Raw genomic sequence first — 226,022 nt, forward strand, 5'->3', positions numbered from 1 at the left:
GTAAAAGGTGAATCCTAAAGAACATCAATTCAGCCAAGCTTGCATTTGTCACATATTAATCCGCTCATTTATATCTATACTAATTTCTAGATATTCTTTTTAAATGATAACACTTTGTCATGGATTTCACTTGTATTTCTAAATTTATCATTTGATTTTCAACTTTGTTTATGGCATCTTTTTTTCCAAATAATTTTGTGTAGTTTTTAGTCTTTTGATTATAGTTTCTGCCCTGGTATAATGGTATATTCTCTTTTAGACACTCCTATGGTTTAATCTTTCAGACTTAACTCTTCAACTGGAATTTAAGTTGTGGATGGTATTTTAAAAGCATTTTGCCAATTATCTTCATACCATCTTTTTGAGTAGCCAAACTTTCTCTAGTTATTTTAAACAGTAACTTTTGCACTCCCAAATTCCCATATATACATAGACCTATGTATTGACTATTTTATTCTATAAATCTATCTATCTACTCTTTCTCCTATACTGTATATTTCAATTACTTTGGTTTTATGTTTCAGTTTCTGGTATGGCACATTTTTGTTGCTATTTTGATTGGGATATTTGCTCTTTCAGTTTAATTTTATATCATATTATTATGTCTATGGAAATGAATTACACTTTGTACATTTTGATCAGATCTGATTATCTGTCAAATCTTTCCATTTTATCCTATTAGTTACTTTAGTTGATTATTCATCAAGAGCTACAATTTCATCATCTGTAAATAATGATAACTTTGTCTCTCCTTCCTAATCTGAATAACTATCTCTTCTCTTTATCATATTGCACTGACTAGAAATTCCAGATCATGTTTAACAATAGTAGATATAGTGGAAATTTAGTCTTCTTGGAGAGGAAAGATTATCAGTTAAGGGCATTCTTGGCTCATAATTATGCACTAAAAATAATTAGCAAATAGTCATTTGCTGTTTTACAACTAGTGCGAAAATAATAATAGTCAATAATTTCTCTCTGCTCTAAGCAAGCATTTTACAGGTTGAATTTATAATCCTGAAATATCCTACAAGATAGGACTATTATACCTGCTTTGCAGATGAAAAAAAGAAAGGCTGTCATATATTGGATAACTTGCCCAAGGTTACTCAGCTCACAAGAAGTAAATCTAGAAACAGAACCTAGAGCTCTTTGATTCTAAAACTCTTGTACCCTATTACCTGCATTATATACATATCATCTTGCCTTAATTCTGAAATATATAAATAGATATCTCTGGGTAACTGGTATGTGTTGCAATGATACACTTTAATACATTTTAGGTATGTATTCAACTTGAAAGAATTATATATTGAATTAGAATGAGATGAATTACAATCATCACTTCTTGATTTAAAAAATTGGAATTAATCAAATAAAGGTTAAGTACCTACAATATGTCTGTATCCTCATAATTACCTAACTACCATATAATCATATCTTGATTGTATTGTGAGTTAACATTTTATAAGTGTATAACTTCTCCCCCAAATAGATTGTAAGTCAGAACTCAGTGCCAAGTGATAGAAATCCAACTCAAATTAGCTTAAGTTAAAAATGGTCTTGTGAACTTATGTAACCAGAAGAGTCCAGGGCTGGCCTCAGGCATTACTAAATCTTCCTTTCCTGAATTTCTCCAAGTGTTGATTAGAGGAAAGAAAAAAAATGTACCTTTCTGCTTACTGTAGTATATAAAAATCCCAACTTTTCTTGATTTAGGTAACATGCTTACTTCTTGGACCAATCACTGTAGCTAAGGGAGGGAGTCCTCTGATTGGCTATGCTGTGTCAGATGGCCACTCCTGTGACTTGAGAGGTTGGGAAGGATACCATGATTAGCAGCCCTACTGGAATTTAAAGCAGTGAGTAGTGACATAAACATTTCCCCAAAGGAAAAGAGAGGATGGAAGTATCAGAACATAAGGGAAGGAACATTGGTTAGATGAAAATGAGAGGCATCCATCATAAACTGTAAGCTCTTCTAAGTCAACAAAGTTTCTTTCACTTAGCTGCATCCCTCATAACAACCAGCAAAGCAATTATCCATGCATAAATAAAAAAAATATATACATACAAAAAATTAAATAGATTCAGAGTCAGCCTGAATCTCCCCTGAAACAATTGAATTAGCACATATGACTTGATTATGTTTTCTCCCTAAGGTAAAGAAATGTGTGATGTATGAATCAAAAGTGTCCCTTTCTTGTGTTACCTATTGCATTCTCTGAGGGGCAGACCCTGAGACAGATTTCAGTGTGTAGTTCAGTAGGTGTGCTTGGATCAACACCTGCAGAAGGAGGAAAAGGTAGCAAGATTGGTCCAAGGGAGAAATCAATGTGGAATGCAGGACTGAACAACAGTCTTAGCTGATCCCACAGGAAGTCGAGCTAAAATGGCCTCTTGGCAGCTGGACCTTTAGATCCTCTACCCTTTCCACCAGTCATTTAACATGGATCACCCTGGAAAGAGCTTGGGGCATGAAGTTGATCATGCGGGCTTTCTGCAGCTCAGGTGATCCCCAAAGGGCTCACAGGAGCTGGAGCCTTTCTTCTGATAGCAATCCTGCAGCTGGAGTAACAAGTCTTTCCTTGAAGCGTATCTGGGGAGTGTCTCTCTGCATCCATCACATTCTCTAAGGAAGGTGAAGTTAATAGGCAATGAGAAAAACAATCCCAAAAACTAGAGTAATAGTTTCTGTAATGTTCTGTTACTGATAATTGATGTACATTATGTTTAAAAAGTATTTCATTTAATCTAGAATTATTATTTCCTTGTAGAGAAGTGAATTTATACATTGTGAAGCTGGATATCAATCCTTCTCTATTCCTTTCTTATTTGGTAAGTAACTACAAAACTATAAAACCAGGGATACCTGGGTGGCTCACTGGTTGAACGTCTGCCTTCGGCTCAGGTCATGGTCCTGGGGTCCTGAGATCGGGTCCTGGGATCGGGTCCCATATTAGGCTCCCAGTGAGGAGCCTGTTTCTCCCTCTGCCTGTGTCTCTGCCTCTCTCTGTGTCTCTCATGAATAAATAACATCTTTAAAAAAAAAAAACTATAAAACCATCTTCAGTGCAATGTGTTGACAGCTAAACAATGGTCATGTATTTCTAAATGAGTAGAAGAAACTTTTCTTAGTCGTTTTAAGGTATTGTTTACTATTTTATCTATTACCCTTTTATTTCTCAAGAAGCCTAGTTCAGAAAAATTTGGACTTTTCTATAATATAGTTCTACTGTAACAACAACAACAATAGCCTTTCCACAAATTCTAGGTTGTTCAAAAATACACAGTAAGTTTGAAAACCATGGTGATGAATCCAAGTTAAATGACATGTTACAGAGAACCCTTAATTGTGGGGACTTGTACTATAATTCTCTCCAGTTGAATGGACCTGAGAGTTACAAAGCACTCTGTGTATGAGGTGTGGGAATGAGCAGGAGCTTTGCATTTAAACTGACTTGAACACCTCTAGTTCTGGAGCCCTGGGAAGGTTAACTTAACCCTTCTTCACTTATTTCCTTGTTTGCAGAGTGGTGGTAATATTAATGACTTAAATTGGATAAAAAGACATAAAACACTGTTTTCCACGAGGTGTGAGCTCAATAGGTAGTTGTCATTATTCACTATTATTATCAAAATGGGATTTTTTTTTAAAGACTTGGACTTTCATATTTATAAGTAGCTGCTATCTTAAGAAGGAATAAAGTGCCCTACACTTGTCTACCATGAAGATGGCATCACTTTAGAATGGGCCATTAGGTTTTTGGACTTTTAACAGCCAAAGTGGCTTGCCCTGACCAACCCCTATTTACACACATATACACCTGCATCTATCTTTGTTCTCACTTCCCTAATCTTGACCATCTGTCATTCACTTATGTAACAAAAACAACAACAACAACAATGTCTTAAGTAACTGTTCTGCACCTTCATGACTGCTCTTCAGTCTTCTGGAGGAGCATGAGACTGAGAGTTTTACCATTTGTTTTTGTGGTTAATAGCTATTCAGATACTCTTTTTTTTTTTTTTTTTTTTACTATAATGGCACAAAACTCCTCAGAAAGACAAGACCTTCTCTGCCCTCCAGGACTCATGCCTCTCCCTCCCCAAAGAAGACTATATATTCTTTTCCTTTTTTTGTATCTTTCTAAATCCTCACTTGGTACCTGAGTAGAAGGGCTATTTTTTTTTCTCAGCTCGTATATAAATAGAAAAACGTGGAATTTAGAGGTTAAGTTTTAAATGAGAACCCCATAGGATTCTCATGGGATTCATAGGATTCATAGGATTAATTAGACATAGAGGTTGGCTACTGACAAGATAAAGTCAAGTAGCTCTGTTAGAGTCCCTGCCTGAAATCTGATTGTCCTTGTAAGACTCAAAACTTGCATATTTAAGAATAGGAGTTCAATTCTAATTAGCAACATTTTTGCCATTTAATTTTCTTTAGTTTTAGAAGCTCACCAATTAACAACTTTATCTGTTTCCATAAATGAGCTCCTACTATGATCAGTATTGTGCCACAGGCATTCCCATACACAGCACCCTGGACTCTTATTTGCAAACAAGAAGGGGCCCAAGGGTGGTGGTGAAAAGAGTGTTAAGATTAATATTCAGAAACATAAATGATACTATTACGAAGTAGAATAGGAAAAGGGCTGTGAGAAATCATCAAAGTGTTATAAGAATTCAAAATAATGCAATTGCCTCTTTTTGGTGTGGGGCAAAAAAGTTTTAATAGAAAATGAGGATGTGAGATGGGCATAAAGTTTCTGTTTGATCAGCAGAGATGAGGGAAGGCATTGCTTCAAAAACAGAGGGGTAGGAATATGAAGTCACACGATATGGCTGATGTGTAATACCCATACACAGGGAAGCCTTGAAGATAGCTATGAATGACCTTGTGAATGGAGTCCCACAGGCAGTGAGCAGGCTGGGATGACATGCCTGGCACCTGGCATTCAGGTATGCATGAGTTTGGGCGAGTAGAGTCTGTACTGTCAGAGGAAATGAACAAGAGAATCTACTCCTATAACATTCAGAAGGTGAACTTCAAGGGACCTGGGTTCAGGCTGTCTGTTATAGAAAGGGTAAAGAGAGGTAAGGAAATGGAGATGTAAGGGAAACTCACAGGAGGGGATTGAGTAGGGTAGCAGAAGCAGTGAATTTTATTTTAGACATGTGAATTTGAGCTTGAATGACTTATCCAGATGGAAACATTCAACAGGAAGTTGAACCATCCCTGGGGGAGAATAGAACAGTAGATGCAGATGTGGAAGCATTGAAGATGGCGTTCTAAGGGTCATGATATTCTTGAGGGAAGTAGTCTCTTTTTCTACAAATTTTTCCTCAAAAGTCTCTTCCTTCTTAGTATAACATTTTAATTTAGGAAGTGGGAGGAGATGATGCAACAAGAGGTCAGACAAGGAATAATCAGAGAAACTGAAGAAGTTTCTGAGTTGTATAGAATCAGGAAAATGAAAGGAAAAAAAGATTAAAAGGTGGGGGTGTGCTGGTCAACCTCCTCAAACACTGCAGAGAAGTTGGATTGTTTGAACACTAAGCTAAGACTCTCCCCCATGATTCTATTGTGTCTCTGTAAGACTCCTGACATAACATTTATCACGTGATATTTTAATTGCTTATTATTTTCCACCATAAGGTAGGGGTAATTTGACAATGTTAATGATTTTATTTCCAGCATTTATCACTAATAAATGAGTAAATAAATGAATCAACACTTGAATGAAAAATCTCAGTCGTGACAGTTTCAATAGAAAGGTGGGTGTGGAAGCAAATTTGATATGTAATCATTTGTAAGTGAATGAGTGGTTGTAAGGAGAGAGAGTCAGGGAGATTACTACATATACAGTTTTGTTTTTGTTTTTCTTTTTGTAAGAAACAATAAACAACCCTAAACACATAAATTTTTATAACTGTTGGCTTTAATTGTGGTGTTCAAAAAATGAACTGCCATAGTGTCAGGGAATGTTCTGATTTCAGATAGGTAGGGGAAAGTTCCACCAAGAATAACATTTCTGTTTATTTTGAGATTGTCTGTTGACCTAGTGGGACTTCAGAGAGATTTAGATGACAAGAAAAGCCCCTGACAGGTATCTATGAAAGCTGGATTAAAACAATAATATACACAATCAACTGTGGTCCAGGGGCTTGTAAACCAGTGCCAGATGGAATACTCAGAGAATTGGGAACAGTGATCTTTAGGCAGCCAGGTGAGACTAATCTGGAGAAGCTTTAGGAAGGAGATAAATTTAAGCTGTTTTGAAAGGGGACTATTCTAGTCAATTGGCAAAGAGTCTTAAAGCACAGGATTAAGTATTTTAATTTGATTACTTGAGGTAATTTGGAGTCACCCCAATGTTCTGGGAAGCTTTGGTATAAATGTTTGGAAGCAGACTCATTTCAGTGGTTCTTTCTTAACTCTAGCTACATATTAGAATTACCTGCAGAGCTCTGAAAAAGCGTGGTGCCCATGCTTCACGCCAGAACAATTAAATCTAGAGGCAGGACTCAGCTATTAGTGATTTTTGTTTGTTTGTTTGTTTGTTTTTAAAGTTCCCTGGATGATCCTAATAAATAGCCAAAAATGAAAAGCACTGTTCTAAGCATAGGGAAAATTGCAAGCAAGCAAGCAAGCAAGCAAGCAAGAGACTTGAATTAGAAAGGTTAGCAAGGAGGCTGGAAATTGGAGTCTGACCTAGCTTAGTGAACAGAGATAAAAGGGGTGAAGCTAAATAAAGTATTCTGGGGGAAAGCTTGGTTGGACTTTGTGATGCATGTCACTTGCAATTTTTCATAAAGCTATATTCCTGGAGCATCACCGCTTTTATTATGATGGATTAGTTGGAAAATGAGCAAGTAACTTGCTTTGCTAAAATTTGGGACTTGTTCTTTAGTAAAATTCTGTTTCTGAAGTAGCAAAGCAGGTCAGAAGAGAAAAGAAAACGCAATCATATTAAAAGTATGGAAACTTTTGTTTGTATTGGAAGGAGGAAGTAAAGCCAACGATGGATGCTTTGGGATTAAGAACCAAAATTCAGACTTTAAATTGAGTTATGGTTAGGAGATATTGGGCTGTGGTAAAACTATCCCTCTAGAGTAACCTTGAAGGAAATGAAAAGTCAGATCATTAAGGACACTGAAGAGAAGAATTCCCCATCATTTTCAATCATAACACTCCCCTTTCTGGAATGAAGAAGTTGTAACAGATACGGGAAATGGATGGGTAGTGTCTCAGAAATTATGACCTCTCAGAAAGGTGGGCCGGCAAGCAATGATGAGAGTTCCAAATGTTCCTATTAGATCACTTCAAATTTATTTTGGCATGTCCCACCTTTAAAGTTTAGAGGAAGGGGAGGATGTCATAAAGTGGCATATTATTTATAAAAAGTAGTAAGTGTTTCATAATACAACCTGTATATGAGTATTTGATAAAAATAGACACTAAAGGAGAAACTTCACTGGCAAGAGAAGCCTGAAGAGGAGCAATTGAAGCAATAGTTGAAGAGCACAATCATTTTTCTGGTTGTGAGGATGAGGCTGTCTTACAACTGTGATAAGCCTCCATCTAACAGCTGCTGTCATTATTTAGAGAATAAATTTAGAATTGCAAATAAAATGTCATTGTTCCTATATTCCTGTTCCCAAATACGGGTCCCTGGTGCATGCAGGAATAAGGGAGTTGGCCAGGGCAGGTCCTAGCTGTAAGTCAGGGAAGTCTATATGTAATTTTAGAAGCAGAGACTCCCCTGTCTCTCCCTCCCCAAAACTTCCTCCTATTTGCAGGGAATGGAGGTAGAGTAGGAAGTTAGGACATTGTTTCGGGAAGACCCTTGAGAAAATAAAAGTGTACTTACTATAGGGATCAAAAAGACACCCCAAAATGACATTCATCCCCTGACCTCCAGAAGAGCTCAGGGCAGTAGCTGGGCAGCAGGGGATGTAGTGAAGTTGGGGGCCAGGAGGGAGAAAAGTGAGGAGGCCTGGGTGGCGTACAGCAGGAATGAGACACTGGGTATCCTGTGGGAAGCAAATGAGCCTGGGGAAGCAAAGAAGAGAAAAAAGGAAGACTTGAAAATTATGCTGTATCTCTGGGAAGAGAAACCTCATTCTTCCATGCTGCCTCCACCTTGCGTCACTCTTGAGCATACCACACACTCTACTTCATTTTGTCCAGCAGGCCTGACGACAGGGAGAGGGGCGCAACATGTGCTCAAAGCTACTCTGTACCCCTTTGTACATTCAAGTCTCTGTAAATGCTTCTAATTTCCCCTCCTCAGGTTTGCTGTTCCAGGAAGGAAGGTTCTCAATTAATACTCTACAAACTCCCCCTGCATGTTGGTTTGCAAAATTAATGATCCTATTGGAAAAGTAAATTAATCTTTGATGCTTGGTTGAGGCTAAGGAGAAAAAAAAGAAAAAACACTTTTTAGGGAACCAGGCCTTCTAATACCCCTCATCCACAGTATTCTCTCCCTCTCTATCATGCTAACCACACTCACAGAGAGGGGGGGATCCTAAATAGTTTGAAACTCCCATCTCAGAATCCAAAGGACCACGATGCATCCACTCATTCTGCAAACATTTGCCAGGAAAGATCCTGCTTTTGCAGCACTGTGCAACAAGCCCAAGAGAAGCCAACAAAGGCTGCATCGAGGAGGTCTCCTGATGGGCTATTCCTCACGTCAAGTTTTACTTGCACTTTCTACACTCACTGTTTGAAAGGACTGCAGTAAACATTTCGTGAAATTTAAACAACATCTTCACAGGTTTTCTCCAATTTCAAGAAGAACACAAGAGCTTTTTCAAAAGCCCCCATCACAGGTCTGACGGTTCGCAGACACCTTGTGGAATCAGGTAGATGTTAGAGGAACTGGAAGTTCTCCGATTGCCTTGCTGTGTTTTTCTAGCCAGAGTCTTCGCTGCACTGCATGGCTCGGTTCCTTTCAACTGAAAAAAATTAAATCTGCGCTGTCAAAACGTGTCATCTCACCCCCGGACACTCATCAGAGCTCGCCACACTACGCAGAGTCAGAGTTGAGAGTAGAGGGGGCAAGGGGGGCGCAGTTGCCCCTGCGGAGGTGTGGGAAGGCCAGATGCTCGGGAGGAGCTGAACACCTGGTGTCCGGGGAAGGTGCGGCGGAGCCAACTCTGGGAGTTCCACGGGCTGCCCGCGCTGGGAGAGGAGCTCTCGGGGCAGCCCGGTGCCTTGGGTGGGAATCACGCCCCTCCCCACCCCCACCCCCCTTTGGGCCTTTGGGAGAAAATTCATAAAGGGCAGCCTCAACGTTGCAGACCCGGCCAAACACCCATCAGAACCGGGGGGGGGGGGGGGGTGGGGTGCGAAGGGCAAGGGAGGAGATTCCCCGGAGGCTCTCCTTCGCCTGTTTAGGCTTTGTGCCCCAGGACCCGGCTCTTGGAACGTAAACTCTTGGAAACGGCAGGGAGGAGCGTCTTTTCTGCCCCAGGGAGCACCTTGCCTATCGGTAAATGCAGGATGACAGCGGCGGTCTGGGCCGGAAGACCCCGCGCGGACTGGGCGCCCGCGGCCTGCGGCGGGAGGAGGCCGGGCGGAGGGAGGAGGCCGGGCGGAGGGAGGCCCCGGCGCGCAGGCGGCGCTGTCGGCTCGCGCTCGCGCTCGCGCTCGGAGGGGGGCTCCACCTGGTCGCCGCGCCGCGGCCGGAGGGGCGGGGCCGGGCTGCGCGGGGCCGGGCTGCGCGGGGCCGGGCTGCGCGGGGCCGGGCTGCGCGGGGGCGGCGCCGCCTCCTCGCGCCCGAGCGCGCGCTCCCCGGCTCCGGCGCACGCGCGAGGCCCGGAGGGAGCGCGCCCCGGCCGCGGCGGCGCGAGGAGGAGCGGGGGGCGGGGGAGGAGGGGGAGGCGGGGGAGGAGCGGGGGGAGGAGGAGGGCGGCGGAGGGGAGGCCGGCGGAGCGCGCGGCGGCGGCGGCGGCGGCGGCGACCGGAGCCGGGGCGGAGTGGGGAGCCGAGGGAGGGGGCGGAGAGGCGTGAGAGCCGCCTCTCGCGTTTCCCAACTGGGAGCCCCGAGTTTGTAGATGGGGCTGCTCGGCGGCGCCTGCGGCTGAGGGAGAGCAGCGGCGGCGGCGCGGAGGCGGCCGAGGTGCGAGCCGGTGAGTTGCCGGGGCCCCAGGCTGCCCCGGGAGCGGGCTCGCCGCGCGCCACGCGGGGACCCCGGCCCGCCCCGCCCCCGCAGCACCTGGGCTCGGCGAGCGGGCGGCGCGGTGCGAGGGCTGCTCGTGCGCCTGGCCCGGGCCCGGAGGCGCAGATGCGGCGCGCTGTGCCGGCCCCGGGCTCCCGGGCTCCCGGGCTCCCCGGCTCCCCGGCTGCGGGCTGCGGGCGGGCGGAGCGCGGCAACGTGTCTGGCCCCTGCTGCCCGCCGCCGCGCGGCGCCCGGCTCTCCCTCCACGCGCTCGGCGGCGCGGCCGCGGCGGGGGCCGGCGGGGGCCGGCGGGGGCCGGGCTGGGGGCGCGCGGGCAGCCCGGGGGAGCCGGGAGCCGGGGGCCGGGGGCCGGGAGCCGAGCGCGGGCGCCCACCCTCCGCGGCGGGAGCGGCGCCCCAGGCATGAATGGAGAGCCGCGCCGGGGGCGGTGGGCGCTGCGACCGACACCCTCGGGGCCGGCGCCGGGCGTGCTCCCGAGCCCCAAGTTCTTGGGGGAGGAGGCTTTCTGCAACTACTGCTGCTACTTCCGAGGCACGGGACTCGTCTGGTCCAAGTGGTTGTGGGCCAGGCACACGCTCCTCCGGAGGCGTTCGCTGCTGAGCCTCCGTTCGCTTTCGGATCCTGGGTACGTTAATCTGGAACCAGAGAGGTGCTGGGGATTTTTTCTTTTTTTTTCTTTTCTTTTAAGGCGACGTGGAGGAGGGCCAGGAGGGAGTCGATTTAGGGATCCCTGCGGCCGGTATGATGACCGGCTGTGGACTGGTTGATGGAGATATATCTCCATCAATTTATTTATTTATTTATTTTATTTTTTTTTTTTTTCAGAAGGACTTTTTTTTAACACTTTATTGGGAGTTTAGTCCCCATCTCACCAGCTCCTGGGATTACAGCTGGAGAGGACATCCATTCAACTTCATCAGTTGGGGCGTGCATTTATGTAAGGGGATTGGGGGCAGGCGAGGAAGGGAATTGAAGGCTGATGGGGAAGCTCAGAAAAATTCTCCGCATTACTTACAAACAGCCTGTTAAGGTCAAGCTAGCCACGTTGGTTTTTTTTTTTTTTTTTTTTTTTTTTTTTTTACTCTTTTCCTACGCCTTTGGGGCTTGTTGGAATTCTACTTTATGCTTCCTGAATCGGTCTCCGTGTAATGTGGTTCGGAACATTTGAGGTGTGTTGAAAGGCTCTTCAGTTTGGAGTATGGTTTAGCAGCCATTTCCACCCGTGAAATCTTGCAAATCGTCGTTTGGAAACTTATGTATGTCGAACATCTCAGGCGAGGTAGCACGGTGGTAATCAATGCAGAGATAGTTGCGGTGCATACGTAGAACACCGCAACTAAGGTGATCCTGCTCCTTTTAGGTACCTACTGTGCAGTTATGGTCAGGGATCGGGCCTGATTATAGACCTATCTTCTGAGGCCTTATTACAGTAAACAAAGAACTTTGGGGTTGTGTCATTTTGAGGTCATTTGTATCTGAAATCTGTATTTAAATACATATTTAAATATGTGTTTGCACAACATGCTACTTTTTTAAAGTCCCATGTTTCTTTTATTTTAGACCAGGGTTACATAATATTCAAATGGTAACTCTTTTAATTGTTCTGTTTTATCCTTTGGGGGTTGCATACTAAATATTTTTATGAAAAAACATCAACCAATGGGGTAGCTGGGTGTGTGTGTGTCTTTTTCCAATTGATGCTCCTCAATTCCTTTCTCACCTGGAATTTCAAAATGAATTATTTTACATTCTAGATTAAATAAACACTGGAAAAATTAAGGTGCTTAAGCAAGTCTGGTAGCACTACATAAGACAGAATCGTTTTTTTGTTCTTTGAGCCAACTGTTGGATTTTTTAAAAATGAATCATATTTTTCTTAAACATTTGAGGGAGCAGTTTGCTTTTTTTTTTTTTTTTTCCCTGAGTCTCATTTCAAGCTGAAATTGTTCCAGAAGACTACACAGCCTGCTTCTCTCCTTCCCCTCTCCCCTCCTTTTTAGCTTGGGATAACCAAGACAGCCATAATTGTGTTACCTTTTTAAAAGGCTGTTTTTAAATTGAAGTTGAGTATTTACCATCTTTTTAAAATGTACTTTACCACTTAATAATGGATGGTTAGAAGACAGCAGATGTTTTAATTAAATGCCTTTCACATTTTTGACATCCAGGCTTTGTTAAAAGTGAGTAACAGCAAATTATTGCCGAGAGTTGCAAATAATATAGGGTTAGTGCTAGTCAAAGGCTATCTAATTGTAAAAGCACCAAGAAAATAAATATTACAAGAAGCAAGAGGACCCATTTGTATGTTTGACATCACTTACTGTATTATAAATTATCTAGTTCTAGGTGGTTTTTGAAAGAGTGTTTTGCAAAGTAGACATTAGGTTTGTAACACTGATAATTTTCTTTAACAAGGCAATTCATTTGGTAAATGACTAAATTTGTAACAGAACCCTACTTCAGGTAAATGTAGTTAACTTGCAAGGGCTGTGCTGGTATATATTTTAAGGAGAATGAACACCTGGTTGTTTTAGGTAAAACCAATACTGGGCTGTCTGAAGATATTGTTTATTCCTTTAAAAATATATACTGAGAAGAAATATGCTAGTTTTATTTTGCCTGTAGGTTCTTTCCTTCCAAAAATAGGCTTCACATTTAAGAATATCGTAAGAGCAGAGAAGCATAAAAGATCTCTTTACTGGTAGGTTGCTAGTATTGAATTAAAGATTTTATTTCTTTCTTGTAGGGCCCAGGTTCTGCACAGTGTATTTCTGGTCAGTCTCACAGAAGGTGCAACAATTTCCCCCTTTTCTTGTTATTTGTCTATGACCACTGGGGGGAGACTTGATACAATTTAGATTGACCATATCCCTCCCTTACATACACTGGCTGCTAATCATCCCTGGGCACTTTGCCAAACTGCTGGAAATGTGTTGAGAAGGATGCACTCAGAGTCAAGTCTCGATCAAGGTGTCTAGTGACTTTTATTTTTTTTTAAACTCACACCACAGTTACAAAGTATGTCTCTTTATAGATTGTGTTATAAACAGTCTACTTTTTAGTCTCTTGTTATGTGGGCTAACTATCTAACAACGTGAACGATGAGATTCAGGATTACTTTAGAGCTTTTATAATCTGACTTTACTGATGTTAATCTTAGTAGCAATGTAGTTTTACTTGTTTACTGTGCACAGATATTAGTTGTCTGGAAAGATCTGGAGATACTGAACTGAACCTCTTCAAACAGATTGGTTATCTGTTTTAAAAAGCTTTCAGAGGAAGAGATTTTTTTTTTATTTATTTTACTTATTTATTCATGAGAAACAGAGAGAGGCAGAGACACAAGCAGAGGGAGAAGCAGGCTCCTCGCAGGGAGGCTGATGCGGTACTCCATCCCGGAACCCAGGATCTCGCCCTGGATCGAAGGCAGACCCTCAACCGCTGAGCCACCAAGGCGGCCCAGAGGAAGAGATGTTAAAGCACCCCTTGTATCCAGTGTCACCACAAAGGGGAAATTCTTCCTTTTTCATAGTAAAGATAACATTAAAACTAACAACTTTGTCAACCATTATATTGTGGCTATTCTTAAAATCAGAAGTCTGGTTTCCACTTTTTCTCTTCTGATGGTATTTTACCTTGGCAACATCAAATACAATCATAGTGAACTCAGTAAACAAAGGATATTATGTTTATAGTAGTTTAGAAAGAAGTTTGTATGTTCTTCCGTAGCTAAGACCTTTGTACATTCTTGATCATAGTAGATAGGATAGAATTTGAAGTAGTTTCTATCATTTTATCATCCTAGATTCTTAAATGGCTTTGCTTTTTACCTATTTTTTTTTTTTTTTTTAATGTTCATGGTATAGTAGAAATGATATTTTCTGCTTAGGAAACGTTCATTTCTAGCTAACTTCAGGTTTGTGTCAAATATGTGGGAATGGTAATTTCTAAAGGCCTTTTTTGTTAAAGTTATTTATCATTGATGCAAGGCAATATAAGGATTAAAGATAATATAGTGTGTTTTTTGTATAGATTGTTAATTTTCAAATCCTTTCTACTGCTTACTAGTTCCTACACGTGAACTGATCCCTACTTACTTCGCAAACTTACATCTTTTTCTTTTAAATTACTCCTTTACCACTTCTTTAACATTGTCCTGTTCACTATATCTGCCCTCCTTTTTGTCCCTCAGAAATGTCATGGTTTGTTTCTGACTTAGGACTGTTCACTCTGCCTGAAAATTCTCTTCCTAAAACATTACGTGACTTTCATCATTTCAGGTTTCAGTTCAAGTATTCTCAGATAAGCAGTATTCACTAACCAACCGTTTAGAATGACAGCACCCTTATTTCCTTCTATCTCATTACCATTAAAAAAATTTCTGCAAACCACTTATCACTACCTGAAATTGTATCTTTATAAAATTTGTAATTTATATAAATTTATATAAAAACTTTTCTGCAAACCATTTATCACTACCTGAAATTATATTTTTATATAATTTATAATTTATATAATATGTAATTTATGTTACAATTTATATAATATATAATTTTATTATCTGTTCTCACTACAGTGTAAGCCCTATGGAAACAGTAATTGTAGCTCTTCTGTTTAACTATTTTTCAAGGACTTAGACCTGTTCCTGGCACACAGCTGTCATTTTATAAATATAACTTCAAGAAAGAAAAAATCTGAGGTTCTGTCCTTCCTCAACTTTTGATGTTATAGTGTCCCTTTACGGAATGCTATGAGGAGATGGTAGTTGTAGTAAGTAGGCTACTTTTGGCTGTAATTAATAGAAATCCATCTAAGTGGTGTAAACAAGAGGTAAGATTTATTGTAAAGATTCAGGGAGCATCTGATGGAATCCAAAGATTGAGACTCAGAATTCCATCCAGTGCCAGCACAATACACTACATCTCTTTATTCTGCACACATTTCCTTTATTTCTTCTCTTGCAGAGAACCACTTCCTACTCCTGTTAGCGGAAAATATGGCTGCCAGCATCTCCTGAGTTTAAGTACCAGCTCAGATGACAGGAAAGATTTATCTAGTACTCATCCCTCCCCTGTTCAACAAACTATATTGTATTATTAGAACTTGGTGGTATTTGCTGTAACCGTGTGAAGTTGGATTGGAGAGACAACCCAAGTAGATGGTACAATGGTAATTAATGTTCACCCTTGACCACCCTCTGGAAGTTTGGTTTCCCTTCTTTTAAATTTTTCTGGCATATGTAGTTAGAAGATCTGAGAAGCACTATCCTGGGGATATTAAAAAGAAATGTCCTTTCATGGAAGGAATTTACAGTTTGAGGACAATAAGATACATACATGAAGGAAAGAAATGATCAAAACCAGCATAGTGATAATATAGAAACAGGAAAATATTTGCAACTTGTATTGCAGACAAAAGGCGAACTTCCTTAATATATAATGAATACCTATAGATTGATAAGAAAAAGACCAACTGTAAAGTTGAGCAAAGATTATAGACAGGTAATTCATAGAATAGGAAATCCAAATGGTTCCTAAGTATATATACTTAACCTCACATATAAGTATCATAAATTAAAACTGTTAGATACCATTTTAACAAATTAGAAGGACCAAAAGAATTTGATAGTACTTTTGAGGAGGATAGAGACTAACAGATGCTCTCTCACATTGCTGGTAGATATAGACATCAATAGAATTTGATGTGATTGAAATTTATGAAGAGTACGAAGGTAAATAGAAATACGTGAGAATATGCGTAAGTTGTTGTAGGTGTTTGTGGGAGAGGAAAGAGCTAATTTACAACTTAATTATCTGAACATTAACTTGTGTTGCTTTATTTTTAGCTTTAGTCATGAAACAAGACCAGGCTAGGGTAAAGCCAGCAAGGTCACACCTCACTCCCCTGCCCCACCCCCAACCCCCACAAAGGAGATTCCTTTTAGGATTATGTTTAGTTCATCTTCTCAGATCACCCTTTCTTTTTACCTTAGTGCTGGTGAAGTTCATTTCTAAATGGTAGAGATTTCCATATACTTTGCATCTTTCAGAGCCTACCAGTTAACTACTTAGTAGCACTTAAGTAGATTGAAATGAACTGTGCTTAGCTTTTCATAGACCCACTTCATAATTTTATGCTTTTGGAAATCTTTTGTAAGAGGTGATTTGGAATTTTATTTGATAAATGTACTTATGTTTTATTACAGTAAATGGCCAGTTTTATAAATTGTTTATAATATATTAATGGAACTTTTACATGGTTCCTTTGTTCTGTAAAATATTGTTAGATCTTGGTTGGGTTAGATATGAAAAGTGGGGTGGATAGGGCACCTGAAGATGCTTGAAATTTTTCTAGAACAATTTGTGAGAAATATGAACAAAGTGAAGTGTGAGGGATTGCTTTAGAGAAAAATATGTGGCGGAACCTAGAGGGGCTATATCTTGGGAGGAGTTTTCACTTAGGAAAATGATAAGCCAATTTAGCTGAATACATCAAAGATATGATATATACTTAATATTTTTATGCCTTAGGTCATTTGCCTTGAATTGACTTTGGTACAGGGGTTTTCCACCTAAGTAGGCATCAGAATCCTTGATAATTATTCTCTATCAAAGAATTCTAAATTAGTCTGGTGTAGGGCCAGATCATGTTTATATTTTAAAGTCAACAAGAGCCAATATTAGTAAAATAATACATTCTATAAAATGTTCTCTTTATTAATCAAATCAGCATAGGTTTTAGGGTCTTGTATCATTTATATAGCTCTAACCTTAGAATTTGGTCTCTTACCGTGGTATCTATTTTAGCCAGATCTGATATCTCTGCAAGCATCAAAATGATTTCCATTGCTTTGCTCATTTTTATACTCTTCCATTCTTTGTAACCTTGTTTTTTCTTTACTAATGAAAATTCAAGCTTGCCGCTCCCAGGAAGCTATCAGTTGGCTGGCCTCATGCACAGTTTATCTTTTCAGTATGGGGCAAATTATAGCACAACACTTACATAACTGGCAAGTACACACCATATGAGTGGCTGATTTATATGCTTTAACTCACATGAGCCTTGTGCGTATATGCCTGGTTTTACTGTTTGAACCTCCTAATTTTTCCTGTCAGCACCAAGAGCTTGGAGATTAGTCATTGTGTCAATGGCATGAGTAATATTATTGACTGCTTACTATGTTTTAGGACTATGCTAAATGGTCTCCATACATTATCTCATTTGCTCATCAGCAGCTTTTTAAAATCTAAGACCCTTATATGATTCTGTCAGTTTTCTGTGTCTGCTATAACAAATTGCCATAAACTTGATGGCTTACAACAAAAAGAGATTTATTCTCTCACAATCCTGGAGGTCAGAGATCTGAAATCACTATCAATGGACCAAAATTAGGGTATTAGCAGGGCTGTGCTCCCTCAAAGGCTCAAGAAGAGAATCTGTTCTTTTCCTCTTTTGTGTTTCTGGTGGCTGCTAGCGTTCCTTGGCTTGTGGTTCCACACCACTTTAGTCTTCAAGGGCTTCAAATCTCTCTCAGCTCCTCTTATCACCTTCTCTTGTATGTGTGAAAGAGTAATCTCCCTTTGCCTTTCTTTTATAAGGACACATAATGATTCCTGATAAGCTCCCTATCACAGGATTCTTAATCACATATGCAAATAGTTGTAATATGTTCCTTATGGTCCACTATCATAAGAGGAACTTTTTAGTATTTTGGATGATTGTGGCTGTCTTCAAGGGGATTTGTTTTTTTATTTTACCTAGAATATATATATGTTTACATATAATATGTTTTATGGAAAATTTAGCTTTACATAGATAAAATTTTGGGCCTTTTTATTCATCTATTAAATGCCCTTCTATCTGAGACTTTGATATAAGAAATCTGGGTAACTGAGTTAAATTTTAATTCATTGAAGTTGCTTGTTTCAGAAATTAAGCAATGATACTGCATATTTTTATGTCAGTTGATTCAAATGCTTTTTATTTTCTTTTTCAAACTAGTAATCTTTTGGAATGAGGGGTAAATGAAAAAACTTTAAAGACTTTAAGAAAGTTGAAGCACCCTGTGAGGCATATGCCTCACTTTGAGGCAGAGTCATCACTGGATGCCCTCATCAGTTTTAGCATTAGGTTCTTGAAAATCCCAAGGTAGAGAAATTTTCCCTGAAGGAATTTAAGATGTTATGGGGGCAGTAAGGTTAAGCAATCTGTGGTTGTGATTGAAGCCTTAAAAATCCTTATAAACATTCATCCAATTAAAACCTTAAATGTATCAAACAGATTATCAACAACATTTTATGCAATTAAATTTGGAAAAAAACGTGGACTATGCGTTATTTTCCATTTCCCCCTACTTGAAAGAAACTTTTCAGGATTTCCAATTTGAAGGAATGAGGTAGAGAGTTCTTAAAATTTTAAGAAGCATTTTTTTTTTATGGTGTCTTATAAATAAGAGCCTTTCTTATTTCCACTCAAAAGTTACTCCAACTTGTGGTTCCAACTGTTGTTCTAGAGATAGCATAACTTGGATATTTAAAATTAAAAAAATAAGCTTTTAGTAACCTTTATTTAACTCAGCTTGCTAGAGCTGAGGGGGTATTTATAGTTCTTTTTTACCCATGATAATTTCATGCCAGCACTCATCAGAACATAGCATAATGGAACACTGATTTGGCTCTGTCCTTCTCATTCTCATATCCTTTCTCTCCTTCCCAATAGACTGTTTCTAGATCGAAGACTGGAAATTTTTGTCCCTTCTTCTAAGAGTGAACTGCAAATATCATCTACTCTGCCATCTTTTTATTTCCCTTCTCTTTTATCTTCCAGACCTGCAGTTCCCCTTTTCCCAAAATACCTCCAAAAAGAGCAGCTTAGAATTTGTTACACTCAAGTAGAAATTTTCACCAAAAGTAAATCCGTGTACATACATGTATACTGGGATTTCACACAGTAAAAGGGTTACCTTAGAAAAGAAACTGTCTTTTTTGCATCTCGTCAACCAAGCATTGTTCCATGATCATAGCTGAGTTTAATCTATTACTGAAATTAGGAAACAACACAAATTAGCATATAAATAGCATTTTATCATGTGCACCTGTCTAAGTTCTGAAAGAGTTTGAAGTTTAGGAAAAGAAAGTCTCATCTGTAGAGAGAGACTTGGCATTCATTTGATTGAATTAATTTTGAGATGAGTCCTTTTAGCTCTAAAACTTTGATTCTGAAAAGGCAAGAAGTGTGCCATAAATTGATTAGGTACTGAATTGCTAAGAAACGAATATTGTTGGGTGAGGTAACATGAGTGATGGCATTTCAGTAGAAAGAGACGTGTGGTTGCACGTGTAGTAAATAAAAATAATTTGGTTAGAATAGATAGTTTATATTAGAGAATAGAGGAATTAGGCTGAGTAGATTTAAAAAGCTAGATTTTTTAAAAGAGATTTAAACATTTTCAGGTAACAGTAAACTTCTAATATTGTCTTTAAAATTTTTACATGATAGTCTTGTGCTGAGTGGGTTACAGTGAAGAAGAGAATAGTGGGAAGAGACTTGCAGTGATAATTTAAAGGTGAAGCAATAAGAACTTGAAAGTGGTGGCAGAGGGAATGGGGAATAAGAGATAAATATAGGGAAATTACAAATTCACTGTGGCTGATCAAATGACAGAGGTATTTCAAAGTTTGCAAGGGATTCCTAGGCAAAGGGCAGTCCATAGGTTTTCAGGGTTTGGGGATCTTTTCCCAAGGTAAGCCCTCATCTTGTTTTAAAGGTTCATGTAGGTTCTTACTTTCTTTTTTTTAAGATTTATTTATTTGAGGGGAGAGAGTACACGAACCTGCACACCTGCAGGTATGTGCAGGCAAGCAGGGGAGGGGCAGAGGGAGAAGAAAAAAGAGAATCTCAAGCAGACTCCCTGCTGGGCAAGGAGTCCACTCGGGCCTTGATCTCACGATCCTGAGATCATGTAGATTATGTTTTTAGTACATTCTTGTATTCTCTAGTTTCAAGCAGGTTGTTCTCAATGATATATGACCCCTTTATTATTATTAAAGGATGGAGATGTCTTTTGTGATCATTTACCTGGGTACTAATTAATAAGTCACATTTCATTTATCCCTGCATGATATACTGTTAACTTTCAAAGGAAAGATATTTACAGTAAGGATGATGAATGAGCTGTGTGGTTGTCATGGAGGGGAGGGTCAAAGGAACTGTAAAAATTAGGGAAAAGGAAAACTTAGAAAGTCAAGATACTGGTAGGAAGATTATGAGAATGTTAAACAAGGAATTTTAAAAACATTTTTAAAAGCATTCAAATTCCTGAAAGATACTTAAAACAGTGTTAGAAGTTGTGGGGAAAAAAGTATGTGACTTGATTTTTATTATTAGCATATAGCTATGCTATGCAATTAGCATTATGCTATGCTATTAACATAGTATAAAGTATGGTCAGCAAATACTTCTTACAACCCTGACCATACTTTATATAAAGCCAAATTATTATGAGACACTAGGTGAGCAAGAAAATTGAAGTGATTTTGATTTTAGAAATGTTAAACTGTATTAGCTTGGTGCATTTATTTGCATTATTTAAAATATATCACTGATTCTGGGGACAGTTTTGCCTCCCATAGGACATTTGGTAATATTTGAAGACATTTTTGGTTGTCACAGTCTGGGGTGGGGTGGGGATGCTTATTAGCATCTAGTGGGTAGAGACCAGGGATGCTGCTAAACCATTTATAGGACAATCCCTCCATAACAAGGAATTATCAAAACGTCAATATACCAAGATTGAGAAATCCTGGAATATCGAGTAGGCAAGTTCTTTTTTTTTTTTTTTTTTTAATTTTTATTTATTTATGATAGAGAGAGGCAGAGACACAGGCAGAGGGAGAAGCAGGCTCCATGCACCGGGAGCCCAAAGTGGGATTCGATCCCGGGTCTCCAGGATCGCGCCCTGGGCCAAAGGCAGGCGCTAAACCGCTGCGCCACCCAGGGATCCCGAGTAGGCAAGTTCTCTGGGCAGTTTTAGAGACCTACGAATTTCCTCTTTTTTTCCTAGGATTGTCCAGAAACTGTCTGTTAACACTCTTTTTTCTAAAAGCTTACTGTACACTTAATTGTCACTGTTTTATTATGTTCTTCTTTTTTTTTTAAGATTTTATTTATTTATTCATGACAGACAGGGACACAGGCAGAGGGAGAAGCAGGCTCCCTTTGGAGCCCGATGCAGGGCTTGATCCCAGGACCATGACCTGAGCCAAAGGCAAACACTTAACCACTGAGCCACCCAGGCATTCCATCTTTATTATGTTCTTATCTTAAAGGTATATCTTAGACACTTTAGACAATATTTGCAGTAGATCTGTTCCTCTTAGGGTGGCTTTTTTCTGCTAACTTATGTATCTTGTGTTTCAGTCATCTTGAGGGGTCACCCTTGTTTCTAGATTCTGAGAGCCTCTTAATGTGATTTCCTAAGCATTTCTATTACAACAAGGCTTTATATGTGCTTTATGGTTTTTCATGATCCGGGTCTGTGTTGAGCTAGTTCTTATGTCTAGGTTTTTCTGGTAGTGTTTGCATCTGTTCTTAACTTGTTTATGCAAGATTTTTTTTTTTTGTGATAGCATTTGAACCTTTTCTAATTTTTCTATGTATAAGAAGTTTATTTAAAAAAATGTTTAGCTGAAAAGAAGAAACATCTAGGAGTTATTTCTTTTAGAATAATTTTGTCCCTGTTTATAGATAAAGATTGCCTTAAATATAAACAAGTACATATGAAAGGTTTTATAATAGTTTTATAATGATAAGTGAAAAACACTGAAATTCTAGAATGTAACAAGTATGCAAAGTTTTTTGTTGGTGTTATCGTTAAGTGATGCAAAATAATTCATTGGAATATAAAGATAAATGAGCATATCAATGGAGAAAAACATTTTGAAAGAATCTTAACCCACTTCAGTTTGATGTTGATCTAAACATATTGGCTATTTAGTAAGATATAAGTGAAATATGCCTGTGTATGCTAGCTACTCTGTGCAATAAAGGAATAGAGAGGGAAAGCAAAAGTATGAAGAAAACTGTTCTCTAGTGGTCAGGGTATGGTGATAAAGGAGAGGGAGAGAAGAGTGAGAGAGAGAACACTGAGAATTTATCTTTGAGTAGCAAAGTTGTAAGGTAATTACAGATTTACTGTTTAATAGATAACTTCTCGTCTGCCTCTAGTTCCCATAAATTATATTTTCATCTTCCACTTTCATCTGTGCAAGTGTTTCATTAATTGACCTTCCATCAAATCTAATACTGATATGCCTTGTTGATAGATCACTTATTTAACAACAATAGGCTTTCATTAGTTTACTAAGTGATATATTCTTGAACTGCACCACAGAAACATCTACCCCACTACTTCAATATATATGGTTATTTGTATTGAGTCTTGACTCCTTCCTTGGGTTTCTTTTTAGCTGTGGAAAGCTTTGGTGCTGCAACTGCCACCTCACAAAAGAAGTATCATATCTTCACTGCGTAAGCATACAACCCACATCAGTAAGATTATTTTAATTGTGGAGATATTTTAGCTAAGAAACATTTAGGTGTTTGAAGAGACTGCTCTCCTGAGTCTGGGAATTCTGGGGTAGTTGAATATGCAGCGTTTGTGCTCTGAACACCCCAGTTTATGTTGACCAATGAACAGAATAGCTTTTCCTCCCTAGTTATTATGATAAACTTGTTTTAATTAACCTTTAAAAAATACAGTTACCTGGTAAATAGCATTAAACTATAGAAAAATGAATATGCAATGAAGTTAAAAATTTCTGTTCCCAGCCTTATTTCATAGAGTTAATCATTGATAACAGTTTTAGATTTAGTTAGTAAAGTGTTTCTCAACAATTCATAATTAGCATTTTGGCAGAACTATGTTGTGTAGGATTGTGCTGAGCACATCTTAATTTTTAGTGCTCCTGTTCTCTGCCATAGCCATGGGGGCATCAAAAATGCCATGACTTCTCTCCAAATGCTTCTTGGGGAGGGAGTGGTACTTACCCTGGGTGAGAGTATTATAATTTTTAAAATTATACTGCTTGTCTTAGAAAACATGTCTTTTTTCAATTTTACACAGTAACTATATTGACTCTACTATAAAAGAAGACTATTTGAACACACATGTACTTCTCAAGGGAGGCCTAGAGGAAATCCACTTAGGAAGAACTGAATGTCATAGATTACGATGTTTATTCAATCTTATCTGCTTTCCTTTATGACAGTGTTACTGTCTTGTGTTTTCAATTACCTTTTTTTCCTTGAGTGTTTTGTGGTTTTGGAGTTGTGAGCTCATGCTTGGCTGGGTTTCATTGAAAGGATTCTGTACAGCCTGGTTAAAGAGCATATTCCTCCAAGGAAGATTTGCTAAGGCTTCTGTTTGGCATCTTTGTAATTTTTCTGCTCAGGGTTTTCTGTACAAGGTAGGTATATTGGAACCCTGAATCCTTGAGAGTAGGCCATGGTTATACATTCTCAGGAGATATTTCCCTTTATCAGGGTATCCAGACTGAGACAAGCTAATGCTCATTGTCTTCCTTGGTTAGCAGGCACATCTTTGCTAGGCCAGTCTCTCACAGGGTGGCGGTTAGTCCTGTAAGGTCCCAGCCTTATATGGAGAGCCACAATTTCAATTCTCTGTTGTGAAGAGACCAAGTCCTAAGCTGCTGCCTCTGAACTTGTAGGTACTGAAATCTACAAACCCCAGAGCAGCCGTGGCTTAAGCACCTGCTTACCAGTTTTTTATCTTCATCCGGTGGACCCATGAAGATTCTCTTGGCTTGGTTTTGTATTTGAGAAGATGTTTTTGGTATTTTATATAGCATTCCTAGCTATTTTGTAAATAAGGGAATTATCTTCAGATTGTCAAGTCTAATTTTTTGTTGAACTTTCAAGCCTCGTTCATCTGCTAACTTCCAGGAATTTCCTAAAATTTCTAGTTTGGCTAATCTTTTTCATTTCTCTCCCACCTCACCTCCAGTATTGTTGGCATTTTATTCTTTTAAAAAATGCCGGTATCTTTTTTGTCATTTTATTGTGCCCTTAGCAAAAGAATATAGGCATGTGTGCTCAGTCTTTCATTTTGGCTCACAGCTTGTCTGTTTTTAGATCTAAGCTCATTAGGGCTAACTGATGAAAAGTAAACCTCTATAAATGCCTTTTCATTTAACTTTAATTTTGACGTTTGAACTTGAGGAGCATGATCTTTGGCTTTAAAAGAGGTGAAGGGGCAGGGACAGAAGATAAAATTCAGATTATTAACTGTGAAGTAGAACAATGTCTTCATGGGGTGGGAAACAGTGAAGATCCTGCCATAATATCTAAACTTATAGGGCAAATTACAATAAAATGATGAGAAACCACAATTGTAAAATCAAGTGCAAAAACTATTAACTGCAGAATGCATGTCTGACATAGTACTAAGAATTAGAGTTCAAACATAAATATGATGCCATTTCTGTTCTCAGAGAGCCCACTAATTTTGTGGTGGAGACAGACATGCATATGAAAATATAGTCAGTTTTCATTATTCATGGTAGTAATGTCTTAGAAATTCCCTGTGACCACTGAATTAGCAAAAATGGAGTCATTGCTTCTGGGGGAAAATTCTGAGTTTCTGAGTTATGTTCCTATGAGCCTCTGATCACATTTTCATTAACTGGTCAGTATATAACCTTGTTATTCATGTTTTGTTTTTTTGTTTGTTTGTTTAAAGACACCTTAACATGTGTTGTTGATTCATTAATATTGAATGGCCAATGGCACAGTAACTCCTACCTGAAGAAAGGTCTTCGGACACATGTTTTATTTTTCTCTGTAAGGCACATCCCCAGCCTTCTTGTCCTTAGGAACACCAAACAGCATTTAATGCTTGAGGGGGCATTTTTGACAGCAGAATCACCATGAAAAAGCACGAAAATGTGAAAAACATGGCACTAAATAGACCATGAAAAGGATACTTGTTTTTAGTATAAGATCTGAAATGAAAGGACAGAATGTCTGTCGCCTTATTGGACCTAAGCTGAGGATGCACACACTGGGCATAGTTTTTGCCTCTGTGCCTGTCTGCAAGTAACCACAAGAGCCCTCCAAGTATTGACTTTGGGGTTCAAAATAAATTTTAGCAAGTAGGCAAATTCACAAATACAGAATTGATGAATAGTGAAGATTGACTATGCTATATGGTGAGTAATGTAATTAATTCTAAATCTGCTAGCATGGGTCAGGAAAGGCTTCATTTGAAACCATTAAGATGAAGTGATAGCAGTATGAAGCAATAGATTTAAAGAATAGCACATGGCCCAGTGTGGCCAGAATTGAAAGGGCCCCTCTGAGGAGGAGCAGGAGAGCACGTTTGAATAGTTGAAGGAGATGTGCGTGCTCGCTTCGGCAGCACATATACTAAAATTGGAACGATACAGAGAAGATTAGCATGGCCCCTGCGCAAGGATGAAGGAGATGTGAGTTCCTTGTATCATATTAAGGAATTTGGATTTTATAGATGATAGGAAACCACTGAATGATATTAACCTAGGGATAAGCATAGTTATATTTGTATTTTGGAAAGCTCACTCAAATAGCGATATTGGGGATAGATGAAGGAAAATAAATAGAATGTTGTAGAAGTTAAGGTAAGAGGTGCCTTTAACTGAGGTAGGGAATATAGGAAACACACCAGATTTAGGAAGTAATGCAGTATTTGAATACAGTGAGTTTGTAGTGCCCATAGACCATCTTTACAGAGATGTAGGAAAGGAAATGAGTGAAACTCAAGAGATAGAGCTTTGAAAGATATTAGAATGTATTTATGAATTGATTAATACATATTTTAGTGCATACAGTGTGTCAAGTTACTGTCCTAGCGCCAGAGGAGATAAAACAATGAGTGATTTTTTTTTTTTTTTAAGTGAAGGGAAGACAGGTAACAATCAAAGTTACTTCAAATAAGCACTCTGGTGAAAACAAACCTAGTAGGAGGGAAAGTGGCTAAGAGTGTGTGTGGGAGAGGCACACTACACATTCCAAAGTAATGGAATTGTGCAGCAGTTGGATTGAATGTTTAGGTTTAGCTTCTGGGGAGGTAACATATTAAGACAAACGAGAGAAAAAGGATCTATGTTGGATATCTGGGAAGATCATTTCAAGCAGAGAGAACGGACGATGGTAAAGATGAGAAATGGGAAATTAATTCAGCACGTTTGAAGTGGGGAAGGCAGGCCATGCAACTGGAGATGAGCAGATGGGGGAGAAATTGTTGAGGGTGAACTTAGCAGGGCACACAGTGCCAAGTCATGAAGGCTGGTATAGGCCATGGTCAGGTTTGGGACATTTTCTAAGTGCAACAGGAAGCCACTGGAGAGTAACAAAGTATTTTTTATTTTTTAAAATGATATCTGTAACCATTCTGGAGAATATTGTCGAGAACTAGAGTAGAAATAAGTGATAGTTGAGTGCCTGCTGAAGTAAATAAGCAAGAGGTGATGGTGGCTTAATAAAAATGATGCCAAGTGCAGCTGTGAGAAGGTCAGGTTTTGAGTCAGCTACTTAAGATTATTTTTTTTTCAATCACCTCCATCATGGCTGAATTTAAAAACCACTGCATCACTGGATCTGTTATGAATTCTGGGTATTTTTGTAAGTACATATATAAAATGTTATCTTGAAAAAAACTCAGTGAAATTTATTGCTCTAAAATAACCTAGTTTTGAGATACTAAATAAGATTCAAATTTTCATATTTAATAAGATCTGGCAGTGATCCTGTAGTAATATTTCAGGCTGTTTGTGTTTATTAGTTATGTAAAAACACTTCCAGACAATTTGATTTAGTTATAACACTACATATTTTCTTAAAGTAGCAAAGCTTTGACCTGCTTTGTTAATTAGTGGTGAGGTCAATAAAAATATTCAAAGCAGGGCTTACTACACTGTGAGAGTAAATTAAGGATACTACTATTACTTGAGCTGTTTAAAAAAGGATCTCTGTAGATCTAGCTTTTCTGTGGATGAGTTTGGTGCCTTAATGAGGATACTTCCAGTCATGGGATAGAGCAGGGACTAGGGTGGGGAAAGATTAGGGATTGGTAGTCTAGTTAAGAGAATTTTAAAATAGTCTATACAAAAGAAGATAAAAACTGTAAATCAAAGGTCTGAGAGTGGAAATTTTGAAGAGGATGAAATTGAGACTTTAATGAAACAGAGTGAAAGTATTTGAAAAAAAATATAAATGTTTGCAAGTTAGGGAGAATAAAGAATATCAGATGATTCTGAGATCTTAAGCTTTGGAGAATGGGTGGAAGGTGATGTCATAATAGGTAGACTTTATAGTAAGAGGAGTAGGCCCAGGTGAGTGAGTAGTTTTAAAAATGGTAAATTAAAAGCACCATCTTTAGGACTTTCCTGGGGAAGTATGTTAAGAAGGCAGTCAGAGAAAGGTGAGTGCAGTCACTAAAATTTCAAAATGATATTCATATAGAAACTAGTTAAAGAAGAAAAAAAAAAGAAACTAGTTAAAGCTCTAGAAGTGAATGAGATCACTCAAGAAAAGAATGAAAACCTGAAGCATGTCAGTAGCAGTGATGGTCTCTCCTCAGGCAGGTTAAGAACAGATAATGTAACTAATTTATCAGTCATGTCATTCCTAAATTTATTTACAAAGTTTGAGCAATGGCAGGGGAAGCTAGAAAGTTGAGCTGAGTTGGGAAGCTGAGTTGGAAAGGATGAAGTGAACTACTCTTGAGAGAAGCTTTGGTGTGGAGGGAAAAGGAAAGAAGGCAGTGATTTAGGGAGAAGGGAAGTGGGGTTTCAAATAGTGATTAAAAAAATTACTGAAGGATGAGGAAGATGTTAACACATTTATAAAATGTAGAAGTATCAAATGAGGAAAAATACTTAGGAGAGTAAGATGATTTGTGTTTCATGGTCCCACAGTAGGCAGGAAGGACTTGATTCATTGTAGCCTTGTAGGGGAGCAGGGTCTATTTTCTTCTGAGGTTGGAAAAAAACTAAGGAACTGCACTGACATTTGATTTTTAGAAGTGGAGGGGAATTTCAGTAAATCATAAATGATACCCTCTTTTTCCTTTCTCTTCTAACAAAATCCTCTGTTGGTAATTCAGTGTAGTGAATGTTTGAAATGGGAATGTGGGAGAACTCATGAGGGGGCAAAGTAATGGAATTGTGCAGCAATATTGGGACCTTGCTGATTTTTGGAGAACCAGGGAAGTTTGAACATGTTGAAAACCCCGGGAAAAGAATAGATAGGAGGGCACTGAAATGAAGGAAGGGGAGCTATGGACATCAGAGGTGAGCAGAAAGGAAGACAAACTTGGTTCCCTGACAATTTTGTCTAGGGCTACCTATGCTTAAATGAGTGCTGACAAGCTTTATCCAGGACACTGGGTGACTCTTTTCATTAAGCCTAAGTGTAAAGTACATCATTAATGCCATTTTATCAAACCAAAGCATATGAACAAGTTCTGTTACAGCAGAAAACTATCATTATAGAAAAGGACTTGTTAAAACATCCTGCAATCTTTGAAACCATATTTTTATGTAACCTTTTAAAAATTTGTGAAAAACCAAATTACCGTATTTTTAGTTCATTTTGTTACCAATATTCTCAAAACATGATATCCAGCTCAATCCTTAACTTCTGGAAATGAAAGCTGTTAAGGATATCCAGTTGTGTACAGTGTTTAGTCTTGCCATAGGGAAATTTACAATGAGATAAAGATTTAAGTAGTACCAACCAGTGTTCAATTGTCATTTCATCTGTTTGGAGTACTTTTTCACCACTTTGAATATATTGCATATTCTTTATGTTTCTTATAACCAGAAAGTCTTCCACATAAGAAATGTGAGGCTAAAAAAAAAAAAAAAAAAAAAAAAAAAAAAAACCCAAAATAATCTCTTCATTTTGGATAGGATATAATTTGCTGCTCTCACCAAGGTAGGACCTTTTTGGACTTTCTAAATCTCTGAAACTTTGTTAAATAATTAGCAAGGCTTTTCTATGCAGGATTTTCATTTGGACATGTAAAATCAAAGTCTTCTAATATTTGGACTATTTTGACATTCCTATGGCAAGGACTCCTTATGTGGGGAGGCCTCTGTCTCCCTATCTTCTCACATGAGCATTCCTGCCCAGAGGGCATGACTGAATGACATTATACCTTTGAGAATATTTCCCACTTCTTTTTCACCACCAAAAATAGATTTTTGTGCTTATTTTTAATGCAATGCCTTGTGCATATTTTTATGTAATGTTTTGCCCAGTGCTTTAAAGTTCTGGTGTAAGTAGAAAGGGACAACAGCCTGAGTGGTAAGACAATAAAATGTTGCAAATGGATAGCTAATTCTAGTAGCTTGTAAAATATCTTAGCACAGAGAGATGTGTCATTTTGCTTTAGCATAATATTATAATCTAGATTGCATTTGAGTACAGGTCAATAATTTTTAAGCCCCAGTTTTTTGTTAAAATGGAATTGGTAGGTATGAGTTAAGGAAAATGATTTGTTTGACGCTCAATAAACATGGCAGTAAGTAGAAGCAGTTTTATGATGAGTTAAGATTGACTAAAGTTTCCTTTTGTTTAAATTAAATCCTTACGCTATGAATGTAGAGAATATACATATATTTTGAAAATTGAAAATATTCTTTTAGGCTTTTAAATATTGGTTTTATTTATTTTATTGTTAATATATTAGTGGAATGTTTCCCTAAAAATACATTTCATGTCATAATGTATACAAAGAAGAATTTAATGAAGCATATCATCCAAGAACAACTTGGTCTTCCTCAGGCTTTAACCCTCAAAGAAAAAGTCCTGTTTGTTTTTAACTCTAAAAGAATGGTTATAACTCTGATTTTTCTTCATTCAAACTGACATTACTCTTCACCTGACTGGCTCAGTGGTTGAGCGTCTGCCTTTGGTTAGGGCATGATTCCAGAGTCCTGGGATCGAGTCCCACATCAGGCTTCCTGCATGGAGCCTGCTTCTCCCTCTGCCTGTGTCTCTGCCTCTCTCTCTCTCTCTCTCTCTGTGTGTGTCTCTCATGAATAAATAAATAAAATCTTAAAAAAAAAACAAAAAACTGGCATTACTCTTTATACATGAGAGATGTATTTTTTATACTTTTTAAAAATTGAAGTTGTTAGTACACATATAAGTAAAAGACCGTCAGTGCTCCCTAATTCTCTTTATTTCTATTTCTTGCTCCCTAGAGGCTACTACTTTGAACCTTTTAGTTGTACCAGTAAATGTCGTGCTTATGTTGCTGATTCTTGATCTGTCAGTTAAACATTATAGAAGAGGAGGATTTAGCTCTTTTTCCAACTCTACTCTTGCTCTCTCTGTATATATATCATATATATATCATACACGCTTCTGATCCCTCAATTCTCCCAACGTAATTATATTGGTAATTTCGATTAGATCAGTTACGTGTTAACTGATCCATTATTAAACTATAACAACCTTTCTCCATTCTTGTATTTTTATTTTCTTGGAGTTAATAATTATTTGCTAAGTTTTCTATATACACTACTTATCAATAATTCAGTCCCCAAATCTCTGCTAGTTTTCTAAATCACCTTTCAGTATGTTAATTCAAGTTTTATCAATTTCATTTTCTTGAAGATGTCAGTCCTGGAGGCTTCTGACCTGTTGAATATGGATTCCTTATTTTCCATACCTGATATACACTTGTTGCTATCTTTCTGAGAATCATTTTTGCCTTTCTCCTGGTTTAGGTCTAGTTCCTGTACTTCATGTCTTTACTTTTTCTCTTTTGTCCTTGTTTCATGCTTAGAGGGCAGCACTTTTTTTTTTTTAATCTGAGAAAAAGTGTTTGTGGTAGATTAATTTTGTGAAACCTTATAAGAAAGTCTGAAAATAAGTTTTAACTATACTCACACTTGATTAATACTTTGGCAGGGTAAAGAATTTTAGGATGGAAATGTTTTTAAATGTGTCATTTCATCTCCTATCTTTAGATGTCATTATTGAAAAGTTCGAAAGCACTTTGATTCCTGGTTCTTGACGTGCGTTTGTTTTTTTTTTTTTTTTCTTTTGTCCCTAATGTGAAATCTCACAGTGATGTGTAATGCTATGAGTTTCTTTTCACCAATTTCACTGGGTGCTCTATTCACCATTTAGTCTAGCAAGTTAATATTTTCCAGAATCAAAAGCAGTAAGTATTATCATTTTCCTCCCTTATATAACTTCTCTTACTTAGATGTCTTCTATCAGGTCTTGTAATTCTTTTCTATTTTTCCTACCTCTGTGCTTTTCTACTTTTTTGGTATTTCCCCAAATTTATTGTCCATGCTTTCTACACTGAATTTTTTTATTTCTACTTTTGATTTTTATTTTCTAAGAGCTCTTTTGTTTCCTCTTGATGTTCCTCTCCTGGAGCAATCTTCATTCTGATTTCATGAATCTGTCAGTATTATTCCTCTGAGAATGTTAATGATGCTTGTTTTCTTTCCTGAATACTTTCATTATTCCAAGTAGATTTTACCTGTTTGATTGTTTATTCTGGTCTGTATCTTTCATGTTATAGGCATTCTCAGCATATAATATCCTAAGGTTATTAGCTCATTGTTAAGAGTGGAAAACTAAAAATGTGAAGCTCTTTTTTGCATGTGGAGCTCTGTAGCCATTCTATGACTGGATTGTTTAGGGGTAAACCTGAACTTGATATCTGTGTCTTTCCTATTAGGCTGGTCATATTCTCTAGAGAAGACTTTTGACATCTTCCTGGAAGATTAAGACCAACTAAAGTCTTCTGGTAGTCAGAAGGGAGAAGCAGCTGGCAGAGTTGTCTCATCTTTCAGTAATTCCATTTTCCATATGATTTCATTGCCCTTTGACCAGACACTTCTTACCTTAGTCTTTCCAGAAAATAAACCTCTAGTTTTTGGTCCTGTAATTTACAGGGGAAGGGGTAGGCAATTACTCTATAAGGAGGGTGAAATGTAAGTAGTATATATGAAAATAAATACAGCTCCAAGAAAATAAAAACCAGGAATGGAGAAAGACAGCTACAGTTTATTACTAAATGAGCTAATGAACACTGAACAACTGCTATCTAAGTCTCCTTTCTATAGCTCTCCTCGCTCACCTCAAGTTCTTTGTGCTGCTGAACTCTGAGCCTTTGGAAGATTTTGTTGTGTAAATGGGATGATTTTTTACTTTCTCCATAGCTTCTTGAGTTTGGTCTCTTTGGGTTTGCTCAATTTAGTTACTCCTTTGCCCACATGTTTTACAGCTTTCAAAGTCCACTTTCTCTCATTTTTCCTATCTTTGTGAATTTATGCTTTTAAAACTAAAATGAAATTACAGACACACATCTTTATTATACTTTAGAGGGGTATTAGGAGAGAACAAAATTAATTGAGTTCAATTTATTTTGTATTTTTTATTTTATTTAAAGATTTTATTTATTTATTCATGAGAGACACACACAAAGAGAGATAGGCAGAGACACAGGCAGAGGGAGAAGCAGGCTCCATGCAGGGAGCCTGACGTGGGACCTGATCCCAGGTCTCCAGGATCAGGCCCTGGGCTGAAGGCGGCACTAAACCGCTGAGCCACCCTGATTGCCCGCAATTTATTTTTATCTAGAAATATTGATATTGTCCTCTCAAATAAAAATATTTCATTTTAATTTTGCATTTCTATTTAATTTTCTTTCAAACTTGACACTTTATTTTGTCAAATCCAAGCACACCAAAAATTTGGTCCCTGTCAGAGATAAGAGATAAGCTTCTGCTAGAAAACTTTTTTTTTAAAGTAGTCTCCATGCCCAGTTGGGGCCCAATGTGATGCTTAAACTCAGGACTCTGATATCAAGACCTGAGCTGAAATCAAGAGTCAGGCACTTAACTGACTGAGCCACTCAGCTGCCCCTAGAAAACCATTCTTACTTTTATTTTTTAATTATGCTTTAGGTACAAGGATCTTTGATAAAGGGCACCCTTCAGCTTTCCCTCCCAAAAGATTTTTTTCTCTGAGTCATTACAGCCATCCATGCTTTGCTTCAATTTGGAATTTTCTTTGGATCTTTTGAGTATTTTTTTTTTTAGGATTTTATTTATTTATTCATGAGAGACTGAGAGGGGGGCGGGGCAGAGACACAGGCAGAGGGAGAAGCAGGCTCCATGCAGGGAGCCTGACGTGGGACTTGATCCCGGGTCTCCAGGATCAGGCCCTTGGCTGAAGGTGGAGCTAACCTGCTGAGCCACCTGGGCTGCCCAGATCTTTTGAGTATTAACAGGAGAAATAAATTGGCTTCTGACACATAGGTGCTATTAGAAACTCAAGGAAATTCCAAAGTGACTTTATATTTCACTTTGTATTTATCAGTTGATTATATAAAATTTTATGTCCAATTTGGCTGAAAGCTGGATGACAGAAGGAAAAATAATTCAGAGCATTAGCTGAGTGTTTGTTGAGTACCTGTTGAATACAAGGCAATATATTGGGCTATGTAGAAGAGAGTGCTCTTGTTCTATGAGAGATTATAATAAAGAGAAATAGAAAGCACACATGATACACCTAGTGAATGCTGACAAACCTTCCTTTCCCCTTATTTTACCAGATACTTAAAAACATTTGGGGAAGTGGGAAAAGAAATGATGACTACATGCTTTCCCTTTGGATTTTTGCTATATTTATTAAACATTATAATAGTCTTTTTTTTGGAATTATGTAATGTATAGTAATATAATTAAAATCTGTATCCATTATCACTCTTCCTTTGGCATTTCTTGTACTCTTGGTTAATTGCCTTTAACCCTAAAAGATTACTACTGTAAGCAAAAAATAAGAGGGGGAAAAAGGTAGTTTTCTTTTTAAAAAGGAAAGGTTTTATATTTAATCCTTCCTTTTCTTTCATTAAATAGATTTGATTTGGTAGCTATTTGTCATAGTCCAGGAAGATAGATAATAGAGTGGTGAGAAGTATCTTAACCCAGTGTTAATCATAACATCTAGCATCACTGGACCCTTCTGACTTCAAATAGTTTTTAATGGCCATTTCTGATTATTAATCTTACTTTTATTTCAGTCATCTACTATTCTTGCAAGCATTTATTTCAATCACTGACTGCCCCTGAGCACGTTATTACTAGCAACTCATTTTCTTCTTTTATACCAAACTTTGCAACTGCTTCCTAGTTTCTCGAGGGTATTTCTGATTCCATTAGTATGTCCAAATGTAGGAATGATGAGAGATGGCTTGTGTTGACCTGTGGAAATTTGTGTGATTACTTTTTACAGGGCTAAAGTCATAATAAAGACCCACTGTACTGTGGTAAGACTAAAACTAGAAACTGTATTTTCTCATGCCCAGTGCTCTCTCAAAACTAGATTGTTTCATGATTTTTCTTCATACGCAAATGAAGAAACTCAGCATATCCCTAGCTCATGGTCAGTTCCTTGCAGAATGTCCTAATTTGCTATCCGTTCAGTGTCTTGGACATTTTCCTTTTTGTTTAGGGAATATATTGAGAGTGCTTTGTTAGATTATGCATGAGAAATGCTGCTTATAATCTGTGATTATAACAAAAGGAGTTGAGCATGGTTTGGGGCCAGATGAGCTGAATTCTTTTTTTTTTTCCGTCCTATTGACCCCCTTCTAGCATGTCTCAAAGTTTTGGGGCTTCCTTTTTTCATCTATAAAATGGAAATAATACCTATCCTATCCAGCTTACAGCATATTTTAAGACTAAAATGGGATAGACGATGTGAGAAAGGATAATAATCCACACATAAGGTTGTTACTAGTTGAACTCAAGTAATGACTAAGAACAATATTTGGGATTCACTAAGGGAAAAATGTAAAGATGAATATTGAATTGACTAATGTAGGTGGGAGACAATGGACAACTGACCTAAAAAGAAAGTGAAAATAAGACAGTGTGTATAACTACAGTCGTATTCAAGCAAGATTCAATGGTGGTGGAGTTGTAAAGAATACCTGTTTTTAAGACTTCTACTACCAAGGACAGAGTCCAAGATGGCCAAGGAGTAGGAGACCTTAGTTGCATCTGGTCCCAGGAACTCAGCTAGATAGCAATTAGATCATTCTGAACAGCTATGAACTCAACTGGAGATTTAAGAAAACAATAGCTGCAACTCTACAAATAGAGTAAAGCGACCACTTTCTGCAAGGTAGGAGGTGAAGAGAAGTAAATCTGAGATGATATATAGGAAGATAAACTGTTGGGGGAAGAACTCCCCTCCTCCCCCCCAAAAAAAAGCCAGCTACTGGAAAGTGATATAGCAGTGGAGCACAAAATCAGAACTTTTAGAAGTCTGCTCTGGTCAGGGTCCCTGCCTGAAAGGTGCTCAGGCAGTGAAGTGGAGGCGGAATCCTGGGTCTCAGGATCCTTGGGGTCATAGGAAGATCCAGGATGCCTGAGTACCCAGAGTTCCTGGGCATTGGAACAGGGATACTGACTGCAGAGCCCAAGAGTGTGCTCTCAGTTTGGGGTTACCATAAACCACAAACCAAGGCATAGTTGGTGGCCCAACAAATTTTAGAACTGGCAAGACCCTCCTTTCATCCCCTGGGAGGAGTGGCATAGGAGCACGCTATAGGAGTCTGCAGGATTTGCCAACATATAGTATAACACCCAGTGCTCATCCCATCAAAGTGCCCTCCTCAGTGCCTGTCACCCAGTCACCCTGTATCCCCAACCACCTCCCCTTCCACAACCTTTTGTTTCCCAGAATTAGGAGTCTCTCATGGTTTGTCTCCCTCTCTAATTTTTCCCACTCAGTTCCCCTCCTTTCCCTTACAATCCCTTCCATTATTTCTTATATTCCATGTATGAGTGAAACCATGTGCTGATTGTCCTTCTCTGATTGACTTCTTTCACTCAGCATAATATCCTCCAGTTCCATCCACGTCAAAGCAAATGGTGGGTATTCGTCTTTTCTGATGGCTAATATTCCATTGTATATATAGACCACATCTTTTTTTATCCATTCATCGGTCGAAGGACATCATGGCCCCTTCCACAGTTTGGCTATTGTGGACATTGCTGCTATGAATGTTGGGATGTAGGTGTCCCGACATTTTACTACATCGGTATCTTTGGGGTAAATATCCAATAGTGCAATTGCTGTATCATAGGGTAGCTCTATTATTAACTTCTTGAGGAACCTCCATACTGTTTTCCAGAGTGGTTGTACCAGTTTGCATTCCCACCAACAGTGCTAAAGGCTTCCCCTTTCTCCACATCCTCTCCAACATTTGTTTTTTCCTGTCTTCTTAATTTTCACCATTCTCACTGGTGTGAGGTGGTATCTCATTGTGGTTTCGATTTGTATTACCCTGCTGGCAAGTGATATGGAGGATTTTTTTCATGTGCTTGTTGGCCATGTGTATGTCTTTGGAGAAATGTCTGTTCATATCTTCCCATTTCATGATTGGATTGTTTCTTGGGTGTTGAGTTTGATAAATTCTTTATAGATTTTGAATCCTAGCCCTTTATCTGATATGTCATTTGCAAATATCTTCTCCCATTCTGTAGGTTGTCTTTTGGTTTTGTTGACTGTTTCTTTTGTGTGCAGAAGCTTTTTGTCTTGATTAAGTACCAATAGTCAATTTTTGCTTTTGTTTTCCTTGTCTTCATAGATGTATCTTGCAAGAGGTTGCTGTGACCAAGTTCAAAAAGGTTGTTGCCTGTGTTCTTCTCAAGGATTTTGATGGATTCTTGCCTTAAATTTAGATATGTCAACCGTTTTGAGTTTATCTTTGTGTATGGTGTAAGAGAATGGTCAGTTTCATTCTTCACGTGGCTGTCCAATTTTCCCAACACCATTTGTTGAAGAAACTGTCCTTTTTCCAGTGGATATTCTTTCCTGCTTTGTCAAATATTAGTTGACCATAGAGTTGAGTACCCATTTCTGGGTTTTCTGTTCCATTGATCTATACATCTGTTTTTGTGCCTCTCTTTCCTTTTTCAATCAATTTCTTATTTTTCAACTCTTTTTAAAAAAAATCTTTTTCATTTTTAGCAGTTACATTCTGTCCTTTCATTGTATTTATTTTTGTATTTATATAAGTTTTTCTTTCTTTACAATTTTGGGAGCAGTTTCTTCCCACGGACCAAAATACACCCAGGATTTAGTCTATGGCTCTGTTCTCTTCACCTGTTTGATCATATTCACTTTAGTCTTTTTTTTTGTTTTTTTTTTCATCTTTTTTACATTTTCATCTTTACACATTCTATCCTATCAATGTGTTTAATTTTATTTTTGTATATGCATGTTTTTCTTTCTTTACAACTTTGAGATGTAGTTTCTTCTAACAAACTGACCAAAATACACTCCGGAAATAGTGTATTGCTCGGTACTATTCACCTGTTTATATTCCTTTTTTATTTCTTATTTTTCATTTTTACGGTTACATTCTATCCTTTCATTGTATTTAATTTTTTATGCACATACAAGTTTTTCTTTTGTTACAATTTTGGGATCTAGTTTTCTAATAAATGGACCAAAATACACATAAGACCCAGTGTATTGTTCTGTTTGCCTATCTGAGTATATTTTCTGTATTTTTCAGTTTCAAGTTTTTTCTGATTTGTTTAATGTATATTTCTTTGGGGTTCTTGTTGCCATTTTAGTATTTTGTTCTCTCATCTTTTCTTCTTGGGGCAAAATGACAAGATGCAAAAAGTCTCCTGAAAAATGAGAACAAGAGTGCCAGGGACCTAACCAGTATGGACATAAGTGAGATGTCAGAACTAGAGTTCAGAATCATGCTTATAAAAATATTAGCTGGGCTTAAGAAAAGCATAGAAGACACTAGAGAATCCTTTCCTGGAGAAATAAAAACTAAAATCAAGTTGAAATCAAAAAGGCTATTAATGAGATGCAGTAAAAAATGGAGGCTCAACTGCTATGATGAGGCCAAATAAGGAGTAACATAGAGGACAAAATGATGGAGAACACAGAAGCTGAGAAAAAAAGAGATGAACTACTGGATCGTGAGAGGAGAATTTTAGAGATAAGTGATACCATAAACCGAAAACAGTATTAGAATAATTGGGATCCCAGAAAAAGAAGAAAGAGGGAGGGGAAGGAGGTATATTAGACAAATTGTAGCTGAGAACTTCCCTAATCTGGGGAAGGAAACAGGCATCCAACTCCAGGAGACACAGAGAACCTCCCCCCGCCCTCAAAATCAATAAAAATAGGTCAACACCCAGACATATAATAGTGAGACTTGAAAATCTCAGAGACAAAGAGAAAATCCTAAAAGCAGCTCAGGACGAGAGGTCCATAACCTACAAGGGTAGAAACATTAGACTGGTAGCAGACCTGTCTAGAGACCTGGCAGGCCAGAATGGACTGGCAAGATATAATCGGGGTGCTAAATGAGAAAAATATGCAGCCAAGAATACTTTATCCAGCAAGGCTGTCATTCAGAATAGGAGGAGAGATAAAAAGCTTCCAAGACAAACAGAAACTAAAAGAATTTTTGATCACCAAACCAGCCCTACAAGAAATAAATCCCTTAAGTGAAGAGCCCAAAAAGTAACATAGTCCAGAAAGGAACAGAGACAATATATAGCAACAGTTACTTGACAGGTAATAGAATGGCACTAAATTAATATCTTTCAGTAGTTACACTGAATGTAAATGGGATAAATGCCCCAATCAAAAGACTTGTACTATCAATACCACTTGATCACTTTTGTTTAAATTAGCAGGTGTAGGTGGCTGATTATATTAGCAGAAAAGTCTAAGAGAAATCTTATAAAAGGGGTCCTTAAAGCAACAATAGTAAGAAATTCTTCCTAAGTCATTTAGTATTAATACAAAAGATTGTTTTACCATTTCACAATTTTGAGAGTAATATAGGTGAATAAGAGAAGTCCTCTGACCTGATAAATATTTATCAAGAATCAATATATATATATAACTTAATTCTTAGTAATCTCAAACCAAATACCCAGGAGCTACATGTGGGAACTACAATGTGTGTGTGACTAAAAGTGAAATGTAAGTTGTTTTCATTTACACCCCATCCTGTCTTGAAGGCTCCTCTTTGAAATCTATAAAGGTTGTGATTAGAGTAAAAATGTTTGGGGGAAAATAATGTGATTTGTAAGATGAAAATTTAAAGAATTAAGAGTAATTGTTAATGAGTTTTATTAACTGTAATTCTTAATTATAGGCATTAAAGAAGCCGTGTTACTTAAAGGGTGCCTGTGAAACTTATTAAAAGGCATTAGTTAGTGTGACATAGACTGCAATGGCTTACTAGGAAAAAAATCCATGATAAAAAGTACAAACTAATACATAAGGCATAGGATATTTAAGGGATGAAGTTTTCTCTATAAGAAGATTATTTTTGGCAGATTCATGACTTGAGGAATGAGGCTAAGCATTTTTGCGTAATAAAATCTTATAGATAATAGTACTTAATTTTATTAGGTAAAGTGGTTTTCTTTAATCCCTATGGGTCTGTATTAAAAGCTCTAGGACCCCTATGATAATGACTTTTCCAAATATACAATTAATTCTAGCTGAAAAAAACCCATTTAAGTTATTGTTTTGTTACACAGATATATGTAAGTATATTAATTTTGTAACAATTACCAGATAGAGCCAGGAGCTTTTTAACTAACCCTTCTTTCAATCTCTGCTCCTTCGCTAGGGGTGATACCTGTTACACTTTGTTTTATGTTTTGGAGAGCATTTTCATGTTAGTACAAGTAAAACCATGTTCTTTTACTGTTGCAGATCATTCATAGGATGAATATTTAGTGACTCCCCTTCTAAGGAACATTGAAGTTTGTTTCTTTTTTCTTCCTTCCTTTCTTCACAATGAGCATCTTAAAAAATTGCCTCTTTAGAGGCAGTATTACCAATTACGATGATCTTTTCAATTGATAATTTGTGATGATGAAGGTTTTGTATACTTAAAACCTTGAAAATCTTTTATAAAAAACATTATTTGAATTCTGGTAGTAGGGGCAGGAAGAGACTGGCAATTCTCCTTTGCAAAAAGTAAATATAAAACGACACAATCATGAAAAACAGCCATTTAGGGGTACTGGAAATTGACCAAAGGCAGTTAAAGAATTGATCTTGCACAGCTCTTAGGTGAGAACAGTGTAAGTTGGGTGGCCTTCATGCCTGGGCTCTTCCCAGTACTCCCCTGTCCCCTCAATTGGTGAGAACTAAAGCTTTCCCAGGTTGGGACAGAAAGAAAAGTAGTAGCTTTGCTGAAAGAATAGAGAAGTGTTGTGATTCAGGGAATGGGAGAGTGAGAATGGACATAAAAACCTATGACTTTGCTGGTAAAAAGTGGTAGATTTGGTTAGAAATAGAGAAGACCTGCTGCCTTTCTAGCTCAAGGTTGTAGACCTGGGTTTGGGGTGAGCATTGGACCAGTAGAAATTTCAAAGAGAAATCCTAGAAACAAGAGAGCCAGAGAAGTACTGAGATAAGCTCTCCACACAGCTCTGGTTGCCTGGGAAACTACCTATGTGGAGAGGAGACCTAAGGGAGCCTGGCAAAAAGTTCAAAGCAAGGGAGATGAGGGAACTCGCTGTAAGTTTGAATCCATTCCCCATTCTATACACAAATCAAATGGCAGATGGTGAAAATCTTAGACTTGAGATGTTTGAGCATAACCTATGCCCAAGTCATTGGCTAACTATTAAGCTATACAGACATAGACACAACCCTTAGAAAACCAGTCTAAAATATAAAAATAAGAATTAAAAAACTGAACATGTATGTCCTAACTGCAAACCATGGGGGAGGGGGAGCAGATTCTGTAGTTTAAATCCAGATGAATTACTAAAAAAGACCCAACGATGCTGAAAAATAAAATGAATGTTACTATATTAAAGATTCAGTTTTCAAGCAGAAACTACTGGACTTGGAAAAAGAAGGAAAGGGAAGAAGAAAAAGAAAAGCCAGGAAATGATGACCCGTAATCAGGAAAAACAGTCAATGGAAATGGACTCTGAACTTGATGTTGGATTTAACAAAAACTTCAAATTGGTTGTTTTAAACAGAAAATTAAAGGGCAGTATGTTAATAATACTCAACAAATAAAGAATCCCAACAGAGAAACAAAGAAGAACAAAATAGGTATTTATATTTGAAAAGTACAGTAGTTAGAATTAAAAAATTTATTGAACAAGCTCAACAGCAGATTTGAGGTGGCAGAGAAAATATGAAAATAAATTTTAAAATATTCAATCCAAAGAGAGAGAAAGAAGGTATTAAGTAAATAGAACCTCAGAGACCTTAGGGACAATGTCCAGCATTTCAACATACATGTAATACAAGTTCCACACAGGAAGGAGAAAAGGGGACAGAAAAAATATTTGAAGAAGTAATGGCACCAAACCAACCCAAATTTGGTGGAAAATATAACTTACTAAGGGTTCCAGTAAGGAGGAGTAAATGTACTACACCATCTCTCATAGTGAATGCAGCTGTAAAAATTGGCGTGAATAAAGGAGTGGCTATTTGTGGACTAAAAAGTCAATAGTAGCAGGCAGGTTAGAGAAGACAACCAGAAACTTAAATACTGCTGAATCAATGGTGAGTTTACTTTTTTCCTCCTTGGTATCTCCTACCAACTATCCCAAACCCAAAGGTTGGCATCAGAATGAACAGAGAGAACTTCAGAAACCTACTTCTGGTTTAAAGAACAGGATACTCATTAGAGTGCAGAAATCTCTCTTCTTTTTCTTATTCTGAGTTCTCTCGCATCCCAACTCCCAGGAAATCCTTTGGCAACAGTGTTGAAGCATCTGTAACAGCCAGGAGGACACTAACTCCCAACGGAGGGTACATTCCTCTTCCATTGAAGGATTTTGGTTGTAGGAAATCTGTGGCAGAGCGGGTTAAACAGAGCCAATGATTTCTGGCCAGAGCATTGTAAAGAGCATCCTAGAGAATTAGAAGTACCCGACAAATGTATAGAAAGGGAGTAGGTCTGGAAAGAGATTCCTTAAAGTTGTTTGTGCACTCCTGGACTTGCCCTTAAGCTGTGTGTATGTGGATCTGACCCTAAAGAGTATGCCATACAGATGTTGAGTACTGAAATGCTGATAGACCACCACCTAAATCCCAGACTGGCTAGTAGGTGGTGCATATGTGGGACAGATCCAAATAACATTGTGAAAGTTTTCAAGCATTTAGTAGTTTCTGATGAAGTTAAGTGTATACTTATGTCAACCAGCAGTCTCACTCCTAGGAATATACTGGAGAGAAATGAAAACTTAAATTCACAAACCAAGGGTGCAAATAATCATGGAAGACTAAACTGAAATGGCAGCAGTACCTCAGAAAGTCAGAATTTGAGGCCTACACTCAACTGAATTAATTGCTTCCTACCACAAAAATATTAGCACTCTCCATAGATTTCAACAGGACAGTCTCAAAATACAATATTAAAAATGTAAAGCATACATTCCAAGATTACTTATCACCTGGAGAACTAGGAAAATGTCAACTCCACATAGGCAGAGATAGTCAAGAGACAAAACACTGAGATACACAGATGTGGGAATAATCTGAGAAAGATTTTAAAAAGCTATTATAAATGCACCACAACAGGTAAGGGTGAGCTTTTGAAATGAATGAAATAAAGAATGTCTCAGTAAAGATATACAAAAAGAAAAACCAAATTGAAAATTTGAACTGAAAAATACAGTAACAAAAACCTCATTGGACAAGTACAGTAGCAGAATGGAGGTGACAAAGAATCCATGAACTTAGAGATCAACAGAAATTTATTCAAACTGAACAACAGAGAGAAAAAAAAAACATTGAATAAAATAATTTGCAGAGCTTCAGGGACCTATGGGATAATACCAGAAGGTCTGGCATTTTGATTCATCAGACACTCAGCAAAAAAAGAAGAAAGAATACAATGCAGAAAAAAATATTTGAGTTGTTTCTGAAAACTTCCCAAATTTGGTAAAAGGCATAAACCTGTAGAGTCAGGAGATTCAGCAAACCTCAAACAGGATAAACCAAATGAAATCCATTTCTAGTCACATTATAATTAAACTACTGAAAATAAGACAAAAAAAAAAAAACAACTGAAAGCAAAAACCCCTAATAGAGTAATGGAGGAGAGGAACTCTTTAAATGAATTTGAATTTCTCATCAGAGACCATAAAGGCTAGAAGGAAGTAAAAACAGTTTTAAGCATTGTGGTGGGGAAGGGAGATACCAGTCCAGAATTCTTTATTTAGTAAAAATATTCCCCAGATTCTACCTTTTTCTGGTTTTTGTTTTTGGAGAGGACTTCTTTCTTAACGCATTGCTCATAAGAGGAAATTGTGTCTAGCCACAAGGTTAGATGGAGCTAGAGTATTACACTAAGCGAGGTAAGTCAGTGAGCAAAAGACAAATACCATAGTAGCTCACTTATTGGAATTGAAGAAACAAACGAACATGGTGGGGAGGGAAGGCAAACCAAGAAACAGACTCTTACCTAGAGAACAAACTCTGGTTACTAGTGGGGAGCCAGGGGATGGGTTGAAATAGGTGATAGGAATTAACGAGGGCACTTGTGATGAGCACTGGGTGTTGTATAGAAGTGATGAATCACTAAGTTCTACACCAGAAACCAATGTTACACTGCATATTAACTAGCTGGAATTTAAATAGGAACTTGGAGAAAGAAAAATTGTTTCCAAGTAAGTTTCTAAGAAATTGTTTCTAAGCCAGAAAGGTATCCTAGCCGCTTTTGTAAGACACTTTTCTTTTTGTAAGACACAATTTATAATAGGAATATCGACAAGTCCATTACAAATGATAGTTCATTTTCCTTTCTGAATTAAAACTTATCAGAAGATAACAAGATGCAAAGTGGTTGGTTAAAATGATAAAATTAGGAAAAAGCCCTCAACTATTTTAATTTTTTTAAAGACTCTTCAAGGTAAGAAAAATTATATTGCTATTATTGAGATTTGTTTTTCATTGATACTTTGAATAATTAGCAACAGTCACAATGAGAGATGAGATTGAGTTGCGGAATATTAGCTAAAACAGAATATTTAGCATTTACATGTTTTTAGCAGGTGGGTCATTTAATTTTGTTGTATAACTTTATGAGTTGTATCAATGCTATTTATATTTTACAGATAAGGAAATAAATGTGTAGTTAGATTTTTTTGTGATGGCATGTTGGAAAAAAGTGAGAGCAAAATTCAGAATTTAATTTTGTTTATGGCCACTCCTTTTGCTGCATGTGTTCTCAGCATTTACATTGATATCTTTATGAGGCAATTCATTATAACAAATAATGAAATGAAGACCTCTTGATGGAAATGTGATTGATAGAACCTGTTTAAAGAACAGTTTCATGTATCTTCTGATGTAGCAATTCTACTTTTAGTATTTACTCATTTATGGTACCTACGTTGTGTGTAAATATAGATATATAAATACTAATTTGAACACTAATTATAACTGCAAAAAATGGAAGTACCTGCGTATCTTTCAGAAGAGGACAGACTAAATAAATTTTGATGCATCCATATAGGGAACTACTAGATATATTGAAAAGAATGAACTCCATATGGAAAGATCACTAAGATATTAATAAAACAATCACATTCATATAGATAGAAAATGATATATTTAAATACAGCATATATTTTGTCTGGAAGGCTAGAAAGGAAATCTCTTTGCAGGAGGAGATTATTTTTTGTGTTTATTAAATATTTCAATGTAGTTAAACTTTCTTTTGTGTGCCTAGCTGGCTCATTTAGTAGAGCATGCTACTCTTGATCTTGGGATCATGAGTTCAAGTCTCACACTGAAGGTAGAGTTTAGTTAAAACAAATTAAAAACTGGAAATATAGTTAAACTTTCTTTTACCATGTATGTATATACACACATTTTTGTATGTATATATGTGTGAATGTGTAATGGCTTTTAAAAAATACTGTAATTTTTTTAAAACTTTTTTTTCATCAAAACTTTTGACATTTTTACTCCATTATCCTTTGGTATTCAATATTACCAGTAATAAATGTCATGGAATCTTGATTATTGTTCCTTTTACATAACATTTCTTTCTGGAAATGTCCACTTACCCCCCTTTTAATCCTTGACATTTTCGAATTTCACTTAGATGTGTCCAGATTTGGGTCTTTTTCATTCAGTCTGCTCTATACTTGGAAAGCAATTCATTCAGAAGTTTTGTATGTCATTTAAACTCAGGGACATTTTCTTCTATTACTTGACAGCTATTTCCTCTTCATCCTTGTCTCTGATCTTATGAAACTCCTGATAGATACTATTGGACTTGCTTGTGTTTTTTTTTCCTGTGTTTTCCATGTTTTCATCTTTGTTCTACATTTAGGAGTTCACCTTGACTTGATTTTCTGGATTTGCAGTTTTGGCCTCATCAGTCTTACCATTTAGTTTACTGTTTGATTTTTCTAAATTTGATAATATATTTTTAAAAAGATTTCTTATTTATCTGAGAGACAGAGAAGGGGGAGGAGCAGAGGGAGAGAGGAACAAGCAGACCCTGTGCTGATCATGAAGCCTGACATGGGGCTCAGTCATAAATATATGATTGATTGATTAATCAAATATATGGTTGGTTGATTAATTCAGAGTATGTACCTAATGAGGATTTCCTTTCTAGTATATAGGCTGACCCCTGGCTCTGCCCCGACTCTCTATGAAATAAGAAGGCTTGAGTAGGGGCTAAGAGGTAAGCCTGTCCTCAGACAGACTTCTCCTCTGGATTTATAGGCATAGAGCAGGTGAGCAAGCCAAATTGAGAAAGAAGAATTTATCCTGGAGATACAACATATTAGTGCAAGCCTTTCTGTTGGAAGAACAGAAGGGGAGAAGATTATCATCCATAGAAATGTTAGGAAATGTGGTAGTGGGAATTTTCGGTTCTCATAATAACTTTAGAGCACTATAGATTTGGAGAACAGTTCTGGACCAAAAGGAATTTTTGTTCCCCAAATGCTAATAGCATCCTGTTTGAGAAACACTGTATATTAGTGTACTGTCTCCTGTATAGTAGCCTTTCCTCCATCCCTTCTCCTTTAATTTTTGACATGAAGAACCAGATTTACTTTGGCCTCTACACTCCTAACATCTGTGTTGGGAACCCTTCCCATGCAGATTACCCACTACTGTCTTTGCAAAGAAAGGCATACTCTTGTATATGGGTTTCTGTATTTGCTCTGTATGGCTGCCCCTCCACTGTACCTGCACCTTTGTTGACTCCAAGCTTAGATTTTTGTCTATGAATACTTTGGGAATTACTACTTTGTATTTTGTTTTAAATCATTAAATATCATAAATTCCAGATTTTGAGTAGGATCAACTCACTTTGGTCATTTCCACTAGAATGCTTCCTCTGGTATCTACCTGGTTTCCCATCTTATCCTGTGACCACCATCAAAGAGTTAACATTTTATTGCTTTCCTGTACTCTCTCAATGTTAATAATGCACTAGGAGGTATTGTTGTAGGAGTTTTCCATGTATTATTTAGCAGCAACAACCTTGTGAGATACTGTCATTCTCCATTTAACAGGTGAAAGAAGCTGACTTGGGGATGTTAGGTCACTTACTCAGCTTTTTAGGACTTGTTAAGTGGTAAATCCAGGCTCTTAACCACTAAGCTTATCACCTGACTATAGTTCCTTCGTAGTGTTCTTATCATCTGGTTTTATACACATTTACAGATTTTGGTCTACTAGTTTGAGTTTTTGACGAGTATGTCTCTAGTCTCTTCAATTGTGTAACATAACATCATGCCTCACCTGTAAGCCCTCAGCTAATGTGGATTAAATTAGCTGAGCACATTCAGTTTTCTTTGATTTAGCATAACTATAACTAAATTAGAATTTCAATATATTAGCTTGAGAGCTAAGGTATTGACAATATAAGGAAAACAAGCTTATTAGAGAGAGAGAGAGAGAGAGAGAGCACAAGCAGGGAGAGCTGCAGGCAAGAGGGAGAAGCATACTGCCTGCTGAGCAGGGAACTCCAATGTAGGGCTCTATCCCAGGACCCTGGGATCATGATCTGAGCCAAAGGCAGGTGCTTAACCAACTGAACCACTCAGGTGCCCCAGTTGTGTCATAATTTAAATTTTAAAGAAACTTGATCCAAATTTCAGTAGATTTTTTATTTCTTGGAAATACATTTTTAAGAAGAATTTTGCTGCTTTGTTGCAATTATCTAAGAAATAGTCCAAATGACTTTAAAATTATGCTTAAATCTTTCTAAAAGCACATAGAAAGAGATTTCATTTTTCATTTAAAGAATTCTATAAATTATCCAGCATGGTTCTAGTGAAATAACAGAAATAAATTTTAACATGTTATGAAAATTTGACTTATATTTTCGATGAGAAATCTAGTTTGTTGAGTCAAATAGGAATGAATATACCACCAAATGTGGTCACCAAGGATTTTTTATATTAAAATAGGCTCTAGGCCTAATTTATTAAGAATAGCTCATTTAATTAGTTATAGTTCTAAAACTGGGTAGAAATCCTTACATAAAATAATTCTAAAGAGCATTTGGAACAATATAGGTAGGTAAATGCCATTTATTTTATTATATTTGCCTTATATGCTGAATTATAGTATAGAAAGTTAGAAACATATTTATATATAAGGAGAATTACTGAAAAAGCCATTTTAATAGACTAAGCGTTGAAACTACTTCTATCTTTATATCTTTATGACATAGAATTCGTGGAAAGTTGATAGCTTTAAGATTAAGGCTTTATAAACTACACCACATTTTGCCAATTCCAAGTATTGTGCAGATGTTTTGTTGATAAATAATATATAATTTAAAACTGTTCTTGATTTTAATGAGAAAAATGTTACATTTTTGTGACTAAAACTGTATTATGAAGAACCTAGGATGTGTACCAGATTGTGGGCTGGTTTCTGGGAATATAGGTTTCGACAAGACAAATATAATTTCTATGCTTGTCAAACTTAGAGTTTAGAAATTATACATTAAATAAATACCAAAATAATTATAGGTCTATCGGAGTCACAATGTATAGAATATCATGAAAATATATATTAGGAGAATTTGTCCTAATCAGGGCAACCAGGGACATAGAAATTCTGTTCCTGAAGGATGAGTATGAATTAGGGACACAAAGTGGTTGCGCATATCTGGTGGTAAGTGGAGGGGGAGCTTTGCATCAGGACAGGGATTAGATTGGTATAACTAAAGCTATAAAGAGTGGTGTATATTGAATCTAGCAATGTTCTAAGGTGGCTTATGCGTCATAAAATCTACATTTCAGTTACTCACACACATGTACATGAGGCTATTGTGGTAGTCTGGCATAGAAATGATAGCTAAGACTCCTCAGTGAGTGATGGAATGAAATTGTTGGATTCCACAAATTAGGAGGCAGAATCTACCTTTGCTATAAATTACTTTTCCTACTGTTCCAAATATTTTTGCTATTTTTTTGCCCATTTTTTTCCTGTTTATTTTTGTGGGGCTTTACTTTCATTAATACTTTGCTACTGTTTTAATAGAGGCTCTGAAGGGAAAAAATATAAACTCAGGTAGTCATTCACCATATTTAACTGAACCCTCCTGACACAGATTTGAAATGTCACTTTTAACATATATTAACGTGGTTAGCTTTAACCTCTTTCAAGATTTGTCTGTTGCCATGCCATGACTGCATGATTTTAATTTATACTGTTTATACTGTTTTTATCCTTGATAACACAGGTACCTCATTTATATTTGTGCTTTTTTTTTCCTAAAATTATTGGCTAGTTTTACCCATTTTCTCTTTCAAATAAATTTCAGAATAGCTTTTACAAAAACTCCTGTTGGGATTTCTATTAGGATTTACTCATTTTTTTTAAAGAATAACTTAGAGAGAATTGAGATTTTTATAGTATTGACTCTTCCTATCCCAGAACATAGTCTCTTCATTTATTTATTTTAAATATTCTTTATTCGTTTTTCTTATATCTATCTGGATGAACACTTTTATTTTAGCATTATTTCTTACTCGTAGATCTTGTTGATGTTTTCTAATTGATTATAGCTATTATTTAGAAAATTTTCTTTTTTTGTTTATTGCTCCTATATCTAGTCCCTTAGCCAACTTTAACTAACTTTAAACTAACTTAAATTTTTCAGCTGATTCCATGAGACTTTTCCAAGTAGCTAGTTATATCTTTGGCTTAATATATTATTAATTAATTAATTAATATATTTTTAACATTCATCTTTTTTTTAGAGTTTGATCAAAACTTTCAGTATAGAGGCACTTGGTAGCTTAGTCGGTTAAGCATACAACTTGGTTTCTGCTCAGGTCATAATCTCAGGGTCATGAGATTGAGCACTACTACATCAGGCTCTGCACTCAGTGGGGTATCTGATGGAGATTCTCTCTCTCCCTCCCTCCCTCTACCTCTCCCCCCACCATAAATAAATAAATCTCTATAAAAAAAAGCTTTCAATGTAGTTTTGAAAAGTAGCGATCTTAGTGGGTGTTCTGGTCATGTCTCTGACTTTAATGGTAAAGCTTTTGCCATTTCTTTATTAAGTATGATGTTTCATATAGATTCTGGTATAAAATGACTTCTATTACTATGGTATGACTTTTCCATTAGGATTCAGTTTTGAATTTTATTTAATATAGTGTGTTCAAAGCATTGAGATGATAGGATTTTTTTCTTATAATAAACTACATTATATATTTTTTAATGTCAAATCATTTTTTACATAACTAGGATAAACTCTACTTGGCCATTTTTTTATTTTTTATTTTTTGGCCACTGTTATTTTTTAAAACCTGGTTACATTCAGTTTGCTTATATATTGTTTAAGATATTTGCCTATTTGCTCATAAGTGAGTTTAACATAAGTGAGTTTTGAAATCTGCATAAAAGTTGGAATACTTTAAATCTTTTCTGTTTTTGTTTTTGTTTTTTAACGCAAAGTAGCTCTTCTTGAAGTTTTGATGGAATTTCTTTTTTCTCCCAAGATTTTATTCTTAAGTATTCTCTACACCCAAATGGGCCTCTAACTTATAACCCAAGATCAACAGTTGCATGCTCTACTGACTGAGGTAGCCAGGAGCCCCTGGTAGAATATTTTTTTTTTTTTTTTCCCTGGTAGAATTCTTAAGTCTTTCCTGGCCTACTGTCTTTTTAAGAAGGTAGATCTTTGAAAACGTTTTTAGTTTCTTCTTTTATGATCTGTTTCTATCTTCTAAACCTCAGTAGTTGACATTTTCCTAGAAACTCTCTACTTGACTAGATTTTAAAAATAGTTTATTACATTCTTTTATGACTGCAGTTATTTTCTCGTTGCATCTCTGTTACTTGTGTCTTTTCTTAATCAGACTAGCCAAGCATTTATGTATTTTTATTGGTCTTTTGAAGACCCAGCTTATTGATCAAATTATTTTTTTATATTTTTTATTCATTTTTGCTTTCCCTTTTATTCCTTCTTTCTTTTTATGGATATCCTATCACCTTGTGAATATTGGACTTTTGTGATCCACAGCAGTTTTATATTTTTCTTCTCATTGAGGAAATTTACTAGTGGCAGAATTTTTCAGTTTGATCTTCCTGCACACTATAATTTCATCTTTTTTCTTTCTTTTTCTTTCCTTCCCCCTACCCAGTAATTCTGTTTCATTGGCAGTTAATGCTTCTGTTTGTTAAATTTGGTGAGTCATATTTATGTTACTTGTTTTCATAAGTGTTCAGTGATTCCTTATTCAATCTGTAAATGAACAATCTAGATTAAGTATATTTTTCTCTCACATAAGAATACCATTTATATATGTCATTTAGCTTCTGAATAAAGGGCCTATCCTATAATCATTATGGAGGAGGAGTAGAATTTGCAGGAAACTCACCTTCTGAGTTTTGGAATTTTCTTTTCTTCCTGGAAACCTCTGAGTAAGTGGGAACGTTTTGCTTCTCTGGCACTGCAGAGAGCTTCCTATTTTATATATTAAGCTTTTACATACACTAGAGTTGATAGGTTTAGTTTATGTTATAAATGTTATAGGGTTAATTCTCATTACTCTTATAATTTTCTCATTTGTTTTTTCATATGCTTTTGGGATTACTTTATTAAAAAGGACAATTGCATTTTTTAAGTGGTTCATGTTATTAGGTAACTAATTTATAAAGTCAAACCAGTGGATTGATATACAGGGAACCATTCCTTCATACTGCCCCAAAGCATCCCAATACATGAAGGAGAGACCAATTATGCCCTGTCAGAACACTGTTCATTTTGTTCATGACACAGTATGGAATGAAAGTGTCAGAGCAGATCCCTGCATCCCAGAGAAGTTGTGTTAGTATTTTTACATCCTAGTGTAACTGGAGCATGTACACCTACTACCTCACCAATTTTCCCACCGGTTCCTGTCTGCCTTTCCTACTAATCCACTCTGAGATGCCCCAACCTCAGATGGTTCCCATTCACCCAACTGAAAAGGAGAAGATATGGAAGAAACCAAGTCTCCTTATTCCAACTCTTCCCCTTTAGGATTAAATAGCATGGAACAGGGCAGGTAAAATATCAAAACCAAGAAGAAAAAGTAAGGAATTTTAAGGAAGCTTTGACAGGTATGTTAAGAATAACATCTGAATTCAACTCCAGAAAAAAAATGCTGTCAGGGAAAACACAGTCTTAGGGAATGTTCTGAAACTGCCCACAAGAAAGGACTAGGGAGTGCTCCTTTAGGCATTGAGCTCTAGAAGCTTCTGACTCAGTGAGGCTTTGGCTGGACCAATCTCGATCTGCCCAGCAAGTATACTGTAATCTGTCTGGCTCAGCCCAGCAAGAGTTCTTCAGTTCAGCTCCATTGCAGAGTATTTCTATTTGTTACGGTGTCTTTAAAACTCTTCAAGGAGGTGCTTGAAATGTTTACTCCCCTAACTGGAGGGGAAGTAACTGATGGTTGTTGGGGAAACTAGGAAATTGGGTTAGGTCTCCAGCTGCTGACTACTTTTGTTGCTGAGAGCTCCCACTTTATGCCTTGGCCATGGTAGCCAGCTTGGTCAGGGTCTCCTGATAGAACAAGTACTCTAGCCACAGACCTCTGTCCCATAGTGGGCCATCTCAGCCATAGAATATAGTAAAGGCTTTGAGTACTTCTTGAGAGAAGTATTAGTGATTCAAAGATCTAGCAGTGGGGTGGAAGTTCTTCCCCATAAAACGATGAGGATGCCATCCTTAGCTTGAAATGGGATCTCAGAGGCATGGACAACGGCCAGAGCTTTCATCCTGGACAGTTGTAACAATTCTGATTTCCCTGGCTTTCCAGATGTAGCAACCTTGTATCATCCATCATATTCAGGGAGCTGGGTTCAAGCTGGATATCCTAAAGCTTGAACAGTATAATCTCCCCTCCTTGAAGTCTTTGGGGACATGAGGTCTCCTTCAAGATTTCCTTGTAAAGCACACGATTTGCTTTTTCCTAAAACTAAGCAGCAGAACAAATATCAGGTTCCTGTAGACATTCACCAGCACAATGTTGCCCCTGGACAACCAGTTACTGCCGTATGCTGTGACTTCCCAACCTGTGTAGAACTGTGTTGGTTTTCCCTGCTCCCTGCCTCATCAGCCCAGGTTTCCTGGAGCCCCCTGGCCATTTTCTTATGGGGAAAGAACAAGTCAGACCTGGCCTGAAAACATGTGGATGGGTCTATTGCATTTTGATCAGAATCCCATTAAATGTACCAATTGGTTTGGGAATGCTTGGCAACCTAATAATATTGATCCCTTTTCCAGAACATGGGATATTTGGCAGATTTATCAGTGTTTAATTAAATTTCATATAATTGGGGCACCTGGGTGACTCAGTCAGTGGTTGAGTGTTTGCCTTTAGCTCAGGTCAAAGTGCTCCTGGTGTCCTGGGATCCAGTCCCACATCAGGCTCACCTCAGGGAAGCCTGCTTCTCCCTCTGCCTATGTCTCTGCCTCGCTCTGTCTCTCATGAATAAATAAAATCTTTTTTAAAAATTCATAGAATCAAGAATCAGTAGCAACCTATGAAGATCTTTAAAATAACCAAGGGTATATTTTACCACCTCCACCACTTTTCCTCTGACTTAATTAAGCACCGATATAAAAATTTAAGTACCTCAAGAACCAATACAGAAGGTACATCTTAGAAAGATTTTCAGTATAACGATTTGGTGATATTAAGATATTGTTGTTTGTTAGGTGTGCTAATAGTATTTTGGTTACATTGTTTTAAAAGAGCCCTGATCTTTTAGACATATATACTGAGATGTCTTTTCTGGGATTTGCTTCAAAGTTATATAGGATAGAAAGTATATAGGGGTCTGAAACAAGGTTTGCCATGAGTTAGTAGTTGTTAGAGCTGATAATTATTTAGTTCATTATATTATTTTGTCTCCTTTTACAAATGTTTGGAGTTTATCATAATAAAAGTTAAAAATAAATATAGACTGTCAAAGAAAAAAGACATCATGAGAAGTAGAGCTAAATATAGCTATAAGATAAAACTTCTAAAGATTATTGATTCTCTTGTTCTCTACGCACTGAAAGGTACACATTGAGCCTCAAACAAAATTATGAAATAGACTATGTATTTTTTATTTCCTAGGTCTCCTTTCTTCATTTTAGCCCAGTGTAGATTTTCCTTCACCTTGTTCTAGGTGCACATTTTTCTCCTGTTTACATCTTTGAGAATTGTCGTTCACAGAGTGAATAGGAGACCTAGAGATGAGCCTGTTCAGATTAAAGTACAAAAGAACACTTTGGGAGGGATTTAAGGAGTAGAAGTCAGGGAATAGGTCTGATAAAGTGTTGAAAAAATATTTGAGCGCTTGGAAAAAATTACTGACAGAAATGATATGTAGGATTCCCATTTGTTGACTTTATTAAAAATTGCTAGTCTGGGGATAGGGGAAGATAAAAGCTTAACCCTCTAGTACTCTAACAGAAAATAAAGTCTAAAATGGGTAAATGAAAAAGAAGCAATATTAGCATATTATCCAGAAATACAGTTGTGACTAAATGAAACTATAATAAATTCAGAAAAAAAAGAAAAAAAAAGAAGAAAAGAAAAAAAAGAGAGAAAAAAAAGAAAAATAAATAAATTCAGAGTGGTGTAAGTTGGGAGAAAGGAGGACAGTAGGGACCAGAGAACTGCAGTATTTCATTATAGCCAATAAGTACAATCTGATTTTTAAAAGTTTATATTTTATTTTAATAAAAATAAAAAATATTAAAACCTGCAATTTTATTTAACTTATTCCAAGAGGAATAAGAGGAGACAAAACTAATAAAATTAATCTGAATAATATTAAGACTATGATATTGAGTGAAGTAGGAGTCTAGCTTCACTCTCCTACATACGTGAATTCTGTTGTCACAGTACCATTTGTTGAAAAGACTGTATTTCCTCTGTTGAATTATCTTGCCACCCTTGTTGAGAGTCATTTGACCTTAAAGATACAGATTTATTTCTGGACTTTAAGTTGTGTTTTTTGTTTTTTTAAGATTTGTTTATTTGGCGGGGGGAGGGTAAGAGGAGAGAATCTTCAAGCAGACTCCCTACTGAGTGTGGAGCCCGATCACATGACCATGAGATCATGACCTGAGCAGAAACCAGGAGTCAGATGTTTAACCAGCTGAGCCACCATGTACGCCTGGACTCTTACGTTTTATCTCTCTATGCTATCATCACACAGTGTTGATTACTGTAGCTATTTAGTCAGTTTTGAAATGAAGTGTGAGTCTTCTAACTTTGTTCCTTTTGAAGATTGTTTGCCTATTTTTATTCCACTGCATTTTTTCATATGAATTTTAGAATCAACTTCTCAAGTTCTGGAGGGAAAAAAAAACAACAACAAAAACAGGGAAGAGCCAGTAGAGATTTTGATAGAGATTGCATTAAGTCTGTAGATCAATTTGGGGAGTGTTGCCATCTTAAATTAACAATATTAAGTCTTCCAATCCATGAATGTAGGATATCTTTCTATTTATTTTAGTCTTCAGTAATTCTTTCAGTGATGCTTTATGTTTCAGTGTACAGGTCTTACACTTCCTTTGTTGCATTTATCCCAAATTTTTTTTACTGTTTTTGATGCTGTTGTAAAAGGTATGTTTTCATAATTTCATTCTCGGGTTATTCATCGATAATATTTAGGAATGTTTTTGATTTTTGTATTTTCACCTTGTATCCTGCAACCTTTCTGAACTCATTTATTCTAGTAATTTTTTTTTGGCATATTCCCTAGGATTTTCTATATACAAGGTTATGTTATCTGCAAAACAAGATAATTTTACTTACTCCTTTCCAGTGCCTTTTATTTCTTGCCTAACTGCCTTGTTAGGCAAGAATCTCCACTACAATATTGAGTGTGAGTGGCAAGATTAGAGATATTGCTTTGTTCCTGATCTTATGGGAAGGTATCCAGTCTTTTACCATTAAATATGATATTACTTACAGATTCTTCATAGATACCTTTCCTCTAGTTCAGGAAATTTCCCTTCTAAGTTTGTTGAATGTTTTTATCGTGAACAGGATTTGGATTTTGTCAAATGCTTTTTCTGTGCCCATTGAGATATCATGTAGTTTTATTTTATGTTCTGTTAATACAGTGTATTATACTGATTGATTTTCACTTGTTGAAGCATTCTTGCATTCCTGAGATAAGTTGTACTTGGTCCTTGTGTACAATCCTTTTTATATGTGGCTAGATTCAGTTTGTCAGTATTTCTTTAAAAGATTTTTGTATCTGTGTTTATAAAGGATATTGACTGTAATTATCTGGTGATACTATTTTTTTGTGGATTTAGTATCAGGATCTCATAAAATAATTGGGAAGTATTCCCTCCTCTTTTTTTTTTTTTTTTTTTTTTTTTTTTGGAAGAGTTTGTAAAGTACTGGGTTTTTTTTTTTTTTTTTGTGAAGTACTGGTTTTAGTTCCTCTTTAAAGTTTGGTAGAATTTACCAGTGAAACCATCTGGTTCTGGGCTTGTGGGAAGTTTGTTGATTACTAATTCAATCTCTTTATTTTCTTATAGGTTTATTAAAATTTTGTATTTCTTCTTGAGTAATGTTTTAAACTAAAAAATATATATATAAAGCAAGTGTAAAGTGGTAAGTATGTTAAGGTACTCTGATAAAGCCTAAATTGTGTATAAAAACATGTCCTCCCAATTCAGGGGAATTCAGTGTGAAACTTAATACCATTTTTAACAATTCACGTTTTTAAAACATGACTTTTCAAAAGTGTTGTTAATGTCTTTATTTGAATTATTTTAAATCTATCAAATATTTTATAATTCTATTTCATAATGGCTTCGAATTTAAGGGTTTGGTTTCTTTTTTTGTTGTTTTTATCTCAGCAGCAATGCAGCAAGTGTTGGATAACCTTACGGAGCTCCCTTCATCTACAGGAGCAGAAGAAATAGACCTAATTTTCCTCAAGGGGATTATGGAGAATCCTATTGTAAAATCACTTGCTAAGGTATAGTGGTTTATTCATAAGCTTACTAAATAATTTTTAAGATTGTCTTTACAGACATTACTATTTCAGAACTTGATACGCTTTTGGCTTAGTTAGCAAATAATAGCGCTTATCACATAATGAAATCTTTATGCACACAAAAATTAAACCGCTTTTGCCTTCCCTGTGCTAACTTAAAGTACAAGATAAAATAACTTTTAGTTTTAGCCTAACACATTTAAAATTTTAGGGGAAATTATAACCAGTCATATTATAACAGGACTTAAAAAAAAAACCTAGTACTGTCTCCATTTCAGCAAAAGCAAGATACTGATTTTCTGTTACGTTAGACTGTACCTGTTTTTCATTTCAGTTCTTGATTTCCTATATCTAGTACTTTTTGAAAACTTGTTTTCTTTTGGATAACCTTGATATTTTAAGTCTATTTTTATAGTCTATTATGAGTCTCCTTAACTCCTCTGCAAATAGACTTTTACAGGTATTGTTGGTCCAGTTTATTTCACTTACAATGTTTCTTGTATTAATTTTTATAAACACCACTAAAGCTTGGTGTATTAACTACTTCACCACCCTGTTCTCCCATTCTTCAGCATTCCTTCAAATGATTCTTGCTTTCAGAAACCTGTATCACGTGCCCTCTATGACCTCTCCTTCATGTCATCATCTTGTCTTTACATTTGCTTTTTGCACTCACAGCATGTTGATTTCACCCTCTCTGGTAATTGTTATTTTTTTTTTTTTTTTTTTTTGGTAATTGTTATTTTTTATAAAGATTTTATTTATTCATTTGAGAGCATGGGGGTGGTGCAGAGCAAAGAGAGGGAGAGAGCGTCTCCAACACACTCCCCATCATGCACAGAACCCAATGCAGGCTCCATCCCGTGACCCCAAGATTATGACCCAAGCCGAAATCAAGTCAGAGGCTTAACCAACTGTGCCACTCAGGCAAGCCCAAGAATTGTTTTTTAATCACAGTCTATTACTTTTTTTCTTTTAACTTTGAAACATCACACCTTTTACAATATCTCCCATTTGTTAAAGTCAATGATACAAATTCATTTTATTCACAAACTTAGTCATTTCTAAGATCACATGATATAAAAACTTTGGGTCCTAAGTAGAACTCTAATCTACTTGTGTATCACCCAACTGGAATTTTTATTTTAGTTACTTTTTTAAAAATATTTATTTTTGAGAGAGAGAGTGCATAAGCATGAGCCAGGGGAGAGGTGGGGAGAGGGAAAGAGAATCCTCAAGCAGAGTTCCCACTGAGCATGGAGCCTGACACAGGGCTCCATCCAGGAGCCCGAAATCATGACCTGAGCTGAATCCAAGAGTCAGCTGCTTAACTGACTGAACCACCCAGGTGCTCCAGCTTTAGTCATTTTTTTTGAAAAAGATTGTATTAATTTATTTATGAGAGATGCAGAGGGAGAGGCAGAGAAATAGACAGAAGGAAAAGCAGACTCCCTGCAGGGACCTGATGTGAGACTCGATCCCAGAGCCCCAGGATCACAACCTGAGCCAAAGGCAGATGCTCAACCACTGAGCCACCCAGGCATCCCTAGTTTTAGTCACTTTTGATTTCAGTTTTGCCAAAGTTTATTAGATAGTCCTCTATCTTAATAGTAATAGGATATGGTTTACTTTCAAATTCAAGCTTCTTGTCATAAATAACAATTACTATACTGTATCAAGATAAATTACCTCAGGGTCTATTGAAATATGTAGAGGCTATTTAAGCCTGTATTAACTAGTTTAGGGCTCAGCACAAAGTCTGCTTGGATTCTCTCTCCTTTTCCTTCTGTCCCTCCTGTTCATGCTCTTTTTCTTTCTCAAATATATAAATATGTTTGAAAAATTAAGAACAGAATCAACTAATAGTATCCAGCATTCAAGCAGTTTCTCAATTAATAGAAACAATGACAGTTTAGTATTCCTACAATGAAAGAAAAGAAATCCCAGGAGGAAAGGAAGACTTCTACTTCCAAGAAAGAGATATTTAGTCACAGCTGGCCAACATTCCCTGTACAAGAAATAAAAAATGGTTGTTACTGAGGAAACAGGAGTATGTTGCTAGACAGGAACATGTGACTAGTAATCATGAGAAAAATAACAAACATGAACACGGGATGGAGTGGGGGTGACAGAGCAGAGGGAGAGGGAGAGAGTCTCAAGCAGACTCCTAGTTCCCCTGTCATGGGGCTCCATCCCTTAACCCTGAGATCATAACCTGAGCCAAAACCAAGAGTCAGACACTAGCCAACTTAGCCACCCAGGCATCCCTCCACATCATCTTTTTAAAAACATTTTTCTTTTGAAATATAGTTGACACACAACATTACATTAGTTTCAGCTATACAACATAGTGATTTGACAAGTCTATACATTGTGCTGTGCTCACCACTAGTGCAGCTACCATCTGTGATCATATAACACTATTACAGTACTACTGACTGTCTTCTCATGCTGTACCTTTTGTCCAAGTGGCTTATCCATAACTGGAAGTCTGTATCTCGTACTCCCTTTCAACTGTTTTGCCCATCCTTCCACCTACTTCCCCTCTAGCAATCATCAATTTGTTCTCTGTATTTGTGGGTCTGTTTCTGTTTTTTATTTATTTTGTTTTTTAGATTCCACATGGAAGTGAAATCATAGTATTTTTCTTTTTTTTTTAATTTATTTTTTATTGGTGTTCAATTTACTAACATACAGAATAACCCCCAGTGCCCGTCACCCATTCACTCCCACCCCCCGCCCTTCTCCCCTTCCACCACCCCTAGTTCGTTTCCCAGAGTTAGCAGTCTTTACGTTCTGTCTCCCTTTCTGATATTTCCCACACATTTCTTCTCCCTTCCCTTATATTCCCTTTCACTATTATTTATATTCCCCAAATGAATGAGAACATATAATGTTTGTCCTTCACCGACTGACTTACTTCACTCAGCATAATACCCTCCAGTTCCATCCACGTTGAAGCAAATGGTGGGTATTTGTCATTTCTAATAGCTGAGTAATATTCCATTGTATACATAAACCACATCTTCTTTATCCATTCATCTTTCGTTGGACACCGAGGCTCCTTCCACAGTTTGGCTATCGCTGCTATAAACATCGGGGTGCAGGTGTCCCGGCGTTTCATTGCATTTGTATCTTTGGGGTAAATCCCCAACAGTGCAATTGCTGGGTCGTAGGGCAGGTCTATTTTTAACTCTTTGAGGAGCCTCCACACAGTTTTCCAGAGTGGCTGCACCAGTTCACATTCCCACCAACAGTGTAAGAGGGTTCCCTTTTCTCTGCATCCTCTCCAACATTTGTTGTTTCCTGCCTTGTTAATTTTCCCCATTCTCACTGGTGTGAGGTGGGATCTCATTGTGGTTTTGATTTGTATTTCCCTGATGGCAAGTGATGCAGAGCATTTTCTCATGTGCATGTTGGCCAAGTCTATGTCTTCCTCTGTGAGATTTCTGTTCATGTCTTTTGCCCATTTCATGATTGGATTGTTTGTTTCTTTGGTGTTGACATAGTATTTTTCTTTGTCTGACTTATTCCACTTAGCATAATACACTATAGGGGCATCCATGTTTTGCAAATGGCAAGATCTCATTTTTTATGGCTGAGTGATATTCTGTTTTGTATTTATATATATGTGTATATACACATATATATATTTACATACACAACACACACACACACACCACACACATCTTCCTTATTGATTCATCTATAGATGACATTTGGACTGCTTCCAAATCTTGGCTATTGTAAATAATGCTGGAATAAACATAGAGGTGCATATATCTTTTTGAATTAGCATGTTTGTTTTCTTTACATATACCCAATAGTGGGATTACTAGATTATATGGTATTTCTGTTAATTTTCTGAGAGACCTCCATTACAGTTTTCCATAATGGCTGCATCAGTTTGCATTCTCACCAGCACTGCACAAGGGTTCCTCTTTATCCACATCCTTGCTAACACTTATTTCTTGTCTTTTTTGCTTCTAGCCATTTTGATAAGTGTAAGATGATCTCATTCTGGTTTTAATTTGTATTTTCCTGATGATTAGCAGAGCATCTTTTCATGTGTCTGCTGGCATCTGTATGTCTTCATTGGGAAAATGTCTATTCAGGTCTTCTGCCCATTTTTTTTTTTTAAATTTTTATTTATTTATGATAGTCACACAGAGAGAGAGAGAGAGAGAGAGAGAGAGGCAGAGACATAGGCAGAGGGAGAAGCAGGCTCCATGCACTGGGAGCCTGATGTGGGATTCGATCCTGGGTCTCCAGGATCGCGCCCTGGGCCAAAGGCAGGCGCTAAACCGCTGCGCCACCCAGGGATCCCTCTTCTGCCCATTTTTATATCAGATTATTATTATTATTCTTTTTTGGTGTTGACTTGTTAGAGTTCTTTATATATTTTCCATATTAATTCCTATAAGATATATCATTTGCAAATATCATCTCCCACTCAGTATGTTTCCTTATTGTTTTCTCGATGGTTTCCTTCACTGCAAAAGCTTTTTACTTTTATATAGTCCCAATATACCACATCACCTTTTTTCATTCATCTATTGATGGACCTTTGGGTTACTTTCAGAACTTGGCTTTTTTAAGTTGTGCTGCAAACAAACAAAAAACTCTAAAATATAGTGAACAAACTGGTAGTTGCTGGAGAGAGTGAGTAGGGAATGTGTGAAATGAATAGGGAGATTAAGAGGTACAAACTTCCAATTGTAAAACATTTTATATATATATAGTCTTGGAGATTAAAAGTTTAGCATAGGGAATATAGTCAGTGATACTGAAATAATGTATGGTGACAAGCAGTAACTACACTTACGGTGAGCACTGAATAATGTGTTGATTTGTCAAATCAATGTACACTGAAACTAATATAACACTATGTTAATTATGCTTTAAGACATAATCAAATGGATATTCAAGGACTCAAAAATATAATATCTGAAATTTAAAAAGCTCATTTGATGGGGTTAATGGATTCAGTAACAGAGTTATTTGAAAAATCCCCAAGTATCTGGACATTAAACAACATACTTCTAAATAGTCTCAGGGCAGAGAAGAAATCACAAAGAAACAGAAAAAAATATTTTGAATTGAATGAAAATGAAAATTATGTCAAAACAATGCTTATAGGAATAATAAAAATAAGATTATATGTTTAATATAAGACAAATAGACAAAGTCAATATGACTTTAAATATATCAATAAAATCAGTAAACCTGCAGCTAGACCCAAATTACTAGTAACAAGAGTGAAAGAGAGGACATCACTACAAATCCAACAGACATTACAAGAATAATAAACATTATGAACAACTTTAGGACAATATGATAACTTAGATGAAATTGACTAATTCCATAAAAGATACAAACAAGCCTATATAAGAATAGAAAACCCAAATAACTCTATATTTTTTTAAACTAAATATTGCAGTTTAAAACCTTTCTACAAAAGAATCTCCAGCCTAAATGGCTTCACAATAATATTCTATCAAACATTTAAGGAAGAAATAATACCAATTCTACTTGATTTCTTCCAGAGAAAGGGGAAGAGAAGGAAACATTTACTATTTTATGAGACTTAGTGTTACCCTGTTAGCAAAGCCAGCTGTAGACATTTCAAGAAAAGAAAACTGCAAAAATGGTATCCTTTATGAACATAGACTTCAAATTCTTGAGAAAATACTAGCAAATCAAATTCAGCAACATATAAAAAAAGATTATACTCATTGTCAAATGAGTTTTGACTAAAAAAATGCAATACTGCCTTAGCATTTGAAAACCAATAAATGTTTGTCACAATTTTGTTGATATGATAAAAATCATTTGATTATGCTAATAGTTGCAGGAAAAGCATTTTACAAAAGTGAACATTCATTTTTGACATAAACTAGGTAAACTTAGAAGAAATAGTCTCAACCTGATGGACATCTATTAAAAAAACCACAGTTAAAAAAAGAAACAAACAAACAAAAAACCCCACAGTTAACATCATAATTCATGATGAAGATAGAATGCTTTCTTTATGGGATCATTTCTGTTCAACCATCACTTATATTCACTTTTGTACTTGGGGTACTGGACAGTACAAAATGACAAGGAAAAGTAGATAAATAAAAGGCATACAGATTAAAGAAGAAAAAATAAACTTTCTTTATTCACAGATGACATTATTGTTTCTGTTGAAAATCCTAAGAATACACCAGAAGGAAGAAAAACAAACCTAGAACTAACAAGTGAGTTTAGCAAAGTCATAGGATACAAGATCAATCTACATAAATCAGTTGTATTTTTATATACTAAAGAAATAGGAGTGAATTTAACAATATGTGCTAGACCTATACACTGAAAACTTAAAAAGACTTTGTTGAAATTAAAAGCATACATGCATACATACTTCAGCGTTTGGAAGGCTCAGTACTGTTAACATGTCAGTTCTCCCCACACTGATCTGTAGACTCCATAGAATCCAAGTCAAAATTTCAGGCTGATATATTGGTACTGAAATTTATGAAGGACCTAGACTAAGCAAACCAGTTTTAAAAAAGAAGAAAATTTAATGTTCTCCACAGCCTGATTTCAAGGATTACTATTACCCTATAATAGAGAAAACACTGTAGTATTGGCATACACATCACTGGCACAGAATAGAGCCCAGAAAGAAACCAACACATGTATGGTCAGCTGATTTTTATCAGTAGCACCATGGTAATTCAATGAAGAAATGATAGTCCTTTCAATAAATGTGCTGGAATAATTGAATATTTATATGCAAAAAAAAATTAACATCATCTTTTTCCTCGCATTATGAACAAAAATTACCTCAAAGTGGATTATAGATCTAAAAGTAAGAGCTAAAATTTTAAAACTTTAGAAGAATACATAAGGATAAACTTTGCAACTTTGAGTTAGAGAAAGAATTCTTAGATAAGACATAAAAAGCATGAAGCATAATAAAAATTTGATTAATTAGATTTTATCAAAATTAAAACTTTCTGCTTCAAAAGACACCATTACAAAAATGAAAAGGCAAACTACAGATTGGGGGAAAATATTTGCAAAACATAGCCAGGCATACCTCATTTTATTGTGCTTCTCTTTGTTGCATTTCACAGATACTATGGTTTTTGTTTTTGTTTTTTAATTGAAGGATTGTGGCAACTCTGCATTGAGCAAATCTGTATCATTTTTACAGCAGCATTTGCTCACTTCATGTATTTGTGTCACGTTTTGGTAATTCTCACAGTATTTCTACTTTTTCATGATGATATTTGAATTGCTGCAATCTCATAATAAACCTTTTAGTGAGTGAGGAGGTTTTTTCTTAGAGAATGTGCAAACCCATGAGCAGGTTGGGGAGGGACAGAAGGTGAAGGAAAGAATCTTAGACTGTGCGCTAAGCACGAGCCTGACACAGAGCTCAGCCTAAGGTGCTGAAATGAAGAGTTAGCCACTTAACCAGCTGGTCCACCCAGGTGCCCCTAAGTGAGGAGTTGTTTCTTATGGGTGAGGAAAGACAGTGATTTTTTGAGATGGAATCTATTTTTGATGAAGATGCTATGAAGATTGTTGAAATGATAGCAACAGATTTGGAATGTTACATAAACTTAGTTGATAATGCAGTGGCAGGGTTTGAGAAGATTGACTCTAAATTTTGACAGAAGTTCTACTGCAGGGGAAAAGCTGTCAAACAGAATCTTCTGCTACAGAGAAATTTTTTATAAAAGAAAGAGCCCATTAATGCAGCCGACTTCATTGTCTTATTTTAAGAAATTGCCACAGCCACCCAGACCTTCAGCAACACCACTCTGATCAGTTAGCAGACATCAAAGTCAGGGTGCAACCCTCTTTCAGCAAAAAGATTATGACTTGTCAAAAGCTCTGATGGTGGTCAGCAGTTTTAGCAATAAGGTAATTTTTCATGTATATACAATGTTTTTCAGACAAAATGTTATTGCACACTTAACAGACTACCCTGTAGTGTAAACATAACTTTATATGTGCTGGAAAAGCAAGAAATTCATTTTCCTGACTTTATTGCAATACTCTTTTTGTTGCAATGTTCACTTTATGGTGGTGGTCTGGAACTGAACCTGCACTATCTTTGAGAAAGCCTATATCCTAAAAAGGAAGCTGTTCATTCATTGCTGGTAATAATGCAAATAGTACAACTACTTTAGAAGACACTTTGGCATTTTCTTACAATATTAACATAGTATTACCATACAATCCAGCAGTGGTACTCCTGATAGTTACCCAAAGGAACTGATGATTTATGTCCATACAGAAATCTACAAGTGAGTGTTTATAGCCTATTTATTCATAATTATTAAAATTTGGAAGCAAACCATGATGTTTTTTAATAGCATAGATAGTGTTATGCATTCATACAATGGAATATTATTCAGCAATAGAAAGAAATGAACTGTCAAGCTTCAAAACAACATGGAGGAAATGTAAATACATATTGCTAGATGAAAGAAACCAACTGGAGAAGGAATACACTATATGATTCCAATTACATTACATTCTGGGAAAAACAAAAGTTATAAAGACAGTATAAAAGAAAAGAATCAGTAGTTGCCAGGGTTTGGAGGAGTGCAAGGGAAGGATGAATAAGTGAAGCGTGGAGCATTTCTAGAGCCATGGGATTACTCTGTATGATACTGTAAAGGTGCATAGATTACTTTATGCATTTGTCAAAACCCATAGGAAGGTACAAGATTAAGAGTGGATCCTAATGTAAACTATAGTGTTTAGTTATTAACAGTGTATCAAATGGACTTAATAATTATAACAAATGTATCACACACTAATGCAGGATTTAAGTAAGAGAAACTGAAGTGAGGCAGATACATGAAAATTTTCTGTACTTTCTGCTCAATTTTTCTATAAACTTAGAACTTTATTAAGTCCATAGTTAACATCAGTGTTCATACCTTGTGTTGTATATGTGTGTCTATGGGTTGTAACAAATGTATAATGACATGTAATGGGTTTGCCCAGTTTGGGTATTAGAGTAATATTGTCCCTATAGAGTGAGTTAAGAAATGCTTCCTCTTCTTCCTGGAAGAGATTGTAGTGAATTGGTATAATTTCTTCCTTAAATGTTTTGGTAGAATTTACCAGTAAGCCCATGTGAGCCTCATGCTTTCTGTCTGGAAAGATTATTACTGATTTAATTTCCTTAATGGATATAGGAGTGTTCAGTTTATCTATATCTCTTTTGTGAGTTTTGGTGGATCATATGTTTAAAGGAATTGTCCATTTCATATAGGTTATCAAATCTGTGGGCATAGAATTGTTCATAGTATTCTTTTGTTTTCCTTTAATGTCTGTAGCATCAGTTGTGATGCCTCTCCCCTTTCATTTCTGTTATTAGTAAGTCTCTTTTTTCTTAATCTAGCAAGAAGTTTTCATCTTTTCAAAGAACCAGCTTTTGGTTTCATTTTATTGATTTCCTGTTTTTACTTTTGTTGGTTTCTGCTTCAAATTGATTATTTGTTCCACTTACTCTGGATTTGATTTGCTCTTTTTTTTCTTAACTTTATAAGATGTGAGTTTAGATTGTTGATTTTAGGTCTTTTTTCTTTTTTAATTGTGCATTCAGTGCTGTAATTTCTCTTTAAACACTGCTTTTCCTGCATCCCACAAAATTGGGTAAGTTATATTTTCATTTGGTTCACATACTTTTAAATTTTTCTTAAGACTTCTTGACGCATATATTTTTAGAAATGTGTTGTTCTGGGGATGCCAGGGCAGCTCAGTTGGTTAAGCGACTGCCTTTGGCTCAGGTCATGATCTCAGGGTCCTGTGCTCAAGCCCTGCATTGTGTTGCCTGCTCAGTGGACAGTTGGCTTCTCCTTTTCCACTCTACTCCTCTCTCTCTCATAAATAAATAAAATCCTTAAAAAAAGAGAAAAAAGAAAAAAAGAAATGTGCTACTTTGTCTCAAAGTGTTTTGGGGTTTTCTGGCTATTTTTCTATTATTGAGTTTTTATTTGATTCCACTGTGGTCTGAGCGCATACTTAATATGATTTTTAATCTTATAAACTTTTTAAGTTGTGTTTTATGGCCCTCACTATGATCTGTCTTGAAAATGTTCCATGTGAGCTTCAGATGAATGTGTACTTTGCTCATTAGTGTGTTCCCACTGGGAAAAAAAGTGTGTAAGAGTATCTGTCTTCTACCATAGTCTCACCAACCATGGGTGTTATCAGAATTTTTATCCTTGCCAATCTGATAAAAAGAGAAGAATATTGTACTATAATTTTAGTTTGTACTTCTTTTATCATGAATGTGGTTGTGTATCTTTTCATATGTTTAAGAGGTATTTGATTTCCTTTTTGTCTATTTCTTGTTTGCATTATTTGCCTATTTCTCTTAATGTGTTGATCTTTTTCTTACTGGTTTGTAGAAGTCCTTTATGTAGGGGTACTTGGGTGGCTCAGTTGGCTAAGCATCTGACTTCAGGTCAGATCATGATCTCCGGATCCTGGGGTGGAGCCCTGCATCAGACTCCCTGCACACCTGGGATTGTGCTTGTCCCTCTGCTCTCCTCCTGCTAGTGCTCTCTTTCTCCCTACATTGCTCTCTCTCATTATTAAAAGAAGTCCTTTATGTATAAAGAAATTAGCCTTTTATCTGTAATATGATTTGTATTTTAACCCTAGTTTGTCATTTATATTTTGACTTTGCTGATTTTTGATAAGAAATTTTAAATTTTGTGTCATTAATTTTATTGGGCCTTTTAAAATTTATAGCTTTCAGATTTTGCAACATTAGAAAGGTCTTTTCTACTCAGAAATCATAAAAAGTATTCCTTTATTTTTTCTAAATACTGTTACAGATAAGCTTAAAAGAAAAAGATCTTTTTCTTTTTTTAAAGATTTTATTTATTCATGAGAGACACACAGAGAGAGGCAGAGACATGGACAGAAGGAGAAGCAGGCTCCTCAACAGGAGCCCGATGCAGAACTTGATCCTCAGACCCAGGATCACACCCTGAGCAGAAGGCAGATGCTCAACCACTAAGCCACCCAGGAGCCCCAGGTCTTTCTCTTTTTAAAAAGTGTAACAGATTCCCATTTCTAGTTTTTGGCATCTCTGTGGTTCTTTGATTTCTACAGATATTTCTAAGAGTGGCTTAGCAATGTTATTTAGAAGCTCCCTGAGTATTTTGATATATAATTAAGAATTTGAACTTCTTTTGTTAACTAGATTTCTGACAAGTTCTTTACTCATTAGAGAATTCAATTTTAATTTATACTTATTTCATCCATTTTTTGTTCAGAACAAATCTCATTCTTTTTGAAATAATGTATGGAGAAGCAAAATAAAAATTGACTTTTCTCTCTCATTTCTACTTTCTGCTCAAAATCTTATTTATTTTTTGACTCTTTGTGGGCTTTTCTTGATCTTTCTCATCCTTGAGTTTCTATAATAGAAGAGAATGACTCTAAACTCAGCAAAACATTTGTCACTTACTTAGCTTTTTCAAGAAATATTTAATGAGCAACTACCATATACTTAGCCATGTTCAAACATAGAAACAAAATTTATGATATTTTGGTCCTTGCTTTTAAGGGAAAAAGGCAAGGTTAGTACACATAGTGATAGTAGTATTAGATATAATAGATAATATTTGTCACTTTATAGCCCACAATTTCTGTTACTTATTTTTTTTTGCAAGCTTGGTTGGACTATGCCTAAAAGAAATACCTAGAAGTCCTGAAGGAAGTTCTTCTCTGCAGTTCATTTTTCTAAGGTGCAGTAGTAAATAGGTTTCTCAGAACTGGACATACAAGAAGGCTAGGCTACATCATATTTGTATCAGGTCCCAGTGTCCCAAGTTGTGGCAGGTGGAATATATTTTTATTAAGTTATGCTAGCTTTCTTTTTTGTTTTTTTTTTTTTGAAGTTATGCTAGCTTTCTAATAATGTCTTTTCTAAAGGGAAACAAGACCCATTTTATTCAAATAGCTTATAATTTATCTGTCCTAATCAATTTTCAGTGTTTTCTTTTTTCTTTCTTTCTTTCTTTTTTTTTTTTTTTTTTTTTTTTTTTTTTTTTGTCAAATCAGTTAAATTCAAGTTGATGCTTGCCTCTTCAAAGCTACTAAATAAATGCTGGCTTTAAAGTGAATAGAAGTCCTAACTTTTTTCACAGGATCTTACACCTTAAAAATATGGACCTGCATTTGCTTTCTTGGAAAAATAAAGTTGATCTTGATAGAACCCAATTATATTTCAGAAGTTGGCTTTCTGTGTTAATATAATTACAGTGACAGTTTCACTAAAAAGCCTTTTTTCCTTTTTCTGAGAATTTCTTGTGTGGATTTTTTTTTTCTACTGTTGCACCAGTCTGTGCAGTCAATGTGAAGAAACCTTTGTGTATGTTTGTTTTTATAACATAATTTTGCCTTGCTGCTACTTCTTTCATATATTTCCATGTGTCCTCACCCAGTTTGAGAGCAATAAGATAGATGAACATAGAAACTAAAGGAGCTATATTAGAGTTCTCATCAGTGATCATTTCTGTTTCTTTATTACTTGTCCCAGTGTCTTGAATTGAATGGGTATATTATGTGATCATAGGATGTTATAGAAAATATATTGACATAGTACCTGAAAATTGTAAACCAAACATTGTGTTTTCTAGAGAAACAGGTAGTGTTTATAGCTCTTACTTGGAGCAAAGAGGTTGCAGATTGAAGGGATGGGTGGTATTCTGACCACAGGAGTATAAAATAACTGTGGGGATAGATGTAGTAGAACAGAATTAATAACACCTCTGGACTAGAGTAGCATGCTAAGAAACTGCAACTCAACTCGCAGTCAATGAGAACATATTTGACACAGTTAAATGAGTTAGAATAATGCATTATGTAGAAAATGGAATAATTAACCACAGTATGATGTTTCAGTGGCTGTCTGCATAGTGATGAAGTCAAATAAGAAGCTTTAGTAGGTAAGCATTCAAGCCTTGTTATTAGACTATCTGATTCTGCCACTTATCAGTATTATAGATTCAAGCAAATCACTTTTATTTTGCATTAGCATCTATGTCTGTAAGGTAAGGATAACAACACACCTACCTTTGCTTAATACACACAAATACACACTCACACTACACTGAGAATATAGTTCCTGACAGATACACACACACACACACACACACACAAAAAAAACCCTTAATAATTGTTAAGCTTCTTTACTTCCTTTCTTTCCTTAAACTTTCATATACTACTATAAGAGTAAAGGAGTATTGCAAGGTTATCAATGCTAAATTAGATTCTTGTTAACAGCGAATATTTTTATTAAAGCAATAAACAATTCTAGTTTGTTTTGTAAGTGTTAATAGCTAATTATGTCCATTATTTTAGGTTTTCTTAACCATGGTGATTTATGTTGAGTTTCCCATTCATCCTATCCTTAATAGGCTTATATTGAACTTTCAGAAAATTACAGATTTACCCATTTTATTCTTTGTGGTGTTATCTAATCTTAATTTTTTTCTTACCTAATTTTTTTCTTATCTAAATGTAATAGAAACTCCTTCCTCTAAAATACATTTGGTCTTTTGACACTTTTCTTTGTTTAATAACAGTTAAAATTTCTTCTGCCATTTCATATGACTTAAAATTTTTTCTCCTGAGGTGTTTTTTAAAAATGTTGCTTATGTATGTAGCCCCTTCTTCCAGTTAAATATTTATTTCATTCTTGTGAATCACCTCAAAAAAATACACTTAAATGAAAAATCTCATTTTTAAAATCAGACCCTATATTTGTCTTTGAAGGATCCATTCATAATGGCTGAAGTATTATAGGTACAGATAAAGTTTAATTGATACTGTTACCACTTGAAACTTGGATTTTTCCTGAGTACTTACTGAAATCGATCTTAAGATATTAAATACAAGATTTGTCATCTTACATGGTTTCATTTATACATTAAATCTTAACAGTTACGCTTTGCCTGCCTTCAAAATCAGATGCAACCATTTATCAGAAAAAACATCACTTAAAAAGAGGGAGACTACTTAGTGTTCAGTTTCAGTTTGAATTTAAAACTCTGTTTTACTCCCACTATTAAAGGCTAATTAGGGTTACTTGTTTCCTGTGACAGTGTGATTCATGGTCCATTTGCCATGGAAAAGATTGTGAGTTTTTTTTTTTTTTTTTTTTTTTTTAAGTGGCTTAAGATAAAGAGACATGATTTCCTAATGAAATCAAACAGTCTTTCAAGGTCCAGTTCAAGAACTGACTTCCCTGAATTGACTTATTTATTTTGCTGATATCAAAATTGGAAAATGGTAGCTTCAGGATTCTGGTACCCCCAAAATGATTTTTATTATTTTTTAATGGCAGTCCATATAATGATTACATTCCTATTTTTTTTTATTTTTATTATGCATAATCACTTATTTTCTGCCTCTAGAGTTTGAGCCTAGACTAGAAAGCCATTAGGAAATTCTATTGGGTAGGAAATGTGTTTTTTCAATTGTCATCTGGCTTACTAGTTTTTTCATCATTTAGTTATTAAAGCAAGTTTTCCATGACTTTTAGAATAGGAATAAAAGCCAAGATTTATTATATTGCTTGATAACATTTACTATAAAATGTATGTTGCCTCTGACTAGAATATTAAATTTGGTTTAAATGAATCAAACCTTTAGGTAGTATCTTTTAGAGTGTTCTTTATGAGAAAGAAATCAAGAAGAAAATCATGGTCTGGAGCAAAACAATATGTGTTATAACTTCAATTATGCTGTTATCTTTTCAGGCTCATGAGAGGCTAGAAGATTCAAAACTAGAAGCTGTCAGTGATAATAACTTAGAATTAGTCAATGAAATTCTTGAAGATATCACTCCTTTAATAAATGTGGATGAAAATGTGGCAGAACTGGTTGGCATACTCAAAGAGCCTCACTTCCAGGTAAATTTTGCTATTACTCTTATTCCCAAGTCCCCTGTATTCTTTTAGTAGATGGGTTCCAGCTTAAGGTGATTTATTTAAGATTATTTAGAGCCAAATTTTATAAATATGTAAATTCCAACAGATATTTTAATGACCTGAGGATATAAAAACAGACACACAGCTAATATACACTACATAAATGTATAGCAGAAATACTTTAGAATGGATTTTCCATTGTGTAATTAAAACCAGCCTTGATTCAGCAACAGACCACATACTAGAGACCTTTTTCTTATAGTGATAATGGATTTTCCTTCCTCACCACCACTGTTTCGCAGCCTTTCTTATTAGAGTTATTTCAGTATTGCTTCTGAGACTGAGATGCAATCAGTGACCTTGGAACAAAAGAGAACTGTGTAAGGATAGAACTAATCCATAACACATTCTCCATAGGTGCTAAAAAAAATACATGCAATTTAAGCATTGGTCTGTAGCAGTGAAGAGTAAATCTGTTTAACAAAGAAGAGTCAGTTTCAGAAGAGAAAGTGGAGGGGAGGGAGGAGAGATTTCTTATAAATGTATAATTAAGTGTCGTATTGGGACAGTATTAGAAAATAGACCAATGGAAGAGAAAAAAACCCAGAAATATATCCACATGTATACCACAACTTGATTTATGACAGAGATACTGCATTTTAAGGGAGAAGGAATAGACTGTTCCATAAGTAGTGCTGGGATAAAAGAATAAAGTGTCATCTGCTTTCCATTGCAAATCTTAGCATTGAAAATCAAATGGCAACACCCCCTTTGCTTTTTCTCAAGGGCTTTCTATGACTCTTCAGCAATGTGGCTGCAAAATACAAAAGTTTATATGAGTTGGTTGCTCTATAAATCAGTATCTCAAAGTACAAAAAAAATGGACACATTTCAGAGACATCCTATATGCTTGTGCCAGTTGATGAAGGTCTTATAAGGCACAGAAAGCTATTTGGACTTTATTCTGAGGACAGTGAGAGTAGGAGGGGAGAACCATAAGAGGGGAGAGTAGGAGATATTAAGGAGAAGGCAGAAAGATAGTTGAGGAATAAGGCAAGAAACTGTGATGGCAGTATCAAGAGTGGAAAATGTGGGAATTTTTAGGTTTTAAGCCATAAAATCAACAGGACTTGGTGATTGATTACATGTGATAGTTACAGAAGAGAGATGTGGGAAGTTGATAAGGATAGTATTTCTGACAAATAATTGATGGCACTTGCTGAGATAAGGAACACTCTACAAGAAACTGACATGTTAAGGTAACTGGCAGTGTTGTTTGTGATACCTCCGAAGCATATGGTAGAGCTTTCATGCACGCTACATATCTTTAATAAATATATAAAATTTAATAAGTTTATCAATTTATATAAAGTTTAATAAATATAATTAGAAAATACAGGCAAGCAAAAATTTAAAAATTAAGACATTGCATTCTTTATAAGTTCTTTTTTTTTTTTTTTTTTTTAAGATTTTTAATTTATTTATTCATGAGAGAGAGAGAGGCAGAGACACAGGCAGAGGGAGAAGCAGGCTCCATGCAGGGAGCCCGATGTGGGACTCAATCCTGGGTCTCCAGGATCATGCCCTGGACCGAAGGCAGGCACTACCACTGAGCCACCAGGGCTGCCCAAGACATTGGATTCTTATTACCCATGTCAGTACTGTACTATTCTAGTGCATATTCCTCTATGCTTTTTCTGTGCATAAATGTGCATATTTTTTTCATTACTGATTGAGATCCTCTTATACAAGTTATTTTGTAACTTACCCTTTTTTTTTTTTTTTCAGTTATTGATTTCCACTTTTTCATTTCAGTGGATCTCCATATCATGTAATACACATTATATTCAAACATCTCCATTTGACACCAAAATACTCTGTATAGTTTTGTACTTAAGGGTTTGTGCTTATGGGTTTCCAACTTAGATCCCTGTCTTTTCTCCCTTAATTATAATGTTGACCTATAAAAAATGACTGCCCTGCAGAACCTCCCACTCCCTGAATGAATCTGGTTGTCTCTTTACTGTGTTGTTTAGTTATCCCTTCTATTTCCTATAAACAGAAGTTCTTTCTAAAAAGTTGATGATTCAGGGTCCCTGGGTGGCTCAGTTTGTTAAGCGTCTGCCGTCAGCACAGGTCATGATCCAGTGTCATGGGATCAAGCCCCACATTGGGTTCCCTGCTCAGTAGAGTCAGTCTGCTTCTCCTCCATTCATCTCTCCTCTCACTCATACTTTCTCTCTTTCCCTCTCTCAAATAAATAAAATCTTGAAAAAGTAAAAGATTGGTGATTCAAGTTAATTATTTGAAACTGGAATGCATCAATAGTGATGTAATACAACATGAATTAAACTACATCAGAAGATGTGTGACACCTGGTTAACCCACATTACTGATGCTGAAACTGGTGTCTTAATTAAGGGCAAAGACAGTCTAATCCTTCCTTTGAAATACTTTTCACTAGAGCATAATCTACTGTATTATTATCCTAGCATTATACAAAGTTATTTCCTGTTCAGCCATTTATCTACTTATGAACACAAATTAATCTTTGCCTGAATTAATATTTTCATTAGAGTCTTCAAAATGACATTTTTCAGATTCTCTCATTCTATATTTTTTTTTTTTTTTTTAAGATTTTATTTATTTATTCATGATAGTCACAGAGAGAGAGAGAGAGAGAGAGAGAGAGAGAGAGGCAGAGACACAGGCAGAGGGAGAAGCAGGCTCCATGCACCGGGAGCCCGACGTGGGATTCGATCCCGGGTCTCCAGGATCACGCCCCAGGCCAAAGGCAGGCGCCAAACCGCTGCGCCACCCAGGGATCCCTCATTCTATATTTTGTAGCTGCTGTTCTTATATAAAGTAGAGCTTCTCCTCATCAACTGAGCTATTTCGCCAACCCATGATGTATTTCATACTGAAAAGTCAGGGAAATGCCTGATCCTTCCCTTTACCAGTTTTCAAAGTATTGTTTTAAAATAGCACTCTTGAATGGTAACAGATGAGTTTTTCAGTCCTTCTGTTTTTTAAATATCATTTTGCAGTTATTGATTTTTCATAAATTCAGTATGTTTCGATCTTTACTATCCTTACTCTTTGATTTTCAAGTTATCATGACTGGCTAGTTGTAGACAGATTTTAGTCTGAATCTGAAGCTCATGAGAGTTTTAGAAGTTATCAGTGTTGAAGTACTGGTTCAAGTCACAGAGTAGATAATATTGCCTAAGAAGGCATAGGATGAAAACTAAGCAGCCCAGGTTAGAGAATTGAGCAATTTCTAGCATTTATGGAAATAATCTTTAAAAAATCCTTGTGATTTTTTTTCTTTTTGGAATTTTCTTTAGTCTCTTAAAATATATTTTCATGAAATGACTAGAAATTATCAATTCATATCCTGATTGCTTCTGTTCTGAATTTGCTGATATTTATTTTCTCCCTTCTTTTTATTTTGATTTGTTTTTGAGCTTGGGTTCCATCTACTCAAAAAATTTAACTCTGCTTTATATTGAGTATACACAATTACAGTATAAACAAAAAACTAAAATAAATATATTAAAAAATTGTAAGAAATTCCTAGGAAGCTATATCAAAGTCATTCATGATGATAGCATATACATAGTAAACGTAGGAGGTAAAATTATATTCAGGACCATTCATAGCTCATTAATGTTTTTCCCTTAAAATATATGTTCTATAGACTAAAGCCTTTATCAGTAATATAAAATCTTTCATCACTGATATAAGATGTTGATACTTATCCATTTTCTATTGGTTATCTATTTATTAGACATTTTATATGTGTAAAAATACATGGTATTGCTAACAACAATTTTAGAGTAAAAATTAGGGTCTGTACCATTTGAATTTTTTAAAAGATTTTATTTATTTTATTTGAGAGAGAGGACAGAGGGAGCAGCAGAGGGAAAGGGAGAAATAGGGTGCTCAATCTCAGGACCCTGAGGTCATGCCTGAGTTAAAGGCAGATGGTTAACTAACTGAGCCACCCAGGAGCCCCTGTACCATTTGAATTTGTATGATACCTAATAAATAGGGCTTGATGATAAATATTGAATGATGATAATGTTGATGACAATGTCAGCAGTGAATTCCAGTGCCTTGAGTGCACCACACTTGGAAATCTAGGTTCAGTTTCCACTGAACATGTCACTTGTTTTAAAAAGTCACAAAACTCTTATCAGTCTCTTCAAATCCTTTGAAACAAGGAATACAATATTGTTTATGTTGATTAAACTATATATATTCATATTTAAAAGGTTCTGTTGCATTTGATTTAACTCATATTTTAGAATTTAATGTGTGCTTTGGAAGGTTTTAGTACTCTAGTAGGATAATGAACTGTTAGTTTTAATAACTTTTTCCATCAGTAATTAATAACCACAGGCTGTTCTGAATCCTTATAGTCACTCTTGGAGGCCCATGATATTGTGGCATCAAAATGTTACGATTCACCTCCATCAAGCCCAGAAATGAATAATTCTTCTATCAATAATCAGTTATTACCAGTAGATGCCATTCGTATTCTTGGTATTCACAAAAGAGCTGGGGAGCCATTGGTGAGTAGATAAATTTGTGCCTTTTAAAATCTGAAATCTGACTTTTTTGCCTCAATTACTACCCCCCCTTTTTTTTTCCAAAATTTGTATTATTATTATTATGAAAACATCAATTCATGTATATTTGTTTTACCAGTGTTTTTTGGCTTGTATATAAATACACAACTGATGCTCTCTTAAATAGCATACAAAACTAAACCAAAATAAAAAGTTAAATTGAAATAGAGGCCAGAAGTTTGCTGATGGGCAGCAAAAATTACAAGAGATAATTATTCCATTTCTTTCTATATCCTTTGAAGAAATGAACTCAAGTTGCTTGCTAATGATGGTATCAAAACACAGAAGAAAGTTATTAAAAATTGAAGGCATGGGTAGGACTCCATAAGTAGTGAAATTTACTATTCCCTGCTAAAATTATATTTCTGAGTCCTGACTATAAGAAAAAAGGAGAAGTTTGAAACAAGGCCATCAATGCTTAGATACTTACTCTTCTCCTTTGAACTTTTTATCCTGTGGAATATAATTTCCAAAGGGTGGTATATGTCATTTCAGTTGCCTGTGGTTTAATGAGATTAAAATATTGAGACAGGAGAGAATAGGGGGAAAGTAGGAACAATTTACTTACCTACTTTTAGAATTTTCTTATTCATGAATATTTAAGATTTCTTCCTAATAATCTAAAACCAGTGATAATTCTGGGTTTTTCTTTCCTTTAGGGTGTAACATTTAGGGTCGAAAATAATGATCTGGTAATTGCCCGAATCCTTCATGGAGGAATGATAGATCGACAAGGTCTGCTTCATGTGGGAGATATCATTAAAGAAGTCAATGGTCATGAGGTTGGAAACAATCCAAAGGAATTACAAGAATTACTGAAAAATATTAGTGGAAGTGTCACCCTAAAAATTTTACCAAGCTATAGAGATACCATAACCCCTCAACAGGTCAGTAATAAAATTCTTGGTAATATTAAGAATATTTTCATTTCTTTAATCACTCTGTTGGATATAACCACCACTACTCTTTTGCTAAAGAAAAGAGGAAAAAAAACTATGATTTAAGTGTTCTGAATTGCCTTATTTTGTCATGGGTGAATTTTTAAATTTTTAAATGATTAGCACTCTCTTATAAAGAAAGGAATAACCAAATGTCTTTGTGAACACTATGAACCCTAGCATTGCAGTAACCTATGGCTAGGTATCTGAAGAATCATAAGGTCTTTTAGTCATTAATCTAGCAAACATTTTTGGCACCTCTTATGTTTTAGACATTGTATTAGTTCCTATGAGAGAATAAGAATATAGCTCCAGTTACCTCTTGCTTAGTGTTCATGTGATGGCTGAATGGAGAATGAGGCCAGAAAGGGAGGATGGGTATATAGATTGAGAAAAATCTTGAATACCTGAATTGTACACATTTGATCTGATTTTTATAACTAATTTTTAGGTAAAGTAGATTATTGAACAGGGGAATGTTGTAATGACAGCAATCATCTAGTTTCAGCATGTTGAGTGATTTCCAAAAGAAGAGAAGTGATATCCTGTAACCAGGAAGCAGAATTTTGGAGGTGTGCGGTGATTTCTGAGAGACAACTCTAAAGGTTAACTATTTGGGTTCAAATACCAATGCTACCTCTTACTAGCTTAGCCTGTCTGTGCTTCATTGTTTTATATATATAGTTAGGGATAATATTTCTTTTCTCAAAAGATATTATGAGGATTAAATGACTTAATTCATATAAAGCTCTCATAATGCCTGGTGCATAGCGCTCAAAAAGTAGCTGTTCTTGTGATGTGGTGATGAGGTGGTGGTATAATAGAATTATAAAGAAAGAAACGTAAAAAAGTAATTGCAGAGAAAGATTTGGCAATCATGATGGGAGTGTTGGAACTGAGGAGAGGATTTAAAGGCCTACATACTGTAGAAATAGGAAATGTCTATCAATATTTTAGATTGATGCCTTTAATTATTCAACTTCATTCCGTAAATGTATTGTTGCATGAGTAAGTGAAATTATAAGTTTTTACATATGATACTGCCAACGATCTTCTTTCAGTATGAGAACTTAAAAGTAGTTTTTATATGTTCATATAATTCTTTGAAATAACGTATGTTGAGTACCTGTTTCACGTTGTTCTTCGAAGGATAGAATATATACTTTCCGTAAGCTTTTATTTTAATCACCTTGTGCTCAATATGACAAGTGAACTCCTTCATCCCCACCACCTATTTCGCTCATCTTCCTACCTACCTCCCCTCTGGTAACCATCAGTTTGTTCTCTATAATTGAGCCTGTTTCTTGGTTGCTCTCGCTCTCGCTCTTGTTCTCTCTCTCTCTTTTTCCCTTTGCTTATTTGTTTTGTTTCTTAAATTCCACAGGAGTGAAATCATACAGCATTTATCTTTCTCTGACTGACTTATTTCACATAGGATGATACTCACTAGCTCTATCTCATGCCATTGCAAATGGCAAGATTTCATTCTTTTTATGAGTGAATAATACTCCATAATACATACACACACACACACACACACCACTTCTTTATCCATTCATCAACTGATGGACATTTAGGCTGGTTCCATATCTTGGCTATTGTGAATAATGCTGCTGTAATAATATAGAGGTGCTTGTATCTTTGAATTAGTGTTTTTGTACTTTGGGTAAATACAGTTCAATTGCTGTATCATAGGGTAGTTCTATTTTAACTTTTTGAGGAACCTCCATACTGTTTTCCACAGTGGCTGCACCAATTTTCATTCCCACCAGCAGTGCAAGAGGATGCCTTTTTTTTCCATATCCTCATCAACTTGTTTCTTGTGTTTTTGATTTTAGCTGTTTTGACAAGTGTGAGGTACTATCCCATTGTAATTTTGATTTGCATTTCCCTGATAAGTGATGTTGAGAATCTTATCATGTTTCTGTTGGCCATCTGTATGTTTTCTTTGGAGAAATGTCTGTTCATTTTTTCAATTGGATTATTTGATTTTGGGGTGCAGAGTTTTATAAATTAAGTATTTTTGGATACTAACTCTTTATTGATATGCCATATGCAGATACCTTCTCCCATTCTGTAGGTTGCCTTTTAGTTGTGTTGATGGTTTCCTTTGCTGTATAGAAGCTTTTCATTTTGATAGAGCCCCAATAGTTTAGTTTTGCTTTTGTTTCCTTTACCTTTGGGGACCTACCTAGAAAAAAAGTTGTTATGGCCAATGTCATGTGCTCTTTTCTAGGATTTATAAGGTTTCAGGATTCACATTTAGGTATTTTATACATTTTGAATTTATTTTTGTGTATGGTGTAAGAAAGTAGTCCAGTTTTCCCAACACCATTTGTTGAAGAGACTGTCTTTTTTCCCTTAGATATTCTTCCCTGCTTTGTCAAAGATTAATTAAGCATATAATTGTGGATTTCTTTCTGGGTTTTTTGTTCTGTTCTTTTTATCTATGATTCTGTTTTTGTGCCAGTACCATACCATTTTGATTACCACACCTTTGTAATATTACTTGAAATCTAGAATTGTGATGTGTCCAGCTTTACTTTTCTTTTTCAAGGTTACTTTGGCTATTCAGGCTCTTTTGTGTGTGTGTGTGTGTGTGTGTGTGTTTGTTCATGATAGAGAGAGAGAGGCAGAGACACAGACAGAGGGAGAAGCAGGCTCCATGCCAGGAGCCCGACGCGGGACTCGATCCCAGGACTTCAGTATCGCGCCCTGGGCCAAAGGCAGGCGCCAAACTGCTGAGCCACCCAGGGATCCCCATCTTTTGTGGTTCTATGTAAATTTTAAGATTGATTGTTTTAGCTCTGTGAAAAATGCTGGTGGTATTTTAATCGGGATTGCACTAAATGTGTAGATTGCTTTGTATAGTATAGGAACTATCAATATTTTAACAATGTTTTTTGTTCTTCCAATCCATAAGTATGGAATATCCTTCCATTTCTTTATATCATCCTTAATTTCTTTCATCATTGTTTGATTTTTAGAATATAGGTCATTCACTTCATTGGTTAGGTTTATTCCTAGGTATCTTACTAATTTTGGTGCAATTGTAAATGGGGTTGTTTTCTTAATTTCTCTTTCTGCTGCTTCATTATTGGTGTGTAGAAATGCAACATATTTCTGTAGATTGATTTTGTACCCTGTGACTTTACTGAATTCATTGATCATTCTAGCAGTTTCTTGATGGAGTCTTTGGATTTTCCTTATATAGTATCATGTCATCTGCAAAAAGTGAACAGTTAGTTGACTTCTTCCTTGCTGATTTAATGGCTTTTATATCTTTTTGTTGTGGCTAGGTTTTCTAATACAATGTCGAATAAAGGTGGTGAGAGTGAACATCCTTGTTTTGTTACTGAGCTTAGGGGAAAGGCTCTCTGTTCCCATTGAGGATGATGTTTGCTGTGAGTTTTTCATATGTGGCCTTTATATGTTGAAGTATGTTCCTTCCAAACCTACTTTGTTGAGGATTTTTATCCTGAATCGTTGTTGTACTTTGTCAAATGCTTTTTCAGTGTTCTTTGAAATGATCATATCCTTTCTCTTATCCTTTCTCTTGTTAATGCAGTGTATCGTGTTGACTGATTTGTGAATATTGAATCATTCTTGCAACCCAGGAATAAATCCCACTTGGTCATGGTGAATGATTTTTTTTTTTTTAAATGTGTTGTTGGATTTGGTTTGGTAGTATTTTGTTGAGGATGTCCCAGCAGGTTTTGTACCATTGTATTTTCGTTTCCAGTTGTTTCCATGCATTTTTAAATTTCTTCTTTGATTTCCTAGTTGATCTATTCATTGCTTAGTATCATGTTATTTAACCTAGTCTTTCCAGGTTTTTCCTTCCTGGTTGACTTCTAGTTTCAAAATGGTGTGGTCAGAAACCATGCATGGTGTATTTTTGAATTTGTTGAGGCTTGTTTTGTGATCTCATAAGTGACCAGTTCTGGAGAATGGTCCATGTGTGCTAGAATAGAATGTGTATTCTGCTATTTTAGGATGGAATTTCCTGAATATATCTGTTAAATCAATCTGCTACATTGTGTCACTCAAAGCCATTTTTTTTCTGTTGATTTTCTACTTAGGTGATCTTTCCATTGATGTAAGTGGGGAGTTAAAGTCCCCTACTATTATTGTATTATTATCAATTACTTCCTTTATGTTTGTTTTTAATTGTTTTATGTATTTGGGTACTCCCATGTTGAGTGTGTAAATATTTACAGTTGGTATATCTTCTTGTTGGATTGTTCCCTTTATATAGTGTCCTTCTTTGTCTCTTGTTACAGTCTTTGTTTTGAAGCCTATTTTGTCCAACATGAGGATTGCTACTCCAACTTTCTTTTGGCATCCGTCTACATGATAAATTTCTCCATCCCCTCAGTTTCAATTGGCAGGTGTCTTAATGTCTAAAGTGATTCTCTTGTAGGCAGCATATAGATGGGTCTTATTTTTTATCCATTCTGTCACCATATATCTTTTTGATTGGAGTGTTTAGATCTTTTACATTTAAGTAATTATTGATAGATACATATTTATTGCCATTTGTACTTGTTTTATGGTTGTTTCTGAACATTTTCTCTGATACTTTTTCTCTTTTGTGGTTTGCTAGTTTTCTTAAGTGATATATTTGGATTTCTTTCTTTTTATTATTTGCATATTCATTAGTGGTTTTTAACTTGTGGTTATCATTAGGTTTATATATAACATCTGCATATAGCAGTTTATATTAAATTTATGATTTTTATGTTTGAATCCATTCTTTACTCTTCTCCTATGTATGTTTTACATATATGGTGTCATAATTTGCATCTTTTTATTTTGTGAGTTCCTTGACTGCTTTTTCACAGAAATATTCATTTTTACTGCTTTTGTGTTTTCTACCTTCATACTATCATTTTTGGTCTGTCTTTGCTATTCAGAGTTCCTTTTAATATTTCTTGCCGGGTTGGTTTAGTGGTCATGAACTCCTTTAGTTTTTGTTGCTGGATAGAGTATTCTTGGCTACAGATTTTTCCCATTCAGCACTTTGAATATATCATGCCACTCCTTTCTGGCTTGGAAAGTTTCTGCTGAAAAATTCACTGATAGCCTTGTGGGATTTCCTTTGTATGTAACTATTTTCTTTTATCCTATTGCTCTTACTATTTTTATTTTACCACTTTATTTTTCCATTTTAATTACAATATGTCTTCATGTTGATCTGCTTTTGTCAATTTTGTTGGGGGTTCTCTGTGCCTCCTAGATCTGGATATCTGTTTCCTTACCCAGATTAGAGACGTTTTCAGCTATTATTTCTCCTGATTTTCTACTCCCCTTTCTCTCTTTCCTTCTTCTAGGACTTCTATGATATGAATATTATTATATTTTTTAGAGTCATTAAGTTACCGAAGTTTGTTCTCATTTTGCATAATTTTTTTTTCTGTTTTGTTCAGTGTAATTACTTTCCATTACTCTGTCTTCTAGGTCATTAATTCATTCCTGTGTTTCTTCCAGCCTGCTGTTCATTTCATCAAGCATGTTTCTCACTTTGTTTATTAAGCCATTTCTGCTGTTATTCCTTATCTCTGTTAATGGTCTCACTGATGTCTTCCACTCTCTTCTCAAGCCCATTGAGTATCCTTATGATCATTGCTTAAAATTCTTTATCAAACACATTACTTAAATTTGTTTCACTTAGATCTCCTGCCATGACTTTGTCTTATTCTTATGTTTGGTACAAATTCCTCCGTCTTCTCATTTTATCTTAGTCTCTGTGAATGTTTCTTTGTGTTAGAAAAGTTAGCTACATCTCTGTTGCCCAGCACCTGTTCCCCAGCACCTGGTGCTTCCAGGAGTGTCTCCAATGTGTGCTGGCTGCTTTATCCTACAGGCCAGTCATTTGCTGAGGCTCTCTGCCTGTTGTGGGCAGTGTTTGATCTCTGGTCTGTGTGTGGCACATTTTAACTTGGTATGTTCTGGTCCGCTTGCGAAATGAGACCTTTGCCACCACCACCAGAACTGAGACCTTGCAAACTCCTGGGTCAGGAGATGAAGTGTTGGCAGGGATTTGTGCTAGTCTTCTGTAGGAGGTGAGCCACTATGTTGGGACTGAGACAAGCATGACTAGAAAGGGTGGTTCTTCCAAAGCGTTGGGGAATGGAGTTTGGAATAAGCAAGTTACGTAGCCAGTGTCAGCACAGGCTTGGTTCCCACAGATTGCTCTGTGTGCGGAGCGGCAGAGAAGGGAAATGGTGCATATCAGTTCCTATGTTTCAACAGGGATCTCCCCATGAATGTTGCCTCCTTTCTAAGACATGCTTCAAAATGAGCAGCTAACCTCCCCACTGTGTGCCCTGGGGACTCTTCAGATCATTGTTTCCATGTTGTGTGTCTGCAGGCTATTTGCCCTTGCCTTCTCTCCAAGAGCAGCCCCAATGCCCTCTGAGTTCTCCTGAACCAAGCATGTGGACCTTTAAAATTCCAGGCTTTAAGTCTCACTGGTTGCAGGAACTCAAGAAATTTAGGCCCTCTCACATTCCAAGCCAACTAATATGGGTATTCATTTTCCCAATGCCCTCCCTTGTATGCTAATCTGTCTTTCCCTTCTTCTGTGATCATCGCTCCCTCCCTACCATAGTGGCCACAATCCCTTTCTCTCCCAAGTTATGTCTCTGCACTTCCTTCTTCGATGTGCTTTCCACCTTTGGTTGTGGAGTTTGTTCTGCCAGCCTTCAGGTAGATTTCTGGTGTATTTAGGATGATTTGACAGTTATGTAGTTGTATTTGTGGGACAAGGCAAGCATAACATCCTCCTACTCTACTGCCATCCTCCTTCAATATGAAGAACAGAATATTTTAGTCATGAATTTTAGTATGTATATTTGACACCAAAAAGTAAATAGGCTTATAGTGAACTTTGGTTGAGATAAAGGTAGAGACCTTGTCTTCAGAGAAAAAAAAAATCATAAAAGAAATATTTGAAATTAGACATTTCACATCACTGGTACCTCTCAGACCTCCTGTATTTCTCAACTAGCACATTGCCATTTGGACCTGAATAGATTGGAAAAGTAAAACCTAAGATTTTTGTGTGTGTGTGTGTGTGTGTGTGTGTGTGTGTGTGTGTTGTGATAATTAGGAAGATTTTTATCCCTGTAGTTTAAACCAGAATTTTTTACCAGTTTACCAAGGCTTTTAAAATTTTTATATTAACATGTTACATGTTAACACTTTGACTCAAATTCCTTTGTAGATTCTGTACCTGGTGAACTGGACTGAACAGTGAAATGCAAGGATCTTTAGTCCTGTCAGGCTTAAATTTATTCCCATCCCATGCCTTCTCAAACTCTTTTATTTAGCCTTTGGAACTGGGAGAAAAGATTTAAATGGGTTAGAAGTCATCCAAGCCTGAGGCAGTTCTTAAGCCTATCTATCATAAAAAAGAAAAGAGACTACAATATGAAGGCTTCCAAAGTGAGCCAAAACATCTAAATTGGGTCATTTTCTAAAGCAAATGAGGAAATGATTACTAATTATATTGGAACGATAGGCATAAACAATGACTGTCCTGGGCAAACTATTGCCTCATTACAAAAAATAAAACTAGAGAAGGATGTTAATTAACACCATTTCTATTTAATATTTTATTGGAAGTTTCATAAGCACAAATAGACAAATTATAGAAGCAAAGTTTGGAAAGGAGAAATCAAAAATTACTATTTTCAAATAATATATATTTTTTTGCATAGAATGCCCCTAAGACATAAAGTATGCCTCTAATATAAAGTATTAGAAATAAGAGTTGAGCAAGATATTTACAAATAAGATTAATATACAAAAATCAGTTTCATTTTTGTATGTCATCAACAAACATCAAGATAGGTAACTAAGACAAACATCATTTACAATAAAGTCAGGGAATGTTACATTGATGTGTAGGAATAAATCTAACAAAAATATTCAAGGCCTCTACACACACATATTACAATGAAGATCTAAATAGCAGATATATCATTTTCATGGATAAGAAGACAATGTTGTGAAGGTGTGCATTTTCCTCAAATTGACTTTTAGATTCAATGAAATTCCAATAAAGTTTTTCATAGTATATGATGAGTAGTAAAGACACTTTTGAGGTAGAAAAGCGGGACTGGGGCATTACTAATCTGTAGGAGAGTTAAGATACCATCATGGTAATGGCATAGCAGCAAATAGAATGACAAATGCAATAGAGAGTTCAGAAAGAGAGCTAACACATGTACTACTTTGATAAGATGATATATCTTTTAGTGAGAAGGGGAGAGACTATTCAGTGAATGAAACTGGTTATTAACGGGGATAGCATATGAAGTTGTGTTCCTGTTTCACTTTACATACACAAATCAAGTAAAAGACACAATCAGTGAACCTATGAAGCAATATTAAAAATCACACTGTGAAATACCATTTTATAACATTCAGTTGGCAAAAAGTGTGCGTGTGACTGTACAATTTCTATCTACATTGCTGGTGGTGTGTAAATTCGTATAACTGCAGGGGTGGGGGGAGTTTAGCATTATCACAATTGAGTGTTCACATATACCAAAACAGTCATTTCCTAGAGCAGTTTGTATATATGTACAACTGGAAACATATTAACAAGCATATAAATCCCAAAAGATTATATGCTATAGTGTGATAACATTTTTTTATGTTTAAAATAACTAAATGCATACTTTAAAAGAATGTATATATTTGGACAATGGTAAAACTGTATGAAAGGAAAGCAAGGAATTCATGAACACAAAATTCAGGTAAAGGTTACTTTAGCTGGGGAAGCCAGGGTGATGGGATGGAATGAAATGAGAGCAGGAAGACCGCTCTTAAGGTTCTAGCTTCTGTTTTGGGTGCAAGTTTTTGGCTGTTTACCACATTATTAAAAGGAATAAGTAAAAGTAGGCTTTGCATGAACAAATTATTCAAATGTGATATAAATTAAGAACAGGAGTATAATTCTGAACAGTCTAGTATAATAGATTTTTTAAGTTAATTTTTTGACAGAAGCTTAAATTTGTGGCCTGCAGATGGAGATTTACCATATAGGAGTGTGCATTGTCCCTCAAAGCTTTTTTAAGCAAACATATAATCTAGTCTCCCTGCTAATTGAAAATGTGTGTGTGGCTGCATTTAACTGAGTAGGCTGAGTTCATATACTTTGAAAATCTTTCGAAAAATAACATTCATCCTTAATCATCTCTGCTATTGTCATAGTGAACTTTGTAGCAACTAAGATCACTGCATTCACCACCTTGTCACTTGTTCTAATTGCAAATTCAAATGGGCCTGAAAATATGTGTTGAGACTGGGGATATGTAAGGAGCACTTGCACTATGTTAAGATAACATATTCCCAAATTAACAGCCACATTCTAATTTAGCATAAGGGTCATGGTAGAGCTATTTCTACAGCCATTTCATCCATTTAATTTCTTTTCTTCTACTAATTATTGTCATTTGCATAGGTCCAGCATAGTCCTGTGAAATATTTTATTTTTTCAGTACTATTAAAATTTTTATTTTTACTTAAAAAATATCTTTGAGATAAAGTTTATATTTAAAGTGAAACCATCAACATAATCAAGACAGGATATATATATCTAGCACTCCAGAGTTTCTTTGTATCCATTTATAGTACTTCCTCCATGCTCCCTCCCACCTCCCCCTGCATTCCAGGCAAGCACTGCTCTGTTTTCTGTCACTATAGTTTAGTTTACATTTTTCCTTATTTTTATATAAATGGAAGCATACAACATGAATCTTCTTTGCTGTTTTTTGGGTTTAAATCTGTTGTCTTTCACTCAGCATAATTCTTTTGGGATTCATCATCTTTTTATGTGTATTAGTAGTTGATTCCTTTCTGTTGATGAGTAGTATTCCATTGCTTGGCTATACCACAGTTTATTCATTAATTGGCTGCTGAACATTTTTGTTGTTTCCAGTTTGGGGCTGTATAAATAAAGATGCTGTGGACATTACATGTAAGTCTCTTGGGTGAACACCTAGGAATTGAAGGATTGGGTCATGGTGGGTATATATTGAACTTTCAGAGAAGTGTCTAAACTGTTTTCAGAAGTGGTCGTACCAGTATACATTCCCAGCATCATTTTATGAGAGTTTCAATTACTGTACATCTTCACCAACATTTGTTATGGTGAGTCCTTATAAATTTAGACACCTATGTAGTTGTATAGTGGTATCTCAGTATGATTTTTTTTTAAGATTTTATTTATTTATTCATGAGAGACAGAGAGAGGCAGAGGGAGAAACAGAGGGAGAAGCAGGCTCCATGCAGGGAGCCCGACGTGTGGGACTCGATCCCGGGTCTCCAGAATCACCCCCTGGGTGCTCTGATTTAGCAGGTAGCGCTAAACCACTGGGGCTGCCCTCAGTATGATTCTAATTTGCATTTTCCTGATGACTATTTAATATTGAGCATCTTTTCTATGTGTTTTTTTTTTTTTATGTTTGTTTTGGTGATTGTCTTCAAATCTTATCCATTTTTTATTGTTTGTTTTTTAATTTAGTTTTCAGAGTTCTTTATTTTGAATATTGGGTATTTTTATCAGAATTATGACTTATAAGGATTTTCTCACAGTGAAAAGGCTTGCCTTTTCATTCTCTTAACAGTGTAATACAAAGAGCAGAAGTTCTTAATTTTGATGAAGTCCAGTTTTTCTATGTTTTTCTTTTACAGATAATGCTTATATTCCGTGTAAAATATTTTTGTATAAACCTAAGGTCATAAAGATTTTTTTTGGTATTTTTTCTAACAGTTGTATAGTCTTATGCTTTACATCTATCTCTAGATGTACACTAAATGGATATGAATTTTTGTATAAGATATGGGTGAGTGGGGGTTGCATATAGATATCCAGTTTTCCAGCAGCTCCATTTGTTGAAAAGACTCTTTCCTCAAATTTGGAAGCATTTTGACTAATACCTCTTCAGATTATTTTTCTTTGCCCATTTCTTCTGTCCTTTGGTGACATCACTTCCACATATATTAGGCTCTTTGAAGTTGTTCCATTACTCAGTGATACTCTTCATTTATTTCAGTCTTTTTACTTCACTTTTTCTTTTTTTTTTTTTTTAAGATTTTATTTATTTATTCATGAGAGGCACAGACACAGGCAGAGGGAGAAGCAGGCTCCATGCAGGGAGCGAGCCCAACATGGGACTCGATCCCGGGTCTCCAGGATCACACCCTAGGCTGAAGGCGGCGCTAAACCACTGAGCCACCCAGGCTGCCCCCTGTTTTTTTAATCTTTTAATGCTTTATCTTCAAGTTTACTTATCTGTTTCCTTCACTGTGCCATCTCTTAATCATTTGTGGTGTACTTTTTCATCTCATATAGTTTGGTTTTCATCTCCAGAAATCTAAATTGAGTCTTTTTTATATCTGTCGTGTTTCTACATAACATGGCTAGTCCTTCCTCTAGCTTCCTGAACATAAGAATACAATATGTAAAAAACAAAACAAAATATGTAAAGTTAAAATAACTATTTTAATGTTTTTATTGTTTTTATCTACTAATTCAATCATGTTTATCATTTCTGGATCACACTTAATTGATTTTTCTCTGCATTTTATATTTTCCTGCTTATTTGCATACCTGGTTATTTTTGATTGGCTGTTAGACATCATGAATTTTACCTTGTTGAATGCTGGATATTTTTGTACTCAGAAAATTCTTAAACTTTGTTCTAGGATACTTAGGTTAACTGGGAGCAGTTTGATCCTTTCAGATCTTGCTTTTTAAGCTTTGTTAGGTGCAACCAGAGCAGGATTAAGTTTGGGGCATAATCCTTTTGACTACTCAGTGCCTCATGAACTGAGATTTTTCTACTCACTTTGATAAGAAAAGAAATTTTTCTCACCCTGTATGACCTGATGATATTGCTCCTTACCATGCTGGTTCTTTACCTTACTGAATAGTTTCCTCATATCCACACACTGATCAATATTCTGCTGAAGACTGGAGGGGAGTGCTCGGAAGTTCTTGAGTGTGCAACCTTTTCCTCACTGACTACTCTATTTTGTATGCTGCAACCACCTTGATCTCTCTGGTCACCCAGCTCATCTCCTCAACTTGGAGACCACCAGGCTCTACCGAGATTCTTCCTTCCTGAGTTGCAACCTGGGAACTTGTTCTGTGCAGTTAGCAGGGGCAACTGAAAAGTTCATGCTGTTTATTTCCATTTTTTAGAGATCACGGACTTCATTGTCTGATGTCTTAAAAAAATGTTTAGTAAAGTTTTGTCCAATATTTTAATTGTTTCAGGTTGGAGGGTCCTTTATTAGTTCATCTTAGTGAGAAGCATGAGTCATTTTATCTTATTTTTAAGATACCATAAAATTTTTAAATTTAATTTTTAAACAGGTGAATCATTCCCATGGTTGAAAATTCAAGAAATATAAATAGGTATTCAATTGAAATCTCTCTCCTAATCCACTAAAACCTAGTCCTCATTCCTCATAAGAAATCATGCTATTAGTTTATCTTTCTAAAGTTTCTTTATTCATATGCAAGTAAGCAAAAATTATATATTAATCCATTTCCACCTCCTTTTCAATGAAAAGGTTACATAGTATATACACTTTTTTTTTTTTTCCACTTAACCCTGTATCTTTAGGATCTTTCCTTATTGGTACATAGACTGCCTCTTGACACATCACTGCCTCCCCATCCTTTTTAATGGCTGCATAGTATTATATCACATAGATTTATCATCATTTATTTAACCAATTCCGTATTATTGAACAATTAGGTTGCATCCAATCCTTTTCTACCAGGAATACTTTAGTAGTTAATACTCTTGTACGTAAGTCATTTTGCATATGTCTGAGTAACATTGCTATTTAATACACTACCGGAGGTGGATTACTAGGTGAGATTTTTGCATTTGTAATTTTGATAGCTATTGTCAAATTGTTCTCCCAGGGGAACTGAACCAGATCCTCCACTAACCTATTAGAAAAAAGCCTATTGGCCCATAGTCCTATCTATAGAATGTTTTCAGATATTTGGATTTCTGCTAATCTGATGGGAAGAAGATATTATCATCATATAGTTTTAATTTATATTTCTATTCTGAGTCATGTTGAATACCTTTTGTGTTTAAAAGTCATTTGTGGTGATCTCTGGGTGGCTCAGTGGTTTAACACCTGCCTTCGGCCCGGGGCATGATCTTGGAGTCCCGGGATCGAGTCCCACATCGGGCTCCCTACATGGAGCCTGCTCCTCCCTCTACCTATGTCTCTGCCTCTCTCTCTCTCTCTCTACCCCTGTGTCTCTCATGAATAAATAAATAAAAAAAAAATAAAAAATTTTAAAATTTTTTTAAATTTTTATTTATGATAGTCACAGAGAGAGAGAGAGAGAGAGAGAGGCAGAGACACGGGCAGAGGGAGAAGCAGGCTCCATGCACCGGGAGCCCGACGTGGGATTCGATCCCAGATCTCCAGGATCGTGCCCTGGGCCAAAGGCAGGCGCCAAACCGCTGCGCCACCCAGGGATCCCCCAAAAATAAAAAATTTTTAAAAAGCCATTTGTACTTCCCATTCTCTGTTCAATCTACTTTAGATTATTGGTTGGTCAGTTTTTTCTTTAGTGATAAGAATATAAGATTGAAAAATTTTAGTAAATTATGTTTAGTAACTTCTTAATAATGAATGAACCGTTAACATCCATAGTCTATTAGTAAAACACTTTACAATATACTTGATAGAATATAATTATACTAAATCTGGTCAAATCTCTAATGATTTTAAGGTCATTATAAAATCTTGAGAGCAAAGGTTGTGTTAATTTATTTTCCAGACAGATTTTATTTTATTTTATTTTATTTTATTTTATTTTATTTTATTTTATTTATTTTATTTATTTTATTTTATTTTATTTTATTTTAATTTTATTTTATTTTATATTTTTTTATTTTATTTTATACTTTATTTTATATTTTATTTTATTTATTTTATTTTTTTCCAGACAGATTTTTAAAAGTCAAAGTAAAACCAGGCTAATCTGAGTTTTCAAGTATGAGAATAATGTTCTAAAATTAGTTTAATAGGGATCCCTGGGTGGCGCAGCGGTTTGGCGCCTGCCTTTGGCCCAGGGCGCGATCCTGGAGACCCGGGATCGAATCCCACATCGGGTTCCCGGTGCATGGAGCCTGCTTCTCCCTCTGCCTGTGTCTCTGCCTCTCTCTCTCTCACTGTGTGCCTATCATAAATAAAAAAAAAAAAAAAAAAAAAATTAAAAAAAAAAAAAAATAAAATAAAATAAAATTAGTTTAATAAATGAAATAATAAGAACTGTTCCTCTAGAAATCCTTTATATTTGAGAGGTGTATTCCACAAATAATGACATTTCCAGAATAATTTAATGGGAGTAAGGGAATAAATATTTGAAATTTAGACTATCTCAGAAAATCAGAACTTATGGTTACAAGATGTATGTTGTCCCACAGATAAGAATGATAAACACATTCCTAGTTAGATGACAGGATGCTCTTACTATTCATTTGATGCAGCTTTCTTGAGTAGTAAGGAGTTTCAAGTATTTTTACAATTTTGCATACCCATCCTTTTTCTCTGCCTCATCTCAAACACCTCTACCTTTTTGCTTCTATTATTTATAATTTTCAGGTGTTATACCCTATGGACAATTAATGAGGGGAGTAGTTACTTTACCAAATGAGTGAAGTAACAAAATGGGCCAGTAGTTTGTTTATATTTTGTTAATTTATTGTCAGTTTAAAAGTCTGGCTTTATTTATGCAATGAAAAATATATTTTTAGAGTTGCATCAGTATGGAGAGGCATCCAGCACACGTCCGTCAGGTATGATGTCATTCCAGGACATTCTCTGGTATTCCGTTTTTCTGTCTTATCAGCCAACTAAATTTACCTTGATTAAATAAACTTAATAATTTGGGTTTTTTTTTTTCCATTGCCAAAACATTGAGCTGCATGCTATTGTCCAGTTAGCCAGTTGTCACATTTTAGCAACCTTAATATTGCTTGTATGCTTGCTTTTTAGATATATCTAAAATTGTATATCAAAAAATTTATTAGCTTACTGATTTTTTAAATAATTAGTCTTTCCAGAGTTACTGAAAATGTTCTGAATGCTTTCTACCACAATCATCTAATTGTAAATAACTAAAATTCTGTCACATATTTCCAAACTTACTTTAAAATTGTCTTAATATGCATCCATCACATTACATTGTACCACACTAATAATATAATGTATCTGCTTGTGTTACTTGAATATATTGTTTGGTTACATTTACAGAAATATAATAACAATGTTATTTTGACTAATTTTGTGCTCTTCTGCTTGTTAAAGTTTACCTGCTGATTAATGCCAAGTTAATTCTTCAGTAGATAAAATTTGAATTCTTATAAATATGCATGAAAAAAGCTTTAAGGAAGTAATCTGAACTTGCCATCAAATACTGAAAATGCGTAACTTATTAGAATTTAAAGTGAATTAGCAAAATATTCCAGTTATTGGAGCTAATAGTGGTAACTGGCATACTTTTATTATTAAAATGTATTTAAAAGAAATTTGTATAGTTTAGTGAATTTAAATTGAGAATTAGTTCCAAGGCCTTTTCAGTGTTTTTCTTACAATTAATTTAATGCTAATTATTTAAGTCAGAGCAGGATGATTTCAAAAAAGTATTTACCACACTAGCTTTGGCCACTGTGAATCTGTGTGATCATAAAAAAATATATTACTAGTGATGAAATTTGGGTTTTTAATTTTTTTTAAGTTACTAAATATATTTCAGGTCTGACCTCAACATGAACTTTCATTGTTAAATTTTGGTCTTAGGGCTCTTTCAAAAAGTAAAAAAAAAAAAAAAAAAGTCCTATTATATCTGAAATATATGCCTTAAATCAGCTGCATATATTGTTTCTGGGGGTTAATCAGAAAGTGGCATTTAATTGCATAGATATTACACAACGTTAGTTGGAAAATCGTGAAAAGATTTGGAGAAAGTGTCAGAATGATAGAGTGAAATGATTGTTGATTTAAGATTAGACATTAAAAAGGAAACAAAATTTTAGTTGTACTAATATTTATATCTTCTTTTCTAATGTCAAATTATTAATGTCTAATCATTGATTTTTATTTGAGTAGAATAAGTTCCTTACTAAGTAAATTGTCAATTACAATTAAATAATAGTGATTTGAAAAAGATTTCAAAAATCTAGTGACAAATGATACATCTCTACTACTTTAAATTGTGCTGTGTGTTTTAGGTGTTTGTGAAATGTCATTTTGATTATAATCCATACAATGATAACCTGATACCCTGTAAAGAAGCAGGATTGAAGTTTTCAAAAGGAGAAATTCTTCAAATTGTAAACAGAGAAGATCCAAACTGGTGGCAGGTTAGTATGCTTCTCATAATTTCCTCAGCTGCTTTTTTATTTTCAATCTTAGATCTGGCCAATATCTGAATACTCAGAAAGAAGGTATTAGCATTTGTTTAAATCATTTTTCCTGCATGAACAGCTCCTGCTTCATGGCTGCTAATTTTGTGGACAGAAGAGCAAATTGAGGGAATTTGTGAGTAGCTGTTAATGCAGAATTAACTAGCCTGTGGAGGTATTCTGTTGGATTAGGGATTAGAACAGTTGGTTCTTCACATTAGTGATTGTGGTCAAATATGGCATTGGGCAAGAACAATGCACTTGGGGTCATCCCTTCTCAGTGTTTGTTGTTGTTTGTTTAATCTAGAAGTCTTTTATTATGTGTATAGTAGTGTCTCTATACTGTCTCCCTCTATATACATTCATGGCAAATAAAAAATACTTTATTAGGCTCTTAAGTCTGTTTCCCCACCTCTTCTCAGTTACTGAGAAATGAAGGTTTGCTTTATGATTAGTGTTAGTTGGTCTTGGATTGAAATCTGTGTATATGGAAAGGAATATATGTTATCACTGTATTTTCCTCCACTTCATTTTCTAAAGATCTCTGCAATCATGTTCTGTTTACTTTGCCCTTAGTACAGCTTTCAGGAATCTCTAACAGCAGAATTAAATCTGTTTTTGTAATTGTTTACACTGGCTAATACCCACAGTATTCAGAGCTAGAGAAACTGACAAATCAAAGTCTAAAATCCCTTAAACTGTCAGAACAAGTGAGATTCTCATTTAAAAGCAAGGTGTAAGAAGAAAGGACCCAGAACCTAGCCCTAACTCTAAATTAAATGGAAGTATTAGTAACTCACGTTAGCTCTGTAAAGTTATATTGACTTCTAAGGAGGAATGAATGACAAGAATGAGAACAATCCCACTAATGTGTCCTTAAATTTAAATTAAGATATTATTATGTACAAGTGCATTTTGCAGTGAGAGAACAAAAAATAGGTAAATTAAACAGAATCCATGATCTCTAGAGGTTTCCACTGAATTTCTTAGAACTCTCCTCAAAAAACTTTTTCTGTGGCTGTTTCCTTTATTCAACTTTTCCAGGAGATTTTTCTCTTTTACTCCTTTCTGTGAATGTTATCTCTTAGTTCTGTTTTTCATCCTATCACCATTATTTCAGTCTTTTCCTGCATTTAGTGATCTGTTACTTTAATTCTGTTTTTTAGGATTCTAATGGCTAAAAATGATACCAGATTTTTCAATGCAAGTTGTAAAGATAAAAGACCCTAACTTTGTGGAATATAAGCCATTAGTAGCCAGTTCTTTAGCCACTATTTTAAAACAGCACATTTTTGGATTTCAAAATTCATTTTCTTGACAGTAGATGTAATTTTACCTATTTTAAACTTAGGATATTCAGATTCTGTCTCTCTAGTAGGCCTAAGGTTGATAGTAAATACCTTACTAATGGTGCTAATGAAACATCCTTTTAATACACAGTGCTAATGAAACATCCTTTTAACACATAAAAATTATTATTCCTTTTCATTTGCTGACTAATTTAGCATTATAAATAAAAAGTTGTAGTAATGTAAAGATCCTTCCTTTAAACTTTTGCATTTTGGTCCCAGAATTTTGACACCAAATGGCAGATTGAGCAGGTGCCAGTTGATTCCTTAGCACTAAAATGTTTAAGTATCGTTAACTGACAATGCCATGGATTTAAATCTCAGGGTCAGTTTTGAAGAGCAAATGCAGTATATTTTTGCTATTACTTGTCCTACTTATTAGAATATGGTCTCAAGGTTTGGTCACTGAGATATACAATTCATTAATTTGATTCTAGGCTAGCCATGTAAAAGAGGGAGGAAGCGCTGGTCTCATTCCAAGCCAGTTCCTGGAAGAGAAGAGAAAGGCATTTGTTAGAAGAGACTGGGACAATTCAGGTGATGAGCTCAAAACAATGTGTAACAAGTAGTCCTTTGTGATCACCTTTCTTTTCCTCTTTTCATCTGAATCAGCAAATAAATTTATTTAAAATGTATCTAATCCATCCCATCTACTTTGTTGTATCTCTCTCAAAAGTAAACTTTTTGATCCCTCTCTGCCACCTGCTGGTATAGTTATCAAAATTAGTGGCTCAACTCACTTCTGCCCCCTTCTGCTCTGTAGGACACAACACTAGAAAGGTAATTCTCCCACCCCTATAGAATACCACAGGGCAGTTTTATTATATTCTGACATACTGTTTTAAGTTATATTTGTCTTGTCACCCTTCAGGACCTTTTTGTGGAACCATAAGTAGCAAAAAAAAGAAAAAGATGATGTATCTCACAACCAGAAATGCAGGTATGTTTTAAATACCTTTTCGAAAAGTCTAAGTGAGATAGCTTTAATCATTGATTAATGTGGCATAAACTCTGAATATATAATTTTAAATGAAAGTAATTCAGATTAATACCCAACTGTAAGGGGATGTCACTTGAAAACACAGTACAATATAATATGAAGACATTATTTAAATCTTGATACTGTATATACTTGTACTGTCACCAGAGTGGTTTGTGGGTTTTTTGTTTTGTTTTGGTTTTTTTTTTTAGGTATAGTTTACAATAAAATGAATTGGTTACGATTTATGCTTGTATTAATGAAGGAACAGTATTATTAATACTATTTATTTCATAGAACCTTGATGGTAATTTATATATCATTTCTAAAGAAATGCCTTGATGAAGATACTAAAAGAGATGATTAAGAGCAGCTATATCTTGCCTTAACATTGTCCATGATAGTTTTGGGAAAATAACACTGGACCAAACAAATCTTAATCTGATCTAGTAGGATTCTCTCTTAAATCTTTTAGACTAAAAAAAAGGTAAATATGACAACTACCATAGTTATTCTTTTCAGTTCTAGAGGCTGACAGGCACGAAATGCAGCTCTTTGAATGAGAAAGCCTTCTGAAAGGAATTGACAATTTTAATATACTTTATAGACTTCAGAGCTGCCTCTACACTTGTAATAAAACTAAATAGCACACTATAATGGAAATAATAATAAAATAAGGGGAAAATAGACTTTCCCTTAATGTTGTTGTAATCTTCTGTGGAGAAATTATGCAAAGAAAGAGTTACTATTAAGATAATCACCTAAGGAGGAAGTGTTATTACTGCAGATTGAGAGTTATAACTAATAACAGGTAATATACTATTTCAAACCCACTTTGGCCTTATTATTCATTATATATGAAGGATATATATCCTTACAGCTTTCTTGCAAAATAGAAAACTTGCTCACTAAGATTTAATTTTGGAATGTGTTTTGACAAAATAGTTTGGCTCCAACATTTTATATATAAATTCAGAATCTTAAAATTTAGTTGTCAGCATGTTCGAATGCATTTATTTAATCAAACTGGTATTTGCTGGACTCAGCATGCAGTATTCATTCATTTATATTATTGGATGGGCATACTCATTCTATGGGACTTACTGAAGCAGCCACACTAGGTGTACTGCCATCTTTTATATCTGATATACACTAGTTGGCTGAACAAATTACATAAGCTAATTTGTAATTTGATTATATATATATTAAAGGAATTATTTCTAGTGATGAATTGATAAGGTTTAAGTGGATAGAATATGTGATGAAGGTAAAGCACAGGTATTTTCTAGCTTAGACAAATTTTTGAGAGCAAATAGATGGAAGCAGATGTTTAAATCAAGATATAAAATAGTTTATTGTACTTTACCAATATAAAAATGATTTTTAAAACTATTTTAAAAATGAATTTATGAAAACAAATCTCTAGTGAGTATAATTCAAGTGATATTTACCTATCCAACAACTAAGCCCTTATTGAACAGAATTGCAGAAGTTTTTCATCCATCTGAAAGATAACTGAATATGATGATTTTCCATTTACTTTTATATTTAGAATTTGATCGTCATGAAATCCAGATATATGAGGAGGTAGCCAAAATGCCTCCCTTCCAGAGAAAGACATTAGTATTGATAGGCGCTCAAGGTGTGGGACGAAGAAGCTTGAAAAACAGGTTCATAGTGTTGAATCCCACTAGATTTGGAACTACAGTGCCATGTAAGTTTTCTTTGCTGTTTAATTGAAATCAAAGAGTAGGGTGGGACAGATTATTATTTTTATTCCCGAAGGTTTTTTGTTTTTGTTTTTGTTTTTTTTTATTCATAGAAACACAGGCAGAGACACAGGCAGAGGGAGAAGTGGGCTCCATGCAGTGAGCCTGATGTGGGACTTGATCCCGGGTCTCCAGGATCATGCTCCAGGCCACAGGCGGCGCTAAACCGCTGCGCCACTGGGGCTGCCCTCCCGAAGAATTTTTGAATATGCCAGTGGAAATAAACAAGTAGATGATCCTAAAAAACTCAGTGACTCTACAGCTTTCTTGAAATAGTTAATAGTTAAGTCCTGTCAGCTTGTCGCCCAGTGAGAGTAGCTTCTCCAAACTTTTTAATCCAGAAATGGTAGTTAAATGCAAGTATTAGGAGTTTTAGCAGAATCATTATTAACTTTGTATTTTGTACAACTGATGTTTATGTGAAAAGTTATATTTTTTAACCCATTTTAGCAAAAAGAAAAGAGGGAAACCTGCTGAATCCTCAGACTGCCCCCCCCCCATGTGGCCATCCCTTTGTGAATTTTGTGCATTCTCCCTTGTAGCTCTGTCCTACAAGATCATAAACCTGATTTTTGATAGCACATCAACAGTGATTCATCTTCCTGAAGCATTAATTAAGGTCACAAAGGTTGACATAAAACAAAAATAATAGAGATGGGAAGCCTAACTATTAAGTGAACTAAACATTCATTTTATGATCTTTACATTCTTTCCATATTTGCATATTTATGTGGAAAATTAAGCAATAATGTCAGAAGTATATACCTGATAAGAATAGATCACATCAAGAAGTTAGATGATGTCATAGACTTGTTATGAAGCCTAAAGCACATTTGTCTTTATTTTGTAAACGTATGGGCCTTTGCATATGGGAATCTACATGCTCTCTCCCCTGAACAATGCAGGAGACAAGCCAGCGTTGCCCTTATAACTCCCCTTTCTGTGTTTCTATTGCTGACTGAGCCCCTTTTTAATTAATATACCTATATCTTCAGGTATATTAATGCCATTAAGCCATTCTGAGTTAATTCTTAGCCTAATGTCACTCCATCTCTTTTAGGTGAATTTTAATGTTTCTCTGCTTTCATCTGGTATTTCAAGGTTTTATTTTCAGTGAGTAATCTTATTGCTAAAATTCTTAGGGTTTGGTTGGAGGAGTAATAACCATGTGTTATTTGTAATCTCTTCATGGTAAGGCCTTGGATTCCATTGTAGGCACTGCAAGTCACTAAATTCAGACAAATACTGGTTAAATAGTTAAGTAAAAACCTCTCTATGACCTAAGTATTTTAAGTATTTTAAAGTATTTTGTTTCTCATTTTATCAACTTAATACATGTACAGTATTTTAATCAAGTAGTTCTTAAAGTTATGTAAATAGAAAAATTAACTGCCTGTATTGCTTTGGCCTACTTACCAGAAAGAGTTGTTTTTCATGTTTGTTGCTATTTATTTGGTAGTCTTTCATATTTCTTAATAATGTCCTCATTCTGCAATTTCTTGCTTTATCCAATATAAGCTTTATCTTTTGACTTCCTGACTCACTTCCCAATATAAAAATAAGTCTGGTTTCAGTTCATTGAATTTTACTTTCTTAAACAGCTTCTCCCTCTCCTTCCTTCCATTCAGCAATTGCTGGAGTTCCTTTTTTCTTCCTGTCTTTCCTTGATTTTATGTGTGTATGTGTGTAATTTTTTTTTTAAACCAAACTCTCATCCAGTAAGTCATGTTTGTTTTCTTGGAGACCTCTGTCTCAAGAACCATAGACCTTCCTGCTTCAACGAAGATGAGATGCTCTCTGTTCTGTCTGTGCTGCTGTTGACATGGGAGTGTTTCCTTTTGTTGCTCCCCTGGGTTCACAGTAGCCTTGTTTTGCTGGGACATATCCTTTTGTAACCTTACAAGAAATGGTGTATGAGGTATAATTTCTTTATCTTTGTATTTGAAGATGTATATTTTCTGTCCTATATTTGATTGATTGCTTAACCAAGAATAGAAATTCGAGATTGTAAAACTCAAAAGAGGTTACTCTTGAATCCAGTTTTTTTTGATGCCACTGCCTTTGTAATCCTTGTTCTTTCATACATGACCTTATTTTTTTTTGCACAGACATTCAAGGTCTTTTGTTTGTTTCACTTTGTTGTTTTTCAATATTATGAAATTTAATAATGGTATTCCTTTGTGTACATCTTTTTTTAATTCATTGTGCTGATGACTAGTGTACTCTTCAGACTAGAGACTCATGTCCCTCAATTCTGAGAAATTGTTATTTCTTGGATGATTTCTCCATGTTCTCTCTGTTCACTTTTTGTAGAATCTGTTAGCTGGATGTTAAACATCCTGGATTCATCTTCTCAATGTCTCTCTCGGTCTCTCTCTCTTTTTTAAATCATGTTGTCTATCCCTTTTTTTTTTTTTTATCCTACTCTTTAAACGATTATCTTGAGTTTTTCATTTTCTATTCCATTGTTTTATCATGAGTAATCCTATTTTTCATTTTAGGATTTTCTATTTATTGGTTGTTTTTTCCACAGCATTGTTATTTGTGGGGGCTATATCTTAATGTATCTTTAAGAATAGTACATAGTATATCTTTCTTTAGGTTTTTGTCTATAGCTAAATTACCTCTGCTTTCCTCTGGGTTATTTTTTCTGTTTGTGGTATGTTTGTACGTATTTTCCCTTTTATGCTAGAGGATTTCTTTTTTTTATGTACTGATCCTTGGCGGTACATTCATACCTAAAAGTAAGTGTAATAACTGATTGGAAGCTCTGTGTACTTGAGCAGATCTGGGTAATTGGCTGAGCTTTATTATATGAGATAGGCAAGGAGAGATCTGTTTTGTTGAAGGAACCAAAAAGTTGGCATAAGATATTTTTGAGGGCACACCTGGAAGGCTCAGTGATTGAGTGTCTGCCTTGCTCAGGTCATGATTCTGGGATGAGTCCTGCATTGGGCTCCCTGGAGGGAGCCTGCTTCTCCCTCTGCCTATATCTCTGCCTCTCTCTCTCTGCTTCTCTCATGAATAAATAAAATCTTTAAAGTATATATATATATATTTTTTGAAGGGAGCTGTTAAATTTTCCAGAGAAGAGTTTTCAGATATCCCTCCTGCTGATACTGTTCTCTAACAAGATGGACAGAGAAGATATGGATTAACCTGCTCCGTATCCATAATTACATCCCCCACCTCCAGTTTTCAGCTTCTTGCTTCAAAGTCCTAAATCTCTTTAGTGTTCTGGGGATAAAGTGGTCCAATTCTCATCCATAACTCTCTAACGCTTTATAGTTTATTCTTCCTTAATTTCTTTCAGTAATATTTGTAGTTTTCAGTGTACAAGTCATATGCTTCTTTTTGTCAAATTTATTCCTAAGTATTTGTTTTCCTCATTTCCTTTTCAGATTGTTCATTATAAATGTATAGCCTTGCTGAATTTATTTGTTGTGATTTTTTTTGCAAATTTCTCAAGATTTTTTATATATAAGATCATATTATGTACAAATAGAGATAGTTTTCCTTATTCCTTTAAACTGGGTTCCATTTATTTCTTTTTATTATCTAATTGCCCTGATTAGAACCTCCAGTGCAGCGTGGAATAGAAGTGGCAAAAGTAGACATCCTTGTCTTGTTCATGGTGTTAGAGATACCTATTCAGTCTTTTATCACTAAGCATGATGTTAGCTGTGGAGTTTTTGTAGATAATCTTCCATCAGGTTGGAGAAATTCTCTTCTATTCCTAGTTCATTGACTTTTTATCCTGAGAAGGTACTGATTTTTGCCAAATATTTTTTCTTCATTGAGACAATAACATGATTTTTTTATTCTTTTACAATAATTGTGTTCCTGTGGTAAATCCCATTTAGTCATGGTGTATGAACCTTTTGATATGCTTCTAGAATCAATGTGCTAATATTTGTTGAATATTTGTGCAGCTGTAGATAAGAGACACTAGTCCATAGGTTTCATTTCTTATTATGTTAGCTAATGTTGATAATAGTGATAGTACTAGACTCATAGATTGAATTGGGAGGTATTCTTTTCACTTATGTTTTTTTGGAGGAGTTTGTAAAGGATTGATGGTTTATTCTTCTTTAAATGTTTCATAGTTTACCCTTGAAAGCATCCAATCCCAGGATTGTTTTTGTAGGAGGTTTTGATTACTGATTCAATCTTGTTATAAGTCTGCTGGGGTTTTCTGTTTCTTTTTAATGAGTTTCAGAATTTCTGCAGCACCTATGGTAATATCCCCTCTTTTATTTCTGATTTTAGTAATTTGAGTCCTTGCTCTTCTTTTCTTGGTCAGTTTACCTTTTAAAGGTCTGTCAATTTTGGTGTTCTTTCAAAAAACTAACATTTGCTTTTTTTGATTTTCTGTATTGGTTTTCTATTCTCCATTTCATTAATTTCTGTGATAGTCCTATTTCCTTTTTGTTTTGGGTTATGTTTGCTATTTTTCCATTTTCTTTGGGTAGAATGTTAAGTTATTGGATTGAGATCTTCATTTTTAATAGGCATTTGCAGTTGTAAATTTCCTTAGAAGCAACTGCTTCAGCTGCATCTCATAAGTTTTGGTATTGTGGTTTTTGTTTTCATTCATCTCAAAATATTTTCTAATTACATTTATGATTTCCTGTTTGACCCATTGGTTGTTTAGGAGCATATTGTTCAATTTCCACATATTTTTTTAATTTCCCAGATTTCTTCTGTTACTGATTTCTAATTCATTTCATTGTGGTCAGGGGAACATTATATGATTTTACTCTTATTAAACTCTCTGGGACTTGCTTTATAACCTCAGATAAGATCCATTTTGGAGAATGTTCCAGGTATACTTAGGAAGGATATGTATTCTGCTGTCATTGGGTGGAGTCTTCTATAGAGGTCTGTTAGGTCTAGTTGGCTTATAGTACTGGTCAAGCCTTTTATTTCATTGTTGATCTCCTATTTGTTTTATCCATTATTTGAAAGTGTAAAGTGTGTTATTGAAGTCTTCAAATACTATTGTTGACTTAACTATTGCTCCCTTCAATTCTGTCAGTTTTTGCAGCATGTGTTTTGGGAATTCTGTTGTTAGATGTATATATGTTTGTACTTTTAAAATCATTTTGAGGGATCCCTGGGTGGCGCAGCGGTTTGGCGCCTGCCTTTGGCCCAGGGCGCGATCCTGGAGACCCGGGATCAAATCCCACGTCAGGCTCCCGGTGCATGGAGCCTGCTTCTCCCTCTGCCTGTGTCTCTGCCTCTCTCTCTCTCTCTCTCTCTCTCTCTCTCTCTCTCTGTGACTATCATAAATAAATAAAAATTAAAAAAAATAATAAAATCATTTTGATAGATTGACACTTTTATCATTATAAAATGTTCTTTGTCTCCAGTAATAAAGATTGCATTTATTTATTCATGAGAGACAGAGAGAGGCAGAGACATAGGCAAAAGGAGAAGCAGGCTCCCTGCAGGGGTCCTGATGTGGGATTTGATCCCAGGACCCCAGGATCACAACCTGAGCCAAAGAGAGATGCTCAGCCACTAAGCCACCCAGGTGCCCCAACAGTTTTTGTCTTTTTTATTTTGTATGATATATATATCTCCACTCCAGGTCTATTTGTGTTACTGTTTGTATGGGGTATTTTTCAGTCCTTTTACTTTCAACCTACTGATGTCTTTGAATCTAAAGTATGTAGTTTAGGGACAGCATATAGTTGGATCATGGTTGCTTGTTTGTTTAAATCCATTCTACCAGTCTCTCTGCCTTTTAATTAGAGTCTTTCATCCACTTAATGTAAATATCCCTCACCATGCGTTTACTTGATTGTTTCCCCATGATTAAGTTCAAATCAGGCATTATTAGAAAAATATAAAGTCATGTTTTATCCTTCTCTGAATGTTACATATAGGTACATCTTGTCAGTTTGTCCCATTACTGATGATGTTAACTTTGATTATTGATTTAGGTCATGTCTGATAGATTTCTTTAGTATAAAAGGTAACTTTCATTTGTCATTAATAAGTAATCTGGCTGAGTGAAGTAAGTCAGTCGGAGAAGGACAAACATTATATGTTCTCATTCATTTGGGGAATATAAATAATAGTGAAAGGGAATATAAGGGAAGGGGGAAGAAATGTGTGGGAAATATCAGAAAGGGAGACAGAACGTAAAGACTGCTAACTCTGGGAAACGAACTAGGGGTGGTAGAAGGGGAGGAGGGCGGGGGGTGGGAGTGAATGGGTGACGGGCACTGGGTGTTATTCTGTATGTTAGTAAATTGAACACCAATAAAAAATAAATTTAAAAAAATAAAAAAAATAAAAATAAATAAAAAAATAAGTAATCTGTTCAAAGATACTTTGAAACTGTAAGTATTGTCCTCAACAAACTTTTACCAAATTGTTTTAGAATCCATCAATAATTTATTAATTTAAAATCTTTTCCTGAATTTGGATAAACAGCTACCAGCCCAATAAAATCCTTTCTCATATTTTTGGAATACACATTCATTTCCCAGAATCCTTGCAGTTAGGTCAGTTGACTAATTTGTTTCTGGCAAGTAGGTAACTAAGTGGTTTGTTGGATAACTGAGCTCTTTGGGAGTACAAACAGCAAAGAGCTTTATTTTCACCCAGTCACTGATTTCATCCATGCATTTCATGCACTGATTTCATCCATCACATCTTCTTTTCCTCTACTTTTCCTTCAGCCCCCTGGAAGATTCTGTAACTTTCTCATCTCTTTCAGTTAAGAGAACTGTGTTATTTTGCTAAATAAGACTTGTATTTTGAGTGCTTAAAAAAAGGCTACTCCAATTCAAAACTTCAGTCAGTGTTGCATCCAGTTCACTGTCTCTCCCTTTCTCACAGATCATTCCTGATCCTTGGCTTAGGTCCTATATTGTAAGGAGAAAAGTGTAGTTTGTTTTATTATTCTCCCTTCACATCCTGCTCTGCTACTTCTCTTTTTCAAAGGCAGGGCAGGAAGAAGTGGGGATAAAGGGCTGTCATGTAAAATCTTGCCTTTTGGAGACTGGAATTCTATATGTCACAAATGTCCAAATACTGTCTCTTCATTGAGGCCTATTTTAGGTAGGTCTTTCTTAGAGATCTCCATACTTTGCCATTCCCTGGCCAAGGTATTTTTTTTTTTTTTTTTTTTTGGCCAAGGTATTATGATCCAGCTGTCCCCTTGAGACCAATGCCAAGCTCCAAACCCATACTTCATATTCTCCTTTGCTTGGTTCTCTACCCTTCATTCTGTCTTATATAGGATACCTTCAGAGCAGTTCAAGCCAGGCTATCTTTTGAATACACACACACACACACACACACACACACAGCCCACAGGAAACTCATTCTTGCTTTGCCAAACAGTGGAAGTATTAATCACCCCACTGCTACAATATGTCATCATGGGCTTCTGGGATTATCCAGGGAGATTCATTTTACCATGGAGTAAAGAAGAAAATAAAGCATTCTACCCTGAACCTACAATTGTTAACGTCAGTGACTCCTTTCTGAATATAAATAAGATAGAAGTAGTAGATAGATGATCCTGGGATAAAGTTGGCCATTTTTTAGTAAACTCTGAATGAGGAGGCTCTAAATCCTTGGCATTTTAGCTTCTTTTTGGGACTTCAGAGGGATACTGTGAGACTGGGAAAAAAAAAAGTCTTATTCAACATTCTCTTTATAAATACAGTGAACACAATTAAAATAGCTTCTAATTACAGAATTATATTCTAATTACAGAATCCTTATACTATTATATAATTTATATTATTTATATAAAAATTTGCATACTTTTTCTCCTACTTAACACACTGGTCTGTCTTTTCTTCAGATTCTTCAAACTTATCATTCACACCTTTTTGTTCTTAATGGTCCCTCAGCATGGAACCCTACCTCCCAAATCTTTAGATGCTTAAATTTTGTTTTGTACTCAGATCTCACCTTTTTGTAGGCCTTTGCTGGCCATTCCATCTAAAGTAGCCCCCCCACTACCTAGTAGTTATGTTTTAGCACTTAAATTCTTGTTTTTTATTTGACTACTCCCCTATATCCACATTCAAGACTATGTCCCATGAGAACAGAGAGCTGCTCTGTCTTTTGTTCTGCTTAGACCCAGAATGTAAACTAGGATCTGGCACATCATATATGCCCAAGAAATATTTAATGAATAAATGAATGAACAGTATATCATGAGCTTTTTCTTCACAAGACATTGTCATTATATATTTTTTATGTAAATAAGTCAGTCGGAGAAGGACAAACATTATATGGTCTCATTCATTTGGGGAATATAAAAAAATAGTGAAAGGGAATAAAGGGGAAAGGAGGAAAAATGAGTGGGAAATATCAGAAAGGCAGACAGAACATGAAAGACTCCTAACTCTGGGAAACGAACTAGGGGAGGTGGGCGGGGGGTGTGACTGGGTGATGGGCACTGAGGTGGACACTTGACAGGATGAGCACTGGGTGTTATTTTATATGTTGGCAAATTGAACACCAATAAAAAATAAATTTAAATTAAAAAAAATATTATCCTAATATCCGAAGAGTGGAAAGGAACTTAAATATGTGGCAATATAGTTGTTGGATTTGGATTTTTGTTTTGTTCTGTTTGACTTTTCACTAGGTAATGAGATTGTAGTTGAAATTCACTTATAAACTAGGGGCAGGGATCCCCAAGTGGCTCAGCAGTTTGGAGCCTGCCTTCAGCCCAAGGTATGATCCTGGAGTCCCGGGATCAAGTCCCACATCAGGCTCCCTGCATGGAGCCTGCTTCTCCCTCTGCCTCTCTCTCTCTCTGTGTGTCTCTCATGAATGAATAAATAAAATCTTTATAAACTAGGGGCATCTGGTGGCTCAGTTAAGCATCTAGCTCCTTTTTTTTTTTTTTTTTTTTTTTTAAGATTCTATTCAACCACTGAGCCACCCAGGCGTCCCAAACATCTGGCTCTTAATTTCACTCAGGTCACAATCTCCTGGTTGTGGGGGCAAGCCCTGTGTTGGGCTCTGTGCTCAGTGCAGAGTCTCCTTGAGATTCTCTCTCCATCTCTTTCTTCCCTGCTTATATGTGTGCTTACTCTTTCTACCTCTCTAAATAGATATTTTTTTAATTTACTTGTAAACTAAAAACATTTTGATAATAATTAAGTTTCCCTTAGCATGGAGGTTGTGATGGGGCAGTGTGTGTACCTATACATATTTATTTCAAGCAGCACATTCCCATTTATGGTTTCATTGTAGAGCTTCACCAAAAAAACAGTATTCTTCTAAAATTATATCCACAGGTATTGAGCCAGGTCCTACTATGTATTTATTTGGGAAATTTAAAATTGCCTTAGATGTTTTACCATATCACCTCTGGTGAATAATTCCAGAAACCTTAGACATCACACATTTTTTTTTTTTTTTATATGAAAAGGCATCATAGCATCTTGAGGATCTTTAAGTTACTTTATAAACTGCTCTCCACATTGTCTGGGATGATCACCCTCAAGGCTGAGCCAGGAAACCACAGAGGAAGAAAAGGAGTCTTCTTATACCTAATGATCTCATTTATAAATTAGACCTTATTATTGAGCTGAAGAACAGAATGAAGTTCATTCTGTTCTTATAAAGGCTTTCTTAATGTGTTATGCTTATTACACATAGTGAAAATATTGTCAATTTTTTATCTGGATTACTTTTTAATTGCATGTGCTTAATGATTTCATCAGATATTCTTCATGTATAAGAACTTGATTTTATATCTGACCTAGCCTAGATTAAATTAAGGCTAAACTAGAAAATCACATACACACACACAAATTACTTTTCTTCTTCCAAACTAGTGTTAACAAATTGGTAGAGAGTACCTAACTGCATCTTTGCAGCAGTTTAAAAGAGAATATCCTTTCCTGTGCTAGCTAGCCCAAGTTGCAAAGGAGTTGTATATCTCTGTAAGTATTCAGAACTCTAACCTATCAGACAAAAACAATCCTCTAAATTTTGACTTGGTCTATTAACTGTTATTCTCTCAGAAAAAAAATACTGTAGGTTAGAGTAGAGAAAGTTAGAACATAATGACATCAAGTGTGACTAGATCCACCACCAGAGTACGGAACAATTAACATTTCAGAATATCAGTAAGCAGTAAGCTAAAAGAAGGTTTAGTGTTAGGGTGAGGAAAAGGATAGATAATTTGTAGATAAAACTACATTTCAGAAGATTGATAATACTGACTAAAAATAGAATTTTGCTCACTTGTTGAGTGCTCAATTAGTAAGTGTTCAAGTGTAAAGAAAGAATATAATTGATACTCCTTGAGAAGGGGAATGCTGGTGGCAACTGGAAAAGATCTTCACTTACAATATACCTCATGCTTAGTAGGACTCCTCATAGTTAAGAATTTAAATTTAAGGCTCTGCTTCTAGGTTAATATATTTTCAGATTCAAGCTGACTTTATAAAGCACTTTTTTTAAAAATATAAATTGTGTGTGTTGGGGACTACCTCTTAAAACATTCCTGTAGGTTAGGAGTCAGCAAACTTTTTAATTCAAGAGCTACATAGCAAATATTTTAGATTTTGTGTGCCATCTGGTCTCTGTCACCACCACTTTACCATTGTAAAATGAATGAAACCATAGGTAATAAAACAAATGAGGCATAGCTATGGTTTAATAATATTTTATTTACAAAAATAAGAAGCAGACCAGATTTAGCCTTAGGTCATAATTTGCCAACCTCTGAACTAAATGGCATTGTGTCTGAAATCTTAGGTACCTTGTGCATTTTGGTATCAATTTTAATTCCTGCATTCTCTTTGTATAAATTCTCAACATTTAGTTACTTCACGGAAACCAAGGGAAGATGAAAAAGATGGTCAGGCATATAAATTTGTGTCACGTTCTGAGATGGAAGCAGATATTAAAGCTGGAAAATATTTGGAACATGGGGAATATGAAGGAAATCTCTATGGAACCAAAATTGATTCTATTCTTGAAGTTGTCCAAACTGGACGAACTTGCATTTTGGATGTCAACCCACAAGTAAGCTGCATGGATTCTAAAGTTGCTTTAAATTTTTAATTCCTGTGAAGTTTTTGTTTGGTTTTATTTTCAAATTTTGAGGGTGCCTCTTTCTATCACCTGTTGGTAATAGAGAACCTTAATACGCATCCACATCTAGTTAGATAAATCTCTGATCAATAATTAGGCCACAGAGGTTTAGATAACAATAGAACTTGATAGAAGTTTAATATTTACTTACTTGCTCAAGTAATGTGTAAATACACATTAGGAAATATTAATTTTAAAATTTCAACAAAGCTACAACAAAGAATAAAGAATTAAAGTCCCACACCTTCCCAACCAACACACACACACACACACACACACACACACACACACACACACACACACCATTCTCTTCATTCTCATTCCCTCTCTCTCCGACCCCTTCCCACCCCACTACATTCAACCCAACTTCCGTACTCAGATAATTAATAATAGTTTGGTATATATCTTTGTCATTTTAGTATGCCTTAAATACAATATATAGATATATCATTTTATTAGTTTTTTATGGGTTTTCTATTTTCCTCTGTTACATAAATAGGAAAATTCTGTATAGATTCTTTAGCTTTAGTTCTTTGTAATTGCTCCATAGTGTTTCGTAGTACAAATGTATATTAATTTATTTAACCACTGTCAGTAGACACAGATTATTTCTGCTTTTTCAATATTAACAGAATTCTACAAGTAACAGAGAAAGCATTTACATTATTCTTGATGATTTTTGGATCATTAAGTTCAATACTTTCCTTTTTCTGAGAATTAAAAGGTAGTATGAGGTCAGAACACAGTTAATGGATCACTATTTTAGGAAAGAAATATATGAAATCAAAAGGATAGAAGGGGGCAAGTATTAAATTACATCCTTAATCCTTAGAGGGCAGATAGACTTTGATTAGTTAGCATTTAGTATAAATTAAAGGGTAACATAATTCAAATTTTAATCCCATATAAATTAGTTTGTAATTATTCTTCTACACAGGCCCTGAAAGTGCTGAGGACATCCGAATTCATGCCCTATGTTGTATTTATTGCTGCTCCAGAACTAGAGACATTACGTGCCATGCACAAGGCAGTGGTGGATGCTGGTATCACGACTAAGCTTTTGACGGTGAGCAGTTCTTTTTAGGCTGACAATATTATTTTACTCCTAAGATTTTTTTCTTTTTTCTTTCTGGGCATGTTTAATTCTACTCATATTAATGAAATATACTATATACTATATGATGTGTTGCAGAATAAAAATTCATTAGATGTAGCTAGGATTTGGAATATTATGGCTTTTACTTAAAAATAATCATTCACTTTATTTTAAAACATAAGTTTATTCCTCCTATGTAAATGAAATGGAGCAATAGTAAAATATGCATATAAATCCAACTTTCATTTTATCAATGAGGAAACTGGGCTCCAAGACCATTAACAAGCATATTCATCATAAGGTTTACTACTGGTTGTTAGTTCTGACTTTTAGTTCCTGTTACCTGTTTTCTCTTGTTCTCCTCTCTCTTTTCATCTTATGGGAAATTTAAAATACATACAAAGGGGAAAAAAATGAGAACTTCCATATTCCCATCACCTAGCTTCAGTAATGTGTGGCCATTTCTGTTTCAATTAGACCTCTCTTCACCTCCGCCCTATCTTGAATTATTTTAAAGCAAATCTTTGATATGTCAACTGCAAATACTTTATCTATCTCTAAAAGATAAAGACTTTTAAAATATAATCATAACACTATTAATACAAGAAAATAAGGGCAACTTCTTAATATAAATATACTATCTATATTTGAATTTCTCCAAGATTTATAATTTTTTTTACAGTTGATTTGTTCAAATTGGATCCAAACAAGATGAACACGTTGCATTTACTTGATATCTTCTAAATTTCTTTTTTCCCCCCAGCTTAGTTGAGGATAATTGACATATAATAAACTGTACATACCACAAGTACACAACTTGGTAAGTCTGGGCATATGGATACACCCATAAAAGCTATCACAGTCAGGATAATATACATGTCCATCACCTCCAAGGGTGTCCTTGTGCTCCTTCAGGATTCCTCCTTCCCACTGCATCTACTTCTTCCCACACTATTTCTACTTCTTCACACTAATTCTGAAATTACACAGTGTTAATCCTGTTTGTTCTTTTTCAGGTTTCTCTAAGTCTCTACTTAACTTTTTGAATATCTGAAATACAGTTATAATAATATTTTCATGTCATCATGTACTAATTCTGACATTTGTGTCAGTTCTGGATCAATTTTGACCTGAATGACTTTTCTTCTCACATTGGCCATATTTTCCTGCTGCTTTTCCTAGCGATTTTTTATTAGGTGCAAGACATTGTGAGCTTTTGTTCGAGGATATACTTGTTGAGAGATGGTTTGTTCCTTTCAGGTGTTGCTTTTAAAATGTTATGTAAGACCAGAACAGTTCTTAATCTAGGGGCAGTTCTCCATCCTGAGGCAAGACCATTTGAGGACTCTTCCAAATGGCCTGTGCATATTGAAGAGGTCCTGTCCCTGGCTCAGGTTGAATACTTTTCATTTTTTTCTGGTGATTCTTTGGTGGCCTCAGGTAGATTTACACAGCGCTGATTGGTATACAGCTGTATGCTGGAAGAGGGAAAGGTTTGCCAGTCTCTGAAGTTTTCTCTCCATGCTGCTATTTTGTTCAGGTATTCTGTCCTGTGAACTCTTGCCACCCTGGTCTCTGAGCTCTTAGGTCTGTCCCAACTTGGAATATTGGGTAGGCTCTTTCTGGGCTCCACCTTGTATACTGCAGCCTAGAAAGTCTTTCAAGACAGTTGGGTTAGTTTTAGGGCTCATTTCATTTGTTTCTCTGAGATATCAGTCTTCTGTTGCCTCATGCTCAAGGTCTTAAAAACTGTTTTTCCATACATTTTTTCTTTTCATTATCCAATGGGAGGGTTAGTTTAATTTCTGTTACTACATCTTAGCTGGAAGTAGACATCCCTTTACTCTGTTCTAATCTGTAAATTCTCACTTCCCACCCTCCCCTCTTTGTAGCCTTCAATTTTAGTTGTTCAAAAAAATGGGTTAGGGCACCTGGGTGGCTCAGTTGATTAAGCATTTGACTCTTGATTTGGGCTCATATCATGATCTCTGGGTCATGAGATCAAGCCCTTCCTCTAACAAAAACAAACAAAACAAAACAAAATTTGGATCAGTTATCCTATAGAGTGCTACAAAGTCTAGATTTTACCAATTCTGTCCCCATTGTGTCATTTCCCTTTGTTGCCCATATTTCCTGTGAACTAATAGAGGCTTGATCAGATGATACAGGTTTAGTTTTTTCCCCAAGAATAATTAATAACTGGTACTTGTTTTATTACATTTTGAGGCATATGAAAGGCTTGCTCTTTTTGTGATAAGGTTAATCAGTGGATTCAGATGTTGTGAGCCTGATCTGTAAAGTTCCCCAGTAGCTTTTTACCTAGTGATTTTGGCAAGCTTTATTCATCTTTGCCCAGATCACTTATTTGTTTAGGAATTTTAAGATGATGATAATCAGTTTGTCATTCTGAATTTATTTTTTATTTTTTATTTTTTTAAAGATTTTATTTGTTTATTCATGAGAGACACACAGAGAGAGGCAGAGACACAAGAAGAGGGAGAAGCAGGCTCCGTGCAGGGAGCCAGATACAGGACCCTATCCCGGGTCTCCAGGATCACGCTCTGGGCTGAAGGTGGCGCTAAACCGCTGAGCCATCCGGGCTGCCCTCATTCTGAATTTATAAACTAGAGTTCTTCTAAGAAATAACTTTTCCAAAAAAAAAAAGAAATAACTTTTCCTCAACTAGTTGATTGAAGTAGAGTTCATATAGGAAAGTCAGGGTATATGCTGATAACTTTTTATGAGTCCATTTTCAGAATAATGGATTGTTCTGAGAGCCTCCAGAAGTAACAGCTGGTCAAAGAAGGTTTGTTTTCTTTGTTTTTTAGTTTCATTATGAGCACCTAATGTGAGTTTTTGATGTAGTTACTCTATTACAGTTTTTCTTATTGATGCTCAAATTGTCCCATCTTTGACCAATAGGAGTGTATTCAAGTTGGCCCTTGCAAAGTTACTTCATGAGCCCAGTAGTCTCAGCTTACTTGCTCATCTCTGGTATGACAGATGCTCCAAGCTCCTCTTATACATATCCTATTCTAGGCCAGTTATCAGCTGTTTCTTCAAGAAGCTCTGGTTCCTTTTAGAGTAAATAGTGTTTTAAGCTACTACCAGGAGTGTATGTTGTCACAAGATTGATCATTTCTAGCTATGTCTTTCAGGTAGACAGAACTAGGATATATGTTTTTCTGTTGCATGTTTGAAAGAAACTGTATCATGAATTCATACTGCTACTTCCTATTCAAATTAGAAAATGAAGGCTTTTATTTAACCTCTTTTATCTTATGGATATCTCCATTCTGAGTACTGAGTATCCCAGTTCTCAAAAACACTGGGAATGTTAGACTTAGAATATCACATAATTGCTCATTTGCTTTATCCCAATGTACACACACAACAGTCTGAGAATAAGTACACCCAACATTGCCAGATGTGATTACCACAAACTGTGTTTTGTTTTGTTTTGTTTTGTTTTGTTGTTTTGTTGTGGGGGTTTTTTGTCCTTAAGGTTTATCTGAGTATATACAGTCAGTTGTTTTAAAGTCCCTTGGAATACTTTCCCTCTGTACTTAGTTTATTTACTACTCTTTTTGATGTTTAAATCGGCCTATGTTTTGCTTGAAGGAATGTTCAGCTTGTCTTTTGAGTCTTTTTAACATAACCTAATAATCTTTGATAAATCTTTACTTCCTAGTTAGACAAGCTGTTCCAGGTTTTCTTGCACTTTTCTTGGCCCAGGCCTAGAACCAGCCATCCAAAAAACTTGGTTCCTTTCCGTTGGAAATGGTATTTAGAGACAGTATAGGTGCTACAGTTGTGTGCTCAACTTATTTGCTTCTTATTTCCGGGCTTTTCAGTGCCAGATATAGGAAATACATTTTCGTTTTTTAAAAAACACACATCATTTGTTCAATTTGAGAGTTCCAATTTGAACTTTACATTATTTTACTTCTTTGACTCTATATTTTTTTCCTTATGTTGAAAATCTTGGTTCCAGATGATATTAACATAATTTCTTACTTTACATATATAAACTAAGAACCCATTGTATATATATATAAATGATATATGTGTGTGTATGTGTGTGTGTGTGTGTGTGTGTGTGTGTATATATATATAATTTCTAAGTAACAATATCAATATCAACAGTATAAAAACATTTAAGTTTCAGGCTTTTAAAAAATTGTTCCTAAGATATATCCCACTGGGTATTATTTTAAAGTCACTGAAATAATTCCTTTCTGTGTGGTTAAATCATCAACTTGAAACACAAGTTTATGGGCCGCCCTGGTGGCTTAGTGGTTTAGCGCTGCCTTCAGCCCAGGGCATGATCCTGGAGGCCCTGGATCGAGTTCCAAGTCAGGCTCCCTGCATGGAGCCTGCTTCTCCCTCTGCCTGTGTCTCTGCCTCTCTCTTTCTCTGTCTCTAATAAATAAATAAAATCTTAAAAAAAAAAAAAAAAGTTTCATTTTGCTTTTGATTTTTAGGTATTGCTCTTTGTTTTATTTGTATTTAGTTTTGTTGTATATTTCTATACATTCCATAGTTCTAAAGTAAATCTTAACAGAAAAATCTAGCTTTTCTCTGTCATCTCCATTCCCACCTACATAGATCATTTTCATAATTTTTTTAAATATAAGCAAGTATGTATGTGTACCCTCCCTCCCTCATTTCTTTAAAAAGTAGCCTATTGTACTGAGTAGTTTGCATTTTCCACTTACCAATATATTTAGAGAATCTCCCTTTTTTTTTAAATGAAGCAGATTGCTCATGACTGTAATACATAAGAATTGTTTTCAAGTTGAATCGAGGTTGTTTACACAACTAAAGATATTTTAATTGTTTCCAACTGACTTAGAGATGTCAGTGAAAATATTAACTGAAATGTAAGCATAGTATCCCTCAGTCCTAATTCGGAACTCATTTCTCTCTATACTTCCCTTTTGGTATTTTCACAAAACTCATTTTCTTATATACCATCATTATACTGATGATTCCTTGTTAGTGTATAGGTAACCCAGAACTCAGAGCTCCACCTTGCATAAACCATTGCTACTTAGCTTACATCTGCACTTGGATGTCTCCTGAAACATTTTAAACTTAACACGTACAAAACAGAACATTGTGTTTCCCCCCAAAAAATTGTGCTCTCCCTACTCCCACTCCCCAACTCTGCATTTTCTACAACTTATTTTACATCTTGATTGATTCATTCATTCATTCATTCATCACTTTTCATATCCAACCCATCAGCCAATCTTGATGAATTTATCACTAGAATGTATTTCCAGTCTAGTTTCATTTCCATCTCCTCTTTCTCCATCACAAGCCAGTGTGACCTTTCTATTGCATGTGAGTTCTCTACAACCTAGCTCTCATACTCATCTCAAGGTCTCACCTCTGTCCTCAGTCCCTCCATTCCTCCATCCATCCTGGTCTTTCAGTATCTTAAAAATATCAGGGTCATTTCCCTCCCAGATTTTGCATTGGTGTTTTCTCTGACTAGAATGCTCTTTCCCCCACTATAGTTCTCGACTTAAATGTCATTTACTTGGTGTCTTTGTAATCACTCTTTCTAAAGGAGAATTTTCAAAATTCTTTGTTCCTGATTGGTTTCTTTTATAGTAGTACTTATTACAACTTGGAACTTTTTGTGTTTTTTGCCTTTAATCTGTCTCCTTCTCTGGAGGATAGGAACCCACTCTGTCTTATTCATTGTTGTATCTACAGATGATGAAACATTATAGACATCTTAATAGGAACTCAATAAATATTTGAAGAAAATGTAGAAGTACTGTGGAACTTCAAAGTAGTTGCAATATACTTGCTCATGTAGAACCCACTACTTATTCATTCTTCACATTCCAAAATGGCTGGAAATATTATACAAAATATAAACAATGTTAGCTAAATAAATATGTGTGTATGTGTTGATGAGGGTAGGAAGCATGTAGTTAGTCTTCAAAATACATTTCTAATATTTTCTTTCCTAGAGATAGGCAGCAGATTTGGCTTTGAGCTTAACAGGCACTGCAGAATGGTTTCCATAATCTACAGAACCCATAAGATAAATTTTTGAGCTCTTTCCACGCCACCATAATGGTACACATGTATGTCCTGGCAGATGCTCTCAAGAGCATTAACACTGATGAAAAGAGTGCCAGGTTCTTACTAGGCCATGCCCAAAGTCATTACCTAGTTTCTAACCTGGATGATGAAGCATGGTCACTTGGCTAATTTGAAATCATTGATTACAGAGCTGGGAAACTCGTGAAACTCATGAGCAGGTTAAACAAGCGTGGAATGATCAGCCCCAGATTTTATGCAACTCAAAGATCTAGAAAAATGGCATAATATTCTGTTCCTCTCCTACCAGTTTGGTTTCATTATACTGACAACCTCAGCTGGCCTCATGGACCATGAGGAAGCAAGACAAAAACCCACGGAAGGGAAAATCTGGCATTCTTTTTCTAGTAATAGAACATATACATGCAAATTTTTAAAAAATCATTTGAAAAGCATGATAGATTTGGGCTGGAAACTGCAATAACTCTTTTATTACCTTAGATTTCACCCTAAGATTATTGTCAGCAATAATTAGGAGTCTTATCCTAAGATCAGTGAAACAGAAGATACAGAATACTCATAAAGCAAACATGAACACCGCTGGAAAGACTAGGATATGAACAGATGGTAATGTCTGTTTTAACACTGTATAGATTAGATTTTGAGCATTAATGTCAGAATCACCATAAACAAAAGTCCAACGTACTTATGTTCACTTTGAATTGGTGTTTAAGCAAGTAAATACACATTGTGATAGAAACATTTCCTTTTAACATTCTTTGACAGGACTCTGACTTGAAGAAAACAGTGGACGAAAGTGCACGGATTCAAAGAGCGTACAACCACTATTTTGATTTGATCATCGTAAACGACAATCTAGACAAAGCCTTTGAGAAACTACAAACTGCCATAGAGAAGCTGAGAATGGAGCCACAGTGGGTCCCAATCAGCTGGGTTTACTGATGATTCAATAGGTTCATAATGGAAATAAAACTTTTTAAAAGTGACTGCAAAAAATAAGCCTTCTACTGAGAAAATACATGCACAGATAGAAGATATCTGCCAAGTTCAGGCATTTTTATTGTGTAGACTGAAATACCAGTACACTATTCTGAATTTTTATATAAAATGTGGTTGGGAAGGTGTACTAATATATAATTTATCTTAATTTTTCTAACTTTTTATGGATAATCTTTCTATTCATACCACATAAAGAAATGCGTTGAAGCATTTTGTATATGTTTTGATTTAGTACCCTTGCCTTTTTCATCAAAGGAATTTTCAAATCCTTCATTCTCGCATTGGTCTCCCATTTTCACTGTGATAATGAATACTTGAAATAGTTTTGTAAAGCTGTCCTTTAGTTCAGTATTTAGTGAAGGGTCAATTACTCTTATTAGGAAAAAACAGTAGTTATTGGCCTTCTTTCCTAATATAAATTCTTACAGAAGCAGAACCTTCCAAGGTACAGAATGTCAGTACCTTCCAAGTCTGACAGCAGAAGTCTGCTCAACACTACATGGTTTCATTGTTTCAGAGATACATGGCTATCCATTCTAACTTAGGCAGATATATTGGTTTTTTCCCCTTCATTTCCATCTTGAGGGGAAAAGTGAACAGCAATACTTTGCACTCTCATTTGTTGCTATGACAGGCTGAGGCCAAGTGAATGTGTACACAGCAAGTAAGACCATGCAGGCTAAGAGAGTGCCTTATCATGTAACATAGCAAAATGACACATAAAAAGTTGATTTTCACGTGTAGAAATTTGACAAAAATGATCCTACTGCTTTTGACAGGTTTTTACTGGGATATGGTCAGCAAATGTATCATGCCTCTGCAAATTTCTGTGATGCTTTAAAATGCCTCTAAGTTTGCCAAGTGGGGGATTTTGTGAACAATTGGCGTGCTTTTGAAGTGTGATGTGATTGTTAGTAGATTTGTTAAATCTGTTGTGTTGAGAACCAAATCCATTGAACAACTTATGAGATTTGGAAATGATTGTCAGCTGTTTTTTCTATATAATATATATACATTATATAATATGTACATTGTATGTATTATATAATATATATTATGTAAGGCTTTATATATTTTTTTTACGTTTCTGTTAGGAAATACACCTTTTGGTTTAATAGAAAACAGCTCTTTAGATGCATTAACATATTCAGATTTTAAAAATTCATCTCAGTTTAATATCTTCCTTTGGGATTCTTGGATGGTATAAATTCCTCAAACATATGTACAGATGTAGCTCATCATTAAACTAAGTTAGCCATCTTTTATATTGCTGCCAGTTTTTCACAGGAACAGTATTCACATCTACAGGGTTAGGTGCTTGTGATTGATCATCATTGTCTGTGGTAGACCAGGCACCTGGTTGTTGAATTTGTTGTCTCCTCAGCCAAGCTATCACCTGGAACACCAGCCAGGAAGAGCTTAGAGGGAAGAGAAAATACATGGCAATAAGCACTTATATGCACACATTGCTTTAAATCTTGAAACAAAACACCCAAGTTGCTGTATTGTTAAGATTGGAAATGTGTAGGTATTTTTTTATTCTAGAGTTTCATATCCAGAGCACGAATCCATGTTCCTTGTCCTAGAATAGGTAATTAGTGGTAAAATGGATTATACCCTTTTAATAACTTTGGTAACTTTTAAACCACATATATTTACATCAAATTCTTGGCTTCTCAAAGCAACCTGAATCAAAGCACAGCGTCATGACTTAGTGTTTCAACACTGTAAATTTTAAGAGAAATTTCATTTCCATGTTCTCAGGAAATGTGCGGTCTTCTGCGGTGTGCCTTCATGCTGCTGCACGGAGCCTCTTTGAACAGCTTTGGGATCATTGTAGCAGCACAAGAAGTTTAATAACCACAAAATATCTCAACTGTCGTGACATAATGGAGATGATTTTTACATTAATATTTTTAGCCTTCTCATATGGTATAAGATGCATATTATGTAGAAAATAGTCTACACTTAAAGGATTTCTATTATAAATGGTTTTCATGACTAACTACTTAATATATACTAGATCCTCCATGATATAAAAAGAAATAATGCTGTTTAGTTTATTTCAGTCTAGATGCCAGAACTGAAGAGAATAAATTCAGAAAAGTTCACTGTATCTCAGTAGAGTCATTGAACTTGAAAGTGAAGTCCCATCTGAGTCTGCTGGACCTGGTAGAGCTCTGTTGGGTCAAGGCATTCCAGAGGCCCCAGGGTTCTCCCGAGGCAATGAGAGTATTGTAATCAGTGAAGTGTGAACTTCTCATATGGGAAATATCTAAAATAATTAGCTTTCCTGAAGAGAAAACAGTTTAAAATGATGCTGAACAATTGGTAATAGTTAAGATACACATGCACGTGCACATGCATTTGGAAAACATGTGCCAATACATTAATGCACCTGAGGATTCTTTGTGGACAGAGAGTGTCCACATCAGCATTCAGGGCATGTCTATAGTATATACGTATATATTTTTGATTTTCAAATGTACAAATACCAGTAGAGGTGATGTTCCTGGATAAGTCATGTTACACTATAACTAGTGGAATATATGTGATACATTACAAGTAGAGTTTCACTTTTATTCCAGCCATGTGTTGATTATGCGGTCTTAATTTCTGTTTGGTATTTGTATATTATCAAATATCTAATACATCAGGACTTTTACTTTTGCCAATTCTTAACTATACAGTTGCTGAATATAGCTTTCTAAAATAGAAATTCTATCATAAACCCAGTATGATTACAGCAATAGTAGCCTGAACCCTAGATTCTAGAATCTAGTAAATTTACTTTTAGTAGCTTATCAGGACAAGTTTTCTTTAAAAGAGTAAATTGGTTATTAACACAAATTTAGGATATAATGCAAATTAGCAATAAAATACAATAGCATAGCATTATAGATTATGGCCACATACTAACTGCTTTGACCGTACTATCCCAATGGCAATAAAAGATGATCTTTGCTTTAAAAATTGATTAACTATGTACTTACTGTTACATAAAACAACAAGTGTCCTATCCGGTGGTTGGAGTTGATTTTTAAGATGGATAGCCATGGAGTTAGGTACAATTAATTTGAACTGGTAAATATTTGAACATAAAAGTTTTGAAAATTGGTCAAAATAGTGATTGATTACTTAACATCGTACTTTTATGACTTCTGAAACAACACTCCATTTTCCAGAAATCACAGGCTAGGGAGCCAATAATTTTGTAGTAATGAATCTTTTTACTAAATATGGAAAAAGAAATCCTGAACTTTTATGTACATATATAGGTCATTTTTTAAATGTCTGAGTCACCGTATATATAATATATATATAGCCATATGTATAATATGTAACATTCTCCCAAAATACATGAATAATAAAACTAAATATGTTCACCCATGTAACTATAGCTAGTGTTCTTAAATGTTTACTCCCAAATTCTTAGACATTCTGAAAGTTTTCACATTGTTTTATAAGGCTCTAGTTTTACTTTGAGGCAGATACTAATCTCCTTTCTGAAAAATATGATGAAATTAAGCTCAGAAAATTATTATAACTTAATTTCCCTAAGCAAAAAGGACAGAGTTCTAGATGGCAGCATCTTGGGAAATAACTTAAACTTTCAAATGAATTTGTGATATGGTTCAGGCTTAGAGATTATGGTAACTGCCCTCCTCTTGTTCCAATGGATTTGCTGTAAGAATTCATGTAATAACATCTGTAATGTATTTTAAGTTCTTGAGCAAAATTTAGGATCTTAAATAATAGGATTATTGTATATAGTACAAGTGAATATTCACAAACTTTTAAGAATATAGTCAACTAATAAATTCAGCATCATTTTTTGAGTATACTCTGTATTTGAAGAAGATAATTCTATAATTCTTAAAAGGTAAGATTGTTTTTGAATTACATTTTTGTTAGCTTCAAGTTTTATTCATTTTTTAGTATTTCCCATAATTCATTATGTTACTTTTTGTATTCCTGGAATGGTTTAGTGCACAGAATCAAAAATGAATCTTTAATACACTAAAAAGTGAAACTGATATTTCTAAGGTAAAAACTTTAAAGCATGGTTTGTACCACTTTTGCAGTACATTGCACTTTCTTTAAAAATAATCTGTTAAAAATAGAGATGGTGTACTACTTCTACTAATTGAGATTCTGATTCTGACCATGCGACCTTTGATAGAATTTATATTTTCCTTTTAATATTCCACCAGTTGAGTAAGGCTAGCTTATATATTTGTCTTCACCTTAAATTACAAGAAGTAATTTGTGACTAATGTGATAAATGCTAGACTGAAAAATCCTTCTTAGGCTACTTTTATGTGTTTATTATACATATTCACTTATATTGAGGTTGCTTATCTTTTAGTTCTTTTAAAGTGTTTCTCTTTCAGAGGTAGCATAATAAATGGTACACACCTTTCAATAATTCTACCTCCAGTTTCAAAACAGCTCTGAGGAGGGTCTGTTGTTCTCTCTTGTGACCTTAGTCAGGAGGTCCATGTTCATTGAGAATCCACTCTTAAAGCCAAACCTTTAACAAATTCTCATATCAAATGAAATGTGAGCAATCCAGTACTCTGACACCCAAGACATTCTGATCTTTGCCCCTTAACTCTCCCTACCTTAGTTCTTATGCCTGAAATTTATCACCACAGCCCTAGTGTTTAACCGATGGTATTAAGTTTTAAAAGTGTCTGTTTCTTTATAGGGAGAAATGTTAGCTCCAGTTAGTGGATCTTGAATCCAACATGACATCTTAGTTGCATTCTCTTTCTAATTGCTTCACCGCCGTTGGCCGATAACGCAGCGCTGTGATAAATCTGACTTGCCTCCACACACCAGAATCAGCCAGAAGTGACAGTTCTTCCCTTTTTCTTTTTTCCTATACTAGTTTTTACTGTTTTCTAATTCCCAGCACAAACTGAATGATCACCTCTAGAGTGAATATAAATGCTGCTACGTACTTGGGAGGGTGAATGATTCAATGTTTATAAACCTGTCTTGAGTCCCACTGAATAGGTATTGTTGCTTCCACAAAGCAGAAGCCACAAGGTCTTATTTTAAAAGTTGGAACTAGATGTCTTTGTTGCACTAAAGCAACAGCAAGCTGGAGGTAGAAACTTACATATACAACAGGCCATACCTGAAATTTGGCTTTCCTCATATCAGTCGAAGTGGCCAGAAGCTTAGAGGAAGTGGAAAAAAACAGAGCATTCAAAATTCCTCAGCTATAAATGATCACTGTCAAAACAGAAGTCCTCACCAGTTAAAATATGTGGTTTTCATCTTAAATATGAGAGGCAGGCAGTAGTTTAGAAACATTGCTTTGAAGACCTAAAGCTCGTTCTGGTAAACGTGGTCCAAATGAGGAATGCCTTCATAGTTTCAGGTGGAACCAGGTTTGAGGAATAGCTCATCTCCAACCGTAATTTAAATACAAGATAAATATTCCTTTGGCCATGTGTACACTTTTAAAAACTGCCAACTCCTGTTTCTTTGGTAACATCGATTTTTAAGGAAGTGGGATCTAGGGTTTTGCTGGAGAAGAATGAACACTAGGGTTCAGCAGCAAGTGTAGTTTTCTGCATGTTGAGTTCTCTTAGAGCCTGGGGAGTATTTGATGTGAAAACCTTGCTTTGGGGATTTTTTTTTTCCATTTCAGTTTGGTATATCTTTAATTTTGAACACAAATGCATGTTCTTTTTAACCTCTAGTCTTTGAAATAATTATAGAACTTTTTTTTTTTAATGGGCAAAATGCTTGTCAGCAATCTAAAATTAAAAGCTGAACAAGCTGCTAAAGTTATGTTTCTGATGAAAAAGTTTAAAAATAAAATTTAATTGCTACTGCTTTCCAAATAATTGTACTACTAGTTCCTGTATAAAAGAAACATCACTGCTGTCCTTGTAAAAATAATTTTCCTTACATTACAATTAAGTATTGATTTTTCAGAAACTATCCCTATAAATTTCTTTTCACTTATTTCCATATGCTGTCCTAAACAAAAACTATTGAAATGTTCAACATGTGAGATTGTATATTCCAAGTAAAATATTTTTGTATATATAAAAATAAATATTTAATAATTGCAAAAATATGTAGTGTTTCATTTATAGATAGAATTAAGGTTTAGAAATAATAAAATATGGAGGATATCTGATTAGCTTTTTAAATGCTAATAATCTTTGTAAAAAGCCTGTAATAACATTTAGTTTTTCCACCAAAATAAATATATAAATTTTTCACCTTCTTCTCTTCTTTAACAAGGAAACCCCCTAATTACTGTTTCCTCTATCCCAGCCCAAGCCATTTGGTGGCTTTCAAAGGTGATGTACTCAAGGAAAAAATGTCAGAAACAGGGAAGATTAAAATATAGGAACAAGAAAAGGCTTCTATGCTTAGATGGCATGAGATACTAGGACCAGCTAGCCAAGCAAGAGAAGCCCCGGTGGGAAAGGCAACGCCTGCTGTGGCACAGCTCGGTCCTGAGGCCTGCAGTGGAAAAGGGAGGTGGAACCATCAGGCTGGCCAACAGGTGAAGGCAACTGTACTGTGGGTGAATTAGGAAAGCTGGTTTCCAGAAAAGATACTTTGCAACTCTTTCTCAGGCTAGTTTCTGGGATTCCTTACCTCATCCTTCAGAAATCACTAAGTCCAGTGTACTTCTCATGTCTCCCAAAGAATTAGGTTTTAGATTGTTCATTCTTTCATCTTACACTGTCAGTTTTCTCTCACTACAGTAAAAAAAAAAAATTACCACAAAAATTACCAGATTAAAACACAAACCCTTGGGATCCCTGGGTGGCGCAGCGGTTTGGCGCCTGCCTTTGGCCCAGGGCGCGATCCTGGAGACCCGGGATCGAATCCCACATCGGGCTCCCTGCATGGAGCCTGCTTCTGCCTCTGCCTGTGTCTCTGCCTCTCTCTCTCTCTCTCTCTCTGTGACTATCATAAATAAATAAAAATTAAAAAAATAAAAAATAAAAAAAAATAAAACACAAACTCTTTAAGTTGGAAATCCAACACAGATCTCAGCAAACTAAAATTGAGCCATTTCCCAGGGCCTGCCCTCACTCTTACCACAGGAGAGAATCTGCTTCCAGGCTCCTGCAGGTTGTTGGCAGATTTCATTCAGTTCCATGCTGTTGTAGAACTGAGGTCTCCACTTCCTTACAGGCTATCATGTGGACTGCACTCTTGTTCTCGAACTGACCTTCCTCTGTCTCAGAGCCAGCAGCAGCACTGAATCCTCTCTATGCCTCCTCTTTCCTGCATTTTCTTTGGCCGAGTTTCTCACTGCTCTTCTGCCTTCTAAGGGCCCCACCCAGATAATCCAGGATAATCTCTATCTCAAGGTGAAAAACACCTATGAAGTCTCTGTTTGGCATAGGGTAACATGTTCACAGGTTCCAGGGATTATTACATCACAAACACCTGAGGGACCATTATAGGCCCACACTACACTAGTTAATTGTTTCTTCCTGCATCCACTTGTGAAAGAGAAATGGTCATGGAAACATCTGAGTGAAGGGGTTTTTATTTTCTGTGGTTCTGGGAAATATTACTGTTTTCTGTTTTCTAGGTATCTGTTTACAAATGTAAGTTTACAGGTAATAATCGTATATAGTGATGAGGATACCAGTTACTTAGAAGAGCCTTTTGGAAGCCCCACTCAAGCATGCCCAGCACTACTTTTCCCACCACATGACTGGGGTCTGCTAAGGAGTGGCAGTACCTGGGGGGCTGGGAACACCTGTAGCAGTATAAGGCTACATCCTTTAAAACTGCAAATTTTTAAAACACAGTCCAACTGGGCAGCTGCCTGATAATTGTGGAAAAAGACAAATGCCTTAGTTGCCTGTTTGATAAAACCTAAACTTTTGGCATGTGCTGGGATAGCATCTTGTCTTTCTGCTTAAAGCCAGTCTTTAGTTTTTCTTGCTTTTGGGTTTTTTTGGTTTGACTTGTTTTCAATTTAGAGGCTAATATATACAAAATTATAATGGGAATAGAAGGGCAACCTGTCACACAACCTCTTGTCCCAACTTCTAAATCCTCTCCCCAAAGGAGCCTCTCACTGCATTGTGATACATATGTATCTATTTTTTACACAAGTAGATTCCTCTTAGGAAATCTGTCATCAACTTGTTGTTTATAAAACTTATTTCAGAAAGACAAAAAGGCATATATAGTGCCACAGTTGTAGCACAACTATTTTCATGTTTGCAGATTACTGTCCAGTTTGTTATAAGGTACGTTTTATGTTGTTGCCACGCAGTGTACAACTTTCCTTTTTTCTTCTCATGTATTATGAGTATTTGCATAAGATTTAGTCTCATTTTTAACTGAGGTGATGAAAGGGTTATTTTGCTTCATTTCTTCTGTGTTAACGTTTATTAAAATCTGAAGAGCAGAAAAGGAATAGATGATGTTGAGGTAATAAAGTCCTGAAAACCAGGTTTCCCTTTCAATACCTATTTCTCATCCTCCTTGCTCTTAAAGTTAGACCAAATTCTAGGAAGAAGTCTTAACTACTTTTTGCTAAGGTAAAGTGGTTTCAGATTCCCAGTGGATAGTAGCAATGGAATTGGGCATTTAGAGAGTACAAATTATTTGTGGAAGAATTTCAAAACAATTAAATGCAAAATAAATATACACAGTTCACAGTTTCCTTTGATACAGTATCTATTTTATAAATTAAAAATCCAGAGTACGTGGGAAATCAGCATTATTCTAGACATAGAATTGCTATGTTCATTAAAGCATGACCAAAAAAAGTATGTAGCTAGACCCCTAAGGAGAGGTGTCCTGCTACTGTTTTAGTATAATTTTGTTTAGCAGAATATCTGTACCATAGTAGCATTTACAGTTCATTTGTCAATCAGCACATCTAAAACACAGACTCTTCTATAAAGAGAAATTGTCTTCCTATAGCATTCACGATTTAAAATGAATTTTTGGATCAAAGTGTCAGACTCCTTTGTTTTTGTATAATAGATAAGTGGACCCATTTTTCTGCAGAAAAAAAGTCTGACCATTTACTAGCTTAAAATTCACAACCCTCCTCCAGCTCTTCAGGTGCTGGAATCTAACTTAGAGCCCTGTTCTAGTGACCCAGTGTCTAATGAAAAAGTGTTTACTGAGTACCTGGTGGCTAAACTCAGTAGTTACTTAACAATGCTGAGAAATACCCAGCCTTGGATGACAACATGTATTTGTAATTCACATGTTATTAATGTGCTCTGCCTAAAGCACAGAGTCCATTCAGGCTTATATAAAGAATTAGTGGGAGAATGTTAGGGTCCTTCTGGGTGACAACTTTTACAGATGACTGCAGTCTTTCCAAGTTCATGTCGGCTGAGGCAAACAAACGCTGCACGATCATAAACCTTTCCATATCTTTCAGAGGAGCCAAGTCTGGGTTTTCAAGATCAGATACTCCATTATCAGAGAGAGCACGGAGCTGAAATGACACATTAAACATAATCACTTAAAAATATTACAGAAAATCCACATAGTTGAATAGTAATGCACTTCTGGATGATTATGGGGAAAAAACTGTTAAGGGTTTTTCATTTAGAGATTTAAGATATAACAAGATCTGTTTCTCCCTCTGCCTAATTTTTCCAATTTGCCTGGAGTTCTGACTGAATCCCCTTTCTGAATTCTACCTTCTGCTAGATCCCTTAACTTTAGGAGATTAGAAAATTCAGAATGTAACTTTCCCATACAGTATGTATGGTTTGATTTTTTTTAATTGATATTTGAATTTCTTATATAGTCACTTGATCTCAAATGGATAGGCACCACAGTTTATGCTTCCTGCCTTAAGAGCCTTTGTTGTTCCTTCTACCTGGAACCCTCTTCCTTCAAAGCTCTGTGTAGACCTTTTCTTCTCATCTCATTGTCCACTGAAATGCCACATCAAAAGGGCTTTTCCTATTCTGCCCTCCACCTCCCAGTCACTATTTCTGAAATTTTCTAAAATCTGAGCTTTTTAGGAGACCAGGGACCTGGCCTGTCCTAGAACACAGGCCCTCAGATGTTGCTATATTGAGAACAAAATTTTGAAATTTTGTGACAATCTTCAGTAATTACAAAGATTAGCTAATATGACTTTTACCAGGCATTGAGAACTAGATCAGATTAATGTAGAAAAGTAAGATATAAAATAAAAAATGAAATAAACCTATGAAGTATGTGTGAATTTTAATGAATCTGAAGGGAATCCAAAAGATTTCCAGAAACGTCCTGAGCGATGATAACCTTGATATAAAAGCTTACCCCAATGTCTGAAAGGCAGCATTCATTTGATAATATAATCAAAATCAGCCTTACAAATCTACGCTATGTAGATTTGTAGATTCGCCAAATACCATTCACACGGTGTTATTACCATGGGCTTAAATCAGCCTTTGGCCAAGACCATAAACTATCAATTTCACTCCAGAAAGTGGATTAGGCCTGCTTTTTGAGCATAAACCCTACTAGCACAGCCTGGCCACAGCAGGCTCTGTGTCTGGAGTCTGGTGGATAAGTGTTGAGCAGCATCCAGCTTCCTTCTCTGAATAGCCGCCAGCCCCACGTGCCCACAGGCACTTCTAGGTATAAGATTACAGTCACCCAAAGGGTAGTGGAGCAAAATTAATAGTTCTAAATCACCTTCTTACCAGTTTGGCAAACACATTACTGTATCTGCTGTTCTTCCAAAAGCCCTTCTGACAGGCTCTCAGAGTTAACTCTGGCCGACAAGAGAAGACAGGAATGCAGGTACATTTCTATACCCCATTCTAAGTAAATCCCTGTAAGAAACATGACACCCAAATTCCTTTAGGAGGCAGGAGCCTCATTGTCTTAAGAGTTGTTGATGTATCTAGGACAGATAATTTTTTCTTTGTCTATGTTGAACAACCCCCAAAAGCAGGCAAAGATTCTGTGGGTGGGTAGTTTTGTGCCAGTATGGAATACCAGACATCTTGGAACTCCAAATGTGTCCTCCTCGCTCCTTTCAGACCAACAAAGTAGAACTTGGAAGAAACACAAGATCAAATCTAACGCTGACTGCATGGAACATGACAACTAAGTGTGAGTTTATTGGGAGAGGGAATTAGCTCATATGGTCTTATGGTATTTATGTATATATCTTCATAAACACGGTTGATGATTTTGTAAATCTTACTAAGGGTAACCTGGAAAACGCAAAGTACTCAGTTACTGCAACAGGGAGCTGGGCTATGAAGGCAGAGCTACTGCCATGCTCATCACTGTACACAATTAACCCAACTACACCACCAGACTTTACCCTTAGCTGGCCCCAGAACAGATGCTGGCATGTTTTCAAGTAGTTCAGTTTTTGTGGTCAAAATATAAGAACCCAGCATTCTTTTGGATGAGTAGAATCTGCTTTCAGTTGTGACTGGGCTCTAAATTGCTCCTTGGAATGATGCCTTGTTCAGATGTTTTTGCTATGCACACAAGAACATGGTGTTCCAAGTTCCCAAAGTCGGATGGTTAACAAATTTCGGGGTCTTGGGCTGGCACTTAATCTTAATACCTGCTTCCTAAATCTGGGGGCAGAGCTCTGAGCTTTGATCTTTATGAACCTGTATAGCATATTGGTCTTGGCTCTTAGTAACTAACCAGACCTTAAAATAATCCAGCCAGGTGTGCTCAGTTACTCAGCCCCAGGCTGAGCACCACCTGCCCCATTAGAATGGCTCTAGTCAGCCTACTGATGGTTCCTTCCATTAATAACCCAGTTTGTAATTTAAAAAGGAAAAAGATTAACTTTTGCTCTTGCCGTGACATTTTCTTAGGGCACAAAGGTTATCATAATCTGAGGTATACCTCCCTGGTGAATTTGATGCAGAGCTGAACCAAACTGATCACTAGCACTGCCATTACAAATAATACGGTGTCAGGCTCATTCCCTACAATGTTATAAACCAAACCTTGGCTAAAATTCTCTCCAAACAATGGAGGAAGCATAAGATTTGGAATCTAATGACAAGGTTGGAGTCCTAGCCCTGCAAGCTAGTTCTTTGTACAAATGCTTTACCTCTCAGCTTCAGTCTTCCTATAAGGTAGGGTGTATGATGTGATGTGGATGGCGTGTAAAGAAGTGGAGTTAGTAACAATACCTGTTTAACCTATTTTGAAGGGCTGTTGTAGGTGACAAATCCTAAAGGTGTTTTATCAGTTGTTAGGTACCCATTCCCAGATCCCCATGGAGAGGTTCCTTACCAAGTGACACAGCGTAGGAATAATCTGGAGTCTACAGCAAGCACCTAGCAAAGCGGCTACATTATCTGGCATTTCTGCAGGAGACAAAAATCAGTCAATGTCCAGAAAACAAACACAAAATCCATGGGAACAGGCCAACCTCTGAATTATACCTAATTTATATTTTTTAGTGCTCTCCCACCAGCCAGGCAGAGGATATGCTCAGTAATTACTGAATAATGAATGAATGGTGCTGAACAAGCAGCAAAAGCCTTTTAGAAAATGGATATAGGAACAAGGTAACCAGCTCTGTGTTCGCTAGACGATAGTCCAAAAGAAAGATGATCCACGTCATCTACCTTCTGACAGCCCAAGACAGTCCGTGAAGGCAGCCCAAATGTCCTCAAAAGAGCACACCTCAGGAGAAACAAGCTTGACCACTACACCATCAAGTTTCACCTGACTACTGAGTTAGCCATGAAGAAAACAAGACAACACACGTGTGTTCACTGTGAATGTCAAGGCCAACAAGCACCAGATCAAACAGGCTGTGAAGAAGTTCTATGACACTGATGTGGCCAAAGTTAACACTGATCAGGCCCAATAGAAAGAAGATGGCATATGTTTGACGGGCTCCTGACTATGAGGCTTTGGATGTTGCCAACAAAATTGGGATCATTTAAACTCAGTCTAGTTGGCTAAATCTAAGTATAAATTTAAAAAAAAAAAAAAAAGAACATGGAATTTGGGACAAGAGCTGTGTTTGAGCTCTGCTACATATTTGGTATATGGCTTTGGGTATACCTCTAGGAGCGTGTTTCCTCTTTTGACCAACCACAGTTTTGTTTGTACAGATGTCAGAGAACATGGTAAACTATGAAGGGTTCCAATCAGGTCCCTAGTCATTTTTAGAAGAAAAATGCAATGTGGCTGGACAGAGGGCTAGCACTGCAGAGCCCCACACTAGCTAACACAAGGGGCACCAATGATAGGAGAAGTTGGTGCAGGGCTGTGTTAAGGCTGGAGGATGCACCAGAAGGGCACTGCCAAGTCCCAGGGAAAGGAAATCCAAGTCAGTGTTATTCAAAATGGATTTTAAACACCAACCAGGTATTTAACAGATATAGTTTCTAAAAGAACCCAGTCCCTCAGGAAGTAACTTTTGAACTGAAGAGGCAAAAAAAAAAAAAAAAAAAAAAAAAAAAAAAAAGTCACCTGCTGCATTATCTGGCCCAGGGACCACTTAAAAAGTCCCTCCATCTCCTGCATTTATTAGCAGCCTTATTTATAAACAGCAGCATGTCACTGAGGCTGTGTTCAAGCCGAGTACAATGAAACATAGCTATTCCCAAGACAGGAAGGTTTCAAGGAGGATGAGGCAGCTCCAGGGAATGATCCCACTTGAGAACCCCCTAAAATTAAATTTAAATGTTGTCTGTGCATTTGCCCACAGTCAACAAATTATCAAGGAGGCCCTTATCCCAGATCAGGAAGAGGGAGCTGGCAAGTATAGGTCACCTAGTGAAGGGATCACAGAACCTGGAAGAGCAATGACAAAGTTACCTGGGACATGAAGGCCTGGCTAAACCACAGTCACACATCATCTCCCCTGTTCATGCTTCCATATAATCATCACCCCCACACACACACCCTTATTCTTAAAAATACTTTAGTTCCATGTTATGCAGATGGTCACTCACTAGCTAGGAACACAAGGATGAAATAACAGCATCTGCTTTATAGAGCTTACTAATTTTACTACTTTAATTTCCTGTGGATGCAGATAATCATTTTCTCCTACCTTAGCATCTAGCAGTGCCTAAAACACAGAAGAAGCTCCTTTAGTATTTGAGTTGAAATAATGTATTTTCATTGCTCTTCCATATTCTATTTTACAAATGAGACCTGGGGAGTTCATGCGTAAGGTCACTAAGGTTAAGGAGACAGGCAAGATGCTGGGACTGAAGTGCTTTAAACCAGTTAAGCATGAAGAGGCTGGTTCAAGGTGGCAATGTAGGAAGATCCTGAACTCACTTCCAGCTACATATAGAACAATTTCCTCAGGTTAAAAAAACAACTACCAGAGCAACTCCTACACATACAGCAAACAAGAAAAAAACCAACATCTAAGCAGGTAGGAGAGGCTGAAACAAAAATCTCACCATAAACTCCACCTTGGTAAAGCAACCCGTAGTTGGAAAAGAGCACAGATCTTCTGAGAACCAAAGAGCTTAAACCCCACATTTTAAAGATATGCACTCAAGGGACCAGTTCCCCAGACACTGAGCTTTGAAAGCCACTGGGACTTCATGTTCATGAGACCAACAAGGCTATAACTGAGAAGGTTCTTATAGGCCTCACACATGAACTTACCTGCACAGAGGCAGCCCTTTGAAAGGTGTGCAGGCTTTCTGTAAAAGAAGCTTATTCTCTTAAGGCAGCAATCTGAAAGACCTCTCAAAGAGAACAAGGGCGAGGCTGGCTGCCAGTGCTTACCATCTTTGCATCCTTCCCCTGCCACACTCCAAGGAGTATCTCCAGGAATGGAGGCTGTTACACAAGTCTGATGCTCTAGTTTTTATGGGTGCCAACCAGAGGACACCTCTTGATCACCTGGCTCTGGTGGCTAGCAAGCTTGAGAGCCTGGGTCCCATGGTACCATAACAAATAGACTTGGCTGACTACTACCCCCAGTCTTTCCGTGACAGAGGCCAACTATCAGGAGGGGAAGATGGCAGCCGAGTAGAAGGACCCTAAGCTTGCTTCATTCTACAAATACAACTAGATAACTATCATATCATCCTAAATATCCCAGAAATCTATCTGAAGACTGGCAGAACAAACTTTACAACTAAAGGTAGAGAAGAGTCCACAGCAAAAAAGGTAGGAAGGACAGGGATGTCGCTTGGAAGAGAAAAGACAGATTAGCATACAGGACAGCACACAGGCAAAACAAATCCTTGTAACAATTGGCTTGGAAAGCATGAGGGACCATATTTTTGTGACTTCTTATAACCAGCAGTTGCTTAAAGCCTGGAGTTTTAAAGGTCACCATGCTTGGCTCTGAGGGAGCTAGAGGAAATGGCCTACCTTCTCTCCAGGAGTAGCCACAAACAGCTTGTGGATGTACAGCTTGGAAATAGGGATGTGAAGAACACCCAGGGCACATAGTGGGGAGATTATTTGCTCATCTTGTAGCATGTTCCAGAGAGACAGGATTCATGGAGAGACCCCTGTGGGAATATAGGAACTGGCAGGTGCCATTTCCCTACCCTGCCCATTAGCTTAAAAGCAGAGCCATCTGTGGGAGCTAGCACAGTGCAAACACTTGCTTTTAACTCATTTATACCAAGCTCTCTGCTCTGGAAGTACTGCCCTTTCCAGTCACCCTTGCCTCAGGCCCAGGACAATAGGTCCCCTCTCCCAGAAGACTACCCCAAACTCCTGCCAACACTGCATCTTCTGATTTGCAAGCTTTGAGTCCTCAGTTCCAGTGATGAGAGATCTCATTCATAAGTGGATCAGAGCACACCTAGGTAAAATGTGCCACATACAGACTAAAGGCCAAATGCTGCCTACAACAGGCAAAGAGAGCTTCTGCAAATGACTGGTCTGAAGGATAAAGTGGCCAAGACACACTGGAGACACCCTTGGAAGTGCCAGGCCTTGGGGAATAGGGGACATTACATTGTAGGCCACTACAGGTCCTCTTCTTCATAAAGCCCTTACCCTCAAGAATAGGAGACATAGCTAACTTTCCTAACACAGAAAAACAGACACAGAGACTTAGAGAAAATGAGAAGACAGCAGAATTTGTCCAAAATGAAAGAGCAAGACAAGGCCATGACCAGAGATCTAAGTGAAACAGATACAGTAACATGCCGAATAAAGGATTTAAAGCAATGATCATAAGAATACTCACTGGACTTGAGAAAACAGTGGAGGATATCAGTGAGACCACTAATACAGAGATAAGGAATAATAGAGATAAAGGGTTCAATAAACAGAGTGAGAAACATGCTTGATAGAATGAAGAGCAGGATGGAGGAAGCACAGGAACAAATTAATGACCTAGAAGACAGAGTAATGGAAAGTAATCAAGATGACAAAAGAAAAAAAAGAATTATGCAAAACAAGAATAGATATGGGAACTCAGTGACTCCATCAAACATAATAACATTCATATTATAGGAGTCAACAGAAGGAGAAAGAGGAATGGGGGCAGATAATTTATTTGAAGAAATAGCTGAAACCTTTCCTAAAGCATGGAAGGAAACAGATATCCAGGAGGCACAGAGAAACCTCAGGAAAAGCAGATCTACATAAAGACCTATTGTAGGACAGCCTGGGTGGCTCACCGGTTTAGCGCCGCCTTCAGGCCAGGGCCTGATCCTGGAGACCTGGGATCAATTCCCAAGTCAGGGTCCCTGCGTGAAGCCTGCTTCTCCCTCTGCCTGTGTCTCTGCCTCTCTTTCTCTCTCTCATGAATGGATGAATAAAATCTTAAAAAAAAAAAAAATCCTATTGTAATTAAAATGGAAAAATACAGTGATAACTTAAAAATATTAAAAGTGGCAAGACAAGGAAGACAGCTACATACAAAGAAAACCCCATAAAGCCATCAGTGGATTAGCAGAAACTTTCCAAGCCAGAAAAGAGAACCATGACAGATTCCAAAGTTCAGAATGGGAAAAATGGCAGCCAAGAATACTCTATCTAGCAAGGCTATTCTTCAGAGTAGAAGGAGAGAGAAAGAATTTCCCAAACAACTAAAGGAGTTCATGACCACTAAGCCAACCCTGCAAGAAATATTAAAGGGAACTCTGAGTGGAAAGGAACAACCAAAACTTAAAGAGTAAGAAGGTAGAAAACACAAAAGCACTGAAAAATGAATACTTCATGAATACTAGATTGATGAAAAATCAATCTAGGAACAAAATAAAGGATGTAAAATATGACACCATATAACTAAAACATGGGGATGGGAGGAATAAAAAATGGGTTGAAACTTAACCATCAATTTAATGTAGACTGCTATATGCAGAAGATGTTATACCACAAATCAAAAACAACTAATGAATATGCATAGAATTAAAAAAATCCAAGTATATCACTAATGAAAACCAGCAAACCATAGAAGAACAAGAGAAAATGTTCAGAAACCACAAAATGAGTTTTTAAAAAATGGCAACAAATACATGTCTGTGAATATTTTGGAATGAGGGAAGTGCCTGGGTGGTTCAGTCGGTTAAGTGTCCAGTTCTTGATTTCAGCCCAGGTCATGATCTCAGGGTTGTGAGATTGAGTCTCACATCAGGCTCCACATGGAGCCTGCTTAAGATTCTCTCTATCCCTCTGCCTCACCTCTCTCAAAAATAATAATATTTTGGAATGGAAAAGGACTAAATGCTCCAATCAAAAGAAATAGGATAACAATAGATTCAAAAAACAAGACCCATCTATATGCTGCCTACAAGAGAGTCACTTTAGACATAAAGACACCTGCCAATTAAAACTGAGGGGATAGAGAAACATTTATTACGCAAACGGATGTCAGAAGAAAGCCAGAGTAGCAGTCCTTATATCGGACAAAATAGACTTTAAAACAAAAACTGTAAGAGACAAAGAAGGGCACTATATGATAATAAAAGAGATAATCCAACAAGAAGATATTACAGTTGTAAATATTTATGCACCCAACGTGGGACACTCAAATACATAAAACAGTAAGTAACAAACATAAAGGAATAATAATAATAATAATACAATAATAGTAGGGGACTTTAACACCCCACTTACATCAATGGACAGATTGTCTAAACAGAAAATCAACAATGGCTTTGAGTGACACAATGGCCCAGATAGATTTAACATATATTCAGTGCATTCTATCCTAAAACAGTAGAATATACATTCTATTTAAATGCATGTAGAACATTCTCCAGAACAGATCATATATTAGGCCACAGAACAAGCCTTAACAAAATTAAAAAGATCACAGTTCACTGTGATGAATTAACAGTTCATCACCATGCATCTTTACTGACTTCAACATTATGAAACTAGAAGTTAACAAGAAAAAAATCTGGAAAGACCACAAATACAAGGAGGTTAAGCAACATGTTAAAAAATGATCAGTGGGTCAACCAGAAAATGACAAAAGGAATTAAAAAATACATGGAAACAAATGAAAATGAAAACACAGTGGTCCCCAAAACCATTGATGCAGGAAAAGCAATCGTAAGAGGGAAGTAGGCCCACCTCAAGAGCAAAAATGTCAAATAAACCACCTAATCTTACACCTAAGGGAGCTAGAAAAAGAAGGACAAACAAAAACCTAAAGCCAGCCGATGGAAGGAAATAAAGAGTAGAGTAGAAATAAATGATATAGATAAGAAACAATAAAGCAGATCAATGAAGCCAGGAGCAGGTTCTTTGGGGGGAAAAAAAATCAATAAAACATAAATCACCAGCCAGACTTATGAAGAAGGAAAAGAGAAAGGGCCCAAATAAAATCACAGATGAGAGATTAGAAATAACACTGCAGAAATACAAGAGAATATTATGAAAAACTGTATGCCAAACTGAACAACCTACAAGAAATGCATAAATTCCTAGAAACATATAACCTACCCAAACTGAAACAGGAAAAATTAGAAATTTGAACAGATTATCAGCAAAGAAATTGAATCAATAATTTTAAAACTCCCCCAAAAAACCAAAAGTCCAGGACCAGATTCACAGGCAAATTCTACCAAACATTTAAGGAAGAGTTAATATCTATTCTTTTCAAACTATTCCAAAAAATAGAGAAGGAAGGAAAACTTCAATATTCACCCTATGAGACCAGCATTACCCTGGTAGCAAAACCAAATGAAGACACCACAAAAAAATGAGAACTATAGGCCAAGATCTGTGATGAATCCTCAACAAAATATTAGCAAACCAAATCCAACAATACATTAAAAAAACGGTTCACCAAGACCAAGGATTTATTCCTAGGTTGCAAGGGTGGTTCAGTATTTGCACATCAATAACATTACACATAACATCAATAGGACAAAGGATGAGAACCATATGATCATTTCAACAGACACTGAAAAAGCATTTGACAAAGTACAACATCCATTCATGACAAAAACCCCCAACAAAGTAGGTATAAAGGAAACATACCTCAACATAATAAAGCCCATTTATGAAAAAACCACAGCTAACATCATCCTCAATGGGAACAAATTGAGAGCCTTTCCCTAAGGTCAGAAACAAGACAAGGAAGTCCTAGCCACAACAATCAGACAACAAAAAAATAAAAGGCATTCAAATCAGCAAGGAAGAAGGCAAACTCACACTCTTTGCAGATGACATGATACTATATACAGAAAACCCGAAACACTCCATCAAAAACACTGCTAGAATGGATAATCAAATTCAGTAAAGTGGCAGGATACAAAATCAATCTACAGAAATCTGTTGCATTTCTATATACCAATAATGAAGCAGCAGAAAAAGAAATTAAGAAAACAATCTCGTTTACTATTGCACCAAAAATAATTAGATACCTAGGAATAAACCTAAACAAAAAGGTGAAAGATTATACTCTGAAAACATTGAAGACAATAAAGAAATGGAAAGATTCCACGCTCATGCATTGGAATAACAAATATTGTTAAAATGTCTATACTACCCAAAGCAATCCATAGATTTAATGCGATCTCTACCAAAATTCCAGCAGCATTTTTTACAGAATTAGAACAAGCAATCCTAAAATCTTTCTGGAATCCCAAAAGACTGAATAGCCTAGGCAATGTTGAAAAACAAAAGCAAAGCTAGAGGCATCACAATTTCAGATGTTAAGTTATATTACAAAGCTGTAGTAATCAAGTGATGCCTGGGTTGCTCAGGTCAGGATCTTGGGGTCCTGGGATTGAACCCCATGTAGGGCTCCCTGCTCAGCAAGGAAGTCTGCTTCTCCCTCCCTCCCCCTGTGCATGCTCTCTCACTTACTCTCTCTCAACTAAATAAATAAAAATCTTTAAAAACAAAACTGTAGTAATCAAAACAGGATGGTCCTGGCACAAAAATAGACATATAGACCAATGGACCAGAAGAGAAAACTCAGAAATAAGCCCACAATTCTATGATCAATTAATCTTCAACAAAGCAGGAAAAAATATCCAGTGGGAAAAAGACAATCTCTTCAATAGATGGTGTTGGGAAAACTGAACAGCAACATGTAAAAGAAGGGAACTGGACCACTTTCTTACACAAAAATAAACTCAAAATGGATTAAAGAGCTAAATGTGAGGCAGGAAACCATGAAAATCCTAGAAGAGAACACAGCAACTTTTTTCTAGGAATTTCTCTTGAGGCCATATAACAAAAGCAAAAATAAACTGTTGGGACTACATCAGAATAAAAAGCTTCTGCACTGTGAAGGAAACAAAAAAGCTAAAAGGAAACCTATGGATAGAAGATATTTGCAATGATCTGATAAGGGTTAGTATGCAAAATTTATATAGAATTTCTGTAATTCAACATCCAAAAAACAAATAATCCAATTTAAAAATGGGCAGAAAATGTGGACATTCCCTCAAAGAAGACATACAGATGCCAAAAGACACATGAAAAGATGCTCGTCATCATTCATCATCAGGGAAATGCAAATCAAAACTACAATGAGGTATCACCTCACATCTGTCAAAATAGCTAAAATCAACAACACAAGAAACAACAGGTGTTGGCAAAGATGTGGAGAAAAAGAAAGCCTCCTGCACTACTGGGAATGCAAACTAGTGCAGCCACTGTGGGAAAACATATGGAAGTTCCTCAAAAAGTTAAAAATAGAACTACTCTACAAGCCAAGAATCACACTAGTGGGTATTTACTCAAGAATACAAAAGCACTAATTCAGAGGGATACATGCACACCTATATTTATAGCAGCATTATTTACAGTAGCCAAAATATGGAAGCAGCCCAAGTGTCCACAGATAGATGAATGGGTGCAGATGATGTGAGATGTTTATACACATACACAATGGAATATTAGCCATAAAAAGGAATGAAATTTTGCCATGTGCAAGTACATGGATGGAGCTAGAGAGTATAATGCTAAGTAAAATGAGTCAGTTAGAAATAGACACATACCATATGATTTTAATAATGTGGAATTTAAAAAACAAAACAAATGAGCAAAGGAGAAAAAAAAAAAAAGAGTCAAACCAAGAAACAGATTGTCAACTATAAAGAACAAACTGATGATTACCAGAGGGGAGGTGGAGATGGATGAAATAGGTAATGGGTATTAAAGAGTATACTTATCATGATGAGCACTGAGTAATATACAGAATCGTTGAATTATTATACTATATACCTGTAGCTAATATAATACTGTATGTTAACTATAATGGAATTAAAATTCAAAAGTTAATAAAAGATCAAAATTTTAATTCTAAATAGTAGAAAAATACTACACAATAATTTGTTGAGGGATACACAAGATATAAACTGTGACATCAAAACCTTAAAACATGGAGGAGGAGGTAGTAAAAATTTAAGGCTTGAGAATGCATTTGAACTCTCATGGTTACCAACTTAAAATAGACTATTATAGGCGTGCCTGGTTGGCTCAGTCAGTTAAATGACGTGGTTCAGCTCAGGTCATGATCCCAGAGCCCCAGAATCAAGCCCCGCCTTGTGCTCCCTGCTCAGTGAGGAGTCTGCTTCTGCCTCTCTCTCTCTGCCCTACCCCTCCACTCATGCTGTTCTCTCTAAATCAATAAAATCTTGAAAAAAATAAATAAAATAGAAAAAAATAAAATAGACTTATAAAAATAAGTTGATACATGTAAGTATCATGGTAACTACAAAGCAACAACCTATAGTAGATACACAGAGAATGGAATCTAAGCATACAACTACAGAAAATCATCAAATCACAAAAGAAGAGAGCAAGAGAAGAAAGGAACAAAAACTACAAAACAACCACAGGACAAATTTTAATGGCAATAAGTACACACGTATTACTATTAATAACTACTTTAAATATAAATGAACTAAAGTTTCCAGTCAAAAACCATAGAGTGGCTGAATGGAAAAAAAATAAAAGATCTATATGTTGCCCATAAGAGACAAACTTAAGATGTCAAGACACAGACTGAAGTTGGTAAAAGGTATTCTATATAAATGGAAACCAAAAGAAAGCAAGATTAGCTAAATTTAAAATAAACTTTAAAACAAAGATTGTAATAAGAGAAAGAAGTGCATTATATGATGATAAATAGATCAGTGGGAAAAAGCCAGTACAAGAGAATATAACACATTTATGCATCCGGTGTAGAAGCACCTAAATATATAAACCAAATACTAACAGACCTAAAGAGAGAAATACACAACAATAGGAAATAGAGAATTTAATACTTACCAAGGATAAATCATCCATACAGAATATCATCAGGGGAAACATCAGCCTTAAACAATACACTAAGATGGCCTTAACAGATATATACAGAATATTCCCTGAGATAGATCATAGGTTAGTCCACAAAACAAGTCTTAATAAATTTAAGAAGACTGTGATTGGAAAAGATGCTTAATAGGATTTCAGTGCTGTAAAACTAAAATCAATTAACAGAAGAAAAATAGAAAAGTCACAAATGTGTAGACATCAAAACTACTCAATGATCAATGTGTGAAATAAGAAATCAAAGGAGAAATCAAAAGGTACCTTGAGACAAATGGAAATACAACATACTGAAACTTACTAATTAGATGCAGTAAAGGCAGTTCTAAGAGGGAAGCTCATGGCAATAATTGCCCTTAAGAAATATGAAAAATCTCAAATACATAACCTAACTTTGTAGCTGAAAGAACCAGGAAGAGAAAAATAAACTTAGCCCAAATTTAGTAGAAGGAAGTAACAAAAGAGCATAGTGGAAATAAATGAAATAGAGACTAGAAAGACCAATACAATTAAGAGCTGGTTCTTTGAAAAGATAAAATTGATAAACCTTTAGCTACACTCACCAAGATATAGAAGACAAGTAAATAAAATCAGAAATGAAAGAGAAATTACAACTGATAGCAAATACAAAGGATCTTGAGGGGGCAGCCCGGGTGGCTCAGTGGTTTAGCGCCGCCTTCAGCCCAGGGCCTGATCCTGGAGACCCGGGATCGAGTCCCACGTCAGGCTCCCTCCATGGAGCCTGCTTCTCCCTCTGCCTGTGTCTCTGCTTCTCTCTCTCTCTCTGTGTCTCTCGTGAATAAATAAATAAAATATTTAAAAAAAAAAAAAAAAAGGATCTTGAGAAACCAACTCCAGTACATCAAGAATTGCTGTGGATAAACATGATTCAGCAACTTTTCCTTTGTATTTTAATCTTGCGTTTCTTTTTTTTAATAAATTTATTTTTTATTGGTGTTCAATTTGTCAACATACAGAATAACACCCAGTGCTCATCCCGTCCAATCTTGCATTTCTTGAACTCATTCTAATTAAAAACAATATATTAGTTAATGAATACAAAATGAAGGAAAAATTATAGACATGCAAGCCATTCGAAGGTCATGAAAACAGTTGAACAACTCTACACCAACAAATTGGACAACCTAGAAGAAATGGATGAATTCCTACAAATATACAACCTACCAAGACAGAATCAGGAAGAAATAGAAAATCTGAACAGACTGATTATAAGTAAGGATATTGAATCAGTAACCAAAAATCTCCTAACAAACAAACGCCCAAGACCAGATGGCTTCACAGGTGAATTCTGTGAATCATTTAAAGAAAAATTAAGGGATGCCTAAGTGGCTCAGTGGTTGAGTGTCTACCTTTGGCTCAGATCGTGATCCTAGGTTCTTGGGATCAAGTCTCACATCAGGCTCCTTGCGGGAAGCCTGCTTCTCCATCTGCCTGTGTGTCTGCCTCTCTCCCTGTGTCTCTCATGAGTGAATAAATAAAATATTTTTTAAAAATTTTTTAATAAAAAATAAAAGTTAACACTGGGGCACCTGGCTGTCTCAGTTGGTAGAGCACAGGTCTTAATCTCAGGGTCATGAGTTCAAGCCCCACATTGGGCATAAAGCCTGCTTAAAAAATAAAAATTAATACAATTTAAAGGAAAATAAATACCATTCCTTTTCAAACTCTTGGAATCCCTTTTTCAAAGCCAGTATTACCATGATAGCAAAACCAGACAAGGAGGCCACACGAAAATTATAGACCAATATCACTGATGAACATAGATGCAAAAGTCCTCAACAAAATATTCACAAACTGATTTTAACAGTACATTAAAAGACTCATACACCATGATCAAATGGGATTTATTCCAGGGATGTAAGGATGGCTAAACTTCCACAAATCAACCAACATGATATACCACATTAACAATATTAAGGATAAAAATCATATGATTATCTCAAAAGATACAGAAAAAGCATTTGATAAAATTCAGCATCCATTTATGATAAATAAAAACCTGTCAATAAAGTATAGAGGCAATGTATCTCAAAATAAAAAGGCCAAATATGACAAGCTTATAGCTAACATCATACTTAATAATGAAAAGCAGAATGCTTTTCCTCTAAGATCAGAAACAAGACAAGGATTCCACTCTCACCACTTTTATTCAATATAGTATTGAAAATCCTAGCTAGAGCAATTAGGCAAGAAAAGGAAATAAAACACTTCCGAATTGGAAAGGAAAAGGTAAGACCATCACTATTTACAGATGACATGATACTATATATAGAAAATAAAGACTCTCCTCCCCAAAAACTGTTAGAACAATTTAGAAAAGTTACAACATACAAAACCATGATACAAAACCCTTGTGTTTCTACACACTAATGAATGAGAAATCCATTTATAATTACATCAAAAAGAATAAAATACCTAGGAATAAATTTAACCAAGGAGGTGAAAGACCTATACACTGAAATCTAGAGGACACTGATGAAAGAAACTGAAGACACAAATAATGGAAAGATAATCTGTGCTTGTGAATTGGAAGAATATTGTTAAAATGTCCATACTACCCAAAGCAATGTACAGATTGGATGTAATCTCTACCAAACTCCAAAGGCATTTTTCACAGAAATAGAGCAAACAATTCTAAGATTTGTATAGAACCACAAAAGATTCCAAATAGGCAAGGCAATCTTGAGAAAGATGAACAAAGCTGGAGGGATCATACTGTCTTATTTCAAACTATATTATCAAAGCTGTATGGATCAAAACAGTACAGTATTGGCATAAAAACAGACATATAGATTAATGGAACAGAATAGAGAGCCCAGGATATAAACCTATTTGGCCCATTAATTTATGAGAAGGAGCCAGAAATGTACAATCAGGAGAGGACAATCTCTTTAGTAAGTGGCACTGGGAAAATTGAGCAGCTACATCAAAGGAATGAAATTGGATCACTATTTTACACCATACACAAAAATTAACTTGAAATGGTTCAAAGATCTGAACACCATAAAACTCCTAAAAGAAATCAACAAAGGTAGTAAGTTCCTTGAGACTGCGTTTGGTGTCAAATCCAAAAAAATCATCCACCAACACCAAAGGTAACAAAACCAGAACTGAGTAGGGCTACATCAAACTAAGGAAATCCTGCACAGCAAAGAAAACCATCAACAAAATCAAATGGTAACCTATTGAATGGAAAAAAAATGTTTACAAAAAGATAATTCTGATAAGGTGTTAATAACCAAAATATAAAAGGACTCCTACAATTCAAAAGCAAAAGGAAAAAAAAAAAACATCTGATTGAAATGGGCAGAGGATCTGAATAGACATTCTTCCAAAGACGACTAATAAGTGGCCAAAAGGTACATAAAAAGGTGCTCAATGTTCCTAATTATCAGAGAAATGCAAATTATAATCACAATAAGATATTACTTCATACCTGTTAGAATGGCTATTTTTCAAAAAGGCAAGAAATAACAAGTGTTGGTGAGGATCTGGAGAAAAGGGAATCCTTGTGCACTGTTGGTAGAAATGTAAATTGGTGCAGCCACTGTGGAAAACAGTATGGAAGTTCCTCAAAAAATTAAAACTGGAACTGCCATATGATCTAGCAATTCCACTTCTGGGTAATTTTCTGAAGAAAATAAAAACACTAACTGGAGAAAAATAGATAAGCACCTCCACGTTCACTGCAGCATTACTTAAAATAACTAAGATATGTTAGCAACCTAAGTGTCCATTGATGCATGAATGGATAAAGAAAATGTGGTATGTATCACAATGGAATACTATTCAGCCATGAAAAAGGAAGGAAAGAAGGAAATCTTGTTATTTTGACAACATGGATGGACCCTGAGGACACTATGCTAAGTGAAAGAAGTCAGGGAAGAAAAAAAAAAAAAAAAGAAGTCAGGGAACAACAAATAACATATGATGTTACTTATATGGAAAGAAAGAAAGAGAGGGAGAAAGAGAGAGAGAAAAAGAGTAAGAAAGAGAAAAGAAAGAAGAAAGGAAAAGAAGAAAGAAAGAAAGAAAGAAAGAAAGAAAGAAAGAAAGAAAGAAAAGAAAAAAAAGAAAAGAAAAGAAAAGAAAGAAAAGAAAGAAAAGAAAAGAAAAGAAAAGAAAGAAAAGAAAAGAAAAGAAAAGAAAAGAAAAGAAAATGAATGAACAAGCAAGCTCATGGACATAAACAACAGATTGAGGGTTGCCAAAAGCAGAGGGCAATGGGGAGGGAAGGATGGAAATGGATGAATGTGGTTAAAAGTGCTAACTTCCAGGGATCCCTGGGTGGCGCAGCGGTTTGGCACCTGCCTTTGGCCCAGGGCGCGATCCTGGAGACCCGGGATCGAATCCCACATCGGGCTCCCGGTGCATGGAGCCTGCTTCTCCCTCTGCCTGTGTCTCTGCCTCTCTCTCTCTGTGTGACTATCATAAATTAAAAAAAAATTTAAAAAAAAAATTTAAAAAAAAAAGTGCTAACTTCCAGCTATTAAAAAAAGTGAATCATGAACATGTAATGTACAGCATGATTTCTGTAGTTAACAATACTGTATTGTATATTTTTACAGAAAATTGTATTTTATTGTAATTGTAAATTGTATTGTATATTATACAGAAATTGTATATAATTTCTGTAGTTAAAGAATACTGTATTGTATATTTGAAAGCTGCTAAGAGGAAATATTAAAAATTCTCATAAGAAAAAAAGTTCTAAGAAAGATTTGTAACTGTACAAATCTGTGATAGATATTAACTAGACATGTTATGATTGTTTTGCAATGTATACAAATATGGAATCATGTGATACTCCTAAAACTAATGATGTTGTATATCTATTTTATCTCAATTTTTTTAAAGTTAGGCACTATAAAGCTAGTAGTAACTGGTGTTATTATTTAGAAAGCTGCTCTTTGTTCCAGCATTTTCCCTAGGTTCTAAAGAGAGAAGACTGTTTTCATAAGAGGGAAAGGTCAACTCAGAAGGGCCGAGGATTAGCAGGAGCACTAATGGAAGAGCTTTACAATGAAGGAGCTGATCTGCCCTGTGCAGTGACTGACATGTAAATGAGATATCAATTCTGAGAGATGCAAAAGGGCATTGTTGGTTCAGAAACTGACTGGATATTTTCAGCTGCACTTGAAGATTTCACTACCTCCAAGTTTCCAGCTCAGAAATAGCAAATGAGTCTCAGGTTATTTGTTAATTCCCAGTGACTCCCTATCTGCAAGGTTGCAAGAGAATTTGAACCTGTGTCCAGGTTTCAAGGAGCAGGAGACTCACGCATTCATGATGTCAGACACATACTGCATATTTCATATTACTGAACTAGCCTATTGACAGAAGTATGTCAATAAGTAATAGGGTATGTGAAGAAAAGACCCTTCACAAGCTGGAAAACTCTAGCCAGTGGATTAGCCCCTGATAGACTGTATTTAAAGATCCTAAAAAAATAAAAATAAAAAAATAAAGATCCTAGTACACTGATGTTAACATGGAACGGGTTGGGGGCGGGGGGGGGACATCTCCATTGGTGTTCCACAGGCCTCTATCTTATGTCCTATCCCAGCTACAACTTTTATCCGTGATTTAGCACAAGAGCGTGCATTCATCAGCATGTAGAGCTGGAAGAGGGATCCTCTCTGATTAACTTTTTGAAAACTGAAGATCTCCTTGGCCTCTTTCTCTATAGTGCTGGGGAGGAACTGTGAATGCATCATGAACTCAAAACCTCAAGTAATACCACCATGAAGGGAAGTTGTGGGGACAAGGACCCTGGGCTGATGTGCCAGGTCTTGCCTTTCCAAGAAGGAACTGAAAGCCCACACAGAATGGCTACCTTCTGATACCCCAGACCCTCTGGTATGGTGAATTCTGGGTGGCCGTGGTAGAGGAGTGGCAGGGTGGGGTCCACTGCTAGGTGATAACTTCGTGGCCACGCCCCGGGGAAGGCCATGTCAGGACCAGTAGAGAAGCTGGGTTGCGGCTGGGCCCGGTATCCTAGTGCAGCAGGATGCTTTCCAGTCTCCTTCCCCAAATGGCCACAAAGTGGCCAAGAAGTTTGCAGAGACGATCAAAACACTAGAGGAGAGAGCAGTTGCCAAATGAAAGCCACTGCCCCACAGCAGTGTCAGGGCTTAAGTGTGAATCATAAGGCTGTGTTTGAAGCTGTGTTTGTCTTCCTGCCGGCAGACAGCCCTCCCTGGAGGGAGAGAGACATGCTCTCAGAGAGCAGAGGAAGCTGGTGTCACACAAGTCTATGACTTTTCGTGACAATCATAAGCTTCCTCAGCCTTCCACTTATCCTCCCTGTACTGCTGAAAGGGAGGGAACTACATGTACCAAATCTTCCACAATAATAAGCAAAGCAATTTCAAAGCAATAACAGCATTTCTTTCTTTTTCCGTACCTGCTAGTGCACTGACCAAGAAGTAGGCCGTAGAAAAGAGCTTCTGGTTGCTGATTGCATCCTCCTGGTCTGGACTCCCGCCCTGTACTCTGTAGCCCACCAAGTTCAGGAAAGCCATGAGGTCCTGCTGCTGCGGGGGCTTCAGCTCCCCCGGTATTGCCAGTGGGGGCGACAGACCTCTGACCACATCGTCACACTGCGGGAAGAGGAGAAAAAAGACAGATACATTAAAGCCAAAGGCCAAGCTAAGCCTCTGCCCCATGACACACAACTGCTTACCCTTCCACCGTCTCCCAACTAAAGCAAAACCCTACATTCTTTTCTGTTTTGAAATTACTAGTCTCTCATAAGGAGAGAGTAAACAGCCTTGCCTGGTACTATTCTTTCACAGAGAAGGGAAAAGGGATGCAGGAACTACAGATAGAACCTTCCAGGACAAGTCAGGTTGGACCAGGGACCAGGAACAGGTGGCTACACGCAGAACTAAGGAGGGGAACATAAAAGCATTGTCCCATCATGGTTCTGCAGCTTTAAACTTGGCACACCAGCAGCCCCCAGCCACATTCCCAGCTGGGCCCGAGGCAGCCTCATCCATCCACATTGGGCCCACTGGGAGGTAGGTGGCCCTGCCAGGGAGGGTCACTTCGGCCAGCTTAGTACCACCTAGGGAGCTCTTCTCCATTGTAACTTACACATCAGGTGCGTTCACAGATGAGCCCACTGGCCCCCACCAGCTGGGCAGCTTGCTTCTCCCACACCTGACAGGGCAACTGACATTCTTTCTAAAGGGTACTGGTCTGAGATTTCCCTCTTGGAAGGAGCTATTTTAGGAAGTATAAATCAGTTGGTTTTTTGAAACATTTGTGTTCACCCTGGAGTTAACACACCATCCTGTGAGCTTAGCATCCTCCAGAACACCCAGGTGTCCCGGACTGTTGGGCTATTACAACAATTGCAGGTTCCATCACTGGCAGCTAAGCTCTTTTGGCACAATCCAGTTTCAAGAGGGAAAAATAACATGAATACTCTCCTGGAAACCATAAAGCATTGAATCAGAAAATCAGAGTTCAAAACTCTGAATAATGGGAGGGAAAAGAAAAACAAAGGAAAAACTCTCATCTAAATCATCTTAATAGTGCCCCAGCCCCCTTAGCAAAGAATACAAAGTCTGGCAGGTTGGCAGCTAGCATGTCCTTCACCATTTGTACGACTAATAGTTAAGGAACTCAACCTCCCCAGAAAACACTTTTGCTACAAAACAGAAAAACACAAAGGCCTGCTTTTTAATCTATTCTAAATAGAATAAATTTACTTACTGGACTCTACCAGACAGCCTCCTTGTAGTGGGGTTGAATAATGGCCCCCCCCTCCAAATTTCAGAGTATGACCTTATCTGGAATAAGAGTCTTTGCAGATATAATTAAGGTAAGGATCTCAAGATGAGATACTTCTGGATGGGAATGGGCCCTGTATGCCAATGATGAGTGTCCTTTAAGAGACAGAAAAGGAGATGACACTGGGAAGACAGAGACTGGATCAGTGTGGCCACAAGGCAAGGAGCATCAGGAGCCACCAGAAGATGAAAGGTGAGGAAGGGCTGTCCCCTAAAGCCTGTGGTTGAGAAGCATGGCCCTGCTGACAACTCAGCTCCAGACTCCTGGCCTCCAGAACTCTAAGATAATAAATTTCCATTGTCCTAAGCCACGGAGTTTCTAGTAATTTGTTACAACAACCCTAGGGAACCAATCTACCATTTGATTTCTGACATCAGCCACTTTTCTTCAGTTAGAAAACTAAGGACCTGGGAGTAAAAAAAAAAAAAAAAAAAAAAAAAAGGAGGCTTTAAGGTTTAAAGGAGGTGGGGAAATTGTAAATAGAATTTTATCCCAGCTCACAGCCTGATCTCAAGAGGTCTCACCTGTCCACATCTCCCAAAAACCCAGGTGGAGATGCTCTGCCTCAAGGTATCTTTGGTCTTACCACTTGTTCCAGGACCACAAGTAATTCTTCATCAAACAGGACCGCCTGGAGGACGTCGCTCAGCGCTGTCTGTTGCTGTTCGGGCAGCTCCACAAAGGGGTGGAAATTCTTCTCCAAGAGCACAGTCGCTATGAAAACAGCAGAGCACACATGGCATCATGACTACGGTGCTGTCTCAGAACAAGGGACAGCAGACTTTGCTTTTTTTTTTTATAGTCATTGTCCTCAGTTCTTTCACAGACACTTCAGGAGCACGACCAGTCATGGAGCTCAAGTTAGACACGGAGTTAGTGACCACCCTGCAGTTTTTCAATAACCAGTCAAACTACTTTAAGAAGAAAAAACTAGGACGGAAAGAGAAAATAAAGAGGGCTGCCCAGATTTGTTTCAGACTTCACTCTTTTTTTCTGATGAGTCGCTAAACATTAAGTCTATTTTCTGGAAAAGTCTAATCAATTATTTAGACTCCTCTTTAGCATGATTTCTATAGAAGTAAATTATCAAGGCTGAATTACTAAAACATCAAGTCAGTACTTTTACAGGGCTTCACAGCTACATGAATTCCAAAGTCCAGTATTTCTTATGTCCTTTCTTCTTCATGCAGATTTTTATCTTTTAATATTTAATGCTTGCTTCTCAAGTGCTGGCACCCTATTTTCATGGCAAACACAGCCACTCCGCTTTTCCCACTCATTATTCTTCACCCATTCTGGAGGACGGGCACACTGGCCCACCTGGCTAGTTTATGCACATCCTCTGCAGGATGCTTGAGGCTCTCTCCTTAAAATATATATTTTTTAAGACATTGAAACACTTCTAGTAAATTAAGCCCAGTGGGGATTTAAAGGCAAGGTTTGATAAACCACAGCTTTCACATGCAGGGATGCATACTAATACATAGCATACTACACCTCTGCTGATGGCAAATTCCAGCACACAGTTGTCAGCCCCATGGAGAGAACGGGTCACATCAGTCACTGACATATTCAAATATTTCCCTATGAACACAGCTAGGGAATGCCACCTCAGCCTGGAGAGAAGAGCATTCCTGGTTGGTCTAGGGTCTGAGAGCACAAAGGCTTGCTGGCCCCCCACCCTATTTCTGCTTCACAGACCCAGCCATCCCACTCCACCCCAGCTGACTAGAATGGCCAACTGACAGGGTGGACTGGTGGGAAAAGAAATTATAAAGAAGCTGCAGCCCACAAACTATCGTGTCACTTCCCTGTAGCACAGTTCAAGGCTAGAGGGCCGCTCTGCTGTGTTTCTAACCCACAACAGTGCTTAAATGGCAGCTGGAAGTTGCGCTCAATCATCAATCTCAAGGAAGAAGAAGGGCCTGTGGCCCTGCATAAGATGTGAAAGCCCCGTCTGAAGATTGCGCTTTCCCTGCCATTTCTTCCAACACTACCATTTTTGTTAGAGAAACAGAAGCATCTTCTGGTTTGGGACTCACTGAGGACCCCTACGTGAGAATCTTCTTATCTTGCCAGCCAGACCATATTCTGAACTAGCTCTTAGCTCCTACCGATTCTGTGTTTCACCTTCTCCTTGCCCATTTCCTCTTCTGCCGCATACTGCACTCCACACCCTGCCCATGCCACCACAAGAAAAGCCAACTTTTTAAAACACAAAATACCATGGGGAATAAAAGGAGTTGCTGCAGGTAAGTCACACCATGGCACCTCAGGGCTTCAAGCCATGTGCATAAAGAGCCCCCAAGAAAGCGTTCTGTAAGGCTGACAAAACCTTGCCTGTGTTGGCAGTGAAGGCTGGAATATAATGAAACAGATGCAAATTTTGGGTTCTCTCTCTGTTGCTGACCAATTATTTTTTAATAGTCAGCAAGGCTTCTATGGTTGAAATGAAAGAAAATGCCCTCTCATTCTTCAGTCATCTATCTCTTCCTCAAAACATGGCACCTAAGACGTGAGGTTCCCTGAGATGCCACTGAGGTGAGTCCTGCTGAGGTCCAACTTGGAGGCACTGTCCTCTCGGTTCTCAAATGTTCTCTATTACATCTCTAAGGAGTCATGGCTCATGAAGGCCACATCACCTCTTGCACCGCAGTGCTCGAGTAGCCATCAGCTCACCACACCTCACCCTGCAGGCAATACCTTGTTTTAAAACATCCAACGGCCAATCCAGGGCAGATGATCCCTGCCCAGCATCTGGCATGTCCCCGTATGCAAACTCTCGAAAAGGCAGATGGTCCAGGAAGACAGAGTCACTTCTCTTGAGTTCAAAGCCACCATGCTTCCCTTGTAGGAGGCATAATTCTGTAATGTGGGAGAAAAGGACAAGCCGGCACAGGGTTAACTGGGCCTTGCTGGCACACCTCAGACCCAGATTTACCTAACAAGGGAGAGGGGTGGGGTACACATGCACTCTTTGACCCCATAAACCCACTTCCTACACGTTATGCTATTTGACGAAAACTCAGCCCCTTCCTACAAATTAAGGAGAAATGGTTGTTCTCAACATAAAACTCTCCAGTGTGTCCTCTCTGAAGAGGTAGGAAGCAATCTTTCAAACATTAAGTATTCCCTTAGCCTGATCTGAACAAACTATTAAATAACAAAATTTCAACTAAATAAATTCTGAAGTGACACCATTTGGTGCCTGGGAGTTTCCTTTTAACAAAACCAAATCTTACACAACTCACAATGTAGGAAACAAAAAAAAAATGAAATTTGATTAATTTGACTTGACTGAACTGATAACATTAAAGTATTATTGACAATATATTTAAGTATACAAGTGGTGTGTGGTTGTATTTTTAAAATATTAACTTTTCTTCATTAGTAAATAATACGCAATAAAAAATGAACTTCTGACTTTAGTAGTTGTATGAATGAATCTTCCAAACACGTCAAGTGAAAAAAGCTAGACACAGATGAAGATGTTCTCCATGAATCTATATGAAGGCAAAACTAGTCTTTTTTAAAAAGCCTTATCTTTAGATATACTGAACTATTTATAGACCGAGCAATATAATGCCTAGGATTTGTTTCGAAATAACTGAGTGAGATGGGTGAGGTGGTAAAGTTATAGATGAAGTATGAATCACCCTAGTTATTAAAGCTGGATGGTAGGTACACGGGAGTTCATTATATTATTATCTCTCCTTTTGAACATGTATGAAATTTTTCTATAATATAAAAAAATAAAATGTTTCCTTAAATACTTCCATATTTAAGAATCCAAAAGGTAACAATTATTATGCAATAGTTATTATGTCCTTAATAAGCCAAAACAGTAAGAGAACTCGTGAATTGGGGTTCTTTTTATACTTCTATTTAATGATTTGTGTACTTAAGCACAGGCTATGGAATAAAAATGTGGAAGGCATGAGGATTAGCACATATTTTTGTTTTCTTGTAGGCACTAATGATGTAAAAGATCGAATAGCTATCTAAAGACCAATGAAACAACCCTTCATTTACTCACCTATGACCCACACTCACTGCGCACCCAGGGCACCCGTGGCTGGCTTTGCCCGTTCCACCAGGCACTGAGGCAGATAAACGTGAACCAGCCCTGAGGTAATACCTTTGCTCCCCCAGAGCAGCCACCATGACTATTAACATAGTCTCAAGTCCTGCCGAGAGCTGCACAGGGCCCCCAACTGGTATTTCAGGAGTCTATGGCACCAGCACCACTCTTGCCCATATACATGCACAGGCCCCTGAAGACACTGCCAGTTCTTTCATTCTTTTCAGTGTCAGGCACTGTGCTAGGGGCCAGTGACACAAAAGGACTACAGTCCAGGCCTGGACAATAAGTGTAAGTGGGGACAGAGGTCACAAGTGCTGTTGGAGGAGGTGGTCGGGTCCCTAAAGCCAGAGACCGTGGCAAATGCAGAGAGAGAACTAGAAAAGGATTCTGGGATAAAGCAGTGTCTAAGGAACCCCCTAAAGTTTTGGTAGGAATTAGCAAGGCGAAGAGGCAGAGAGCATGCAGGTAGTCCTGGAACTCTGGGTAAGACCAAGAACAGGGTCTTGGCTAGAGCAGCGGCATCTGGAGACTAGAAGGAAGGCCGGACAAATGCTGGGGCAAGCTTTATCTTGGGACACAGGGAGCCTCCGAAGGGTGTTTAAGCAGGTGTGTGAATTGACCACATTTTTATTTTTAAATAATCACAGTGGCTACAGTGCTAGAACAGAACAGATGGGGAAAGATTCCGAGAAGCAGGGGAGCCAATTAAGAGTGTGCGGCAGAAAAAAAAATTTTTTTTTTAATTAAAAAAAAAGAGTGTGCGGCAGGACTCAGTAGGCAGATGCCGTCAGGGCCAGTACACCTGCCGAGGTGCACAGACGCAGGCAGGGCGGGGAGCGCGGGCTCCTAGCCACGGGGCTCCAATCAGGGGGGTACACGCGGAAAGGACACTGGCCTTATGCCTAATTATACAAAGCACAAGGCTAAAGTTCGAGACCATAAAATGATGCTTCTGATTGGCTATGCAAGGGAGGGGCTGTTGGTGAGGAAGGGGGCACGGCCGAGAGAATCTCTTGGGGAGGACAGGCTGCACAGGTGCCTCCCCCCAGGGATACAAAGGGAGTCAGCGCCTGCTTAGAGTTTCAGAGGACACACAGGATCCTCCCAGAAGGCCGGAAGGCAGCCTCTTAAGGGCCCCCTCTGGCCCCTGCATGTCTGTTTATGAAGCCAGATCAGAGTACTCTGTGGCAAGAGCAACAGAAAACACAGATGGCAAAAAGGAAAAATCGCAGAACTGGCTTAAAAATCAGGCAGTGTGGGGATCCCTGGGTGGCTCAGTGGTTTAGCCCCTGCCTTTGGCCCTGGGCGTGAGACTGGAGACCCGGGATCGAATCCCACACCAGGCTCCCTGCATGGGGCCTGCTTCTTCCTCTGCCTGTGTCTCTGCCTCTCTCTCTCTGTGTTTCTCATGAATGAAAAAATAAAGTCTTTAAAAAAAAATCAGGCAGCAAGTCACATACAATGTCAGCCTGTCCGCCAGGCTGCACAGGCTTGGTAGTTGTCAGTGGGAAAGAGCCACGGAGCAGGGCTTCCTGGGTCAGGGCATGCGAAGTGAGCCGAGAGGGCCCCAGAATTCCCCCTGGGCACCTCTCCACAGCACAAAGAGAAGTTTATTTCAAAGAAGGCAGAAGCCAGCCAAGCTAAAAGGCTTGACATTGAAATGCAAACGGGAGAGCCACACCAGAGGAGGCTAGGTGTTTCCAACCCTGTGGAGAAAAGGGAGGCTTCCCAGGAGAGCAACAGGTGCCCCAACGGGGCTGAAAGCAGGGCAGGACCTCCTCAGAGAGACAGCCTAGAGAGGCGGCCTGGTCCAAAGGTCCTCAGAGCACTCACGGGCAGCCTCAGGGTCGGGCCCAGCTTTCAAGACGCTTATGAAAGTGCCAGCCCTTCTGGGCAGGTTAGCCAGGCCCCAACGCTTTAGGCTGGAGTCCTGTGAGTGCATGGAGCAACATGCCGACAGCAAAAACAAGAGGGACAACTTAATCATCTTAACGCAGTTTGTTCAGTAGACAAAGTCTTCCGAAGAGACAGAGTAAAATAATAAAAATGCCAACGAGAACACAAATCTGAAACCAGGCCAAGCAAAAGCCTGTATGTCATGATTCTGGGTATTCCTGGCATTTCATGTGTCCCTGACTAACCTCTCTAGACCAGCTTCTTAAAACTAACCCCCTCATCCTTGGTCACCTCCCTGGAATGGAGGCTGTTCCATGTGTGAAATGAAATGAAAGAGGCTGTGGAGTCTCTGCCACTGCCTCCCCTGCCTCCCATGTGTCTTCTTTGGCTCCTATACTCCCAGGAGCGTGTGACTGTAGGGACGGTGCACGTTCTGAGTACCTGTAGTTGTAGCTCAACGGCATGTTACCTCGAGTGGGCCAAGTACACATAAAAGGCTGACTCCTGGGGAACTTCTTCCTCCCTAATCTTACAGAGAACAAATGGGAGAAAAGCAGGAGACTGCAATGGACACGTGAATGGCCTATTATGGCACACTTTTTGAAACTTTTTTTTTTTTTTTTAGATTTTATTTATTCATGAGAGACCAAGAGAGGCAAAGACACAGGCAGAGGGAGAAGTAGGCTCCTTGAGGGGAGCCTGATGGGGGACTCGATCCCAGGATCGGGATCATGCCCTGAGCCAAAGGCAGACACTCAACCACTGAGCCACCCAGGCGTCCCTAAAACTCTTTCATTATGGAAGATGTGAAATGGCACAAGACTAGAGTAGTATAATGAACCCCCATGTACCCACCGACCAGCTTCAGTGATTGTTCTTTCCCTCTGTGGACCCCATGCACCCACTCCTTACACCATCCAGATTATTTCTGAATCGAACCACAAACGTGTTACCATTTCATCTGTGAAGACTTCAGTATAAATCTCTAAAAACAGAGTCTTTATAAACATAACTATGACATTACCATACCTTAAAAAGTCAATCATTATGTTACATTTATTCATTCATGTCCCCCAGAAGTGGTCAACAGTTTTCATGGGCTCAACACAACCTCTTCTCAGGATGAGCATGAGAGAGGGGCCATGAGCATCTAAGATCAGCAGACAGGAGCGAAGCTAAAGCCCTCATGTTCTTCAAATGATGCAATGACCAGGATCTCCCAGCTCTGAACACTGGTGATCAGCAGAGCAAGGTCAAGTACTGTGTTTTTGGCTTCATATTGGTTGGGGAAGGAAGGTGAGATGCTGCTGCTGACAGTATGATTAAGGGCTGACGCAGACAGCGTAACTTAAACAACCACTGTGCCAGGTACTTCACGTGCTCATCCCATTTAATCCTGACTGCGGCTTGTGAGGGAATGTCTTTCTCCTTCCAGAGATGGGGCGTTAAGGCTCATCCACAACTTGCTTGAGGCCTCCTAGGACACCAAGCACTGATACCCAGTCTGTCTGACAGCAGAGACCACGTTGCAGACCCTGTGCCACGCTGGTGAAAGTTGACCCACACTGATGCCCTCCCAATGCACCCCACCTGCCTCACTTGTCATGGGACACCCCCACACTTCCCATCTCCTTCCTCTAATACCCAGAGCGGGAGGCAGCACTCACCAAATTGGCCATCCAGTTTCACATACAACTCAATGATGCCATAGGCGATGGTGGTGGAAGCTGGGATCTCCAGCGCTATGTTGGTATCCTTGGTGATGTTCCCATCCTCCTTTGCGGACACCTGTGAATAAGAGCATATGCATTCACCTGTATGCTCAGACTCCCCCAGGATTCTCTCTGCCTCCCCACTGTGGCCGGCCTAGGGCTTTGCACACGAGAGGCATTCAGCCAATGCCCAAGGAACCAAGTGAAAAAGAGAAGCTGGCCAGCAAAGTAGGTAAGGATTCAATCCTTGTGGGCCTCATGATGTAGTGCAGATATTGAAAAGTAAATGAGCAAACTTTTGTGGGTACACAAAATGAGATTCCAGAGTGTGGGAGACAGGCTAGGTCTATGGCACTGAATAAAGAAGGTATGTAAGATAACTTCCCACTTCCCTCACGGAGGATTAGGGTAACCACTCCTACATCCTGGACAATGATGAAAATCTGGACAATTTCAAAGCCTGACTGGAAGAACCTAGCTTAACAGTGAGGAGCCCCCAAAAGGGCATCATTCCAGACTCCTGTGGACGGCACACTGTGCAGTCAAACAAACCTAGAGCCGGGGAAGGAGGGAAGAGAGGTAAGGACAAGAGGAGGATTACCGGAAATGCCAAGTGGTCAAACACTAAAGCTCTCTCCTTCCAACACTGTTACAAACATGACCTCTTCCCATGATGGCCTGGGAAGATGATCGTTGCCTAAACACTGGAGATCAGAGACCCCTTGTAGCAACTTGATCCTGGTTTGTATAAGGACAGCCAGCCTCCGGATTCCCAGGCAGGGGCCAGGCCTGTGGTGAGGGTCACCATGGGCAGAAATACTGGCAAGGCTGACCACAGCCACCTCTCGTCGGGCACCTCCCTCATCACTGCCCCAGTGAGAGTCCTGCTCCACACCAGACTCTGTCTCCACCTCCTTCCAAATACAACTTTCCCAGGTCCTCTAACAAATGCCAAAATTTCCCCCAGGGAGCAAATGTCTAAGAATAGGACATCAGGCACCAGGGCAAGCTGTGGAGCAGTTTGGGGTTGGTAGCCTCCTGTTCCACAGAAGCTTAGTACTGGCTCAGGGATTAACCTGGTAAGACTATTTTAATCCAGAAGCATCTGTCTATGTGTATATAGACACATATACTGCTCTCTACCTCCCATCACTCCATTCACAAAGGATTTGAGGCAGTTGATTCCAAAGTAATCATTTTGAGACCCCTGGCTCTGAGGGGCTCCAGCAGTTACCTGAACATTGACATGGCCAGTGCTCCTTTGCCGCATTTTCTTTTGGGAAGGCACCTGTCCCAAGCTGGGTGGCCATTCTGGTCCTATTGCCCTAGTCCTGGGTCTGCTTCAGGAATGGGTGCAACCAGGGAGGGTCCGGTGGGAGCCAACCCTGAGCACACTTTCCCCTGGGATGGCAGCAGGTGGCATGAAAGCATGGAGCTGCTGCACCACAAGGAGGATGCCTACCTGAGAGGGAATCCACCCCCAGGAAGGCAGCACACGCCAGTTTTCCAAATTTGGGATCTAAAAGTGACTGAAGCCAGAACTACTCGGAGTGTTTCAGTTATAGGCGCCAATAGATTATATCTCGCTTAAGCCAGTTTGAGTTGGGTTTCTATTAGTTCACTACAGAAGGGTCCTGACAAACGAAGACACCACCCAAAGCAGCCCCTGACCCTGGCCACAATGACTGGGACCAGAGAGCCCGCTGAGCCCACGCCTGTGCCCTGGGCACGCACACCTGCACGGTCTTGGTCTGGATCCCCACTATGCCGCCACACTTCTCCTCAATCTGAACGTGCTCCGATATCACGCACTGCTGGGTCGTCACTATCTTCTGTGTCAGGACACACAGGACCTCATTCTTCCTCTCCAGCACCTGCTGCAGCACTGGATTGCTCAGATTTATCGTTCTGAAAAAGAAAACTAGCCGTGAGCAGCTTAGTGCCTCAGGGGACATTGAGGCGGTGTGGATTTTCTCCTCTCTGGCAGCTGGCAGCTGAGCAAACAGGTAGCCGCCAGCACCGTTGATTTCCTGGTGATGAGAGAGGGGGCAGTTCACGCAAAAAGACATAAATCAAACTTCCCAAGGCCACCAGCACTTCCAGGCATCAGAGAAAGGCTGCTGGGAGGGGAAGGGGCCCCCATCATATAGCAACCCAGCAAGTGAGGGAGCTGCGTCCCTGGGCCTTGCACCCTGAAAGTCGGCTTTGTCATCTCATCACTGTAATGTGGGATTGCTGTGGGGGAATGGTGAGAGGAGAGAGGCGAAGGCTTAATGACTAAGTAGCAAGGAAGAGACCAGGGTAGAATTAGAAGGGAGTATCTTAACCTCTCTGTTTGGGAAGGATATATAGTCCCTTAGAAGGAGTTTAATGTGATTTTACAGATGAGGACACTGAAGATAGATCTGGCCCCCCACACAGACTTGGGGTTCCTGTGTGGCTACTCTGGAGAATTTCAAGAACAAGCTAAATTTCCACCTACAGCAGATGATTTCATGCTTAGAAGTAAACAATGAAATAACTCCTGTGGCGCTCTCTGACACTATCCATCTATGGAACGGACAGGGAAAGAACCTAATTAGAGTTGGTATTGGCACAAGAACAGTTATAGCATTCCTCTTGAGTTTTTTTTTTTTTTTTTTAAGATTTTATTCATTAGAGAGAGAGAGAAAGAGAGTGAGTAGGGGAGGAGCAGAGGGAGAGGGACAAGCTGACTCCCCACTAAGCACAGAGCCTGATGCAGGGCTTAATCTCATGACCCTGAGATCATGACCTGAGCTGAAATCAAGAATCAGGTACTCAACTGACTGAGCCAGGCTCCCCATCACTTGAACTTTTTAAATATAGTCTGAAGCTCGTTATCTTAAGAAACTCAGCAGCACCCCTAACCACACACAGTGGAGGGTGACTCCTGACCCAAGACAAATACAGATTTGCCAGGGTTCGGGAAGTATCTCCAGAACAGGAGTGAGTAGTTGTAAGGCCTTGTCTCTGTGTGAAAAGCTGCCCCCAGGTGAAAACTCCATTAACGGAAAGACAGACAAAATGTGCTATGTATACACAATGGGGCATTATTCAACCATAAAAAAGAATAATGTTCTGATGCCTGCTGCCTCATGAACGAACGCTGAAGACAGGTGTTAAGTCAAATAAGCCAGGCAAAAAGGATACATATTGGGTGGTCGTACTTATATGAAGTGTTTAGACTAGGAAAAATTATAATGACAAATTAGATTCAAAGTTACCAGGAGATGGGATCCCTAGGTGGCGCAGCGGTTTGGCGCCTGCCTTTGGCCCAGGGCACGATCCTGGAGACCCGGGATCGAATCCCACGTCGGGCTCCCGGTGCATGGAGCCTGCTTCTCCCTCTGCCTGTGTCTCTGCCTCTCTCTCTCTCTCTGTGACTCTCATAAATAAATAAAAAATTAAAAAAAAAAAAAAAGTTACCAGGAGCTTAGGGGAGGAGGAATGAATAGCTCTTGTTTGATGGCTACACGTTTGGAGGTGACAAAAAAGTTCTAGAAATGGATGGTGGTGATGGTTGCAAGAAAGTGTGAATGTACTTTGTGCCGCTGAACTGTACACTTAAAAGTGGTTAAAATGACAGATTGTATGTTATATATTTTTATCACAATTTTAAAAAATAGACACAGGAAAAACTGTTCCATCTCATAGTGTTCAAAAAAATGCAAATTATAACAACGTTTCACACATATTAAATAGTAATATGAGGCACCTGGCTGGCTCAGTCGGAGAAACATGCAACTCTTGACGATGGGGTCATGAGTTTGAGCCCCACCGTGGGTGTAGAGTTACTAAATAAATAAATAAATAAATAAATAAATCGTGGGTTAAAAAAAATAAGTAATAAAAATAAGTTGACAACAACAATAAAAAAGCTGTCCAAGGGTCCAATTCCAGGAAGGCATATGAATTGGGGGCTTGGAGCTTGCCCACTGGGTTTGAATCTCAAGTCCGCCTCTCCAGCTGGGTGAATTATTCCACCTCTGTACCTTGCTTTTCTTATGGATAAACGGATGGTAACAATGGAGCTGTTGAAGGGTCTCGATGAAATAACATGCAGTGAGCACACAGCTGAATATCACACAAACTCCAGCTGGCTCCAGCTACCTTCTGGTATCCTTTGCTGAGGTCCCTCAAAAAAGCCCCAATGGGTGCACTTGATGGGAATTATGAGTCCATTTAATTGGCTTAGTGGTACTTTTTTACTCACTTGCTTAGAAACCTTCAAAGACTACATCACACCTTATGACCTGGCCCCTGCCTCTGTCAACCCCACTTCCAGCTTTCTCTCTATGCCTTAAACACAACAGGTGCTTGCCCACCCCATGGCCTTGATGCCATATCTTGCTGACAATAGTCATGTCTTCCAGGTGGCAGGCATTCCCTGCTCACCCTGTGTAGAGTGACAACTCTATCACAACCTAAGACCATTTATCTGGAGAGCATATTTACACCCAATACTTTTCTAGCACATTTGCTCATTTGTACATTGTCCGTCTCCTCCCTCTAGACTATAAACTCCATGGAATAGGGACTGTGCCCATCTTAATAACGGTCCATCTCTGGACAGTGCCTAGTACATAGCAAGGGTACAATATATAATTTGGTAATAAATGGATGAATAATATTGTTGGGTTTTTTCCCTTCTTTGCCTTAACAAATGTGCAAATGTGTCTGTATGGATCCCTGTGTAGAAGAGAGAACACAGAGAAGATGGAGGAAACAGAGGACTAGCGGGGCGGTGTAGAGAATGAGATGTAGATGTCAGTCTCCCGGAGATTGTATTTGGGTTCTAGAGGCACTGACTGAAGAGGAGAGCCAGTGTATCCAGCAGGCAGAATGGACATTTGAACCAGGCCCTTCTGAAGCTCTTCATCTACTGAAGGCAATTACAGCTTCTAATAGATTCTTGAAACTCGACTGCTTCAATTATGCTCAGGTATTGACTGTAGCCATGTGAACGCACATATCAGAAGCAGCTTACAGCCCCCAGAACCCATGGCAGAGGGACAACTGAAGACACCCTGAGGAGTCTGAAGGGACTCCCCCACACTGGATCTCATTGCACTTCTCCGTACCTTAAACAAATACTTGATGCTGTCCTAGCCAATGTTAAATTATTTGAAAAGAAAAAATTTGGCCTAAGCCAGCCAAGACTGCATTGCTCAAAACACTGACCACCCTCCAGAACCCTCATGCCAAACACCAAAAGGAGGAGGGGAAAAAAGTCAACTGCAGGAACATGACTTTCTTTTGCATCTGCTGGCAGGCCTATCCTGAGACATGTGCCTGTGAGGCCCAGCAGCCCTCAGAGTGGCCCCACCACAGGCCGGGAACAGAAGCTCGGCAGGCTTGGTGCATCTCCAAGGCAACTGGGGAGGAGACAGTAACACAGGTAAGACCAGGCAGGCTGACTCCAAAATTCTCCACTGGGCTACAGAAGCCAGGCTGTGAGGGCAGGCACTCCCCACCCAGGTGCCTGGGATTCTGTTGCCCAGAACAGTGCTGCCACCTTTTGGAAATCAAACACCAGACAGACCTACTCATCTTCAGCTAGGAAAGCAGATCTAGTGTAGACAGAGGGGAAGCTAATTATGGGGGAAATGGGGTTGTTCATTTGACTCTTTTCAAAGCAACCTCAGAGGGAACCCCCTTCTCTTGGTTGAACACCACCAGGCCCCAAGCAGTGTCGAGATGCAGAACAGCCCATGGGAGCCAGAATCTGGCCCTAGCTCTCCTCAGAGCAAGAGTCTCTGTGCCATCGGACTACTCTGCGGCCCCCAAGGGGGGAAACCACTGTATATCAGTGTAATTTATTTACATTTATAATCCTGCATGTTTAAAGAAGACTATGGGTTCCTTCAGACTGCTACTGGGCTTCAAAGAAAAAAAGTTTAAAACCCTAGATTAGAGGTTTCATAGGTGAGGAACCAGGAGGCCCAGACAGGTTGAAGATAGTAACCTTTCTTAAAGCCCCGGCCAGTGATGGAGACCCGCTGCTCCTATCTTGCTCCTCTGGGTGGGGGCACCGTCTGGCTGTACCAGGAATTTGACCTTCATTTCTACTGAAATCTTGTACTACTATATCCATTCCCATGTGTAAATGTCTTGCCTATCTAGCTAGACCCACAGCTGGGTTTGGAAGCAAGGATTATACCCAAGCCCTCCAGGAATCTTTTTCAAAATATCTTGCCTGCCCATCCTCCCTGACCCCCATCGCCTGATGGCTGCAGCCATGTGCCCTTAGAAGAATCTTCCCTGGGTTACCCTGATTAGCTCCACCTCCCTGGGCCCTGTCAAGAGCCACTCAACGACATGGACAGCATGTCTTCAGAAAGACACTATTCACAGTAGTTACCTCTTGAGTGGGGAACTAGATGACTGAAAGATCAGGGATAGGAGATTATTCATCTTTTTTCTTTCGATTGTTGACATTTAAACCATGTGAGCAGTAGGTTAAGTGCCTGCCTTCAGATCAGGTCATGATCCCAGGATCCTGGGATCATGCCCTACATTGGGCTCCCTGCTCAGTGGGGAACCTGCTTCACCCCTTCTCCCTCTCCCTCCCTTTCTGCCCCTCCTCCCCCCTCATGCTCTCTCTCAAATAAATAAAATCCTTATTAAAATTTTATTGTTAAAAAAAGACTCTCAAATTATAAATTCCTAGAGGACCGAGTACCCTGCTCCTTTTATTGTTCCCTATGCCTATGCTATCCACCCAGGTGATGGATAAATGAATAAGTTCTCACATAAATTCTAAAAGGCATGGTTGGAATAAATCTCCCTCCTCTACCAGGACTAAATCAAGAAATAGAAAATCTGAACACACCTATTACTAGTAAGGAGATCTAATCAGTGATTAAAAACTTCCCAACAAACAAAAGCCCAGGACCAGACAGCCCAGGGTGAATTCCACCAAATATTCAAAAAACAATTAATTAATCCTTCTCAAAAATCCCTCCAAAAAGTAGAAGAGTAATGCTTCCGACTCCTTTTATGAGACCAGCATTACCATAATACAAAAACCAAAGAGTCCACAAAAAAAGCAAGCTATAGGTCAATATCCCTGATGAATACAGACACAAAATCCTCAACAAAATATTAGCAAGTCAAATTCAACCATGTATTAAAAGGAGAATACACCATGATCAACTGGGATTTACTCCAGGGATTCAAGGCTGATTTGACATCCACTAATCAGTGTACTAATATACCATATTAACAAAATGAAGGATAAAAATCATATGACCATCTCAATAGATGCAGAAAAGGCAGAAAATTCAACACCCATTTATGATAAAAACTCTCAACAAAGTAAGTATAGAAGGAACATACCTCAATATAATAAGGCCATATATGACAAGCCCACAGCTAACATCATACTCAACAGTGAAAATGTGAAACGTTTTCCTCTAAGATCAAGAGCTGGAGCAATTTGGCAAGAAAAGGAAATAAAGCACATCCAAATCAGAAAAGAAAAACTCACTATTTGCATATGACATGATTTTACATATATCAAACCCTGAACACTCCACCCAAAAAGTATTAGAATAAACAAATTCAATAAAGTTGCAAGACACAAAAGCAATATATAAAAATCTGTTGCATTTCTTTGTATTAGGAAACAATCAAAAGAGAAATTAAGAAAGCAATACCATTTATAATTATATCAAAAAGAATCAGGGATCCCTGGGTGGCGCAGTGGTTTGGCGCCTGCCTTTGGCCCAGGGCGCGATCCTGGAGACCCGGGATCGAATCCCCACATCGGGCTCCCGGTGCATGGAGCCTGCTTCTCCCTCTGCCTGTGTCTCTGCCTCTCTCTCTCTCTCTGTGACTATCATAAAATAAAAATAAATTAAAAAAAAAAAAAAAAAAAAAAGAATCAAATTCCTAGGAATAAATTTAACCAAGGAGGTGAAAGGCCTATACACTGAAAACTACAGGATACAGATAAAAGAAAATGAAGACACAAATAAATGAAAAGATAGTCTTTGCTCATGGATTGGAATCATTAATACTGTTAAAATTTCCATACAATCCAAACAATCAATGGATTCAATGTAATTGTATTAAAATCACAATGGTATTTTTCACAAAAATAGAACAATCCTAAAATTTATATGGAACCACAAAAGACCCTAATAGTCAAAGCAATCTTTAGAAAAAAGAACAAAGCTAGAGTCATCATACTCTCTTATTTCAAACTGTATTACAAAACTATGGAATCAAAACAGTATGGTATTGGCATAAAATCATACACATAGATCACTGGAACAGACAGAGATCACAGCAATAAGCCCATGCACGTATGGTGAGTTAGTTTATGACTAAGGAGCCAAGAACATACAATGGAGAAAGTACTATAGTATATAGAATAATAGTGATGAGAAACCTGAACAACCACATGTAAAAGAACAAAACGGAACCATTATCTTATACCATCCTCAAAAATTAACTCAAAATGGATTAAAGACTTGAATGTTACATCTGAAACTATAAAACTCTTAAAGGAAAGCATAAGTAGTAAGTTCCTTAACATTGGTCTTGGCAATGATTTTTTTTAACCTGACTCTAAAAGCAAAAATGAAAGCAAAAGCAATGAAAGTAAAAACAAGTAGGATGATATCAAACTAAAACACTTCTGCACAACAAAGCAAACCATCAACAAAATGAAAAGACAGCCTACTGAATGGGAGACGACATTTATAAATCATATACCTGATAAGGGGTTAATATTCAAAATATATAAGGAATTCATAAAAGTCAATAGCATAAAAACAATCCAAATAAAAATGGGGCAGAGGATCTGAATAGACATTTTTTCAAAGAAATACACTGATAGCCAATGCATACATGCAAAAGTGCTCAACATCACTCATCATCAGAGAAATGCAAATCAAAACCACGAGATATCACCTGACACCTGTTAGAATGGCTATTTTCAGAAAGACAAGAAGTAACAAGTGTTGGTGAGGATGTGAAGAGAACCTTTGTGCGCTGTGGGTAAGAATGTAAATCAGTGCGGCCACTAGGAAAAAATATGGAGATTTCTCAAAAATTTAACAATAGAACTACCATATAATCCAGCAATTCCACTTCTGAGTATTTATCTAAAGAAAACAAAAACACTTGCTTGAGAAGATACATCCACCCCCACACCCAATGCAGCATCATTTACAATAGTCAAGATTTAGAAATAACCTATGCGTTCATCAATGAACAAGTGGATGAAGAAAATGTGGTATGTACATACAATGAAATTTTATCCAGCCATAAAAAAGAATTAAATCTTGCCATTTGCAAACAACGGACTTTAAGGATATGGTGCTAAGTGAAAAATGTCAGACTCAGACAAATACAGTATGATCACATATATGGAATTCAGAAAAACAAATAAACAACAGAAGTCATAGATACGGAGAACAGATTGGTGGTTGCCAAACATGCGGGTTTGGCGGGGGGTGGGAGGGTAGATAAAATGGGTGAAGTGGGTCAAAAGTACAAAATTGCAGTTATAAATAAGTCATGAAGATGTAACGTACAGCATGGTGACTCCAGTTAATAATACTGCACAGTAGCCACCCCTTATGTATGGTCTCAATTACCTATAGTCAACCATGGTCTGGAAGCAGAGGTTCCTCCTTTTGATGAATCATCAGGTCAAGAATAGCCTTATGCTACGTCACAGCATCAACATCATTCACCTTCCCTCATCTCATCACATAGGCATTTTACCATCTCACATCAGAAGGGTGAGCATGGTATATAAGATATTTTGAGAGAGAGAGAGACCACATTCTTATAACTTTTATTACAGTACACTGTTAGAATTATCCTACTTTATTATTATTCTTGTTACTCTCCTACTATGCTTAATTTGTAAATTAAAACTTTATCATAGGTGTATGTATGTACATATATAAATATATATGAAAAAAATGTACCATACACAGAGTAAGGTATTATCTATGGTTTCAGGCATCCACTGGGGTCTTGGAACATATCCCCCATGGGAAATGGGGGACCACTATATCTGAAAGTTACTAGAAGAATAAATCTTAAATGTTCTCAGCATGAGAAAATATTTGTAATTCATTACGGTGACAGATGTTAACTACACTTACGATAGTGATCATTTAGCAAGGTATACAAATATTGAATCATTACATTATACAACTGAAACTAATATGATGTGATGTGTCAATTATACCTCAACGTAAAAAACAACAACAACAATGGTCTCTTCCCCAGTCCGGCCAGGGATCAATGTCCATAGACAGAGGAAGGAGACAGAAGCTCTCCCATATGAACAGCCAGATGTTCTTTGTCCTCTTCACACATATTTTTAAGGACGGCCCAAGGTGCCTTCCTCTTCCCGGGGACAGCAGTATGAAAGCAAGAACAGAGGCCACCAGGATGGAGACAGCATATAACCCATCTTAAAGGGCTAGACCCCAAGAAACACACCTGGAGGCGAGTGAAGGAAGTAACAGTAAATGGGAAGAAAGTGCCTGTTCCTCACCCAGTGTACTTGCTGGATGCCCCCCCCCCCCCTTAGCCCACACTCTCCTGTGGGATCATTCTACTTCTTTTTAAAGATTTATTTATTTATTTTGAGAGAGAGAGGAGAACACGCATAAGCCAGGGAGGAGCAGAAGAAATGAGATAGAGAGAACCTCAAGCAGGCTCCACGCTGAGCGCAGAGCCCCACTCAGGGCTCCTTCTCACGACCCCAAGATCATGACCTGAACTGAAAATCGAGAGTCAGACACTTAACCAACTGAGCCCCACAGGCACCCCAGGATCATCCTACTTGTGTGTACCTGGCCGCTCCATGTCACAGAAACACTGCTGTCCTTCTAGACCTCGTCCCCAGCTTTATCTCCTACCTGTTGGGTTCCCACCTCCTCTGAGCCTCAGTTTGCCCACCTGGAAACTGAGAATTGGCTATGAGGCTTCTGTTTAGTGAGGCCTTATACACAGTGACCGCACTGTGCCCATTTCTTTGCTTCCATTCCTGGCAGGAAAGCCATGACAAGAACCCTTTCCAGACAGGTCAAAGACATGCCCACAACTCTCAGGGGGCTTCAGGAAGTGAGCGCTCAGCCAGGAGGTGGACCCTCAAAGCAAGTAAGAAATGACTCTACAGGGATCCCTGGGTGGCGCAGTGGTTTAGCGCCTGCCTTTGGCCCAGGGCGCGATCCTGGAGACCCGGGATCGAATCCCACATCGGGCTCCCGGTGCATGGAGCCTGCTTCTCCCTCTGCCTGTGTCTCTGCCTCTCTCTCTCTCTGTGTGTGTGTGACTATCATAAATAAATAAAAATAAAAATAAAATAAAATAAAGAAATGACTCTACAGGTGCAGAAGGGGGGTTGGCTGAGAGGGGAGAGCAGCCAGGTGGCAGCCGCTGCTGGGGACCAGGGCAGCCAGCAGGCAGCCAGACCTCCATTTCCAAAGCACCTAATCGTTCCCTAGGCCCAGCCCCAAAGAACCTGCCTCCTCTCCCAGGCTGGGGCTTTACTTTGAATTCTTTTTCTAAGGCTTTGAAAGCCAAAATGCAAATTCATAGAGAAGAAATCCTAGAGAAGATTTTTACAACTCTAATAATATCCAAAAGGAGGAGGGAAGCAGCTTTCTTTTCCTTTTTTTTTTTTTTAAGATTTTATTTATTTATTCATGAGAGACACACAGAGAGAGGCAGAGAGAGAAGCAGGCTCCGTGCAAGGAGCCTGATATGGGACTTGATCCCGGGACCCCAGGATCACGCCCCGAGCTGAAGGCAGACGCCCAACCACTGAGCCACCCAGGTGTCTTTTCCAAATGCCATCCCCAGGATAGCTCCTACAGAGATGAGGGCAAGCTTTCTCATGCAGACCACCCTCCCCCACTCCGCCAAACTCCTCCATTCAACTCCACAAATAGCTCCATCCTATTACATTCCAGGCACTGGGCTAGATGCCGGTGATTTCTCAGTGAACAAGACCAAGGCAGTCACTGTTGCCACAATATCCCCCCCTCCCCCGCCCCCCCCGCCCCCGTGTGAGAGCCCTTGATAATAACAGGTCCTACAGGAACAGGGTTTCCCCTGGCCCTCTCACAACGCTCTCAAAAAGCAGGCAACATCAGGACAGAGTAGGGAACATCAGCTTTTATCGAGTCTGCCAAAGAGAAATGATAAAAGTGCAAAGGCCCCAGGTTTACTAGTTCTGGGGTGGAAAACCGGATGCATTTGATTGTCTCCCCAGATGAACCCATTAGCAACAGCTGCCTACTTGTAGGGAAAAGCATTCTACAGCTGAGTCTAGGCCTGAGGCAATGAGGAGCAAGAAAGCCACAACTGATTGGCTAGTCCCAGAGGCCTGGGAAGGCAACAGAGACTATCCCTCCCTCCCCCACCCTCCCCCTTGCCCCACCCCTGCACCCACTCCCCCAGGTTACAGACTCACCTGAATCACATGGCACACTAGTGACACAGCCAGAATCAGGACACATAGCTTCTTTTTTCTATAATTTTATTTTAATTCCAGGACCACACAGGTGGATAGGGAACCACACAGGACCCCTAATAGCCAAAGCAATTGTGAAAAAGGAAAGCAAAGCTGGAGACCATTCCAGACTGCAAGCTCTATTACAAAGCTGTAGTCATCAAGACAGTATGGTACTGGTACAAAAATAGACACATAGATCAATAGAACAGAATAGAAAACCCAGAAATAAACCCACAAGTACATGGTCAATTAATCTTCCACAAAGCAGAAAAGAATATGAAATTGGGAAATGAAATATGAAATTGGGAAATCAACAAATGGTGTTGGGGAAACTGGACAGCCACATGCTGAAGAAGGAAACTGGACCGCTTCCTTACACCATGCACAAAAATAAACTCGAAATGGATTAAAGATCTAAATGTGAGCCCTGACACCATGAAAATCCTAGACGAGGGCACAGGCAGTAATGTCTCTGACATCGGCTGTGGCAACATTTTTCTAACTATGTCTCCCGAGGCAAGGGAAATAAAAGCAAAAATAAACCACTGGGACTACATCAAAGGGACACACAGCTTCTGACTCCTGGACCAGTGCTCTTTCTGCTCCACTGCTCTGAAAACAAACAGCAAAGAGGCACAGGGTGCAGAGGCACCTGGAGAAACGGGGCGGGATGGCTAGAGCCGGTTTCAGCATCCCCCCAGGAACAGAGAGGGGGACATCGAAAAGAGCCAGAAGATGGTGGCTGGCCTCCTATTGCGAGAATATTAAGCACGAATTACTAACCCACAGGAACACAGATGTATACTGATGATTAAAGCTTTAGCAATTTAGGGATTTCTTCTAAAAAGTTGTGATTTATCAGCTAGAGCTGCAGTGAAAGAGGCTGCTCGCAGAGGTCTATGCACGCTGCTGGTAAGCTTAGCTTGGCTCTTCTAACAGCCCCGTGAGCAACTGAGGTTGCTTCTCTCTCGGTAGCCAACATCCCCCGGCCTTAGCCGGCAAAAAGCCCACCAACGCTGTGGCGGGCGGCAACCACCCCCTAGAATCCTGAAATGCAGAAGCCAATGCTGCTTCCATCTGCCTGGTTACCTCCTGGAGAGGACATGCATTTCCCCTTTCAAGTCTGCATGCTCCCTGGGAGGAAGGCAGGGGAAGCAGCACCTCCCCTGCGTCTGTGCTGCCCTCCAGGTACAGCCCTCAGGGCTTGGAAGGTTCTGGCACCCCGAGTGTGCTTCGCCACTAGCTGCCCATCTCACATTTGTTCAGGCTTGAGAGCCTGGTGCCGGTGGATTGGCAGGGAGAGACCCAGCCAGCCAGAGGGGTCTCTCGGCCAGTCCTGGTAATTCCCTTGCTCTTCGCAGGGATTGGAGTTAGATAGGCCACTGTGGCAATTCTGGGCCACTGAGACCTAAGGAAAACCTGCTGAGGGCTCCCACAAGGTGTTTTCCCTCCCTCCGAAAAAGAGGTACAAGGAAGAGACCGCTTTTCTGCTTCTGGATCTTGCCTGCAGTGCGGCCAGTTGAGGACCAAGAGGGGAGGTACACTGCTGAGACCGCAATGCACGGAGGCTACCACAGGGGTGGACCCACAGAGGCACTGGATTAACCACCCACCATTCATTTGGGTCAAGGGTCACTGATCCCACCTCAAGATGACTCCTTATGTGAGGTTCTTTGCAACTAGAGCCATCGTAACTGGATCGTGAAGTCATTGTCCCCCTTATTTCATGGGCTCGTGAGCCAGTGAGCCAAAGGCACACAGCTAATAAGGGACAGAATGAGAATCAGCTGAGCGTGGCCATCCCTGAAGCCCTGAGCCTTTCCGTCTTCTCCCTCCAAGACCTCCACTGGGCCCAGCACACAGAAAGTACTAAATACGTGCGTGTTAACAGACAAGCAAGCTTTCTGCTCCCCCAGACACCAGCCTGCTGGAAACTGGAGCAGCCACCCATGGGCAGGCTCCTCACCACCAACCAAGAGTCTCCATTTCAAGCATGAAACTTCCCACATACCGGAGATACTGAACCCAAAGCTGGGGACAGGAAATCTCTAGAAACCTGAACTACTGCTCACTGGGGCCTCCACTGTAATATAATGAGAAAAGCCTTGCTCTCTCTCTCTCTCACTTGACTGCAACTTCAGGACTGTAAGTTGCCTGGAAAAAAAAAAAAAATCAAGGCACAACGCTAACCACACGATTACCAACATAACCAGGTGACCCCTACACTGTGACTGCTCCGCCTCTGTTCACATTATGGTCTACAGGACACCTCATCTCACATACAACCCAGAGAGAGAGAAGAAAAAACAACTGAGCAATTATAGACATTCAGCCTTCAGATAGTCATTCATTCACAGCCACCAGTTGATGAGATGCAGCAGGTCTGCAAGATGATAAACCAAGGGACACCTGTGTGGCTCAGCTGGTTAAGTGTCTGCCTTCAGCTCAGGTCATGATCTCAGGGTCCTGGGATGGAGCCCTGAGTCTGGATCCCTGTTCAGTGGGGAGTCCGCTTCTCCCTCTCCCTCTGCCTCTCTTCTCCATTCATGCTCTCTTGCTTTCTCCCTTTCAAATAAATAAATAAAATCTTTAAAAAAGGAGGGGGGGATAAACTAAGTGCTGCTGATGCAGAGGTGAGTTCACACAGGAGCCCTTGGGATATTTTTCTCTTTCCACGTTCTGTGGTACAGCAGCTAGACTGGAAAAAATCAGGTGGGTTGTGGACCTGGATTTAAATCCTGAGTCCAGACAAAGTAATTAATGTCAGCAATTCAGGCCCCTCAGATGTAAACTGAAGATGAACCAATTATTCTCTCAACCAGACAGTACTTAGTATGCAGCAGGCACCTTGCAGGGCCAGAGGTGAGCCGGACGATATGTCAGGAGGAACTCGGACTCGGAATCAGGCAGATACAACATATGTTGCCCCACAGAGTCACACTGGTTTGTGTCCCAACAGGGGAATCGTTGGGATGGGTGACAGAACTCCTGAAGGCAGTGGGGCTAATCTGAGGAATTGGCCAGAAGCAGAGGAGGTGAATCTGTTTGTGTCCTTTTGCACATCTGTATGGACAGGAGTGAAGGAGCTTGCAGATAAGACCTGAAGGTAAGAAAGAGCCTGAAGCTCAATCCCAGGAAATGAAATAAGTTCAGGGAACTGGCCTGGGGAATATGAGGGCGGAATGGTAGGATAGGAGGCTGAAGAGCAAAAGCAGATCCGTGTCAACCCGAAGAGGGTGTGGACATCATCCTAGGACCCTGGAGAGCACAGAGGGCATGAGGCAGGCAAGGACCTGATCCAAGCCACTATCTGTGGAGAATCAACTGGGAGGGGTGACAGTGGGTAGAGAAAGGAGGATATCCATCAGGAGGCCAGCACCAGGGAAGTGGTTGTGAGGCTGGGGCAATGGGAACGGATAAGAAAGATATTGAAGATGTAAAGTCAACTAGTGAGAGACCAGATGTAGGAGAAAAGGTGAGGAAGGAGCTACATCTGATACTAAGATTTCTGGCTAACACACCTGGACTTAAACCTCACCAACCAGCACCTCAGAGGGAATTGGGCCCAGAAGCAGGTTTAGAGAGAAGATGACAAGTTCAGTGATGGGTATAGCCCACGTGTCAGACCCTGTGTGAAAGGCTCAGGTGGGTTAAACACCTGCTCATCTGAACTTGAACTCCTGACTCGTTCCAGGCAATCCAATTTTGAGTACTACATCTCATCAACTTTAAGACACGCATTTTTTTCACATCTTAACAGTTTAAATCAGGATGTTTTAAAATTGATGGGTGAGATGGGCTGATTAGCAGTGTTCTTTCTTACTGGTAGGTACAATAGTGGTGCATCTTACAATGGATGGCATCTTCAATTTGATGAAATACGAGGTCTAACAATCTTAGAAGAAAATAGTATTTGAATGTCTCTCCTTAGGACTTAAATCCTACCTAGTTCCAAAAAGATCCGAAGTAACCTGTCAAAGTAAAGATCATAGGCTGGGCAGGTTCTGCAAAATAAATAAATAAATAAATAAATAAAAACCACTCCCAGGATTAAATATTGGAAAGAATCCCCAGAGTGCCCTTGTCTCCCACATGAAGGGTTATTAGTTGGCCATGATTTACATAGTGGATAAAAATAACAGGTCAAACAAGCTTCCAGGAGCCCCCAATCCTAAGAACTAAGGCCAAAACCAGGAGACAGAAGAATTTGAAAAAAAAAAATAATAATAATAACAGTAAGTTGACTGACTTTCAGACAGCCCAGAGATGAGTGTGGCCAGGGGTCTCGAGAAAGACATCTTTTAAAAAGAGTGAACTCGATGGGGCCTTGAAAGCTTCATAGTTGCATTTCCCACCAAGAATAGGGTGACCAAGACAAGGCCCATTAACGTCTTCCTGATGTTGTTCAAGGACTTCATCTAGTTTTATTCAAGAATTTAACAAGCACTTCCTGTGACAAAACACGCACAGGGACAGGCCCCCTGCTTTCCAGCCTTCATGGCACAGCCACATGTCCGGGTCCACACTCATTTTGGAAGAAGCCAGGCTGTTGCTACAGGCAGGGACCAGATACTCTCCCAATCTCCCTGAAGGCAGTCCTCTCACGGTGGGGCTCCTACCGGGGACTACACGGCTGCCTGCTTCCCCCAAGATGTGAACGCCAGAAATGCCACACGTCAGAAACTCCAAGGACTTCACTTTATTTCTCCTCCAAATCTCAGCATCTCCCTGCTCCATTATCGAAGGCGACTTAGCCTTCAATACACATTTATTTCCCTCTGACAGCTCTGACCTTTGCTGGCTTTTACAGCCAGGCTCTATTTGGGGGTAGCAATAATAGCAGTAGTTATAGAAGTGTTCCCACTAATAGCTACATGCAGTGAGAACTCGCCATGTGCCAAGCTTTGTTTATATTCTCTCACTTAATTCTCACACAAATACCCTGGGAACACTAATCCCATCTTATTAATGAAATCCAGGGCAGTGAAGGAGAAAAAGATGCCTCCTATGTCTTGGTTTAAAGAAAAAGATCTTTTTTAAGCCAGGAGTGGGAGGAGGTGGTATATTACTGTTAGTTATACTCTTCTATATATGTCTACGTTTCCAGAATTGGGTTTTTTTTTAAGATTTTATTTATTTATTAATTTATTTATTTGAGAGAGAGAGAGAGAGAGAGAATGAGAGAGATCATGAGCAGGAGGGAGAAGCAGACTCTCCACTGAGCAGGGAGCCCAACAAGGGACTAGACCCCAGGACCCTGGGATCATGAGCTGAGCCAAAGGCAAACATCCACCTGAGCCACCTAGGTACCCCCCCCATTTTTTTTTATTTTTTAAAAATGAGCCTGAAGTTTACCAATCCATGATGGGCCTAGAATACTCCTACCACCAATGCCAAGAGAAAAGCATGATGAGGTGCTGCTACTGCTCCCACACCCAGAGTTTGGGATGCACTTCCCTGGTTTGTTTTGACTACTTAAAGGCTGGCCCTGAGGAAAGAAACAAAGAAAAAAAGAGAATAAATGAAAGGACCAGATTCAAGAAACTCTTGTTCCCCAAGTATGTGTGGCCAGAAGTCTTTAAATTGTTAGGCCCAGGGATCCCTGGGTGGCGCAGTGGTTTGGCGCCTGCCTTTAGCCCAGGGCGTGATCCTGGAGACCCGGGATCGAATCCCATGTCGGGCTCCTGGTTCATGGAGCCTGCTTCTCCCTCTGCCTGTGTCTCTGCCTCATTCTCTCTCTCTCTCTGTGACTATCACAAATAAATAAAAATTTAAAAAAAAATAAAAAAAAAAATAAATTGTTAGGCCCAAACTCCGTTAAAACTAATGATGCCCACACTGAGTCAAGCACCAAAACAAAAAGGATTTCCGAACCCTCTGCTGGCTAACAGGGAAATGTATCAGGCTGGAAGGAAGACCAGTTTCAACCTCGCTGCAATGTGGGTTTTTTTGTTTTTTTTTGGTTTTTTTTGTTTTTTTAAGAAAGACATGCGCATTCAAAACCCCATCCTCAAAAAAACTTTTAATCCGGGTAAGAGTTGATGGCACACTGAAAGACTACTCATGAGAGCTACTGTAGGAACTTTAGCGAGGTCTGATGTGGCCCATAATAAAGAGGAGCATTTAAAATTTTTATGTGTAGAACTTTGGAATTCAGAAATATTTAGACATAATAAGACTGAGTATAATTTTGAAATATTTTTAATAACTGTGAAGGTTTGTCATTACCATGCCATTGCTGGCACTGCTAAATTAGTTCCATGTAATTTATAAGTTGAATTCTTAATGAAGAGCCAAATTTCTAATTATCACATATTCATACAGAAATGTAATCTGTTTTACCAGAATTTGCTTCACAATACAACAGAAAACGAGAATGGTATCTGCTCTGGGAATCAGCTGAAACCAAGGCCTGAACTCAAGAAGGGGCTGATGCCTGGACCCTGCAGTCCACTCACTTCTGACATTTAGCCAGAAGAAAACCCTCAAAGGCCATCTAGTCCAGATACTTCATTGACAGCTAAGAAAACAGACCAGGGGCAGAAGTGACATACCAACTTTCAGAAGTTATTTACCAGGGATAAACTTCCCCAAGACCCTAGGAGATTAGAAGCAATAGATCAGGGGCAGAGATGGGGTGGAGTGTGGTGTGGTAGCTTTACTTAAGGCAGTAACAGATGGCTGCTGACCGTGGGAGACAGGGCAGAAAAATGAGAGTTTATTACAAAATAATAGTGGATCTTAAGAATAAAACATGAACCCAAATCATTATGCAAAGGTCTCAATAAACGTGGGATTCTCCATTAAAAAAAAAAAAAAGTTCCTGATATATCTTAGCATAGTTTTCCATCAAGAATGTTTTAAGATAAACATAGAGCTCTCATTCAAAGAGGTCAGCTCCAGGTGTGTGGAAGGTTAATTACAGTAGAATACCTTCATGCCCAACAATGCTAGATAAATGTTATATATGCGGGTGCTTGTTTTTTCAAGGATAGATGAAGTTTGTTTTTGAGATGTACACACATCTCATGGACAATAAAGCTAATACTCTGAATTCTGAGGACTAAAGTAACTTTTACACAGATGACAACTTATCTAAATGACCTGAAATAAAATGACTGGCTGCAAATAAGCGCTCAAGAACGTACAGTACTTAAGCATTACTAATTACCACTCCCAAGGCCACACGTATGTCAAACAGCACCTTATCAATCCAGTGATGTTGTGGGAGTCCAAAGACAGGCAGACAACGTAGATAAGGTTTTATGATTCCACCATGAAGTAAGAATATTCGCTCTACATGATCTCTATCCCATGACTGGCAGACTCTTCCCTTGCCAACCATCTCCTCACCTGTAGCTCACCTTTACCTCTTAGCAACAGAACAAGGAGGAGGTGACTCTGTCATAAGACCTATCTCCCATTTCTAGACGTTAAATGTGTTCTTTACCATGTTCCTGATGTCACTTCCATCCCCACCCCCTCTTCCCCATCACCTCGACAATGAATAGGTTTCTAAAGACCCTCCTGAGATGATCTCATCCCTGTGTATGGAACCTCCAGGTGGGCAAGCCTAGCCATGCACTGGGCTTGGTTACTCATGCATCTGGTCCACTGTACTGGAAACCTGCATTCACACTTTACCTTTACATCCTGTGCTAGAACTTTAGCTACTTTTACCTCAGCTAGTTTCTTTGCCTCACAGCCACTTAAATACAATTCTGAGGAAAGAACAGGAGCCTTGGAGCCAGCAAATCCTGGGTTGAATCCCAGCTCCAGCATCCAAATTGAGCTCTGGGACTGAAAACAAGTTACTTTTCCTTCCTGAGCCTTAGATTCTTAAGTGTAAAAGAAGAGAGCTGTGCAGAGTATATGCACACATTATGTCTGTGCTATAAAGTGCGTGGCACACAGTAGGTGCTCAGAAGATGCTTATTTCCTTCCCCTCCCTTTCTCCCTGACTTCCCACTTAGAACTGCTGGCAAGAACTTCTTTTTCTTCAGAATATTTTCTCCTAGCTCTACTTGCTGACCCCTCTCCATATGCTTTCTGTTGGCACTATCTTCTACACCTGAATCATGAAGAGGGTTTGGAAAACCTATACTGGGAAATATGATTATAAAGCATTGCCAAATGTGGTTCATAAAATAGAAGTGACAAAACTGCAAAACAGGGCTCATCTATAGAGGTTTGGCTGATGACTGAGAAACAGGGGCCCCTGGACACTCCCAGCCACCTGTCCTTCTTCTCCCTTATTTGCCAGACTTAGCAAATAAAAATGCACGATGCCTGGATAAATTTTATTTTCAGATAAGCAACAGATATTTTTTTGGTATGTCCCAAGTATTGTAGTAGAAAAGTAAAATGCCTCCCTAGCAAAGAAAAAAAGCCACAGAGAAAGGAAACTAAAGACCATGACTATCACAGACAGGGGTGGCTGTCCCTTCCACCTGGCATTGCCAGAGAGAGCTTAAAGTTGTCTGACCAAAAAGATTCCTGCCAGAGTCTTGGAGTCCTAGGCAGTAGTACTGGGAGGCATTGAATAATAGCCAAGGTCTTTCAAATCTGTTAAGCACCAGGGGTTAGTGAATAAATTTTGAAGACTGCAGTTGCCCCAGCATTCTGAATATCTATACAAAATCCACCCACTAAATGCTTGACATATGACTTCTTTGGTATTATTTACTCACTAATTTTTTTAAACATAATTTTGTTCAATGGATGAATTTTATATTTCATATAATATCAGGAATGTTGGGAAAGTGGAGATAAACCACCTATACCTAAATGCAAGTGAGTTTTCTCTTTATTTGGAGTTGCATTTCCTATTTGAAAAGAATAAAAAAAAAAGATTATAAAACTACATAGGAAAACACATATGTTAATGTACAAACTGAAACATCATCTCTCACAAGAATTATTGCAATAACCTCTAAATTGAACTCCCTGCTTCCACTTACCCAGTCTCTTCTCAAACCAGCAGCCAGAATGATCCTTCTAAAAAATAAGTCCCATTATGTCATTTCTTTGCTCAAAGTCTTCTGGTGGCTTCCCATATCACTCTGCAGAAGAGGTAAAATCTTTCTAGCAACCTGCAAGTCCCTTCAGGACCTGCCATAAACTCCTTTTACCCCCTCAGATCTCCCCTTTTCCTGCCCAGCTTACTTAGCTCCAGCCATACTGACCTCTGCCTATAACACTCTTACCCAGGATATCCTTATACTTGAATCTATTCTTCTTCAAATCTTTGCTCTGATGCCAACTTCTCTGCAATGCCTTCTTTGGCCACTTTTTCAAACCACAGACCCCATTGCTAGCTACCTTGTCCCCCTTCCTACTATATTTTTCTCCATTCCACCAATCCCCATCAACCTACTGTATATTTTACTAAGTTGTATATTTTGTGTCTCTCCACTAGAATACACAACAGACATTGGCATTTTGTTCACTGAAGCATCCCAAGACCAAGAATGCAGAACATTACACAACACATAGAAGGCACTCAACAAAATTATTTATTGAGTGTTCAATAAACATAAGGTAAAAATAATGAGTTTCACTGGGTAAAATGTATTTACTACAAACTAAACAACGAATAAATGTGGAGTTTTCTTCAAGATTTCAAAGTTGAAAACCAACCCTTCTGCTAAAACCAACCCCCCTGCTTTCTTCTTTTCCTAATCAGAAAATTAGCAGGAGCTAAAGGGAAAGTCATTTTCCTGCTTCTGATATCAATATTCAAAAATGTAGGACATAGCATTCTCCTTGTTGGCATTTTATAAATAGCACAATTGAAAAAAATTACATTTTTGCCTGAAGCAACATCTTTTTAGGGTGCATCCCTTAAATGTAAATGGACTAAATTCTCCAATAAAAATGCAGAGTGGCTGAATGGACAAAAAAATTAAAAAAACACCCAAGAACCATCTATATGCTGCCTACAAGAGATTCACTTAAGATGTAAGGACACACAACCAACAGTGAAGGGCTGGAAAAAAGATATTGCATAAAAATGGAAACCAAAAGAAAGCTAGGCTTGCTATACCTACAGCAGACAAAATAGACTTCAAAACAAAGACTATAATAAAAGACAAAGAAGATCATTATTTAATGTTAAAGGAGTCAACCCAACAAGAGAATATAACATTTGTAAATGTTTATGTACCAACATAGGAGCACCTAAATACATAAAGCAAATATTAACAGACTTAAAGAAAGAAATAGACAGCAATACAATAATAGCATGGGACTTCAATATCCCACTTTCATCAATGGATAGATGATCTCAGACAGATTATCAGAAAGGAAATATCAACCTTAAATGACATGTTAGACCAGGTGGACTAACAGATATATACAGAAGGTTCTATCTAAAAGCAGAATACAAATCCTCTCAAGTGCATATGGAACATTCTCCAAGATAGACCATTATTTTAGGCCACAAAACAATTCTTAATATATTTAAGAAGACTGAAATCATATCAAGAATCTTTTCTAACTACATGGTATGAAACTAAAATAAATTATCAGAAGAAAACTGAAAAATTCACAAATATCTAGAGATTAAACAACATGTCATGGAACAATGGGTCAAAAAAATAATCAAAAGATTAATAAAAAGATACCTTGAGACAAACAAAAATAGACACCAAAACTAATGGAGATGCAGCAAAAGTTGTTCCAAGAGGGAAGTACATAGAAATAAATGCCTACAGCTTAAGAAACAAGAAAGATCTCAAATAAACAACTTAACATTACACCTCAAGGAATTAGAAGAAGAACAAAGCCCAAAATTATTAGAAGAAAGGAAATAACAAAGACCAGAGCAGAAATAAATGAAACAGAATAACAAGACAATAGAAAAGATTGATGAAACTAAGGGCTAGTTCTTTGGAAGGATAGACAAAATTGACAAACTTTTAGCTAGACTCACCAAGAAGAGAGGATTTAAAGTAATTAAATAAGAAATGAAAGAGGACACATATTACTACTAAAACCACAGAAATAAAAACGATCATAAGAGACCACAATGAACAATTTATACACCAACAAATTGAAAAATCTAAAGGAAAGGATAAATTCCTAGAAACATACAACCTACCAAGTCTAAATCAAGAAGAAATAAAAAATCTGAACAGACCAATTACTAGTAAGGAGATTGAATTAATAATCAAAATCTCCAAACAAACAAAAGTCTAAGACCACACAACTCACTGACAAATTCTACCAAACATTTAAAGATTAATAGCAATCCTTTTCAAACTCTTGCAAAAAGTAGAAAAGGAGAAAATACTTCCAAACTCATTTTATAATGCCAGCATTATTCTTATATTGAAACTATACAAGACCACCACAGAAAAGAAAATTATAGGCCAGTAGGGTAACAGATGTTAACAAGACTTGTGGTGATTTCAAATACCAAATCATTATGTGGTACACTTCAAACTAATGCAATGCTGCTTGTCAATCATATTTCAATTTTTAAAAAGAAAGAAAATTACAGGCCAATATCCATGATGGACATAGATGCATAAATCCTTTACAAAATATTAGCAAACTGAAGAAAATAGCACATTAAAAGGATCACCATAATGATCAAGTGGGATTTACTCCAGGGATGCAAGGATGATATCCATGAATCAGTGTGATACACCACCTTAACAAAATGGAAGATAACAATCATATGATCATCTCAAGAAATGCACTGTTTACAAAATTCAACATCCCTTTAATGATAAAACCCCTCAACAAGTAGGTATAGAGGGAATATATCCCAATATAATAAGGCCATATATAATAAGCTCACAGCTAACATCACACTCAACAGTGAAAATCTAAAAGCTTTATCTCTAAGATTATGAACAAGACAAGGATGCTAACCCTCTGCACTTTATTCAACACTGTATTAGAAATCCTAGCCAGAGTGATTAGGCAAGAAAAAGAAATAAAATGCATCCAAACAGGAAAGGAAGAAGTAAAACTACCACTATTTGCATATGATACTATATATATAGAAAATCCTAAAAACTCCACCAAAAAACTGTTAGAACCAATAAACAAATTCAGTAAAGTTCCAGGAAACAAAATCAATATGTAAAAATCTGTTCCATGATATGAACATTCAAAAAGAGAAATTGAGAAAATAATTCCTTTTATAATTGTATCAAAAAGAATAAAATATCTAAGAATAAATTTAACCAAAGAGGTGAATATTCTGCACACTGAAAAGTATAAAACACTGATAAAAATAAATTGAAAAATAATAATAAAATACTCTGTGCTCACGGATTATAATAGCACTAAAATTTCCCTACTATCCAAAACAATCTACAGATTCAATGTAATTTCCATCAAAATTCCAATGCATTTTTCAGAGAAAGAAAAAAAAAACTCTAAATAAATTCTTAAATTTGAATGGATCCACAAAAATCCCTGAGTAGCCAAAGCAATCTTGAGAAAGAAGAATAAAGCTGGAGGCATCACACTGTCTTATTTCAAACTATATTACAAAACTACACTAATCCAAACAGTATGATTTGGGCATACAAACAGACATATAGATTAATGGAACAGAACAGAGAGCCCAGAAATAAACCCATGCACATATGGTCATTTAATTATAATAAGTATATAAAATGGGGAAAGGATGGTCTCTTCAATAAATGGCATTGAGAAAACTGAACAGCCACACACAAAAGAATGGGGCCATTTTCTAACACCATATGCAAAAATTAACTCAAAGTGGATTAAAGATTTCAATGTTACACCTGAAATCATAAAACTCTTAGAAGAAAACATAGGTAGTAAGTTCTTAGACATCAGCCTTGGCAATGATTTTTTTAATCTGAAAGCAACAAAAGCAAAAATAAACAAGTGGACTACTTATGAACTAAAACAACAAAAGCAAAAGCAACAAAAGCAAAAATAAACAAGTGGACTACTTATGAACTAAAACACTTTTGCATAGCAAAGAAAACCATCAACAAAGTGAAAAGGCAACCTACTCAATGGGAAAAAAAATTGCAAATCATATACCTGGTACAGTTAATATATAAAATATATAAAGAACTCATATAATTCAACAGAAAAAAGAAATCCAATTTTTAAAATGGGCATATCTGAGTAGACAATTTTTCCAAAAAAGACATACAGATAGCCAGTGGCCACATGAAAATATGCTCAACATCACTAATGATCAAGGAAATTCAAATCAAAACCACAATGAGATATCACCTTCTACCTGTTAGAATAGCTAATATCAAAAAGATAAGAAATAACAAAAATTGGAGGGGATGTGGAAAAATGGGAACCCTTGGTCCCATTGATGGAATTGTAAATTGCTGCAAACACTATGGAAAACAGTATGAACAGTATGAAGGTTCCTCAAAAATTTAAAATAGAACTACCATATGAGGGTGCCTGGGTGGCTCAGTGGTTGAGCATTGCCTTCAGCTCAGGTTGTGATCCCAGGGTCCTGGGATCGGGTCCCGCATGAGGCTCCCTGCAGGCTCCTGCTTCTCCCTCTGCCTATGTCTCTGCCTCTGTTTCTGTGTCTCTCATGAATAAATAAATAAAATCTTAAAAAACCTACCATATGATCCAGAAACTTCACTTCTGGGTATTGATGCAAAGTATTAAATATTCACTTGAGAAGATCTGCACTCCCATGTTCACTGCAGCATTATTCACAATAGCCAAAATATACAAAGTGTCGTGGATGGATGTATGGATAAAGATATATGGCGGATATGTGTTATATTGTTATTTATTGTAAGAAATGCATGTTTTGTCTTCAACTCAGTTATTGGCACAGAGCTCCTAAAACCCTTGGAATCTCCTGTGATAAGAGTAATAAAGATGTCTTTCATTATGTTAATGAGTTGACTTTTGGGAAGCCCTTTGGTAACCTAAAGATAGGGGCTGGTTATCTGGGGAGCCAACCATGTCATTAGAAGGTTTTAATTTTCAGTACCTCCACCGTAACCTCTAGGGAGGGGAGAGAGATTGAATCAATCACCAGTGGTCAATGATGATTAATCAATCATGCCTATGTGATAAAGCCTCCATTAAAAACCCAAAAAGACAGGTTTCAGAGAGCTTCCAGAAGTGAATACATGAAGATTTGGAAAAAGTGGTGACCTGGAGAGAACAGGAAGGCTCCACACCCTTTTCCCATATCCTTCCCTATGCATCTCCTCCACCTGGATGTTCCTGAGTTATATCCTTTTATAATAAAACAGTGATCTACTATGTAAAACATTTCTCTGAGTTCTGTGAGCTGCTCTAGCAAATTAATTGAACTCAAGGAGGGGGAATCTGACTTCTAGCCCATTGGTCAGAAGTACAGCTAACAACCTGGACTCATGAAGGGCATCTGAAGTCCAAGGAGGGGGTCGTGGGAACCTCCAGTCTGTAGACGGGTGACCAAAACCACAAGTAACAGCCTGGGCTTGCTGCTGCCATCTGATCCAGAGTAAAGGTTGAGGACAGTCTTTTTTGGACGTTTAGTTTACCTTACCCTGCGAATCTAATACTATCTTTAGGTAGATAGTATCAGCATTCACTTGAATTCTCCGACACTGCTGAAACTGGGTCAGGATCCGAATTTAATACATACACAGTGGAATATTATTTAGCCATATAAAAGAAAAAATCCTGCGACGCTTGGGTAGCTCAGTCAGTTAAGTGTCTGTCTTCTGCTCAGGTCATGATCTCAGGGTCCTGGGATTGAGCCCCTCATCGGGCTCCCTGCTCAGCAGGGAGTCCTCTCTCTCCCTCTGTGCTCATTCTCCCTCTCCCAAATAAATTTTTTAAAAAGCGGGGGAGAAATCTTGCCATAACATGGATGGAGCTTGAGGGGATTATGCTAAATGAAGTTAAGTCAGACAGAGAAAGACAAAAAGAGCACAATCTCACTTATATATATGGAATCAAAACAAACAAACGAGCTCCTGGTTACAGAGATTAGATTAGTGGTTGCCAGAGGCGGGGGGTGGGGGGTATGTGACATGAGTAAAGAAGATAAAGAAGATCAAAACCTCCAGTTATGAAATAAGTCCTAGAGATGTAATGTACAGTATGGTGAGTGTAGTTAATAATACTGTATTTCATGTTTGAAAGTTGCTGAGAGAATAAATTTTAAAAGTTCTCATCACAAGAAAAAATGTATTTGCAATTAGGTAGGGTGAGAGATGTTAACTACATTTACTGTGGTGAACATTTTGCAATAGGGACAAATAATAAATTGTTATGCTGTACACCTGAAACTAATACAATGTTATATGTCGTCATACCTCAGTTAAAAAAAAAAAAAAAAAAGTGGCACTTTCCTTGTCTCCCCACTCAGGCTAAGAACAACCAAGAAATCCCAGACTAAAGGAGGAGCTCTCATAAAGTTTCAGCACAACTGTCATTCAGTAATGTTTGCTTTTGGGCAAAGTTCCCATCTCTCACCCTTTTTACAAAGGTCCAACCGAATGACCTTTAAATGTGATACATGTCAAAATCCAAAATGCCAAACAGAATTCTTATTACCTCTCCGTGGAATCTCTGATGAGCTGCTGCAAGTCCACCTCCTGCTTCCTCAGGGTCCCAAAAGAAGACTGACTTTCCACAAGTCCTTTGCCTCCAATGTTCAGCTTGACCTTCCCCAGCGCTGTCTCAACGGTCCCACTGACGTGGTTTTGAAACTTGCTCTCATATTTCACGAAGTCCGACTCCACGACCACTGGAGTGAATGAGACACACAATGATAATATGGCCACCTATCGGCCTTAGGCCGCCTCCCTTTCCAATCCTGTGGAATTCCATGGAAAGCTGGCAGCTACACTATGTGCATATTCAAGAGAAAATGGAGCTAGCACCCCTACGTACTACTGAGAACATGGTGTGACCGGTGGCCAGGGGCTCTACTGGGTGCTCGTTTGTCTTTCAATTCCAATATATACATATGTAGACAGGGGTACCAAGAGTATCTGGAGTTTAACAGATAACTTGAAAGCAAGCATCCGGGGCACCTGGCGGGCTCAGCCAGAAGCGCATGCAGCTCTTGATTTTGGGGTTGTTTTAGCCCGACACTGGGTTTAGAGATTACTCAAAAGTAAATAAGTTAAACTTTAAGCATCCATTTAACCATTATCCAGATGAAATAGAATATGTTACTTTTTAATTTTTTCCAATAGAGTATTTTAAATGTGTGCTTTTCCAGCGTGAAGACTGTAAAGGGGCTTCATGAGGATGACACCTAAGCAGGGTGAAAAGAGAAGTCTCTGCTCATAACCCATGTTTGAGTGGTCTGCATTACTCTGTATCTGGCAGGTCAGCCACATGGACCTTGGGCATCTTCCTTTCCCACCCACCAGTCTTGGAAGACATTCCCCTGGCCTTCGTTATCTTCATTATCGTCCCTATGAAAAAATTTCCCTTCCTGAACTTACCTGTTTTATTTTTATTATTATTATTATCATCATCATCATCATCATCATCATCATCATCAGAGAGAGAGAGAGAGAGAGAATATAGGCAGGAGGAGAGAATCTTAAGCAGGCTCCACCCCCAGCATAGATACGGGGCTCGACATGGGGCTGAATCTCAGGACCCTGAGATCATGACCTGAACTGAAATTGAGAGTTTGATACTTACCCAACTGAGGCCACCCAGGCGCCCCAGCTTACCTGTTTCTATTGACCTCTACCCAGCCTTTTTTTAAAAATTTATTTATTTATTCATGAGAGAGAGAGAGGCAGAGACACAGGCAGAGGGAGCAGCAGGTTCCATGCAGGAGCCCAACATGGGACTTGATCCCAGGACCCCAGGACCACGCCCTGGGCTGAAGGCAGGCGCCAAACCGCTGAGCCACCCAGGAATCCCTACCCAGCCATTTAATTCCTTATCTCTACTTCTGATAAAGTCAGTGGGCATGCCTCTCCTCTTCCTCTCTCTCTCTCTCTCACACCATCCTGGGACACATAAGCTCCAGACTCTCTACCCTTACTTTATGGCTTCCCAGACTTAGGAAGATGCCACCATCTACCAGATGTCCCAGCTTCAATCTAGTCCTCCGGAAATTACTACGTTCCTCATCTGGTCACATCCAAATGACTATCACATTGCCTTCAAGATCTGCCTTTCTTATCTGGACTCTGAAGATAAACATCTGATGAGCTCATCTCTGAATTGCCAGCATTCTCTTATCTCTTATTTCTACTGTTCTCATTTTGAATACAACCAAATACCACCATAAAAATCGTTTCAGGGGATCCCTGGGTGGCGCAGCGGTTTGGCGCCTGCCTTTGGCCCAGGGCGCGATCCTGGAGACCTGGGATCGAATTCCACGTCGGGCTCCCGGTGCATGGAGCCTGCTTCTCCCTCTGCCTGTGTCTCTGCCTCTCTCTCTCTCTCTGTGTGACTATCATAAATAAATTAAAAAAAAATCGTTTCAGTCATTGTCATTTGGTATAGCTACATTTAGAGCGTCTTAGGAACCTCACACTTGGCTTTTTTCATTTCCCAGATCCAAGGCTCTCTTGGGCTCCTGGTTGTACTTCCTAAGAAATTCAAATCTGCCTAAAGTCTGAAAGGATTCTTTCCATCCATTCACTGTCTCCAACACCTGTATTTTTTCACTTCTATCAGGAAAACCATTCCTGAGCAAGGGCTAATGAGAATTAATTATCAATCATTATCTTTGCAATTTGTAAAATAGAGAATCATCTCTGTCACCACTGCCAAAAATAAGACAACTGTGAAAATGTCCTCAATTCGAAGCCCTTTCCTTTTTATAATCTTGTGGAATACAGACACTTTGGGAAATTCTCTGGGGAGTAGCATAGAGCAGTTGTTAAGAGCTCAAGATTTTAATCACTATTCTAATATTCCTAGCTAGATGAACAGGCCAACATTCATCTGCCTGAACCTCAGTTTTCTCAGATGTAATTTGGAGATAATACCTTCCTGATGGATTCTGTTACAAGTTGATGTATGTAAATCACATAATACAGAGCCTGGCACATAGCAAGTGCTCAATCTATCCACTGGGTTTAGGCCAAAACAATATTATTTCCTGATAAAAGGAATAGTCCTAGGTTGTACAAAATGCTACACAGATAGAAATCCTATTTCTTTATCTCTATCTATTTATGGACCAGCTTGAGAGCTTGCCCTGCTCTCCGCAGAAAGCTTCATTACATGAGTAATAAAACCTCCTGATGGACATGTGGCATCATCAACCTCATACAAACCAGATTTTGGGTGGTAGATCCATCCTACCGATGTTGAGTGGCCATAACACTTAAAATGGGCATGTCTTAATTTTATACCAAAAACTGCAATATTATTTTTTAAATATTAAGCTATAACTTCTCGTGTTTGGCCTCCAGAATTTTGTTCATTTAAAGAAACGCTATGTCTTGGGGTGCCTGGATGGCTCAGTCAGTTAAGCATCTGACATTTGATTTTAGCTCAGGTCATGATTTCGGGATTGTGAGACCAAGCCTCACCTCAGGCACCATGCTCAGCAGGAAGTCTGCCTGAGATTCTCTCTCTTCCTCTCTCTCTGCCTCTTCCCCCACCCTAAAATAAATAAATAAAATCTTTACCAAAAAAAAAAAAAAAGAGAGAGAGAGAGAACAGAAAAAAGAAAGGATATATCTTTAAGAGAGTATGCACAGAAATAGAACTCATTTTAAGGACTCACCTTATAACCAATGACTCAAAACAACATGTATCTAGAAGATAAATCATCTTCTTTTAACTAACTATAGAATATACCCAAAGAAACCTACCTGGACTCAGAAATTGGTTTTCTGTGAGTACATCTCCAAGGGTGACAGACAAAAACTGGTACTTGGGTCTCTGCCAGCACCAGAATCTCTTCTTTTTGGTCACCAGACTTAGAAGCTGTAACTTATCAGAGTCATTCAAGTTTGGTACTGCAATCAGATTACCTCCAGCATCAACTTCTTTAAGAAAATTCCTTGTTGCTTTGGCAAACATTATGAGAGCCCAGATTACCTGAATACAAAAAGAAAAAAACAACAACAACAAAAAATTGTTACCCCAAATTAAATAAGAAGTTATTAATTTGATAACTAATAACTTTTGATAATTAATAAGAAGTTATTCATTTATTTTTTTCTAAAATTGCCTTATTTTTCCTTAGTGTCAATCAGTATGCCTGAAAGAATGCCTTCTCCTTTGAAAACACTCTAGTATGGGTTCAGCTGGTGATAAAGAAATCAAATTGAAATACTGAAAGAGAATATGTAGATCTAGATAGGCTAAGTTATGCTTCAGACACAAATAAGGCTCCAAATATTAGTGGCTTATAATAAGAAATGTTTATTTATTGGTCACACTCTATATCTGGTAGAGGAGGACAGGAGAGCTTTTCTCATTACAGTCATCCAAAGATCCAGATTGAAGGGCAGCCACCATCCAACGTGAAAGAGTTCTGGAAAGTCTTATACTAGCAATTAAAATGCTCTGGTCCTAAACTAACACACATCATGTCCACTCACAATTTGTTAGAGTAGTTATATTGTCTCAGCCAGCCAGAATGGTAAGGAAATACAATTATATCATGTATCTAATAGGTAGACACCTAAGAATATTTGTTGACCAACATACTGACTGCCCTAATTTGTAACATACAAAGTTATAACCACTTCTTTGAAGAGTCAATATGCTTTTTCTCCATACTGTGTGATCTCCCCTATTCACAAATGGGAAGAAAATATTACTTTTTAATCCTTAAATAAAGACCTAGTCACTCTTCAGCTGGAGGGAAAAAGAAGAAACACATTGGAAGATATAAAATACTGCGTTCAGTGGAAAAAGTAGACTATTCCTCAAATGGTGTTAGAAGAACTGGCTAATCATCTGGAAAAAATAAAGCCGGATTCCTATCTCATGCTGTACAGAGCAGAAAATTCTCAATGGATTAGAAGGTTTTTTAAGGAAAAAACGAAACCATATATGTACTAGAAAAAAATAGAGAAATAGAGACAAATATTGTTCAATTGTAGGATAGAAAGGCCTCTGGGAAGAGAAATAACTAAGAAAATACTTGTAATATTTATAACAAAAAACTAGAATACTTAATATACTAAAAAAAATTTCACAAGTTTTTCTAAAACACTGTAGTAAAAATTATGGGCAAAGGTTATTAATAATTCACAATATATAAACTGCACCTAGCCCACACACACACACACACACACACACACACACACGAAGATACACATACGCACAAACACACAAGAACACACATATATAGTTATTATTATTCAAAAAAACACAAGCGAAATAAGTTTTGTAAAAAGTATCCATAGTCAAAGGTTAAAATATCTAATGGACAAGAAATGTGTTTTATTTTTATTTGTACCCTGGTGCCTGGCAGTCACATAGATGTAAAATCACAGTTTAAAAACTGGAAGTAGTCTTAGATATTAACTAGTTCAACCCACTTGCTTTATTTTTTGTTTATTTTTTTAATTTTTTAAATTGTATTTATCTATTTAAACTCAATTAATTAATATACAGTGTTATTTATTTCAGAGGTAAGAGTTTAGTGATTCATCAGTTGCATATAACACTCAGTGCTCATTTCATCAAGTGACCTCCATTACATCAAATGCCCATCATCCAGTTACCCCATCCCTCTACCCACCTTCCCTCCAGCAACCTTCAGTTTGTTTCTTATAGTTAAGAGTCTTTTATGGTTTGTCTCCCTCTCTGATGTTGTCTTATTTTTTTTCCTCCCTTCCCCTATGATCCTCTGTTTTGTTTCTTAAATTCTACATGAGTGAAAGCATGGTAACTGTCTTTCTCAAATTGACTTACTTCGCTTAGCATAATACCCTCTAGTTCTATCTGTGTCCTTACAAATGGTAAGATTAAATCTCTTTGATGGCTGAGTAATATTCCATTGTGTTATATAAAAATTCTCAATTGAAATACTGAAAGAGAATATGTATATAATAATACATTATACATATATATAATAATATAATATAATAATAATATATAATAATCCAATTCTTCTTTATCCAGTCATCTGTTGATGGACATCTGAGCTCTTTCCATAGTTTGGTTATTGTGGAGTGCATTGGAGTGCAGGTACCCCTTTGGATCACTGTTTGTATCCTTTGGGTAAATACCTAGTAGTGCAACTGCTAGGTCATAGAGTAGCTCTATTTTTAACTTTTTGAGGAACTTCCATACTGATTTCCAGAGTGGCTGTGCCAGCTTGTATTCCCCCAGCAGTATAAGAGGGTTCCCTTTTCTCCACATCCTCTCCAACATCTGTCATTTCCTGACTTGTTAACTTAAGCCATTCTGGCTGGTGTGAGGTGGTATCTCATTGTGGTTTTGATTTGTATTTTCCTGATGCTGAGTGATGTTGAGCATTTTAAGAACAAATGTTGTTGGGTCACCTGGCTGGCCCAGGCAATTAAGGGTCTGCCTTTGGCTTGGATCATGATCCCAGAGTCCCAGGATCAAGCCTCACATGGGGCTACCTGCTCAGTGGAGGGTCTGCTTCTCCCTCTGCACATCACCCCACTCATGCTCTCTCTCAAATAAATAAATAAAATCTTTTTAAAAAAAGAGCAAATATTGTTAAAATGTCTATGCTACCCAGAGCAATCTACACATTCAATGCAATCCCTATCAAAATATCATCAACATTTTTCACAGAGCTGGAACAAATAATCCTAAAGTTAGTATGGAACCAGAAAAGACCCCGAATAGCCAGAGGAATGTTGAAAAAAAAAAAAAAAAAAAGAAAGAAAACCAAAGCTGGGGCATCACAATGCCTGACTTCAAGCTCTATAACAAAGCTGTAATCATCAAGATAGTATAGTACTGGCACAAAAACAGACACACAGATCAATGGAACAGAATAGAGAACCCAGAAATAGATCCTCAGCTCTATGGTTAACTCAATCTTCAACAAAGCAGGAAAGAATATCCAATGGTAAAAAGACAGTCTCTTCAACAAATGGTGTCGGGAAAATTGGACAGCCACATGAGGAAGAATGGAACTGGACCATTTTCTTACACCACACAGAAAAATAAATTCAAAATGGATGAAAGACCTAAATGTGAGACAGGAATCCATCAAAATCCTAGAGGAGAACACAGGCAGCAACCTCTTTGACCTTGTCCACAACAACTTCTAGCTAGACATGTCTCCAAAGCCAAGGGAAACAAAAGCAAAAATGAACTACTGGGACTTTGTCAAGATAAAAAGTTTTTGCACAGCAAAGAAAATAGTCAACAAAACCGAAAGACAACCTACAGAATGGAAGAAGATATCTTATCAATCTTATCAGATGAAAGGCTAGTATCCAAAATCTATAAAGAATTTATCAAACTCAACACTGAAAAAATAAATAATCCAGTTAAAAAATGGGCAGAAGACATGAATAGATATTTCTCCAAAGAAGACATACAAAATACCAACAGACACAAGCCACTTGCTTTAACATGAACCTCCTCTGGGACACCAGAAAATGTTTGTCTTACCTATCACTAGTTCTTCTCTAAAGGCCTTTTCTTAGATTACTGTGTGGCTACGTCACCCTATTCTTATATAGTAACAATAAGAATAAACATTTAAGGAAGGGATTCTAAAACATAAAAAGTTCCTTTCTTACTTGAAAGAGAGCACTTGTGTGGGAGCAGGGGGAGGGGCAGAGGGGAAGGGAAAGGGAAAGAAAATCTGAAGCGGACTGTACTCTAAGGACAGAGCCCAACATAGGACTCAATCCCACGACCGGGAGATCATAAACTGAGCCCAAACCAAGAGTAAGACGCTTAATTGACTGAGCCACCCAGTAGCCCCTAAAAAGTTCCTTTCTGATAAACAGTGAACTGCAAATAAGGAAAACCACATATGCTCAAACTCTCATCTCTAATGCATTTCTCATTATAGTAAGTTTCTTGCATGTGATGGAGCACTCACTCATTTATCGAAACATTTACTGAATCATTAATTATCCTTAAGTACCTACTATACAGAGTGCATTTAAGCACTAGGATAATGATACAAAAAACAGTCTATATACAGATAACCAACAGACACATGAAAAAACGCTCAACATCACTAATCACTAGGAAAATGCAAATCAAAACTATAATGAGATGATTTCACACCAGTCAGAATGGCTAGAATTAAAAAGACAAGAAATAACAAATGTTGTTGAGGATGTAGAGAAAAAGGAAGTCCCATGCACTACTGGTGGGAGTGCAAATTGGCATAGCCTCTGTGGAAAACAGTATGGAATTTAAATCAAAAATTTAAAATAGAAATACAAATAAATAAATAAATAAATAGTAAAAAATAAAATAAATAAAATAAAATAATAAATTAAATAAATAAATAAAAATAAAATCGAAATACCTAACAATCCAGTAATCCCACTACTGGATATTTGCCCCCCCCCCGAAAAAAAAGAACACTAATCTGAAAAGATAAATGCACCCCTAGGTTTATTGTGGAATTATTTACAATAGCCAAGACATGGAAGCAACCCAGGTATCCACCAACAGTTGGAAAGATAAAGTGCTATATATATGCAATGGAATATCAGCCATAAAAAAAGAATGAAATCTTGCCATTGCAACAACATGGATGGACCTAGAGGGTATTATGCTAAGTGAAGTCAGACAAATATATGATTACACTTACGTATGGAATTGAATAAAAAACATAAAATAAGTGAACAAACAAAAGCAGAAACAGATTCATAAATACAGAGAACATACTGAGGGGGATGGGCCAGAGAGGAGGGGGATGGGTGAAGGGGAGTGGAAGGCACAGGCTTCCAGTTATGGAATAAGTTACAAGGATGAAAGGTACAGCACAGGGAATATAGTCAATGGTACTGTAAGAGCCTTGTATGGTGACAGATGGTAGCTACAGTTGTGGTGTAGAGAGTTGTCAAATCATTATGCTGTACAGCTGAAACTAACGTAACATTGTGTGTCAACTCAAAAACAGACACATATATCAATGGAACAGAATAGGAAACCCAGAAATGAATGCACAACTCTATGATCAACAAAGCAGTAAAAAATATCCACTGGAAAAAAGTCTCTTCAACAAATGGTGTTGGGAAAACTGGACAGCCACGTGCAAAAGAATGAAACTGGACCGTTTTTTTACATCATACACAAAGATAAATTCAAAATGGATGAAAGACCTAAGTGTGAGACAGGAATCCATCAAAGTCCTAGAGGAGAACACAGGCAGCAACCTCTTTGAGCTCAGCTGCAGCAACTCCTTACTGGACATGTCTTCAAAGGCCAGGGAAACAAAAGCAATAATGAACCACTGGGATTTCATCAAAATAAAAGCTTCTGCCCAGCAAAGAAAACAATCAACAAAACTAAAAGGCAATCTATGGAATGGGAGAAGATATCTCCAAATGACATCTGATAAAGGGTTAGCATCCAAAATCCACAAAGAACTTATCAACATCCCAAAAAACAAACAATGCAGATAAGAAATGGGCAAAAGACATGAATATACACTTTTCCAAAGATAGCATCCAGATGGCTAACAGATACATGAGAAGAAAAGCTCAGTATCACTCAGCATCAAGGAAATACAAATCAAAACCACAATGAGATGCCACCTCACACCAGTCAGGATGGCTAAAATTAACACAGGAAACAACAGATTTTTTTTAAAAGGTTTATTTATTTATTTTTATTTATGATAGACACAGAGAGAGAGAGAAAGAGGCAGAGACACAGGAGGAGGGAGAAGCAGGCTCCATGCCGGGAGCCCGATGCGGGACTTGATCCTGGGACTCCAGGATCGTGCCCCCGGCCAAAGGCAGGCGCCAAACCGCTGAGCCACCCAGGGATCCCTAAAACAACAGATGTTGATGAGGAGAAAGGGGAATCCTCCTGCATTGTTGGTAGGAATGCAAACTGGAGAACAGTATGGAGGTTTCTCAAAAAGTTAAAAATCGGGCAGCCCCGATGGCCCAGCAGTTTGGCGCTGCCTTCCGCCCAAGGTGTGATCCTGGAGACCCGGGATCGAGTCCCATGTTGGGCTCCCTGCATGGAGCCTGCTTCTCCCTCTGCCTGTGTCTCTGCCTCTCTCTCTTTCTGTGTGTGTCTCTCATGAATAAATAAAATCTTTAAAAAAAAAAAAAAAGTTAAAAATAGAACTACCCTACAATACAGCAATTGCACTACTAGGCATTTACCCAAAGGATACAAAAATACAGATTTGAAGGGGTACATACCCCTCCGATGTTTATAGCGGACAATTATACCTGTAAGCTGCATTTTGTGGGCTAAGTGGAACCAGGCAAAAGAGTACCGTGGGGGTGCTCTAGCAGATGAGCAGCAACTGTAAAAGCTCAGCATTGGCAGGAGGTGGTGGAAAGGTAGGGAAGTTCATGCATGGTAAGATTTGTGCCCGGCAAGCTCGTGACGATCCATAAGACATCATTTTGTGGTAATATGCCCATTGCCACTTCCTTGGCAGACATGGAATTGCTTTTCAAGCTCTGAGACTTGTTCCTGCATTGGTGCTAGAGTGGGGGAGGGCAAAGGACAGGGATGAGTAAGCCTCAGTCCGGGTCATGCACGCTGGGCCTCCCCTGCTGGGAGCCAGAGCAGCAGGAGCCATCAGAGGGAAGGGCTATATAAGGAGTGATGCAATCAGAGTTGTCACTTAGCAAGATGTTCTGGAAGCAAAATAGGAAACCAGCTGGAAGGGAACAAGATGAGAGATGGACAATAAATGGTTACACTGAACTACGTCACAGGCAGAAGGATAGAAAAAATGATTTGGTGGTGTCCCCAGAATTCTGTTTGGATGTGAGAGTGCTGTTGAAGGAGACTCCCTATGATGGCCTCCATGTATCTCGGGTGTGAGCTGCCTGATAAGAGATGCCAGTTACTGAGACAGGGAATTCGGGAGGAAGCAGATTGGTGGGGACAGTAAAACAGTACCTGCTGAAGGTGTACCTAGGATAGCATGCAAGATTTATTTTGCCAAGGGAGAGAAACTTTAACAAAATAAGGTCTCCCCAATGACCTATGGAAATCCAACTTGCTTGTCCAAGAGAAGAGCCATAGCAGGATCTGCTTCAGTGTGGCAATCGTATCAGAATCTCTCTTTCTATGGGACACCCCAAGAGGGATGTCACCAACTTCCCTTCAGATCAAACAAGTTTCTGAAGACACATTAGATTTGCCATTAAAATGCAACAAAAACCATCTATTGTGGGTGGCAAAGCTTTTCTAATGCCACTAATCCTCCCCAGAGGAATTACAGGATAAAGAAAGGGAACTCCTAAATTAATTTTTAATTTTTTTCCAACTACCATCAAACAGCCAATTTGCCTTCTTGAGGTTAGTTTGTTTTAGGAAGAGTTATTGCAGGTGGATCTCACTTTACAGGTTTTTATTAGAATCATGCTTATTCAATCAAGGAACTCAGTATACATTCTTGTGAAGTTAAAGTTAGAGGTTTCTTTTTATTATTATATTTGAATACATAATATATTACATGGCTCAAATATCTACTTTGTAAAAAAATACACACTGAGAAATACCATTTGAACCCATGTCCCATCTACCCTTTTATGGCTCTCCCCCACAGGTATATTATCTCGGTGTTTCTTCATACAAATAAAAATCCAAAGGAGTCTGCACCCTGTTCTGCATGTCACTTTTTGTCATGTAACAATAAATCCTGGAGATCTTTCCATGTTAGTACCTTCATCTTCGCAGCTGCATAATACTCTACTACACCACTGTTTGTCCTATACTCCTGATCATTTAGGTTATTTTATTTCTGCATTAAAAATGCCACACTAAATACTCTTGAACATTTGTCTTCTTCACATATGGACAAGAGAACCTGAAAGAAGATTCCTACAAGAGAGATTGCTAGACCAATGGGTAAATATATCTATAATTTTAGGGGTTGCATCATGTTGCAGGCACACCAATAAGGTATGAAAAAAGTCTCAGAAACAGAGTGTTATCAAACTTTTGTATTTTTGTCAGTCTCATAGGTGAGAAATGGTACTCCGGTCTTAGGGTGTGTTATTTTAATATAAATTAAGTCAAGCATCTTTTGTTTAAAGAATTTTTGTATTTCTTTTTCTTAACTGTGTCCTTGGTCCATTTTCTATTCATTTTTTCTTTATTCCTAGGAGCTTTTGATAGATCAGCTAAAATATAGTCTAGAAATCTAATACAACAGTTTGTCACGTGGCATTGGAAGACAATAAGCCGCCACACCATACTCAAACATCTAAAGTAACTGTCTAGCCAGGAAAGATTAAATAATTTGTCTAGGGCCAACTGAAGATCCCAAGTTGAGCACAAAAAAGTCTCAATTAACCATATGTCAGATGTCAGAAGTCAGATTGAAATTTTCAGTGTGTTCCAATGTGGAAGTAGACAAAAATGGCTTCATGAGAGATGTAGCTCAAATTGCTTATGGCCTAAAAACCTATTTCATTTCATAACTATACCACAGATCTCCACTCTCACATGGGGCCATAAGAACTCTATTAGCTCAGTGGGGTTAAACAGGTGATGGGGATTAAGGACAGCACTTGTTGTGATGAGCACCGGGTGTTGAATGGAAGTGCTGAATCACTAAATAATACCTGAAACTGATATTTTAATGTGTGTTAATTCACCTGCATATGTAGTTTCCCAGCTCAAAGCAATTAGAACTCAAAAAGCCAAAGACAATGAGGTAAGGATATGTAAATTTGAATCAGGCTCCTGGACAACAGATCTCGAAGGAAGAAACTAAGAAAACAAGACAATGCCAAGTCAGAAAAGCACAGGGCCAACTGGGGCCACTGGCCCCTAGGAACAAAGAATCATAAAAATAGGTGTCAAGGTCATGATTGTGTGAGAATATACTATAATTAGCATCCATTCTTACTGGTTATAATTGATAGAATTATCAAATTCTTGAGTTGGAAAGGACCCAGTTCTTCCTCATACCCAATTCAGGATTCTTCTCTGGAGCAGCTCTACTTGATCACTGGGCCTCTGCTTGAATAGTTCTGGGCAAGAAACCTCAACATCAAAATACACTAGAGAGAAACAACTGTATGGTGAGTCCATGCGGTGTGCCAGGCACTGGGCTAAAATCTTGCTACGCATTTCCTCATTTAATCTGCTCAGCAACTCTGAGTAGGCATTTTACAGATGTGTTAACTGAAGTTTGAAGATGTTAAGTAACTTGCCCAAATCACGAGAAGGGAAAAAAAAAAAAGCAGCCCTGACACAGGGAGCCAGCCTGATACTAGGAGTTGCTAGATAATGGCCCAGCCTCCTCCTGTTATACATGAACAGTGTCTCAGGACATCAACCTCAGGCCAGGCCACTCTGTGGTCATGATGAATTAAGACAGAAACAAGACCCCTCATAATCTCATCTGACCTCAGACAGATTCCAAACCACAAAAATGACCAAACACCCCCCCACAACCACCACCACCAGTCCTGGCTAATGAGTGACGGCTGCTTCTTGGCCAAGCACAGCTTTAACCTCACCAGTGGCTTCCTTGTGAAGATACTCAGTGGAATTCTCCCCCTTCCTAACAGCATCGAATCCAGAGCAAAGTCCTGTTTGCTTAAGTTCTCCCCAAAATCACCTAAGTGAAAGCCTAAATGTGAGGACTCCTGTCTAACACCCACTTACTGAGCCGCCCCTGGTGTGAGATCTCCCTCGCGGCAACAAGCCACAAACTCAACTTTTTCAACTTTAAGTGCATTCCTGGAGGTCTCTGGAGGGCACTGAATGTCACATAGAGAATTAAAGCTGAGCCAAGGTTCCAGTGGAGGTCCAGCCGCCTCCCAGGCCTGAGCGCTTGGCCACCCCGCTTGGCTGATTCCTCAAGTCAACTTTTTAAAAATTGGGCTACATGATTCATTTTATAAAATAAGTAAGTGTGCTCGAAAGGGTAGACCTCAGTTATGGAACACGTGCTTTCCTCACTGTGGAGGGAAATGAGACGTTGCTGGACTTGTCTCACAGTTAACAACTTCAGCACATTTTGAGTTCTTTTTAGTTTTCTCAATAACAAAATGAAATTTAGTCTATTAAAACAGAGGTGTCATCCTTTTCTATCTTCCCAGCTCACAGCCTAGTACTGAGCTCCTTTTGACAGTAAGAACACAAGTTCAAGACAAGGTGCCCCACCACGTCTTTCTAAACTAAAAATCCGTGTGTGAAAATAAACACACACACACACACACACACACACACAGAAATGATGGTCATAAAACAGGCACAAACTTGAGAAAGGAGTGAGGGCGAGGCGACCAAGGCTTCTGGGAAGTGGGTTGGGTAACAAAAGAGAGGTGGCTTATGAAGAGGGGGGCACTTGATAGGATGAGCACTGGGTGATATGCTATATGTCGGCAAATTGAACTCCAATAAAAAAATAATTTTAAAAAAGAAGAAGAAAAAAAAAGGGAACTCTCTGGTCCCCTTGAAGCTGCAAAGAGAACAAATGTAGAACCTGGTGGTCCGGCGCGGGCCTATGGGGCAGCAGCTGGAAGCCGGGGCCTACTCCTGGATCTCTGACGGCCTGGCCTCCGCTTCCCGGGCTGCTTTCCTTTATAGGAAGAGCGCCTCGAGCCTCGGTGTCCACGACCGAGGACTGGGTCAAGAAGCTGTGGGCTATGCACACGGTGGAGTATTCCTCAGCCACTGGAAACCACCAACACCCACCATTTGCTTCGACGTGGATGGACCTGGAGGGTATGATGCTGAGTGAAGCAAGTCCATCGGAGGAGGACAAACATCATATGGTCTCGTTCATTTGGGGAATATAAAAAATAGTGAAAGGGAATAAAGGGGAAAGGAGAAGAAATAAGTGGGAAATATCAGAAAGGGAGACAGAACATGAGAGACTCCTAACTCTGGGAAAGGAACTAGGGGTGGGGGAAGCGGAGGAGGGCGGGGGTGACGGGCACTGAGGGGGGCCCTTGGCGGATGGGCCCTGGGTGTTATGCTATATGTTGGCAAAGAGAACTCCAATAAAAAAATTTTTTAATAAATTAAAAAAAAAAAAAAAAGAGGAAGAGCGCATGGCTGATTTCGGCCGTGATCAATTCACTCCGCGCTTCTCGCGCTGCCTCCCTGACCCCTCCGGAGGCTGCGGCCCCCCGCGGCCCTCCCAGGCGCCCGGTTCTGTTCACTCCTTGCAACAAGCAGACGCTCGGCCCCGCGGCCCTCAAGCATCCTGTGCATCCTGTGCGGGGGCCGGGGGCTCGCGGGGGTCCGCACCCCGAGGCCCGCGCGGGCCCCGCGGGCAGCCGTGACGTCACCCGGCCCCGGCCCACGACCCGGGGGGGGGCTGCTCCGCGCGCTCCCGCCCGAACCCGAAGTCAGGCGCCGCGGGGAGCCGCTGCAGCCCGGAGACCCCCCGTCGCCTCGGCCCGGCCCCCGCCCGCCCGCCCGCCCGCCGCACGCCGCGCCCAGGGGCAAACCGGAGGCCGCGGAACGGAGGGGCGGTGGAGAGGGCGCACGGGGGGCGCGGGGCTCGCCACGGCCGGGAGGAGGGAGGGGGAGGGCGGAGGGCAGCCGCCGCAGACCCGGCTCCGTCGGGGGGACCGAGGGGAGGGGCCCGGCCCCGCGCACCCGCAGCCGCAGCCGCGCTCACCTGCCGGCGCCGCCGGTCCCGCAGCCGCGCACTCGGAGCCCGCCTGCCCCGCGGTCGAGCCCCGCGGGAGGGGGCGGGAGGGGGCGGGAGGGGGCGGGGCCTGGGCCGGGCCGGGCAGGACTGGGGGCGCGGGGCCCGGCTCGGCCGAGGCGGGCGGGGACGGCGGGCGGGGACGGCGGGCGGGGACGGCGGGCGGCGTCCCGAGGCCCGCCCCGAGGCCGCCAGCCCGCGGGTTCCCTCTCTTTGGTGGCTCCGCCCACGCGGGGCGCCCACAGCCACAGCCACAGCCACAGCCACAGCCACAGCCACACCCCCGGCTCGGCTTCGGCCCCAGTCCCCGCCCGCCGCCCGGGATCCCAGGCCTGGGGCGCCCCGGGGGACACGCCCGGCTCAGGGAGACCCCCCGCCCCGCGCTCGTACGGGCGCCCGAGGCCTGCGCGGCCGGGTCTGGGGCTGCTCCAGCCTGGGGGCCCCGCATGCCGCGCCTGGGCCGTCCGCATTTGTGCCGTCACCCTGCCGCACTTAGTCCTGGCATTATTACCATTATTATTATTTTAGATTTTATTTATTTATGCATGAGAGAGAGAGAGGCAGAGACACAGGCAGAGGGAGAAGCAGGCTCCATGCACCGGGAGCCCGACGTGGGACTCGATCCTGCGCCTCCAGGATCACGCCCCGGGCCGAAGGTGGCGCTAAACCGCTGAGCCACCCGGGCTGCCCTAGTCCTGGCATTATTATTATTTTTCCCTTTTTCTTTTTTTTAGATTTTATTTATTTATGCATGAGAGAGAGGCAGAGACACAGGCAGAGGGAGAAGCACGTAGGGAGGCCGGGAGCCGAACATGGGACTCGACCTTGGATCTCCAGGATCATGCCCTGGGCTCAAGGCAGGGGCTAAACCGTTGAGCCACCCGGGCTGCCCTAGTCCTGGCATTATTAATAATTCATGGCGATCCCTGGGAGGTTCAGCGGTTTGGCGCCTGCCTTCGGCCCAGGGCCTGATCCCCTGACCCGGGATCGGGATTGAGTCCCACATCGGGCTCCCTGCGTGGAGCCTGCTTCTCCCTCTGCCTGTGTCTCTGCCCCTCCCTCCCTCCCTCTCTCCCTCCCTCCCTCCCTCCCTCTCTCTCTCTCTCTCATATGAATAAATAAAATCTTTAAAAATAATAATAATTCATGCAACTATATTCTAAGCTCCCCAAGGGTAGAGCCCAACATCCCTCATTATGTGCTAAGTTAATGACTCAAACACCCCCTTCAGTCAGTGTTTAAGGATCATCTTTTCCGAGCAGTACTCTGCCAGGGTGAGAGCAATGAATGAGAAAAAAATAAAATTTCAGTCCTTGGAGAACTTGCCTCCGGGAGTGTTGAGTTTTGTTGCTGCCTTCCACAGGGCTGGGGAGGAGGCAGGCTTTCTCTTGGGCCCCCATTGGTCTAAGCAGATCCCTAGATTGCAGTTACCTCAACTCCTTGTATTTGTCTCAGTAAAGCCCTTCTGACTATTCACATTAAAAGTACAGCCAGGGGGCAGCCGGGGTGACCCAGGGGATTAGCGCCACCTTCAGCCCAGGGTGTGATCCTGGAGACCCAGGATGGAGTCCCATGTTGGGATCCCTGCGTGGAGCTTGCTTCTCCCTCTGCCTATCTCTCTCTCTCTCTCTCTCTCTCTCTCTCTCTCTCTCTCTTTTTCATGAATAAAAAAGAAAAAAGGAAGTACAGCCAGGCCATCAATCTGCAGGAATACCTCCTAGTCCCTTGACTGCCTCATTTTTCTCCTTTGCACTGACCACAGTCTGATAGACTATACACAGAGTACTTCACGTGTTATCGTTCTCTTCCTTAGGATGTCCGTTCCACAAGGGTAGAGACCTTGGTCTGTTTTGTTTACTATATGCAGCACCTAGCCTAGTACCTGATACATGGTAGACAGTAAATAATTGTTAAATTAATTAATGCTTCCTCTTGTTTGTTCTCCCAGCTAGACTGTGGGGTCTTACTCATCTGTGCAGTGCCTGGCCCAATGCAGGTGCGCTGTTAATGGTTGTTGCGTGAATGAGTGAATAGAAATGGCTGAGAGAGGTGGTCCTCTGTCTTGCCAACTAAGAGGTATTGGAAGACAAAAAGAATCACTGTGCTGGCTTTTGAAAGAGACTTTCATCCGTGCTATTGCTTGTCTGTGTCCATAAAATTGTATAGTGATGACTGGTTTGTTATCACACCCTTAACCTTAAGAACATCCTTATAAACAGAATGTTCACGAAGTCCCCACCAACAAGCCCCAGCCCCGTCTAGATAGGTTACCACTTGTAAATGAGAATGCATGACCTTTCTGTTGCAACGGTTACTTAAGGGCTTCAGATTCTTTCACTCCTTTTGTCCCATCCATTGCCTTTCAGTTAAATGCATGAGAAGCATAGTAATAATATTAGCTGCTAATATTTATATAGCACTCTCTAGTTACTACCATGAAGCACGGTTCCGAGTTCCTTATGTGCATTAATCGACTCATTTAATCCTCACAGGAACTGATTGGAGGCCCAAGTTACAAATGAGTACATTGAGGCACAAGCCAGGAAGCTTACCTAGCTGGGAAGAAACAGAGCCAGGATTTAAATCCAGATCATTTGACACCATCTAGGTTTCTTTTTTTAATTGGTATATAACTGGCATATAACATTTTTTAAGTTGCTTTTGTTTTTTTTAAAGATTAATTAATTTATTCATGAGAGATACAGAGAGAGGCAGAGACACAGGCAGAGGGAGAAGCAGGCTCTATGCAGAGAGCCTGACATGGGACTCGATCTCGGAACTCTGCAATCACGCCCTGAGCCGAAGGCAGACACTCAACAGCTGAGCCACCAGGCATCCCACATTTTTTTATTTAAGGTATACAACACATTGATTTGGTATACTTTTATATTGATAAAATTCATTAATGGGGTGTAGTATTTAAATGAACATATTAACGAACCCGCTCTGCATGGCTGCCATAACTTCATCTAGTTCTTTAGGAGGTGATCTTCGAGACACCTGGTCTCTTTTACAGGAATAGCCACTATGGAAGAGAAAGAACACACAGACACACACACACACATGCTTCAGATGAATTTGCATCAAATCCAGCCTACAACCTACCAACTGAGTGACCTTAGGCAAATTTTCAACTTCATATTTCAAAAATTACTTAAAGTGTTGTCACGAGATTGAAAGAGAAAGTGTATAAAAAGCACTCAGCACATAGTAGACCATCAATAAAAGTGAGTTTCCTTTTCTTTATTAATTACTTTCTAGTTAATGTTGCTTTTAAATTGAGTCTAAAATTTTTCACCTATGTATAATTTTGCCTTTTACCATATTGACTGCTTCCCAGAGGAACATAGCTACTAACATAAATTAACATAAAATTTGGCATACGTTGATATATATTTTTAAACCAATTTATCTCCCTGAATCCCAAAAGTATTTTAACTGGAGACTGCAATGCCAATGCATATTACCAATTACTGCTCTAAAATAAAAAGCTTTATGGAGGGTTAAATACAGCCCAGAATTAACAGCCTATTTCTTTCAGAGTCTCAACCATCTCTTTTCAAATGAAAGGTATAGATACAGACAGGAGAAAGCTAAAATTTACTTGGTGGCCAACAAATGACAAACCAAAATTATCAAAGTTTAAAGTCCCAATGCAAATATTATTAGGGACAAATAAAGAAATGAAGTACTTTGGGGGGCGCCTGGGTGGCTCAGTCAGCTAGGTGGCTGCCTTCAGCTTAGGTCCTGATCGCAGGAGTTCAGCTCAGCAGGGAACCTGTCTCTCCCTCTCCCTCTGCGCCTCCCCCTGCTTGTGCTCTGTCCTTCTCTCTCAAATAAATAAAATCTTTTTTAAAAATGAAGTAATTTGTTGTTCAAATTATAATTTACTACATGACAAACTACCTAAAGCTTAAATGACTTGAAATAACAACCATTTTATTACATCTCAGGATTTTGCAGGTCAGAATTTAGGGCAGGGCTCAGCTGAGTAATTCTTCAGTTCCATGTGGCTCTGATCATTCAGTAGAATTTAGTTAGTGAATGACTGAGTCTGGAGCATCCTGGATGGCTTCACCCACATGGCTGATGCCTTGGCAGGGATGGCCGGAAGGGAGCACTCAGCTGAGATTATCAAGCAGACCTCCATACACGTGGCCTCTTTATCATGGTGGTATTAGGAAAATAAGACTTCTTTTTTAAAAAATATTTCATTTATTTATTCATAGAGACACAGAGAGAGAGTGGCAGAGACACAGGCAGGGGGAAAAGCAGGCTCCATGCAAGGAACCTCATGTGGGACTCGATCCCAGGACCCCAGGATCATGACCTGAGCCAACGGCAGGTGCCCCCAGGGAAATCAGACTTATATAGAGGCTCAGGGTTCCAAAAGCAAGTGCTCCAAAAAACAAGGCAGAAGCTATGTGTTCTGACTTAGCCCCTGAAGACCTGGCATGCAGCCTCTGCAACATTCCATTGCTGAAGCCAGCCCACATTCAGAGAGGAGGATTATACTCTACCTTTCAATGGGAGAAATAGCAAAGAACTTCGGATACTTTCAGTCTATCACATTTGCTTTTATGAAAGAGAATGGCATCAAATAAACAAAGTGGGGGAAAAAAACCTATATTTTTGTTCATTGTTCATGTGGAAACATCTTTCATTGTTAGCATCAAAGAGATCTGTGATGAAGACCAGGAGTCATCCACCAGATGTCAGGTTTATAAAACATTCCAGGGTAGTACCATTCAGAGCTGTACGTGCTTTTCTTGCTCCATTATTGTTCTTAAAGTTTGTCCAACATCTAACTTGTTTATACACAGCACAGAGAAAGGCAAAATCCATACATCGACATTTTGTTGATCACAAATATTTATTAAGGACATACTGTAACCCAAGCCCTATATGAGATAATGGGGCTATAATAATGAGAGAGGGAAATGTTGTTCATGCCCCCGTAGAGTTTGGAGGGTATCTGGGGAGGCAGACAGATAAACAATGAGGGTACAGGATGAGAAGTTCAATGATCAGGTGCCATGGGAAGGTTTGGCTAGACCATCTAATGTGGTTGAGGAGGAAAGGTATCTGGGTCAAGTCAAGTCAGGTAGGGTAAGCTAAACAAACCCCCAAATGAAAATGGCGCAAATATAATGGCAGGTTTTTTTTGTTTGTTTGTTTGTTTGTTTTGCTTTTTCAGTGAACAACTGAAGGCAGTTCTAGAGTATGGGAGGCAGTGATGGAAGATGGGTGGTCTCTTCCTTCAGGAACCAGACTGATTGGAGGCACTACCATTTTCAGCTCAAGGCTGCCCTGGTTTTCTGGGCACCGACATCTTTAGCAGGCAGAGAAGGAAAGAACCTGGAGGCTCTCTCATGGGAGGTTTTTCATGGGCCTGGCACGTTTGTGTACCTTCTGTTGTCCAGAAATTAGTCATATGGCCCCTCTAACCACAAGGGAGACTGGAAAATGTTGGGGGGGGGGGTGAAGTTGGTTTCCAAGAGCAGTGGCAGAATCCACTTGAAACCACTTTTAGAGGACAAATAGTCCAAGTTTCTAGTTTGTATAAAGGATCTGAACAAGGGCAACCCGGACAGCTAAATCATTTTTAGTTTAGATGATTTATTTTCATATTATATAATACAAACTATGAAAAAATTAAACCTTCCTTAATCCTATACCTGCTTTAAAGGATATCAAAGAAAACATGGAGAAACTGATGATAAAGTGGGTGAGGGTAGGATTTTCATCTTCAACAGTTATTTCTGATAAAACTTCTTAGCTGAGTTTTAATTGAAGGGGGAGAGTGGGAATTGGAGACACATTTCTTGCTCAGTAAGGTTCTTAAAAAGGCTAATTACAATGGAAAAAGCAATTTGGCAAGAAAAAAAATTATCTTGGCATCTGACTCAATCTTGGCTGATTGCAAGAAACACCAGTACAATAAATGTGTTCATCTGAACAGTGGAGGAGAAAAGAGCTCCAGAAGTTTAGCCCCTGTGGGGTCTGGGCACCTTTGACACCATGAAAGGTTTTTAGTTTGTTTCAAACTGTTGGTAAAGGTGGACTTTCTTTTTCTAACTTTGGAATCTTGAAGCTTCCTTTCTTCCTCAGAAGAACTGTGCCTGTCACCTCACTGCTAGGCTAGTTTTCTCTGAGGAATTAGCCAGTAGGACATAGCCTCACATGGACTTCACAACTCAAGGAGGCTCACTTTCTGAAGGCAAATCCATCTTCCTCTGCTAACGTTCTCACCTTAAAAACAATAAAAAACATCAACCCTGATGGTTAATTTTATGTGTCAACTTGACTGGGCTAAGCAATGTCTCAAGAGCTGGTAAGACAGGGATGAATCTGTGAGGGTGTTTCTGGAAATAGATTTGAATCTGTAGACTGAAAAATGCAGATGCCCTCACCAATGCAGGTGGGCAGCATCCAATCACTTGAGGGTCTGAGAAGAGAACACAAAGGAGGAGGAAGAATGAATTGCTCTCTCTGCCTGAGTTGGGACATCCATCTTCTGCCCTCAGACACTGGCTTTCCTGATTCTTCAACCCTCAGACTTTGACTGAATTACACCACTGGTTTCCCTGGTTCTCTAGCACATAGATAGCAGATTGTGGGACCCTCAGCCTCGGTAATCATGTGAATCAGTTCCTAAAATAAATCTCCTGATATATATAATCCAGATGTCTATATATAGAAGAAAACAGAACCAATAGGGTATATCTATATACATCTGTAGTTCTATATAAATATACAGAAAGATTTTCCCAGTAAATTTTATGTGTCTATACAGATTTATCTACATAGTTATGTAAATAAGCAGTTGACCCTTGAACATGGGTTTGAATTGGTTGAGTCCAATTTACCCCAAAAATATGCAGATTTTTTCAATAAATCTGCAGATAGCCATAAAAATGTATTTTCTCTACTTTGTGATTTTCTTAATAACATTTCCTGTAGCTCACCTTATTTTAAGGATACAGTGTATAGGGATGCCTGGGAGGCTCAGCGGTTGAGCACCTGCCTCTGGCTCAGGTCTTGATCCTGGAGACCTGGGATCAAGTCCCATGTCGGGCTCCCTGCATGGAACCTGCTTCTCCTCTGCCTGTGTCTCTGCCTCTCTCTGTCTCTCTCTGTCTCTCATGAATAAATAAATAAAATCTTTAAAAAATAAAGGATACAGTGTATAATACATATAACATAAAATGTTTAATCAATTATTTATGTTATTGGTAAGGCTTCCAGTCAACAGTAGGCTGTTAATAGTTAAGTTCTGGGGAGTCAAAAGCTAACCCTAACCCCCAACCCCTGGGTTGTTCAAGCCACAAGAACTGTGTCCTATTGGTTCTGTTTCTCTAGAGAACTCTAATACAGAGACCAAAAGCCAATCAAAGGAGCGCATCCTGCCATCACTTTGGACTGTCATTTAAGAAGTTTCAAAAGCTCACAACTATTAGAGGACTGACCTGCTAAAGAAACTTTTTTAAAGAATCCGGTAATTCTGATTTGGGTGAGGAAGTTGTATGGAAATGTGTTTTGGAAAGACTAGCCTTTGATCAGGACCTTGCAGTAAAGGATCCAGACAACTCAGTTTGCTTGCTTGCAAACTCCCCTATGTCTTATTTTCCCTCCTTACCAGAAAAGCCGTGCTGGCACAAGGGTAATGCCAAACATTCCCTCTAACAATGATTAGCCTCACATTCTAGAATTAGAAACAGGCTGGAATGCAAATATCCCCAGGGGAATTCATGCAATCACATAAGATGTAAAAATTGATACAGATTCTTTCAGATAGCAGGGTTTGATCAAGCAGTTGAAAGATACATGGGAGGGCTAGGGAAAGGAAACCTACTTATTTCACAACTTTTTCACTTTTAGCTTATTTAGAACAGGGGGCACTAGGTTGGAAATCTATACCTGCTACATTTTTTCAAAGCTTACTTTGTGTCATGCATGGTCTTTTATGTACGTTATTTCATTAAATCTTTGTACAACTCTATCAAGCATTATTATCCCTATTTAATAGATAGAAAAACCTAAAAAATGAAATCCTTGAGAGGCAGCCTGAAGTTTGGCATAATTGATACTAAGATTTAAAGTCAGATCTGAGTCTAAGCCTTAACTTTCGACTGCTGCCTAATAAGTGAATTTGGGGAAGAAGTCAAATATATAAACATAATTCTGAAACTTCAACTTTTTACCTTCAGGTAAATTAATAATCAATCAAAACAGGTTATTACTTCTGTTCCTAAAGGCTCTCTGGAATACTGACTCTTAAAACAACCCCTTGCAGGCCAATCTAGTGATTTCTATTGCCCTGATATTAACATTTAGTATCTTTTTATGTTTTCTAGAAATCTCTTTTTCTAGGAAAGTGGGAAAACTGGATAGCCTGGCTTTGGCTGAAATTATAAGGGAGGAGAAAGTTGTAAGACTTACCTTATGTTTTATTAAAGCTTTTGTCATTTCTTCTAAAATTGCCACACAACAGTCATTGTAGGGCTAAGAAATCTGGGATAAAAATAAATTTAAAATCTTTTATTATTATCCATAATATCTACCAGAACCTAAAACATTTCTCACATCACAATTTTTCCTCTTTTATGTCTTGTCTGATGATTTTCTATTATTAGGGAGTCTAGAAAAAAAATGCTTTTTGAGGACTCTCAGGCATGTTTGTATAATACTTATTATTTATATACTTTATTAAATGCCATCTGCTTTTGCTACATTAATGTTTCATTAAGGACCATCTGGCAGTTGCTACAGATCATATAGACTCTCCAATGAGTAGGTTCTTACCCATGAATAAATTATCAAGTGTCATGATTAGCAAAAGAGAGATTAAACCGGGTAGTGTGGAAAGAATAGGGGACCAGGATACACATGTCTCAAGGCTGCCCCCAGCTGGTCTTGTGGCCAGCACAGTCCCTCTACCTCTTTGGGCCCCACGTGCTTCACCTCAAAATTGAAGGTTGGACTCAATCTCTGGGATTACTTCAAAGTTTTAAAATTCTAAGTCAGAAGCTCAAATGCAGGGGGACCCAAGCCCCAGGAACACAGGGGAGGGGATTATGTATGGGGATGGCTGGTAAACACTTCCTGGCTGTGGCCTGGGACCTAATGATTTAGGATGGGTGGAGAGAGAGAACAGCATAAGCCAGGCAGGTGCAGCATCATATAAGGTTGAGGCAGGAGTGGGGAACTGAGACTAGAAAGATAGACAAAGAACAGATTGGGGAGGGCTTTACCTGATAAGAAGAATTGACAGCTGGATCTTTACCACCATTTCCCTCCTCCTTGTCTTAGTTTTCTTTAGTCCTTAGGAACCATTCACATAGGTCTAGCCACTCTCTTGAGTGGGTTAAACATTACCCTTAAAGCAGTTTTCCAAATGGTACAGCATGCAGGTGATGTGTGGACCTAGAAATCGAAACCTTTAGACCTAGAGATGAGTCACTGGCTGGCTATTACATAAACACTTTATTTTCTATATGTACCATGATATGGCAAAGATTGGGAGCACTACTCTGAACTAATCCAGTCCACCAAATTTATTTTCTTAGCAAATGTTTTTCATTAGCAGCTCAAGCATAAATAACATTTATATTAAATTGTGTAATTGTTTGTATTACTATACAAGCAATTATACAATTGCACAATTATATTAAATTGTATCATAGACTAAATATTTGTATCTCCCCCCAAGATTCATCCACTGAAATATAATTTCCAGTGTGTTGGTATTTGGAAGCGGGGCCTTTGAGAGGTGATTAGGTCATAAGAGCAGAGCCCTGGGACACCTGAGTGGCTCAGCGGTTGAGCGTCTGCCTTCAGCTCAGGGCATGATCCCAGAGTCCTGGGATCGAGTCCCACATCGGGCTCCCTGAAAGGAGCCTGCTTCTCTCTCTGCCTATGTCTCTGCCTCTCTCTCTCTCTCTGTCTCTCATGAATAAATAAATAAAATCTTAAAAAAAAAAAAAAAAGAGCAGAGCCCTCTTGACTGGGATTTGTATCCTCACAAAAGAGATCCCTCAGAGCTCTCTTCCCCTTCTTCCATGTGAACGATGGAGCAGGCCCTTACCAGATACCAAATCTGGCTACATCTTGGATTTTCCAGGCTCTGGAACTGTGGGAAATAAATCTTATTATTTATAAGCTGATATTTTATTATAGCAGCCCCAAAGAATCAAGACAATTATACTGAGTTATACTATATATCATCTTAATTAAATGAATGAATGAAGATAGAGAAAATTCGCTCAACACACTTACTTACTGAGGCCCTTATATGTGCCAGGAACTAGATTAGGCATGAAGGATACAGCCATGAACAACAGATAAAAACAGACTAAAACCCCTCCCATCGTAGAGCGCATATTCTAATGGGTGAAATGACAATAAATAGGAAAATAGAGAAGACACACTTCCACGTTCCAATTTGGCATGTAAGGAGCTAGGATGGTATCCCTCCATCCTAACCCAAGTGAAAAGTTGAACAAACTGAAATATCAATGACTCCACTTGGATCTGTTGAGAAGTGAGATCACAGGCCAAATGGCTGTCTTGGAGACAGACGGGCAAATACAGAGAATCACAACCTACCAGAGCAGAACCCTCTGCAGGAACCAGTCCAGGAGAGGAAAGCCTGCTCTAGAACTGATGAATTTCTGGAGGCTCACAGTGAATGAGTGTAAGAGTTAAGAACTTTCCACACTTTTGTGAATTTTACCTCTAGGACCTCTAGCAGGTTTTCCCAGTGATGACTGAAGAAAAATCTTCTAATGCTTCCAGCAGGGAAAAGGGAAGAGTAACCATCTAAAAATATACCAGTGCCTCAGTTCTTCTTAACACTCTCCTTAACTGTCTTCAAGAGAAACTCTTTCACCAAGGCCTAAGCTGTTGAGGCTTTATCAGAGCCTGATGGATCTGATGGAGGAGAAATAACCAACTTCAGCTCCTCCAGCTATTCTGCCCCCCTGCCCCCACCTGGGGGTAAAGAGCTGAGAAGCTCTTGTGTATTTCACAGCACACCTGCACAGGCTCTCTGAAGGACTGAGATCTAAGGACAGAACTATGGACCATTGGCCCTCCCCCACACCACCTTACCACCTCGTCACAAAAGGCCTATGTACCACAGTTTCTTTACCCAGTACATACATAATGCCCAGCTTTAAACAAACAAACAAACAAAACCCACAAGGCATAACAAAAGGCAAAAAACAAAACAAAACCTTGTTTGAAGAGATCATGCAAACATCAGAACCAGACTCAAATATGGCAGGGATGGATGTTTGTATTACCAGACCAGGATTTTGAAACAACAATGCTGAAGGTTCCAATGGGGACACACACACACACACACACACACACACACGGAGGCAGTATTCAATAACAGATCAGTAATTGTAATATAAGAAGAAATATTTGGTCTTTGGCCCTGGTTCCTGGCACCAAGCTCTTCAAACTCTTGGAACCTCCTGAGTGATGAGTGTCTTTGGTGTGTTAATGGAATGACTCTTGGTTGAGAGGTGCCAAATAGCTTCAGGATGAGAGTTGCTCACAAGAAAGACCATACCATGGGATTAGATGGTAGTTTCCAACCTTCAATCCTACTCATGATCTCTGGGGAGGACAGAGGGACTGGGAATTGTGTTCAATCATCAATAGCCAATGGTTGAATCAATTATGCTTATGTAGTGGAACTTCCATAAAAACCCATAAACAGTAGGGTTTGAAGAACTTCCCAGTTGGCAGACACATTGAGAGGCTAGGAGGGTCTTGTATCAGTGTGGAAGCTTAGGGCACTCACCCCATATTTTGTCCCTTTTCTCTTCCTTTTGAATGAATGTTCCTGAGTGATATCATTTATAACAAATAGGTAATAGTAACTGAAGTGCCTTCCTAACTTCTGTGAGTTGTTCTAGTGAATTATCAAGACTGAAAAGGGAGTTGTGGGAATCCCCAAATTTATAACCAAGGGAAACAGGAGTATGGGTAACCTGGGGACCTGATACTTGCAACTGGTGTCTGAGGTGTAGGCAAACTTGCAGGACAGAGCCTTTAACCTATGGAGTCTGTACTAATTCTGGGAATTGATGTCAAAATTGAATTGAATTGCTGGACATCCACTCGATGTCAAAAAACTGGTGAATTTGTTGGTATTAGAAAACACTCCAGAAAGAACCTAAGAGTAATGTAAGCAAAGAGATGAAAGCTCTGAGAAAGAATTAGAAATACTAGACATCAGAAACATTGTAACTGAAAAGGAGAATGCCTTTGATACACTAATTAGATGGACACAGCTGAGAAGGGGCCTAAAAAAAAAAAAAAGGAACTAAAGATCCAAGAACTACAGGACAATGACAAAAGGTATAACATAATGAGAATACAAAGAGAGAAAGGATCCAAAGATGTATTTGAAGCCATAATGACTGAGAATTCCCCTAAATTAATGTCAGATACCACACCACAGATCCAGGAAGCCCAGAGAACACCAAATAGGACAAAGACCAAAAAAAGGAATAAAAGAAAAAAATAAAAAGCCTTAAAAGACCCCCCCACGCACAAAAGAACAAAAATTAAGCAAAAAACCCCACTTCCAAACCAAAACGAACCAACCAAACTAAACAGCATCCTCAAACTGCAGAAAACCAGAGGGAGAAAAAAAATCTCAGATGAAGGAAATGTAAGGCATAGTAGAGAGTGGCGAAGGCAAATGGAGAAAAAGTCAAGAGAGGACTAAGGAGTTATACAGGGAGGAGGGAGAAAGGTTTAGAATTTTTCCACCAAGTGGCCAAGGAAAGCCTCCCTGGATGGAGACCTTTTGGTAAATTTACTGTGAGTTTTGGATTTCATGGACACTTTAATAAAGCTTTTCTTTATTTGGAGACTATAATAGGCCCCTTGGTGCAGTTGGAGGGGTGTGACCAGACTAACATCCTGGTACTTACAGACTGTGTGACCTTAGGCAGGTGACCTGACTCTCTGGGCCTCCTATCCACATCTCCAGCTGAACTCCTTTCTATAGGACCTGGATCTGCAAGGACCACTCTGTCCCTAGCTCCTTGTGTGGCTGCCTCTTGCTTATCTTTGTTTTTTTTAAGATTTTTATTTATTTATTCTCTTGCTTATCTTTGGATCTCAGCTTAAACTTCACTTTCTAGTGACAGCATTCCCTGGCCTACAGCTTTAATAAGGTCTCTCTTATTTATTCTCACACCTTTCTTCCTAATAATTTTCTTAATTGTAATTAATTAATTGGTATGTAGCTATTTAATATCTGTTTGTCCTGCTAGAAGGTCAGCTCTGTTAGAGGGAGAGACAGCCTACCTCTGCTCACTTCCACAGCCCCAGAACCTCTCATCATATCTAGCACGGAGTAGGCACTCCCCAAATATTTTTTTGAATGCATAGATGAATGAATGAACAATCAAGTGGTCATTGCATGCATAGATGAATGAATGAACAATCAAGTGGTCATTGCTTAGAGATAATTCTAGATTAAGGAAATGGCACAGTTAAGCTACTGGCATATAAATGATAAATGATAGCCGCTGATTTCATGGATGTATTTCTCATCAGATGCTAATAGTCCCATGCCTAAGTTGGTTTTATGTCTTTATAAAAACTGTTAGGATTTTAGGACTGGATTTCCATAGAGTTCAGCAATTTTTTCAGAAATCTAGGTCACTAGAATTTAGAGGGGCATTTTTTTCTGGTTTGTTGCTTCTCCTGCTATATGCTAAAGCCTCTTATTTTTAAAAAGGGGAGGTGGCATGAGATGAGACTTAATGTTAGATGAAGAATCCAATAGCTAGGGACTTGGGTTATTTCAAAGAATAAAATACCCAGTACCACTCAAGGACTTTGTGGGGATGAGATGAGACAGATAGTAGGTACTGGTTAGGGTACAGGATTGAATTGTTATAGGATACCAAGAAACTGACTTTGTGGTCCGGGAGCCTGTAGTCAGCAGCGATCTACAAGATGGCACTCAGCAACAGAATAAACTTTTCTTTTCCCACCTCCATTTCTGAAAAGTCTATCTTTAGTCTCCCAGAAACTCATCAGTGACAATAAAAACATTTTTTTCCATCTTATTTTCTGTATAAGCACAATTCCTTTCAGGCACTTATAAGTTCTTGGGTATAAATGAACACAGTGTTTAGTTTTATACCACTGTTTAAATCACTCGGACTATAATTCTGTTTTATGACTTAGACATCTCAACTCATATAGCCAGTATCTGAAGCATATGGAAAAAAAATTAAGTTTGATAACTTAAGATAAAGTACTATTCTTATTCTTTCACATTTTAGTGCCAATCTTAAATCCATATATCCGTGGCCTTCATTTTAATATAGTTTATGACTAATACACTTTGTGTTCATCTTTGATGGCAATTCACATTGTTCTTCCATTTACAGATTTGTAATCTGTTCTTGTTTTCATATGATTTATGGAGATTCTCAGCTTCAGATATATTATGCAGAACTAAAGAATTTTTAAAACTAATAGTCATAGGGACGCCTGGGTGGCTCAGTTAGTTAACTGTCCAACTCCTGACTTCAGCTCAGGTCATGATCTCAGGGTTTTGAGATCCAGGCCTACCCTGGGACTCCACACTGGGCATGGAGCCTGCTTAAGATTCTCTCTCCTCCTCTATCTACTCCCTCTACCCACCTCCACTTCCCCACTCTCTCTTTCTCCCTCTCTCTAAAAAAAATTATATATATATATGTTAAAGTCTCTAGTGGCCTTTCTGTTCCTTCTGAAATAGTGATGGCATGAGCCCTTGGGTTTTACAGAGCCAGGGAGCTTACCTATATGCAGATGGAAACATCTCTTAGAAGGAACTCTTCTTAAAATCTAGTATGTTCCTTCTGAGTTGGTATAACTCCCTTTGTCGGTTGTGGAAAGCTCTGTGACTCTTACTCCCTGGGGTTACCAGAAGACTCAAATGCCACAGCCACATCTTCTCTTGTTCCCAGGACAATCATCTCCTTGCTTTTTCTTACGGTTTCTGATCTCTTTTTATCTTTTCATTTTCCCGTGTTTACATAGATGTGTGTCTCTTAGATGTACAAATCTCTTTGGAAAGTATGTGGGGTCTAGTTTATAAACAAATCATGCTACTTTCTTTAAGAGGGTGAGAGACAGTCTTTCTGAGAGACTCTTGTCTTGTAGCGATCTTAATGAGGGGCTCCAGGCACTGTCTGTCCCATGACTCCACCAAGGATGCCCTCTCTCTCCAAGTCATTTCCTGGTTGCATCACTCATTTGCCACTTCCCCAAAAACAGATCATAGTCACTTGCTTAACTTTTTAAATAATGCATATTTCACCTGGAAACCTCAAACCAGAACCAGGCCCTCCCCAAAGATTTCATGCATTTCCCAGGATTTCAATCTCACTCTCATGTCTGGCTTTGAGATCCTGGCTCTGCAAACTCACCTATGCTTACCTAGTCCCTCCTGTCTTTGGAGATGATCCAGCTATGGAATCAGGTCCCTGTCTTTCATTTATCCAAATGCCACCCCCAAGTGGCATATGTGTGTGGAAGATGTGACTAAATGCTCAGGGAAATAGAGCTTACAAGAAAACAAAACAAGCAACTAGAAATGATGCAATGGGTGGCCTTGGCATTTTGCCGTCTCTATGGTTTGTCTTCTGCCAAACCATAATCTTGGAGTGTCATAGTGTTTATTCAAATTAATTTTCCCGACGAAGACAGTTCTCCTCTTAAGAGGAATTCCAATGCCAGTTTTGCTGGAATTGCTGTCTCATCCTGTTACACAATATTATATGGACACACTATCTTCCTGCTTCTGTTTTAAGTCTAGGAAGGCAAAGACCTTCTCACAGCTTTCTTAATAATTCAGAAGAAGGGAAGGGCATGAATAATGACCATCTACTGTTGTCAGACATCCTGATAGAGCATTTTTAATATTATTTTATTTATTTCTGGGCTGCAAAGTTAGGGTAGTTGTCTTCATTTCATCAACTTGGAAGCTGAAGCTCAGAGATTAAATAATCTGCCTAAAAATCCCAGTGTCTAGAATGCAAAATCAACAATTTGTAAAACGACTAGAATTCTGTGATTCTAGTTGGCGCAAGGTTGTTTCCCCCTCCTCCTTGCCCCAGCAACTTGCCCCAACCTTCCTCTTGGAATCTTTGCTAAGAATGCACTGTGGCAAGGGAGAGCTCCTGGGCAATGACCATGTTGCTCATGGTGATTAATCCTATGTGACTAATACGGTGGTCATGGTGGTGGTGCTTCTGGGAAAAGAGAAGTCTCAGAAATGGGAAGATGGATTTTCTCTCTCATTGTGAGCCAGGTCTTGAGTTTAAGTTATTTAACTTTTTATTATGAAAAATGTCAAACCTCAGGGTACCTGGCTGGCTCAGTCAGTAGAGCATGTGACTCTTGATCTCTGAGGAGTGAGTTCAAGCCCCACATTGGCTGTAGAGCCCACTTAAAAAAAAAAAAAAAAAAAAAGGAAAATGTTAAATCTATCAAAGATATAATAGTATAATAAACTTCCCATATCCATCATCCAGCTCCAATTATTACCAACAAATGGACAATTCTGTTTCTTCTCTCTCCACCCCCACCCCTTTCTGGCTACCACCATTTTATTTTGAAGCAAACCCTAGGTTTCATTTGATGACCAGGTCTTCACCACTTAATCAAGATTTGCTTTTACGTCATTAAAAATTTTGATTAAAAGTAAAGCCTTGGACTGCCTTAGTTAAAGCTTTCTGGAACAGATATAAACTGCTATTGCACAAAGGAACCCATGAGATGGGCGCTGAAAATGCATAGCTTTTGTGTTAGCTTAGTGGGTTGACTTTACCATCTCTTAGGTCACTATTCCTACCTCCTGCTCCAAAGATGATTTATTTCCCAAACCAATCTGATGCAAATTGTGTCCTTTAATTGCCTAAAAGACCACAAATTTATTTATTTGGGTGACACAGAAATGTATATAATAGAATTAGTGCTAAAAAGTAAAAAAATTATATGTCAAAATTTTAACAGCATTTTCTCAGGGTGATATAAATTCAGGAAATTTCCAGTTTATTCTTTCCTTGTAGCTTATAATTATTTAAATTTTTTCTATTTCTAGAAGTAATGAATTATTTTTATGATTAGAAAAAGGAGCAGAAATGTCCACCAGGAAGAATATAAATTCCAAAGAAGCTTTTTGGAAAATGACATATTAAGCCCCCTCTACAGGGTGAACAGTTGAGAATAAATGAAAAAGGGACAAAATATTTTAATCAATCAACAGAATTTGGACACCCTGGAAGGTCTCTGCAGTTTCTCTGCTGTACCCATGGGTGGATCAAAATCTGACCTTTCATATTATCTGAACTCAAACAATACACATGGCCCAACCTACGCTCCTAGGGTTACCACAGGGAGCAGAAGCAGTGGAGGAAATGTAGCTGAGGAATCCAACCACTCAAAGTTTGGGTTTTTTAGATGGCTCTTAGGGACAGGAGATAGGATACTTGAAACTATGGCATTCCTGGAAAACCTAGAGATACAGCGGAAGGTCACTGGCTCCTGTTGGTACCATCCTTGCAGGTGGCTTCTAGAAAGCCAAGTCCATACTTGTCTGTGAGCCTGAAGGCCTCTGCTCCCATGAAGCATAACTCCCCCTCTTACTCCCAAGTAACCAGAGTAGCTCGAGTGCCTTTGATATGAGAGTGGGGTCAAAGAAGATTAAATCCTGATGAATTGTATTTATTATTTGCATTTATTTTGTCTTAAAAAAACAGGTTATGGAACCAAACTCCATTTTCTAATTTTTCTGCAAAGAACTTGTATTATATGATTTTAAAAAGTAAACAAATTCATTTTGCCCTTGAATCCACTTGAGCTTCCCATCTGTTCCCCACAAAGCTGCCTTGTGAAAGGCCGAGCATGAAAAATGGGTAATAGGCTGAGAGAAAGAGCAAGAGAAGAAAGGAGAGAGAGAGAGAGAGGGAGGACGTGTGTGTGTGCACATGCACATGCGAGCAAGCTTGCATGTGCATACATGTTATTGCATATGTATATGTGTGTGTGTTTATGTAGGAGGCAGCATAGACTAATAACTAGGTTTCAAAAAGTCACTATCCATTAAGATAGGGAATGAGTTGGACAAATTTAGAGCCAGAAGACAATCAGGCCTCAATCTCCCTAGAAGGCTAGGTAGTGAGAGGTTGGAATGAGACATGGGCCAACAAGGGGTTCTGAGAGCCCAGCCAAGGAGCATTAGACCTTCGGCAGAGCAACAATGAAAAGGTGGTCAATAAGTCAATAAGGATCTTTAGATCGAATGTATCTGTATTAGTTAGGAGACAGGAGAGCGTGATGTAGACAGCGAAATCCCGTAATGCAGTGGCTTAGTCAAGAGAAAAGCATTTTGTTTTTCATTTGCTTTTGGTTCTCTCTCAAACAAGTATTGAGTAGGTGGTCCAGACTGGTGTAGCAGCTCGGTGGAGTAGGGTGGCCAACTGTCCCATTTGTCCAGAACTGTGGAGGTTCCTGGTTTACAGGAATTTCAGTGCTAAAACTAGGAAAGTTCTGGGAAAATCAAGATAAGTGTGCAGCCCTGGGTATTGGATTCCAGGGTCCGCTGACCTTGTTGGTTTGCCAACATGCAGTTTCCACCTTGAAAGGTAGAACGACTGCTCCAGTCCTCATTATCATGTCTGGGTACAGCCAACAGGGATGCAGGGGCCACGGGGCCTTCATTTATAGACACATCCTAGAAATTGGCACGTACCCCCTCTGCTCACAAATTTATAGTCAGGATACAGTCACATGGCCACACCTAGTGAGACTCTGGAAAACATTTTCTGGTAACCATGGGCCCAACCAAAACTTCTATTATTTTGGATGAAGGGGAGAATAAATGTAGGAGGGACGTCTACATCATACTGCCATCATACTGAGCAGATAATACTTCACATTGCCTGCCTGTAGTCCACAAGCCTCTTCTAAGTGGTTTTCTGCACAAGTTCTCATACTGGTACTGTGCGACCCGCTACCGAGGCCCCAGCTGAGTGGAGCAGAGCTTGGCCTATGACCCAAGTCTAGTCACTTATAGTGCCATCAGTAGCTGATGACATGGCCTGACAGGACAGCCTTATGCACCAGGGTGTGGCCTTTTTCTGGAAAAGTTGAACTCTGGAGATATTTAGTTGCAGAAGCTGAAAGATATACAGAGAGAATTTAGGCAGGAGAAACTGAGCAAGCGAAGCCGTGAGCGAGAGAAAAGGTGGTCAGGTGAGAAGTCATTGGTAAGTGCAGGATGGCAGGTGGAGCAGCAGAGAAGCACCCAGGAGGGGAATTCACTAGTCCTTGAGGAGAGAAACTTACTGACAGAAGTGGGTGGGATGCTGTATAATCTTCTAGTTTCACAAATATATTGTAGTTTCTAGAGCCTGGGAGTAAGGCTGCTCCTCCATTCCCTGTGACACAAAGGGAATGTCACATCTCTCAAGTTGGAAATGTGACAACATGGTATGTTGTGTTTGTTTGTATCTGTGTGGGTAAGGTGCCATGTGTGTGCACTCAGCTGGAGGAAAAAAACAGCTAAAAGTGGCCTAATGAGTAAGGACATCTGTCATATCACATATCAAGACATGCAGAAGTAGGGCAGTTTCAAGAGAGCTGATTCAGAGACCCAGTGACATCACCCACAGCCTAAGCTCTGTCTACTGCTTCTTGCTGCCACTCTTGGCCCCATGGTACTGTCCTCAAGCTCGCCTTTTCCTGGTTTCAGGATGATTGTGGAAACAATCCACACAAGTCATAGTCCAAGGCTGGAAGGGTACTTGTTCTTATTTTATCCCTTTGTGAAACTGGAAACATTTCCAAAGCTGCCAGCAAATCCTCCCTACCCCATCTCCCTGCCCAGAGCTACATCTCATGTCCCTTCCTAAATCGATCACTGGCTGGAGGAAGAATTCCCATATAGGCTTATCCTGAACAAGATGCTGGGGCCAAAGATTGCTAGAACTGATTCAGCAGTTCAGCAACATGGCGGGATACAAAACCAATGCCCAGAAATCAGTGGCATTTCTATGCACTAACAATGAGATTGAAGAAAGAGAAATTAAGGAATCGATCCCATTTACGATTGCACTCAAAACCATAAGATACCTAAGAATAAACCTAACCAAAGAGGTAAAGGATCTACACTCTAAATAAAACTACAGAACACTTCTGAAAGAACTTGAGGAAGATGTAAAGAGATGGAAAAACATTCCATGCTCATGGATTGGAAAAATAAATATTGTGAAAATGTCAATGCTAACCAGGGCAATTTACACATTCGACGCAATCCCTATCAAAGTACCATGGACTTTCTTCACAGAGTTGGAACAAATCATTTTAAGATTTGTGTGAAATCAGAAAAGACTCTGAACAGCCAGAAGAATGTTGAAAAAGAAAACCAAAGCCGGGAGCATCACAATGCCTGACTTCAAGCTCTATTACAAAGCTGTGGTCATCAAGACAGTGTGGTACTGGCACAAAAACAGACCCATAGATCAATGGAACAGAACAGAGAATCCAGAAATGGACCCTCAACTCTATGGTCAACTAATATTCAACAAAGCAGGAAAGACTATCCACTGGAAAAAGGACAGTCTCTTCAATAAATGGTTCTGGGAAAATTGGACAGCCACATGCAGAAGAATGAAACTGGACCATTCTCTTACACCATACACAAAGATGAACTCAAAATGGACAAAACATCTAAATGTGAGACAAGAATCCATCAAAATCCTAGAGAAGAACACAGGCAACACCCTTTTTGAACTTGGCCACAGCAACTTCTTGCAAGATACATCCATGAAGGCAAGGAAAACAAAAGCAAAAATGGACTATTGGGACTTAATCAAGATAAAAAGCTTCTGTTTTCAAGATAAACAGCAAAGGAAACAGTCAACAAAACCAAAAGACAACCTACAGAATGGGAGAAGATATTTGTAAATGACATGTTAGATAAGGGGCTAGTATCCAAGATCTATAAAGAACTTATCAAACTCAGCACTCAAGAAACAATCTAGTCATGGAATGGGCAGAAGACATGAATAGACATTTCTCCAAAGAAACCATACACATGGCCAACAAGCACATGAGAGAATGCTCTGCATCACTTGCCCTCAGGGAAATACATATCAAAACCACAATGAGATCCCACCTCACACCAGTGAGAATGGGGAAAATTAACAAGAGAGGAAACAACACATGTTGGAGAGGATGTGGAGAAAGGGGAAGCCTCCTGCACTGTTGGTGGGAAAGTGAACTGGTGCAGCCACTCTGGAAAACTGTGTGGAGGTTCCTCAAAGAGTTAAAAATAGAGCTGCCCTACGACCCAGCAATTGCACTGCAAGGGATTTACCCCAAAGATACAGTGAAACATCGGGACACCTTCATAGCAGCAATGACCATAGTAGCCAAACTGTGGAAGGAGCCATGATGTCCTTCGACAGATGAACGGATAAAGATGTGGTCTATGTATACAATGGAATATTACTCCGCCATCAGAAAGGACGAATGCTCACCATTTGCTTCGACATGGATAGAACTGGAGGGTATCGGGGATCTCTGGGTGGCGCAGTGGTTTGGCGCCTGCCTTTGGCCCAGGGCGTGATCCTGGAGACCCGGGATCGAATCCCACGTTGGGCTCCCGGTGCATGGAGCCTGCTTCTCCCTCTGCCTGTGTCTCTGCCTCTCTCTCTCTCTCTGTGACTATCATAAAAAAAAAAAAAAAAAAAAAAAGAACTGGAGGGTATCATGCTGAGTGAAGTAAGTCAAATGGAGAAAGACAATCATCATATTGCTTCATATGTGAAATATAATAAATAGTGAAAGGGATTATAAGGGAAAGGAGGGGAACTGAGTGGGGAAAAATTAGAGAGGAAGACATACCATGAGAGACTCCTAACTCTGGGAAACAAACAAAAGGTTGCAGAAGGGGAAGTGGGTGGGTCGGGGTGGGGGGTACCTGGGTGATGGGCACTAAGGAGGACACATGATGAGATGAGCACTGGGTTTTATACTATATGTTGGAAAATTGAATTTAAACAAAATATTTTTTAAAAAAGATGCTGGGGCCAGGGATGAGCTTGGCCTCCTTTCAAACACAGACTATCCATATCCAAAAAGACCAATGTTCTGTTAGTAAGTAAGAAAGAGGATGAACAGGTGACTTTGGGAAACAATCTATAATGTCTGATGCGCGAGGTCTGAAGTTCAGCTGATTCTTCTGGTCACTCTCCTGGGGGTTGGTTATGTCCTGTGGAATCACACTGAAGGCCTTAGTGTTAGGGTTAGAAACATAATGTGGCCACCCGACATTTTCTGAAGTATTGATACATTAAAGGTCAGTTTATAAGTTGGGATATCAGTTTAATGATTTGCAATGCAGTGTGCACAAAATGTCACTCCAATGGCTGAAAAACTCATGTTTACTATCCAGTAGAGAATAGCTAAATAGCCCAATTAATATCCAGAAAGTTTCTTGGTTGGGCATAACATCAAAGCAAAGGATGCCAGATGGTTTTGTGCCCTTCTATGTCTGTGCCACACACTTCCTTGCTTCTTTGCTGTTGTATACGATATTTTCCTTGCCTAGACACCCTTGCTGCCCTTCACTGCATAAAAATGCCCATTCAAGCCAACTCAAGTGTCACATCTGTGAAATCCTCCCTGACCCTCATCCCAATAGATCCAAATCTCCTTTTGTGAATTTTCCATAGGTGGCCAATATTCCTTCTAAGCTATATTTCCTCTCTCGTAATATAATTCTTAGTCATCTTTGTCCCATGGATGGTAGAGTGGCTCTTCTGGAACCTACAAGTATCTGGAAGAGCAGTTCTCAGACTTTGGTGTGCGTAAGAACCACCAAATCAACATAAGACTTTCTTTTCAAAAATCATAATCTTGGCTAGAATATAACCCTAAACACTACAGAATAAAGGAAAACCAACTTCCTTCAACATCTAAGCTTATTACTAGCCCATTAAATTAGAAGAAAACCTACGGCTGGCTTACAAGCAGTACCTCCTGTACTATTGATTGGTGGCTGTTCCAAGAACATACTAAGGACTGTAGCGCTGAATAAATTCATATTTTTCTGAACAGCTTTATGGAGATATAATTTGCATACAATAAAATTTACTGAGTTAAAAAAATCATATTCTCAGGCCCTATGAGGGGCTGACTCAGTAGGCTGTAGACGGGGGCAGGAATCTACATATTAACTTGTGCCTCAGTGACCTGGAAGCCGGGGCTCTAGGCCATATTTTGGGAAACACTGGCCTGGCCCATGATCCTCCTTGCATCCATTTTCTGCCGAAGTCAAGGTGAGTATGGTTCAGTGGGAAGAGCCTGGACAGGGGGTTCGAGCAGGAGCATCTAACACAGAACAGTCTTCTAAAAGGTGCAGGTGCCTGAGTCGAGGCCGGTAGGGGAGAAGGTATGAATTTGGTAGGTGTGGCATGAAGAGTGCAAAGGCGTGGGGATCCAAGCTTGCGTGTAGCTCAGCGTAATAGGATAGAAGAGTGATGAGAAGGCTCAGGCAAGTCAGAGGCCAGTAAATTCATGACTCGTGTGCGCAGCCTTATAAAACAGTAAACACAACCATTTGTTGTGTCCTCATCCTCTGTTAGACACTAGAGTAAGTGATGACATCCAGTCTGCACAGCGTTAGTGCTCTACTTCTCACACTATTTGGTCTCAAGACCAAATAAGCTCTTAAAAAAAAACAAACCCAAACACAAAGATTTTATTTATTTATTCATGAGAGACACACACAGAGAGGCAGAGACACAGGCAGAGGAAGAAGCAGGCTCCATGCAGAGAGCCTGATGTGGGACTCGATCCCAGGACTCCAGGATGATGTCCTGAGCCAAAGGCAGATGCTCAACCACTGACTGAGCCACCCAGGTGCCCCAAGACCAAATATGCTCTTAAAAACTACATGCTCTCAAGAAAATCTTTATTTTCTTAAAACTTACAGAGATCCTCAGAGAGCTTACATTTATGCAGGGAATATCTTTTGATGTTCACTGTATTAGAAATTCAAACTGAGGAATTGGGAAACAAGAATTTATTTAAAATATCACCAGGGCAGCCCTGGTGGCTCAGCGGTTTAGTGCCTCCTTCTGCCCAGGGTGTGATCCTGGGTTGGAGTCCCACGTCAGGCTCCCTGCATGGAGCCTGCTTCTCCCTCTGCCTGTGTCTCTGCCTCTCTGTGTGTGTCTCTCATGAATGAATAAATAAAATCTTTAAAAAAAAATCAACAACAACTCCATCGTATGTTAATCGAAAAGCATACTTTTGGTGAAATAGAACTACAGTTTTCCAAAAAAAAAAAAAAAAAAACAGAGAGAAGAAGAGCATTGCTTTACGTTTTTGCAAACATCACTGAATGTCTGGCTTAAAGGCAGACAGCTGGACATAGCGTAACTGCTTCTGCATCGACCTGCAGCTGCATTCTCATGGCTTGTAGCTTCTGGAAAAGTCCACAGTACACTCGTGAGACCATGAGAGCGAGAAAGGCAAATGGTGTATTGATATTATTGTGAAAACATGGGACCTCACACATCCCTCGGATGGGTCTTGAGGGCCCGCAGCGGTGCCCGACCACTTTCTGAGAACTGCAGGCTTTGGGGCTAAGAGCACCTGCAGCCTGACTTCGTCAAGCCTGAGGCTGGACTGTGAGCTAGCTACCTCACCTGGGTCTCGAACTCCTCTTAGGGAAAGTGCGGATGCTGAAGGAGCCTGGAACTAGTGGCTAACCCAGAGTGAGCAGCGATCCTCACAGCAGCCCTGGGGATTAGAACCGAGAAAGGGCACACAGAGCACAGCAGAGCCGGGTTTCAAACCCTGGTCTCTCTGATCCCAGGCTGGGCTTGTGACCTCTGTGTTACACACGCACCATGCTGCGGTGCCCTGCGCACAGCAAGATTACAAAGAGATTAAGAATATGATGAGAGTCTAGAAAGATCTCTGTGTTTGCCGCCTAGAGGATGAGTGGGAAGGGGTTGTGACCGCGCCGGGGGCCCTGTGCGCCAGGCAGGAACCGACAAGGGCCCCCCTGCGGCATGGACAGTGGGGCTAGGAAAAGGAACAGCACAGGAGGGCTGGGAAGGCTGGGCAGGCCTCGGTCCCCATGAGCGTGGGGATGAGGGCGATGGTGGAGTCCAAACCACCCTGGTTTCCCACAGGAGAAATCCCAACAACATGGTGTGACAGCATATTCAGAGTGCTGTCAGCCAGGGCAGGCTTGGTCTCCAGGCTGGGTCGCAGGAGCACGGGGCACCCATGTGGCTGACCATAGTGACCTAGTCTCTGACCTGTGCAGATGTCAAACTGATATGGGGTTATCCAAAGTCTCCGCTGTAAGACACATTTTTAGCATAAACGATGGCATGGGCCAAGGTCCCAGGTCTACAAAGCCACTCTTGTCAGGAGGGATATTCCGAAGGCTCGGAGGGTATCTCCCAGGAGATGGTCAAGCGCCAGCCTTCTCCTTGCTTACATGTGCAGGGTTTGAATAAGCCAAGCCAGCTGCACTACCCTTTACTGCACACACACATCCAGCTGCCTTCTTAAGAGGCCCTCTGGGAAAGAATCACCACCTCATTTTTTCACCAGCGCACCCGAGTCTGCTCTGTCCATAGTGCTCCTTATCTCAGCCCATGGCAACTCCGTCCTTCTAGGAGATTGGGCCACAGAACTTGGACTTGTCCTTGACCCCTCTCCTCACACCCCAAATCTGATTCATCAGCCAATCTTACTGATTCCACTCTCAAAATATGTCCAGTTTCTTATGGCTTCTCTCTACCTCCACTGCTTCTGCCCTGGTCCAAACCACCACCACCGCCACCTCTCTCTCTGGACTGGGCTCCCCGGTTTTGCCCGTGCCTCCTAGGCTCCCCCAGGCAGCCAGATCATAAGTCAAATCATGTCATTCCTCTGCTCAAAACCCTTTATGACTTTTCATTTCACTCGGAGTAAAAACCAAAGCCCTCTGATCCCAAATACCTCCTGGCCCTCATTTTGACTTACTATCCTCCCCCACACTGCTCACCCACTCCCAGGCTCCACTCACACTGGCCTCCTGGCCATTCCTCCAACTGCACCAGACACAACTTTGCATCAGGCTTGTATTTGCTGTTTCCAGAACTTCAAATGTTCTCCCGCTTTTCCTCTGCACCACTCTCAAGTCCTGGACCAGTGAAACCCTCCCTCACCATTCTGTGTAACATGAAATAACAGCCTCCTCCAGTTTTGCCTTCCCACCATCCTTGCATATCTGTCTCCACACATTTGTCTGTTTCTGTGCTCTTGTCTCCGCCCCCACCCTCTGCCCACTAGACTCTAAGCTGCAATGTGTAGATAAGGGTAGGGACTGTGTCTGGCACATGCTTGGTGCTCATGAATACTTGTTGAATGGCCAAAGAACATTCCCACCTATTCTTGACATCACAAAGTGGTAACATAGAGAGAAACTTAAGGATAACTTGTCCCAGTTTAGCCCCAATTTGCTGTTGGGCCTAAATGGGAGATTTGTAGAGGGTAAATGACTTACCCAAGGTCTCACCGCTAACTAGAATTCGGTTTCCCAAGTCCCATCCCATGGTTCTTTCCCATCCTTGAACTGCTTATGTCAGCTTCAAAGACCTGATGAGACCTTTGGAGTTCTTAACATTTGGAAGGGACAAGGGAGTCGCGGTCACATTGCACCTCATTCTGTATCAGAAGAAGTTGGATTCGGACAGGTCAGCAGAATGTCCCCATAGAGCTATCAACTAGTTGTGAGAGTTGGGTCAAGTGGCTTAACTTCTGGTCCTCAGTGAATTCATCTGTTAAATGGGGATGACCTACGTGGTGCTGTTGTGAGACTTCCACAGCAGGGTGACCCACGCTGTGACCCACGCTGTAACTTACAAGTCAGGAAGATCTAGTGCTTCCATCTTGTCGGTAACTGACCTGGTCTTCCTCATGAGCCCTTCACCTATTGATTAGCAAGAAAAAATTAACTCAAAATCCAATTTTGTTTAAAACTTATCTAAATGCAGGACACCTGGGTGGCTCAGGTTGAGCACCTGCCTTTGCCTCAGGTCATGATCCCAGGACCCCAGGATCGAGTCCAGCATCAGGCTCCCTGCACAGAGCCTACTTCTCCCTCTGCTTATGTCTCTGCCTCCTGCCTCTCTCTGTCTCATGAGTAAATAAATAAAATTTTTAAAAAAAACAACCAACCCTAGTCTAGATGGGAACAGATTTTCAGTATGAGACAATGAAAAAGTTCGGGAGATGCGTATTGGTGATGGTCCCACAATAATGTGAATTTACTCAATGCCACAGAACTATACACTTAAAAATGGCTAAAATGGTAATTTTTTATGTATATTTTACCACAATGAAAGATTAAAATAAAA

At 38.5% G+C, this 226,022-nt stretch overlaps 2 protein-coding genes, 3 long non-coding RNA genes and 1 other non-coding gene across 15 annotated transcripts; 3 read left to right on the plus strand and 3 right to left on the minus strand.

Annotated features, from left to right (window-relative positions):
- Positions 1 to 10,003: 10,003 nt before the first annotated feature.
- MPP6 (membrane palmitoylated protein 6) lies at positions 10,004 to 121,268 on the plus strand. Of its 6 annotated transcripts, none has more exons than XM_038557130.1 (13): positions 10,004 to 10,149; positions 56,641 to 56,762; positions 71,573 to 71,725; positions 76,168 to 76,320; positions 77,037 to 77,264; positions 92,129 to 92,170; positions 93,605 to 93,736; positions 95,565 to 95,664; positions 95,999 to 96,067; positions 97,659 to 97,820; positions 108,695 to 108,897; positions 109,904 to 110,032; positions 116,912 to 121,268. In XM_038557130.1, the coding sequence occupies exons 2-13, from the start codon at positions 56,646 to 56,648 to the stop codon at positions 117,086 to 117,088; spliced, it is 1,665 nt and encodes a 554-aa protein (XP_038413058.1). In that variant the 5' UTR covers positions 10,004 to 10,149; positions 56,641 to 56,645; the 3' UTR covers positions 117,089 to 121,268. The 6 variants fall into 6 exon arrangements, with proteins under 6 accessions (XP_038413058.1, XP_038413057.1, XP_038413059.1 ...); XM_038557129.1 differs by having other exon boundaries at positions 10,006 to 10,149; positions 56,644 to 56,762; XM_038557131.1 differs by lacking the exon at positions 10,004 to 10,149 and adding an exon at positions 10,708 to 10,824 and having other exon boundaries at positions 56,644 to 56,762.
- LOC119867684 lies at positions 25,620 to 25,724 on the plus strand. The gene has a single exon (XR_005369852.1). It is a non-coding gene; the product is annotated as a U6 spliceosomal RNA (small nuclear RNA).
- LOC111098800 lies at positions 117,177 to 123,146 on the minus strand. Its single transcript, XR_005369544.1, has 2 exons — positions 122,292 to 123,146; positions 117,177 to 118,563 (listed from the first exon to the last, which is right to left on the minus strand). It is a non-coding gene; the product is annotated as an uncharacterized LOC111098800 (long non-coding RNA).
- Positions 123,147 to 124,588: 1,442 nt separating this feature from the next.
- On the plus strand, positions 124,589 to 148,059 carry LOC102153048. 3 transcript variants are annotated; one of them, XR_005369543.1, is made up of 5 exons: positions 124,589 to 124,746; positions 128,161 to 128,233; positions 144,772 to 144,911; positions 145,542 to 145,711; positions 146,266 to 148,059. It is a non-coding gene; the product is annotated as an uncharacterized LOC102153048 (long non-coding RNA). The 3 variants fall into 3 exon arrangements; XR_005369542.1 differs by having other exon boundaries at positions 144,772 to 145,043; positions 146,266 to 148,047; XR_005369541.1 differs by lacking the exons at positions 145,542 to 145,711; positions 146,266 to 148,059 and having other exon boundaries at positions 144,772 to 145,320.
- On the minus strand, positions 125,812 to 201,576 carry GSDME (gasdermin E). 3 transcript variants are annotated; one of them, XR_005369540.1, is made up of 11 exons: positions 198,529 to 198,608; positions 186,641 to 186,869; positions 183,393 to 183,585; positions 157,081 to 157,252; positions 155,300 to 155,420; positions 150,356 to 150,517; positions 148,239 to 148,366; positions 146,259 to 146,454; positions 145,689 to 145,930; positions 129,392 to 129,465; positions 126,564 to 126,611 (listed from the first exon to the last, which is right to left on the minus strand). XR_005369540.1 is itself a non-coding variant. In XM_038557134.1 (10 exons), the coding sequence occupies exons 2-10, from the start codon at positions 186,849 to 186,851 to the stop codon at positions 126,381 to 126,383; spliced, it is 1,488 nt and encodes a 495-aa protein (XP_038413062.1). In that variant the 5' UTR covers positions 186,852 to 186,869; positions 201,500 to 201,576; the 3' UTR covers positions 125,812 to 126,380. The 3 variants fall into 3 exon arrangements, 2 of the variants coding, with proteins under 2 accessions (XP_038413062.1, XP_038413061.1); XM_038557134.1 differs by lacking the exons at positions 145,689 to 145,930; positions 198,529 to 198,608 and adding an exon at positions 201,500 to 201,576 and having other exon boundaries at positions 125,812 to 126,611; XM_038557133.1 differs by lacking the exon at positions 145,689 to 145,930 and having other exon boundaries at positions 125,812 to 126,611.
- Positions 201,577 to 203,482: 1,906 nt separating this feature from the next.
- LOC119866098 lies at positions 203,483 to 208,313 on the minus strand. Its single transcript, XR_005369545.1, has 3 exons — positions 207,813 to 208,313; positions 207,001 to 207,072; positions 203,483 to 204,810 (listed from the first exon to the last, which is right to left on the minus strand). It is a non-coding gene; the product is annotated as an uncharacterized LOC119866098 (long non-coding RNA).
- Between the last annotated feature and the right edge of the window lie 17,709 nt (positions 208,314 to 226,022).

The sequence above is a fragment of the Canis lupus genome, chromosome 14 (assembly GCF_011100685.1).
Source record: "Canis lupus familiaris isolate Mischka breed German Shepherd chromosome 14, alternate assembly UU_Cfam_GSD_1.0, whole genome shotgun sequence".
Lineage (NCBI taxonomy): Eukaryota > Metazoa > Chordata > Mammalia > Carnivora > Canidae > Canis > Canis lupus.

What these genes read in the sequence shown, in the direction of transcription:
- MPP6 (XM_038557127.1), top strand. Translation starts at nt 27,651, where the DNA reads ATGTTAAGAAGGCAGTCAGAGAAAG. An exon ending in AAGATCCAAACTGGTGGCAG is followed by an intron (nt 93,737 to 95,564) that starts GTTAGTATGCTT and finishes ATTTGATTCTAG; the next exon opens with GCTAGCCATGTAAAAGAGGG. An exon ending in TCACGACTAAGCTTTTGACG is followed by an intron (nt 110,033 to 116,911) that starts GTGAGCAGTTCT and finishes ATTCTTTGACAG; the next exon opens with GACTCTGACTTGAAGAAAAC.
- GSDME (XM_038557134.1), bottom strand. Translation starts at nt 186,851, where the DNA reads ATGTTTGCCAAAGCAACAAGGAATTTTCTTAAAGAAGTTGATGCTGGA. An exon ending in TCCAGACCAAGACCGTGCAG is followed by an intron (nt 155,421 to 157,080) that starts GTGTGCGTGCCC and finishes TCTTATTCACAG; the next exon opens with GTGTCCGCAAAGGAGGATGG. An exon ending in TTCCTACGCTGTGTCACTTG is followed by an intron (nt 126,612 to 129,391) that starts GTAAGGAACCTC and finishes GTGTCATTTCAG; the next exon opens with CTCCGTGCTCTCTCTGATAA.